General features: G+C 40.6%; 2 protein-coding genes across 2 annotated transcripts; one reads left to right on the top strand and one right to left on the bottom strand.

Moving 5' to 3' along the window:
* Nucleotides 1–83,143: 83,143 nt before the first annotated feature.
* On the bottom strand, nucleotides 83,144–90,713 carry LOC126235390 (alpha-tocopherol transfer protein-like). The gene is made up of 4 exons (XM_049944112.1): nucleotides 90,632–90,713; nucleotides 86,127–86,272; nucleotides 83,887–83,982; nucleotides 83,144–83,784 (listed from the first exon to the last, which is right to left on the bottom strand). The coding sequence occupies exons 3-4, from the start codon at nucleotides 83,976–83,978 to the stop codon at nucleotides 83,187–83,189; spliced, it is 690 nt and encodes a 229-aa protein (XP_049800069.1). The 5' UTR covers nucleotides 83,979–83,982; nucleotides 86,127–86,272; nucleotides 90,632–90,713; the 3' UTR covers nucleotides 83,144–83,186.
* A 2,146-nt stretch (nucleotides 90,714–92,859) lies between these two features.
* Nucleotides 92,860–205,512, top strand: LOC126234673 (NADP-dependent malic enzyme-like). Its single transcript, XM_049943413.1, has 12 exons — nucleotides 92,860–93,434; nucleotides 116,440–116,598; nucleotides 131,815–131,996; nucleotides 132,089–132,269; nucleotides 142,957–143,085; nucleotides 146,678–146,860; nucleotides 151,061–151,286; nucleotides 155,460–155,602; nucleotides 178,877–179,047; nucleotides 202,482–202,605; nucleotides 202,747–203,102; nucleotides 204,705–205,512. Exons 1-11 carry the CDS (start codon nucleotides 92,964–92,966, stop codon nucleotides 202,881–202,883), a joined length of 2,106 nt encoding a protein of 701 aa, XP_049799370.1. The 5' UTR covers nucleotides 92,860–92,963; the 3' UTR covers nucleotides 202,884–203,102; nucleotides 204,705–205,512.
* The last annotated feature ends 82,846 nt before the right edge of the window (nucleotides 205,513–288,358 follow it).

The raw sequence follows: 288,358 nt of genomic DNA, 5'->3' as shown, positions 1-288,358 counted from the left end.
ACTAATTCCCACTATATCTAACTTTAACCTATCCATTTCCCTTTTTAAATTTTCTAATCTACCTGCTCGATTAAAGGATCTGACATTCCACGCTCCGATCCGTAGAACGCCAGTTTTCTTTCTCCTGATAACAACGTCCTCCTGAGTAGTCCCCGCCCGGAGATCCGAATGGGGGACTATTTTACCTCCAGATTATTTTGCCCAAGAGGACGCCATCATCATTTAACCATACAGTAAAGCTGCATGCCCTCGGGAAAAATTACGGCTGTAGTTTCCCCTTGCTTTCAGCCGTTCGCAGTACCAGCACAGCAAGGCCGTTTTGGTTATTGTTACAAGGCCAGATCAGTCAATCATGCAGACTGTTGCCCCTGCAACTACTGAAAAGGCTGCTGCCCCTCTTCAGGAACCACACGTTTGTCGGGCCTCTCAACAGATACCCCTCCGTTGTGGTTGCACCTACGGTACGGCCATCTGTATCGGTGAGGCACGCAAGCCTCCCCACCAACGGCAAGGTCCATGGTTCATGGGGGTAGGGGTTAGACGTATCAAGTTGAAATTTACGTCGCATACTAAGACCTACCCCCCCAGCAGCAGCCTTTTCAGTAGTTACAGGGGCAACAGTCTGGATGATTGACTGATCTGGCCTTGCAAAACTAATCAAAACGGCCTTGCTGTGCTGGTACTGCGAACGGCTGAAAGCAAGGGGAAACTACAGCCGTAATTTTTCCCGAGGGCATGCAGCTTTACTGTATGGTTAAATGATGATGGCGTCCTCTTGGGTAAAATATTCCGGAGGTAAAATAGTCCCCCATTCGGATCTGCGGGCGGGGACTACTCAAGAAGACGTCGTTATCAGGAGGAAGAAAACTGGCGTTCTACGGATCGGAGCGTCGAATGTCAGTTTGATGTTAGATATAGTGGGAATTAGTGAAGTTCGGTGGCAGGAGGAACAAGACGTTTGGTCAGGTGAATGCAGGGTTATAAATATAAAACAAATAGAGGTAATGCAGGAGTAGGTTTAATAATGAATAAAAAAATAGGCATGCGGGTAAGCTACTACAAACAGCACAGTGAACGCATTATTGTGGCCAAGACGTTTGGTCAGGTGAATACAGGGTTATAAATATAAAACAAATAGAGGTAATGCAGGAGTAGGTTTAATAATGAATAAAAAAATAGGCATGCGGGTAAGCTACTACAAACAGCACAGTGAACGCATTATTGTGGCCAAGATAGACACAAAGCCCACGCCTACTACAGTAGTACAAGTTCATATGCCAACTAGCTCTGCAGATGATGAAGAAATTGATGAAATGTATGATGAGATAAAAGAAATTATTCAGATAGTGAAGGGAGACGAAAATTTAATAGTCATGGGTGACTGGAATTCGAGAGTAGGAAAAGGGAGAGAAGGAAACATAGTGGGTGAATATGGATTGGGGGAGAGAAATTAAAGAGGAAGCCGTCTGGTGAAGAGTTTGACAGAGCACTGAAAGACTTGAGACGAAACAAGGCCCCAGGAATAGACAACATTTCATTAGAACTACTGACAGCCTTGGGAGAGCCAGTCCTGACAAAACTCTACCATCTGGTGAGCAAGATGTATGAGACAGGCGAAATACCCTCAGACTTCAAGAAGAATATAATAATTCCAATCCCAAACAAAGCAGGTGTTGACGGATGTGAAAATTACCGAACTATCAGTTTAATAAGTCACAGCTGCAAAATACTAACGCGAATTCTTTACAGACGAATGGAAAAACTGGTAGAAGCCGACCTCGGGGAAGATCAGTTTGGATTCCGTGGAAATGATGGAACACGTGAGGCAATACTGACCCTACGACTTATCTTAGAAAATAGATTAAGGAAAGGCAAACCTACATTTCTAGCATTTGTAGACTTAGAGAAAGCTTTTGACAGTGTTGACTGGAATACTCTCTTTCAAATTCAAAAGGTGGCAGGGGTAAAATAAGGGAGTGAAAAGCTAGTCACAATTTGTGCAGAAACCAGATGGCAGTTATAAGAGTCTTGGGGCATGAAAGGGAAGCAGAGGTTGGGAAGGGAGTGAGACAGAGTTGTAGCCTATCCCCGATGTTATTCAATCTGTATATTGAGCAAGCAGTAAAGGAAACAAAAGAAAAATTCGGAGTAGATATTGAAGTCTATGGAGAAGAAATAAAAACGTTGAGGTTCGCCAATGACATTGTAATTCTGTCAGAGACAGCAAAGGACTTGGAAGAGCTGTTGAACGGAATGGACAGTGTCTTGAAAGGAGGATATAAGATGTACATCAACAAAAGCAAAACGAGGATAATGGAATGTAGTCGAATTAAGTCGGGTGATGCTGAGGGAATTAGATTAGGAAATGAGACACTAAAAGTAGTAAAGGAGTTTTGCTGTTTGGGGAGCAAAATAACTGATGATGGTCGAAGTAGAGAGGATATAAAATGTAGACTGGCAATGGCAAGGAAAGCGTTTCTGAAGAAGAGAAATTTGTTAACGTCGGGTATAGATTTAAGTGTCAGGAAGTCGTTTCTGAAAGTATTTGTATGGAGTGTAGCCATGTATGGAAGTGAAACATGGACGATAAATAGTTTGGACAAGAAGAGAATAGAAGCTTTCGAAATGTGGTGCTACAGAAGAATGCTGAAAATTAGATGGGTAGATCACATAACTAATGAGGAGGTATTGAATAGAATTGGGGAGAAGAGGAGTTTGTGGCTCAACTTGACAAGAAGAAGGAACCAGTTGGTAGGACATGTTATGAGGCATCAAGGGATCACAAATTTAGCATTGGAGGGCAGCGTGGAGGATAAAAACGTAGAGGGAGACCAAGAGATGAATACACTAAGCAGATTCAGAAGGATATTTTACCCAAGAGGACGCCATCATCATTTAACCATACAGTAAAGAGATGGGAGATGAAGAAGCTTGCACAGGATAGAGTAGCATGGAGAGCTGCATCAAACCAGTCTCAGGACTGAAGACAACAACAACAACAACGTCTAACCGTTCTCGAGAAAAAAGTTTTTGAACAATCAGACAGACACAGGAAGAAGAAAGTGATCCTATACGGGTTCCGTTTTTACGGATTGAGGTATGGATTTCTAAGAACAATACTTTCTGATAAAAGAATAAACATATCACTGCGGAACAAAGATTCATAATTTTGATGTGCTATTAACCGGAAAAGTAGAAAAAGAGCAAATATTTTTAAAAAAACATAAAAAACATTAAAAAAATAACTTTGGGGAAAAGATAGGAGGTATTTTTCACACATAAGTAGGGGAGAGTGCTGTACTTTGGATAACTTTTCAGACTTCCGCCTATAGTCAGCACAGTAATAGAAGTTTAATATGTTTTCTTGTTCCATTATGAAATGATAGTTTTCACGTTACTTGTGCTGCAGTCTTTTTCTGAATTTACAAATATTACTGTCGAAAGTATGAAATCTTTTTATACGGTATATCACGAGGGTCGTTCAGTAAGCAATAAGCAATGCCCCACATTTTTTTTCTCAGAACATATTTATTGTTGAGTCAGCATTTGGTGACAGTATACATCAACAAATCTTGTTCATGTCCTATTTTTCTATGTAGTCTCCATCACGTTCTGTGGCCGTACGCCAACATTGTGGAAAAGCATGTATTCCTTGCTGGTAAAAGCTCTTGTCCTGTAGGCGTAGCCATGTTTTCACTGCATTTCTGACACTCTCGTCATCTTCAAAGTGTGTTCCCTGTAGAGAATCTTTAAGCTGCCCAAAGAGTTGGAAGTCTTAGGGCGCCAGGTGTGGACTACAGGGTGGAAGAGGCAATGATATCCAACCCAATTTGGCGATGTTTTTCCGAGTTTTCAGACTTTCCTGTGGGCGTGCATTATTGTGTTAGAGCAAGATTTCAGCTGGATTCTTGTCCGATCGAACACGTCGCAAACGGTTCTTGAGTTTATTCAGAGCCTTCACGTATGCCTCTGAATTGATGGTTGATCCTCTTGGCATCCCACCCACTGGAATGACGCCATCACAATCCCAGAAGACTGTCACCATGACTTTTCCGGCACAGGGGTTTGTTTTGAATTTCTTCTTTTGTGGTGAATGAGGATGACGCCACTCCATGGACTGCTCTTTTGTTTCTAGCGCAAAGAGATGAACCCATATTTCGTTCCCCGTAACGATCCGTGACAGAAAGGCCTCTCCGTCGGTCTCAAAACGCTCCAACAATGGCCTTTCTTTGAATCTTGTGGTCCGCTGTGAGCATTCGTGGACCCCACCGTGAGCACCTCTTTGAATATCCCAGTGTCTCGGTCATTGCACACGCACTTCCAATGCTGACCGACAACTGTAGAGCCAGTTGTCGTGTTGTGATGCGCCGGTCGGCACGAATAACGGCATCCGCACGATTCAGCGCGTCTGGAGCAGTGGCTGTGACAGGACGACCCGAGCGTGGCAGATACTGGAGCTCTGTTTCTGCATTTTCTGGGGCTGTAACTTTCTTTACCCATCGCCCAACTGTACACTTATCGACCACAGCATCGCCATACACTACACACAAAGGTTTATGGGTGTTCACAACGGTTTCTTTTTCTGCACACAAGAATTCAACAACAGCACGCTGCTTGTAACGTGTGTCGTACGTAGAAGCCATCTGCCAGAACGACTCGAAACTTCACCGGCGCACAGAACAAACATCAAATGTGAACCACAAACAAGGAAGTTTGTCTACGTATATTAATGGCTTTAAAAAAAAAAAAATGTGGGGCATTACTTATTGAACGATCCTCGTATATTTTGTACATGGCTGGACCAGCAACCGTATATATAAGCCGAAAGGTGTCAGTCAAATGTAAAATTACATCTCTATAATAATTAAAACGCGCACGTCATGGTTGTTGTTACTTGGTATTTCCTCACCAATTGTACAGCTAGTCCTCTAGCGTCACGTACGCTACTCTTGGGCTAAGCAAAACTTCCCGCAAGAGTGTGCGCTAGTAGTATGCGCGAGAGGGTGCGAGGTAGCGAATGAAAACTGTTGCTTAAAACATTAAAATTAAAGTTATAACATTAAAAAACAGATCGTAGTTAGCTATGTATATATTTATAATTAACAAAATGGCAACGAAAGTAAGTTAACCTCTTAGCAAAGGTCACTGTGGTAAAAAAAAAAAAAAATACGAAAACTATGAGATAGTGCAATAGAAAGCAATAAGAACAAGATAAAAGCAGAAGGGGAAAGAGGGGGAAACGGGGGAATTGGGGTAGAGGGAGGGGGAGGATGGTAAAACCTGTATGACTCACAACTATGTCATATCTGAACAAACTGTGAACATCAAAACCTCTAGAAAAACATTTGCAGTATAACTGTTGTGTGCATAGTTCCGCGTAGTCAGCACGTACACAACTTTCCCAGTAGAGCGCGCCCCGCTAAGCACAACAGCGCAGGCGCAGCGCTCGTCCGTCTCCACACTACGAGATGGCGCTGCCATAGAGATGGACCAAATTCTGCTTCCGCCGATCCGCGTATTAATATGTAATGCAGCCAATGAGATTACTGCTAACGTAGAACCTTTCCTCCTTGTGGATCACACTCGCGCAGTGATACATGAACACGTGAGGTATTATAACGAGTGTACGGACCTCCGATTAGTCAGTCTGCATTTGTCTGCACCAGTCTGTACCAGTCTGCATTAGTGTACCAGTCTATAGTCAAGTTTCAGTCTGTGCCTATTAAGATTACCATATTCCTGTACATAGCCATGAAGATAAATGTATAGACACTTTTGTCAAGTATCAGAGATATGTGGGAATAAGATTAACGTACCAATACCAAGGGAACTTAAGATTGTCAATTGTAAATAGCATCCAGAACCAAGTTAAGTAATTTTTATGCTTGTTATTATTTTAATAAATGTGTGTGAAAATTAATCAAGTACTGTTTTAAGTGGGTCACCGTCAATCTGCTACTCTAAGCGTGCAAGTGGCATTTCTATCGTCTGATCTAATGGCAGAAGATAAACACGCCACGATAAGACCACGAGACACATTGCTGACACTCGCCTACTTCGTTAGAGCGACAAGTCAAATAATCTGATGGTGTGTGTACTGAAGGTCTTACAGTACGCACACCACAATAACAAAGAAGAAATATAAGTTCCACTCGCATGAAAAGACGAGGAAAATGATATATCCAATACTCATACGAAAGGTCAAACCACTTCTCTTTTAAGGTAACAAAAGTAGGATTCCTAAAATATCTAGAAAATTTCTATTTCTGAGCCGCATTTGTTCATGTAAAATGGAGTTTAGCATAATAATGTTCATTCACTAACATGCACCCTCCTCGCGCATACTACTGCTGTACTGAAAAACGCTCCCAGTGACAAACGCGCCCAGTGAGATTCGCGCCCAGAAAGGGTCGCGGACGGGTCCACTAATCCCCTTGCCCGGCAGACAAAAGAGTTGAAGGACGCTACCTGGAAGTTTCCGAGCTGGAGTTTTTAGCCGTCAGACAGAGAGAGAGAATTAAGTTTCTACCCCGCACCACTTCAAACTGCACTAAACACAAGAGATCAAATTGTTTTGCTTCACTTGCAGTACCATTCAGCAGTCATTATCGATATTATTTTCACTATAACAACTACACTTCTTGAATACTCAGAAATATAAAGTGACTATACTTGGCGATTAGTAATGTCACTTAATTTTAACTCTTAATTTATAAAAACTAGCGAGGAATTGGGGTGGTGACTCTTGAATGAGAAGTATAATTGTAAAGGGTTAACTCTGAAAAGGATCCGCTTTTGTTTTGCTGTATTGTAAAACACCTATACTGTATTTTAAAAATAATCTGATTCCCATCACACTTTATCCAGGCTTTGGACTGGCTAAAGAGAAAAAGTCATTTAGGCGTGTTTAAAATCAGCTTATAAGCATTGTCACTATTTTTTTTTAATTTATATTATTTTTATATAAGTTGCTATTTAAATTTGAACACTATTGTATCTATATACATCTTCTGATAAATTCAGTCAAGTTTCTGCAGGTAGGATATGGCTTTCAAGCAATCCTTGATCTCACCATTCTCTTCGTATTTTTTTTTACTATTTTTCCCAACCTTCCATCACGTTTCATGTAGACTGGTTTTTTTTTTTCGTTTACCTTCCATACTCAGTTCTGCCCTCATTAAGGTGCACGCTGAATTTTCTGCTTCTCTTTTCAAACACCTAATAATGTCATTAATTTTCGGATTTGGCTTAGTAAGCATGTTATTAATTTTGTGGTGCCAACCTTCTACAGCGTTGGTTGTTCAGTGGCGCCGTTTGTAGCAACTCCAAAGGTTGATAGGGGTTTCTTCATTTTCCAAGCATCTATCTACGAAGTAGTCAAAAAATTCAGAAAGTTTGGGGATATCCGGTGCATGTGAATGTACCTCCAGCCAACCATCACATACATCTTCAGGCCGTAGAAACGCCAGCGCAGCACACATGCGAACATGTTGTCTCACTACTTCATTTTCTTTGTATTCACGAGTAAGTCCCAGCTCTTGAACTTTTCTCCAGAGACACTTTTTCATATGGAAATAACATCCATGCACTTCAGCTGTCGGAAATACAACTTTAATTGCTGAAATCGCAGCTGATTAGAAGTCTACGGTCACGTTTGCAGGTTTCCATTCTGGAAATTTTTCCATCAAATTTCGGAAAAGACGGACGTACGTCTCTTTTCTTTTGTTTGGCAGTAGTGTTCAAAATGTCATATGTGTGTGAAATCTTATGGGACTTAACTGCTAAGGTCATCCATCAGCCCCTAAGCTTACACACTACTTAACCTAAACTATCCTAAGGACAAACACACACACCCATGCCCGAGGGAGGACTCGAACCTCCGCCGTGATGGCAGTAGTGCAAAGGCAACTGGATAGATGTTTATCTCATTATTTGTACTCCCAAAGTCGGCGTGAATGGTGTATATTTGCCAAAACCGTTTGCTGCAGCACTTGAACGTACCATCCATAAAAAGTCTTGTTTACTCCTTAGAGCCTCTCTTCCTGCCCTTCCGCTAAAAACTATTGTCCTCTCTCCTAGTTTGTCGTCGCTTAACAGAAAACTGCTGCCATCGTTCATAGCTAGTAAATCTGCCTTTAGGTCAATTTCTTCTCTTGTCGGTGGATCTCTCTCATTTCCCCGTGATTTTGCCCGCTGGTAGTACAAAGCTCTATTCGTTGTTTGCTGCTCTGGCATTTCAGTGACAAAATCATAGCCTCGATTATGCAGGCAACCCAGCTCCTCTGAATATATTTTTGAAATAGACGTCTCTTCGTCTCTTGCCCTCTTCTTTGCGTGGTTCAAAGTCTTCCTTACTTCCAACCGAGTGACATCCGGAGGTCCACATTGATGCTCGAATGAAAAAAGCACTGTCGAATCCTACGTTTTCAGCATTCCTCGGCAGTGGTTTGCCCTCTGTCTTGAACAGCGCTATGTTACTGTTCCATCTTCTTTAGTTCTCTTCACTATGTAAGAATAACCTTCTTAGTGGCAACATGGCTTACCGTGATTAGTGGTTGAAAATTCCATATCTGAACTACTGTGTCAAAAATACACGAATCGCGCGATGTGAACTCTTCGACAGCCAGAGCGGCACTAAAGGCCCGTCCACACGCCACGATCTGTCTGCGCAAATGTTTGCACCGACCTGAGGTGTGTGCAAACCTGGAAGTTGGAGTTGGAGGTTTGAGCGAAACCTCTCAAATCTGTGGGTTCAAACCACATCTGCACAGACAAGTTGTAGCGTGTGGATAGGAGATCGCCGCAAATCTGGCGCGAAACAGCTGTTTACTCAGTCTAGTGTATGTATTTGTGCGCACAGGGCATTAAAATGGCTGATACTCGTCACTGTTCTCGAGAATTTGTAAGTGAATTCATTGAAATATATAGAAACCACCCATGTTTGTGGAAGATTAAAAGTAAAGAATATTGTGACCGAGACAAAAAGACAGCAGCATACAATGCTCTAATTGAAAAATTGCAGGCAGTTGACGCCTCGGCAAACAGAGAAACGGTAATAAAAAAAAATTCGTTGCGAACTGGCGAAATTATTTGCGGATGGATGACGAAACTTATAATTATCTCTTAAAGCTTGTAACCCCTCATATTATGAGAAAAAAATACTTGTATGAGAAGGGCAATTTCTCCTCATGAACGGCTGGCGGTAATATTAATATTCCTAGCAACAGGAAGGAGCTACAAGGATTTGGAATTTTCAACTGCAATATCGAAACAAGCATTGAGTAAAATAATACCCAACACATTTGAAGCTATTTACGCTCTCCTGACGGATGATTCATGAAGGCAAGTCAAGTAAATTAAGTCTGTCAGCGAACTGTTTACCGAAAAGAGTTATCCAAAGTTCAGAAATCTAGAAGATCTGGTGTAAGAGTAGATCAAGTATACCAGCCAATGTTATGGTATTTTGATCTGCTTGGCTTTCTTAGTGATCAAGAAACGCCAAGACCAAGCAAGAGTACAATTGAAGATGAAATTGGAGTGTCAATGTGCCAGGGAATGGAACACGAAGTAATGTAAAACAAAACAGGTTCGCCCTGCAACTCTCGCACTAAATGTACGTGAGAAAACTGCTTTCGCTTTAGCAGCCACTGTCTACACCATTTTGACCGCTTTCTCTGTTTCCTGCGGTTGGTCTGAATGTTTTTTGCAATACAAGTTGCGAACACAGACCGCAACAGAACTTCCTCCACTTCTATATTTCAAAATAACTGGATTAAATTTTTGACGTTTACGGGGAGCGTAGTCGTTTGCCACTGATATTTCTTTTCTACACCGACAGATGGCGGGCGAGTAGTAGATTGGGGTTTGTGTCGTGTGAACACACCACATTTGCAGCGATCTTTTGCATGTACAGACATCTGCGCCGATGTCTGCGCAGACAGATCGTTGCGTGTGGACCGGGCTTAAGGCTAGTACCAGCGGGGCAGGTCCCTGTGTCCGAGGAGCAGGTAGTTTAGGGTGATTAGGACGGCCCGGCGCGGGTAAGCCCGACACAAAGGGAGCAGGTATTGGGCGCGAATCTCACACATTTCTGGTTGGGCGCGAGTTTCATAGATTCCATAGTACTAGTTCCTTCTTTTGCTGGAAGCTTTCCTTAGCCCAAACGTTGCGTACACGACACTAGTGCACAAGGTGTATATTGACGTGCACGTTTCAGTTATTATGGAGGTGAAATTTTATATCTGACTGAAGCCTTTCGGCTATATTTTAACGTACCTCCACCACAACATGTAACCCTGTAAGTCTGCATATTTGTCTCTGTTAAACCGTTTAGGTTGTCACACTTTACTTCTGAAGAACATGTTTTTATAAACGTTGAAACCATGCTAAAGTAAACATTCCATTTTGCATCTGATTGGCTGTTTATTAATTCTACAAGAAGATGGTCGTGTGTGTAAGAACAAATATTCTGGTCAGTTTTAAATAGTGTTGCGATCGAGAAAATCTTGCACATACTGTATTTAATGTCTAGGACCCATGGTTCATTATTAATATACTACACGACAATAACCGGTGAGAGAAATCATATTAAGAAGAAATACTCTAAAAAACCAGTTACAAGTACAAAACATTTTGGAATAGAAGCTATTGGCAGCTAACACGATTTTCCTTTTTTAACACACGGAAAATTAGTAAGTCATTAAAGAAACTCTGTTCGTTTGCAAATATCACACTTTCCGTGGTAGAAGATGGTTCAAATGGCTCTGAGCACTATGGGACTTAACTACTGAGGTCATCAGTCCCCTAGAACTTAGAACTACTTAAACCTAACTAACCTAAGGACATCACACACATCCATGCCCGAAGCAGGATTCGAAACTGCGACCGTAGCGGTCGCTCGGTTCCAGACTGAAGCGCCTAGAACCGCTCGGCCACCCCGACCGGCACATCATCTTCCAGACATCATCATACACATATGGACAAGAAGTATTTATTATTCACAAGTGTGCGGTAAGAGTATTATGTAAAGTTAGATAACCGAAACTCTTGCAGAAACCTGTTTAGAAATCTTGGGATTCTAATAGATACATAACAGTACTTTTATTCTGTATTGCATTTGTCGTATTGCATTTGTCACTAATAATAAAACCGAATTGAGGACAAACTTCGAACGTCACAAGCAAATTACTAGAAGTAGAAGTAATTTCAACATGTTCCTGTTTAGAGCTCAAAATTGTGTTTTGTATTCTGGTGCAAACTTTATAATAGATTGCTGGTAGACATCAAGCAGGAAACAGGAAACTCGCATCCACTCAAAAATAAAAAAAGTACAGTACCGTATCATTCTCGTATTTGTACACAGGAATGTAAAGTAAAGTGAACACTAATGTCCATACAAAGCAGGTTTTTAGCTTTCCAGTAAAGGTAGTGTGGTAAGCAGGTTTTTAGCTTCCCAGTATATGTAGTGTGGTCAGAAGCAGTCTAAAAAGCTTGTAAGGGTGTTGCAGGGGATGTTGTGCTAAAATAATTGTTATATGTAGTGTGGTCAGAAGCAGTCTAAAAAGCTTGTAAGGGTGTTGCAGGGGATGTTGTACTAAAATAATTGTTAATAAAAAATTCAGTAATTTGCCGCGTTTCCAAGTTGTTTAGTATTAAAGTTAGCCAATCAGGTCATTGCGCTCGCAAATTCAGGCACTTGCATACCGTAAAATACGATACTGCACAGACATTTGTGGGTCGGTGAGTTACCATTTGTTCAGAAGCACATTACCAGTTCAAATGTGCCTTTTCGGAAATGATAAAATTAAGCTAGGTGATCAAAAGCTACGCATGTTCGGTTTCAGGAAACCAAACGGAGAACAAGTTTGGCTACACCTCCTGTGACAGGCTGCTAGAATTAGCCTGCGCGACGACCTTATTGGCTAACTTCAATGCTGAGTAACTTGGAAACGGTGCAACGTATCTAATCTTTTCCTTAACAGTTATTTCACAGCATAGTCTCAACTGCGACACTCTTAAAAGTTTTCACGACTATTTCTGACCACCCTGTACACAATATTTTCCGGTAAAATCAGTGAAGCTATCTATATAAGCGATAAGCATGAAGTACGAGATAAAACCAGCACCCGATAACTGAATGCTGTGAGGGGAAGTGCAGTGGTTTTATATTTTTTCAAAGTAACTGCTTCTCTTCTAATATGTACACATACAGATAAAGTAATCTAAAAGCAATTTCCGTGATAATCAGTTTGAGTAGGTTAGCATTATTCATAATTTGTTGTTACTGTACTTCATAGGAGTTCACTGCAGTGGCTGTTTCTGTCTGTCATTGTAAATCTTAAATAATTTTTAATCCTTGAAGAATCTCCTTCATTTTGAGTTTTATAGAAAATACTGTGTGAATGAATAAGGGAAGTTTGTGGTGACTTAAGTCAGCCGTGGTACCGATTCTCCTTTGCCAAAATGTTTTCGTAGAATTCAATAGATGAAGAGAGGTAGTATCTTGGATGAAATGATAAAGCTTCCCACACGATGAGCCACGTGGCACTGAGAAGAAGGGGTGACTGTACTATAGAATTATGAAGGGACTTGCAAATATACCGTTACGTTAGTAAACAGAAGCATTTTGTGCCTTTTTTATGAGATAACCATCATATTTACGTTCTGACGGCTCAGATAAGACACGAGTCTGACCTCTCACTCAGACAGCGGCAGCTATGACAGTTCGCACAGTATTACAGCCTGCTAATAGTGTCCTCCTTCATTTTACACAGCCGGCCGTTGTGACCGAGTGGTTCTAGTAGCTTCAGTCCGGAACCGCGCTCATGCTACGGTCGCAGGTTTGAGTCCTGCCTCGGGCATGGATGTGTGTGATGTCCTTAGGTTAGTTAGGTTTACGTAGTTCTAAGTCTAGGGGACTGATGACCTAAGATGTTAAGTCCCATAGTGCTTGGAGCCATTTGAACCATTTTACACATCTGTCGAGGAATGTATGGAATAGCTTGTTTAGACAGTAAAATCTCTGTAAGAAATTTACCAGCACAATTCACTGTGGTGTCTACGTACCAATATTCTCCAACACGACGTCGCGATTCTCTACGTCAGCCATTGGTTCCTGCTGGAAATACCATTTATCACCCCGAGTTCAGATTTCCTTACGAAGGCGACAACCGTTGCCTAGGCGCTTACCTAATGTAACAATCAGCGACATTCAGATACTTCGTCTCTGTTTCTATGGTATTACCAAACTCTGTAGCCAAGTGAAGTGACTCTCGACTAGGGCGAAATGGGTGAAATTTGGACGTAAAAAAAATTTCGACATGTCCAACAGAACAGACACAACTCATATAATAATACAGGGTGTTTATAAATGAATATCGGGGTTTTAACGCTTTATAATATTTGTTACATTAAACTTACGGTTGTAAATTATATGTCAAATGGCAGAGCAACTCAAACAATTGTGTTTGGCACTAGTGCGCATGCGCAGCGCGCAATGTTTCCGCCGCAATCAGCTATATTGGTGGAACTTCACTGTACCCAAGCGCTGGATAGGCCGCAAGGGGCCCAATGACAGGGCTTGCTTTGCAAGGCCTCCACATTCACCCGAACTAACGCCATGCGATTTTTTCCTTTGGGGCTTCATCAAGGATCGTGTGTACATGCCTCCGCTACCAGCAGACCTCCCTGAATTAAGAAACCGGATTGAAGCAGCTGTTGCTACAACCACTGAAGACACACTTATCAACGTTTGGGAAGAACTCGGCTGTAGACTTGATGTGTGCCGTGTGACAAATGGTGCTCACATTGAACATTTATAAGGTTCTTGGTAAAACTGTTTGACATGTTTGACATATCATTTATAACTGTAAGTTTAATATAATAAATATTATAAAGCGTTAAAACCCCGATATTCATTTATAAACACCCTGTATATGGCCCATGAAGGCAACGATAACTTCAGTGTGGATGCACTCTGTGTCGGAACTCGTACAGGGAATCAGGTAAAGTTCCGAAAAATGAGGATAATGGATGGTGGACGCTACATGCGTAGTGTCCGATAAGTTGAGAATTTCGGTTGAAGGGGAAGCATGTCCGGATAGCCCCCCCACCCCACCCCCACCCCCAAAGAACAATGAACTATTCCATGGGTATGGTGGCTTGCGTGCCTCAGCGGTTCAAATAGCCGCACCGTAGGTGCGACCACAACGAAGGGGTATCTGTTGAGAGCCCAGACAACGTGTGAGGAGCAGCAGCCTTTTCAGTAGTTGCAGAAGCAACAGTCTGGATGACTGACTGATCTGGCCTTGTAACATCAACCAAAAAGGCTTTGCCGTGCTGTAGCTGAGAACGGCTGAAAGCAAGGGGAGATTACAGGCGTAATTTTTCCTGTGGCATGCAGCCTACTGTATTGTTGAATGATGAAGACGTCCTCTTGGCCAGAATATTCCGGAGATAAAATAGTTCCCCATTCGGATCTCCGGGTGGAGAATACTCAGGAGTATATCATCTTCAGGAGAAACAAAACTGGCGTTCTACAGATCGAAGCGTGGAATGTTAGATACCTTAATCGCGCAAACAGGGATAACGCAAGAGTAGGTTTAATAATAATGAATAAGAAGAGTAAGCTACTATGAACAGCATAGTGAATACATTATCGTAGCCAAGATAGACACGAAGCCCACACCTGCCACAGTAGCGCAAGTTTACATGCCAGCTAGCTTCGCAGATAATAAAGAGATTGAAGAAATATATGATGAGATAAAAGAAATTATTCAGGTAGTAAAGAGAGACGAAAATTTAACTGTAGTTGGAGACTGAAATTCGATAGCATGAAAAGGAAGAAAAGGAAAAATAGTGTGTGAATATGGACTGGGGGAAGGTTTCAGATTGATTATATAATGGTAAGACAGAAATTTCGGTACCAGATTTTAATTTGTAAGACATTTCCAGGGGCAGATGCGGACTCAGACCACAATTTATTGGTTATGAACTGTAGATTAAAACTGAAGAAACAGCAAAAAGGTAGATAATTAAGGAGATGGTATCTGGATAATACGGAAGAAGCCGAAGTTGTTGAGAGTTTCAGAGGGAGAATAAGGTAACGCTTGACTAGAACGAGGGAAAGGAATAAAACGGAAGACGAATGGTAGCTTTAAGAGATGAAATAATGACGGCAGTACATGATCAAATAGGTAGAAAGGCAAGACCTACTAGAATCCTTAGATAACACAGGAGCTACTGTATTTAATTGATGAAAAGGGCAATTATAAAAATGCAGCAAATGAAGCAGGTCAAAGGGAATACAAACGGCTAAAAAATGAGGCTTGCAGGAAGTGCAAAATGGCTAAGCAGGAATGGTAAGGATTTCGAAGCATATTTCATTAGGGAAAGATAGACCGATTACAGGAAATGTAAAAAGAGCTTTGGAGAAAAGAGAAGTGACTGTATGAATATGAAGAGGTCAGAGGCAAAACCAAAAGTTGGTAGGTGGGAGGAGTATATAGAGGGTCTATACAAGGGAAATGAACTTGAAGGCAGTAGTATATAAATGGAAAAGGCGTAGACGATGATGAGATGAGAGATATGATACTGCGAGAATAATTTGACAGATCACTGAAAGACCCAAGTCGAAACAAGGCTCGAGGAGTAAATAACATTTCGTCAGAACCACTGATAGCCTTGGGAGAGCCACCCATGACAAAACTCTTCCTTCTGGTGTGCATGATATACGAGACACGCGAAATTTCAAGAAGAATGAATTAATTCCAATTCCGAAGAAAGCAGTTGCTGATAGCTGTGAGAAGTACCGAACTATCAGTTCAATACGTCATGGTTGCAAAACACTAACACGAATTCCTTACAGAAGAACGGAGAAAGTGGTATAAGTTGACCTCAGGGAAGAGCAGTTTCAAAAAAATGGTTCAAATGGCTCTGAGCACTATGGGACTTAACTTCTAAGGTCATCAGTCCCCTAGAACTTAGAACTAATTAAACCTAACTAACCTAAGGACATCACACACATCCATCCCCGAGGCAGGATTCGAACCTGTGACCGTCGCGGCCGCGCGGTTCCAGACTGTAGCGCCTAGAACCGCTCGGCCACCACGGCAGTTTCGATTCCGAAGAAATGTAGGAACACGGGAGGCAATATTGACCCTGCATCCTATCTTACAAGATAGGTTAAATAAAGGCAAACCTACTTTAATAGCATTTGCAGACTTAGGGAAACTTTTTCACAGTATTGGCTAGAACACACTCTGTGACATTCTGACGGTAGCAGGGGTGAAATACAGATAAGGAATGGCTACTCATAACTTGTATAGTAACCAGACGGCAGTTATAAGAATCGAGGGGCATGAAAGGGAAGCAGTGGTTGAGAGGCAGTGAGACGGGGCTGTAGCTTATCCCCAATGTTATACAATCTGCACATTGAGCAAGCAGTAAAGGAAACAAAAGAAAAATTTGGAGTAGGAATTAAAGCTCAGGGGGAAGAAATAAAGCCCCTGAGATTTGCCGATGACATCGTAACTTTGTCAGAGACAACAAGGAACTTGGAAGAGCAGCTGAATGGGATGGACAGTGTCTTGAAAATAGAATATAGGATGAACATCAACAAATTCAAAAGGAGGATAATGGAATGTAGTCGAATTAAATCAGGTGATACTACGGCAATTAGATTAGAAAATAAAAGAGTTCAAGCAGTAGATGATTTTCGCTGTTTCGGCAGCAGAATGATGGCTGCAGTAGAGAGAATACAAAACGTAAACTGGCAACGACAAGAAGTGCGTTTCTGAAGGAGAGATATTTGTTAAGATGAAGCGTAGATTATGTGTCAGGAAGTTTTTCTGAAAGTAAGAGGCTTGCCCAGAAAGTAATGCACCGCATTTTTTTTTCCTCAGCCTAAAACAATGCTACGAATGCGGATCGTTACGTATGTATTGTTTTAAGTCTACTGAGCACGCCAAGTTTCTGTCACTTCCGACAGATAGCGTAGCTGCAGGACAGTTTCAAAATGGCGTCTGTAGGTGATGTATGTTACAAGCAATGTGCTGTCATTGAATTTTTCACTGCACAGAAATAAACTATAGGGAATATTCACAAACGCTTTTGCAAAGTCAAAGGAGCATCTGCTGTCGACGGAAGTACAGTTAGTCGCTGGGCAAGAGGGTGAGGTCATCAGAAGGCGATTCAGCGGAGTTCCATGATTTGCAGTTTTCGGGGAGACCATCCACGGCTGTCACACCTGACATGTTGCAGCTAGCTGATGTCATTCGCGAGGACTGACACATTACGACTCGGCAGTTAGCGCTGCACCTGTCCATCGGCAAAGGAAGTGTGGATGCAACTATCCACACTCACAGATATTCAAAAGTGTGTGCAAGATGGGTTCCGCAGTGTACTTGGTGGTTCACAGATGAACAGAAAAAATATTTATCTTGATTTGTTGCAACGTTTTCAAGCTGAGGGGGAGGCATTCTTATGCCAGATTGTGTCAGGAGATGAAACCCAGGTTCGCCATTCTGAGCCGGAAACAAAACGACAGTCGATGGAATGGCGTCATTCCCATTCCCCACAGAAGAAAAAATTCAAAGCAACTGCTTCCGCCGGTAAGGTCACGATCATTGTGTTCTGGGACTGTGAAGGTGTGATTCTCATTGATGTGATGCCAAGAGGCGGTCCCATTAATTCAGAAGCGTATGTCAACACATAACAAAATTCAATACGCGCTTCTGACGACTTCGGCGTCACGGCAACCCAGGAGATGTGTTGCTGCAGCACTAATGCTAGGCTCCACAAAAATCTGAGGACTGCTGGACACATCGCAAAACAGGGTTGAACAGTGTTACCCCATCTACCCTACAGCCCTGACCTAGCCCCCTTTGACTTACACTTGTTTGGACCATAAAGGATGCCATTTGTCGAAGATATTTTGAGGACAATGAGGAGTTGATTCACATAGTGAAGCATCAGCTTCACCATCAGAACAAGGATTGGTACTGACCATGCATACATGCACTTGTTTTTCGCGAAGGCCATAGAATATGATGGAGATTACATGGAAAAATAGGTTGTGCAGATAAAACATCATTCTTTCGTATGTGTAATTCTCATTATATTCAATAAAGAATTGTTGCAGAAAAAAATGTGGTGCATTAATTTCTGGGCAACCTTGGTATTTCTGTACAGTGTAGCCATGTATTAAAGTGAAACATGGATGTTAACAGTTGAGATAAAAATAGAATAGAAGCTTTTGAAATGTTGTGCTACAGAACAATGCTGAAGATTAGATGGGTAGATCATGTAAATAATTAGGAGATACTGAATAGAGTTGAGTAGAAAAGTAGTTTGTAGCACAACCTGACTAGGAGAATGGATCGGTTGTCAGGACACATTCTGAGACATCAAGGGATCACAAATTTAGCATTGGTGGGAAGTGTAGGGATAAAAATCATACAGGGAGACCAAGAAATAAATGCAGTAAGCAGGTTCAAATGATGTAGTTTGCAGTAGTTATTTGGAGATGAAGAAATTGGCACATGAAAGAGTAGCATTGGGAGCTGCATGAAATCAGTACTCAGACTGAAGACCACAACATCAACAACACATAATACTGCCAGTAGATGTAAATATTTAAAGAACGAAGATCTGCTGAATTAGGCAACTTGGAAATCAAAATATTTATAATAATAAGGTAGGACAAGTTACTTTCTCACCTATTTTTCGTGTATGGAAAATTATTAAAGATTTTGTTACAACCTGATGCACCTTAAGTGGGCCTCTAGAAAGTTAATGGTCTGAGCAGACTTTGATGGAGCCGGGTGGGGCACTAAAAGCATGAGGTATTTTTATGGTTCTTAGCTCGTGCAAACAGCATGTTGGGAGTTGGAAGCAACTGGCAGCAAGCCCATCCCTCAGTAAATCTTGCTGGACAGGCCCACTGCCATACAGGGCAGACAGAGCAGCCCCTCATCCAGACAGATCTCCAGCAGAACAATGCCGTGATACCTGCATTGGCACCAACTGAAACAACGCGTCTACTCAGTGGAGTCATAAACCCAGCATTGTGTGAATAGCCACGTGTAATAATAATTCACTTCCTCTCCCTAGCCGCTATGTTCCTGAAGGGATCCATGACCCGGCTAATATTGGAGCTCCCAATAACTAAAAATGTCCTATTCCCATGTTCCTGTCCAGACCTTGCTGAAGGAGCGGTCACTGTCATAGCAGAAGGTGCATTCTAATCTGGCTCAGTCTCCCCCCCCCCCCCCCAGCATCAGATAGCACACTGAATCTATTAGCAAAGTGCATGGGATTTGGCAGGAGCCTGCGTACCCCATGCAGCCTTCGCCTTGAGGCTCAAGACCTCGACACGGTCTGCCACCCGCACTGAGGTGAGTGTGTGCAGGCCAGCTCAGTTCCTCCTGAGGTCGGCTCAGTGAGAGAGAGCTGTGACATCCCCCCCCCCCCCCCCCCCAGGCACCCCATCCCCACCACACCTCAAGGTGGCACTCTGGAACCTGTTGACTGTGACCATCAAAGTTTCCAGCTGTGTTTGGACTGTGGCCAACTCTTGCATCTGCACACAGCAGACACAGTCCCTATCCATCTAGCTAATATGTGATTTAGTATAAGAAACTTAAGGAGACTACTGCCTCACAAGGTTAACAGCTACACTCTAGTTGGCAGAAAGGACATTCAACAATGAGAAACAATAAAAATGTGTGGTAGAAGCTAGATCTGGTGCTTATTTTCCTGTTAGGAGCCATCTAGTGAATACTAAGGAAAAAAAACAGTGACCTACAATAAACTGCTAGGGGATATCTAGTGAATATTATTAAAGAATTAAACAGTAACCTATGGTAGCTTTGTTTGAATACAGATTTTTGTGAATACAATTTTCCTGAACTGCTGAATTTTTTTATCTAAAACATTTAAATTAGTTTGCATACTGTTTTCAACATTTAAAATGTTTTGATCTAAAGTTCTGTTCCATTTTTTCCGCTACGGCCTTCTATTCAACTCTGATATCATTAACATTCTTCTTCTGATTTGCAGACTCAGCAATGAACTCATTTTCCAAAACAATAAATTTATTTTCTAAGACATCAGTTTTTTTATTCACATTTTTTAATCCCTCTGGCAACCCTCTTTTTTGCTCTGGAACCTGATTACTATGTTGGTCTATTTGGTATTGTACCTTGTCCATTTTACTATTGTGTTCAGTTTTTCGGTTATGTAATTGTCCTTGTAGTGCAGTAAATTTGCTATCATTGTCCATCCCTATTTCAGTTAACTGCTCATTAACTGCATTAAATTTGCTACTGTTATCTGTCTTCATTTCCTCTAGTTTTGTCAAAAGTGTCTACAAAATATCAGTTTTTAATGTTTCTTTGCTGACTAGGCTTTCAGTTGGTTCAAACATGTCCTGGTTGGGTCCTATGGCTTTCACTTCTATATCAATACTATCCTCATCTCTAGTCGTTTTCCTAGCAATCACACAAGTCCACAAAAAAAAATTAATTTCACAACTATTTTGTACATATCTTTACTTTTTGATGTCCCTTGTCGTAGTTGTAAAGCCCTCTTTCAATTGATCCTGTCCATCAGCATTGGTAGAACCTCGTCCTGTTGATACAACTTTGTCGGGCAGCTCTCAGTCTTCTTTCTTCGAGTGATTGGAATTTCAGATAAACTGCAATTGACGCAAATCTCTGCCCCTTCTTCTTCTGCAACAGACAAAAATTCATTGACAGTCAACTGATCCCGGATGACGCCCACAATTGTAATCTTACCTTCCCTCACATTAGCAGTTGATTTTCATTCTTTTCATAATAATAGATTCATTTCATAAGCTTCAAGAGAAGTAAGATATACAAATAAACTTTGTTACTCATCTTCTTTTCTTATAGTTGGCTGCAGTTCATCACATCTAGGGGTAGATTCTTGAGGATGAAATTTTTTAACTGTGTAGGTTCCAGATGATACAATAAATATTAAGTAAGCATGTTGTGTAATTTCTGTTTGCCCCTTTTTTTATTATGTCACATTCATCTATATCACACTTGTTGTACAATTTCCACTTCATAAAACCAAAAATTACATTTGTCATTGCCAAAATTAAAAACACGTCTGATTCCATCAGACGCATGCTCACTACTACTATATTTCGCAGTACTAACACTATTCCAAAGTGTTTACAAAACAAAAATAGTTTACAAACTTTCATGAAAAAAGAAGATCTTCATCAAGTTATATCATTATTTTGTAAGTAAGTCCAGAAATAAATTTAATAAATATCATCAGATTGTGCAATTAATTATAGGAATTTCAAGTATTTCAGATATTTCACAATTCCAAATGTTTCCAAAAGAAAAGTAATTTTAACTGTATACACAGAATGAACACAAAATGATTGTAATAAAGTAATTTCTTTTTATACATTTTAGCATGAAATATAGTATGTGTACAAATCATATGAAATTCTTTTACTGAAACAGCTGAGATAATTTTAACCTATACAAGATTCAAAAATATTTTGGTATTGATTATTTCTATTAAAAAGAGGTAATGTTAGAGGAGGGTGTCCCATTACAAAGTTAACAAAACCTGGACGTTACTGGATTCACCAGCACTTCATCAAATCATTGCTAACTGTTTGGTGTACAAAATCAAGTATTCTAACAATAATGATGCTCTACATTTCAAGGCTAGACTTGTGGCTAGAGGTTTCAGGTTAGTTGTAGGTGTAGATTATCCGGACAGTTATAGTCCAATGACCAGATCTGACTCAGTTCATATTTTTTTTAACCATTGCAGCATTCAGAAACAAGTGTCTTGAACAATTTGATATCCAAACTGATTTTTTTTATGGGAAGTTATCAGAAGACATTTATATGAATCAACCAAAAGGTTTCAAAGATGGTACTAAGCATGTGTGTAAATTGAATCAAAGCTTATATATTCTGAAACAAGCTTCTAGGTGTTGGAAGAAACGTTTCACAGCAGTTTCTATTCAGATTTGGATTCCAGCCAACATACACAGACCTATACCTATTCACCAATCAGGGCACAAAAAACCCATTAATCTTGACATTACATGTGGATGATGGTCTGATGGCTGCTAAAAAGAGTGAACTACAAAGAGAATTTGGCATCATATCCAGAAAATTGGGTACCTACTTGGGCCTCCAGACAGAACAGTTAGCACATGGTTCTATTTTTCTGTATCAAAGGTCTATGCCTTGAAGATTATACTATAATGGTACAGCCTCCCCCAGGACTCATATGAAATGTCCAATACCACCATTTTAAATGCATCTGGATAGTTATGAGAAAATTCAGTGTTTCCTAAGGCCTAGTTTATTGCACTGTCATAATTATCGGTGGATTGTTGTCATTGATAAAATTATGTACATATACTAAATTAAGTAACTAATCAAGGAACTGAAGTAATAAGTCATTAGAAACAAATAACTAGAGACTGTCCACCCCCGGTAGCTGAGTGGGCAGTGCAACAGAATGTCAATCCTAAGGGCCTGGGTTTGATTCCTGGCTGGGTCGGGGATTTTCTCCACTCAGGGTCTGGTTTTGTTGTCCTAATCATCATTTCATCCTCATTGACACGCAAGTTGCCGAATTGGCTTCAAAGCTAAAGACTTGCACCCAGTGAATGGTCTACCCAATGGGAGGCCCTAGTCACATGACATTTACATTTACTACAGACTGCAGAGATGTTAGCATGAAAAATCAATGCTTCTAATTAACAAAATTGCAATCTAAAATTTCAGTAACCTTAGACCTCACTATCTTGAGAAACAGCTTAAAAGTTATTACCAAGCAATGTATTTTCATTTGTTATTTATTTTTATGTCTTCCTCTGTAATTAATATTCTTTGTAATTACATTTCTAATTAACTTTCCAATTGTTTACATCTCCCAGTTTTTCAGTTTTCAGAATTTGTGGTCTTATTTGTACATTCTATGTATTTAATCAGATAAAGCATGAGCTCTGTACTACCATTAAATGTTAGTAACCAAATACAAACTGTAATTAATTACGTAATTAAAAATAATATGAGAGACATTATTGTAATTAAAGTTCAGAATGATTTTCTTATGGAAAACTAAAGATATTACTATAAAAGATTATCACAGAATATTGTATTTTACACCTTATTCAGCTGTAACATCAGTTTCTTTACGTTTTGTAAATTTTATTTGTAACATCAAAACCATACAAAATTCATATGGCTTAATTTTGGAAGCTATTGTTAAAATTCCATATAAGGCAATGCAGCGAGGTTGTGAGTTAGGTGTTGAGTTGTTGTTTTGTCAGTCAAACAATGGAAAATCCAGGATGGAATGTAACAATGCCAGAGAAGGAAAGATGCTACTCACCATATAGCGGAGATGCCGAGTCGCGATAGGCACAACAAAAAGATTCACACAATTATAGTTTTTGGCCATTAAGGCCTTTGTCAGCAGTAGGCACACATACACACACGCACACATACACGCTCATGCAAACGCAACTTGCACACACATCTGCAGTCTCAGAGAGCTGAGAGTTTCAGCTCTCTTGAGACTGCAGACTGGTACTCATATCAGCAAACTGCAAAGAAGAAGGCCTTTGGACGGCTCAGCATCCAGAATGGGAATACCCAAGATAATAGCGGCATACCCTCACTCGAGTACAGGAGTTACGAGAATGACTGAAGGACGCAGCACGCTCGTTTAACGCCAAGAACGAGACTGCCACAAATGAAAACATCCGCGATTTGGAACGTCGACTTCATTGGTGGCGCTGAATTCGATGGCCTGATCTACTGCACCTGGGAAACTCAAAAACTAATCAAGACCACTCCTGTGATATAGTGATATAGTAAAAGGATGTAACACTCAGCTCTGGTACATTACGCAACCACCTCACAATTCTGTATAAAGAAGACTCTCTGAGAATAATAAGGACAATCTCCGAAGTTACGTCAAGGTATCTCAACGAAAAGTCGATTGCAGGCGAAACACATTTTCATACTTTATTGAAACAGGGCAAAATGAAAGCGCTATATGCAAAGGAAGCGTTGAGTGGCGCAAGCAAGACGCATAGTTTCTTACGCACCATGAATTGACCTGTACAGGTCACCTTAGTACCCTACAGCTTTATCTGCACCTTGCAAACTAGTTTACAGTGTGTGACGGCAGGTATTTCATGTACTATTATTTTGTCCACCCTCGAACAGCGCGCGAGAAATACGAACACTTAAATCTTCCCAAGCGAACTCTGATTTCCCGTATTTTATTATGTTTATCATTTCTCAGTACGTAGGCGGGCGCCAACAAAATATTTTCGCATTCTGTGGAGAAAGGTGGTGATTGAAAGATCCTGCCGCAGCGAAAAACGCTTTTGTTTTAATGATTTCCTCCCCGATTCGCTTATCATATCCATGACACTCTCTCCTATTTCGCGATAATGCAAACTGTGCTTCCCTTCTTTGAACTTTCTCGATGTCCTCCGTCAATCCTATCTGATGCAGATCCCACTCCTCGCAGCAATACTCCAGAAGAGGACGGACAAGCGTAGTAGATCTGATGCTTTTTTTTTTTTTTTAGATCTGTTGCATTTTTTAAGTGTTCAGCCAAAAAAATCACTGCCTTTGGTTCACTTTCTCCACAACATTTTATATGGGATCGTACCAAGATAAGTTATTTGTAACAGCAATCCGTAAGTATTTCATTGAATTCACAGCCTTTAGATTTGTGTGATTTATCGTGTAATTAAAATTGAGCGGGTTCCTTTTAGTACCGTGTAGATGTCTTCACACTTTCTAGTATTTAGAGTTAATTGCTACCTTTCGCACCATGCAGATATCATTTTGCATTTGGTTTTGATCATCCGACGACTTTACAAGACGGTAAATGACAGGATCATCTGCAAACAGTCTAAGAGGACTTCTCAGATTGTCGCCTAAATCGTTTATATACACTCCTGGAAATTGAAATAAGAACACCGTGAATTCATTGTCCCAGGAAGGGGAAACTTTATTGACACATTCCTGGGGTCAGATACATCACATGATCACACTGACAGAACCACAGGCACATAGACACAGGCAACAGAGCATGCACAATGTCGGCACTAGTACAGTGTATATCCACCTTTCGCAGCAATGCAGGCTGCTATTCTCCCATGGAGACGATCGTAGAGATGCTGGATGTAGTCCTGTGGAACGGCTTGCCATGCCATTTCCACCTGGCGCCTCAGTTGGACCAGCGTTCGTGCTGGACGTGCAGACCGCGTGAGACGACGCTTCATCCAGTCCCAAACATGCCCAATGGGGGACAGATCCGGAGATCTTGCTGGCCAGGGTAGTTGACTTACACCTTCTAGAGCACGTTGGGTGGCACGGGATACATGCGGACGTGCATTGTCCTGTTGGAACAGCAAGTTCCCTTGCCGGTCTAGGAATGGTAGAACGATGGGTTCGATGACGGTTTGGATGTACCGTGCACTATTCAGTGTCCCCTCGACGATCACCAGTGGTGTACGGCCAGTGTAGGAGATCGCTCCCCACACCATGATGCCGGGTGTTGGCCCTGTGTGTCTCGGTCGTATGCAGTCCTGATTGTGGCGCTCACCTGCACGGCGCCAAACACGCATACGACCATCATTGGCACCAAGGCAGAAGCGACTCTCATCGCTGAAGACGACACGTCTCCATTCGTCCCTCCATTCACGCCTGTCGCGACACCACTGGAGGCGGGCTGCACGATGTTGGGGCGTGAGCGGAAGACGGCCTAACGGTGTGCGGGACCGTAGCCCAGCTTCATGGAGACGGTTGCGAATGGTCCTCGCCGATACCCCAGGAGCAACAGTGTCCCTAATTTGCTGGGAAGTGGCGGTGCTGTCCCCTACGGCACTGCGTAGGATCCTACGGTCTTGGCGTGCATCCGTGCGTCGCTGCGGTCCGGTCCCAGATCGACGGGCACGTGCACCTTCCGCCGACCACTGGCGACAACATCGATGTACTGTGGAGACCTCACGCCCCACGTGTTGAGCAATTCGGCGGTACGTCCACCCGGCCTTCCGCATGCCCACTATACGCCCTCGCTCAAAGTCCGCCAACTGCACATACGGTTCACGTCCACGCTGTCGCGGCATGCTACCAGTGTTAAAGACTGCGATGGAGCTCCGTATGCCACGGCAAACTGGCTGACACTGACGGCGGCGGTGCACAAATGCTGCGCAGCTAGCGCCATTCGACGGCCAACACCGCGGTTCCTGGTGTGTCCGCTGTGCCGTGCGTGTGATCATTGCTTGTACAGTCCTCTCGCAGTGTCCGGAGCAAGTATGGTGAGTCTGACACACCGGTGTCAATGTGTTCTTTTTTCCATTTCCAGGAGTGTATGTGGGGGACGTAATATGTTTCTTCTCGCTTTTTTGAAATGTGGCTTTCGAAATTTTAGGAGTAAATCTTTTCCTGAAACAAAACGTCTTTCTTTCAGCTTCCGCCTCTGACACTCTTGCCCATACCAAGCGAACCCGTAAAAGAACTTGCTGGTCATTGAATCATCTATTAATTCTTCTTGGTGGCGGACCCAGTTGAGAAATTGTCAAACAAAACTTCATAGCGTTCATAAGGAGCGTGGACGGCGTCAGGTGTTGAGTGATCACTGTCAGGGACACGGAGATGTAAGAAACGCTGTATTTTTGTATTAATTCCCTGTATTATCTTTAAATTGTCTTATAATGCAAAACTGTAATTAATTCTTAAATGTGAGAGAGCCTACAGACGTTAAAATTAGCGAAAGAGAGCAATTGTATTTTTAATTGGCAAATTTGCATCAGACGCAGCACAAGCGGCATCAACAATCAAATTTTGTGCAATCAGCCGCACCGGAAAGGAGCGCGCCGAAGTCTCTCGAATCAGCTAGGAGAACTGCAAGACTGCTGACATACCGTTTGCTGGCCACTGCTAAACATCATCGATGTTCCAATTTGTAGCAGCCACTCGTGCGTCCCAGAGATCTGTTAAGCGAATCTGTAAACGCAGTTTTCAGACAGCAGTACTGTGCCAACAAACGATGTGCGAGGTCAGTCCACTCCACCGTATCAAAGCAGGCTAGACAAAATCTTGAATTAATAATTATTTCTCTTAGTGGCAAATTTATCTGGACCATCTGATAATTTAAACTTTTTTTACTTGGCTGCTTCTTTTAATTAACGGCACTCCAGTTAATTTCCTCTTATCAAAATTTATTTTCAATAACCGCTAAAGAGCGCCACACAAAATAGGGAAAACTTTATTTTTCATAATAATTCAGCGGCTTCACTGTGCGTCTCCACTTGGCAGGCTAATCGAATCGTGCGGTATCCAGATTCGTGCGGCACTTGGATGTGACAGTGACCCGCCGTTGAACTGCATGGGAACGTGGAGGCAGACATACTCGTCGTCAAAGTTCCAGTCGACGACGTCTGTCACAAGGGTGGACTGCCATACTGTGCATCAAGAACATCGAAATCCTTTCAGATTTGGGCCTGTCACTTGACGACAGTTAATGGACTCCCTCCATCAATCCGTGCTATGCCGCGTCATTGGCCAGAGACCAGCAGCAGCAGGACAAGGGAAACACCGTCCAATGGGTAGGCTGCTGTCGACATCACAACACACGTGGCAACGCTTAGAGTGGTGTCGTGACCAGGAAGCATGACTGCTGATGAATAGCGTCGCATTGTGTTAAGCGGTTCTCCACTACCTCGAAAGACCATCGTCGGCGTCAAGGCGTGGGCGGCCATCGCTTATGACTTCAGGTCAAGGTTCAAATGGCTCTGAGCACTATGGGACTTAACATCTGAGGTCACCAGTCCCCTAGAGCTTAGAGAACTACTTAAAGCTAACAAACCTAAGGACATCACACACATCCATGCTCTAGGCAGGACTCGAACCTGCGACCGTAGCGGTCGCGCGGTTCCCCACTGAAGCGCCTAGAACTGCTCGGTCACAACGGCCGGCTTCAGGTCAAGGTGTTAGTAACGGAGGGAACTCTGATTGCACAACAGTATGTCATGGACGTCCTACGCCCTCATGTGTCACCTCTCATGCAACAGTACCTTGGCGCCATTTTTCGACTAGACGATGTTCATCAGTACATGGCACGTGTCTCTATGGACTGTCAGCGTGATTTTGAGGTATTCTCATGGCCACCAGATCTCCAGATTCGCCATCGATAGAACATGTGTGAGAACAGGTCAGATATCAACTCTGTCCCGGTATTACTACCCATGTTGCCAAGGACCAGTTAAAACAGTTGTGAGCCAGCTTGTCTAAAGAGAGGATAGAACGGCTTTATGACACTCTACCCAAAAAAATCTGTGCGTTTTCAGTATATCCATTGTGGATGACGAACTGCGGCTGTGATTGAAATTAGCGATTTATCTGCTGAAAGTACGAAACCAGTCGCTTTTTTACGATTTATTCAACCGTGAACACTTTTTCGAGCCACTACAGGCTCACCATCAGAGGGAGGTGTTACAAGAACATTATGTTGTAGGCCAAGCGTAGCTAGATGCAGTGCTGGTGAGTGCACTTCCTTGTGGTATCCGTATCAGATCTCTTCCTAAAACGTAAATTATTAAGCTATGTGCACAAATATACACCGTATTTAGCTACACACACCAATACACTGATTCACAGGAAGTAAACCGAGTATAGCTAAATACTATGTATATTTGTGTACGTAGCTCAATAATGTACGTTATAGGAAGAGAGCTGTTACGGATACCACAAGGCAGTGTACTCACCAGCACTGCATCTAGCTACGCTTGGCCCACAAATAATGTTCTTGTAACACCTCCATCTGAGTCTGAGCCTGCAGTGGCTCGAAAACATGTTCATGGTTGAATAAATCGTAAAAAAGCGACTGGTTTCATATTTATTAACAGATAGATCGCCAAAATCTGTGCCTGCATCCAGGAAAAAGGAAGTGCAACACGTCCTGTTGATAAGTGGGTTCATACTGCCAAGTTCTAACTAAACTTGACTCGATATTTTAGTCACTGAAATAACATCGCATACCCTCTCAATCCGTGAAGTTTCCTGCTCTCTACCTGGGTACTTCACATTTTTCTACTCAGGCACTGTATTTGACGATTGTGGTTGGTTCCAGTGATTAACAGCCAACCGTGTTAACACTGAACGTTTTTTCCGCCCATATATGCGCAATACGTCACATTTATTTATGCTGAGACTGAACTGCCAGTTCCTGCACCAGTCATCGATCTTCTACAGCCCTGCCTGCATTTCGCTACTTTTTCTGGTGTGCTACAAAAAGCTACTGATGTGACTACTTGACGAAACCAGTCTTGTAGGGTGCAGCTGTTTTTAGAGGACACGTATCACAGCAATAGTTTCTTGGAAGTGCCCCGTGCGCAAGTCCCGAAATATGACGGCCTGTCGATAGGTTTGTCAACGCGCTGCCACTCTGGAACGTTCTCGAGATGCTCTACGTGCTCAAACAGCAGTCGCAGCATATTGCTGCTCATATAAACGATACTGAAAATACTCGGTCTGTCTATAAATATCGGCAGTGTCGTGAATGAGGGAGCGGATACGATGGATGTAAGCAATACTGTAGTCGCTCCGCTCAAGATATAGGAATAGCGACATTTCTCACCAGGCAGCGTGAATGTGTTCTATCTTAAACAACGGCTAATACTTAAGTTTAGCAACGACACAGAGACAAACGCATACTTTGCTTTGCAGTATTTACAGCTGACACTGAAGTCAAGCAGCCTTCACAGAGACGTACGGATACATTGTTTCTCATCATTTTCAGTTTGACTGCGTGGGAAGAAAAGAAGCCATTCGTTCTGAGAGAGAGTAAAGTGGTGGAGGAAGAAATGCAGCTCAAAAATCGACATGGATAGGGCAAATTGAAAGAATAATGTACAGCCGAACGCCTGCAGGTATTTGTAATTCAAGCCTAACCTCACGAAACGACGGCAGTGAGCTTCGACCAAGTACATCATTCCCTACATCCAAGGATATAAGTAAAAGAAGAAAAAGCCCGTAATACTGATCTCAGTATCAAAAATCAGTCCTGGATATGTACTAAAATTATGAACAACCTGGAAATGAACACTGTTTAGAAGGGGAGGAAACTGTTCAAATCTTATTCTTTATCCGTCATAATTCGTTCCTAAAGTTAATGAAGCTGCGTTTGGAGTAATATGCCAGGAAGTGTGATAAAATATCAGCATGTCCCGACTCCAGTATATCATACAGAATTATCGGACACGAACTCGAAAAATTATTCCAGGTATGACGAAGTGGTAATGCCAATATTTTCATACGTCGGATAAGATCTGGCCATGGTTTGAGTCGTTAATATGAAGAACCGATTCGGTTTTCATGTCAGGTGTGGCACGGGTTGTCTGATGGAAAATGAACCGTGCAGTGAAGGCTATCGTCAGAACGAAGGTCCTTATTTCAGCGCATTCCATTCTTCTAGTCAATGTGTTGTCTTGTCTTCAGATTTACTTGTTGAAAGTTAACACTGTGGGGACTATATAAAATGATTGAGAATGTATGCAAAATTTAGTTTACTAACAACATCTATTTTCCCAAAACAAAGACAGACATAAATTATGCTAAACAAGTTATTGGTTGAATACTGTAAACAACTAACAGTTGGTTTAAGAGAACAATGGACAATGGTCCTGGGTGGCAGAAGTGAGTCAAGTACTCTGGCCCTAAAAATGTGGATAACGCAATCTGAATTGATCTGACGCTGAGCAGACTTTTACTGATTAAATCTACTGGGCTTTCACTACATAAGTGCAGCTGAGAGCAAGTGGAGATTGAGATCTGTACGCCCTGACAATGCCGGAGCAGCAGTACGTTACCCTGTTTGCTTTGTGCGGCGATATAACTTACAGCTGGAGAGATGGGTGCAGCGGAGGTAAGACATGAGGCGGCATATGTGAAGCCGATTGCGGCCACGAAAGAAATGCAAACATCTCACAGTCTAGCAATCAGAAAAATGCAACCCAGACCTGGCAACGCTTCATCAACGAAGTGCTATTCGACCTAAAATTCTGCTTTGGATATCTTGATGACATTCTTGTGTACAGCTCCTCCGTCGAGGACAACACTGTTATGAACACTCTCGCGGCAGCAGCCATCGAGACCAACCAGGACAAATTGCAGCTACATCAACCCGCTGTCACTTTTCTTGGTTTTTGGGTCTCTGCCGACGGCATTTCGCCGCCCCCTGAGAAAGTACAAACAATACTAAGCCTACCCAGACCTTCGTCATTCAAAGAGCTCCGGCGCTTTCTGGGGACGGTTAATTATTATTGTTGACATCTACCTCGGGCTGCGGAGATTCAGGCTCCACTGACGGATGCCTTGGCAGGCACCAACACTTCTTGATCTCAGCCCGATCCACGGACCCCGGCTATGACTGACTCACTGCCCTCAAAAATCTTCTTGCCGAGGCATGCACCATCGCACATCCTCATCCCAATGCGCAGCTTTTAATCACCACAGACATGAGCGATACTGCCATTGGCGTGGACCTTAGCCAGACAATCGACGGCCAAACTTCGCCTCTGCAGTTCTTCTCGTGCAAGCTCACCAACGCACAACGGAAATATTCCGTTGTGCATTGACAGGGAGTTGCTTGCGGTCTACGAAGTGATTAAGCATTTTAAGATAGATGTTGAGGGATGCCCTTTCTATGTTTTAACGGACCACAAACCCCTGGCTGTGGCCATTACAAACCCGCCAGCTGACCCGCCTCCTCGCCGCTTCAGATACATGGACTTCATATCTCAGTTCACCACCAATGTCAGACACATAAAGGGTGCTGACAATATACACTCCTGGAAATGGAAAAAAGAACACATTGACACCGGTGTGTCAGACCCACCATACTTGCTCCGGACACTGCGAGATGGCTGTACAAGCAATGATCACACGCACGGCACAGCGGACACACCAGGACCCGCGGTGTTGGCCGTCGAATGGCGCTAGCTGCGCAGCATTTGTGCACCGCCGCCGTCAGTGTCAGCCAGTTTGCCGTGGCATACGGAGCTCCATCGCAGTCTTTAACACTGGTAGCATGCCGCGACAGCGTGGACGTGAACCGTATGTGCAGTTGACAGACTTTGAGCGAGGGCGTATAGTGGGCATGTGGGAGGCCGGGTGGACGTACCGCCGAATTGCTCAACACGTGGGGCGTGAGGTCTCCACAGTACATCGATGTTGTCGCCAGTGGTCGGCGGAAGGTGCACGTGCCCGTCGACCTGGGACCGGACCGCAGCGACGCACGGATGCACGCCAAGACCGTAGGATCCTACGCAGTGCCGTAGGGGAGCGCACCGCCACTTCCCAGCAAATTAGGGACACTGTTGCTCCTGGGGTATCGGCGAGGACCATTCGCAACCGTCTCCATGAAGCTGGGCTACGGTCCCGCACACCGTTAGGCCGTCTTCCGCTCACGCCCCAACATCGTGCAGCCCGCCTCCAGTGGTGTCGCGACAGGCGTGAATGGAGGGACGAATGGAGACGTGTCGTCTTCAGCGATGAGAGTCGCTTCTGCCTTGGTGCCAATGATGGTCGTATGCGTGTTTGGCGCCGTGCAGGTGAGCGCCACAATCAGGACTGCATACGACCGAGGCACACAGGGCCAACACCCGGCATCATGGTGTGGGGAGCGATCTCCTACACTGGCCGTACACCACTGGTGATCGTCGAGGGGACACTGAATAGTGCACGGTACATCCAAACCGTCATCGAACCCATCGTTCTACCATTCCTAGACCGGCAAGGGAACTTGCTGTTCCAACAGGACAATGCACGTCCGCATGTATCCCGTGCCACCCAACGTGCTCTAGAAGGTGTAAGTCAACTACCCTGGCCAGCAAGATCTCCGGATCTGTCCCCCATTGAGCATGTTTGGGACTGGATGAAGCGTCGTCTCACGCGGTCTGCACGTCCAGCACGAACGCTGGTCCAACTGAGGCGCCAGGTGGAAATGGCATGGCAAGCCGTTCCACAGGACTACTTCCAGCATCTCTACGATCGTCTCCATGGGAGAATAGCAGCCTGCATTGCTGCGAAAGGTGGATATACACTGTACTAGTGTCGACATTGTGCATGCTCTGTTGCCTGTGTCTATGTGCCTGTGGTTCTGTCAGTGTGATCATGTGATGTATCTGACCCCAGGAATGTGTCAATAAAGTTTCCCCTTCCTGGGACAATGAATTCACGGTGTTCTTATTTCAATTTCCAGGAGTGTAGTTGCTGATTTCCCTTCACGAGTCGACGCCGTCCATTCACTGTTAGACCTCTCTGAACTGCCTAACCTCCAACCTGTCGACGAGGAAACACAAAACCTGATTTCAGACTCTACTTCTTCACTACACTTCGTCCGCACCACCTTCTCTGGTGAGATCTGGTGCGACGACAGTATGGGCACGTTACGCCCCCTCATCCCAACCATGCTCCGTCAAGCTGTCTTCAACGCATTGCACAATTTAGCCCACCCCGGTGTTCATGCGTCCGCCCGCCTCAAAGCAGAGCGCTTTGTGTGGAGAAATGTCAACAAGGACTACCAGCAATGGGCACGCTCCTGCGTCGCGTGCCAACGCTGCGAAGTACACAAGCACACTTCATCCCCCCTCGGCTCCTTTTCGATCCCTCCTGGGTGTTTCCAGCATATCCACATTGACATTGTCAGCCTTCTCTCCCCCTTTACTCTAACGGCTCTCGTTATGTTCTCTTGTCTATCGACCGAAAAACTCACTGGGTTGAGGCTGCCCCCCTCCCCAATATTACGGCAGAAACTGTTGCTCGAGCTTTCGTCGAGTCATGGGTATCGCGTTTCACATGTCCAGCTATCATCACGACTGACTAAGGCAGACAATTTGAGTCGGCCCTGTTCAACAGGATTTGTAACATTTGAAGCATCCGGCGCATCCATACCACAGCATATCATCCGCAAAGTAACGGGCTAGTCGAGCGCTGGCACCACACTCTCAAGGCGGCTCTTCGACGCCACGACTCTCTATGGACGGAGGCCCTTCCCCTTGTGCTACTTGGCATTCGTGTGATCTATAAGGAAGACCTCAAAGGCACAATAGCCGAGTTCGTATACGGCCAGAACATTGTTCTCCCTGGTGAACTCGTGAGCCCTTCTGCTTCTCTCCCTCAGTCTGACTTACCTTCCTTTGTGGACCACATCAGACGCCACTTCATCAGCCTCCACATCCCTCCGCCTGCCAGCCATTCCCGCCCTAGCGTTCACGTCCCGAAATCTCTGGACAATTGCGAGTACATCATGCTCCGAGATGACACTGTCCGTGCTCCCCTCCAACCTCCATATACCGGCCGGTACCGAGTTCTCCAGTGCTCAGCCAACACCTTTGACATCCAGATGACAGATTCAGCTGTCACAGTCTCTCTCAACAGACTTAAGCCTGCTCATGTTGAGCCTTCTTCTACCCCCCATCAGGCCAGGACCACACCACTCACTATTGTGGCTCACGAAAGCTCCGACCGCTCCCTCCACGTTGGACTTACACACCTGATCGAGTGACTTCCAGTTCCAATCGTCAAGCTCTCCTCTGACCTCGCCCCCTACTCCGGTCTCACGCACTCCGTGGAGTGACCACATGCTCCCCACGTCGAGCTTACCTATGATCACGCCCTCGCCGCCGGGCCCTTAACCGGTCCCTTCGACCTCTCCACCGTCGTCTGCCTCGCCCTGTCGAGGTTTCTCACGCCCCCCCTCCCCCACCCCATCTTGAACATGCCCACGCTCGGCCGGCCGCGGTGGTCTAGCGGTTCTGGCGCTGCAGTCCGGAACCGCGGGACTGCTACGGTCGCAGGTTCGAATCCTGCCTCGGGCATGGGTGTGTGTTTGATGTCCTTCGGTTAGTTAGGTTTAAGTAGTTCTAAGTTCTAGGGGACTTATGACCTAAGATGTTGAGTCCCATAGTGCTCAGAGCCATGCCCACGCTCGAGGTGTTTGTGCCTGTCCCCCTGAACATAATCCACGATATCTCAGTAATACTATGTGATTGTACACTGTTCATCATGTGTTTCCCTTCATCCAGTGCTCATGACACAACCTCCGCCATTTCCTGCCACCTGGTGAAATGTGTTCCCCTCTCACCTGACATCGACCTGGACATGCTTCGTGTGTTCGCCATGCCCACCAGAGACATCATCGTCGTCGCTCCGTTCCACCCACAAACTGCCAGCCTACCTGTCGCTGCATGACCAGCATGCCCAGTACGATGCCGGCGTGCTTCAATGTCTTCCAGGTTTGATGGCCGAACGTTCCTTCGCGACATCTACTCACGCAGCTCCCCAACAACGCTGTCAAGCTGACCGTGGTCCATCTCCCACAGACCACCCCTGATGCCAATGCCTTAGTCACCCTCCCCCCCCCCCCCGGCCTTTCAAGAGTACTCCGTACGGCGGGGGAGGTGGGGGAGCTATGTGGCGCCGATGAGGTCGACACCAGCTTCAATTTACGGTTGCCTCTAGACTCCAAGCATCATCTTTGGACGCTGAGCATTGTCTTTGGGCTGTTCCACCATGTCAGTTCTTTGTGAGCCTCTGATGTGTTAGGGCGAATAAACGAACTACTGTTAAATTGGTGTTGTTTGGTGTAACCAACCCGAACATCAACTCACATCAAATGATACATCAACATGGTTTTTGCAGGGTTTTACCAACTTTACTGGTATCATGGCATTACTTTGGTTACTCGTGTTGTCAGGTAAACATTGAACACACTGAATGGATTCCATAGCACAACTAATATCACTTATTACAGAAGGATCACAAAATACATTACTGTCAAAATTACCCTTCCTACTTAAACTTTCTTTCACTTCATTCCACCAGTCTGGATACAAATTTTGACTAACCACAGCTAACTTATTCCAGAATGTACATTTATCTATGTTATCATCAATCTGGTCCCAAACAAACTTCCAAAAGTTTTCACATTTATTCTCTAGGCTTACAGATAACTCCCTTTACTGTTTTCATAATTGCTCTGTATGACATAAATGAAAAACTGCTTTGATTGGACTGGTATTCCATTACTCTCACTTATATCATCACATACATCACTTACCTTACCTGCATTCACAAATAACCCTTAAGCTTCATTATTCTTAAACTCCACAAATTCCTGATACTCATCATCATCGTCATCATCATCATCATCATCATCATATTCTTCCAAAATTACTTCATCAACAACATCATTAACAACACAAGTCACATCTCCATCAAAGTCACAAACCTCATCTACATTCATTCGCAATAAGCTAGCAGTCTCAGACTTACCAACCTCAGTTATTTCACATCACTCATTCACATCTGCATAAAAAATACCAGCTAATTCAGATCCAATACAGTCATCATCTCTTTTACGTACATCGATAACTTAGTTTTTTGTCGAAGAGAAGAAATCATTATTACATACTACATCAAAATTCTCATTACTCTCACATTCTGGTTTGTGGTGAGTACCAACATCATTGTAATTAAACATAGTATTCCAAAACGTTTGATCAAAACATAAATGTGAAAACTGATATTCCTTCTGTTCAACTTCAGATACCTGTGCCACATTGTTAACACTGTTATTATTGTCTAATTATAGATGTAAATTGGGGGTCCTGCACTTGTATTTCCTCGCCCCAAAACTGTGGACCTTCATTGAGGTGGAATGCCATTTCCTGAATAGTTGCCTCTATGATTGTTTTTCCTGTTATATTGCCCATGGTTATCCCAGTTGTTCCTGTTCTGCTGATGTTCAAAATTTCTGTTTCTATTACCATTTTGATCCTGATTGAAGTTACCATTACTTTGTTTCTGTAGTTATTACCATTTTGATCTCTATCATTTCAATTATTCTTTCTACTGCTCTATCTAGCCTGCCAATATATCGTAAAAATTGTTCAAGGTAAGCATTAGGTCTGTGTACTAAATCCCACTGCAACTTTATGGTAATCTGCTTTTTTGCACATCAGTCAATGTCATTTCATCAAATGGTTTGTCAATGTGTGTTAATTTCTTATTAAGTTGATTCATAAAAAACTTTCACAGTACTGTCCCTATTTATACAATTAGGACCATTCAGAAATTCACTTTTAACTCTCCCCTGTTCAGCTTCTGACCAAAATTTATTTAAAAAACTTTTTTTGATACATTGATGTCTCTCTCACTGTCTCAAATTTAGATTTACCCAAGACAGAGCCTGTCCCTGAAGACGTCTTTTAACAAATTTAACCTTTTGGTCATCACTCATGCCCAACACAAAACTATCTCTACAGTGGTGTAGAAAATCCACAGGATGCAAATTGTCTAATGAAAAATTTTTGATTGGAATGTTGGACCACTCAATACCATCTTCATCTACATATACATATATACTCTGCTATCCACCAAGCAGTGTGTGGCAGAGGGCACTATTTGCACCAAAGTCATATTTCCCCCACTGTTCCACTTACGGATCGCACGATGGAAATACGACTGTCTGAATGCAGTATGAGCTCTTTTTCCCTTATCTTTTAATGGTGATCATTGCACGATTTGAAAGCTGGTGGTAATAATATATGCTCTACATCCTTGGTGAGGATCAGATTTTGGAATTTAGTGAACAGCCCCTTCCATTTAGCACGTCGTCTGTCTGCAAGTGTGTCCCACTACAAACTTTCTATGAGATTTTTAATGCCCTTGCGATGGTTAAATGCACTAGTCATGAATCTTACTGCTCTTCTTTGGACTTTGTCAATCTCTTGAATCAGACTCAACTGGTAAGAGTCCCATACAGATGAACAATACTCTAAGACTGGACAAACTAAAGTATTGTAAGCAATTTCTTTTGTTGAAGGACTGCATCGCTTCAGGATTCTACCAAGAAACCACAATCTAGAGTTTGCCTTACCCATTACTTGTGTAATCTGATTGTTCCATTTTAGATCATTTCGAATAGTTACACCCAGATGCTTGATGGATGTTAGACTTCCAAAGACTGGGCATTTATTTTGTACTCGAACACTAATGGGGATTTTTGTTTTGTTATACACAGTAGGTTACAGTTTCTAATATTGAGAGATAACTGCCAGTCATTAGACCACACATTTATTTTTGGCAAATACTCATTGATTTATTCTCAACTTTCATGTGATACTACTTTTCTGTAGACCACAGCATCATTGGCAAACAGTCCAATGCCACTGTCAATACCATCATCAGATTGTTTATGTAAATTGTAAAAAGCAGCAGACCTATTATGTTGCCCTGGGGCACACCTGAAGCTACTCTTGTTTCTGTTGAAGTTACCCCGTTCAGGACGACATACTGCTCCCTGTCTGTTAGAAAACTTTCTATCAAACTGCATATGTTATCAGACAGACCTTAAGCATGCACTTTTTGGAGCAAGCGACAGTGTGGAACTGAGTTGAGTGCCTTTTGAAAGTCGAGGAATATGGCATCAACCTGGGAGCCGGTTTCTAGAGCCTGTTGTATATCATGCACAAAGAGGGCCAGCTGTGTCTCGCGTAACCGCTGTTTCCTAAAACTCTGCTGGTTTCTGCAGATGAGCTTCTCAGAGCCTAGAAAGGTCATTATGTCTGAACACAAAATATGTTCCATGATTCTACAACAAATTGATGTCAGTGAAATTGGCCGGTAATTATATGCATCCAATTTTCTACTATTTTTATAGATTGCTATGACCTGGGCCTTCTTTTGTTCCTGTGAAACTTTCTGCTGTTCCAATGATCTCTGGCAGATGATGGATAAGAATGGTGCTATATTTGTAGCATAGTTAACATAAAATCTTACAGGGATACCGTCTGGTCCAGATGCCCTCCTGGTATTTAAGATCTTAACTGTTTTACAATACTTGTAAACACTATGTCAGCAATCCTTGCTTTTGTTCAACAATTGAAAGGGGAGATGGTACTGCAGTCCTCTACCATAAATGAGTTTTTGAAAGCTAGTTTTAGAATTTTAGCCTTCTGTTTATTATCATCCATTACATTACCCATATTGTCAGCAGGAGAAGGTATTGAATTATTTGTAGCGTTCATAGATTTTACGTATGACCAAAATTTTTTGGAGTTATTTTTAGAATCTGCAGATAAAATATTGCTTTCAAATACTCAATATCATTGTGTCCCATGGCGAATGCTTGGAGCTGACTGCGAAGATATTCATTAGTGACACTTTTATTTGTTTTCCCAAACAAGAAAACTCTATGCTATTTCATTGGTTTTTCTGCAGCTTCCATTGACATAGAAGCCACAACGACATTATGGTCACTAATACCTTCTTCTAGATTAACTTTCTCAAAAAGATCAGGTCTGTTTGTCACCAAGATATCTAATATGTTCCCATCTGAAGTTGGTTTTCTAACCAATTTCTCAAGGCTGTATGTTGAGAGCACTTCTAGAATAACTTAACACAAGTCTTAGCTTCTGCCCCCTGTGATAAATGTGTAATTTTGCCAGTCAGTGGGTGCCAGATTAGTCTCCACCAATAACAAATGGATAATTTGGGTATTTATTTCCTATGTACTCAAGACTTTCCCTGAAATGTTCCGAGACATTTGTTGTCGATGCTGGTGGTCTATAAAAACATCCTAATACGTTGGTCACTCCTTGTCTGATTGACAGCTTTATCCAGACTATTTCATAGTTCGACCCAGTATTGATCTCAACTGAGTTTAAACAGCTTTTAACAGCAATGAACACATTACCTCCCATAGCATCAGTCCTATCCTTCCTAAACATTATCCAGTCTGAGTTCAAAATTTCACTGCTATTTATGTCTGGTTTCAACTAGCTTTCGGTACCTAATACAATATTGGTATTACAACCATTTATTTTGGAGAGTAGCTCGGGGATCTTGCTACAGACACTTTGACAATTTACTAATGTGAGATTTAGCATATTTAAATCCTTTGGAATGACCTGTTTAGGTGAACTAACAACTTTTACAGTTAGCACACCCACATCACTGTCATGAACTGGTAATTTTTCAGGCCAATGGTTTGTTTTCCATGGGGTGGAACCTAATCTAAGAAAATTCCATGTGCACACCACAAGTACTGTGCTACCCATGTAGCTGCTCCTTGTGTGTAGTGCATCCCTGATTTATCAAAGGGTGTCCTACAACCATTTTCATCACAGAGTCGACGTAGCCTCTGGTTTAGATCCTCCACTCGACTCAAAACCAGAGGATCCCAGTCCACCCTGGGTATGATGCTGCAAATCATCAGCTTGGCTTCCACTCCTTAAGAGATGGAGGCTGTCTTTGCCAATTTAGCCAGCCATCAAAAGGACCCAAGGATTTCCTCGGAACCCCAATGACTGGTATTGCTGGTGCTGACATGTGCAACAATCTGCAGCTGGCTGCAACCCACACACTCGATAGCCACCAGAAGAGCCTCTTCCACATCCCAGACAAGGCCCCCCAGCAGGCATACTAATAACAAAGATGATTCAGATTTTAGATGTCCTTACATTAAGATTAAGATTGATCAGTGGGATGAGAACTGTTTGATTGATACAGGTAGCCCAATAAATGACATATCTGAACAATTTAGAGACAAAATCCATTACAGTAAGCCTTTTGCAGAAATGCCCATTGTAGGTGTAAAGATTAGAGGAGCTACAGGTAAGAAAAACAAATTGGTAAAATCTCAGGTACTTTTAACGTTTAGTACAGGAGACAAAACCTTTGAACATGGATGCCTATTGATCCCTAGTCTGGAAGAAAATATAATTGTCAGTATGGATTGGATAGTGAATGTTGAGGCCTGTTTTGGATGGAATGCTAAAGAATTGTTTATTTTGGAACCTGAAAGTAATACTTATGTGAAAGCTAATTTCTGTATTTTGAACTGTGGGAAAAATTGTAAATATTTGCAAAATATTGTGAACCAAGATGGGTACCAGTTGTTTGATGATTATCTAGATTTTGGTGAGACTGAGAGTAAAGATTTTGAAACTCTAGCAGATTCTAACGTAAGGGAAGCTACAGCTCTTAATGACCCGCAAAAGGAACAACTTGGGAATTTGTTATTAGAGTTCAGAAATGTGTTTAGTGAAAAACTAGGGAAAGTGAAAGTCTATCAGTGCAAGCTTTACCTTAGAGATCATCAACCTTTCTTTCTCAAGCTGTGTAATATATTATTTGCAAAAAGGAAAGATGTGGAGAAAGAAATTCAGAAAATGAAAAGACAGGGTGTAATAGAGAGAAGTAGTAGTGCTTACAGTAATCCCTTAGTTGTGGTAAGTAAGAGAAATGGTGGAGTGGGAATTGTTTTGGATTCTAGATATCTTAATAAATTTCGTATCAGAGAGAATGACCATCCTGAGAACATGGACGAACTGTTACACAAATTTGATTATGTAAAATACATGAGTAGTTTGGAATTATCCTCTGAATTTCATCAGATCCCACTTGAAACTAATTCTAGAAAGTTTACAGCATTTTTGTATGAAGATAAGTGTTTTCAATACTGTGTGGTGTCATTTGGGGTAAATGTATTCGTAGCTGAATTCATAAGAGCTCTGAATTCTGTCTTGGTAAGTGAAGTAATTTCAAAATTAATTGTATATGTTGGTGACATTCTAGTTACAGAAAAGACTTGGGAACAACATTTTGATCTGTTAAGAGATGTGTTTTGAAAATCAGAATCAGGAGGTATGACTATAAAAGTGTAAATTTAGTGTAGAAGAAGTTACATTTTAGGGACATGTTACATCTGAGAAAGGAATTGCACCTGATAAAGAGAAACTTCATGCCATTGCTAATTTTCTTACTCCTTACAACAAAAAACAGCTTCAATCATTTTTTGGGTTAGCTGGATTTTATAGAAATTTTGTAGCAGCCAAGCTTTGGATGCTCCATGCCTGTGTGAACCTTTGAAGAAGAATATCATTTGGGATTGGAATCAGGAGTGTCAGGGTGCTTTTGATGAGATCAAAGGACAGTTTCGTCAAAGCCACATATTGTTCAGACCAGATTTCTCTCTTCCTTTTTGTATTATGACTAACAGTAGTGATGTTGGTTTATTTCAGGAGGTTGAAGTTGATGGCGTTATTGAACATAGATCACTTGAATTTGCTAGTAGAATATTGCAGAAACATGAAAAGACATACACTGTAACTGAGAAAGAAACTTCAGCTGCAAATTGGGTTTTCAACAAATTCAAAAGTTATTTACTAGATCACAAGTCATCATCTACACTGATCACCAAGCATTATGTTACCTTCAGGTATGTAAGATGTACCATAACAGAATTACTCATTGGGCCTTGTTTTTACACCAGTTCAATTAAGAAATCACATACATTAAGGGCACAGACAATGTAGTTGATGATGCTTTGTCTACACTACCTTTAGGGAGTGAATCATCTAACAGCTTTGGAGAAGGAGAGGAAGAGTTTAAAACTATGTACTTGAGAAGTGTCAAAGAAGGAAAAGAGATCCTGAAAATTTGCAAAGACATCTGCAGGTATCAAAATCATGATCAAAATAGGAGATTGGTTAAGAGCATGTTGGTTAAGAAAGGAGAAAAGGCAGAACATTAATATAAGGTACACAAGGGTATTTTATTCAGGAGACATAAGACTGACTCAAAGGATTGGAAACTATGATGGCTGGAACAGTATATTGATACTTTGATTACTTATACACATGAGAGTTTTTGTCATTGTGGATTAACCATATGTACACAAAAGATCCCCCCCCATAAACCATGGACCTTGCCGATGGTGGGGAGGCTTGCGTGCCTCAGCAATACAGATGGCCGTACCGTAGGTGTAACCACAACGAAGGGGTATCTGTTGAGAGGCCAGACAAACATGTGGTTCCTGAAGAGGGGCAGCAGCCTTTTCAGTAGTTGCAGGGGCAACAGTCTGGATGATTGACTGATCTGGCCTTGTAACATTAACCAAAACGGCCTTCCTGTGCTGGTACTGCGAACGGCTGAAAGCAAGGGGAAACTGCAGCCGTAATTTTTCCCCAGGACATGCAGCTTTACTGTATGATTAAATGATGATGGCATCCTCATGGGTAAAATATTCCGGAGGCAAAATAGTCCCCCATTCGGATCTCCGGGCGGGGACTACTCAGGAGGACGTTGTTATCAGGAGAAAGAAAACTGGCGTTCTACGGATCGGAGCGTGGAATGTCAGATCCTTTAATCGAGCAGGTAGGTTAGAAAATTTAAAAAGGGAAATGGATAGGTTAAAGTTAGATATAGTGGGAATTAGTGAAGTTCGGTGGCGGGAGGAACAGGACTTTTGGTCAGGTGAATACAGGGTTATAAATACAAAATCAAATAGAGGTAGTGCAAGAGTTTGACAGAGCACTGAAAGACCTGAGTCGAAACAAGGCCCCGGGAGCAGACAACATTCCATTAGAACTACTGATAGCCTTGGGAGAGCCAGTCATGACAAAACTCTACCATCTGGTGAGCAAAATGTATGAGACAGGCGAAATACCCTCAGACTTCAAGAAGAATATAATAATTCCAATCCCAAAGAAAGCAGGTGTTGACAGATGTGAAAATTACCGAACTATCAGTTTAATAAGTCACAGCTGCAAAATACTAATGCGAATTCTTTACAGGCGAATGGAAAAACTGGTAGAAGCAAACCTCGGGGAAGATCAGTTTGGATTCCGTAGAAATGATGGAACACGTGAGGCAATACTAACCTTATGACTTATCTTAGAAGAAAGATTAAGAAAAGGCAAACCTACGTTTCTAGCATTTGTAGACTTAGAGAAAGCTTTTGACAATGTTAACTGGAATACTCTCTTTCAAATTCTGAAGGTGGCAGGGGTAAAATAAAGGGAGCGAAAGGCTATTTACAATTTGTACAGAAAGCAGATCGCAGTTATAAGAGTCGAGGGGCATGAAAGGGAAGCAGTGGTTGGGAAAGGAGTGAGACAGGGTTGTAGCTTCTCCTTGATGTTATTCAATCTGTATATTGAGCAAGCAGTAAAGGAAACAAAAGAAAAATTCGGAGTAGGTATTAAAATTCATGGAGAAGAAGTAAAAACTTTGAGGTTCGCCAACGACATTGTAATTCTGTCAGAAACAGCAAAGGACTTGGAAGAGCAGTTGAACAGAATGGACAGTGTCTTGAAAGGAGGATATAAGATGAACATCAACAAAAGCAAAACGAGGATAATGGAATGTAGTCAAATTAAATCGGATGATGCTGAGGGAATTAGATTAGGAAATGAGACACTTAAAGTAGTAAAGGAGTTTTGCTATTTAGGGAGTAAAATAACTGATGATGGTCGAAGTAGAGAGGATATAAAATGTAGACTGGCAATGGCAAGGAAATCGTTTCTGAAGAAGAGAAATTTGTTAACATCGAGTATAGATTTAAGTGTCAGGAAGTCGTTTCTGAAAGTATTTGTATGGAGTGTAGCCATGTATGGAAGTGAAACATGGACGATAACTAGTTTGGACAAGAAGAGAATAGAAGCTTTCAAAATGTGGTGCTACAGAAGAATGCTGAAGATAAGGTGGGTAGATCACGTAACTAATGAGGAGGTATTGAATAGGATTGGGGAGAAGAGAAGTTTGTGGCACAACTTGACTAGAAGAAGGGATCGGTTGGTAGGACATGTTCTGAGGCATCAAGGGATCACCAATTTAGTATTGGAGGGCAGCGTGGACGGTAAAAATCGTAGAGGGAGACCAAGAGATGAATACACTAAGCAGATTCAGAAGGATGTAGGTTGCAGTAGGTACTGGGAGATGAAGAAGCTTGCACAGGATAGAGTAGCATGGAGAGCTGCATCAAACCAGTCTCAGGACTGAAGACCACAACAACAACACAAAAGATTCAGGAAACCATCTGTTTTTATAACATAGGTATCAGAGTCAAGAAGAAGATTGCCAGCTGTGACAGGTGTCAAAGAATGAAGGTAAGTAACCAAACAAGTAGAGGCCAAATGGAAAACATAAGGCCTGATAGTAACCTAGATCTAATGTCTGTGCATGTTTTTGGACCCTTGCCTAAGGCTAAGGATGGAGTTGATGTGGTTGATGTATTTTCGAAATTTATAAAGCTGTTTGCTCTTAAGAAAGCTGTCAGTAAGGAAATCATCTCTAAGTTTGGAAACACATATTTTCATCACGTGGGGATTCCAAAACAATTTTATCTGGTAATGGACCTCAGTTTACATCACAAGTTTGGAAAGATTTTGTTGATCATAGAAAAATAAGGCATAGTCTAACCTTGTTGTACTATCCTTCACGTAACCCTGCAGCAAGATATATGAGAGAGATTGGAAGACTGCGTAAAACTTATTGTAGTAAGAATTACACCAATTGGATAGATCATGTCAGTGATTCTGAGGATATTATGAACAGCTTAAAACGTTCTTCAATAGGTTTTTCATCATTTGAAATCATGTTTAATTGCAGACCAGCTAACCCTGTTTCTGAAAATGTTCAGTTTCCGCCTTGTAAAATTCTGTCACCACAAGAGAGGGAAAAGTGTGTTAGGGAAATGATGAAAAAACAGGGGGATCGGAGAAAGCAGAGGCATGATGGTAAAGGCAGATTTTCTAAGTTTGAGGTAGGAAAAAATATTGGTGAAAGCCAAAGAGAAATCTAGAGTGTTGAAATCTGAGATAAATAAATTTTTCAGTATTTATATTGGACCATTCAAAATTCTTGAAAATCCACATTCTAATGCATACAACATTGTATACTCTAAATCTAAGAAGTTGTTTGGATTATGCAATATCACTGAACTGAAAGCATATAGACATGACCCATAAGTATCTAATTTTTTTCCCAGTATCATGAATTTAATGTAAGTTGATGTGATTTCTAGAGTTCTGTCTTATCTATTGACTGAGTTTAAATCTATTTGTAGATTTTTTAAGACTATATAATTGAGATTTGTTTGTCATGAATTTAGTATGTAGGTTGATGTGATTCCTAAAGTTTTATCTTCCCTATTGACTGAGTTAAAATCTATGATAATCTATGGTATATAATTGTTTTGTAATAGATTTATGCTTTAGAATTTGATACATATATGCCATGAGACTAAATGAGTAGATACTTCTACAATTTTGAAATGGGACAATGTTCATAATTTGTACTGTAAAAATTAGGGATAAAATCTTAGTATATTTAATATCTTAGTATATTTAACTCTGATTATTAATGTTTCATATGAGAACACTTTTTAATCACACCTGATGCAAACCCTAAATAATTGACTTTGGAAAATGAATAGGGAGAGCATGTCTTGTGTGATGTGAAAAGGGTATTGAATAGCATATTTAGTACACAAAACAATGTTTCAGGATTTGTTGTGAATGCTAGACAGGAAGTTACCTAGCTGTTGGAGCATGTGATGAGAACTCTAGGGAGGAAACTGAATGATGTGGGCGGATCCACTCCCCACACTGCTCTATGGCTGTATCCTGCTGGACTAGTCAACATATAAAGAGATCAGAGGTGCTGGGTAACATACTCAAGCATCTGTCAAATACATCAGTGTTGTGACAGAGATGTATAAATTGTTCATGTTTTTTTCCAGTAGGGGTATTGACTTCCGAACACGTTACATAACTTAAAATCAGTATGTATTTTTTTCTATCAATTGTAGATGAATCTTCTGGGCCTTTACATACATAGCTCAGTTTGTATGGACAGTTAGCATATAGTATGGAAGACAATTACTAGTATAGACAATATAACAAGATTATACATGTCTGCTTTCATACACTGATTTTGGTTCTCAAGCTACTTGATTATGTCATCATTAAAAACTATTTATGACTCTGTTTACCTGTTTTTATCCTGAGTATTGCAATATTGTGTATGACTGGACCTTGAGTTGTGGGCAGGTTCATGCTTAACTCTGTTTTGGGTACGCCTGGTCATTGCGACTCTCTCTCTCTCTCTCTCTGTGTGTGTGTGTGTGTGTGACAGAGAGAGAGAGAGAGAGAGAGAGAGAGAGAGAGAGAGAGAGAGAGAGAGAGAGAGTGTACAACCATTGGTTGCGGCTAGATGCTTCTTACAATTACTTTTTGCATATAATTGAAATTATTGATATGATTATGAGCTTTATTCATTTTGTTGTGTTGAAACATATTTTGCTGGTTTGTACCTGGTGTGGTTTGTATTCGTGGGTCGGTCCCCACATCGTAAGCTAGGCACTAATATTTTTTCATTATTTTGATCTTTCATGAGGCAGCATATCCTCAAATACTCTGGTTTATGGTACTGATTGCTTTTGTACTATATTCCTACTCATGATTAAATATATTCTTTTGGTCTGTACCCGTCGTCATGAGTTTTTTGAGTCAGCTTACTTGTCATACACTTAGATTCTGAATTTTTTTTCTCTTCTCTTTTGAAGACTTTATAATTCTTGTAATTTACATTGTCTTTATATTTCTTTCTATAGTTTAGTGTTGCAGTATTGTAGTTTTGACTTTGTATTATTTGTCTTGTGACAGCATGCTCCAGACATCTGAAAACCTGAATGCCATATCCTGATGTATGTATACATTATAAACTTGTATAGTAGATACTTTTCTTATGTTTTCTGTAATATGATATGTATCAGATACTTCTATACATCTGTGATCCATCTTTTGGCATCATTTTGTATGCTGTTTGGCAAATCTTGGTCTGTCACAAAATATTGTAAACACACTGTTTCCAAATTTTGTGAGGGGGGTACTGTAGTGGGACATCATCCTCTAACATTACCTTTCTTTAATAGAAATAATCGATACCAAAATATTTTTGAATCTTGTATAGTTTAAAATTATCTCAGCTGTTTCACTAACAGAATTTCATATGATTTCGTATATGATGTATTATACACTCCTGGAAATGGAAAAAAGAACACATTGACACAGGTGAGTCAGACCCACCATACTTGCTCCGGACACTGCGAGAGGGCTGTACAAGCAATGATCACACGCACGGCACAGCGGACACACCAGGACCCGCGGTGTTGGCCGTCGAATGGCGCTAGCTGCGCAGCATTTGTGCACCGCCGCCGTCAGTGTCAGCCAGTTTGCCGTGGCATACGGAGCTCCATCGCAGTCTTTAACACTGGTAGCATGCCGCGACAGCGTGGACGTGAACCGTATGTGCAGTTGACGGACTTTGAGCGAGGGCGTATAGTGGGCATGCGGGAGGCCGGGTGGACGTACCGCCGAATTGCTCAACACGTGGGGCGTGAGGTCTCCACAGTACATCGATGTTGTCGCCAGTGGTCGGCGGAAGGTGCACGTGCCCGTCGACCTGGGACCGGACCGCAGCGACGCACGGATGCACGCCAAGACCGTAGGATCCTACGCAGTGCCGTAGGGGACCGCACCGCCACTTCCCAGCAAATTAGGGACACTGTTGCTCCTGGGGTATCGGCGAGGACCATTCGCAACCGTCTCCATGAAACTGGGCTACGGTCCCGCACACCGTTAGGCCGTCTTCCGCTCACGCCCCAACATCGTGCAGCCCGCCTCCAGTGGTGTCGCGACAGGCGTGAATGGAGGGACGAATGGAGACGTGTCGTCTTCAGCGATGAGAGTCGCTTCTGCCTTGGTGCCAATGATGGTTGTATGCGTGTTTGGCGCCGTGCAGGTGAGCGCCACAATCAGGACTGCATACGACCCGAGGCACACAGGGCCAACACCCGGCATCATGGTGTGGGGAGCGATCTCCTACACTGGCCGTACACCACTGGTGATCGTCGAGGGGACACTGAATAGTGCACGGTACATCCAAACCGACAACGAACCCATCATTCTAGCATTCCTAGACCGGCAAGGGAACTTGCTGTTCCAACAGGACAATGCACGTCCGCATGTATCCCGTGCCACCCAACGTGCTCTAGAAGGTGTAAGTCAACTACCCTGGCCAGCAAGATCTCCGGATCTGTACCCCATTGAGCATGTTTGGGACTGGATGAAGCGTCGTCTCACGCGGTCTGCACGTCCAGCACGAACGCTGGTCCAACTGAGGCGCCAGGTGGAAATGGCATGGCAAGCCGTTCCACAGGACTACATCCAGCATCTCTACGATCGTCTCCATGGGAGAATAGCAGCCTGCATTGCTGCGAAAGGTGGATATACACTGTACTAGTGTCGACATTGTGCATGCTCTGTTGCCTGTGTCTATGTGCCTGTGGTTCTGTCAGTGTGATCATGTGATGTATCTGACCCCAGGAATGTGTCAATAAAGTTTCCCCTTCTTGGGACAATGAATTCACGGTGTTCTTATTTCAATTTCCAGGAGTGTATTTCAGACTAAAATGTATAAAAAGAAATTATGTTATTACAATCAATATGTATTAATTCTGTATATACAGCTAAAATTACTTTTCTTTTGGAAAAATTTGAAATTATGAAACATCTGGCATACTTAAAATTCCTGTTATTAATTGCACAATCTGATGATATTTATTAAATTTATTTCTGGACTTATTTATAAAATAATGATATAACTTGGTGAAGATTCTTCTATCGTCTAGAAAGTTTGTAAATTTTTTGTTTTGTTAACTCTTTGGAATGTAGTAGTAGTGGGCTTGTCTCTAATGGAATCAGATGTGTTTTTAATTTTGGCAATAACAATGTAATTTTTGGTTATATGAAAGTGGAAATTGTAAAGACAGTATGATATAGAGGATAGTGACATAATAAAAAAAAGGTGCAAACAGATATTACACAACAGCTTACTTAATATTTATCAGAATTCTGATTCTGATTCTTTATTTGCCATTGACCACATGCAGTGAAATAGGTATTACGATTATATCAAGATACATAAGAAGTTACTACATTAGTTAGTGTTTACATTACAAGTACAAATTATTTATGCTACATTAATCAGTTGTACAGTATTGCAATAACAGACTTAAAACTCAATTTCTATGTTACAAGTATCCAAGAATTCTGTAAGACTGTAGTATGGATTGTCTATTAACAATTTGTGCAGTTTATTTTTAAAATTATTGAAAGGTGTAGTAAGTGCAGTATGTGGTAATTTGTTAAATAATTCAACCAGTTCACTTTGTGAGAGTTGTCTGTTTTTGTTAGCCTATGTCTAGGAATGTCAATACTCTGTTTCTGGTGTCATGTAAGTGTATGTTCTCTCTGGTGTTAAATTTTGTTCTGTTCTTTTTCGCATACATCAGTGATGCATAAATATAAAGATTTATCACTGTCATTATTCCATTTTGATGAATAAGGCACAGCAAAGTTCCCTTGGATCAACCTTCCACATTATTCATAGCACCTTTTTCTGCATCAGAAGTACATCACTGACATGACATGAATGGCCCCATAGTAACAGCCAGTAAGATATATGAGACTGAAAAAGTTCAAAGTAAGCTGTTCTGAGATATTTGTTATTCACTAGATCAGACAGTTTCCAGGTGAGACAGGACACCCTCAAAAACTTTTTGCAGGCCTGGTTGATATGGGGTTGCCAGTTAAGTTTGGAAACAATGTGTATTCCAGACAGTTTTACGGATTTTGGTTCTACCTCCTTAGCCAGTCCCAACTGCAGATACTGAGTTTTCTCTAGATTTCATAGTAGTTTGTTAGCCGAGAACCAGTTTAGTGTTAAGGTGAGAGTGTCCTGTGATTTCATATCATCTGGAACCTACGAAGTTAAAAAATTTCAGCCCCAAGAATCTATCCCTAGATGTGATGAATTTCAGCCAACTACAAGAAAAGAAGATAAGTAACAAAGTTTGTTTGTACATCTTACTCCTCTCGAAGCTTATGAAACAAATCAATTATTATGATAAGAATGAAAATCAGATGGTGATACGAGGGAGGGTAAGATTACAACTTCCAAGGTCTTAATTTCATCATTCATTGCATCTTTCCATTCTTCTGCCTCATCACATGTACCTGATTCGGCATATATTTTTGGTTTAACAGTATCTAAAAAAAATAAATGATTCTTATATCTTGTTGGCAATCTTAATGATCTGCGATCTCTTATCTTATATTTCCAATCAGACTGAACAGATTCCTCAGCTGCTGCTTCCTATTGATAGGTATCATCACAATGTACATCATTGTCTCTCTCTTCATAGACTTCTGCAGTACCCTGCATTACAGGAATATACTGACAGTTATCTTCTACAGATGATAGCTTATTTTTGGGTATAAATAAGTCCACTGCTCTTAGTGGTGACGTTTCATGTGTACTGTAGTTGTCTTTGAACAGTTTTCCTGTAAAAGTAACATCTCTGTGGAGTCTTATTTGTCACTGGTCCTGAAACCACAAAGGAAAGCATTTTGTGTTTTGGTTATAACTAATAAAATATCCTTTTTCAGCTTTACATCCCATTTTTGAATCTTTTCTTTAGGTACATGGAGAGAAATTTCTTCACCAAAAGTTTTAAGGATTTTTAAGCTTGGTTTCTTCCGTAGCCACAGTTCACATAGCACAACTCAGCTTGCCTTACTTGTTCTGATTCAGTTGAGTGTGAATACTGCATAATTCACAACTTCTGCCCATGTTTCTGTTGACAATCCACTTGCATGCATGCAAGTCCTGGCTATCTTGACAACAGTTCTGTTTTCCCTTTCAATGATTCCATTTTGTTGTGGATGTATGGCATTGTTTTATGATGCAAAATGCCATACTGGTTAGTGTTGATTACAAAACTAGTTACTCTTGATTATAAAACTCTAACCCATTACCTTCTCTCAATGTCTTTATGCCTCTGCACAACTGTTTCTCACTCACTTTTAAAGAAATTTCTGAAACATTCGGCTGTGTCTGATTTAGTCTTGATGAAGTACACCGTTCTCCAGTGACTACAGAAATCTTTCAAAATCAAGATATATTTTGCATCAGCCATAGAGTCTTCTTGCATTTTATCACACAAACCTGTATGTATATGCTCACCTATTTGTTTTGGCTCAGTATCACTGGATGGAAATGGCCGTTTACACATTTTCCCAACAACACAGTCTTCACACTGAAACTTCTGATGGAAATTTATTTCGGCATTTGACAAAACTTGTTTAACATGTATGACATTCTGATGTGCCATCCTCTTGTGCCACACAGAAAGGAGGTCACAAGCAGCAACATTTGCACAACTCTCACTATGAGACACAACCTAAAACTTCATTGTAAACTGTTTGTCATATCTCTGCCCCACAGCAACAAAACTTCCATCGTTAAAAATTTACACATTTTATTGTCAGACTGTTGTGTTGTACCTTCATTGAGGGCTGCACCCAAAGAGAACAGATTTGTTGGTTAACCCTGGAACATGCTAGACCTTGTTGATGTGCTTCTCTTTCCATTCCTTTGCCGTGTAAGCCAGAACATTAATATCCCCAGATCCAATAGGATGAATGTATTTTCCATCACTGATATGATCAGTCTTTGCTTCTGGAATTTCTACATAGATGATGAACCAAGAACACTGACTGCACATGTGATCAGTTGTTGCTCCTGGAGTCATATACCATGCATCTCCAGTTGCATCTGACACACTTGCACTGAATATTGCTTCTCCAATGAGCACTTCTCTTGTGGATAAAGACTGGTTTGCAGTTCTGATTTTTGCTTTTTGCAGTCACATATCCAGTGACCTGGCTTATGACAACAATGAAAACTGCCTGATGTTGCAAAATGCTTCTACACACATCAAAAAACGTTTGGCATCACCCCAGTTCCCAGAACTCCTGAATGCAGACTTTGACTGTGGATATTGTATCACAGATGTAGTCCCTTTGATTGTTCAGAGGTGGCACTAAACCTGCCCACAGATGTAAACAACCATGCACGAGCAGCACCTATTAGATGAAGGGGGTCTGACAGCCGATCAGTTCCAGTCATTCCACCAGGAAGGAGGTAAATGGCTCATGTTGCCTGTAGTTCAACCATGCCTAGATGGTCAACACCATGGTTCAATCACATCCCCATTGTTACTTTGTGCCAGGAAGGGCTCTCAACAAAGTGAGTGTCCAGGCATCTTGGAGTGAACCAAAGTGATGTTGTTCGTACATGGAGGAGACACAGAGAGACAGGAACTGTCGATGACATGCCTTGCTCAGGCCACCCAAGGGCTACTACTGCAATGGACGACTGCTACCTATGAATAATGGCTCAGAGGAACCCTGACAGCAATGCCACCATATTGAATAATGATTTTGGGCAGCCACAGGACATTTTGTTATAACTTAAACTGTGCACAGTAGGCTGCATGATGCGCAACTTCACTCCCGATGACCATGGCGACACCATGCAGCATGGTACAGATGGGCCCAACAACGTGCCGAATGGACCGTTCAGGATTGGCAATATGTTCTCTTCACCGATGAGTGTCGCATATGCCTTCAACCAGACAATCATCGGAGATGTGTTTGGAGCACCCGGTCACGCTGAACACTTTTGACACACTGTCCAGCAAGTGCAGCAAGGTGGAGGTTCCCTGCTGCTTTGGGGTAGCACTATGTGGGGCCAACGTATGCTGCTGTTGGTCATGGAAGGTGCCATAATGGCCGTACAATACGTGAATGCCATCCTCTGACTGATAGTGCGACCATATCAGCAGCGTATTGGAAAGGCATTCGTCTTCATGGATGACAATTCATGCCTCCATCATACACATCTTGTGAATGTCTTCCTTCAGAATAACGACATCGCTCGACTAGAGTGGCCAGCATGTTCTCCAGACATGAACCCTTTTGGACATGCCTGGGATACATTGAAAAGGGCTGTTTATGGATGATGTGACCCACCAACCACTCTAAGGGATCTACGTCGAATTGCCATTGAGGAGTGGGACAATCTGGACCAACAGTGCCTTGATGAACTTTTGGATAGTATGCCATAATGAATATAGGCATGCATCAGTGCAAGAGGACGTGCTACTGGGTATTAGAGATACTGGTGCGTACAGCAATCTGGACCACCACCTCTGAAAGTCTCATTATATGGTGGTACAACATGCAATGTGTGGTTTTCATGAGCAATAGAAAGGGCAGAAATGATGTTTATGTTGTTCTCTATTCCAATTTTCTGTACAGGTTCCTGAACTCTCAGAGCTGAGGTGACGCAAAACTTTTTTTGATGTGTGTAATTTTTACCAAATTTTTTTTTGCGAGCTGTCACTTGCTGCATATGCTGAACTTTCACCTTTATCAGTTGCATTCATTCTACTTCCTTCACTGGCACATCAAATAATGGTTTACTTAGTGTTTGTTCACTTGCCTGAATAGATTCCTATGTGCTGATAAAATATTTGTATGTTACTGGCAGAGTCATCAAAACCTTTGTAACCACCATCTGCTCAGGTATTTGCACACCCAGAAACTGCAAGCTATATGCAAGGTCTCCAGGCGCGTGGGGCAGCCACATGGTCTGAGGCACTTGTCATAGTTCATGTGACCCCCCCCCCCCTGTCGAAGATTCTAGTCCTCCCTCAGTCATCGGTGTAAGCTACGGATTGATGACCTCAGCAGTTTGGTACATAGAAACTTACCACAAATTTCCAAGATCTTCAATCCTGGCAATATTGTCATCACATCATCAGTTGGTTTCTTTTGCAAATTATACCATTGTTGCAGTAACAGGTAAACAATCGTTCCAGACTTTTGCCCGTAAATAGACTCTAGCTTGTCGCACATTTCTTCTGACATGTTGCAGTTCCTAAAATGCTGCATAGTTCTTTCTTCAACTGATGTGGCATAAGTCATTGTGCTGTTGTGTCACACATCTTCAAGTTGCAACCAACTTGCAGTATGCATTGATTTTGGATGTTTCTTCAGGTAGAGTGTGCAAACCATTGACAACAATCCAAGAATAATGTGATTTCAAAACTGTGCATGCTTGAAACTTTAACGCAGACCAATTTTTGACATCTCTGACTTTATTTATGCAGATGATCTCACTTTTCATCATGAGGTTAAGTTATTTTTCTCTTCACACATGGCTGAAATACTAACCTCACATGGCACAATCATATTTGAATTACTATTTAACATCCAATACTGACTTTCACATAATATTGTTAGTCTTGCGTTCCTTGGTCCATAACCTGTCGAAACTGATTATTACTGAGTTAATAAATAATACATTGAACATGATGAACTTGGATTTTATTTGATACACCACTACACGCACCTCATTTGGGACGATCAGATACATACAACACAAACATAAAGATATTCGGGTGCAAAGCAAATGCACACAACAAAGATTTATGACAACCAAAGAAGATAAATCACTTAGCTTTAAAAATGTAATTATAACAAATAAATTTGTCCTCCATTAACACATTTTCTAACAATTTTTAAAGTACTGAACACATGAAGGCCATTTTCTGTCAGTTTTTCACATTATTCCACAGATGTAAACCAATTATCAAAACATTCCAATTTGAGTCTTGGGTGAGAGTAATACAAGTTTCAGTACATCATTGGTGATGTTCATTATCTGTGCATACAAATGTATTACACAAAACATAAATATGAGAGTCACACATGCACAATATTTTTATGCCATATTTTCCAGCCTTTTTATGCAAGTACATTTTGAAACTGCATTGCCCATGAAATGGAACCAACATTTCATCAATAGTGATGTTTTCACCTGGTGCATTGTAAGACTTGCACTTAGAAACAAAGAGATTTCATATTTCACCCACAGCTACCAGTTTATCATAAAATTTTCTCTCTCCTCGGGTGGAGTGATCATCTAATCAGAGACCAAATAGAATTAACAAAAACCTTGTCACACTCATGTCCCTGCCAGTAGTATCCAATCACATCCTGATTTCATACGTCATGATAAATAAAACAACCCAACAAAAGCTTTTAGTTCAAGTAAATCTAAATCTTTCATTTATAATGGGCATGATTCTTTGAACTTCTCTCTACTTGCTGTTATTTTGCCATGTGTATATAACAAAACAATATTCACAATGGGCTCAGAAACAAGTAAATCCCAGGTTCATGATATATTTCCAGCTCAATATTCCTTGCAATACCTTTCAGTACTGGCTGTTGGACAATTATATTTTCAGCTCGATTTTGCGTGCATTGTTTACACATTTTGGACCATTTCCAGTTATGATTTTCACCAGTGTAACAGCTTGTTGTAGTGTGATTTTCATCTTCATTGACTTGACTAAGTCTATCTGAGGATGCCTCAGACTCTTAATCATGCTCACTGGTGATAAGTTGATTTATTCAGCATTACTTCCACGATTTGAATCAAAGAACTGTACATCATTGACAGTCACCTCTATTTCAGCTTCTGTTGGGAAATTACTAGAGCACTAATAGAAAGCACTGATGCTCAAATCATTATAGGCACTGAAAGCTGGCTAAAGCCAGAGATAAGTTCAGCTGAAATTTTTGCTTAGGACCTAATGGTGTTCAGAAAGGATAGGCTAAACATAATTGTTGGTGGCATGTTTGTTGCTGTTAGAAGAAGTTTATCTTGTGGCAAAATATGAGTAGATAATTCCTGTAAGTTAGTATTGGTAGAGATCATTCTTGGCAACTGGAATAAAATAATATTTGGATGCTTTTACCGACCTCCCAACTCAGATGATGCAACTGATGAAAGGTTCAAGGAAAACTTGAGTTTAATTTCAAATATGTACCCCACTCATACAATTGTAGTTGGTGGTGACTCACCCTTGATATGTTGGTAAAAATACATGTTAAAATACAGAGGCATGCAAAAATCATCACCTGAAATGATGCTAAACACATTCTCTGAAAATTATTTTGAGCAGTCAGCTCATGAGCCCACTTGAATAGTAAACAGTTGTCAAAACAAACTTCATCTCTTAACTAAAAATAATCCTGAGCTAATAATGAGCATCAAAATGTATACAGGGATTAGTGAGCACAGGGTTGTCATAGTGAGACTGAATACTGTAAATCCCAAATGCACCAAAAATAAACAAAGACTATACCTATTCAAAAAAGCAGATAAAAATTTGCTTCACACCTTCCTGTGAGTTGCTCTCCACTCCTTCCAAATTAACAATGTAAGTATAGACCAGATGTGACTTGAATTCAAAGAAATAGTATCAACAACAATTGAGAGATTTATACAAAATAAACTAACAAATGATGGAGCTGATCCCCCTTGGTACACAAAATAGGTCACAACACTGTTGCAGAAATAATGAAAAAAGCATGCCAAATTTAAACAAAGACAAAATCTCAAGATTGGCAATCCTTTATGGAAGCTCAAAATTTAGTGAGTACTTAAATGTGAGAAGCTTATAATAGTTTCCACACTTAAAACTTTGTCTCAAAACCTGGCAGAAAATTCAAAAAGATTCTGGTCGTATGTAAAGTATGCTAACGGTAAAATACAATCAGTGCCTTCTCTGTGTGACAGCAATGGAAATACTATTGATGACAATACTGCTAAATCAGAGTTACTGAAGACAACCTTCCAAAATTCCTTCACCAAAGAAGACAAAGTAAGTAATACAGAATTCGAATCAAGAACAGCTACCAACATGCCTAACCTAGATGTTGATAACTACAGAGTAGTGAAGCAACATAAATTACTTAATAAAAGCAAGTCTTCTGGTCCATACTGCATACCAATTAGGTTCATTTCAGAGTACGCTAACGCAATAGCTCCATACGTAATCATATACAACTGCTTCCTTGATCAAAGATCCGTACCCAAAGACTGGAAAGTTGCACAGGTCACACCAATATTCAAGGAAGGAAATAGGAGTAATTCAATAAATTACAAGCCCATATCATTAGTCGATACGCAGCAGGATTTTGGACATATATTGTGTTTAAAAATTATGAATTACCTCAAAGAGAATGGTCTGTTGATACATAATCAACAAGGATTTAGAAAACATTTTTCTTGTGAAACACAACTAGCTCTTTACTCAAACAAAGTGTTGAGTGCTATCGACAAGGGATTTCAAATTGATTCCGTATTTCTGGATTTCCAGAAGGCTTTTGACACTGTACTTCACAAGCGGCTTATAATCAAATTGCATGCTTATGGGATATCACCTCAGTTATGTGCCTGGAGTCATGATTTCCTGCCAGAGAGGTCACAGTTCTAGTAATTGACAGAAAGTCATTGAGTAAAACAGAAGTGATTTATGATGTTCGTGAAGGTAGTGTTGTGGAACCTCTGCTGTTTATTATCTATATAAATGATTTAGGAGACAATATGAGCAGCTGTCTTAGGTTGTTTGCAGATGATGCTGTCATTTATCATCTAGTGAAGTCATCAGAAGATCAAAACAAATTTCAAAACAAATTAGAAAAGATATATGTATGGCGCGAAGATTGACAACTGACCCTTAATAATGAAAAGAGTGAGGTCATCCACATGAGTGCTAAAAGGAATCCTATAAACTTCAGTTACATGATAAATCAAGCAAATCTAAAGGCTGAAAATTCAACTAAATACCTCAGAATTAAAATTACAAACAACTTAAATTGGAAAGAACATGTAGAAAATGTTGTGGGGAATGCAAACCAAAACTGTTATTTATTGGCAGAACACTTAGAAAATACAACAGATCTACTAAAGAGCCTGCCTACACTATGCTTATTACCTCTTTTGCAGTACTGCTGCACAGTGTGGGATCCCACCAGGCAGAATTAATGGAGTACATCAAGAAAATTCAAAGAAGAGCAACACTTTTTGTGTTATCGAGAAATAGAAGAGGGAGTGTCACGGACATGATACAGGATTTGGTGTGGACATCATTAAAACAAAGGTGTCTCTCACTGTGGCAGGATCTTCTAACGAAATTTCAATCACCAGTTTTTTTCTTCTGAATGTGAAAATATTTTGTTGGTGCTGACCTGCATAGGGAGAAAAGATCATCATAATAAAATAAGAGAAATCAGAGCTCCCACGAAAAAATATAGAGTGCTCGCTTTTTCTGCAAGGTGTTTGAGAGTGGGATTATAGGGAATTTGTGAAGGTGGCTTGATGAACCCTCTTCCAGGCACTTAAGTGTGTTTTGCAGGGTATTCATGTTATTTTTAAATGTAGATGTTAGGAGCCTGCAAAGTCACTGAGTTGAGAAAGTTAACATGATCTTTAGTTAGGCTGTTCAGTATGATTAATAACGAGTCAATACCTTTATGTAAGTTGATTTGCACACCAAATTTAACTTTTTGAAAGATTAACCAGCATAGCAAAAAAAAAAAAAATCTTGCACATACATGCTGGTGGGGTCTAGCCAATTAAAAGTTACGACACTTCAACTTTGAGCATCTATAATGCGCATCACTTCCTGCAGTGGTTAAACAATGTTGTATAGCAAAATTAACAAAAGCCTCAATGACATCTGCATTTATCTCATGAAATATTACAAAAGTGTCAGCATAGTCAGGTGCCAAACTTATATTCCTTTCAGACCCTGCACACACAATTGTGCATTTGTAGTCTTCCCTCATTTATTTCCTTGTTATTAACTATAGGAAATTCAGACCAACACTGCACAATTGTGGATGGAGGGTTTTGAAATGTACAATGCCTTTTAGTTCCATAACCAATCACTGGATGGCGCCAGCAGTCGGCAAACTTGTAGTTAGATTTGCAGTCAGCCAGGAAGTGCACTTTCAACTGTTTGTCTCTACTGTCATAATATAAGTTCGGTTTAGATCTTTTTCATGGCATAAATCTACTTGAAGTAGACCATCCTATATAAATATCTCATGAATTACTTGATTATTTGAAAATTAACAGAAATATAAATTGAAACATTAGGGCATACACAACTATGCATATTGGGCCACATGTCATATTTTTAAAACAGCATGTTGACAAGTTGTTGATATCTATACTGGTTTCAACATCTTTGTCTATCATGTCTGACAGCCAGTTGCCTTCATACGATCCTGTGATGTTGTTTTGTCATTACTTTGATATCACTCTGTCTTAACAGTTGTTATTAATCAAACAATAAAATTAAATTATTGGTGCTATTTCAGCACCTGTGAATGAGTCTGTAATTGATGCTTTCTTATACCCATCATATATAGATGATTTAAGCGATGATGATGATGATGATGATGATGATACACTTGATTCTACTTGGCACCTAACTACAAAGAGAAATGCTGGAAACTGGTGGTAAAGTTCCTCTGGGTCAAGATTTTGAAGAAGCATCTAGTTTGAAGTACAATGAAGATGACATGCAACAACACTAAAATGAAAACCTGGAAAACATAAACCACCAGCAACAACAACATAAGCAACAGCAAAAGAAACAAAATATACATGGTATGGCTCCAGCTGCTCCAGCAAATGGTGAAAAATCTAGTCATTGCCACATATGGGGAAAGAAGAATTTTCTCAGGTGGCTTCACATCCTGAAGATCAGATACAGCAGCACACCTTCCCACTTAGGCCCCACTTATATTAAAGCAGAGAATTTGTGTGTCTAGAATATTGTTCAAGTATAGTTTCATTTTATTTGTTTCAGCATGTTGCTGATGTTACAAATCCAGCATCTTTTTTCCTAAATTATTTCAATGAATAATTGTTCCAAGAAGTTGTGACCCATACAGACATTTTGTGATCAGGCACAGTAAATGAAGCATGAAAATAAGCCTGTTTGTGTAAAGTTTACTGTAATGTGTAACAGCTTACAACTAGTGGTAGACAACGATACACACACAAAATGAACAGCAGAAGCTAAATTGTCTAAAAATGGAAGATAACACAAGTCAAAGAAAAACAGTGTTTCTTCTTTAAGATAACATTAACATTGTACCACTAACACCCTCCCTCAGTGTTAATTATCAGTGCTACAAAAACAAATTACAAGCTCTAAGTAAGTCCTAAAAAGGTTCTAAATTTTTCAAATTTTATTTTACCTAGTGGCTTTGTCAGAAAATTAGCTTGTTGGTCATTTGTGCTAATGTGCTTTAACACAACATTCTTAGTAAAAACTTCTCTCACAAATAAAATTTTCAATATAATAGAGAGCAACATTCCACGTGGGAAAAATATATCTAAAAACAAAGATGATGTAACTTACGGAAAGAAAGCATTGGTATGTTGATAGATACACAAATAAACACAAACACACACACAAAATTCAAGCTTTTGCAACCAACAGTTGCTTCATCAGGAAAGAGGAAAGAAGAGGGAAAGACGAAAGGATGTTGGTTTTAAGGGACAGGGTAAGGAGTCATTCCAATACCAGGAGTGGAAAGACTTACCTTAGGGGGAAAAAAGGACAGGTATACACTTGCGCGCGCGCACACACACACACACATCCATCTGCACATATACTGACACAAGGTTATAGTTTCTGATGGAACTGCAGGTTCTTCCAGAGGCTCATTACTGGATTATTGTCTCCATAACATACAACAGCTCATTGACTACCAGAAAGACTATGATACAAACTACTGAGCCAACAGGCTTCAAATTCAGATTCTGTTGATAACAGAGACACTGTGGGTTGCTTCTTAAATGCCCATGAAACACTACAACCTGAAACTTTGAAAAGATAGCCACTTGTGGACTTTCTGTCTACACTGTCACCAGCCCAGTCAGAGTCCACAGAACCAGTTACAGGATCAGTACACTTTTCATACCTAGCATACAACACACACAGTTTTATGGTTCCCTTAATATAGTCCAAGATACAGTTTAAAGCATTCCATAAATAATACAAATATGCAAATATCTGATCTGGAACCTAACATAGCACACATCAGACACCCTATTAATTTTCTACATTGTTTTTCAGTGTCTTCATTTTCAGGTTTTTCTCCTTTTAGCATACAGTGATCAAACACACACACACACACACACACACGACTGCATTGGCAGTGTAGCTACAGTTGCCTGAGACTGCAGTCGTGTGTTTGTGTGTGTGTGTGTGTGTGTGTGTGTGTGTGTGTGTGTGTGTGCGCGATCTATTTTTTATGAAGGGTTTATGGGCTGAAAGCCTTATTTGTCACAGTCTTTTTGTTGTGCCTATCTGTGACTCAGCATCTCCGCCATGTCGTGGGCAGCAACTTTCCTTTTCATAATATTGTTACATTCCATCCTGGATTTTCCATCATTTGAAAAACTTTTTAACACTTTTTCGAGATAGATGCTTTCGCAAACAGTAATACTCCCTCCCTTAAATTTTGAACAATATTCATTCCCAAATAGTTCCTAATAATATCCAAATCTTTCATTTTAAAGTTATCACTCATTAACAGCTTTAAATTGTCAATTTCACTCTGGGAAGTTGAAGCTATCAGCAGATCATCAATGTAAACAAGTATACAGGGTGTTACAAAAAGGTACGGCCAAACTTTCAGGAAACATTCCTCACACACAAATAAAGAAAAAATGTTATGTGGACATGTGTCCACAAACGCTTAATTTCCATGTTAGAGCTCATTTTAGTTTCGTCAGTATGTACTGTACATCCTCGATTCACCGCCAGTTGGCCCAATTGAAGGAAGGTAGAACATGTGCCTTTACAAGTACAACACAACATGTGATTCATGCACGATGGAGCTCCTCCACATTTCAGTCGAAGTGTTGGTACGCTTCTCAACAACAGATTCGGTGACCGATGTATTGGTAGAGGTGGACCAATTCCATGGCCTCCAAGCTCTCCTGACCTCAAACCTCTTGACTTTCATTTATGGGGGCATTTGATAGCTCTTGTCTACACAACCCCGATACCAAATGTAGAGACTCTTCATGCTCGTATTGTGGACGGCTGTGATACAATACGCCATTCTCCAGGGCTGCATCAGCGCATCAGGGATTCCATGCGACGGAGGGTGGATGCATGTATCCTCGCTAACGGAGGACATTTTGAACATTTCCTGTAACAAAGTGTTTGAAGTTACGCTGGTACGTTCGGTTGCTATGTGTTTCCATTTCATGATTAATGTGATTTGAAGAGAAGTAATAAAATGAGCTCTAACATGGAAAGTAAGCGTTTCCGGACACATGTCCACATAACATTTTCTTTCTTTGTGTGTGAGGAATGTTTCCTGAAAGTTTGGCCATACCTTTTTGTAACACCCTGTATATGATTTATGCCTATTTTCTGTCTTTACATACAAGCAATACTCAAAATCACTTCTTACACATCCTAAGCAGTTATTACTGTGTGAAATTTAACACTCCAGTTTTTAGGCGAGTCCTTTAAACCATATGGAGTCTTTCTAGGTTTACAAACTTTACCATTCATTTTACTGCAACATCCAGTAGCTATTTTAACATAAAAGTCTCCAACTATCTCTCCATAGAGAAATTCACAACAAACATCCAGTTCATAGATGGGAAAGTTATTATCATCGCAAAATAGCTGAAAATGTCTCACTGAAGTTAGCTTTACTACTGAACTGTATACATCTGAATTAGACAAGCTTTGCTGGAAACCTTTTGCAACAAGACAAGCTTTATAAGAAACAATGTTACCTTTTTCATCTCTTTTTCGCCAAAAAATCCATTTTGTGTCAATAACATCACAGTCATTTGGCTTACATACATAATCCCATATGGTGTTTTCTTCCACCTGGGCTTGCAGCTCTCTTTCTGTAGCATCTTTCCAATTTTTAGCTTCACTACAAGACACTGCTTCAACATAGGTGCTGGGGTGGTCATGATTTACTGCTTTCAACAGGCCCAACCCATCATCCCCCAAGTAATTCGGGTGTTGAATTTTCCTCCTGGGACTAAGATGGTATGTCTTCTTGTCATCAAAAACTACATCTTCCTCTGCATCCTAAAAAGAAATGTCTCTGTTTTCACAGTCTTCGCTGATTTCTTATTCTTCTCTATGATGACTTCTATTTTCTTCCATAACCTCAGTCCTCGATTCTTCTTTCTGTTTCTCTGAACCTGAAGTTTTACCTATATTCTCTTCATCACAACATATAGTATCTGATTCTTTTACATTAACATCAGTTTTCTTCTCCCTTTCATATACTGCTGGTGGCAAGAAAATTGCATCTTGATGCACCTCTGTTGTCTTTGTGGAAGGTATAAATATTCTGTAACCCTACACATCGTTATCATAACCAATAAAGAAACTTGTCTTGCTTTTGGGGTACAGTTGCAGTCTTTTTTCTTTGGGTACAAGGACAGACACATGAGCTCCAAATGTTTTCAAATCTGCTAAGGATAATTCTCTGCCATAAAAAGCTTCAAAGGGAGTTTTAGCTTCTGCAAGACTTGGACCAGTTTGATTTAGTACATAAGCTGTCGTGTCAACTGCTTCAGCACAGAAATGTTTGGACATTCCTGAAATCAATGAATGAGCAGCTTCAACCAAGGTGCGCAATTCCCTTTCAGCTCTTCCATTTTGCAGTGGTGTGTATAAAATGCTTCTTTGATGGGTTATGCCATTTTCTCTCAAAAATGTAGCTAAGTCAGTTTTCATGAACTCCAGTCCATTATCACTCCTTAGAACTTTAATTTTCAGACCACATACTGTCCCATACTATGGACTGTGAATCAGATTAAAAATGTGTATTATTGTTTCTGAAAACATTTCTTTCCCGTGAGGTAACTGACAGTTTTGCACAAATGCTTTGCTGTGATTGAAACAAGCACAGATGCTCTTCAATCATGTTCTTTGGGGTTCGGACGGACCTGTGACCTACCATGAAAAACTGAAGAGTCTCTACATTCCAGATCAGTATCCTAAAGTAGTGAGTACAGGGAACACACACACACACACACACACACACACACACACACACACACACACACACACACACACACACGGTTGGGGGCTCTGCACTGTTGCAACAGTGTTATGCAATGTTTCACATATACCTGAATTTGGGTCAGGGGAAAAATGCTGCTGCACCAAAGGATATGGCATAATTTCCCATGAACAGTGCAACAATGAAACAAATGTAAGATACACAACAATTGCTAAAGCCACACTGTGTGTCATTGTGGTCATTCATATTATTCTACAATTCCCTGGTTGTGCACTTTCGTCTTGCAGTTTAGCTGTCTGTAATAGACAATTACATCTAGAAGTTTATGACAGTTCCCAAAGAAGAAAAAGTCTCTATTGGAGATTCAACGGAAAGGGGCAAGTGACCCTCTGTCACAGACACCCATGCTCTAGGCTTAAGTTATGAGTTTCAGATAAATAATTAATTCTGGCAGATTTATATTCTGTATTTTATTCATACAACAACAATCAGACACTACATATTATGCCAATTCTGACAGTTTCTCAACTACAGTAATAACACATCATTTTGTCTCAACAACATCAAGCATATTCCTACAGGTACATGTTTTATTCAACAGCAGGACAGAAATACTCATCTCAAAAATATACAACAAATGACTAGCTCCAATTAAACAACAATCATTTTCATAACTTTAAATTGCTTTCACATGCTTGAATGAGTAATGCACACATATAATATATGTTCTCAAATTCACAACTTTAAAATTTAAAATGGTCATATTAATCAGAAGTATTGTCACATTCATTTATAAAATATGACAACTTTTGAAAATTACATAGATTTCATAGCTTATTACTTCATTTATATCCTACGACAACTTCTTGGATTGAACAAATACGTAATTTATACAAATGTATTATGTACATTCTGCTTTTCAAGCCCAACTGGACCAGGATGTATTTTCAGAAGTTTAAAAACAATATTACAGTCTTTATGAATGACTACAGAAAATATTTTAAAAAGTCACCTGTAGACCAGGAATGGAAGTCTCGATATCTCCACACACGTATACAAAAATTACGTTTGAAGACTGCATACAATTCAGCCTTTTTGTATTTTTTCTGCAGCATTTTTATATATCAAACATTACAGTGTGTGTGTGTGTGTGTGTGTGTGTGTGTGTGTGTGTGTGTTTTAAATTAAATGATTAAACTTTTAGGGAGTATTTTGACTTTCTTTCCTGTTCTATTACGATTCATACTTTTTTTAATCATGCATAATATAAAATAGCCATTCAAATACAGCTACTATCACATTAGAATCTAAAAGATTCACATATATCGAGGTTACATACTTTTAAAAGAGACAAGCAGTAAATAATATTACAGACAGAAGATAAGTATGGCCTAAAATATGTTTAGTATGTATTTCTTACTTTCAGTGTGATTTGATGTAATTACTAAAATATCATTTAGAATGTATGACAGCGTTCCACAGTTATCTCGCCATAACTAAGATTAACTTAAACAACCAACATAACACAAAATAGCACCAGCCCAATAATAACACATTGGCTTGGACAAAATCGAAGAACAGAATTGAAGAAACAAAATAAATTACAGTATTTACAAATATTAATCTCCAGAAAAGCTATGCTGGTGCATGACGTTTCTGATTTTGACACCACTGTGACAAACAAATCCTGTGGCTTGTCAAACCAGCCATCACATATATCTGTTTGTACAGTTTCTTAATCGCACAACTGAAAATTTGGTACATTTATGCTAATATTTTGACAGTTAAAGTATTTAGTAGTTGTTGAATCATCTATTTAAAACTCAAATATTAATTAATATTTTTATCAATATCACATCAATGTTTAGGCAGAACAGTGGATTACATAAACCAAGTCAAGAGGAAATCGAAGAAAGATGAAACTAATGAGCAGTACCAGAAATGAGAACAGTAACTTATCATAACTGGGGATCACAAAGTAGATGAAGTTAAGGAATTCTGTTTCCTAGACAGCAAAATTACTCATGATGGACAGAGCAAGGACGGCAAAAGAAAGTAGACTAGCACTGGCAAAAAAGGGCAGTCCTGGCCAATAGAAGTATTCTAGTATCAAACATAGGTCTTAATTTGAGGAAGAAATCTCTGAGAATATAAGTTTGGAGCATTACATTGTACGGCTGCCAAACATGGACTGTGACAAAACTGGAACAGAAGAGAACAGAAGCATATGAGATGATGTGCTACAGAAGAATACTGAAAATTAGGTGGAATGATAAGGTTCTCCAAAGAATCAGCGAGGAAATGAATAAATGGAAAACACTGACAGGACGATAGGACTTCAGGGAGGGACCTGTAGACGTAGGTTGCAAGTGCTACTTTGAGATGTAAAGGTTGGTGCAGGAGAGGAATTCATGGTGGGCTGCATCAAACCAGTGAGAAGTCTGATGACAAAAAAAAGTTACTAACCTGCACAAACCTTATCACTAGTCAATAAAGAAATTAAAACAACCTTATCTGCCCACTTTACGAACAAGTGCCACTTGCAAAAAGATGCCAAGACACAATGAAGTTAAGGCAAGAAATTTAATGTAATTTAGAAACAAATTGTGGCAGAATAATGAAAACATAAGTGATGTGAAATGAATAACTTTCATTGATGCCCATCAATAAGAGCAAATGCGGCAGGAGGGGAGGGGCGGGGAGTGGAGTAGGAAAATTAATAGGTCAGAGTGGCAACAAAAAGGCCTCTGGAAGGGAAAAGGAAGGACAGAAAATTAGTGTTTAGCTTACTGTCAGTTACAACATTATTAGACTTTGAGCCACGCTCATATTGGACAAGTATATAGGGAAGAAATCTGGCCACATTGCTTACAACTGATCTGTTCTGGCAGTCATTTCAATAAATTTAGCGGGGCAGTGACAACATGAATCTCGATGACAGGATGGAAACATGAATCAGTCACTCACCACTGGAAGTAATGTAGTTAAAATGCACAATGATCCTAATCTGTGATACAACATAGAAGTTTCAAGATAGTGCTGATTGGCCTGGTAAGTATAAATTGCTCCAATAGAAGTGAATTAAAATATGGTAATAATTGTAAGTTGCCAAAAAATCAGGAAAGGTATTCAATGCAAGTTTTGTAAATGGTGGTTTCATGAAAAGTGTAACTTGGTAACTGTATACTACTCACAGTCATGTGATGCTTGCATAACGGAAAAATGTTAAAGAAAGTACTTAAACACTATCAGTGACAAGAATTCAATAATTAAAGAGTTGCAAAGTATAATGAAACTTTACAAATGAAATGTGCTGCTCTAGAACACAAATGCAAAATTCTGAGAAACAACAATACTTTCAGAGTGGACAAAAATACATGTTTCATTACATTTAGCTCTCATGTAACCAAGAAGGGTGCAACATCTGGAGAAACAGGAAAGGACAATGCAGAAAAAAATAGTGTGCCAATAGTACACAAGGAACAATGCACTACACATATCCAAAATGTAATTATTAAATACTGCACTGCTGTATTAAAATTATGTATATAAAGTGGAATCTCAAAAACAAACATCAAATCTGAAAATAACAGTTTTGAAGCTGCACAAAAACAAATACACCACAGAATCAAAGTCAAAATATTCAAAGGTAGCCATGCATACTATGTTTCAAACTTTGTATCAAACTCTGCTAAAGAGATTGTGTCTCAGCTGTTGTTAAGCCCAGGTGAAGTTCTTCACTGTGATCAGCAATATAGAAACGGAATGTGACATTTCTACTAAAAGTGACCTTGTTGCTCTCATAGTAGGTGGAACGATATTTACTGCAGATGTGTCATTATCTTGCAACTGATGTTGACTACAAATGTTATATTGACAAATCTACCAAAGATATTTGATTTGACACACTCGGCTTGTGTTGATTCTGAAATTTGTCGAACAAATCAAAAATTAAAACATTTGTGTTCAAAGTTTAAAAACTTAATATTCTTGGCATCTACAGTTATGGAAAAGCTTGTTTCACAATGCATGATCTGATGAGGTAAGACTTGCATTGGATATAAACAAAGCTGTTGACAAAATAATGTGTGAAAGCAGTTATAAAAACAAACAAGCCATTGCCCTAAATGCTCACACGCAGTGAAATTATAGAAAGAGGCCAATTCCAACTGTAACTGATCCAACATTAACAATCCAGAACAATTATTCAACACATAAGTGGAAGTTCAAAAATCAAACTAGTTTTAAAGATGCTTTACCTGGTAATGTAATCAGTAATAATCTTATAATGGATCTGAACATTGGTAGTCTATCTGGATGAATGATCAACAAGCTTTATAATGTGCAAATTCCGTTACAAAATATAAAATAAGCAGTAAAGGTAATACATCTAAATGAGTATTGGCTTAAAACTGAAAATATTAATCTCATCAGTAAACTTACAGGGTACAAACTGGCTACCAACACCTGTACAGCTGATAAGTATGGAGCCTTTAGCTGATTCCTCAGAAAGAATTTTAGCTAACTTAATGAAGAACTTAGATTTGAAAGCTGCTGTATAGAACTTAGAGAGTAACATATTACTCATCGTTCTTCATCAGTACACATTGCATTCCTGGTTGTCATATAAGCTCTGTATTCCTAGGTCAATTTGAAACATTATTACAAAAAATAAATAAGGAAAACTGCAGAAGACAGTAGTTATTCATGCTGACTTCCACGTAGGTGTAGGAACTGAAGACAAATTTGCTTCACATTTAAAGAACTGGGTAACTACAAATGGGCAAAATCTATTTTTGATCGATGTACAGGAGTAATGGGAACTGCTTAAACCTGAATTGATAATATTATAAGTAGTTACAGTGTAAAAGAAAATTTTATTCTAGGTTTAGGTGTACCAGAGCATGTAGCACTGTTTGCATCACTATCAAAATCAAATTCAGCCTGCAATAAGGTGGAAGAACTTCAGTCACGAAAATGTGGAGGCATTTATTAAAAAACTATGTCTCATCAAGTGGTCAGTCAGTAAACACACTTCAACAAATGACTGCCGCAACAGATAACTTTTCTACTGAATTCACAAGTATACTCAATTAATGCTTCCCTTTTGCGAAGTCTGGACTGAGTCTCATAAAAATAGATAATCATCAGAGAAAGGAATTAGAGTGTCTACCATTAAGAGGAAACTGCATATTAAGGCAAAACTTAATCAAAATCCTGAATTTCTTAAATACATAAGCACATAAAAAAAGGATGAGGTTGTTAAACTACCTAAGCACACCACAAACAACAGATGCATTATGGGGAAAAAAAAGAAAAAATGCTGTTTGTTCCATTATAAGAAGTGAGGTTGCTAGTGAAATGGAGAGAAAATGCCCCTCTAAATCAATGATAAATGTACAGCTGTCAGAGATCCCAGTGCTGTACATTAATCCTTCAATAACTTCTTCATAAATTGTAATAACATTGGTGACTGCTCACCACCAAGTAAAAATTGTAGCATGATGGTGAAAGATTGCTCAGGTCTTAATTTTCTCCATATTTCAACCTCTGATGTTATGAAAATCACATAGTCCCTAAAAAATCAGAACTCAGTGGGTTGGGATAAAGATTGCACATGAATATTACACGTAGTTTGTCATATTGTTGCACACCAGCACCCCCTCATAATCAACCACTCTTTTGATGAGGGATGTTTTCCAGATCAACTAACATATGTTGAAGTTCAGTCAATTCATAAAAATAGAAAACGAGGAACTACAGACCTATCGCACTTTACTAATTTTCTCAAAAATATATGAAAGAGTGGCATGTGATCAGTCAGAAAATTACAGTTCATTCCACAGCATTATTTTATGCAATCATTATTGTCTCACGAAAGGCTACAGCACAACACATACAATAAATGAATTGGTCATAAAAGTTAGCAGAGGCCTTGATAATAGAATATGTGCACCAGGAATCTTCTGTAACCTCATTTAACTTTTTGATAGTATACATCATGACCTGCTTTTCTGCAAACTGACAATCTAAGACTTTAAAGGAACATCTCTTGGTTGGATGTCATCACACATGGGAAACAGAAAAGTGTATGTTCATAACAGTGGCAAGGAATTCCTCTCTGGTTGCAAACACCCACATTCAGGCATTTCTCAAGGTTGAATGTTAGGGCAACTATTATTTTTGTATTATATTAATGATATGAATGCCATGCCACATCCAGTCTAATACCATCTGTGTAGATGATTCAACAGCAATCCACCATATCGAGTAGGCACTAGGGAAAGTAGTGACATGGGTCAAAACAATTTGAAATTAAACAGAAATAGTTCAATTTGCCAAAAAACTGTGCAATGTATAGGAGGAATACACCATATGGACAAAATTCCTTGGTGTACCAGTTGTGGAGTAATCACATGCACAGTATACCAAGTCACTGGACAGTCTTGTTCATGTCATGAAGGTCTTATGTAATATCACTGGTTTAGCTGTAATAATTGTATTATGGATATTTTGTTTTAGTCATTAGATATAGTACAATTTTCTGGGTCTTTTGAGTAAACTAATACATTCAATGCTCTTAGACTGCAGATAAAGGTCATCTGAGCCACACTGGGAGCTAAGGAGAAATAAATGCGCAAACCTGTATTTGAAAATCTAAATCTAATGGTCATTCCAAGAATATATATGGCTCATTTTCATAAAGAGAAATCTACAACCTTTGGAGAGCAACTGCTTCTTGCATGAGTGCAAGATGGGATGTAAAGCAGCTCACATGTTGCTTAGCCACAGACTAAAACTATCTGAAAGAACTCCACATTACTTAGGCATGAAATTGATAAATAAATTTTGGTAGGAGAAGTGTGACCCAAATCTGAAAAAATACTGAAGGAGGCCTAGAAAACGACTAGAAAAGTAAATGCTACTACAGATTAGCTATATAACTATGCAAATTAGTTTGTGTCCAAAGACATAACACCTTATGATTTGGTAATATTGTGTCAAGAAAACAGTGCAACAACACAGCACTCTCATCAAAAAGTCAAAAGTTCGATATGTAAGAAATCAAAAACATGTATCAAAGACATCTTACATGTTATCTGTAATTTCTGGCTACATGAAAAATTTGCGGAGTGAGAAAGAAATCCATAAATAATGACTATCCTCATGTATGCCATGACAAGCAGAATTACAAAGCACAGTTAATTTAAAAGCCAAAGTCATTATATTAATGCAGTGTGATATAGAAACACTTAAAAATATAATATTAGCAATAAAGAAAATTGATTCTAATTTAGTAACTCAACCAATCACTTGTTTGAAAAAGAAAAATCAAATCATAGGCTGTGTATCTAATGAGGACACACAACAAATGAAGTACTGGGGAAATAGATAACAAAATATGAACAGAAGACAGCAAAGTATAGTAAAAAGAAAAACATTTGGTGCTCTGCAGCTTATAGAGATTGTAAATATGTCACCTTTTTAATTAATTGTTCGACAAGTATTTTATTTCCCTGGACTAGTTTTGGGTGTTGTCCATTACCAGTGGAATGTATTACACAAAAGACATGTATTTCTTAAAATAAGTTCCTTACAGTGTATATTGCAGAGTTTTATGTATCTGCGATTTTTCAGTTCATTGTAATTTGATTTGCCTAATATGTAATGCTCTCTAGTGTATCCCAATGACAATATTTCTTTATGTTCATGTGATAATACAATTACATGATTTATGTTCACATATTGGCAACTGCTGTACAACTGCCTTTTTTGGCAATATGTAGGACTGATAGGCATTGTGTCATGTCACTGGGATATGCTAGAGAACATTACATATAAGGTGATTCAAATAACACTGAACTGAAAAATCACAGACACAAACAAACCATAGGCTGTGTATCTAATGAGGACACAACAAATGAAGTACTTGGGAAATCAATAACAACACTCTACAACATACACTTTAAGTAACTTATTATAAAAAATGTGTGTCTTTTGTATAATACATATGCCACTGTTAACGGGCAGTGCCCAAAACTATTCCAGCAAAATAAAATACTATCACAAAACAGTTATTGTCACACACTTAATTAATAAAATAACTTATTTACAAAAACAGTGTTGATGCTGCGAGAGCCAAAATCATGTGGCGAAAACATACTACTCAAAAAATATCTGATAATAAGTGATTAAAAAATGTAGTAGAGTTTCAGATTGCAAAACTGATGTTTTATCTGGAATCAGAACTAATCAATTCAGCAAATGTATTAGAAACATTCCAACACTGAAACAGGATGTGTCAACCAATGCAAAAGAATCCACACAAGATCAGAAAAGATTATTCATTAATGTGGGAGCAAACTGTTTACAAAACAACAGAGAAGAATAACTTATCAACAAAACTAGAAACCTGATTCGTTCAGCAAAATGTGTTTATCTATCATGTAAACTAATAGTATGACATAGCAGATAGGAGGTTGGTAAGTGAAAAGCACATCTGCAAAATCAACAGCTGTACGAGAAAACAGTGCAACAGACTTCGAACAATATTCATCGAACCGAACAAATTTTTAAATTACAAATGTTTTGGGGAGGGGTGGTTTTTAATTGAATAGACTAGGCACTGCAATTTTAAGTAAAATGTATATGGATGTCAACAAAATCATATGAAAGGGAAAGTAATATATCCTGGTGGGGGTGGGAAGTGTAACAGTGAACAGGAAAATGTTAACCCTTCCACAGCATCTCAACCTAACAACCCACGGGAAATTTGTGAAAACGTAAATTTTCGAAAGGAACATCCTGAAGAAACAAAAAACAAAACTAGTATCCAACTGTTACATCAAAACATCCAGTATCTTAACTACAAGCACATATAATTAGAACAAGCACTAAGAGAGGAGAATGCAGACGTGATCATGTTTACAGAACATGGTTTGTTCAATAATTTAATTACTAATGTTTAAATTCAACAGCTATATTCTGTCCAGCTGTTTCAGTAGATCAGAACATAAAAGGGCTGTACATTTTAATGACCATCTACACTTTACAAAACTGGACTTTATCACATAACTTACTGTGGAAATGAAATCTGAAGTTTCCGCAGCAATCAAGTCAGTGATAAATAAAGCACCCATGATTGTTATACAACTGTACAGATCTCATAGTAGCATAGTTGACGATTTCTTGCAAAACATAGAAAAAAATAACTGATATTGTATATAAAAAGTAAAAGCACACAGGTTTGTTTTAGCTGGCAATTTTAATATGAATTCATTAATGTTCATTAAAGATTATGAAAAAGTAAATGATATTTTGTGCAGTTACATTTCGTTAGACACCCACAGATGGACCCATCAGACTAAAGATTCCTGTCTAGCGGTATAAATCTTTCTTTACTCATTTCAGTGTACCATGTCCAACAGTTTTCAAAAAGAAATGTGTTCAAAACTGTGTAAAACTGCCTTCGGAAGTGAAACAACTGAAGGAGAAAATGTTTATTCCTTGGAAAATATATAAAGAGTTCCCAGAGACATCAGCTAGAGACAACTGTCAAATATGCCTAAAAGTTATAAACAAGCACTGAATTTATACACAAAGAAAATCATACAGCAAAAAATAGTAAATTCAAGGAAACTGAGGAAATCAGAATAGAACTGTGTAAATGAGAGACTTGGCATAAAACCACCACCAAGTGTCAGCAGCATCCAACTGGTTATAGTGCGAATGTTTGAGACCCTTATATGATCATCAATGCTTTTAATGCTCACTTCATTAAGTCAGGCAGCATAAATGTGAAATCTGGCACTGATGATTACAGAACTCCTTACCAGGTACATAAATCAGTGTTATTTAGGCAACCAAGGAAATAGAGAGTATAATAAATAAAATGCAAAACAAAGTCTCTACTGGTTGGGATGAAATTTCCTTCATTATCTTAAAATAATGCAAAAATTCACCAATTCCTGTTCTGGTCCACCTCTTCAATGAAAGTTTGCATAAAGGGGTCTCTCCATCTAATTTAAAATGTGCAACAGCCAAGCCGTTGCACAAAAAAGGTAGTAACAACAAAGTCAAAAACTACTGACCCATCACCTTTAATTCTGGCTCTAAGCAAAGTACAAGAAAAAAAGTGTTGCACTATGATTAGAAAACTTTCCTGTCAAAGGAAGAGTGCTACGAGAAAACCAACATAGTTTTAGGAAAGGCTACTCAACAGCATCTGCAGGTATATGACCCAGTACTTATAGTATTTATGGAGTTAGATGAGAATGAAGGGGGGACATGTTGGTTCATTTATTTGTCACATCCACCCAACACAGTATTTCACAAGCTGCTACTTGATATCAGCGGAACAGGCAAGTCTCTCACAGCCTTATCTACAGGACATACCAAAGTATACAACACTATTAAGTACAGCTGCAGTCCACGTATGGTGAAGTGTGGTGCACCCCAAGGGTCTTTCTGGGGCCTTTATTGTTCATATTATACATTAAACCATACTGTTCCGTTTTTGGAATAAAAGTTTATTTTTTTATGTATAGGGAATTTGTTTTTTTTTTTTTTTTGTCATAATGCTTACCTTATCCATGCTGTGAATCTTTGCATAAAACTGTCAACTCTGGTGAGAACATCTGAAGAGCATCATTGCTGATGCTACAGTCATTGCTATTTATGGAGAAATGACAGCAAAGAGTGGGTAGACATGGGTACACTGGTGTGATGGCACACGGGGCACAACACTTTATTGGCACCCTCCACATAAAGTAATATAATATATAGAATTTACCCTAATAATAAAATATTTTCCAGAAAATCTAGTTTGTCTTGGGGGCCATTTGGTGCTGTGCAAGTGGCACAATGGGCATGACAGACCCCCTTGCCACCTCCACCCCTCCCTAAATCACTATGCCACTGAAAGGACAAGTTAGTTTTATCAATTTGACAGTACCTAGTGATATTATAGTTTCTAAGTATGTTGAATAAATACAAGAACATTAGTGTGTGTGTGTGTGTGTGTGTGTGTGTGTGTGTGTGTGTAATTCATTCGTAATTAGTTCTCAACAACAGGTTATAATGTATTATATCTCAGTGTTCCATTTTTGGAACAATGGTACTGAATGAGGGTGTTGAAATAATTGTAAGCACTTGGTTTTTAGGTTGACTGCTGAAGACGTTACAGCCTTGCTGGAAGAAGATACTGATTTTTGAGGGAGATTTACAAGTAGATGATGGCAGTCAGATGAAAACTCAGGTGATGAGTGTGAAAATGACATAAATGATTTAAGTGACAACCAGTTAAGATCGATCGCAGAAGCAAAAGTTACAAAATACTGTGATTGGGAAACTGTTACCCAGGAGGTGATTATTATACTGTATTACCAACTGAAGAGCCTAGTTATGAAATATGTTTTTTAGAATGTACTTGAATATTTATTTGTAACCATAAAAATATGATTTATGGTTTCTAGAATGTTGATGTTTTATATTACAGTTACAGCCTAAGGAATCTAATGAGCCATCATGTTCAACTTCTGGTACCACCAGCCCGAATGATGTTTTCACTCCAGAACGTTCTAACTCACGTACGATTCCTGTTAATGGAAGAGGAAAGAAGGCTGATAAGAATTGGATTCAGAATGATATAAATGAAGTAAAAATGAAAACATGGATGCTTCCAGGATTTTGGAAGAAGAAATGTCACCAGTACAGCTATTTGAACTGTTCTGTAATGACATTATCCTAGACATGTTAGCTAATTACAGAAATATTTATGCTCATCAGCATGCAGATATAATATTCAATGTGTGAAGTGCAGAAATAACAGTGTTATTGGCCATATTTCTTCTGACAGCTTACAACCCTGTACCAAGACGTACAATGTATTGGAAAATGAGCATGGATTTTCATAATCTAGCTGTGTCAACAGGAAGAATTGAAAAATTTGTAAAATATTCACAAAGATGACAGATTTTTAAGAGTAAGATCCCTTCAGGAACTCTTGAATAATAAACGGCTAAGATCTTTCTCTAATGAAAACCTGCTATGTACTGATGAAGACAAGATTTCATATTGTCATAGACACAGTAAAACACTAAAGTTGTGACAGAACTCACTAACATAGTGTAAACTTGTTTTCCATTATTTGGTTATATATTTACACACTGTATAATGAGTGAATAAGTTTTTTAAAATATGTAATAGGAAAAATAAATGTAAAAATCAAAAATACACACTCATTTCTCACATCATCATATGTTAGGTACCTGTAACTGCCCGTGTCCACTGTTCCATTCTGGAACATGCATTATTTGGTACTAAATGTCTTGCTAGAATCATCAAAATTGTATTTACAGTTTATCTACACTCCAAACACAAAACTTAAACCACAAATCCTAAAAGATTTGAATGGGAAACCTTCCTGGATCAACTGGGTTAATGATCTGTCCACAGAACACAACAGCATGGTACTTAACTATGCAGATGATACAACAATAGTTAATTGGGGACACAACGTGTATGAGGCGGCCCAAAATTGTTCCCTTTCTTACTTGGACAGAAGAATTACTTCCAAAACAATCACGTAAGCTTGAACATAAGTAAAACAAAACTAATGGACTTTCAAATACACCACCAACCGGATGAAGTGCAGTGGAGAGTTGTGTCTGATGATGGTACTGAAATAAAATGTAACAACAAAATGGTTTTTCTTGGCAATATGTTACATTGGCATCTCTCTTGGAAGCATCATATTGATTTCTTAAGCACTAATTTAAAAAATTCAATTTATGCTATGAGGACAGTGTCACAAGTTTAGTTACGACGAAATGAGTATTATCTACTATAGTGTAATGTATGCATACCTCACATATGTAACTGAAGTATGGGTGCTTACTGCTGCCAAGTGTATATAAGGGTGGGACTAAATTTTACAACAAACTTTCAAAACATTTAAAAAGCTCAAGTGGAAGCTGCTTTGAAATGGCCTTCAAGGAGTTTCTTACCAATAAATGTTTTTATATATTAAGGATCCCTTTCAGAGAAGTAGAACACTTTCACCTGAACAAATAATCTTTATATATATCAGTAATCAAGGTATATTTATTTTCTTTTTTACTGTTTGTAATTGATCTCACATAGTTATGAAAGGAAATTTAAAATATGTCAACAATCCACAGCAAATACTTGTATTTTCCTATTGAGAACAAAGAAAAAATGTGTTATAGCTGTAGATTATTTTTTTAAACTATAATCACGTAGAATAGTACCTGTTTGAAGAACATATGTATTTAACTTAGATTACTTTTATTAGTCAGTATATAGTGTTATAGCTGATAAGTCACCTATGTCACAATCTTTGATTGTACGGCGCATGTTACATGATAATAAAGATTTGATTTGATAATAGTTAACTTCAGTATAAGATGTAGATTCTTAATTCCCCCTTCCCCTCTACTCCAATAGGTGATGTAGTACTGAATAGTGCCAAGTTTGTAAACAAGGTAGTATCTCACAAAATTCAGAGGGAAATTTGCAAGTAGTGCTCTGAATAATACCACCAGATTCCAACCAACCTCAAATTTTGAGATAGAGATGTGACTGTATAGTACTGCCACCTACATTTCATGTGATGGAAGTATCAAATGAATTGCGGCATGGCAGAGCTCTCATTTGGCACATTTAGAATTTGTCTACAGTGAAAATGCACATATTCTCAGAGTAAAAATTACATAATCCGAGTATGAACACTTTACTTTATATCCACTGTGTGTGTGTGTGTGTGTGTGTGTGAAGAGGGTGATAGGCCACAACAAGGTTAATGGCAGGGTCCATATGTTTGGGTTGTTCTGGAATTTAAAAGAAAAGGGTGGGAGGGTGGGAGGGAGGGAGGGAGGGAGGGAGGGAGGGAGAGGGAGAGAGGGAGGGAGGGAAGAGTGGAAATGCCAACTGAATGTGTAATAAACAAAAGGATGTGCAGAAACAGTGGCAAATCATGCTTCACAAAAGATACACCATGTAAAGAATATGTGATCCACACAGTTTTTAGACATTCATGGAACTGGTGATCATTATAAACAAAATGCCTATTGGTTAATTTAATCCAGAAAAATTAACCTCTAATGATATACAAAAATGACAGACTTTTTGGTGATGAAAGTAGGCACAGTTTACAAGCAAATGACATGTTATGGTGAAGAGTGAAGAAATGTCACTGTGCCAGCAGGCATTCCTTAACTCATTTGGTATTACTGTATGTTGATAAGGACTGTTAGAGGTAAGAAGCTTGTGCTTTAAAAATTATGTAACATGGTGAGCTGATATTTTACATTACTTGTTTACACATTAACACAGAATGCAATATGTATCCAATTCAGCTGGAGAACCTAGTATACTGATGCCTGACTATAGAAAAGCATGGCATACAGACAGACCACTGAAGATTAGCATTGAAGCCAATGAAGCTGTGAAACGTATTTGCTGCTCCCAAAATATACTTCTCATTACAATCAGTTTAAAAATCCTATCAGATCATACATATTTACTGTCCACTCCATGCGAACATGTGCATACTTCATTTTAAACAATGCAACGAAAATTTGCTGATACTAGTATAGAATTTGATCAGTAGCAAAAGTAATACCCATAAAGCTTCATGCACAATGTGAAGTATTCAATACATGCTTCAACTTAAGTTGTAATTTTCCTTTAACAGATACTTGGAAGATTTGTGAAACAAGCACAGGCCTGAACCTACAACCATAAAAAGTGCACTTAGCTCATGTGGCAGCAGTGAAAAGACAAATGAACAAAGATAATAGTGGTGTTTTATTTGTTATTACTGATTTTCAACAAGCTTTTCCCACATCTCACATTTTGAATAAAACAGCATTTTAGTTGTGTAAGTACAATTACGGTATTCAGGTGTTTAACAATGACCATGCAGTTATGAAAGTATAGTCTGAAATGTAGCTGTCTATGTCTGCCATGATACTGGTTCTTGCTCTTTTGAGTTTTGCCTCAGCTGATGTCAAAGTTCAGTGCTAATAAGCACATCATTAGGACCGATTTAGTGCTGCACTAGACAAAAATTTTCATATTGTCAGTCTTGGGATGTATTTTGTGAAAAATAATGTTTTTAATCCTGTAAGACAAATTTTTCAGGTCAGATGTGGATAGGGATTTTGCATTCTTCCAGAAGAAGAAATGGGAGATACAGTGTGTTTACTGCCCAACCAATGGTGTGATGTTATTGCTGCAGCAAAAGTATAACATTCTTTCACATTTAATAAAATGAACAAGGTAGGTTTGTTGATAGAGAGAGTGGGATTTGTTCAAAGATGAAATGATAAAAAAAGATGTTGACTGAGCTTGTCTGCATTTACTTTATAATCTGATAATGTAAATTCGAAGCCAATGAAGCTGTGAAACGTATTTGCTGCTCCCAAAATATACTTATCATTACAGTCAGTTTAAAAATCCAGTCAGATCATACATATCTACTGGCCACTCCATGAGAATGTGTGCATACTTCATTTTAAACAATGCACTCCGCTGTAGAGTGAAAATTTCATTCTAGAATGTAAATTTGGTTTAGATTTCTCTGATGCAGAAGCACATCAAACAGTTCAGTTTATGAATAGAAGTACAACGTCACATATTATTCTTTAATTTATAACAGATGTATAGTGAACAAAGGATGGTAAAGAAGGTTAAACACAATGAACTGATGAAACAACTGAAATATACACCATGACTTTTATACCAAGCTTCTTCATAATGGCGGTAATGACTATGACAACTGTGGAATCTAGAATAGTTATTTTAAGATGTTGCAACAGGAGAACTCTATTTCATTTCATTTTTTCCTCTGCTTCATATTTTTCTTAGTACACAACACATTTTGTTTTTAAAAAAAAGTTATTAATGATTGTTCAAGAATTTGCAGGCAGACATGAAAACCCAAATGTTAAAGACCATTAAAATATCTTTCTCAGAACAAACTTTGGTTGGGATCTGCAGTTATATTCTGGGTACCTCAAATGTCTTTGCAAATCATATTTATGACTCATTCACATACAAGATAATGTCAGCAATGATGGAAGGCCAAAAATTCATTTTTAAAAGAGGAGGTTTTTTGTGACAGTTCAGGTCACCTTTACTCCCATAGCAACACACAGATGCCTGGAGATCACACAGACAGCTACACAATATTATTTTCACGTACTGAATATTTAGATTTCAGTTCCAAACAACCTTCAAATAGTTCCTTATCGTAACATTTCCACAGTTTCTCTAAAATGTGGAAGAAAAATTCTTACATAACACTCAAAAATGTAGTGCTGTTTCTAACACAATTTGATCACCAGATCATCATTACGATTTGGGAAAGAGCAACATAACAACATAAGTGAAGCAGTGCCAACTTGGTTACAGCAGGTCTAATACGTACAGTAAGGCAGGCTTGTGTAGTTTCATACAGAACAATAACATCCAAAAAGAGACTTTCTGAGGAAGTTCAGTGTACGTCATAGCTGAAAACAATGTATTAATTCCCAGTCAAAGGATCGTAGTTGCATTATGTGCATATAACTAATTGATAGTGAAATGTATGTATCATAAGAACTTTTAAGTATATGGAAGAAGCAACAAAAGTCTTAGAAATTCAGCGACCAGGTGTAGTGTTAATAAAAGAAAAGGGCAAATGAACACTGGAAAGCAAATAACTTTCACATGACATACTTGTAAGCATCAGACATCACTATACTCTGGACAAAAGCAAAACCAATCAATGGTAATTGGGATTACGAATCACAAAAAGTATGGACAACATGCAAGAAATTGAACAGAAAGCCAAATTGAAGCATATGACATGTTAAGAAAGAATATTATGAATAAAACACTTAAAGTGAAGGAAGATGATGGCAAACACTTGGAAGTTATAGGAAGATCAACGGTATCTTTAAAGATGTAGAAAGGCAACAGGAAGAAAACACTGACAAAATAAAAAAAGATGAAATAGTGGGACAAAACTGAAAACCCCCTGGTTTAAAGATATTCAGCAAGTTTTTGAATCCTTAAAGTGACAATCAAGTCATTAAGAGTAAAAAAGGAGACCATGTACAAAAATATTTTCAGCGTATTTTTCACCAGTAAGCACATAGTTCATATATGGAAGAAAGCCATTTCCCTAGAAAGAAAAATACAGACTTTTTTCTGAAGAAGACAGTCCTTTTCAGTAATTCTTGAGCTGTTTACAAAAATACTAAAACAATTGTATGGCATTAGCTTTACAAAAATATGGATCAGATTAAAAATCTACACCACAAGTCATGTATTGAATCAATCACATAAAACCACCTTATCAGGCTGACAATGTAATTCTTAAATAAAGATTTTTCACAAATGAAATTTAAAATATATTCAACAGAACACTGCATAGGTGGAAAACATACCAAATGTTCAGTCGAGAGAGAACCAAACTTCTAAACATCTACACTTGATAACAGTACAAAAATTTTCTACGCTTTTAGAAACATGATAATTAAAGCTGTTATCATAGATGACATGGAATTAATTTCCCATTCATCTTGTTTACTACACACAGCCACATATTATATAGTATTCAATCACTTAGGTTATACTTATCACATTTTTAACAATAATATAGCTGTACACCTTTAAAACCTGAGAAACAATTGTGAACATTACCCATGATGTGAAAATTTATTAGACCTTCAATCACTTATCAGTGATTAAACAACAAACATCCACAGTAGTAGAGTGTTAAAAAAATTACCTACTAAATGATTTAGCCCACGTTTGGTAGTTTTATTAAAAAACACTAGCCTTTATCTTTAAAGGACACGAGAATCATGGAGCATGTAAAAGTAACCTGCCCAGCGAAGTAAATGTTGTGTAACTGAATACCACATAACAGACAAAAAGCAGGTAAACTTTCTACATTAATCAATGTCGCCAAGTCTATCACAGGATCGAACAATTAGTAACTGAATCGTGAGATTCCTAAAATCTCAAAATATGTTAAAAAATATATATATCACATGAATAAATAACTTCATATAAATTACTAAATCAGCACAAAAAAGCATAATACTTGTTTCACAAAATCTATGCTTCTTACACAAAAATAAGTACCTTAAATATGCACTTCATACTACTTTTGGCAAGAAGGCCAATAATACTGAAAAATATTCATTCAATACAACAATACTCAAGCAACAGCTTCATCAATTTGTACCTTAAAATCAGTCTGTTTCACAATAGCAACCATAATACTTCTCTGAGTCACATTATCATGTTAGTAACTTAAATCACAGAAAGACATTGCATTCAAAAGAAATTGCTTAAGAACTTTATCTGCAACAACTCGTTATAGACATTGTCTCATTTGAAAATCAAAATTATAAAATGAAATTTAGTCTTTGGAAAATATGCTTTGCAGTGATGCAAGTCTTTTAACATGATCAGCATGAAGATCTTCAACACAGTCCAAAACACCACCATAGTCTCTAGGGAGACAGTTTCGTGGAATAAATTCATACAAGGAGTCATATCCATCAGCTACTGGATGAAGATGTAAGAGTGAAAGCAATTCCTTTTTCATGAATGGCTTCGTGAGACTCATTATTCTTCCCATGATTGGAACAACATTCACAATATGTATAGCATGTAAGCGAATAGGCATACCCTCCTGTATGTACTGGAAAAACTTCCTAAGTAAAGAAATATTAAGTTTAGTAAGATGGCCACTCTGGACCCCCTTCATATCAAAAAGCATTACATAACCTGGTGACGTTCCATCTGAATGGACACAGGCATCTATCATCATCAACAATAGTTTAATTCCATCACTGAACACGTACCTGGAGGGCTCATAATTGCATAGACTATGAAGCAAAATAGTGTGACCAGCAGGGTCACAAACTGGCAAAACAGCATAATTTAAAGCTGAAAGTGCCATCTGCAGTTCTGGACGTCTAATATCTCTGTTTGCAAACAACTCTGGAGTGCCGCTACGTATAGAGAAATACACATTAATGCACTTTTTTGTTCTCTCAACATTAAAATAACAGCTATGGTAGAAAATTCTCAGCTGGTGTTCTGTCAGTAAGTACCGTTCAGCAGCAGCCCACTGCCTCAGGCTCTGTATGTCACTTGCGTTACCTTCGCTCTGATGGGACCCAGAACTGCTTGTTGCGGCAGCCATCACACTGAAATCAGTGAATAATTTTGTACCTGAATGACATATACTGCTTGCAATAAAGCACCAATTTTCAAAATTTTTGTCAGCAAAACGCAAACTATAAATTTCACAAACTCAAATTGGCATGTTGTCAGTTTTTAATATCTTTGAACTGCAGCTCATATTGAGAATATATACTCAGTGAGTGAGTGAGTGAGTGAGTGGTGCTTTACATTATGTGCATGTTTATACAAAAAAAGGGCATTATACAGTTTTTGCTGCTGCAAGATGATAAGCAGCATGCACTGGAACATAATGGTGTGGATTCTTCATTGGCACCACCACCCCAAGGAAATTGTCAGATGGGGAAACAAAAGGCGAGGTAAAATGTGAACCAGCCATCTGAAGATGAACCTGTCGATCTGAAAACGGTAACAGCACTACTTAAACAAATAAATACCAAAGTAAAAAGTAGCTGGTTGCTGTAATCTTTTATGTAAGAGTCAAACTATAAATTATGATTACTATTAATATTTTCAAGAAATGACTTCTGCTCATCAGAAACATATGGCTCCCTACACTAAAAATATCACTGTCTCATTGGCTGCATTTACTCTCAGCCTCCCCCCCCCCCCCCCCACTCTCACTCTCTCTCTCTCTCTCTCTCTCTCTCTCTCTCTCACACACACACACACACACACACACACACACACACACACACAATTGCCCCTGATATGCACACTCCCATCCAATAAGTGGAGTAAAAAGAACATTCAACAGATTTTCAGTTCTGTATGCCCAACTCTCATAATTACATGCAGATAAATCCAAATGCATTTTTGGTGACAATGATACAGTAAGCTCTATGTGCAAGTGTGCAGAAAACATTATCATCAAGGGTATGTTCTTCATATGACCGTGGTTGTAATGGGTCACCTGTACTGCACAGGATGAAGGTGCAGCTGTGTAACAAACTAAAATTTTGCTGTTCTCCACTTCTGTGCCAATAACTCATTTTTCATATTAACATAAATCTTAACGCAGTTTGTCTATAGCAACTGTCAGACATGCCAAAACTTCAGTCATCGCACCCGTCTATCACACTCCATGACACTATCACTTACTACATACCGACAAACTATAATGTTTTGCACCACTCACATGCTCAATATTTACATGGTGGCTGGTATCATCATACTGCACTAGATGGTCGCAAGAATCACTGTGAATGGCATACCAACCCACAAGAGAAAATTTACAAATTATTTAATTGGTTGTACATCTGCAACCACCCAGTGAAAGATCATAATTTTATGAACTATCATCCTAGGACTTATCAATATAACCCAGAAATATGTTCTTATTTGAAAACATACTCAGTAAAATAATTTATTTATCTGACATCAACACAGTAACAGAATTACTCACAAAATGCCAGAAAGGCAGTGTGTGATACAGTTAATATCTTATACTTAAAGTGTAACCATCTTAGTTATCATACTGAATGCCCAATACTTCGATTTAGAAAGCACAGCAAAGACAGCAGCAGAGGCTCACTCAAGAGACTAGGATGATTCAGCTGGGATGAAACACAGAAAACTTGCACCAATCTGGCACTAAAGACATTCAAGTTGTTGTCTTCATGAAGCAGTCAGCATTTTTGGAGGCAGGATGGAACACAAAACAGGCATCAGCTTTTAACAGTGGCACTGTCACCACTTCATAAGCAGTACGTATTTAAAAAAATACAGCAGTGCTGGTATCTTCACCTTCTTTGCCAACCCATGACTGAAGTTCTGTGGCCTCCAAATCTAACCTACTCCTTGAGCTATGCTACTGATCACAACCTTCATTTAAAAAGCTAGTTTATTATTGGATATTAAAGGGCTTCATCAATGCACAGCTAATATACCAACTTATAGCCAAACCTATAGATTGGCTACTCTGAAGATAAGTCTGACAACATTACAATCCCCATTTCAACAACACAATATCAGTAGTAACACCAAGGCCTACTTCCTCAATATGTCAATAGTCAAATCACAGTGGCACCCAGAACTTATTCCTATCTAACTTAATTAAAAAAAAAAAAAATTAACTCGTGCAAAAATGTTCATAAATAGAAAGCTTATATACAGCATGAAAAATTGAGAAACTGCCTCAAATACTTACAATTATAAGACTGAATTTGAAGAACCATGACACAATTGCCTTTATTTTATGGCTATTTTAACACCTTCATAGTCATATGTAATCCAGTTATACACCTAGGAGGTGTATAAGCAACCAGCAGTAATGCCCCCGACTTGAGGCCATGCCTAGCAAAAGAAATATTTGTTTAATATTTTTTATCACCATCATAATATTAAGTATGTTTTATAGCAATATAACAGAAACCACATATCTACTGCCTGGAACTTCACAGCAGGTGCGTATGCTTACATATTGTGTTTATGTTAAATGTTAAGTTACATATTAAAAGATACGTGAATCCCACACGTGCACGTGTATCTGCTTATTACTTCGGTGTATTCTTGCAGATAAAATAACACAAATTAACCTCTCCCAGGAAACTACAAATCATGAAACAATTTTAAGGAGGACTTTTTTTGTGCTGTTTGTACACCAAGCCACTTGTCTAGTCAGAATTGTTTGAGTAATAGCTGCTTCAACCAGCCATTTCTTAGTGTTCATCTCAATCACATTCAAGGCAGTCTACATCTACATTGACATCTATACTATGCAAAACCACCATAATGTGCATGGCAGTGTGTACGACCTATTGTACCTGTTATTAGGGTTTCTTGCTTTTCCACTTATGTACGGCGCGCGCACGTGCATTCAATCAATCATTCTACCCGTGCTCCATCATACATGAGTGGAACAGAAAAAAACCCTAATAACAGGTACAATAGGTTGTACACACTGCCATGCACATCATGGTGGTTTGCATAGTATAGATATCTATGTAGACATAGACTGCCTTGAATATATCTCTCTGTGTGTGTGTGTGTGTGTGTGTGGGGGGGGGGGGGGGGTGTAATTATTCTTATCACATCTTCACGATCCCTATGTGAGAAATACTTAGGGGGTTTTATCATATTCCTAGAGTAATCACTTAAAGCTGGTTCTTCAAACTTCATTAACAGACTCTCTCGCGATAGTTTATACCTATCTTCAAGAGTCTTCTCGTTCAGTTCCTTCACTCTTCCATGGATTAAACGAACCTGTGATCATTCTTGCTGCCCTTCTCTGTATACATTCAATATCCCCTGTTAGTCCTATCTGGTAAAGGTCCCACACACTTGAGCAATATTCTAAAGTAATTTGTAAGTGATCTCATTTGTAGATTGACTGAACCTTCCCAGTACTTTACCAATAAACCAAAGTCTACCACCTGCTTTACCCACGACTGAACCTATGTGGTCATTCCATTTCATATCCCTACAAAGTGTTACACCCAGGTATTTGTATCAGTTGGCCAACTCCAACAGTGACTCACTGATTTCATAGGCATAGGATATTATGTTTATTTTGTTTTGTGAAGTGCACAATTTTATATTCATGAACATATAAAGCAAGTTGCCAATCTCTGCACTACTTTGAAATCTTATCAAGATCTGACTGAATATTCATGGAGCTTCTTTCAGATAGTATTTCATTATAGATAACTACATAATCTGCAAATAGCTTGATCTTACAATTAATATGTCTGCAAGGTCATTAATGTACAACATGAACAGCAAGTGTCTTCAACACACACTTCCCTGGAGCACATCTGAAGTTAATTCTACATCTGGTGATGACACTCTGCCCAAGATAACATGCTGCATCCTCCCAACCAAAAAGTCCTCAAACCAGTCATAAATTTCACTTTATAGTCCATATGATCATACTTTTGACTATAAGTGTAGGCATAGTACTGAGTCAAATGCTTTTTAGGAATCAAGAAATACAGCATCTACCTGGTTGCCTTGATCCAAAGCAAGATTCTACAATAAACTGATGCCAAGGCTATTGGATGGTAGTTTTGTGGATCACTTCTACTACCCTTCTTGTAGACAGGTGTGACCGTGCCTTTTGCAGAGAACTGGGCACGGTTTTTGTTCGAAGAATCTATGATACATTATAGTTCGAAGAGTGGGCTAACTCAGCCACAAATTCAGTATAGAATCTGAAAATGATCCCATCAGGCCCTAGAGCTTTCTTCAGTTTTTTATGATTTTACCTGTTTCTCAACATCACTGACACTAACACTTATTTCAGTCATCATTGCAGTGGTACGAGGATTAAATTGGGGCAATAACTGAAATAAGTGTTAATGTCAGTGATTTTGAGAAACAGGTGAAATCATACATTTGAAAATGGAGATAAGCACTTCAGCTTTTGCTTTGCTACCCTCAGTTTCAGTTCATCGCATATGCTAGGGTTTGGACACTAACTTTGGTGCCACTAACAGTCTTTACATATGACCAGGATTTCTTTGGGTTCTGCGAAAGATCACGTGACAATATTCTGCTACGATAAGTCACTGAAGACATTACGCATTGCTCTCTTTAGAGCCATATGCGTTTCATTCTGCATTTCTCTATCTATAATCCTAAGTTGTGTTTTACACATATTATGCTGCAATCTCTGTTTTTTTAGAAGCTTCTTCACAGTGACTGCATACCACAGTGTGTCCTTCCCATTATGAACCGTTCTACTTGGTGCAAATCTATCCAGTACATGGCCAATTATTCTTATAAACTTGAGCCAGAGTTACTCTATGTGCTCCTGCCCTGTGCTCAAAGTTTCAAGTTTCTCATCGAGATATGATACTACTGATTTTTATCTGGTTTACTAAACATATATATCTTTCTTCTTGTTTCTTGGTAATCACTACTGCCACAACCATGTCATGGTCACTGATACCAGTTTTGATGTGGACGTCCTCAAGGAGGTCAGGTCTATTTGTTGTCATTAGATCCAATATATTTCCATCACGATTAGGGTTCATAACTACCTGTTCTAAGTAGATCAGAGAAAGCATTCAGTAAAGTTCCACAGGCTGCCTTATCACACCCACCCCTAACAAAACTGTAATTCCCAATTAATTGTTGGATTATTAAAGTCACCACCGATGATTGCAGCATGATTGGGTAACTTACACAGAAGTGAACTGAGGTTTTCTCTAAAATTTTCAGTTACATCTGGAGCTGAATGTGGTGGGTGATAGAAGGATCCGATATCAGTTAGCTAAGATGACTTCTTCATAACAACATATTATGGAGCAATGTACACCTAGAAAATTGTGATAACATTAATAAAAACTTTAAATTAGTATAAGCTAAAAGTTAGAAGCGAAACTACTTTCTTGAACTATAGAGTGGTAATTTTATTGAATAATGAGTAATATTAACTAGGTGTACTTCGAATTTTCTGAAGGATGTACAAATAGTCGGCATTCTGAGTTATATTGGGAGTGATATTGGGGCTTACCCACCTGAATGTGTAAGAAATTATATTACAGAATAGTTCTCTGCAAGTTAACTCTCAATTCTGGAGTCCAAAAATAAAACAAAAATAAAAATAACATTTGATGATAAAACTGTTAATTTAAAGGCAATAGGCTTGAAAGTGTTCTACGAACAGCCTCACATTACAATAAGTCTGTCCTGGAAACATTACTATTTGTAAACATTCAGAACAGTAATAACTAATGGAAAATGGCAACAATTTCTACATTTAACTACCAAACATTCCTCTGAAAAAGGAATGATGCAAACAGAAGTAAGAATCTCTGAATACCAGTGCAGTAAATGAAAAGCATAGCACAAACAATTTTCTTTGTTGGATTGAAAATATTTCTTCTTACTGATCATTTTACCTCACACATATATTTGGAACAAATACAGTGACTGTCTAACAATAAACTTGGGTCAGATCTTATGTAAACTTCTGTACAAAACAACCGTATGAAACAGTAACCTCCCCACTGTTTTTTTTTTCTCTCGTAACGACACTGCAAATATGTGTAACTTATTAATAACTAACACATGGCTCTTACCAAGAACACATTGTAGGGGGCCTTGGCTCTTACAACGCACAGAATGTCATTCTATTAAAGAAGTTCACATACTGTAACAACTAGCTCGGCAATAACTACGATTTCTAACAATGTACTTACTCCAGGTACTTGCCGGCTGTGGGGAATGTAGACTGAAATGAGCGAAAGATACAAAACATTTCAACTGAATGGAACATTTTAAAATGTAAAGCTAAATGGAGAAATTTATAGTTTTTCACGGAAATACACATAAAAGAGGCAATTATGCGGAGCAAACTATTGCTTATATTCAACGTCCTCTTCCCTGGACACCATCAAAACTGTTTGACAGAACGCAACACACAATGTTTAACGTTTAAATTATCGTTACCAGATCTCTCTAATTGTTATATGCAAACAGCTCATAATCAGTATGTACTTTATTTTTTTGATACGTTGTTTCGTCGCGTAATTGGTTACAGCTTTCACGACTGCGAACAAATATCGATTAAATTTACAACACTTAAACTTAATAACACAATTATGACATAACTCCATTTACAAATTTCTCTCTCAATTTTAGCATGTGATGACAACAAATAAGATATATTTGGTAACCAATTCCATCAAATATTTGCAAACTACTAACTTTAACACCGTAGAGCTGTAGATTTTACAAACATCCCAGTTCTTCGGATCAATGCATCTTAAACGTCAAATGAAAGACAAACCATAAGAGTGTCAATTAGTCGTTCGATAGTGCAACTATATCGATTTATAAAATCGAAACTCCGAATACAGGTAGTTTCGCTCTTTTCGCGTTTCCACTGCGTCGAATTAAATAACAAAAATTGCTAATAGTTCTAGAAATATAATACGCTGCTTAAAACATAACATCCGATATTGAATTTAACACCGAAATAAGGAATGTTTTGTATATAATTCTCTTAAGAAGGAGACAATGGTTAAGTACAGCACGTCTCTCCTTTGAAAGGTCGACTGCCGTCTGCAGCCGACTGCCGAACGCAGCAGATTATGAGCAACTGAGACGTTTCCTGGAATCGTACATTTTTATCGACGTCACCTCCCGGCAATGACAGACGTACGGACACAGCTGACAGATGTACTCGCAGGCTGCGACACCACAGGACACCGATCTGTTAAGTGTGCAAGGCATTCCACGGTTCCTAGGTGAGCTGATGCCAGCCAGTTTCGCATACTCACCAGATTCCCCACGTGCACATGACTATAGTCGTTGACACGAGTCAACCAGTAATCATTGTAGCACTCTGCCAACAAGTAGATCAACACTATCGATCACTGAAGTATCTCCCTAAAAATCGGCGGTGCAGATGATAAGGAATTATTGGCAATATACGATACAGTCAGATACTTCTTATCTCAAACAGATGTTTAGCCAGTAACCATTTTTACAGATCCAGAACCCTTTAGCTCTGCATTCAAGAATGTTAGCGCCTGTTGTTCACCTACACAGCTTTGATTTCTTGAGTCCATAAATTAGTTATCAACACGTATTTGCCACGTAAAAGTTGCTACAAATTTAGTGGCTGACTCAGTGGCGATTGACCTCATTTTCGTTGGTGGGGCACAGAAAAAAGTCAGTTAACTTTATAATGGAACTGATCCATTGTTCGTTACAAACAACAGCAATCTGTGGTTGTTTGCTGATGATGCCGTGGTGTACGGTAAGGAGTCCAAGTTGAGTGTCTGTATGAAGATACAAGTCAACTTAGACAACATTTACAGTTGGTGTGATGAATGGCAGCTAGCCATAAATGTGGAAAATTGTAAGTCAATGAGGATAGGTAGGAAGATCAAACCTGTAGTATTCGGATTCAGTACTACTGGTGTCCTGCTAGACACAGTCAAGTCTGGGTGTAACGTTTCAAAGTGATATGAGATGGAACGAGGATGTGAAATCTGTGGTAGGGAAGGCGAATGGCCGTCTTCGTTTTAATTGGAGAATTTTAGGAAAGAGTGGTTCACCTGCAAAGGCGGCCTCATATAAGACGCTGGTGCGACCAATTCATGAATGCTGCTTCAGTGTTTGGGATCCGTACCGAAGAACACTATTGGGAAAATTTAGAGAACAGGGATTTGAAGTTGAGTACCGATCGATTCTACTGCCGGCAGCATAGATTGCGTATAAGGACTACAGAGATAAGATACGAGACATTAGGGCTCATACGGGGGCATACAGACAGTCGATTTTCCCTCGTTCTATTTGCGAGTGGAACAGAAAAGGAAATGACAAGTAATGGTACAGAGTACCCTCCGCCACGCACCTTACGGTGGTTTGCGGTATATCTATGTAGGTGTAGATGTAGATGTTATAGCGTTGTGTTTGTGTCGTTGACGGTTAGGGAGAAGAAAGAGGGGAAAACCCCGCTCCGGCGCATAGAGTACTACTCTTGAATAGGACCGAATACTGGTGATAAAAATTTCTTCTGCTACCAGGGTTTTAGCCGGATACCTTCGACTCGAGTGCGTCTATAAAGCGCGTTTTAGTGACTTTTTTCACTCAATCTGTCCGCTACTTCGTCATTTTCTTGTCATTATCTCTGTGCCAGAGTAGTATGACACCTCTGAAGTTCTATCGTAAAAAAAAGCACACAGGTTTTTTTTTATATTTTTTATTACGGATGGTGGCAAACCCCCTGCCCGCAGACACTGAGCTGCCGGGTCTCGGCTGCGCAGGCGAGTGGCACTTTATTATCTGTAACGGCCTTCAATCTAAGCAGGAGTCCATCCTTTCGATTGACGCGGAGGCATTTCCTCTCTGCCTTTTCCGGACCGGGCTTATTTATAACGGAGGCGCAGCTGTGAGAACCGGAGAACGCTGGGGTCGCACAGAAATCTGCGCTACTATATCACCCAGAGTCACCAAGCATTAACGAAATATCGCCGTCAGTAATCTGTTAACCGTGGACACCGTATCGGCGAGCGAAGGCACTTGGAAGATGGCGCTTGAGGCAAAGGATGAGAAAAGTGAAACGGCAGAACATAGCACGCACTCGGTGTCGACAACCGGTGCTGCTGACAATGCAGACGAGAAGGCGACGGGTACGACAACAAAACAGGAGCTCGATCCGGGTCAAGCGAACGCAGGCGGAGAAGCGACCCTTGCAACTGGCGGTACAGCAGAGGGACCGACCTCAGAGTCAAAACCAGGTGTAGCGCCCAGGACTCAGAGAGTACCGCCTGACGAGACAGTAACAGGTACTGCTCTCGTCCCACAGAAGCAGCCAGTCGCTGGCAAGTCCGTGGAAACACCGGTAGCTCCGACTGCGAAGACGCCACCAGCAGCGGCCGCCGTGTCCGACCTCCGGAGGGACAAGCTGGGACAGTGGGCGACATGCGATGAGGGAACAGCCGCCTACCCTTCACTCACCAGGGGCGTGGATCACCTGCGCAGCCCTCAGCTCAACAAGGTGCGTAGCGTAATAACTGAAAAAGATACATTTAGGGGACGGGGATGAGGGGAATTGGATGAGGGGGACAGGGTGTCACCAGTCTTATGACTGGTTTTATGCGACCCACTACTCCTTCTTCTCCTGTGCCAATTTCTTCAGATCAGACTAGCACTTACAGCGAACGTCTTCGAATGTTTTGTTGGACACATTCCATTCTTTGTCTTGGCCTCTGCGGATTGGTCTAGTACATGGAACATATTCCACGATGCCTTAAGGCATGTACTATCATCCTGCCCCTCATTCTAATCAGTGTTGTCCACATATTCCTTTCCACGCTGATTCTGAGGAAAACCTCCACAATTTTCGTTTTATCACTCCAATTAATTTTCAGCATTTTTCTATAAGATCTCAAATTCTTCGATTCTCTTTTTTCCGTTTTCTCACACAGTCCACGATTCAATCCTCCTGTGCTCCAGATGTACATTCCCGAATTTTTTCCTCTCGTATTAATGCCTATGTGTGATACTAAAAACACTTTTTAGCGAGGAATGCACTATTTGCCTATGCCAGCCTGCTCCTCTGCTTCTTATACCCTCCTTGCGTCGTCCGTCTGCGTTGTTTTGCTTCCAAGTCAGCAGAATTTCTTCACTTCAGCTACTACAGGGACTCTAAACTTTTTTTGTTTATTCTCCATTACATTCGTTTTTCTTCGGTATGCTCTCAGTTTGTATTCTGTTATGCTAAACTCAAATGAAACAATATGGTTCTAGAGACCTATCCAGGTCTCAAGACGTCTATGATGTGTATAAGCAGACTGAAGCGACAAATGAAGATTTTTAACAAGGCCGGAGTTCGAACCCCGGCCTCCTCCTTACTTGGCAGATGTGGTAACCACAACGCCACCCTGGCAAAATGGCTTTGCACAACTGCACAGACTACCCTAGCACGCCTCACTTCCCCCCCAATCCATACAGTTGTGCAAAACCACTATATACATTATAGAAGTTTGAGACTTGAAAAGGTCTCTGAAACCATATGGTCTCATTGAATTATTGCACCTAAACCTGGGTTTCAGACAGGAGCCCCCATTTCGTTCGATGCTGAGCCGCTATTCCAATACTGTTGGAGAACCTCTGCAATACTTTTTAGTTTAGGGTGAGGTAAGATGTGAATGGGACTTTGGATTGAGGAGATTCCGTGCCACTGTGCCTGGGTAGCATAGCGGTTAGCGCATCTGCCTAGCGAACAGGAGGCCCAGACACGAATTGTGGCCTTGGTAGAAATGAAGCCCCTTTTATACCTTGTAAAAATTGATACATTAGTAAGATTAAAAAAAAAAAAGGTCGAAACAAATACTAATGAGACAAATTATTTTTCTTGATCTTAGGTCCACGGTGCAACGAATTTTTAATGCGTCCGTGATGCGAGAAATGAAATAAAAAATAACAGTTAGGCATCATGGAGTCATTAAAAAACTTATAAGATTAAATTTCAGCGAAAAAAGAACACGTAAAGAACTAAAAATGTCCTTCAAAGGTGTAGAACGTTGCTAAAGCCCTGAAACAAGACGAACCAGACTGCTCGAATACTAAAGAAGTATTTGCCGTTTAAGAAGCCATTTCCTTTTAGGGATCTAGAACTGTTTTCCTTACGCTAAGACGAATTTCTTCGAAACAGGTCAACTTGGTAGAAGTAAACAAGCAATTTTCTACAGACGCATGCTTGCGTTTCGACGAATGACAAATACGGCAGAGCTCCTGCAGAGCTTCTTGGAAATGAAACGCACAAATGGTTTGAGAAGTACAATGAGCGAATAGGGCCGTTTGAGCTCTCAAGTGGGTCCTGTTCTGAAGGCAAACACTAACTGAACATCCATCTAAAGTAGAAAAATTTGTAATGTCCCTCCAGACTACGTTTACATTTCTGGACGAATCTCAAAAACGCGTCCTTCGTATATGGTTCATCAAGTTTCAATAGTTTGCAGAAACTTGTCACAACTAGCAGAACACTATTACACCACAGCAAGTAGATCTACAGTAATGTGAGCAATTTCGTTTGTTTCGAATTGCGGTAGTACGTCAGAACTTATGCCACTCTCCGACTTTACTGTGCAATCCACGCAATAGTTTCATTGTACTTTGACAGTTCGCTTTTATCTAAAATTCGTTCTTTTTTTTAGTGAATTTTGTGATGATTTATTCATAGATTGTTTAGGCACTCTATGCAGGAACTTCATGATGACTAAAGGTCGACTTCTAGGGAAACTGCCGCACCTCAGTTTTATAAGGCTTACTCAGGCAAGCGGGGCTCTGTCTGAGTGGATCCTTATTACCCTAGTTGCTCGTGGGTCTGAGAGGGATCCCTCGAAATTTTCTCCTCCACCTCCCAGCAGAATGAGTGAGCCGCTACTAGATATCGACACCAATCTCTCGAGAGGCCTCGTGTGAACAGTCCTCCAGATTCTAGATTTATTCAGGGTAGTTCTGTCTTTAGTAACAGAACGCATGGTTAGGCTCAGAAGAGGTTTTTCATAGTTAAACGAAGAGAGGGAACCTTTGAGAAAGTTTCCCCTTCCTACATTCACATGTGTTTAGAGGGTATAGCAAGTATATTAAAATCTGTCAAGCAGCTGTGGAGTGAAACACTGTTGGTCGAACCCTCCAGTTCCCGACAAGCGACAAACCTACAAAATGCGAAAAGCATTGGGGAATGTGCCATTGAAACTGAGATACACACAACATTGAACTACAGCAAGGGTATTGCATATCCGGTGGACATTCCAAAAGAAGAACTGAAAGGTTAGTGGTCCCAAGAATTCATTTTTGGCATACAGAATACCCTGGAAGTGGTGAGAGAAACGTATTGTACCTGCTGACAACAGGAACCGGGGGAGGAAGAAAATGTAAAGAAACTATCAAAATCAGCCAAGAATAAACATTTAGCAAAGGGGAGGAGAACATGGAAGATTTTTGGCTCAATACACAGGTATTAAAGGCTCTGTGATAGATTTCCTGTCTGATATCAGTCAACAGATCAAAGTGGCCTTTTTAGGTGCTCATTGGTCATGATGGAGCTGAAACGGAAGGTGATGAAATGAAAGATGATATATTAAATTCTGTCTTTGGACATTAATTTTCACAAGAACGTAACACAATTCTTTTGACTGTCACAAGGATATGAAAACATTAAAAACAGAAAAACTTTAGCGCCCACCTGAAAAACAAACGAAGACAAGCGATAGAGGTTTCATGATCCTCGATGCTGGGAACTCTTGATTCCTATTCTGTATGAAGCCAATCAGACTTCGATGGGAGTTAATTAAAAATTTGCCTCTCGTCTTCTTGATGTAGAATTTTTCGCAGCAAGGCATATACGGGCAGGATTTTCTCTCCGACTGTGTTAAGACTAAAAAAAAACTGTAAGAATTTTTTAACAAAGCTGATGCGTAGTCCTCGTTATAATGATAAAGCTTTTGATATATTACGGTTTATTAAGAGATAGCCCACAGCCTGCGTACACCTGTAATACTCGTATACAGGTTCTGCCCTCCACCATGAGATGGAGGCAAGAAGAAAAACGATTATTGTAAATGTATCTGGAAAAATATTATTATTACATAAATAAGTGCAAGTTATTAATAACAGCAAATAGTCTCCAGGGAACGTTGCAAATGGAAGGCTCCTGGACCATGTGTGGTGTTTGTCACACTGTCCATTCATGAGATCCAGAAGGCTGTAGACAGTGAACTTTAGTTTGATGCTGTGTTTCGTGATTTCCGAGAAACCTTCGATACAGATCCACATCGACGCCCTATTTACAAACCACGTATTTATGAAAACCCGTATGAAACTCGAGACTGAAGACTTTACTAGCATCGCGTAGTACCTCTTTCTTATCATTTTCAGAAGCGAAAGCATCGTCTGGTATATTTGAGGAAGTTCTGCTGACGAGACATTAAGCAATCTGAAAGAACTTTTACCTCTCTGAGGCTTTTCGGAAACGACACATCTGTAATTAGGGAGAGGGAGATCATATCGTTAGAAGATTGCTGCAGGAAGATCTAGACATAGCTATCTCTCGTTGTAACTACTAGCAACTCACCCTCAACACGGTTTATCTGATTTAATTTCCACGAATATCCGAAAGTCCCGATAGGAGTTGATCATGTAATCATTCATTAGAATCAGTCAGGACAACCAGGCTTCAAGGAGTAGCTTTCCAGGGCGATTTATCGCGGAACGACTGCATAAATCTATCGTCCTGGAAACAGGATGACGGAGCGTTATCGGAAAAATCATTCGGAAGTGTTGTTCACCAAGAAAAACGCTAGGCCACTTATGAAATTCTAGTTCCAACAACTCATGAGAATTATTTAGTCAGTGCGAGCACGACAAAAAAATCCTCAAAAAAACTCTAGTGAGAAACGCATCAAGAACGGAGCTGCGTATTGTGACTCGAAGAACTTTTAAGTAATAGAATCCAGTACGTTGCCCCGGAGGGCAGATGTTCATTGAAGCCGGCCGGGGTGGCCGAGCGGTTCTAGGCACTACAATCTGGAACCGCGCGACCGCTACGGTCGTAGGTTCGAATCCTGCCTCGGGCATGGATGTGTGTGATGTCCTTAGGTTAGTTAGGTTTAAGTAGTTCTAAGTTCTAGGGGACTGATGACCTCAGAAGTTAAGTCCCACAGTGCTCAGAGCTATTTGAACCTATTTTTGTTCATTGAAGACAGGAGTGCTCCAAGGAAGTGTGACAGGACCGCTCTTATTTTCAAAGCGCATAAACGACCTATCTGGGCAGAAATATGAGACTGTTTGTTGATGACGCTGCAGTGTAAGAGAAAGTGTCGTCGTTGAGTGACTGTAGCAGAATACGGGATAACATAGATAGAATTTATACTTGTAATGCATGGCACCTTGCCCTCAACGTGGAAAAGTGTTGGTTAATGCAGTTGAGTAGGAAAAACAGTCCTGCAATTTCGTATACTGTGTTAGTGGTGTGCTGATTGACATTGCCAAGTCGATTAAATACCTTAGCGTAACGTTGTAAAGCTGCATGAAATGGAACGAACAGGTTAGGGTAATTGTAGGGAAGACAAATGGTCGACTTCGGTTCATTGGGAGAATTCAAGGAAAGGGTAGCTCATCTATAAAGAAGATCACGTACAGAACACTAGTGCGACCCATGCTTGAATAATGCTCGAGTGTTTAGGATTCCGAGAATGTCGTATAAATGAAAGCTGTCGAAGCAATTCAGAAGCGTATTGCTAGATTTGTTGCCGGCAATTCGCAAGTACTACGGAAATGTTCCGTAAATTCAAATGAGAATCCCTGGATAGAAGTAGTTCTTTTTGCGAAGCACCATTGAGAAAGTTTAGAGAACCAGCATTTACGGCAGACTGCAATATAATTTTACTACCACTAATGTACATCCCTCGTAAAGACAGCGACGACAAAAGAAGCCAGAGACTGTAAGGAGGCACACACGGAGTCGCTTTTCCCTCGCTCCATTTGCGTGAAACAGAAAGAACGACTGACAGCGATACAAGGTTCCCTCCGCCATGTACCGTATATTGACTTGCACAGTATACGCGTGTATGTACGAGTAGTTGTAGGCTTCCTTTCGAAATTCTGAGAACCCATTTTCCAACACGAGTTTATGTTTAAGTGTTCCCTCCAGCTTATACCTCGAGCAACGATCCAAAAAAATTTAAGGCGTACCTTTGGGGAAAGAAGCAAGTAGGAACGGATATGTTTATTGTACACTAAGTACCCTCCGCTTTTCATCATACAGTGAAGTATACTCGTAGATACGTATATGCCAGATGAAAGATTGGCTCTGAAACTGACCTCTAAGCCCCTCCAGGAAGGATTAGTTCTCACGAAGTTTTCTGCGGTATATAGAGTTATGATTTTGACTCTAGCTTGAAATTCAGGTTTAGACTCGTTCTGCAGTTGTTTCTTCATTAAGAGGAAAAAACGTTTCTGCAATCTCCTCTGCCAGTTTATCACTGGCCATCTTACCTCACTGAGTCCGTAAATTTGAATCTGTACCCTTTCCTAATTTCTCAGCATTCTAACATCGATTGCATGCAATCTGACATTAACTTTTCGTGTGATAGGTCCTCCAAAGTAGTCACCGACCATACACACAAATGTGGGACTATTTTGCCTCCGAAATATTTTATCCAAGAAGAAATAAATATGATATTTATACCAGAGATATGCGGTGGTTTCTCGTTGCTTTCCATATCGCTGTACTGCAGCCGTTGAAGTCACCCCGACCACTTCTGCAGGTCGCATCGATTTCACCGTTCCAATTTCTGTGTGTTCGGCTTACTGCGATTTTTGTAGGAGCTACTGCTTTCCCCTAGAATTAAGCTTTTCTATGTACCAACCACTGCTGCTGCGTGAGCCTTATTGGTGGTGTCGTGTTCCCATTCGCCTAACACATCATTACAGTCAACGTTGTTCCTCTGTCAGAAAGTCCTTAGATGGTTCTACTAGCCATGCCAGCTGGACAACAATTTTTTCAGGACGTGTTACTCCATCATACGCCTTCATCCTCCCATTATCCCGACATATGACAGGCAAAGTCTGTTCCCTCAATAGAGAAGTTACATGTCACTAGGAACGTTTAATTTCACTAAGGGACGTAATTCAATTAAATGAAGTACCGTTATGGGATCGATATAACACACCCATCCACAGTACAACGAAAAACCAGCCAAAGTTGCAAATTTCACTTATTTTATTTACTTTATTTCGGGCTAGGACCCATTTTCAAATCATCGTGCCAGTTAGTCAAAATGGTATTTCCAATAATACAATGTTGTTGTTGTCGTCTTCAGTCCTGTGACTGGTTTGATGCAGCTCTCCATGCTACCCTATCCTGTGCAGCCGGCCGCGGTGGTCTAGCGGTTCTAGGCGCTCAGTACGGAACCGCGCGACTGCTACGGTCGCAGGTTCGAATCCTGCCTTGGGCATGGATGTGTGTGATTTCCTTAGGTTAGTTAGGTTTAAGTAGTTTTCTAAGTTCTAGGGGACTGATGACCACAGATGTTAAGTCCCATAGTGCTCAGAGCCATTTGAACCATTTTTTATCCTGTGCAAGTTTCTTCATCTCCCAGTACCTACTGCAACCTACATCCTTCTGAATATGCTTAGTGTATTCATCTCTTGGTCTCAATCCACGCTGTCCTCCAATGCTAAATTTGTGATCCCTTGTTACCTCAGAACATGTCCTACCAACCGGTCCCTTCTTCTCGTCAAGTTGTGCCACAAACTCCTCTTATCCCCAATTCTATTCAATACCTCCTCATTAGTTATGTGATCTACCCATCTAATCTTCAGCATTCTTCTGTAGCACCACATTTCTAAAGCTCTTATTCTCTTCCTGTCCAAGCTATTTATCGTCCACGTTTCACTTCCATACATGGCTACACTCCATACAAATACTTTCAGAAACGACTTCCTGACACTTAAATCTATACTCGATGTTAACAAATTTATCTGCTTCAGAAACGCTTTCCTTGCCATTGCCAGTCTACATTTCATATCTTCTCTACTTCGAGCATCATCAGTTATTTTGCTCCTCAAATAGCAAAACTCCTTTACGACTTTAAGTGTCTCATTTCCTAATCTAATTCCCTCAGCATCACCAGACTAAATTCGACTACATTCTATTATCCTCGTTTTGCTTTTGTTGATGTTCATCTTGTATCCTCCTTTCAAGACACTGTCCATTCCGTTCAACTGCTCTTCTAAGTCCTTTGCTGTCTCTGACAGAATTACAATGTCATCGGCGAACTCAAAGTTTTTATTTCTTATCCATGGATTTTAATACCTACTCCGAATTTTACGTATGCTTCCTTTACTGCTTGCTCAAGATACAGATTGAATAACATTGGGAAGAAGCTACAACACTGCCTCACTCCCTTCCCAACCACTGCTTCCCTTTCATGCCCCTCGACTCTTATAACTGCCACCTGGTTTCTGTACAAATTGTAAATAGCCTTTCGCTCCCTGTATTTTACCCCTGCCACCTTCAGAATTTGTACGAGAGTATTCCAGTCAACATTGTCAAAAGCTTTCTCTAAGTCTACAATCCTTAATCTTTCTTCAAAGATAAGTCCTAAGGCCAGTATTGCCTCGCGTGTTCCAATATTTCTACGGAATCCAAACTGATCTTCCCCGAGGTCGGCTTCTACCAGTTTTTCCATTCGTCTGTAAAGAATTCGCGTTAGTATTTTGCAGCTGTGATTTATTAAATTGATAGTTCGGTAATTTTCACATCTGTCAACACCTGCTTTCTTTGGGATTGGAATTATTATACTCTTCTTGAAGTCTGAGGGTATTTCGTCTGTCTCATACATCTTGCTCACCAGATGGTAGAGTTTTGTCAGGACTGACTCTCCCAAGACCGTCAGTAGTTCTAATGGAATGTTGTCTTCTCCCGGGGCCTTGTTTCGGCTCAGGTCTTTCAGTGCTCTGTCAAACTCTTCTCGCAGTATCGTATCTCCCGTTTCATCTTCATCTACATTCTCTTCCATTTCTATAATATTGTCCTCAAGTACATCGCCCTTGTATAGACCCTCTATATACTCCTTCCACCTATCTGCTTTCCCTTCTTTGGTTAGGACTGGGTTTCCATCTCAGCTCTTGATATTCATACAAGTGGTTCTCTTTTCTCCAAAGATCTCTTTAATTTTCCGGTAGGCAGTATCTATCTTACGCCTAGTGAGATAAGCCTCTACATCCTTACATTTGTCCTCTAGCCATCCCCGCTTAGCCATTTTGCACTTACTGTCGATCTCATTTTTGAGACGTTCGTATTCCTTTTTTCCTGCTTCATTTACTGCATTTTTATGTTTCCTCCTTTCCTCAATTAAATTCAATATTTCCTCTGTTACCCAAGGATTTCGACTAGCCCTCATCTTTTTACCTACTTGATCCTCTGCTGCCTTCACTACTTGCCGGCCGCGGTGGTCTCGCGGTTCTAGGCGCGCAGTCCGGAGCCGTGCGACTGCTACGGTCGCAGGTTCGAATCCTGCCTCGGGCATGGATGTGTGTGATGTCCTAAGGTTAGTTAGGTTTAAGTAGTTCTAAGTTCTAGCGGACTGATAACCACAGCAGTTGAGTCCCATAGTGCTCAGAGCCATTTGAACCTTCACTACTTCATCCCCAGAGCTACCCATTCTTCTTCTACTGTACTTCTTTCCCTTTTAGTATCTCCGGGATTCTTCCATGTATACAACCTTCTTTCATGATTCTTGAACCAAGTGTTAGCTATGATTAAGTTATTCTCTGTGCAAAATTCTAACAGACGGCTTCCTCTTTCATTTCTTACCCCCAATCAATATTCACCCACTATGTTTCTTTCTCTCCCTTTTCCTACACTCGAATTCCAGTCACCCATGACCATTAAATTTTAGTCTCCCTTCACTATCTGAATAATTTCTTTTATCTCATCATAGATTTCATCAATTTCTTCATCATCTACAGAGCTAGTTGGCATATAAACTTGTACTACTGTAGTAGGCGTGGGCTTCGTGTCTATCTTGGCCACAATAATGCGTTCACTATGCTGTTTGTAGTAGCTTACCCGCACTCCTACTTTTTTTATTCATTATTAAACCTACTCCTGCATTACCCCTATTTGATTTTGTATTTATAACCCTGTATTCACCTGACCAAAAGTCTTGTTCCTCCTGCCACCGAACTTCACTAATTCCCACTATGTCTAACTTTAACCTATCCATTTCCCTTTTTAAATTTTCTAACCTACCTGCTCGATTAAGGGATCTGACATTCCACGCTCCGATCCGTAGAACGCCTGTTATCTTTCTCCTGGTAACAACGTCCTCTTGAGTAGTCCCCGCCCGGAGATCCGAATGGGGGACTATTTTACCTCCGGAATATTTTACCCAAGAGGACGCCATCATCATTTAACCATACAGTAAAGCTGCATGCCCTCGGGAAAAATTACGGCTGTAGTTTCCCCTTGCTATCAGCCGTTCGCAGTACCAGCACAGCAAGGCCGTTTTGGTTATTGTTACAAGGCCAGATCAGTCAATCATCCAGACTGTTGCCCCTGCAACTACTGAAAAGGCTGCTGCCCCTCTTCAGGAACCACACGTTTGTCTGGCCTCTCAACAGATACCCCTCCGTTGTGGTTGCACCTACGGTACGGCCATCTGTATCGCTGAGGCACGCAAGCCTCCCCACCAGCGCAAGGTCCATGGTTCATGGGGGGTAATAATACAAAACCATATCAAAAATATATACTTATAGTGAACAGTTACAGCTCATAGTCACCGAGTAAATAAAAAAAAGTGAAATTTGCAACTTCAGCTGGTTTTTCGTTGCACTGATTAAGAGAAGTTGAGGACAAAGAGAAGTTGAGGACCAGCAATTATTTCAGTATGCTGGAAGTTCATACCCATCCACATTTGTCTTTTATACTTGTCTCGTCTGCCTCCTTTCATTCATCCTCTCTATATGCCAAACAAACTCACCACACCTTTCTCAATATACGACACTACAACTTTTTTCATACTGCAAAGCTCCCTAAAATTAACAAACTTCGCTTAAACTTTTGAATCTGAGTTGTGCTTTAGGCACGTTGAATAACGATGTTATTTATGAATAAAGTTAGATTTTGAGGTATGTATGAAATTAAATTCTTTATAGTGATGGCACAAACTAATGTGAATAATGATCTTGCATCTGTTTCGGACATTTGAGTAAATCAGCTTTTTATGTTGTTTCTAATTTTAGCTAAGATTCGAAGTTCTCCGCAACAAGACAACTCCTTAATATACTCTTCATAAGGTCCGTGGTTGAGAATGATCGTTCGCATGAATTCTTAGATCTGAATAAGAAAATAACAAGAGACACTAGTTTTTTCGGCTGATTACGAGTCAGGAATATTATTCCAGGTGTAAAAAATCAACATATCTTCTCTTCAGATCACTCGCCTGAAGATAGACACAAACACTAACAAAGTATGAAGAAATTGATTTAAGTAACCAGACATATTTACAAGTATATTTATGTGTTGTTGGAGAGGCTTATATTTCTTTGTCCTTACCATCATCTGCTCCACTTATTTACGACTCAAGGATATTATTAAACCGCTTTGCAAATGTTTCCTTGTTATTTCATTATCTACTTTCTTTCTTTCTTTTTCAATCGATTGCACACTTCATGATGCACTAACTTTAGCACGTTAAAAATCATCTCGCGCACCTGACTTAGAACCATTTCGAAGGCTTTGTCTCGAGCAGAAAAAGCGGTGCGAATGGCAATGAGTGAACGTGGTCTGAGTCACCTACACACACGCCTAACACCACTTCTTCAAAATACTCTAGCCCAGGCCAAGAATCTACTTCTGTGCATAGGCCAGGAAGTTTCATTCACATTGTGCGTGCGCGACCACACGTGATTTTTGTTGAGTAACACTCAACGAGCAAAAAGTTGTCTGAGGCTCGCGAGCCACGGTTTGCCGACCACTGTTCTAGGTGAACTTCTGCTCGAAGCAAGTACAGCATTACCGACTCCGTCCTGTGGGGACAGCATTAGTATACGGGTATATTCACTTGGGCTTCCACAGGACCTGTAGTAGTAACCGAATGCACTGTGGCAGCTGCGGACTACATGAACATAACTGCGAACTACCTGCTCTCTAAACGCTTAATATCTTCCTTGATGACGGCATGTTGCAGCAGGATAACTGTCCGTCACAAGTCCAGAATTGTGTTAGCGTGGTTTGGAGAGCATGATCGTGAACTCATTTCTTGTCTTGGCCATCAAATTAGTCTGATCTGAACCTGATGGAAAACATCTGAGATGCTGTCGGACACCACCTCTGTGCCCTATACTAAAAGCCCATAATTTACTGGGATTTCGTGGTCTGTGTAGAGACTTGCGAAGCCACATATTTCCACATTCCTGCCGTGGACTTTTCCAATTCGTAACACTCAGAACTGCTGCTGCATTGCATTCCGGCCAGCATGCTATTAGCAGGTGATCATAACGTTTTGGCTGTTTGTGTGAGGTTTTTATGAAGAATACGAAGGAAGACTATAGAGTTTTGGTTGGAGACGGACCATAGCTAAGCTAGGACAAAGATGGGAAATGAAATCAACCGTATCCTCCTGAAAGGAACATCTCACACAATTGGATTAACCGATTTAGGAAAATCACATAAAACTTAAATCTGGACTGGTAGGTGGGGATTTGAAACCCACGCCTCCAGAATCCAGGCCTGTTACCTTAATCTATTATCTTAACCACTGCATCAGATGGCTCGGTTTGGGTTTCTGAGACTGGCATTTACCTGTGGTTGAATCTGCCCACAGTTAATTACAGCACTCAGATTTGCGAATGTCTTATTCAGCTACATCGCAAGACAGCACTCCGCGCGATAAGCTATTGGAGCAAGGTCATACTACTAGCTATTAACATTTCAAGATATTCATTTATTATTCTAGGTAACTGGTACGCGGCTCGTCATCAGATCTATTTTATAAAGGGACTTTGTTTCTACAGCTAGATTCATAACATTATCACCCTGAAATTTTGCCGCATTGACATCAAACCTTGTAAAACTGGCATATACTGTAAAAAAAAAAAAAAAAAAAAAAAAAAAAGAAAACTGCACTGTCTGTCAGCAGGTAATACAACATGCAGCTTGAAAAAATACGCTATGGGTGAATGCTGTAAATATTCTCTTATAATTAAATGCTAGTGAGTACGTAGGATACCAGTGTGTTATAGAGCCAACACGAATGTAGAAGCTGTTCTGGATATGTTGTCGACTGTGCATCACGTCTTGTCCAAATAAGTTACGGCACGGATGTTGTATTATCAGTATGAATTATTTCATTTTCTGGTAAATAATATTTGTTTGTAAGTTGCTTGTCACGAGGACTGATTAGTATGATATCCTATAAGCTGACAGTTTTGTGTGACTGTCTGCAATCGCCTCTGCTCATAATTAAGAAGTTCCACAAGTGTTAAATTATTTTTCTGAAACGTAAAGCATAAATGTAGGTATTAACGACAGCAGCTCATGAATGGTAGTTTCAATTGATCACCTGCTGGAGACAGACAGTTCCTAATTGCGTGTAGGTCGACATTCTTATTGCGATAGCAGGCTACGATGAATACGTGTTCAACTATGCGTTGCATTTACGTCCATATTGACAGAAATCTAAGCCCTGCCAAAAAAGTTAGTAACTAAATTTGGCGTCGATATGAGAAGTAAGATTATGGTCAACTGTATCATATGTTATCTCGTTGTTTGATAGTACAGAAAAATTCATTAACCCTGTGTCGACGTGATGGTATACAGTAGGTAATCTCAGATCAAACAGCACGAAGATGTATTGTCGTTCTCCACGAAGGAGAGTTACTAAAGGACTGCTATAACGACCCATCGTGCATGAAGACGATAATGCTGGTTTCGTCATCAAGATTGAAACCATAATAACATCAAAACGAAAAACTAAAGAGGCTGCAATTTGTTTTAATTTTGCTGTTACCTGCTTCCCTGTATTCCATCATTGCCTTTGTAATCGGAGAAACTGTATGAAATAACCATTCGACCTTTTTTTTATCATTACGAAAGCTTCTGTCTCCTCTCATGTCAAGAAGCCATTAGTTTCCGTATTACACTCATTTCTGCCGTGCTTTTCTCTCTCTTTGATTTAAATTCTTTTATCATCTGTGTAAGACACCGCATAAATACATCCTGGAAATTTAGGCGAGATACTGCAACGCTATTCTTCATTATACGCTGACAGAAAAATATCTCAACACCAAAACATAATTAATGTAACGTAATGAAATTTCGGGAATACATTTGTCTAGGTAACATTTAAGTGATTAACATAGCAAGATCATAGGTTAATGTTCGCGTGAGACAAGTCATTGCAAATGTGAAATGCTGGTACACTAATAATCGGCTTAACCGCCAGAATGTTGAATGCAAGCATGCACACGTGCATGCATTGTACTGTACAGGTGCTAGACGTCAGTTTGTGGGATGGATTTCCATGCCTGTTGCACTTGGTCGGTCAACAACAGAGATGGTTAATGCTGGTTTGTGGATGAAGCTGGAGTTGTCGTCCAATATGTATTGGATTGGAGGCAGATCTTGTGATAGAGCAGGTCAAACCAACATGTCGACACTCAGTAGAACATGTTGGGTAACTAGAGAGGAATGTGGGCGAGTGTTATCTTGCCGGAAAACATTTCCTGGAATGCTCTTCATGAATGGCAGCACAAGAGATCGAATCACGAGACTGACCAACAGATTTCCGGTCAGGATGCGTGGGATAACCTCGAGAGTGCTCCTGCTGTAGTACGAAATCGCACCCCTTATCATAGGTCCAGCGTATCTACCACACAGACAGGTTAGTTTCAGGCCCGCAACTGGCCCCTTCTGACCAACACACCGCCGTCACTGGCATCGAGGCAGAACCAGCTTTCATCAGAAAACACAACAGACCTCCACCTTGTCCTCCAATGAGCTCTCACTTGATGCCACTCAAGTTGCAAATGGCGGTGGTTTAGGGTCACAGGACGTATGGCTAGGAACTTTCCTTGAACTAATCGATTTGTAAGATTCGTTGGGTCACTGTCGTTCTAACTGCTGCTCACATTGTTGCTACAGATAAGTACGATGCGCCAGAGCCATGCGCCGAATACGATGGTAGTGCCACGTGGCCGTCCGGAGCCCAGTCTTCCTGCTACCACACCTGCAGCATCGCAGAAGGAACGTCCAGCTTCTCGTAGCCGTATTACAAGACCTCGTTTAAACTCAGTGAGATGTCGATAATGGTGTCTTTGTCATGTTAACGGCATTCTAACATCAAATCACCACGTCCTGTCTTGAAGGCAACTAATGCTTACGGCTGTTATAGCCTGTATTTATAGCAAACCCTATTTGCATCCTGATAGTGGCGCTACTAGCGCCACTATTATGTGACTGGCGCGAAATTTGACGTCATCTTTCAGATGTAGAAAGACACCTACCAACTTTCGTTTATGTCGCAAAACACTTTCTTGGTATTGCGATGTTGTTTCCGGCAGTGTATTTGGCAGCTTCGTTTCGATTTTTCGCGTATTGGTATACTATATTTTTATTTTTATTGAGCTTCGAGCATTTACAAGGACTTTTTCAGTAGTTTCAAATTCACTTGATGCAATATCTTCCCGTAATCTTCAATATGAGAAACTACATTAATATCTGTGCTTTTCCGTTGGTTCATTAACAGCAAACACATTGTCTTTCTATTAATGCCCTTTTCTAAAACCAGGTTGTTTATCATCAAGTCTTGTTACCCCTACACCTTATGATATTGTTTAAAACAAAAATGAAACCTTCTAAAGTGCTGCACTACCTCAAAATAATATTGGGGAGCATGGGATTGGTCTTGGACAATAACTCGCAGTAAGCCACTCGAAACGTAGGAATTTCAACTGTCGTTGTGTACAAGATGAGTCTGAGTTGTTTGAAACAATGAAACAGTTTACGTCATATCTCAAGAAAGAATACTCAGAAAAGTATAGCATCGCCCATTCAGCGCGACATCTTCAAATGTGTAATCTCTTACAAACAAACTTATAATGGAAGACCGAAAGCAAGCAAGCTCTTGACGGAAGGAAATCATGTTTTAAAACTCTAAGGAATCGTTCTGGGCAGTATACCAAAACACTGTTTGTGCAGTTACCAGAGAAACTGTCAATGTGTACTGAACGCACTGGATACCACAAAAAGTTATTTTCTAGCAGGTAACACTTCCTTCGACAGTTATATTTTTCAGTTCTTGTAAGCAAGAGGTTTCAAGAAACTACTTCTGTTGAAATCCCGCTTCAAAGAGCATTCATTTTATGCGGAAGGGAGCTTTCTACCTATAAGACGCAAAAATACTGCTCATCCTCCAGTGGAATGTTTCGTTAGGTATCCTGCAAAGACTGGTTCTCAAAAGCGACGTATACAGTAGGGCCTACATGTTTTCGTGCAACAGAGATCTGCATGTTAAGTATTGTCGTTACCACCATACTAATCTGATTTCGCAATCGATGTGTCCCAAACAGGATATCGGGAGCGCTGTTTACGGAAATCACAACAATACGACTATCACGCCGTTATTTTTGGGCAATAAATATCTCATACGGGCACATAAACATCCTGCCTGATTAGTCCGTGAGAACCTGTTTTCGGCGGCTTACAGCATCCGGATGGCAACGAAACGCATGTTATTTTGGAAAGGAAACGAGCTGAGATAGCAGAGAGGTTGCTAACCCAAGAGTCGTATGCCAATGGAGTTGAACAGCTAAAACTATATGCACCTTGTTGTACAGTGCTAAAGTAGATGTTTCCAGAGTCCTGTTATATTATGGTCACAAGCGAAAACTTTCAGGTTCTTCGCTTCTGAAATACACCTGCACCTACATTTAGCCTTAGGGTCAAATATACACGGCAGAGGATCCAAAAATGAACATGTACCAGATGATTCAAAACGACAGAACAGATTTCAGTTGTTTATTACAGAGAAACTACGGAAGACAGAAGCACATTGCGCATGTCACTGGAGAGACGAAGGTTCAAAGTTTTGACACAGCTGCGATGCTGTGGGTTTGTAGCAACATGGCGACTACCCACAAGAGGAATTACTTTGTGTGTTGGAATTTACGCGAAGTCAGTCCAATGTTCAAGCGCAACGTGCATTCCGCCATCAATCCTGCAGGAAGTCGCTTCTGCACAAGCAGATTTATGACTGACGCACAAAATTCTTTGAAGCTGGTTGCATATGCAAAGGGAAGAGCCGCGCACATCTGATGAAAATGTTGAGCGTGTGTGACATGGGAACCGCCCCATCGCAGCCGCCTCAGATTTAGTAGTAAGATGGCCCAACGGATAGCCCAACAAAGACTGAACACAGATCAAGCACGAAAAAAGGAAGGAAGTTTACTGAACTATGAGACAAAAGCAAAACAGAAACAGAGAACGGTTCAGTCTTGACAAGTGCACCATTGAGGGGAGCATAAGTGTAAAGCGGGCGAGCCGGGTTCTAAACCTCCTCGTGCCATTTATCTTTTTTCACACCTTCAAGAACTGTCCGTCCAGTCAGTGAAATGTTTGTTCTCTTTCTTTGGTTGGCAGTTGTCACAGTATACATTGGTTATAGAATATAAGTCATGTGATAAGAATACATTACCGTCGCAAGTAAATGTGATGAATAGTGAGAGCACGAGAGATACCACATAGACGTCTCACAGAAATGAAAACAACAAATAAACCAATGTGAATTGTGTTATAACAAAGTAACTCAAGAGTCAAAACTTCCAAAACGGAACGCTACTTCATAAACGTTAAAAACATATGTTTTGACAGAGCGCAGGGAAACTGTGACTGTTGCGTTCATTTGTTGCAGCTTATGTGATAAACTATCATGTTTTCATCATTTCCATGGGAGTGATCATATTCACTTTCATAGGAACACCTAAATCGGGCAAAGAGACTTATCTCACTCACTCACCAGGCGTGCAAATTAGGTGCTATCATTTGACTCACGTACTGTCGCTAATGCTGCGCATGACACACCAGACGTGTTTTCCGGTGGTGGACCCGGTTGACTTGTCGCCTTGTCATCAAACGTTTGCGGTTCCAATTCGAAAGCCACTTCCTTTCGGCTGCTAATAGCTTAGTTGTGCAGAACCAACCTTCATTATAGGTCCATTCCTTACACCTCGCTGTTGTAGACGGACCTTAGACCATGACACAGACACAAATTTGAATACAGCAAAAAAAAAAAAAAAAAAAAAAAAAAAAAAAAAAAAAAAAAAAAAGAAAGGTAAGAAGGAGCTTTGAAAACGGCTCGCCCACTCTAGATCTGACGGGCTGACTACTAAATCTGGTGGGGGAGGGGGGGGGGGGGTCCGATGGGGAGTTTCCCTTGTAAGGCGTGTTCGCGCGAAACCCACGGAAGTCCACAACTATCTACTAATTTCAACATCTTCAAACAACGGTGTCGACTGTTCTGAAATGACGCATGCGTATGAAGCCTTACAAGTTGCGTTTCTGCAGCAATTGCGCCCCGGCGACCATAACAGCACGTACGAATTATGCATTTCAGTTCCCAAGAATATGACACAGGACACTTTTTCCAAACGACTCACTCATCTTTTCGGCCGAATCGACATTTCATCTACCAGGTAAAGTAAACCACCATAATGTAAGAATTTGGGGGTCACAAAATCCTGGCGTCGTCGTCGAACATGAAAGAAACTCACCGAAACTGAATGTGTTTCTGTTCACAAAGCTTATTGACCTTTTTGTGCGGAGGAAACTGTGACTGGAATGTCACACCCTGCCATGCTGCAAAATTGGTTGTTTTTCAACTTCACGAAGATTCTAATGATTTCATTTTTATGCGTGATGGCATCTCGCCTGACTTTCATCTTGAGATGTGGCGTTATATTAACATCACCACACCAAACGTTGGATCCTAAGAGGTTTATAACAAGATCTTGTTCATTGCTTTTGGCCTCCCAGGTCACCAGACCTCACACCTTGGGATTCTTTTTTCTTTCTGGGCACATAAGACAGTCTTTGTCCCACATATGGCATCTACTCTTCAATACTGATAAATCGAATTGTTGAAGATGTCGATTCAATAAATGGGTTGCGTAACGAAATGAACTACCGTTTCGACGTTTCTCGAGCAACCCATGGTGCTCCTGCTGATTCTACAGTGCAAACATAAAACTTTTAATCTTCTTCTACCCAGTGACATCTGCATTCTGGTTCAGTCTTTAATAGTTTGTCTGTAATAAACAACTGAAATCTGTTCTTTCTTTTTGAATCACCCTATACTCTGAGATAAGTAACTAATGGTAGGAAATGAATTCACACCTTATAGCAATAACTTAAGCTTTCCCAAGTGTCGACTGACACTTTCAGTGCAAGCATGAATGACAATATAATCCATTGACAGAACTAAACACCATGTTCAAACTCATATGGCCTCCTGCTGCTTATACACGTTCTTTATGATAGAGGTGTAACTGCTACTGCGCGACTGTCGAGTACGCTCCACACTGTGTATTTCGAAGTGTCAATTTCACGGTCATGTAGAAGAGTGCGTATTGTTTAATCTTCTCCCACACGATCCGGAGCTATCACCTCAAAATCTTTGTCGATTACCCTGGCCCAAGCGTAGATCCAGATTCAGTTCTGAGGGAGGCGAGTCACAGCAGTCGGACACATAGAAGTTGGTGTCGCGAACGAGGGCTGACGAGTTTAAGCTTTTGCTGCGCAGCTACCTCACGCATTCTCTGACGGATAATGGACGGTCAGTAGTGTTATGATTCCTCTGTTCTGGCTGGCGTAGCTAATGTCACCATTAAATGTGATCTTAGCGAATTGCTTAGTGAATTTTTATTCCATTTGTTGCGAGCTGTCATCGCTGGTTGTAGTGGTAAGTGATTCATTCCGGCCGGCTGCCGTGGCCGAGCGGTTCTAGACGCTTCAGTCTGGAACCGCGCTGGTGCTGTATAGTCGCAGGTTCGAATCCTGCTCTGGGCATGGATGTGTGTTTTGGCCTTAGGTTAGTTAGGTTTAAGTACGTAGTTCTAAGTCTAGGGGACTGATAACCTCAGATGTTAAGTCCCATAGTGCTCAGAGCCATTTGATCCATTCCGCATAAGTAACAGAGAGACATAAGTTACCGGATATACCCTTTCTTCAAGTGCGTACCGCAACTGTCGCCTGGAATCGTCCGCGCCTGGACATGCGTGAACCGCCATTGTTCGTGGGCCGCACTATAGTGGACAATAATATGGGGTGTGTCCGGCCTTTTCCTTTGTGACGGCTTGGGCTCTGCTGTGGACACTTTCAATGAGGTGACTCTACAATTATAATTTTGGATATAAATGTGTTCTCATGTGTTCTCCAGTTTCTAGACATTTCATTTCATAAGAACTAAATTACATAAGTGGCAGAATAAAACGTTTTATAGCCGAGAGAATTGAAGTATGAGAAGTGCGTGAGAATTCTTATGGCCTGTACTCCAAATCCGGGGATGGGGGAGGGGGGGGGGGGGGCGGTACCAAAAATGGTTCAAATGGTTCTGAGCACTATGGGACTTAATTGCTGAGGTCATGAATCCCCTAGAACTTAGAACTACTTAAACCTAACTAACCTAAGGACATCACACACATCCATGCCCGAGGCAGGATTCGAACCTGCGACGGTAGCGGTCGCGCGGCTCCAGACTGTAGCGCCTAGAACCGCTCGGCCACTCCGGCCGGCGGGCAGGTACCTTTTCTTGCCTTCTCCCCCGCCCCCTCCTTTCCTGCCCTTTTCTCCGTCTGCGGACGCCTACATGCACTGAATGCGTGACGACCGGTCCGTACGCTGTGATCTGTCGGCGCAGAAGTCTATTCGTGTAACAAAATGCCGCGAAGTCTCGCGCCCAAACACGAAAGTTTCGATATACTGCCGATCTGTCATCTGTCTTTCTAAAGAAAATACTACTTTTTTACTGTGTCTGTAATACAGCAGGAAAATCACTCCATATGGTAAGAAAGTATGAATACATAATTTTACGTGCTCTTCAAAAATCTGTAATTACGATTTAGAAACTAATATTTACATGTATTTAAACAGTAAATAACATTCCTTATGATGAATTCTTCTCAGGTTATCAGCCGAGTGGTGGCGTCGTCTTGCCGCAACGTTTCGATGAGTTTCTTCTGGTGAAGACGATGGGTACGAGACTCATCGAAACGTTGCGACAATACACCACCACTCGGCTAATAACCCGAGAAGAATTCATCAGTGGAATACGCCGTGAAAGACTGCAATATCATAATATTCCTTATGTTTAACAGCCATAATTTACTCATGCTCATAAATTAAGGATAACTGCGGAATATGGTGTCACACAACGTGGCACTACACAAAACTGGCGCTAATAGCATAGGCACATAGGGAACACACATGACACGAATCTGTAAGTCCACGGTATTGGTGATGAGTCGATAAAACCTCCCCGAAACATGTGCTACAAACGCCACTGTTTCCTGCGCATTTCCCCAACATCAATATTGGATATGATCACCAAGCACACGTACACAGGCCGCACAACGGGTTGGCATACTCTGGATCAGGTGGTCGAGCAGCTGCTGGGATATAGCCCCCATTCTTGCACCAGTGCCTGTTGGAGCTCCTGAAGTGTCCTAGAGGTTTGAAGATGTGCATTGATACGTCGACTGAGAGCATCTCAGACGTGCTCGATGGGGTTTAGGTCTGGAGAACAGGCAGGCCACTCCATTCGGCTGATATCTTCTGTTTCAAGGTACTCCTCCATGATGGCATCTCGGTGGGGCTGTGCATTATCATCCATCAGGATGATTATCATCCCCCTGCACCCATGAAAAGGAGGACATACTGGTGGAAAATGATGTCTCGATACACCTGACCTGTTACAGTTCCTGTGTCAAAGACATGCAGGGGTGTAGGTGCACCAATCATAATCCCACCCCACACCATCAAACCACGACCTCCATTCAGGTCCCTTTCAAGGACATTAAGGGGATGGTATCTGGTTCCTAGTTCACGCCAGATGAAAACCCGGCGAGAAGCACTGTTCAGACTGTACCTGGACTCGTCTGTGAACATAACCTGGGACCACTGTTCTAATGACCATGTACTTTGTCCTTGACACCAGGCTTTATGGGCTCTCCTGTGTTTCACTGTAACTCAGCAACTGGAAAGCAAACACAAGACTTCACATGCATGGCCATCTCCAGGTGCACCCAGCTCTCTACCAATTGCTGCCTCATGGGACTCCACACATACAAACAGTGTGACAACCCTACTTAAATGATCAAACCTAGACTCTGACTGAACCTTCTTACTTGTGGGTGCAGTATAACCTTATTTCTTGTTGTCTAGAAGTTACTCTTTATTTTGTTCTTTTCACAAAGCATTGACTCTTTATCTTCCTATTACTGATGTTCCTTGATTTCTGAATTAATAAAGTGTTGTCCATCACTACAGGTGGCGCATCAATAATTGTTTTGTCCCTCCTGTGGTCATGGAGATAAAAGTGTCATAAAGGCTTTCACAGACAGGCACTACCCTTCAAACCTAGCCTGAAAACAGATTTCCTGTGCCATATCCTGATACACTCCCAGTCCTCTCCCCACCCCAAGAATCATCTACAAAAGAGTGAACCCCTCATCACTCAATACCACCGTGGACTGGAATGAGTGAATCATACTGTTCCTAGCTGGAAAACTGGCTACCACTCTCTGAGCCCAACCCCTCTCCTGCCTCCAACCTTTCACATATTAATGCTTGTGTAATACAACTGTGTTATCATGCTAACCCACAACCTATTTAATGGAACAACCTGAATAAAATAAATTACTGTCAACCATAATCACACATAAACTCCATGCTGAGTGTGAAAATTGCTTTTATTGTACTATGCACGTACGTAAATTAACATTTAGGTGTATGCAGGTGTAATGTTCATTCCAGATGTAATGTTATTGTTAAGTAAACACAGTAAAATGCTCTGGTTTTCACTATAGGATAAAGACAGTGCCAAATATAGAAACATTATAGATAGAACTGAATAGACAAGAAAAGCTTGATAGTTCACAACATGCCTGGTGAAAAGGTCTCCTATGGTAGCACAGTACAGAAAATGGAAAGCGAATTTAGCATTTGTTATGATCACCTAAGAAACGAAACAAAACAAATCATATAATTGATTATGAGAACAATGACCTACAGTACTCAGTTACAGTGGCGACTTGTTTGAAGGTAGATATAAACCAAAAGCTTCCAGATTTTTAACTTGTAACTGAGGTTATACTTTAAATTGCATCACAGTTAGCACTCTAGGAGCATTTTCTGATGCAGTCACCATATCATAGTAACTAAACATGATTAACTCAACAACATCATTAGGCTAAACCATTTTAAATATTTACAGGGTATGGCATTTTCATTGATGGAAAGACAACTGCTAGGAATCCATGGTCTGCTGCCTCCACGCATCAAAACCCATGATGAGCAAATGGCTCTGTGCGTGCTTAATGTTGAGCAGTGCACTGATGACCTGAGCAAGTACAGGTACTTAATGGGACTTCAGGTAAGCAGTCTAGATAATACCTTTTGAATTCACTGAGGATATAAAATGTAGACTGGCAATGGCAAGGAAAGCGTTTCTGGAGAAGAGAAATTGGTTAACATTGAGTATAGATTTAAATGGCAGAAAGTCTTTTCTGAAAGTATTTGTATGGAGTGTAGCCATGTAGGGAAGTGAAACATGGACGATAAATAGTTTAGACAAGAAGAGAATAGAAGATTTTGAAATGTGGTGCTACAGAAGAATGCTGAAGATTAGATGGGTAGATCACATAACTAATGAGGAAGTATTGAATAGAATTGGGGAGAAGAGGAGTTGGTGGCACAACTTGACTAGAAGAAGGGATCGGTTGCTAGGACATGTTCTGAGGCATCAGGGGATCACAAATTTAGCATTGGAGGGCAGCGTGGAGGGTAAAAATCGTAGAGGGAGACCAAGAGATGTATACACTAAGCAGATTCAGAAGGATGTAGGTTGCAGTAGGTACTGGGAGATGAAGAAGCTTGCACAGGATAGAGTAGCATGGAGAGCTGCATCAAACCAGTCTCAGGACTGAAGACCACAACAACAACATTCACTGTTGATGATATTATAATTATGTATTGTAATTTATTGTATCTATTGAGTAGTATTATATATTTACTATATTTATAAACCTAAATATGTCAGAAGTCATATCATTTTTTGAAAAATCTAAGAAATGCAAAACTGGCAGCATAAAGGAAACAATTTTCACTTCTTGGATGGAAGGTAGTGGTCTAACCTTCCAAACTTGATAGAATATCAGAAAAATGATTTTCGCTTTGCTGTTTCTCCATAAACCGTCTTGTGAATGAAAATAAATTGAAACAGGAATCACATTTCAAACCTAGCAGATTTTATCAACTGTAATACTCAGTGTTAAGTATACTAATGTTAGTAGATACTTGGGCATTTTTATTTATCATTATTTCCAAGTGCACATTTGTGACATAAATTCAGGACTTGTCTTCCATCATGTAGTCTGGCACTGTGTGTCCATAACAGATCATAATATAAACTTTTTATTTTCTCAGTTAGATGTTGTTTGTATTCAGTGACTTCAAGCAGGCCAATGTTCATCAGAAATTGTGGCTACAGATATGAAAATTTTGGAGAGAAAATATCTCTCCACATTTATTTTTCAAGAACATAATATAAATACTATAGAAAAAAGTATATTTTTGTTTTAGAGTGATTATGAGTTATTTAACTTAATTTCCTGCTTAAGGCAAATATTAACAAAATCAAAAATAATAGATTTATAAGAACAAGAAACTGTAGTTTACACTAAATATCAAAACGGATGTATGTTCATACCAACACTTGTGTGCCTGTCACCAACTGAAGGAATTCATTCCCACCTACTGGCTGACCCTACAGATTCTTCTTTTTGACAGCATGAAAGGCTGCTTCCCATCAATTTCCAGGAGAACAAAAGGTGTTGCAGAATATACTAACTGCAAAATTTTGTGTTTCTGTTGAAAAAGGTTCATATCTTAAAATTTGCTGGACTCCATCTCAGTTTGCTACCTAACACAAAGCAGAGGTTTACCTGAATCAACATGAAAGTTAACTAGCCTGTTAGTGGATGCTCCAAAATCTTGACTGCATATAAAAGCATTCCATACAACACCCAGAAGAATTTTAATCATCATGACACCAGCCATGGAAGCCTACATAGTTATAATCATTTTTGTCAGCTGCAACATGTTACCATAATATTTCTCAAAGTCTGGCATCATATTCTTTTGAAGAAACTGTGACAGACAGTAATAGGTCACAGTTGAAGTAATTAACAATGGTCTTTCATTGTTTTCTCTTTTCACCATCCATGATTGGAAAGTTTGCAATTGTCAAAAATTCACTTTGAAAATTACCAATTACAATTCACCAAAAACTACTGTTTAAAGAAAGATTCATGAAAATTGTCATGAAAGCACAGTACTTAATTCTCAAAATTTTGATTATAAATTCCACTTTTATTTAAATGAGGAAAATTGTAATTTGGTTGCATTTACATTTCAGAATCTATGTATCTTTCTTATAAGTCTATTCTGTTTAGAAAAATTATTTGTATTTTGACAAACTTTCTGGAAACACAGGTGTCCGTGACATATGCGACATGGTTGAACAAAATTTCTTGGAACTTTGTGTTGATCTGGTGTTTCACAAATATTAACATTGCCAATGCTGGGTGTGACAAATCTGGCATTTTCCATTTGTTGATCATGCTTGTTGACAAGCTTACATTATATTTTCAAAAAGTGATTATTTTCATTGATTACAAATATTACACAGCTGAAGACACAGTTTGGATATATGGGTTTGTATATTGAGAACGCTACTTATACATAAAGCAAGAATGTACTTGTAATCGGCAATACATAAACCAACAGCTATAGTTTCATCTCTCGTTTGTTCCAGAGGCAATCAGTTTTGGCATTCCATTATGCCATCATGATGGCATGGTGTGTAAATCACAATATCCTTTTAAGTAAATTAGAATATTATGGTTTAACTAGAAAAGCTATAAATGGTTCAGGAAAAAAGGGATTCAAAAGGAAAAAGCACTGTTTTAAGCTACCAACCATCATCCAATTGGGAACTAATTGTATTTGGTGTTCCACACTATTCCATCTTAGAGCCCTAACATTTTCTAGTGTTTAACAATAACTTTTCATCACTAACACTACCATATGCCAAGTTTGTTTTGTTTGCAGATGATACAAACAATGCAATAAAGACCAAATCATACATAGTTTTGAAATGTGTCTGCTTGTGTCTGTATATGTGTGGATGGATATGTGTGTGTGTGCGAGTGTATACCCATCCTTGTTTCCCCCTAAGGTAAGTCTTTCTGCTCCCGGGATTGGAATGACTCCTTGCCCTCCCCCTTAAAACCCACATCCTTTCGTCTTTCCCTCTCCTTCCCTCTTTCCTGATGAGGCAACAGTTTGTTGCGAAAGCTTGAATTTTGTGTGTATGTTTGTGTTTGTTTGTGTGTCTGTCGACCTGCCAGGACTTTCATGTGGTAAGTCACATCATCTTTGTTTTTAGATATAGTTTTGAAATGATTGTTTAATGAAATTTTCAAGGATATTAATAAATGGTTCCTAGCCAATTGCCTGCCACTAAAATAAACAAATAAATAAATAAATAATAAAACTATATGCAGTTCAGTACTTGTAAGGACCATACTGCAGAACTGCATTCTGTAATGACATATAGGATCCCTTTTTGGCGATTATACATCAAATCATGCTAAAGTTTTCTGAGTCCATGTAACACAAATTATTTGTGCTGTGAACTCAAGAATCCCCTGCAAAGGTCCATTCAAGGAACTGGAGAGACTGCCTACTGCCTCTGAAGATTCCTTAAAGAAATTTGCCATGAAGAATATCTCTCTTTTTTGAACCAACAGCCCACTGCATGGAGTTAATGCTAGAAATTGGAATAATCGACACAATATCTGAAGCCAATTACTTTGAACCAAAAAGGTGTCCGTTTTTCAGCAAAACACAATTTCAATAACTTGCCAGCAGCCATAAAAATTTAAACTACTAATAAAGTTTGGTTTAAGAGGGGCCTAAAGGATTTATTGGTCACCAATTCCTTCTACTGAATTGATGAATTTCTTAGCAGACCCGACTGATGTGCATCCTGTATGTCATTGATAATATCAAAGAATGTGACTGTTACATAAAACCTGGCTTTTGTACATCTTTAGTGTAGTAATGTGATCAATGCAAATAAGTTTTGTAAATAGATTTTGATGGTGCAGGGCTATAATAGTTAAAGACTTGTCAAATGCACCTCAGTGCATTGTGCATTTACATGTTTTATGATAAGTTTTGTCATCACATTTTGTATGAAAATATGTTTAAGAGCGTTTTTTTAAAATACTTATTCTGCATCCATGATTACCATTTGACTAGAGATCTGTGCTAGATTCAGTAGCGTATCTGTTTTCCTTTGCAAATATGTATTAAGTATTCTTGTTTTCTGACATGTTGTACATCCCCAAGCAACTCCTCAGTATGGTTCTATGGAACAAAAGGGTCACCTAATCCATTCCAATCTCATATCATTTTTCTGTAAAACTTAATGGGCACATTTTCCAGGTGCAAATTCCAAGAAGTACTACCCTTATATTGATATCTAGTACGATAGCTCTAGTATGATAGCTCCAAGTTAAATGAGCTTTGTATGCCCTATGTGTGTGTGTTTGTGTGTCTATCAACCTGCCAGCACTTTCGTTTGGTAAGTCACATCACCTTTGCTTTTAGATATATTTTTCCCACTTGGAATGTTTCCCGAAACACACAAACCCACACACAAAATTTCAAGCTTTTGCAACCAACGGTTGCTTCATCAGGAAAGAGGGAAGGAGAGGTAAAGACAAAAGGATGTGGGTTTTAAGGGAGAGGGTAAGGAGTCATTCCAATTCCGGGAGCGGAAAGACTTACCTTAGGGGGAAAAAAGGACAGGTATACACTCGCACAAACACATATCCATCCACACATATACAGGCACTAGCAGACATATTTAAAGGCAAAGAGTTTGGGCAGAGATGTCAGTCAAAGCGGAAGTGCTGAGGCAAAGATGTTGTTGAATGACAGGTGAGGTATGAGTGGCAGCAACTTGAAATTAGCGGAGGGTGAGGCCTGGTGGATAACGGAAAGAGAGGATATATTGAAGGGCAAGTTCCCATCTCTGGAGTTCTGATAGGTTGGTGTTAGTGGGAAGTATCCAGATAACCCGGACGGTGTAACACTGTGCCAAGATGTGCTGGCCATGCACCAAGGCATGTTTAGCTACAGGGTGATCCTCATTACCAACAAACACTGTCTGCCTGTGTCCTGTAATGCCGGAAATGGATATCCTTCAATTTCCATCTATTGCACTGCAAATTTTTTTCCTTATTTTGTTACCTGAAGATATAACATTTCTGTGTCTTTGTATATTGTAATTGTTTTACTATTTTTATATATATGCATTTATGTTGATGTATAATTGGTTTGTTTTGTGAATATTATTTGTATTTGTATGCTGGGTCTGGCCAAGAGAAAACTATGCTATCGAACGAATACATCGATAGGTCATGTGGAGAACAAAAGTGTTTAGGATCTTTGGTAGTGTTAACTCGGCCGCGTGGAGTGCTGGCAGAGCAGAGGGGAGTCTGGCTGGGGTAGTGCAGTGGAGCAGGTGTGTTGTGTGATGCTCCCGCGAGTTGCCGCGCGTTCGGGGTTTGGCAGTATATAATTGCGCTCGACTTGCTATGATAGTTTCTGACACGGTGTCGCGGACGGGAAGCATTAGCTGGCGCAAATCAAGAGCCCGTTTCGCCTGGTGACCGTGTCGAGAAGAAGGCGTGCCAACATCCAGCTTCTGCAACAGCGACGGCCGACAAAGAGTGACTGTCGCCACCTCCTCGATCGACGGCTTCAAACCTTCAATCAACCAACAGGGAAGACTGGAAGCACGTAAAGTTTTAGAAGTATATGGCAGACCTCAGTTTTTAAAACTGTTCAAATCACAAAATTACAGCAATGTAGCATGAACCTTTGTTGCTCATTGTCCCAATTGCATTACCAAGCAGGGTCCCTTCCTTTTCCGGAATGAACCCGAGTGTCGTTGAAATTCAAACGCCAGCATTAAAGCCATATTATTCTATTTCACTGGTTTAATTTCAAAGTTCAGTTAAAGTATTCATAGCTGGCTACAATATTTAGATTACACAAGCACAAATTATGAGTGCGAGTTTTGTTACCATATTTTAGCTTACCTATGACTACAGCTCAGCTTGGTACGTACTAATTTTACTATTGTTAATTGTTCAGAATCATTTAATTCAAGTTCAAAGTTAAATCTCTTATTTTCTAAATTGCGTAGATTCAAGTAGCTTTTGAAATAATTGTTGAGGTAGTCCAAGACTAACCGTATTTTACTGAATTTCGATGTGCTTCAGAAAGAAAGCTCACTATTAACTTCAGTCACTAAATTAACTTTCGATTTTCCAGTTTTATTAATTCTTTTGCTAAATTAAGTCAGAGTGTAGTGACATTTATTACTTCTGACAAACTTTCAGTTTTCACACTACACGTGTCAACCTTCAGTTGCCACGCTTCTAGTGCTAGTTATATGTGTAATAATCTTTCTTTTTCAGTTACTATAGTAATTGTCCTTAGGACTGGCGACCGTAATTTCCCCCAAATCTCAAATATCTAATTACCGCTAGTTAATTGTTAACGTAACGGCCGCACATTTACTTTCTTTATTAACTTTACCCCTTTTCAAAATTAATTTCCACCAGTTTCATTTGCATTTTTCCTTTCATTTAGATGTAACCCTTTCCTCCCTCTTTACCGACGAATTAACTTCGGTGATGATTGCTTTTCCCAAATTTCCATTAGGTACACGCGGTTTAATTTTTCACTGTCATTAAGGTCGATAAGTGAGGGGGAGGTTACAGTCCATTCATGCAAATGGACAGTTTGTTGCTGGTCATTCCCACATAGAAAGCATCACAGTGTAGGCAGGTCAGTTGGTAAATCATGTGGGTGCTTTCACACATGGCTCTGCCTTTGATCGTGTACACCTTCCGGGTTACAGGACTGGAGTAGGTGGTGGTGGGAGGGTGCATGGGACAGGTTTTACACCAGGGGAAGTTACAAGGGTAGGAGCCCGAGCGTAGGGAAGGTGGTTTGGGGATTTCATAGGGATGAACCAAGAGGTTACAAAGGTTAGGTGGATGGCGGAAAGACACTCTTGGTGGAGTGGGGAGGATTTCATGAAGGATGGATCTCATTTTGGGGCAGGATTTGAGGAAGTCGTATCCCTGCTGGAGAGGCACATTCAGAGTCTGATCCGGTCTCAGGGCATATCCGGTCACAAGTGGGGCACTTTTGGGGTTCTTCTGTGAGAGGTTCTGGGTTTGAGGGGATGAGGAAGTGGCTCTGGTTATTTGCTTCTGTACCAGGTTGGGAGGGTAATTGCTGGATGCAAAAGCTGTTTTCAGGTTGTTGGTGTAATGGTTCAGGGATTCAGGACTGGACCAGATTCGTTTGTCGCGAAGGCCTAGGCTGTAGGGAAGGGACCGTTTGATATGGAATGGGTGGCAGCTGTCATAATGGAGGTACTGTTTGTCGGTGGGTTTGATGTGGACGGATGTGTGAAGCTGGCCATTGGACAGATGGAGGTCAATGTCAAGGAAAGAGGCATGGGATTTGGAGTAGGACCAGGTGAATCTGATGGAACCAAAGGAGTTGAGGTTGGAGAGGAAATTCTGGAGTTCTTCTTCACTGTGAGTCCAGATCATGAAGATGTCATCAATAAATCTGTACCTAACTTTGGGTTGGCAGGCCTGGGTAACCAAGAAGGCTTCCTCTAAGCGACCCATAAATAGGTTGGCATACGTGGGGGCCATCCTGGTACCCATGGCTGTTCCCTTTAATTGTTGGTATGTCTGGCCTTCAAAAGTGAAGTTGTGAGTCAGGATGAAGCTGGCTAAGGCAATGAGGAAAGAGGTTTTAGGTAGGGTGGCAGGTGATCGGCGTGAAAGGAAGTGCTCCACTGCAGCGTGGCCCTGGATGTGTGGGATATTTGTGTATAGGGAAGTGGCATCAATGGTTACAAGGATGGTTTCCAAGGGTAACAGACTGGGTAATGATTCCAGGCATTCGATAAAGTGGTTGGTGTCTTTGATGAAGGAGGGGAGACTGCATGTAATGGGTTGAAGGTGTTGATCTACGTAGGCAGAGATATGTTTTGTGGGGGCTTGGTAACCAGCTACAATGGGGCGGCCAGGATGTTTGGGTTTGTGAATTTTAGGAAGTAGGTTGATGGTAGGCATGTGAGGTGTTGGTGGGGTCAGGAGGTTGATGGAGTCAGGTGAAAGGTTTTGTAGGGGGCCTAAGGTTCTGAGGATTCCTTGAAGCTCCACCTGGACATCAGGAATGGAAGTACCTTGGCAAACTTTGTATGTAGTGTTGTCTGAAAGCTGACACAGTCCCTCAGCCACATACTCCCGATGATCAAGTACCACGGTCGTGGTACCTTCCAGGAATTTCTCACTTCCAGCCTTGCCTCTCAATCTTTCTTGAAAAACCTTAATCCTACTTCCAACATCACCACAGCCGAAGCCCAGGCTATCCGTGATCTGAAAGCTGACAGATCCATCATCATTCTTCTGGCTGACAAGGGTTCCACGACCGTGGTACTTGATCATTGGGAGCATGTGACTGAGGGACTGTGTCAGCTTTCAGACAACACTACATACAAAGTTTGCCAAGGTACTCCCATTCCTGATGTCCAGGCGGAGCTTCAAGGAATCCTCAGAACCTTAGGCCCCCTACAACACCTTTCACCTGACTCCATCAACCTCCTGACCCCACCAACACCTCGCACTCCTATCTTCTACCTACTTCCTAAAATTCACGAACACAGACATCCGGGCCGCCCCATTGTAGCTGGTTACCAAGCCCCCACAAAACATATCTCTGCCTACATAGATCAACACCTTCAACCCATTACATGCAGTCTCCCATCCTTCATCAAAGACACCAACCATTTTCTCAAACGCCTGGAATCATTACCCAGTCTGTTACCCTTGGAAAGCATCCTTGTAACCATTGATGCCACTTCCCTATACACAAATATCCCACACATCCAGGGCCACACTGCAGTGGAGTACTTCCTTTCACGCCGATCACCTGCCACCCTACCTAAAACCTCTTTCCTCATTGCCTTAGCCAGCTTCATCCTGACTCACAACTTCACTTTTGAAGGCCAGACATACCAACAATTAAAGGGAACAGCCATGGGTACCAGGATGGCCCCCACGTATGCCAACCTATTTATGGGTGGCTTAGAGGAAGCCTTCTTGGTTACCCAAACCCGAACCCAAAGTTTGGTACAGATTTATTGATGACATCTTCATGATCTGGACTCACAGTGAAGAAGAACTTCAGAATTTCCTCTCCAACCTCAACTCCTTTGGTTCCATCAGATTCACCTGGTCCTACTCCAAATCCCATGCCACTTTCCTTGACATTGACCTCCATCTGTCCAATGGCCGGCTTCACACATCCGTCCACATCAAACCCACCAACAAACAGTACCTCCATTATGACAGCTGCCACCCATTCCATATCAAACGGTCCCTTCCCTACAGCCTAGGCCTTCATGGCGAACGAATCTGGTCCAGTCCTGAATCCCTGAACCATTATACCAACAACCTGAAAACAGCTTTTGCATCCTGCAACTACCCTCCCAACCTGGTACAGAAGCAAATAACCAGAGCCACTTCCTCATCCCCTCAAACCCAGAACCTCTCACAGAAGAACCCTAAAAGTGCCCCACTTGTGACCGGATATGCCCTGGGACCGGATCAGACTCTGAATGTGCCTCTCCAGCAGGGATACGACTTCCTCAAATCCTGCCCCAAAATGAGATCCATCCTTCATGAAATCCTCCCCACTCCACCAAGAGTGTCTTTCCGCCGTCCACCTAACCTTTGTAACCTCTTGGTTCATCCCTATGAAATCCCCAAACCACCTTCCCTACCCTCTGGCTCCTACCCTTGTAACTTCCCCCGGTGTAAAACCTGTCCCATGCACCCTCCCACCACCACCTACTCCAGTCCTGTAATCCGGAAGGTGTACACACTCAAAGGCAGAGCCACGTGTGAAAGCACCCACGTGATTTACCAACTGACCTGCCCACACTGTGATGCTTTCTATGTGGGAATGACCAGCAACAAACTGTCCATTTGCATGAATGGACACAGGCAGACAGTGTTTGTTGGTAATGAGGATCACCCTGTAGCTAAACATGCCTTGGTGCGTGGCCAGCACATCTTGGCACAGTGTTACACCGTCCGAGTTATCTGGATACTTCCCACTAACACCAACCTATCAGAACTCCAGAGATGGGAACTTGACCTTCAATATATCCTCTCTTCCCGTTATCCACCAGGCCTCAACCTCCGCTAATTTCAAGTTGCCGCCACTCATACCTCACCTGTCATTCAACAACATCTTTGCCTCAGCACTTCTGCCTCGACTGACATCTCTGCCCAAACTCTTTGCCTTTAAATATGTCTGCTAGTGTCTGTATATGTGTGGATGGATATGTGTGTGTGTGCGAGTTTATACCTGTCCTTTTTTCCCCCTAAGGTAAGTCTTTCCGCTCCCGGAATTGGAATGACTCCTTACCCTCTCCCTTAAAACCCACATCCTTTTGTCTTTCCCTCTTCCTCCCTCTTTCCTGATGAAGCAACCGTTGGTTGCGAAAGCTTGAAATTTTGTGTGTGTGTTTTTTAATTGTGTCTATCTACCAGCACTTTCCCATTTGTTAAGTCATGGAATCTTTGTTTTTAATATATTTTTCCCATGTGGAATGTTTCTGGTGGGTAACAGAAGGAGAGAGGCCTCAACCTCTGTTAATTTCAAGTTGCTGCTCCTCGTACCTCACCTGTCATTCAATAACATCTTTGCCTTTGTACATCCACCTTGACTGACATCTCTGCCCACCCTCTTTGCATTTACATATGTCTGCCTGTGTCTATATATGTGCGGATGCATATGTGTCTGTGTGTGAGTGTATACCTGTCTTTTTTTCCCCCTAAGGTAAGTCTTTCCACTCCCGGGATTGGGATGACTCGTTACCTCTCCCTTAAAACCCACATCCTTTTGTCTTTCCCTCTCTTTCCCTCTTTCCTGATGAAGCAACCCTAGGCTGCGAAAGCTCAAAATTTGTGTGTGTGTTTGTGTGTTTTTTATTGTCTCCTATCAACATACCAACACTTTCGTTTGCTAAGTTACAGCATCTTTGTTTTTAGATATATTTTTCCCACGTGGAATGTTTCCCTCTATTATATTTATATATATTTTTCTGTTGAAATGATTCAGTCTGTTGTGTCCATCTTTCAATGAAGTCTCTTGGCTTTGATATAAAAAATTCTGACAACCTGTTTACACATCTACTGATACATTATTGTACATCTAAAAGTCCTATTATAAAATGTGCAAAACCAACATCTTGCCACAAGCAATTTAACAAAGGCCATTAATGGCTGTGTTATGACACAGAATGATCATTGCACTGAAGGTTAATAATGCTGTGAGCTTTAACCCCCATTACTACCGAGTATGCATAAAAATGTGCTGCTGTGCTTTTTCCAGAGGCTGTGGACAACTTAATATGTACCAGACTGCATAACACATAGTATCATAGAAGTGTTTTGTTGCTTATACTACCTTGCCAGCACCTGAGTGCTTCAGACATATTTAGATGGTGCCACTCAGACACATCTACATCTACATCTATGTATACATCTATATTCTGCAAACCACCATGTAGTGCATGGCAGAGGGTATGTCCAATTTACCAGTTATTATTGTTTCTTCCTGTTCCATTCATGTATGGAGTCTGGGAAAAATGGTTGTTTGAATACCTCTGTGCATGCAGTAATTATTCTTATCTTATCTTCACGATCCCTATATGAGTGATATGTAGGGGGTTGTAGTATATTCCTAGAGTAATCATTTAAACCTGGTTCTTGAAACTTTGTTAATGGACTTTCTTGGGATAGTTTACACCTGTATTCAAGAGTCTTCTAGTTCAGTTCCTTCAGCATCTCCATGACACACTCTCACAGATTAAACAAACCTGTGACCATTCATGCTGCCCTTCTCTATATATGTTCAATATCCCCTGTTAGGCCTATCTGGTATGGGTCTCACACAATTCAGCAATATTTTAGAATTGGTCGCATGAGTGATTTGTAAGCAATCTCCCTTGTAGATTAATTACACTTCCCCGGTATTCTATCAGTAAACTGATGTCTACCACCTGTTTTACCCATGACTGAATGTATATGATCATTCCATTTATATCCCCTCAAAGTGTTACAGGCAGGTATTTGTATGAGTTGGTCAATTCCAACAGTGGCTCATTGATATTATAGTCATAGGATATGACATTTTTTTTTGTTTTTGTTTTGTGAAATGCAAAATTTTATGTTTCTGAACAATTAAAGCAAGTTGCCAATCTTTGCACCACTTTGATATCTTATCAAGGTTGGACTGAATATTTATGCTGCTTCTTTCAGATAGTACTTCTTTATAGACAACTGCATCATCTGCAAAAGCATGATTTTATTATTAATACTGTCTGCAAGGTCATTAATATTCTATAGGAACAGCAAGGGTCCCAACACACTTCCCTGGGACACACCCAAAGTTACTTCTACATCAGACAATGGCTGTCTATCCATGATAACATGTTGCATCCTCCCTACCAAAAAGTCCTCAATCCAGTCACAAATTTCACTTGATACCAGTGTGCTATGATCATCTTAACATGCATATCCATATTTCTGTCCCATTCACCCAGCAACCCATCAGACTTAGGCCTATATCATTATGTCAGAGTCCACAATGTGTAGTTGTCTCAGCCGTTGTAAGAAGTCCTCTGAGTTCTGAACATGGTGCACACATTTGCCCACACGTGGTGCCAGAATCTTCTTTAGGTATTTTTCAGTAGGATAGGTGGCAGCACTGATATTGCTAACAATAGGTCGAATGGTCAGTTTTGATGTGATCTCTCTCTTCACATGAGTACAACTGAATGACTCACTTGATCTTATTGGAGAGAGGTTCAATGGAACTCTCCTCAACTTATTCAGGTATGTTATAACCTCGATGTACTTCCTACAAGGGGGCCAATTTTATGAGCAAACGGAGGGGGTAGCAATGGGCAGCCCTCTATCACCAGCGGTTGCCAACCTATTCATCCAAAGATTTGAAGAGGAGGCCCTTACCTCGGCAACATATCAACCCAAGTGCTTTTCTTTTTTAGATATGTGGATGATACCTTTGTCATTTCGCCCCATGGCACGGAGAAGCTAGATGATTTTTTGGAACATCTGAATTCATGCCATCCGAATATAACATTCATAGTGGAACTGGAGAAGGATGGACAACTCCCATTCCTTGATGTATCAGTCAAGAGAAAGGCTGATGGCACATTTGGGCACAGTGTGTACTGCAAACCAACACACACCAACTTATACCTGCAAGCCAACAGCTGTCACCATCCAGCACAGAAGAAAGGAGTGCCAAAAACTCTAGTCCACAGAGCATGTACTCTGTGAGACCCCAACAGTTTGGTGATGGAAATAGAACACTTACAGTTGGTTTTCAGCAAGAATGGATTCTCATCCAGAGACATAGAGAAGGCACTTCGACCTGCCAGCCAACCACAGGATCCAGAAGAAGAACCAGAAGAGGCAAAGAGGGTGGCATACTTGCCATATGCTGGACCAATCTCTGTTAAGATCAGCAGAATCTCATGAAACATGACATCAAGAACATATTTTGCCCACCCACTAAGATTGAGATAATGTTGGGGAATGTAAAGAATGACCCAAGGTTACAGAATCCAGGTATTTACCAAATACCATGTGAGTGTGGGATGTCATACATCGGCCAGACCACCAGGACTGTAGAAATCAGGTGTAAAGAACATCAGAGGCACACCAGACTCAGACAGGCAAGTAAATCAGCCATAGCAGAACACTGTCTTGAGCTTGGTCACTTGATGAACTACAATAACACCAAGATTGTCACAGAGACCTCTAGATATTGAGACAGTGTCATAAAAGAGTCAATTGAGATCAAGATCATGGAAAATCTCATCAACCATGACAATGGATACTAGCTCAGCATGGCCTGGGATCCGGCTCTTGAACTTCTGAAAACTCAAAGCAAGACACATCGAGATTTCACAAGAAAACAGCCACAAGACAGAGCACCAGATACTATGATTTGTCCTGACACTCCTGAGATGATGACCACTGTCCTAGAAGACGTCCAAGTCAGGCACAGACGTTGGTCAGAACACCAATGATCAGAAGGGACCATTGGAGCCATGCCTGGAGAGTGCGGACCAGAAACAGAACTCTCGATGCAGCGTGGACTGATTACGGAGTGCCCAGCAAGAGACAGAAGTGGAAACCGAGGGAACAGCAATGAGACAGAACACCAGACATTACAGACCAGTTTTGACAGACCTCAGATGACAACCACGACCCCAGAGGATGTCTGCACCAGGCACAGACAGCGTTTGGAACACAAGTGACCAGAGGAGAGTATGGGAGCCAGGCCTGGCGGGCATGGACTGCAAATGAAACACTCGATGTGGCATGGACCAGTTACAAAGTGCCAGCAAGAAACAGAAGTGGAGACAAAGGAAACAGGCAGGATACAGAGAACCAGACATGATGGTGACTGCAACCCCAGAGAGCGTCTGAGCCAGGCGCGGACAACTGTGGGAACACCAGAGACCAGAGAGGACCCTGGAAGCAGCGTCTGGCAGGCACAGACCTTGGACGGAACACCCGATGTGGTGCGGACCAACTAGGGAGCGCCCAGCACCTTAAAGACAAAAATACTGGACTTGATCCATCCAAGGACCATTCTCAGGTAGCACCAGAAGAAGACAGCAAGTTACGCCGTCGAAATATCATGAGAGAACGATGCAAACATCCAGCAGAAGTCCTGTTTTTTCAAAATGTCAACAGATTACCAAGAAAGCCTATTTATTACTTCATTGTTATTTGTCTTTGCACAACTCAGATGAAAATTAGCAAATACTGGTTCAGAGATGAACTTACTAACAATATCTCTTTCAGTGCAACTGTGCACCTGCAGCATGTTACTGACTTCTTTCGGTGGAGAATTGGGATTAAAACACTGTCTAGCCAATAGGCTTTTTGTAACACACAGCTTTTTTTGGTGAATGCTAATGGTTTCTCTTCACTATAATATTACTTGCAGAAAGTAGGTATCTCCTTCTGTCATCTCATACTATTACAGTTAATGTTAAAATAACTGGTATCACCTTTTTGTATGTGGTACCAAATGACTCAGCTATTTTTTGTGAAAATAAGGTGTATTCTCAAAGAAGTATGGATAAAAATATTTTTAAAACTGAAAGGTGATCTCAAGCTCAATGTACAGAATTATTTGGGTGTAGTGAGAGACCATTGGTAGAAAGGTGTCAAAAATTAAGCACTCACATCACATCAAATCATCCTGTGCATGTTTGCATAAATTTCATGCATATTAATGAAGAACTAATCAGTGCTTATATTTTTGTACTGCTTGTAAATAATGTGGCTGTGTTTGTCAACAGGACAGCAATGAGAAGCTTTTCTATCATTTATTATCTGAGAATGTGCAGTCCCTATTGCCTATAGTCTATACACCAACTGTTGGACTAGCTTGTCAGAATTATGGTCTAATTTATATGAGACCACGGGGACTGTTTATAACAATTCATGATAAAGAACATGTGTATGAAATACTCAAAAACTGGTAAGTATAATTATTCCATAATGAATTTCAGTTAATGGAAAATTTGTATATGCTCTCTTTGAGTTATTGTTAAGTTCATATTTTTTTCTTAGGCCTGAGTCTTCTGTTAGAGCCATAGTAGTTACAGATGGAGAAAGGATCTTAGGTCTTGGTGATCTTGGTGCTTATGGTATGGGAATCCCTGTTGGCAAATTGGCTCTTTACACAGCCTTAGCGGGCATTAAACCTTACCAGTGCTTGCCTGTAACATTGGATGTTGGCACCAATACACAGGTAACTTATTTACCAAGACTGTCTGAGGAACTTTAACACTACAACAGTTAAATATAACTGTTACTTGAATGTAAACTGAATGTAACTTGTTCTTGAATTCTGACAGATTTCAGTTTTTGGGTGTCTTAATTGTTTCATACAGTTTGGCATTTCTCATTTATATCAGTATCAATTTCTGTAGATTAACAGTTTATAGCTTCCAGCCCTGTTGCTGGACAGCTATTACCTCTTAACTGAAATTTAACCACATACTGTCACAATGAAGTTTAATGAAATGCCTCTAGCTGAATAAGTAAGGAATGGCTGTGGACATTTCTGCTCATTGGTTAACATTCTTACACAAATAAGGGTGCACATTATGTAATTCTGATCAAAAGGCAGTGATTATTTGAGAAAAGATTCTTATACACTTTTATTAGATCATGTGCTCAACTCAAGGCAATTTACTAAAATTTATTCAGCCATGAAGTAGGCAATGACTTCATTTATATGTTTCAAACTTCAAGCAAAATTACAAGCCACAGTTAGTGACTGATATCTATTTCATGTGCACTCTAAACTCAAACTAAAACCATTTACTTATTAACAATAGCACATTCAATTTACAAATACATTATCTGTTATTTTGGGTGTTGAGAAGCACCATGGTGTGAACGAACAAATTTGGGAAGACAGTGACTGATATTTTTCTGTGAAGTGCACACAGAATTATTGGTTTTTAGTTTCAACTGAAACTGCAGTAAACATTACAGCAGGCCTTGCTGTAGTGGAGCCATGCACATATGCTCTTATATAAATACAGTGTTGCAACTGGTTGTGAATATCTTCTAATGAAACTGAAACAATTTAATCCACCCTTGGCAATTTTTATTATAACCAAAATCATCAAGGACACAAACAACAGCTGTGATATCCTACTGTGAATGGTATTTTGTTATATCCATTTGAGGCCTCTGGCATAAACTGATGGGCCAGAATATAATGACGACCTGGTTAACAGCTTGTGGTCCACCTTTGGAATGCAGTACAGCAGAGATTCTGCATTGCTCGAATTCTATAAGTCCTTGGTATGTTTCTGCAGGTATGTCTAATGTCAGATGCCTAATCATATGAGGGCAGTTCAATAAGTAATGCAACACATTTTTTTTCTGAAACAGGGGTTGTTTTATTCAGCATTGAAATACACCAGGTTATTCCCCAATCATTTAGCTACACAACACTATTTTTCAATGTAATCTCCATTCAATGCTACGGTCTTACGCCACCTTGAAATGAGGGCCTGTATGCCTGCACGGTACCATTCCACTGGTCGATGTCAGAGCCAACATCGTACTGCATCAATAACTTCTTCATCATCCGCGTAGTGCCTCCCACGGATTGCGTCCTTCATTGGGCCAAACATATGGAAATCCGACGGTGCGAGATCAGGGCTGTAGGGTGCATGAGGAAGAACAGTCCACCGAAGTTTTGTGAGCTCCTCTCGGGTGCGAAGACTTGTGTGAGGTCTTGCGTTGTCATGAAGAAGGAGAAGTTCGTTCAGATTTTTGTGCCTACGAACACGCTGAAGTCGTTTCTTCAATTTCTGAGGAGTAGCACAATACACTTCAGAGTTGATCGTTTGACCATGGGGAAGGACATCGAACAGAATAACCCCTTCAGCATCCCAGAAGACTGTAACCATGACTTTACCGGCTGAGGGTATGGCTTTAAACTTTTTCTTGGTAGGGGAGTGGGTGTGGCGCCACTCCATTGATTGCCGTTTTGTTTCAGGTTCGAAGTGATGAACCCATGTTTCATCGCCTGTAACAATCTTTGACAAGAAATTGTCACCCTCAGCCACATGACGAGCAAGCAATTCCGCACAGATGGTTCTCCTTTGCTCTTTATGGTGTTCGGTTAGACAACGAGGGACCCAGCGGGAACAAAGCTTTGAATATCCCAACTGGTGAACAATTGTGACAGCACTACCAACAGAGATGTCAAGTTGAGCACTGAGTTGTTTGATGGTGATCTGTCGATTATCTCGAACGAGTGTGTTCGCATGCTCCGCCATTGCAGGAGTCACAGCTGTGCACGGCCGGCCCGCACGCGGGAGATCAGACAGTCTTGCTTGACCTTGCGGCGATGATGACACACGCTTTGCCCAACGACTCACCATGCTTTTGTCCACTGCCAGATCACCGTAGACATTCTGCAAGCGCCTATGAATATCTGAGATGCCCTGGTTTTCCGCCAAAAGAAACTCGATCACTGCCCATTGTTTGCAACGCACACCCGTTACAGACGCCATTTTAACAGCTCCGTACAGCGCTGCCACCTGTCGGAAGTCAATGAAACTATACGAGACGAAGAGGGAATGTTTGAAAATATTCCACAAGAAATTTCCGGTTTTTTTCAACCAAAATTGGCCGAGAAAAAAAATGTGTTGCATTACTTATTGAACTGCCCTCGTACATTATGCAATTCCCATAAATTACAGGCCGATAGTTTGTGGTAAGAAGGTGGATACTTAATAGCATCCAGGATGTGCTCCATTGGGTTCAGACCACATGAAATTGATTACCATGACATCTTGCTCCTCAAACCACATGATTCTGGTCCTGTGAGAACAGCTGAAAGGTACCACAATGATAGAGGAAGATATTAAGCATGAAGTGGTGCAGATAGTCCACAACCATGTTCGCATAGTCCACAGCTATCAAGGCGCCTTCAGTTACTGCCACATTGTCTCTTGTTCGCTACAGCATAATACTGTCCCCATGAGCCTGCATCCATGCCAAGGTGCATATTTTGAGTAGCCATTCATCTGGATGATGGCATAGCTGGATAAAACATTCAACCTGCTGTAACAAGAAACATGATTCATCTGAGACTTTTCCACTGATCCATAATCAAATATCAGTGATCCTGGGCCCACTGCAATCATAATTTATGATGACATTAGGTCAACATGGGAAATTATGGTGGTTGTCTGCAAGTGAACCTCACGCATGCTGAATTGTGTGCTCAAAAACACTTGTGCCTTCACTAGCATTGTACTACATCAGATCTGCCACTGATAACCAACAATCCTGCTTTAATGCATGATTCCAATACAACATTGTTGCAAAACAAGCTGCATGATTAGCCATGCACTTGTCTGATAGCACATCTTTAATGTAACTGAATGCAACTCTTTCTAGTTCCATATTTGTAGTTACATGGCAACAGAGACCAAAAGTGGCATACAACTTGTCTGCTCACCAAGGCTGTATTCAGTTACATTAAAGGAGTGTCATCAGAAAGGTGCTTTATTAGCCCTGCAGCTTAAGTCACTATAGCCACTGCATTGGAATTGCACCTGAGGGAATATGGTATAGTTGTAGGTAAACAACTAGAATTCTCTCATATACAGATTTATTCACACTTAGCGTCTACACAGATACAAGTCTGGAGGCTAACTGCCGTTTGCGTCCAACATCTTGCCCCCAAAGCCCTCTCCTCAAAGATAGCACACTTGCTCATAGAACAAATATCGATATTTATGGCGCTCTACGCCAAAGAGCCCCCCCCCCCCCCCCCCCGCCCAGTATGGGGTACGCCCCTGTGAATGGGAGGGGTGAGAAGTTAGGAAGGTAACGCACAGTTCTTCTGCGTCAGGCGGAAGCGGTCAACTGGTAGGAGACCAGAGGGTGAAACCCGGTACGTCAACGGTGAAGTCAGCAAGCGACGCCGGCAGCTGAAGACGACGTCCCGTCCTGGAGTGGAGGTGTAGCACTTCGTCAGCCGGCAGACGGACAATCACCTTGCCAGAAGGCCTAACAAAGGCATGCAAATTACCACACGCAGCACTTCTGCTCAATTTAAAGCGGCACACCACACGAGATTCTGCACTTCCTCCCTCAGTATTGTCACACGCGAGTACCACACACACCGTATCGCCATCTACGACAACAGATAATTTATGTATGTCATCAGGGTGCACATGTGTTGAGAATTCTTGGATGGCACCTGTACGAGCAATGGTAGGGAGGCAGGGAGGTGTGGGAAAGCCATGGCAGGGGGAAGCATCTGCTAAGAGGGGGGTGGCAGGTGCACTGGACTGCGCAGGAGACAACCTCGGGCGATCAGTTGACAGACGAGGGAGCGTGACCGAAGGTAATGAGGAGCCAGCATGGATTGAACAGCGTGAAAAAGAGCTGTCACATGAAGATGGTAACACAATGGTAGAATCCGAGTGGTTGGCAGTTCGACTGCGAGGGCTGTGAGGAGTGAAGCCCCGGAAAGATTGGCCACTCGAATTAGATGAAGGCGGAGAAGGAGCAGTGCTCGGCAGAGAAGCACGCTGTGGAGAATCAATACCCAAATGCATGGTGTGGGAAGATGGATGGCCGCTCGAAGCAGGAGTGGGAGAAATAGGGGCAGAATCAGGGAGGTTCACCTGAGGCTCAATGAAAGCTGGTTTCACTCGGTTGAGTGAGACCGTGGTTACAGAGTCTTTTATGAGGAGATCCATGTTATTCTCAGAGCGTTTGACGACCTTGTAAGGACCTGTGTAGGGCGACTGAAGTGGGGCTTTGACTGAGTTGTCTCTGAGAAACATGTACTCACAGGAGTCTAGCGTGCACGGTACATACACGCACGGAGGTGTATGAGCAGCCGGAGGTGGCGGGTGAATTTTGCTGCAGTGCAAGCGCACCCGCTCAAGAAGTGAAGGGAGTTCGGAGGGCCGTGGAAGTGGGGTCAGAGTGACTAATTCTCCAGGCAAAACCAGAGGTTGGCCATACACAAACTTGGCTACGGAACCCTTGAGGTCTTCCTTGAAAGTCGCACGAAGGCCAAGGAGCACGAAGGGCAGTGCCTCTGTCCATAGTGAGTCATGGCAACGCAGGGCAGACTTTAAGGTGCAATGCCATCACTCGACAAGCCCATTGCTTTGGGGGTGGTATGCAGAAGTATGAATTTTGACAATACCACACATTTTACATAAGTCAGAGAAAACTGAAGACTCGAATTGTCGCCCCTGGTCAGTGGTGAGGTAAACAGGTGAGCCAAATCTAGAGATCCACGAATCTAAGAATATTCAACTTACTGTCTCGGAGGTAATGTTCGGAATAGGCACAGCCTCAGCCCACCGCGTCATCCTGTCAATAGCTGTAAACAAGTAACGGAAACCCTCAAAGGGGGGCAAAGGGCCTATGAGGTCAACATGAACATGGTGAAACCGGCCTGGCGGTTGGGCAAAACAGCCAAGGGGTGGAGAAGTGTGCCTGGAAACTTTGTTCTGTTGACACACCATGCATGCCCTTGCCCAAGACTGACAGTCATGGCACATGTCTCTCCAGACAAACTGTTCAGTTACCAGACAGGTGGAAGCTTTGACACCGGGGTGTGCTAATGTGTGTAGTTTGTCAAAGACCTGGCGTTGAAGGGGCTTAGGAATGAATGGCCGCAACGTACCAGTCGATTCATCACACCACACTAAGTCAGATATGCCAGGGAAAGTAGAGTGTACCGGTTGGAGAGAGGAGCTGTGGTCTGAAATTAACTGCATGGTATCGGGGTCTGCCGATTGCAACCGAGGTAGGTCCGTTAAGTCAATTAAGGTTGTGACAGCACCAACACGTGAGAGAAAATCAGCGACCACATTGTCCGCTCCTCAGATGTAGCGAATGTTATTCGTGAATTGCAAGATGTAATCGATGTGACGAAAGCGTCGTGGGGGCGGATCGGCCGCAGGATTTTTTATGGCAGGAACCAACGGCTTGTGATCAGTGAGCACATAGAAATCTCGTCCCTCAACATCAGTTCTGAAGTGTCTTATCGCCTCGTAAACTGCAAGTAATTCTCTGCCGAATGCTGAGTATTTCTTCTGCGCGTTGTTTAGCTTTTTTGAGAAAAACTGCAGGGGGGTCGTAACATCGTTGTATGTCTGACTCAGTACTGCGCCGATAGCATTGTCACTAGCGTCAGTAGTGATAAACATTGTGGCGTCCAACCGTGGGTGAGCAATAGTGACAGCGGAGGCCAACAGCTGTTTGAGTTCATTAAATGCCTTGTCCATGTCTGGTGTCCATGGTACCTGGCGGGTGCCAGAAGTTTGTGGGCCAGCGAGAGCATCTGTGAGAGGAGCCTGCACCACAGAAGCGGCTGGCAAATGTTTCCGGTAATAATTAACTGTTCCGATGAACCTGCGTAATTCTCTATAGGTCTGAGGGCGTAGCATCTCGAGAACAGGCTTGATCTTGTCCTGTGGTGGTGTCAGACTGTCCGATGACACAACATAACTTAGGAATGTGACGGATGACTGGTGCAATTGAGTCTTTTTATTGTTCAGTTCAATACCAGCGGCTGCTAAAATATCCGTCACGACTTGAGCATGCTCCTCACTCTAGTTCTAAAGTAGAAGCAAAAACCATTATGTCGTCCATGTATATGAAACAAAAGTCTAGATGGGATAAAGTTTGACTGATGAAACGTTGCCACGTTTGGGAGGCGTTTTTCAACCCAAACGGCATAAATTTGTATTGGAACAGCCCGAAGGGAGTGGTTATGGCAGTCTTTTCAATGTCCTCCGGAGCCATAGGAATTTGATGTAATGCGTGCTTACAGTCCAAAACAGAGAAGTACTTTGCACCTGCGAGCGCATGATTGAAGTCTGCGATGTGTGGGACCGGATATTTATCAATGATGGTGCGGGCATTTAAACGCCTATAGTCTCCGACCATACGCCAAGTACCATCTTTGTTTTGGTCAAACAGGATAGAACTAGCCCAGCAACCGGAAGAAGGTTCAATTATTCCCTTTTGTAACAGATCGTCCAATTGTTCTTTTGCAATTTTCATAAATTCCGGCTTGAGGCGGCGTGGACGTTGCGATATGGGCGGCCCATTGGTTAGACGTAACCGATGAACTGTGCCGTTAGTGACTACTGCAATACGTGGCGTGGCACGACAGTCAGATGTCCGTGAAGCGGAGCAGGCAGTGGCGGACAGGCCAAGCTGTGGCGCTGAGGGCACGGAAGTACAGGTGTGCCACCCGTTCGTAGGCTGCGTAAAGGCCGCACACGTGTTAACATGGGCGAGGTTGGTACACTGGTTCTTGGTAGCGGGCCGTGCCGCTACGAGTGCTGTAGGCACAAGTGGGGATGGCCGGACAGCAGATGGCCGTAGTTCATTGCCGCGAGCTTGGCAAGTTAATTGTCCATTCGGAACGCAAGGAGCATGAGCACTCGGGCATACCCTATCATTGCAAAAGGGGATGCTGACACAGTTTACAGATTTCACAACATTGTCGTTAACGTGCGCGGGCACGGGAACACCAGATTGGCACGGACTGACCTTGTCTGTAGCCAACGAGTCGTCTGCTTGTAGTGCCGCGAGGCGTTGTTGTGTGGAGGCCAACTCGTGGTGTACATCGCGGAGATGGCAGCAGCATTTCCATACGTTCCATCCGCAACTTTGAAGACTTGGCGCACTCCACTAGCCACTTGTTTGTCCAAGATTGCAGCTCCAAGGATAGGTTTACACACTTCTTAGCACAGCACACATGTTTGGTGTTAGCCGAACTGTCACTCGGCGAAGCAAAAGGAATATGTTTGTTAAGGGCAGGGTAAAACACAGTATTTTGCACAAAATCTAGTGACAACTGATAGTGCTTGAGGAAATCAATTCCGAGAATAGGTTCTTCAATTGTTGACACTAGAAACGTCCACTCCAGCTTGCACTCGGGCGAAAGTTTCACTGTATACAAAGTGGAACCCGAACACTGTAGGGTAGACAAGTTCACTGCACGAAGTACTGTTTTGTGTGGTTGCACTTTATTGGTTGCTAGGTGAACCGGCAGCAAAGAGACGTCTGCGCCAGTGTCTACCAGAAAACATACACCTGACCGTAAATCACGAACATAGACTCGACCACACTTACTGTTATTGTCCGAAACGGAGTGCAACGTGGGATGGTGCCCGTTGTTTACATTGCAGGAGGTGGCACCGTAGCCTACCTGCGGTTGGAGTTTGGGTAAGAACACAATGACTGGCATTTGCGAGCTTGCTCCCCGAATCTCGCGTGGAAGAAACAGTAAGGTTGGGCAGGCCTGTGCTCCTGTGGGTAGTTGCTAGGTGACAGTGTATGTGCCCCAGAGTCTTCCACAGAGGCCGATGCACTGTCGTTGCGAGGAGTTGGAGGTGCAGGCCGGGCGGCTAGTTTAACAAACTTGTTATTAGCAGCACCAGACAAGGGCGTGGCGTCAGAAAGCGTCTTAGTGCGGTCACGTCCAGAATGCAGTGCACGGAGCTCACGTTGCCTGGTGGAGTATGCTCTGTCGGCGGTACGTAAACGTTCATTTACTGGCCTATCTTCATACGCAGAGATTGCAGTCTGGACAGGCAAAGGCAGCTTTTCAGTCCAGATTTCTGTGAGCGTGTCATCAGGCATAACTTGCTCATCAACGAGAAGACGGATGCACCGCCACAGCTGGGACGGAGACCTGTCGCCGAGACGCTCTTCGTAGATGAACTGTCGCACATTTTCTCTCCTGGTTTTAGAGATGTGCCCCAGTATCGTCTGTTTTGCCACAGCATACTTCCCTGCTAGGGGGGGTGCTTTGACCAGATCGTAAATTAAATCGACGTGGTCGTGATGATGGTTCATGAGGCAGGCAAAGCGTGTGTCGTCGTCCAAAGCACAGACATTGAATGTTTGCTCAACCAGGTTAAACCAGAACTCCGGGTGAGCGGGTTTGAAGTCTGGTAATTTCGGCAGATTCGGCACTGCAGTCACTGCGGAGGTGCGCCTATTACTCTGGATGGAAGTAGAGCATGCAGAAGATTGTGAGTCCAAATTATTGGCGTCCCGTAATGCGGGAATCGCGAAATTCACTTGACGCCGGGGGGGGCGGCTGAGAAGCAGCAGATGCTCAAACGGTGTGAGGATCGTAGTCAAAATGTGCATTCTCATTGACGTGGTAGCTCGGAGAGAAGTCACAAGTGCTTAAGTATGCCGGTGAATGTCCGTTATGTACACAGTATTCACTCAACCGTGGGTGGTGGGGCTGGTTGTAGATGTCGGAGTAATTACTGTCCAGCACAGAATTGTTGACTTGATTAGAAGCAACACAAGGATCCCACACACGTCCACTAGGATGCACACTCGGTGTGATATTTGCTGTTTGGCGAGCATTGAACACCTGTTGACTAGCCGGCGCGGAAGGATACACACGTGGCGGGAACTGATTCGAGTTTGAATTTACTACTGGATTTTCCAAAGTAGCAAAACCTCGCTCGACGCCACGAACTGTATTGAATTGTGTGTTCGACACAGGAGTAGGAATGTTCCGACCAACACGCTGTGGAGAACATGTGGGCAGGTCCATGCTAACAAAGCCAGAGTCCACGACCGTTGGCAGTTGGAAGATACTGGCGGCACTCGATGAATTCCACTGCATGTTCTGGCTGAAGGATTCCGAAGATTCTTGCGGCGTGTCCACTATGATGGTAGGAGTGCTGGAGAGATGTTGCTGGAATCAGGGTGGCGGTGAATGCTGAAAGGCCATTGTCTGGAGCTGAACAAAGGCCCTCGCGATCGCGGAGAAACCCAACGCAGTAGGCGCGTAAATAACCTTCGGGCGGTAACTCGGACGTGTATTACACAAAATGGGGTCACCAGTGAGGGAATATGGTATAGTTGTAGGTAAACAACTAGAATTCTCTCATATACAGATTTATTCACACTTAGCGTCTACACAGATACAAGTCCAGAGGCTAACTGCCGTTAGCGTCCAACATCCTGCCCCCAAAGCCCTCTCCTCAAAGATAGCACACTTGCGCACAGAACAAATATTGATATTTATGGTGCTCTACACCACACACCTTTAAAGACTGGGCACTTTCTGTGATGAGGTGTGGGTGTTCAACATCCTGTCACCTGTTCATGGTTTGACTGTTCTTCTACCACTTTCCATAGTTGCTCAGGATGGCTGCATGCTAATGGTCAACCAGCTTCATCATTTACAGGATGCTCTTCTCTGGTGCCAGTTCATAACAACCTGCCCCTTGTCAGAGTCACTTATGTCATTAGATATCGCTATTTGCAATCAGTATCATCACTAGAATGATCTCTGTGTGTCTCTTCTCTGCTTATATACTTTTCTTATTGCTTCACATACTCACAGTGCCACCGGGAAGCATGCAATTTTGTGGTGGGCAGTAGTCATTATGTTCTGGGTTATCCATGATGTTAGAACAAATTTGTGGCCTTATCAAATGAACTAATTGCAAGAGACTGTCAGAATAAAAACCACCAATTACACAGAAAATAACTAACATTTTAGGGTCACTGGATTTTATGGAAACAGCAGTGATTTTTATGGAAGGATACAATTTTGTAATGTGGCCCCCTGTCTGGTCACCAGTGCACGCCATAATAACGTTCTGCGTAATTGCTACTAAGCAATGTACCAGATGTTTCTCAGACTGTCATCATTTACTGCATTTCCTATCACAGACAAAACAAATCAAACTAATAATGACTATACAGCAATTATTATTGCCATTTTAGTTTGCTCATAGCCATAAAGAATAGCTATCTTCATTTACAACTCAAATAAAACAATATTTAGTGTAAGACAAAAAATATTTTTCCCATTTTTGTTGAAGGCAAATGACAAACTTGAATCTATATTTTCATTCTTGTTTTGCCTTTTATTACAGAAACTGCTTGATGACCCTCTCTACATTGGACTAAGGCAAAAGCGAGTAAGAGGAGACCAATATTCTGACTTTGTTGAAGAATTTATGCAAGCAGTGGTAAAGAGATATGGTCAAAATACTCTTATACAGGTAACATAATATTTATACAGGTAACATAATATCTCTGCTCTAATTATCCAAAATTAAACTAATTACCAAAACAAATTCAGACTAAGTTCATTTATGAAATTTCTTAGAGATAAACCTACTAATGCAACAACACATTTGCAAATAAGAGTTAAGTCCATCATTTGTCACAAATACTTCAGAATTTTTGTAATAATAAAATAAATAAACATCATATATGATTAGGAACTTAGGGAAAATTTTTCTCATCACTATGTCTTCGTCAGTGAAGAAGCGCAGCCAGAAAATTCTGTTTACTTTGTCATTTTAAAATGTTTTTCATTATGAATGAATTGCAAAATTTTAATTATTTGCATTCCAAAAAGAGTGTTAAAATGACAGTTTTCTGTAGGTTTGTTTACTGGTATTTTAAAACATAACAATACTGAGTAAAATAAAATTTGCTTATCTGCTGATGCTGGAGCACTTTGAAAGCCTCTTCTTTCTTTGTTTTTATGTCCAAAAATCATTAGCTTTTTGCAGACTTTCATCCTAATACTGAATAACGTCACTGGGACATTTATGTAATTTCCTTATGTCTTGAAGAGTATACTGTAATCGGGGAAATGCCACATTCCAAAACATGTTTCATGTCTTAAACCTGACCCCATTGAGGAAGGACGTAGTCCCAAGTCTTCTGGCTCCATCTTATTAGATTTGTCTTCTCTACTGGCTGCTTGTAACTAATTGAGCTACTTATTGCATTGTTGAAGCAGAAGTGCATGTTGTTTTGTATAGCTTTGTATAGCATGAACTTCATGCAGTGAACTATTATGTGATAAATTGAATTAAGTTTAACAGCTATTTTCTTCATGTAGGCAGATTTATTACAGAGAGCAGGCTGCATAGATGAGAGACCTGTCTAAGACAACTCCAAGATACCTGGTTGTATAAATAACAGCTGGAATTCCACAGACACATTGTGTTTTTTATCCCAGTCTTGAGTGTAAGGAAGGAAGGAAAATAAGAGTTTATAGCCTTCTAAATCATGAGATAATTAGAGACAAACTTGAATTTGAGAAGGATATGGAAGGAAATCAGTGATGTTCTTTCACAGTTACTATCCTGACATTCACCTTAAGCAATTTAGAGAAAACACAGAAATCTGAACCACTCTTCTGGTTTTTCCATTTTCCTTTTTTGCCATAAAACCAAACATAGAAGATCTGTTAGGAACCAAGGATTGAATTATTCAAACTGAATGGTAATCCAAGGAGGATTAATATTCAAACATCAAAAACAGTTTTGCATCATCCCAGATCCCAGAACCCCTGAAGATACATGCTGATTGTGGATACTGTATCAGAGACACAGTCCATTTGACCGTTCAGAGATGTCACTAAACCTGCCAAAAGATGTAAACAACCATGAATGAGTAGCACCTATTAGACAGAGGGGGTCTGACAGCTGATCAGTTCCATTCATTCCCCCAGGAAGGAGGTACATGGCTTGTGTTCTCTGTAGTTCAGCCATGCCTAGACAGTCAATACCATGGTTCGATCACATCCCCATTGTTACTTAGCACCAGGAAGGGCTCTCAACAAGGGGAGTGTCCAGGCATCCTGGAGTGAACCAAAGTGATGTTGTTCGTACATGGAGGAGACACAGAGAGACAGGAACTGTCGATGACATGCCTTGCTCAGGCCACCTAAGGGCTACTACTGCAGTGGATGACTGCTATCTATGAATAATGGCTCAGAGGAACCCTGACAGCAGTGCCACCATGTTGAATAATGCTTTTCGTGCAGCTGCAGGACATGTGTATGAGTCAAACTGTGGGCAATAGGCTGTGTGATGCACAGCTTCACTCCCGACATCCATGGCAAGGTCCATCTTTGCAACCACGACACCATGCAGCATGGTACAGATGGGCCCAACAACATGCTGAATGGACCGCTCAGGACTGGCATCACATTCTCTTCACCGATGATTGTCGCATATGTCTTCAACCAGACAATCATTGCAGACATGTTTGGAGAGAACCCGGTCAGGCTGAACACCTTAGACACACTTTCCAGGGAGTGCAGCAAGATGGAGGTTCCATGCTTTTTGTGATGGCTTTATGGGGGGGCCAACGTACACTGCTGGTGGTACAATATGTGAATGCCATCCTCCGACTGATATTTCAACCATTTCATCAGCATATTGACCAGGCATTCATCTTCATGGATGACAATTCGCACCCCCATTGTGCACATCTTGTGAATGACTTCCTTCAGGATAATGACATCACTTGACTAGAGTGGCCAGCATGTTCTCCAGACATGAACCCTATTGAACATGCCTGAGGTAGATTGAAAAGTGCTTTTTATGGATGATGTGACCCACCAACCACTCTGAGGGATCTACACCAAATCGCTGTTGAGGAGTGGGACAATCTGGACCAACAGTGCCTTGATGAACTTGTGGATACTATGCCATGATGAATACAGGCTTGCATCAATGCAAGAGGATGTGCTACTGGGTATTAGAGGTACTGGTGTGTGCAGCAATCTGGGCCACCACATATGAAGGTCTTGCTATATGATGGTACAACATGCAATGTGTGGTTTTCACGAGTAATAAAAAGGGCGGAAATGATGTTTATGTTGATCTCTATTCAAATTTTCGGTACAGGTTCCGTAACTCTCGGAACTGAGGTGATACAAAACTTTTTTTGATGTGTGTACGTCGACAAATATAATTTTGTAGTTTATAGTATCACATGTTACTGAAAGGTCTATTGCTGCAATGTCATTAACCATGTTCTCCTGGAAACCTTCCTCTATGTATACCATGACAAAAATAACCTGACTTGTGTAGCATTTTTGTGGCTCATTTTTAAGCTGGACTTTTACAAATACCATAATAGTATTTTAAATAATTTTAAGAAATGTCAGAGAAGGGAACTTAGTTACCAAATATATTTGGGTATTTGTCTAACTTTAATTTGGAAGCTGCTTTTTATCTTCTCCATAATTATGAAATATTACATATGCTGATGCAGTTGTTACATAGTTATAATGCTCATTGTTTGGTGTCAATTAAAAAATGTTTAATTTGCTCTTTACTTGTGTCCTCTATGTTAATGGCATTATCATTTCATTTTTTTATAGAGACCACTGTTTTGTGCTGGTAAAGAGAGAGGAGTAGTCTTTGTTTCTTTGGATCATATGATTTTTTTGTGTTGGAAAATATTTCATTTATCTTCCCATTAAGAATGAGTTAGTGTGTAATCTGATTTGCTCTCTCTGTGCCACTCTGTTTAGTATGGTACCGTATATCTTGGCTGCCCATTTAACTTCCTTACCACAAGCGAGCAGTACTGTTACTGTATGTTACACTTATTTAGAAATATTAAAAAATCTGAACTTTATTAACCATTCTGTCAGAAGGGTGCAGTTTTTAATTAATTTGTTCATTGAATTATTTTATTAATGAACCTTATCATAATTAATTCAAGAACTTCAATTATATAATGTTAAGTAATAGAAAAAGATAATTTTAGCAAATTTTTTTACCTTGTATGCAATGATGCATCTAATGAACATAGTATGTATTTCTATTAATGTTTCAGTTTGAAGATTTTGGAAACTACAATGCATTTCATTTGCTTGAAAAATACAGACAAAGTTATTGCACATTCAATGATGACATACAAGGAACAGCCTCAGTCGTTGTGGCTGGATTACTTGCCTCTTTCCGTATCACAAAGACGCGCTTGTCTGACAACATAATACTGTTTCAGGGTGCTGGACAGGTATCTATGAACTGTTTACTAAAATATCGTAATTGAAGGAAATACTGTATGACTAACTTTATGTTGACTTGTGACATAAATGCACAAGTTTATGTCGCCATGATGCTCTGTTATTGCTTTTTATGTATCTCTTCACATTCGAAAGCAATTCTTGAGTCAAGACTTCAGGTGTCAGAAGTTGCAGCACTTCAAAGGATTATTTTTTTCTTCAAGAAATGAATTGTTGCTCACTTCAAAGGACCATGTGAGAGTGCAGATTTGTTTTTGATAGTGACTGACAGCTGACAGCCATTGCATCTACCATCAGTCCTCTGTAGATACTCCTGCATTTTGCTGCAGTCTTCTCACATTGTAATTCATCCATCCACAACAATACCATTGGTAAACAGCGTCACGGTGGTTTGGATGATTCAGTTGTAGAGGATTTCATTCTTTTGTAGTTACTTGGAATGTACACTTTTTTACCTTGTTTCATGTGCTATTCTTTCACCTTCATTTGCATTATGAAGCACTGATAGTTCTTCATTCCTGCAGCAGTAGCAGTTGCACTTTCCAAGTATATTAACTGACCAAAATCCATAAAATGGGAACAGTCAGTTTTGCTGTAGGATACTGTTTTTTCCATTGACAATATGATTTTCGATTGTTTAATGATGTTCTGGCTGATCAGTATAAAGTTAAGCTCCAGTAGCTTGGAGGTTTATCACACAAGAACACCCTGCTACTCACATACAAGAGGTATCACTTGAACCCGCCAACTCAAGAGGTTCATTGTATCTTCAGTGAAAGAAATTGAAAACAGGATTAACTTGATCAGCACTTTTTAAGTGAACTAATTGGTAAGCAGCTACCAGTGAAAAATTCTATTCAGTGGAAAACTATCATGTTCGCTGATATCATAAAAGCAAAAATTTCTCCAACTCTAAAGCTTTGGGTAATTACTGTCCATCCATTTTCATTATCAAAAAGGCCATTCATTTGATCTATGAAACTTAAACATTCATTTTAACAAATGTCTACAGTTTGGAATTTCCCTGAATCATTAAAAACTTCAAAGTTATAGCAGTTTCCAGAAAAGGAGTCGAAAATCTCCCACAGAATTACTGACTAGTTTCAGTAGTTGTGATTGTTTCAAAAATTTTTGGAACTCCCATACAATCAGCTAAGCAATCATTTTGAAGAAAATAATTTCCTTCCAAAGAATCAGACTGGTTACACAGGAGGAAGAAATAGGCTACAACTTCAGCAGTTTAAAACATAGTAAACCAGATAGTCAAAGCTTTTGAAAATAAGAATAAGACCTTGCTTTTTATATGAGCTAAGTAAAGCTTTTGATTGTAGTCCTTACTAAATATTATTTGAGAAGCTTGAACTTTATGGGATACATAATACATCAATACAAGTAATTGCTTCATACTTATGCAACAGAAAACAATATGTCTCTCTGAGGAAGAGACATTCTCTGATGAAAACTTTTGAAACAGGTGTACCTCAGGTGTCATTTCTTCGATTATTCTTTTTCAGTATTGAAATCAGTTAACTGCTGAATTATGCTCAGCATTCTGCAATCTGCTATGTAGGTGACTCAGTGATAATTAATGACTCTGTGATAATTAAAACCCATCAAGACACAGCATTGTTAAAACAGTTCTCACTGGAATCACTATATGCTGCAGTGATATGGTTCTTCTCCTGTATAACTCAGATAAGACCCAGCATCTTCTGATAGGACTAAATAATGGAGAGACAGCTCGTAGTTAAAGGCTCTGAAGTGGAGCCACCTGAAAATATATATTAAAATAAATCTCTCGATAATGGATTACATAATTTATCAGGTTACATTTTATATATTTGCCACATGAATTTACATAATAACAGTCAATATATTTAGAACTGTTGATATCATCAAGTGATGTTTTTCAAATAATTATTAGCTAGTCTTAAGACTGCGCCTCAAAATGCTTCTTAGCTCTATGTAGCAGAGGTTGAGTGCATGGTTTCTACAGTATACAGCTCTTACAGGCCCCCTGAATATTCAGTTCATTCAGCCTACTGGCCCTACATCACCTCTTCCTCATGTCTACATCACAAGCAGAATTTGGGCAGATATATTGGATTCCATCATATTCAGCTGAAACCTATGTTTTCTGGGTTTTATGTAATAACATATGTCCTATGAATGTATGCTGTTTCAAAGCATCAGTATGTAGAGGGTCTCTTGACACTGTGTCTTTATTGGTATGATTTGTTGTAAGAAAATGATAGAAAACATCATATTTGCGATTAAAGAATTTTTGTATTTCTTCATTTTAATTTTACGACTTATGTGACATGAAGGTATGCCATTTCAGGGCAATGGCGCATTGAATATGCATAGAAACTGGATCATTCTTGGTACAATTTGTTCTGACTGAATGTAATTTAATGGCATACCAGTCATTAATGGCTTCGGGAAATTGGATAAAAAAAAAAAAAAAACAAATCTGCATAGAAGTTTATGGCAGTTAGTGGATAGAGGTATGGATTTACAATGCAAAAGTTAGTTGGTTCGCATCCTGCTTTCTTTGTTTTTTTTTTTTTTAATATTAGATTTTGGGACTTTCTTATTAATTTAATGGAAGTATGCTCTGTAATGTTAGATTTCATGTACGTATAACAGCTCTCTCTCTCTCTCTCTCTCTCTCTCTCTCTCTCTGTCTCTCTCTCTCTCTCTCCATCTCCTTCCCTCCATCCCTCCCTCTCTCCCTCTCAGGAGTGAGTTTGTTCCTTTGTGCGAACATGCCAGGGAATATACGAACAAACTGCAACATTGTTTTCTATGTCACTGTCTAATTAGATCCTAATTCAGTATTTATTTATTTATCCGAAAATCACAATCATAGCACAAGTCAAAACATTAAGCATGCAGTAATGCTAGTGCACATAGCACTAAAAATTTCTCCAATACACTTCTTTTAGTATGAGTCATTGCAATAAAGTATTGGCATGTGATGTCAGCAGATAAATATGCTACTGGAGTTATCTTTTAGTGTTATTTAGAAGTTGATTATGAAATGGAAAGAAGATAACTATGTAAACTATCGACTAGAGTGTGATACTGCCATATTGAACCCCTCTCTCATTTCCCCCCACACCCACTCCCTCCACCGCCAAATCTTGGTTGCATCACAGACTGACCTTTAGTGTAGCCCAAAGTTTGGTTTGCTCCAATTGATAAATGTCACAGCCTTCCCTAGAATGGAAACTGCAAGCTACATCTGAACTAACTACTTAGGAAACAACAACAACACAAGGAAAAGAATAGACTGCCACTCACTGTAACGATGACATGTTGAACTAAAGACAGGCACAATGAAAAGACACTTACACATTAGCTTTCAGCCAAAGCCCTCTTCAGATAAGGAAACACACATACATTCATTCACATAAGTGAGCACACCTCACACTCACTTGACCATCAACTCCGGTGGCTTGAACCAGAATTCTCGACATTCCGGTCTGAGCTGCTGGAGGTAGCAGTCCTCTGTTTTCGAGGTACGCTTGCTTATGTGAATAAATTTGTGCATGTATTTCTTTTTCTGAAGAGGGCTTTGGCTGAAAACCAATGTGTAACAGTCTTTTCATTGAGCCTGCCTGCAACTCAATGTGTCATCTTTACGGTGAGTAGCAATTTATCATTTTCTTTATGTTGTTGATATTCCAACGTGAAGTTCCCATTGAATGTATAAAATAAGTCATTTTAACTGTTTCGCTTCGTATTGATTTCACATTGATGTGGGGAGTACACGTCAGTCAAATCTGGAAAAGAATATCATAGACAACATGTCTACATAGAAATTAAGAGATGCAGTTCCTCTGTTTTGGACTGTTCTAATCACACATCTCTTGTGGACTGCCGAAGTGGGGGCACTCTTCATATGTAAGTGATATACTGAAAATAACAAAAAAAGTCATTAGAAATATATGAGGCTGGCCCAAGAGACCACTGTCAGTCTCTGTTTAGAAAAATTAAGATGGTCAAAACTGTAATCTGCACATATATATCTCTTCATTATGCCTTAAGTTATATGTAAGAGGAGATATTCACCAGAATAACAAAAGAGGTAAATTGAAAATTGATATTCCGAAACACTATTCACTGCCTCAAGTTTGTGTAATGAGAAGATTGCTGAAGCATAAAGTATTTTGATATTTTTATAGGCTTCACTTGGTATTGCTGGACTTTGTGTAAGGGCAATGCAGGAAGAGGGAACCTCCCTGCAAGATGCAAGAGACAAGATCTGGATGGTAGACTCAAAAGGACTGATTGTCAAAGACAGGCCTTCAGGTGGCATTACAGCACAAAAGTCAGTATATGCAAAAACCCATGAGCCTATCAAAGATCTTGAGGAAATAGTTGAAACAGTGAAACCAACAGTCATCATAGGTAATTATCAGATTTTTATTCCTACATAGTTTAACTTATTTACTAAATCTATACCAGTCTTTACTGCATTTTGCTTTGAAGTTCAATTTCGTCTTGATCACAGCTTTAGTGTTTCTTCCTATACTGTGCTCTGGGGCTTGAACTAGTGCAGACACTGGTTGAGTTGTTCTATGAAGCATAATTAAACAGCAAAATAGTGGTCCACAAAGATTCATCTATATCATTGTGCTTATGAATGACTGTCACAGGTTTATCCTAGCCTTAAAACACATTCTCCACTCTCATAATTATCCTGGCCTCAGTCTGCGGTAACATACTGTCCTTACACGATTCACCCAAAAATTTCCACCCCCTCTGTTCTACTATCTACACCCCATTGCTGTCTCCCACCCTCTTTGTTTTTCTGCCTTCTGCTAACAGACATGTCCATCTTTACCTGCTGCTCTCCATTTTTTGCTTCTTTTTCCCCCCACCTCCCTGCCCAACAACCTCCTGACACTGTGGCTGTTGGGACTCCAATCCATGCACGCTCCACTGGACAGAGTTCTTCTCTCTCCTAACCCATACACTACCATCCCTTCCCCTTTCCTGCCCCCTCCAGATTGCTGCTTACATCCAACGTGAAGTTGCACTCTGGCCTGATATTCTGGAGTTGGCAGTCACGTATGCATAAGGTGAGCTTGCTTGCATTTATGAATGGTGTGCATTTATCTTTTGCTGATGAAGGCTATGGCTGAAAGCTTTATGTAAGTGTCTTTTAATTGTGCCTGTCTCCAACTTAACACATCTTCTTTACAGTAAGAAGCAATCTATCTTTTCCTACATTGTTGATATTCCTACCTGGAGTTTCCACTGTTTAAACTGAAATCTCTTTATATTTTTCTAGGTAAAAACTTAACAATTCTAAAAATTATGATATAATATTGAATTCTGTAGTCTTTTTTAAGTACAGTGATATTTGTACCTCACATGTATTATCACTTATGTTTGTATTAAATGTTTCTGCTCTCTGTTTATGCAAAATCTGTAAATTCTGTTCTCTCACTTAGCAGATATATATACACTTATCATGTAGGCTTATAAGTAGTCACTTATGCATGTATAAAATACACTACTCTGTTTGTATGAAGCTAGTAAAAATTCTTGTGATGTTTACAAAAGTCATCAACTGGGGGCTCCATGCAAAAACATACAATAAATGTATTCCTCTTAACAAGTACCCAGCTAAACACTTAGGACTTATTTCATGAGCTACTGGGATATTAAAACATCATTATCATAATTGATGATTTTGATCAATGGGAATAAACTATGAAACTTAATCCCTGAAAGGCTGAGAAACAAATAATGTCTAATAATTAACATTTTTCCAGAACATATGGTTTCTACACTAAGCAAAGTTTTTATTCATTCTGTGCAGCTACTTGTAGGTGACATTCTAGTAGCATACATCAACCTTTGCATGAGCTTTATGTGAGCTAATTAGAAACTCAATGGCATAAGTACAAAATTCAGCTTCAGTTTGTGGATGGAGATTACCAGTGACTGTATAAATGGTCAGACAATCCTATTATATCTACATTACCTATTTTATTTATTTATTTATCCATCCATAGATAATGAATATTGTATGGATGTTATCCAAAAGTACATGTAAATTTATGAGAAACAATTCGTGCAAAAGGAACATACAAAATTTTACATTAAGTAGTACAAAGAATAATACATACAAAATTGTACAAAAATGTACAAAGAATAATACTTGGTCATACAAGAGACAGTAATACAACTTTTTATACATGTATACTAACAGTATTGCAACTGCATAGTCTGTTTGCCCTAAGGCTTTACTTTTGTCTTCCCTAAACAGGAAGCCCTTACATTCACTACAATAATGCAGTAAAGATTTTACCACACTCAGCAGCTGTCCATCACATATACAAAATTAAAAGAAACTTTAGGGGATGAAAGACAGTGTTTTCAGTTTTGCCTTAATATAAACATTATCAGAATAATTTATTGGCCTAAATAGTCATTTACCACATAAAAACATTGTTCAATTAGAAATTCTTTAAATTCTACTTTAAATCTGTTTTCATCTTCTAACTTTTTGGAGTTGGCTGGCAGTATGTTGTAGAGTTTTGTACCAATATAGCTCACGTGCCTTTGTGTGTGTGTTCATTTTGTTTTCTGAGTATGGAGTGCTGTGCTATTTCGAGTATTGTAGTTTTGCAAGTTGGCATTTGTCTGAAAATCTGCAAGGTGGGCCCTAACATATAAAACACATTTGTTTATATATAAGGAAGGTATTTAGAACTTAAAGCTTGCTGAGTAAGAGTTTGCATTGTGTCTGTGGATGACTGTCTGTTATTATTCAGATATCCTTCTTCTGTAACAGAAAGATTTGTTTTAGATGGCAAGTGGTGGAACCCCAAAATGTATGTTGCAAGAGACCGAAAACAGGAAAAATATACCATCCTCACACCCTCTGCATTACAAATATTTGCAATAGTTCTAAGAGCAAATCAGGCTCAGTTAAGTTTTGGCACACATTTTATTACATGGTTAATAAAATTAAGATTTTCGTCTCCATGATTATGCCACTCTGTCTATGGCCTTGTCACCCAACAACAGATCAAGATGTACATTTTGACATATAATTTTTTTATTTGCATTTAATGTGAACTGGTTTGCATTAAACCAACTGTGGACATTCTTTATTACTTGATCAATAGTTGTTCGCAGCATTTGCTTAGGTGCACCTATTGTCACACTAGTGTCATCTGTGAATAGTATGGCCTTTGCTGCTGCATCTGAGATGTGAAAGTCACTTATGTAGACAAGAAACAGTAAGTGACCTAGAATACTGCCTTGCGGCACTCCTATTTCCACATTTTTCGCATCTCATACTAAATTTATTTTGTGGTTGAGTAAACTGACATCAGTCCTACAATCTGTGTTCTGTATTTTAGGTGTAATTCAAACCACATTTTCCCTGTTCCATGAATACCCAATTTTTCCAGTTTTTCTTAAAGAATGCTATGACTGACAGTGTCAAATGCTTTGAAGATATCTAAATTTATTCTTACTATGCTCTTGTCTTTTTCTAGATTTTTGATTATTTGTTCAGTGTAGCACATTAGTGTTGTTTCTGTAGTTTTAACTGCCTGGAAGCCATGCTGATTTCTATTTAGTAACTTATGGTCATTTAGATGTTTGTTGATTCTGTGCTTATTAATTTTTCTATTATTTTGGAAAATGCTGGAAGTAGAGACACTGGCCGATAGTTTTCTACCTTATGCTTGTCGCCATTCTTGAATAATGGCTTCACTTTTGACATTTTCATCCTTTCGAGAAACACTCCATCACTAAATGATAAGTTGGCTATGTATGCCAAGGGCCTTGCGATTTGTGCAGCTGTCATTGTTATGATATAAACAGGCACCTCATTTACATTATTTTAGATTTCAAGTTCTTTATTACTATGAACACTTCATGTTCATATTTTGGATCTATCCTCACACTACAAGCAGCTTTTGAAAATTCAGGTTTTTCTTGGTTTGTGCAGATACTAAAGTAACATGTTCACACCACCTCGTTTATATTGGAATATTTGAAGAGTGCAGCAGCCTGTGGGAGTTGCATATTCATGCATGCCTCTCGATTTGTGGTGAACATTTCAAATCCTTCCACTAAAACACAAGAAAGTGTCTCATTCACTGTAATTCATTGTGAAGGATGCTGCATGCTATGCATAAAATGGCCTGTTTATTGAAAAAGTGTGTTATCGACTTTTGTTCATAAAACATTATTTATTCTTTAGATCATCATGTATCATCTTCTGCACTTTACCTAATTGTTCAAAATCATATGTGTATGAAAAGTATGTTCGTCTTTTTCTTATCAGTGCATGTCATTTTATTTACCTTGAGCTACTTATATAATTGTTGAGATATTTTTAACTGTTTTAGGACTACTGAAATAAAACAAATCTTTGATTTTTTTTTAATCTGGCTGTAGCACAAACATACTTTTGACAATTGTTTTGTTGAAGATTTGTGGGAGCACTTGTAGAAATAATGTTTTTATTACAGTGTCTGCTACAGTAATATTAAATGTTCATTTTTTAAAAATCTTGATAACATTAACAAAATGTTCATCTTCCCCTCCCAGGTGCTGCAGCTGTTAGAGGAGCTTTTACACCAAAGCTGTTAAAAACTGTAGCAAAATTCACAGAGCATCCTATTGTGTTTGCATTGAGTAATCCTACAGAAAAGGCAGAATGTACAGCTGAGGATGCATATGTTAACACAGATGTAAGTGACTCAATGAATGTGAAAATAATAACAATAGGCTATAGCATTTTGAGAGAGAGAAATGTTCTGTTACATTTGCAAGAGATCCTGCCTTTTTGCAAGATACTGCAGTAATTTCTCCCATGTCATGAAATTGAACATACAGAGATGGTAATGTGTAACATTTGATGGGAATGATGCTCCAAAATATATGCAGAAACAGATATGTTACTTAATGGGACTTGCCCATTATTACTGTGTAACTTTCAGTGTGTGATCATTTCTTCAAGTGTGCTCTGTTTCATGTAAAAATAATATGAAAAGGATAGTTGCGACTCAACATATAGTGGAGATGCTGAGTCACAGGCATATCAGTACTAAACAAACAAGGGAAAGTTGAAAGGTGGAAGAAATATATAGAGAGGCTCTACAAGGGAAGTGAACTTGAAGACAATATTGAGAGAGAGAAGAAAAAGTAGATGAATGGGAGATGGGAGATATGGTACAGTGATGAAAGTTTGACAGAACACTGAAATATATTGTTGTCAGAAACTCTATTGCTAAGAGATTCATTTTTTTGCCCAAATTTTCTTCTTCTGTTTAGTTTTTACCCTGAGTAAATAACACTCTGTTTGTATTGTAGTCCTATTAGAAACTGTATTTTATGAAATAAATGTAATCGTGAAACTTTTATTAATGAAAAATGACTTTGTTACAGTTTCTTTTTTTAATGAATTTCATGAATATTGGCAATGTTTGAGCTTCCAACTGCAAGCAGAAGACAACTTTACTAATTTACATTACTTTCTCCACCATCTCCTGTGTGATTCAAGTATAATTTGGCAAGTGTTGTTAATCTGGTAGTCTTTACTGGAAAATTGGTTTCAAGTTAATGTTTGAGGGTGAAGAGGATCTTTCAAGGACTCCTCCATGAAAAAATTTTAAATCTCAAGGCAAAGATAATCACATATATATCTCAATAAGTGAGAAGATACATTTGTGTGGTTTAAGCCAGGACTAGATGAGAGCCAAGCATTTTGTTCTCTGTGTAAGATGCATTTTAGTATTTCAAATGGTGTGGATTAACTGACCTGAGGCAATGTGCACAATTCAGGGGATAAAAATTAAGGAAAAGTTCAAACAAACTAATGAGCTATTTTTTTTATCTTAAACAGTAAAGAAGAGTTGGATAAAAGCATCACATGTGAACTTGATTTTCTGTGTGGTGCAGCAAAACAAAATCTAAGTTATTCATGTCTGGACTGCAGAAAAAAAGTTTGTGTCCAATATATTTAGTGATTCTGCAGTTGTTTCCAAACTTTCATGTGGATGCAGTAAAGTGGAAATGATTGTGAAGGATGTTCTAGCTCCTAAAATTGAAGAAAAGACTTTAACATTTTTTTCATTGGCAACCAATGAGGAGCTTAGTAGTCATCGAGATTACCTAAGCAGCAGTGTGAACAAAGAGGGAAGAGGATCATTATGTTGTAAACTGGCCTAAATTGTTTGCTTCAATACATGAGGAAGGTGTGCCAAATATTTCCAAAGTGCCAGGAGTTTTGTTCAGTATTATTGGCTTCAATTGCCTTTGTGGAGTGAAACATGAAGAATAAGTGATGTGACACAAGCAACAGATGTTCAACAGATTTAATTAAGACAGAATTCCAGGTGACTAGTGAACTATAAAAGCACACCCTGTTCAGAATTTTTTTAAAATTTGTGAAGAGTGATAGTCAGTTACTGAAAAGTGCCAGAAGTTCAGTGAAATACAATTAGAATCAATTTGAATGTGACTGATTAGCACTTGAAAATGATAAGCATGTCTTTTTCATCTGTTATATATAAAAAACAAAGATGCTGTAACTTACCAAATGAGAAAGTGCTGGTAGACAGACACAATAAAAAACACACAAACACACACACAAATTTCAAGCTTTCACAACCCAAGGTTGCTTCATCAGGAAAGAGAGAAGGAGAGGGAAAGACGAAAGGATGTGGGTTTTACGGGAGAGGGTAAGGAGTCATTCCAATCCAGGAAGGAGGATTGGAATGACTCCTTACCCTCTCCCCTAAAACCCATAGCTTGAAATCTGTGTGTGTGATTGTGTGTTTTTTATTGTGTCTATCTACCAGCGCTTTCTCGTTTGGTAAGTCACAGCATCTTTGTTTTTATATATATTTTTCCCACGTGGAATGTTTCCCTCTTTTTGTTTCATTTGTTAGATGTTTACTCCTGCATTATTAATATTTTGTGCACTCTGTTGATATATGGGAGGTCTATGTAATTTTTTGTGTGATGTATTGTTATAATTCTCTTACATTTTTAATAGAACAAGCCACTTAGCGTTAACATTTGCAATTGCTTTGCCTATATGATTAAGATTTATACTATTTGGATGAATCAATCACACTAACCATATATTCACACACACAAGTAATGAGTCATCCCTCTTTTTCTAATAGCAAGGAAATCATTTCTGAAAAAGAGGAATTTGTTAACATTGAATATAAATAAGAATTACGAAATCTTTTCTGATACTTGTCTGAAGTGTAGCTTTGTGTAGAAGTGAAATGTGGACAATAAGCATTCAACAAAAATAGAATAGGAGCTTTTGAGATATGGTACTATAGAAGATTGCTGAAGATTAGATGGGTTGATCAAGTAACCAGTAAGGAGATATGAATCAAATTCAGGAGAAAAAAATTATGATTCAACTTGTCTAAAAGATTAGATCAGTTGAGAGAATATATTCTGATTCATCAAGAAATTGTCTGTCCAGTATTGTAGGGAGGTGTGATGGGATGATCAGAATTGTAGAGGAAGACCATGGGATAAACATAGTGTCACATTCAAATTAGTGCAGTTTGTCTTAGTTATTCAGAGATGAAGAGGCTTGCATAGGTTAGACTAGTTTGATGATGACCAATGTTTGAATTGTTATTCAAAGATGATGAGGCTTGCATAGGATAGACTAGTTTGATGAGTTGCATCAGCTCAATATTTGAACTGAAGACAACAGCAGCAACAACATGGGTCATGAGTTCCCACAAGGACACCCCCCTACATCACTGTACAACACAGTTGAGACCATTGGTGGCTTTCTGGGACTACTTTCAATTTTACATAACAGAGTGATTGTAGCAAACCCTGAAAAACGTGGACATGTTGTAGGTGTACTCTTCTGCGCTTCATGTGAGGGCCAAAATGCACCAGTAAGAAATGGAACAAGCTGTGTTCTACCGTAGATTTGGAAAAAAAATCTGTTAACATTTAATTAACCATGAAAAAGTGTTCAGTCCAGAAACTGACATATTGTCAAACTTGAAAAGGCAGTGTCAGCATTCATAACACAAAAAAATATGACTGCAAAATCCATTGGCATGCCTGCACAACAATTTCTGAAACTGGGGATATGAAGACAGTCTTGATTTGATCCTAGGATCTCCACAATGACTTCTACATCTACATCTGCATGGATACTCTGCAAATCACATTTAAGTGCATGGCAGAGGAATCATTGAACGACCTTCACAGTTCTCTATTATTCCAATCTCGTATAGCGCGTTCGGTAGTAGGAAAAGAGAGAGAAGGAAACGTAGTAGGTGAATATGGATTGGGGCTAAGAAATGAAATAGGAAGCCGCCTGATAGAATTTTGCACAGAGCACAACTTAATCATAGCTAACACTTGGTTCAAGAATCATAAAAGAAGGTTGTATACATAGAAGAAGCCTGGAGATACTGACAGGTTTCAGATAGATTACATAATGGTAAGACAGAGATTTAGGAACCAGGTTTTAAATTGTAAGACATTTCCAGGGGCAAATGTGGACTCTGATCACAATCTATTGGTTATGAACTGTAGATTAAAACTGAAGAAACTGCAAAAAGGTGGGAATTTAAGGAGATGGGACCTGGATAAACTGAAAGAACCAGAGGTTGTACAGAGTTTCAGGTAGAGCATAAGGGAACAATTGACAGGAATGGGGGAAAGAAATACAGTAGAAGAAGAATGGGTAGCTTTGAGGGATGAAGTAGTGAAGACAGCAGAGGATCAAGTAGGTAAAAAGATGAAGGCTAGTAGAAATCCTTGGGTAACAGAAGAAATATTGAATTTAATTGATGAAAGGAGAAAATATAAAAATGCAGTAAATGAAGCAGGCAAAAAGGAATACAAATGTCTCAAAAACAAGATCGACAGGAAGTGCAAAATGGCTAAGCAGAGATGGCTAGAGGACAAATGTAAGGATGTAGAGGGTTATCTCACTAGGGGTAAGATAGATACTGCCTACAGGAAAATTAAAGAGACCTTTGGAGAACAGAGAACCACTTGTATGAATATCAAGAGCTCAGATGGAAACGCAGTTCTAAGCAAAGAAGGGAAAGCAGAAAGGTGGAGGGAGTATATAGAGGGCCTATACAAGGGCAATGCACTTGAGGACAATATTATGGAAATGGAAGAGAATTTAGATGATGATGAAATGGGAGATACGATACTGCGTGAAGAGTTTGACAGAGCACTGAAAGACCTGAGTCAAAACAAGGCCCCGGGAGTAGACAACATTCCATTAGAACTACTGACGGCCTTGGGAGAGCCAGTCCTGACAAAACTCTACCATCTGGTGAGCAAGCTGTATGAGACAGGCAAAATACCCTCAGACTTCAAGAAGAATATAATAATTCCGATCCCAAAGAAAGCAGGTGCTGACAGATGTGAAAATTACCGAAAAATCAGTTTAGTAAGTCACGTATGCAAAATACTAATGCGTATTCTCTACAGACCAATGGAAAAACTGGTAGAAGCTGACCTCGGGGAAGTTCAGTTTGGATTCCGTAGAAATGTTGGAACACGTGAGGCAATACTGACCCTACGACTTATCTTAGAAGGTAGATTAAGGAAAGGCAAACCTGCGTTTCTAGCATTTGTAGACTTAGAGAAAGCCTTTGACAATGTTGACTGGAATACTCTCTTTCAAATTCTGAAGGTGGCAGGGGTAAAATACAGGGAGCAAAAGGCTATTTACAATTTGTACAGAAACCGGATGGCAGTTATAAGAGTCGAGGGGTACGAAAGGGAAGCAGTGGTTGGGAAGGGAGTGAGACAGGGTTGTAGTCTATCCCCGATGTTATTCAATCTGTATATTGAGAAAGCAGTGAAGGAAACAAAAGAAAAATTTGGAGTAGGTATTAAAATCCATGGAGAAGCAATAAAAACTTTGAGGCTCGCTGATGACATTGTAATTCTGTCAGAAACAGCAACGGACTTGGAAGAGCAGTTGAACGGAATGGACAGTGTCATGAAAGGAGGGTATAAGATGAACATCAACAAAAGCAAAACGAGGATAATGGAATGTAGTCGAATTAAGTCAGGTGATGCTGAGGGAATTAGATTAGGAAATGAGACACTTAAAGTAGTAAAGGAGTTTTGCTATTTGGGGAGCAAAATAACTGATGATGGTCGAAGTAGAGAGGATATCAAATGTAGACTGGCAATGGCAAGGAAAGCATTTCTGAAGAAGAGAAATTTGTCAACATAGAGTATTAAGTGCCAGGAATTCGTTTCTGAAAGTATTTGTATGGAGCGTAGCCATGGATGGAAGTGAAACATGGACGATAACTAGTTTGGACAAGAAGAGAATATAAGCTTTCGAAATGTGGTGCTACCAAAGAATGCTGAAGATTAGATGGGTAGATCATATAACTAATGAGGAGGTATTGAATAGGATTGGGGAGAAGAGAAGTTTGTGTCACAACGTAACTAGAAGAAGGGATCAGTTGGTAGGACATGTTCTGAGGCATCAAGGGATCACCAATTTAGTATTGGAGGGCAGTGTGGAGGGTAAAAATCGTAGAGGGAGACCAAGAGATGAATACACTAAACAGACTCAGAAGGATGTAGGTTGCAGTAGGTACTGGGAGATGAAGAAGCTTGCACAGGGTAGAGTGGCATGGAGAGCTGCATCAAACCAGTCTCGGGACTGAAGACCACAACAACAACATAGTGAGCAGAAAAAACGAACACCTATATCTTTCCGTATGAGCTCTGATTTCCCTTATTTGATCGTGATGATCGTTTCTCCCTATATGGGTCAGTGTCAACAAAATATTTTCACATTCGGAGGAGGAAGTTGGTGATTGGAATTTTGTGAGAAGATTCTGATGCAACAAAAAATGGCTTTGTTTTAATGATGCCCAGCCCAAATCCTGAATCGTTTCAGTGACACTCTCTCCCATATTTCACAATAATACAAAACTTGCTGCCCTTCTTTGAACTTTTTCAATGTACTCCATCAGTCCTATTTGGCAAAGGTCCCACACTGCACAGCATTATTCTAAAAGAGGAAGGACAAGTGTAGTGTAGGCAGTCTCCTTAGTAGATCTGTTAAATTTTCTGAGTGTGCTGTCAATAAAATGCAGTTTTCGGTTAGCCTTTCCCACAACATTTTCTATGTGTTCCTTCCAATTTAAGTTGTTCATAATTGTAATTCCTAGGTATTTAGTTCAATTTACGGCCTTTAGATTTGACTGTGATTGTGTAACTGAAGTTTAACAGATTCCTTTTAGCACTCATGTGAATGACCTCACACTTTTCGTTATTTAGTGTCAACCGCCAATTTTTGTTCCATTCAGATATCTTTTCTAATTCCATTTGCAATTTGTTTTGATCTTCTGATGACTTTATTAAGCCAATAAACGACAGCATAATCTGCGAACAACCTAAGACAGCTACTCAGATTGTCTCCCAAATCATTTATATAGATAAGGAACAGCAAAGGGCCTATAACACTACCTTGGGGAATGCCAGGAAACACTTCTGTTTTACTCAGTGACTTTCCATCAATTACTAAGAACTGTGACTTCTCCGACAGATAATCACAATTCCAGTCACATAACTAAGATGATATTCCACAAGCACGCAATTTCACTACAAGCTGCTTCTGTGGTACAGTGTCAAAAGCCTTCCAGAAATATGGAATCAATCTGAAATCCCTTGTCAATAGCACTCAACACCTCATGCAAGCTAGCTGGAGTGGCCAAGTGCCTCTAGGCGCTACAGTCTGGAACTGTGCCACCGCTATGGTCGCAGGTTCGAATCCTGCCTCGGACATGGATGTGTGAGGTGTCCTTAGGTTAGTTAGGTTTAAGTAGTTCTAAGTTCTAGGGGACTGATGACCTCAGAAGTTAAGTCCCATAGTGCTCAGAGCCATTTGAACCATTTTTGAACTTCATGCGAATAAAGAGTTAGTTATGTTTCACTAGAATGATGTTTTCTAAATCCATGATGATTGCGTGTCAAAAGACCATTTTCTTCAAGGTAATTTGTAATGCTTGAACACAATATATGTTCCAAAATCCTGCTGCATATCGATGTTAATGATATGGATGTGTAATTTAGTGGCTTACTCCTACTACCTTTCTTGAATATTGGTGTGACCTATGCAACATTCAGTCTTTGGGTAAGGATCTTTCATCGAGTGATTGGTTGTATATGATTGTTAAGTATGGAGCTAATGCATCAGCTTACTCTGAAAAGAATCTAATTGGTATAAATTCTGGACCTGAAGACTTGCTTTTGTTAAGTGATTTAAGTTGCTTCACAACTCTGAGGATATTTACTTCTACATTACTCATGTTGGCACCAGTTCTTGATTCGAATTCTGGAATATTTACTTCATCTTCTTTTGTGAAGGCATTTCAGAAGGCTGTGTTTAGCAACTCTGCTTTGGCAGCACTGTCTTCAATAGTATCTCCATTGCTATCATGTATTTAAGGATTGAGTGTTCCTTGCCGCTAACATACTTCACATACGAGAAGAATCTCTTTGGATTTTCTGCCAGGTTTTGAGACAAAGTTTTGCTGTGGAAACTATTATAAACATCTTGCATTGAAGTCTGCACTAAATTTAGAGCTTCTGTTTAAATTTGGCATATTTGTTTCATTGTTTCTGCAGCAGTGTTCTGACCCATTTTGTGTACCAAGAAGTATCACCTCCATTGTTAGTTAATTTATTGTACCAGACGTTTTGAGTACCAGTACAAAGTGTACCATATCAATGTGTTCTGGTCCTGAATTACATTTTTTATATCGAATACTCAAGTATGTAGCATACAACAAACATTTGTTCAACTTTAATTTGCAGCAGTCAGTGTTAAAAAAAAAATAGAAAATATGTGTTAATATTATCAGATGTGACATTTTGTGAACAAATAAAGGGTTGCGCAGTGTGTGGCAGAAATACTTCTGAGAATTTTGATAGGTAATATGAAACAACAATAGAAGAACAAGTCCATATAAGCATGTAACCCACAATTCTTCATTTTTGAATTATTAATAACACAGCATTACTCACAATTCTCAAGTCAAAAAAATGATAGCAAATGTCTAAAACTTCTCCTGCATTTACATCTACATTACATACATACTCTCCACAAGCCACTGTACAATGCATAACAGATGGTGGTGGTGGTTAGTGTTTAACGTCCCGTCGACAATGAGGTCATTAGAGACGGAGCGCAAGCTCGGGTTAGGGAAGGACTGGGAAGGAAATTGGCTGTGCCCTTTCAAAGGAACCATCCTGGCATTTGCCTGAAATGATTTAGGGAAATCACAGAAAACCTAAATCAGGATGGCTGGAGACGGGATTGAACCGTCGTCCTCCCAAATGCATAACAGAGTTATCCTGTACTGCTATTAGTCACTTCCTATCCTATCCTGCTGAGAAATAGAGTAAGGAAAAACAACTGTCTATATGCTTCCAAGTGAGCCTTATTTTCCTCTTATCCCATCTTCATGGTCCTTATTTATTTATTTAATTTATTTGTGCATTTATTTTACCTGGCAAGATTAGGGCCTTCAGGCCCTCTCTTACACCTAACCAGGCATACTCAGATTCAACAAATTTCAGTTTCTACAGAACATTAAGGACATATAACATTAAGGACATATAACATGTTATACAGTATTATGTTAATGAAAAAATAAAGAGATTATAAAAGTAGTACAATGATAATTATAACAATCAAAAAATAATTATAACAATCAATAATAATAATAATAATAATAATAATAATAATAATAATAGTAATGACTATGTATATGAAAGTAAACATATTTTTCTTTTATGAATGTCAGTCCCATTGCTGGTTTGGAATTTTCTCATTATATTCTTGCAGCTTGTGAGTTATTCTCATCGAGCAGAGACATAAGATGATAGAATGGGGTGAAAGAGATATAGAAGAGGTAGATAGGTTAGAGGAAGAGAAATAGAGTGGTAAAATTCGAAGCTATGATAGAGAGGAGAAAGAAAGAGATGAGAGGGGCACAACAATGGTGGCTATACCGTCCCTAATATGTAAGTCTTGAGTTCCCTCTTGAATGTTGAGTGGTTCTGGATAAGACTCAGATCACAGGGGAGCACGTTCCATAGTCGTATGGCTGAGATGGAGAATGACACGGAGAAAGATTTTGTGTTATGTAAAGGTACAGCCAAGATGCTAGACGTATCCGATTTGGTATTGCGGTTGTGGAATGATGATAGGTGTTTAATGTGAGAAGATAAGTATTGGGGGCACCAGTGGCTAAGAAATCGATGAAGTAAGCACATCGTGTGGAGATCGCGTGCCTTATGTGGGCGTATCCAACCTAGCTGGGAGTGAGAAGGACTGATATGATCATACAACCATATATTGCATACGTATGTAATGCAAGCATTTATCACTAGCTCGAGGCATCTCGAATTTTCACTATTTGTGCCATGTTGAACTACATCACAGTAGTAAAGATTAGGCAAGACTAGTGTTTGGACTAATTTTTGTTTAACATGGGTTGGAAATATTTTTCTAAATTTTTGAATTGCATGTAGGGAGGAGAGCGATTTCCGGCAAGCTGTGACTGTTTGTTCTTCCCAGTTTAGGTGTTCATCCAAGATTATGCCAAGATCTTTTACTGTTTTTTGGTATGGTAGTTGGGTACCATTGAGGAGTATTTGAGGGACTGTTTCGCGAAAGTACCGGCTGATTAACTTTGGATGAGATATAAGTATGACCTGGGATTTCTTGGGGTTTAGTTTCAGACCTAGGTTCTGTGCCCATCGAGAAACAGAGCAAAGATCTGCATTCATACTCACTACTGCATCAGCAATGTTCTTGGGGCTTGCACTTATGTACAGTTGGATGTTGTCAGCATATAGATGGTAGTTGCAGGAGTGAATCACTGAAGAAATATCATTAATGTACAGTGAGAAGAGTAATGGACCAAGGACAGAGCCTTGGGGAACTCCAGAGCGCACGTTTTTCCATGATGACTTTTCCGACCCACAAATGACTTGTTGGCTTCTGTTTTTGAGGTAGCTGTCGAACCAGTGTATTGCACTGTTTGAGAAATTCAGCTGCTTCATTTTAATTAGTAATATATCAGAGTCATCTGTATCAAAAGCCTTGCTAAAGTCAAGCAGTGTTAGGATGGTAGCTTCACGTCTGTCCATAGCATGTTTAATGTCATCAGTTACTTTGATTAATGCAGTTGCTGTACTATGGTGCTTTCGAAAGCCTGACTGATATTTGTCGTGGATGTTATGAGTTTTGAGGTAATCCGTCAGCTGTTCATGGACGATGTATTCTAGGGCTTTAGATATTGCAGGTAGTATGCTGATCGGCCTGTAGTCACCTGGCGACTTAGGGTTGTCAGTCTTGGGTATAGATTGAATTAAACTTTGCTTCCACTCAGTAGGATATGTACTACTGACAAGAGACAGGTTGAAGATGTCTGTGATAACTGGAGTAATAGTGTCTACGACATTCTTAATCATGCCAATGCTCACTCCATCATATCCTACTGCCTCGGAAGAGATTCTCATAATTGCCTTGTGTACTGTGCTGGTAGTGACATGTTTTAGGAAAAACTTGTCTCTCAAAAGATTGATATCTTGGGACTGGTAATTTGTCGCTGCATGGCAGTTTACAGCTGTTGAGAAGAAATCGTTTAATTCTTCTGCAAATGCTTGATAAACAGCGTCAGATCTTTGCTTCCCTATACTGAAACTGCGCAGCTTTTTCCACAGTGCAGCAAGTTTTGATATGCCACATACGACAGAGCGGGCATGTCTGATTTTGGCATTCCTCACGCTTTGCTTGGTTCTATTTCGGAGTTTCCTATAAGCTTCGTACGCCTTGGGAGTTGGGTTACGATTGAAGGCCCTATGTGCAGCATCACATTTATTCATTAACTGGCGTAATGCAGTGGCGAGCCATGGAGCGGGAGCTCTCTTTACCTTGACAGTGCATTGAGGAGCATGTTTATCATACAGTGCAATAATTTTGCGACATAATTCCTGAATTTTTCAGTCTAAAGTCGATTCATTGCTTATATCATGCCAAGGGATGTCTGAGCAATCCTTTTGAAGAGCGTCATGGTTAACATTTTTTAGGTTTCTGTAGGTTACCAGGTGAGATTTTTCTTTGGTAGTATGCACTGAGTAATTTAAGAATATTACGTCATGAGCAGAGTGTCCTGGAGCAGATGTCTGATTGGCGCGAATTATTTTATCTGGTCGCTTTGTTGCTATTATATCTATGAGTGTATGGCTGTGTGGCGTGTGATGAGTTGGGTCCAGCAGTGTTAAACTCATATCATTGGAGTGGAACAGTCTCCTTAGTTTTTCTGCAGAGGGAGATTTTAACTGTAAGTCGATGTTTGTGTCGCCCATAACGATTATGTGTTCATACAGTGTCACGAGCGAGGACAGGGCAGACTGAAAGGAGGACATAGCACCGATGTTTGGAGGTTTATAGATCACTCCAATTAGCAGTTTCTGATTTGATGTATTTATTTCGAAAAACAAGAACTCTGCTTCTCCTTCGCTCTTTGCATCCGATGTGCATAGTATAGTAGGTCTCAGATCAGAGCGAACATAGGCACCCACACCACTCCCGCGTCGTGTTTCACGATCTGCCCTTAGGAGAGAGTAACCAGTGATTCGGATAGCGTCGGAAGAAATGTTTGGTTTCAACCAAGTTTCAGAGTCGAGGATAATATGGAACAGCGATTGACAGAGAAGGTCACAGAACTCATTGAAGTGAGCCGTTAGTGACTGAGCGTTCACGTGGGCCACAAAGAGCCTGCCGCCGGAACCGGTCCGTCCCATTGTGGCCGCCTGTAGGACCGAGCACGCTCTGTTTACCTGCTGGTCGGAAGAGGGACAAAAGCTGGATTTCGCGGGGGAAGACATATTTACAGGTGTGTCCAAGGTTGTGACTGACTCAAGTGTCTGTGGGCTAAAGGTGAAAGACAAGCTGGAGGTATTGGAGAAGGGAGCGAAAAGAAAGACGGAAAGTGGCAGTAGTGGTTATGAAAAAGATAATAGTAGTAGTAGTGGTAGTGACGAGGATGAAAATAACAGATATAGAAAGGCGGTTTTAAGGAGATTCCTGTTAATGGAGAGTGTTAATTCCTGTTTGACTTACAATATGAATATACATGAGCACTTATGATAGACAAATAAAGAAGCAATATTTATGTGAAACAATTGACTGATTTTAAATAGAGTACTTATGGTACTTATAGAAATAACGAAGCAATATTTACGTAAAAAAATGAAAGGAAAGAATAAAAATTAACTTATATTAGACAGAGTACAATATGAGACTTTGTGTCTCGCGAGATTTCGCTCAGTCTTTCAGTTCGGACATGTTCGTCACCGTTTTCCTCCCTCCTTCCGTCTTGACTACGATCCTGCCATCCTGGGTCCATACATTTTGAAGGCCGAACTGTGTGATCGCAGTGTTCAAAACTTTTAGTCTTTCGCGCGTCAGATCTTCCCTCAGGGTAACCCCACTCTTGGCGAGTTTTCTTTTCTGAGCAAACACTTCAGCTCTTTTCCGGTATGACACAAGTTTAGTTATTATGGGCCTGGGTTTCATGGCACCTGGTATCCTGCGCCCAACATGGTGGCTTCTGTCAATATCGGCCACGTCGATCTGCACACCAAGTTTTTCACGCACGAGGCTAATGGCCAGGTCGTCGGTGTTTTCACGATCGTTTTCAGCTACCCCGAACAAGCGCAAGCTGTTCCTTCGCTGATACTGCTCAATTTCATCGGTGGTCGCAGACAGTTTCTCAATATTGTTCCATGAAAAGAACATCACCTTCGCCTCCAGGGATTCCCATTTTAGTTTGTTTTAGATCCGGAAGTATTTCCATAATACTTGTGTGTTATTTTAATCTACCAGTAATAAATCTAGCAGCTCACCTCTGAATTGCTTTGATGTCTTACTTTAATCCAATCTGGTGCAGATCCCAAACATTCAAGCAGTACTCCTATGTGTGACCTCCTTTACAAAATTCTCCCAATAAACCGAAGTTGACCATTTGCCTTACCTACTACAGTCCTTACATGTTTGTTCCATTTCATATGGCTTTGCAATGTTACATTTAGATATTTAATCAAATTGACTGTGTCAGGAAGCTGTATTTGAACATTATGGGCTTGTTTTTCCTACTCATCTGCATTAACTAACATTTTTCTACAATTAGGGCCAGCTGCTATTCATCACACTAAGTCATCTTGTATCCCATTACAGTCACTCAACAAAGACACCTTCCTGTACATCACAGCATCATCAACAAAAAGTTACAAACTGCTGCCCACCCAGTCTTCCATGTCATTTATGTATGTAGAAAATAGCAACAGTCCTATCACACTTCTGCGGGGGTCTCCTGATGATATCCTTGTCTCTAAGGAACACTTGCTGTCAAGGACAACGTACTGGGTTCTGTAACTTCAGAAGTCTTCAAACCACTTACATGTCTGGGAACATATTCCATATGCTCATACTTCATTAACAGTATACAGTGGAACAATGTGTCAAATGTATTTCGGAAATCTAGGAATACGGAATCTGTCTGTTGCCCTTCATCCATAGTTCATGAGAAAAGAGCAAGAAGAGTTTTGTGTTAATGATGCTTTCCATAAATATGCTGATTCATGAACAGAAGCTTTTTTTGTCTCAAGGAAATTTATTATATCCAAACTGAGAATATATTCAAGAATTTCTGCAGCGAACCGATGTTAAGGATATTGGTCTGTAATTTTGCAGGCTCCTTCTTTTACCATTTTTATATGCAGGAGTTGCCTATGCTTTTGCCTCTCACTTGAGACTTTGCACTGGGTGAGAGATGCATGATAAATTCAGGCTAAGTAAGGGTTCAGTGCTGTAGAGTATTCATTGGAAAACCAAATTGTGATTCCACCCAGACCTAGTGATTTGTCTGTACAGGAATCTGTGTGGTGCTCAAATGCTGGTGTGTTTGTACAATTCTCCTATATGAATGATTTCTTAATGTAAAATCTAAAACTTTGGCTCTCCTTTTGCCACTTCTATTGCTACATCAGACTGGTCAATGAGCATTCTCTTTCCAATCACGTGTGCAACAGTCTTTGCTTCCTCTATATTTTCCAAATTTTGTTATTAAACCATGGTGGGTATTTCTGTCCTTAATCCACTTGCTCAGCTTGTATATCTCCAGAGCATGATTTACAGTCCATTTAAGCTCTGACCATAAATCCTATACATCTATCATACTGGAACTAAACAATGTCAGGTCATAGTTTAAGTGTAAGTGTAAGTACTATACAAGACAGTCTCTCTAAGCACCTTGCAATGAATCCATAGATGTTCCAGTCTGTACTTGGTAGTCTAAAGTTGTCTCCAACTAATATTGCACGATCTGGGTATTTCCCCGTTATGAGGTTTGATCAAAATATATGGTGAATAAACTCTTTCAGCAGCAACTGGTGATTCTATGGCTGTTTGATGATATTTGTCCCATAGCCTGATCTGTTGAGATGGCAGCATAAATTTGGAACATTTCCTGACTTGTCACTCTGCATCCAGAGACGTTAGAGTGAGGCTGTGTTTAACATGTTTGTCACACAGCATGGATTTTGAACGATGTGTGAACATTAAGTTCTGTTTCACATGGCAAAAAATTGCCAAAGACACTCATGAAATGTTGTAATTGGAGTATGGCAATAATGCTGTAACTCTGTAGACTATTTACAATTGGTATGAGCACTTTAAAAGTGGAAATGAGTTGGTAGAAGATGAGTAATGTTCAGGACATTCATTAACCTTTAAAACAGAAGAAAATATGGAAAAAGTGCCAAAATTATTCCTTCAAACAAGTTAATAACTATTCAAGAACTTACCAAAGAACTTACCATCTCATGTGGGTTCAATGCAAAGCATTTGACTGATAATTTGCAAATGAGATGAGTGTTTAAAATTTGTTCCCAGACTTTTGAGAGATGAACAGAAGGAAAATCATGTGTCAGTTCATGTGGAGCTGAAGGATTGTCTTTAATCAGATGATCCAGATATCATATCCAAAATTACAACTGTAAATAAAACAAATGCAATCAGAATGTGTTCCAAGGGGAACGACTGTGAACAACAAATTTTATAAGGGCATACTGCAACATTTGTGAAATCATGTATGAAGGAAGGGACCAGAAAACTGGGCCAATGGCTTCCTTTTTCATCATGAGAACACACTGTACCACACTATACTTTTGATCCACATGTTCTTGGCCTGAGAAAGTGTCCCTGTCTGTCCACATCTGCTATACTCACCAGATTTAGCACCGTGTGACTCATGTTTCTTCCCAAAATTCAAAACCCTGTGTAATGGGTTTTTGACACCATTCCTGACATTGAAAGGGCCATGACACAGAAGCTGAATGCCTTCCACAAGAAACCTTTCAGAAATGCTACCAGTTCTGGATTCAACGGTGGGATAAATGCAATGCTAACCAAGGACAGAACTTAGAAGGAGATTAAATCAAATTCTATGTAAGCTAGTTACTTCGTTTCTAGTGAAATTATTTACTGTAATTTTGATTGCACCTTGTACTGACCATAGACTTTCTCTGAATGACTTTAAAATTGTCATGGTGGAATGTGGCAGCCAATAAAAACATCCAATGATTAACTTTATTTCACCTAGCCCTGTTATATGCTACAATATAACTCCACTGTCACACACAAACGTGAACTCAATAGAGACAATATTTTTGTCACCTGCAATGAAGACTCCCTCTCCTATGGCATCGAACTGCTAAATATTTCAGAGCTTTCTAGTTCAGGTTTCAGCCAGCTCTCAGTCCTGAGAATAATTTGAGCATGGGAAATTTCCTGGTGGGCACTAAATTTGGGAGCTTTGTTTTGATGAATACTTCAACAATTTACTGATAAAATTTTGCCAAGAAAAGTGTCTTTATTCAGAACATGGTCAGATTTTGGTATAGTCATGTCATCTGTGACCGTTCAACAGAGTACCTCGAAATACCACCTAGCCTAAAAAACTCCTCTATCTTCTATGTCAGGAATTGAAAGCCATTGGTGACCAGCAGGCCCGATTAATATCCTTATGTAGGCCTCTGGACCCCCTTGTCATGTGATGCAGCAGCAGCACCTCTTTTAGTGCACAGTCAAAACTGTGGCAGCCATTACATTAACGTTTATGAGATAGCGGACCAATGTGAATCGTACCCTTTTCTTGATATGCCACACCAAGAAATGGTGCCTAAAAACATGCATTTTAGAGAGTGTTGTTGTTGTTGTGGTCTTCAGTCCTGAGACTTGTTTGATGCAGCTCTCCATGCTACTCTATCCTGTGCAAGCTTCTTCATCTCCCAGCACGTACTGCAGCCTACATCCTTCTGAATCTGCTTAGTGTATTCAACTCTCGGTCTCCCTCTACGACTTTTACCCTCCACGCTGCCCTCCAATACTAAATTGGTGATCCCTTGATGCCTCAGAACATGTCCTACCAATCGATCCCTTCTTCTAGTCAAGTTGTGCCACAAACTTCTATTCTCCCCAATCCTATTCAATACCACCTCATTAGTTATGTGACCTACCCATCAAATCTTAGCATTCTTCTGTAGCACCACATTTCGAAAGCTTCTATTCTCTTCTTGTCCAAACTAGTTATCGTCCACGTTTCACTTCCATCCATGGCTACGCTCCATACAAATACTTTCAGAAACGAATTCCTGGCACTTAAATCAATACTCGATGTTAACAAATTTCTCTTCTTCAGAAAAGCTTTCCTTGCCATTGCCAGTCTACATTTTATATCCTCTCTACTTCAATCATCATCAGTCATTTTGCTCTCCAAATAGCAAAACTCCTTTACTACTTTAAGTATCTCATTTCCTAATCTAATTCCCACAGCATCACCCGAATTAATTTGACTACTTTCCGTTATCCTCTGTTTTGCTTTTGTTGATGTTCATCTTATATCCTCCTTTCAAGACACTGTCAATTCCGTTCAACTGCTCTTCCAAGTCCTTTGCTGTCTTTGACAGAATTACAATGTCATCAGCGAACCTTAAAGTTTTTATTTCTTCTCCATGGATTTTAATACCTACTCTGAATTTTTCTTTTGTTTCCTTTACTGCTTGCTCAATATACAGATTGAACAACATTGGGGAGAGGCTACAACCCTGTCTCACTTCCTTCTCAACCACTGCTTCCTTTTCATGCCCCTTGACTCTTATAACTGCCATCTGGTTTCTGTACAAATTGTAAACAGCCTTTCGCTCCCTGTATTTTACCCCTGCCATTTTTAGAATTTTAGAGAGTATGTTCTTTTTATGTTCACCCCACCTTCAGGTGTTCATTTTTATTTACACATCCTGAACATTGTTTCTTTAATTATGACATTTTACTGCAGCTGTCTTCTAAACTTCTGTTGCAAATTTCTGCAGTGCCATTAGTAAAGAAACAATGTTCATGATACATAAATAAATGTAAACATCTGAAGATGTGAGTATGGGATGCTAGGCATCTTGAAATGTCACCAAGGAAATTTAAATGCCAATAAAAGCACTGGTTGCAGCTAATCCATGATAAATTACATTTAATCCCAACTGCTGTGGTTTTATAATATGTACACAACAGACAAGAATTATTTATTAATGTTAATATAGGAAAGAGTATAAAAACAAAATGTGGTAATGATATAATCGAATTGAACAGATAAAAAAATCTATTCACCAACCAGTGGCAGGAGAACACACACATAAAAAAGGTTTTACTAATGCAATTTTTTGGAGCCAGTGGCTCCTTCTTCTGGCAGAAGGGTTGAAGGGGAAGGAAGAGAGGGTGAAGGGAAAGGACTGGAGATGTTTAGGAAAAAGGGTAGTGTTTGGAAAAGAGACCCACAATCCTGGGATGTGGGAAACTTACCAGGTGGGATGAGAAGGAAAGACTGATTGTCAGGGGCTGCATTGGACAAGAAAGTGCCACTGCTGGAAAAAGGAGGCACTGACTCTGAAAGCTTGCGTAAGTAAAACCTTTTGTTATATGTGTGTTCTCATGCCACCACTTGATGGGTAGATTTTTTTGTCTACACAATTCATTATAGTGTCAAAAATTGACTATTTTCATTAAAATAAGGTAATGAGGTAGGGAGTCCCAATTGACAAACAATTAGGAGAAACTTTGCCATTTCTGGCCACAGGCAGCTGACCCGAGTGTTTGTGGGTATTAACACAGTAAATTTGAAACACTGTTAGTAAGCACTTTTTAAATATCAATCTACAAATAATTTTGATGACTGGTTGCATGGGCAAAGGTTTTTTCTGCAATGTAGATAAATTAAGCCACCATTTCTTTTTCATTTTAAGAAGTTTAAAAGTCTAAATCACTTGAACTTAGTTCATATTAGCTGTTTTATACAGAAGTCAAACTAGATAAATCTGAACAACAGAATGACAAATTGTCAGACTGATAATAGCCACCCTCACATACTTAGCATGTATTGTTTGTACTGAGACTACTGTTGGTCAATATTTCTTTTATTGCCAACCTCACTCTCAGATCATTTTAGTAATGTATTTATAATAATATTGAACATGTGAGGGACCCTTAACTTGCGTGTGACATTTCCACCACATTTCTCACAACACCCCTTCAAAGAAGTGAGCTGTTTCACTCACACTCTACATACACATGAGAACAAGGGCCATAACTTTGCCCTCAGACTTGAAACATACGTATTTCTCTTTGTTGTTCAAATCCCCCGGGAGTGAAATGACGTTGCTCATGCTAGGAGTAAACAAAGCTTTTGCAGTTCTTTGCCATGAGCTGCAAACCAAGTGGGCTGAGCATCTGTAGAAATATCTGAAAATGCCCTCTCTCCCATGAATTTCTTCTGTGGGCCAGACTGAAACCAACTGGGGTTGGATTTGGCCTGTGGGTCACCAGTTACCCTGCTCTATTTGGCCTTTTCAGACCACAGATGGTCGCATACTTTCAGATGCCCCTGGATAGTGTCAAATTGTTTCTTAGACTTCCATTATATTTTGGTGAAGTATTTGTGTATTATGAATATCTGCTGCATAAGTAACTGACTCCAAAGGGCCACCATATAATATTCCAAAGGACTGAGATAGGAAGAACATTCATGCCACAGAACTGAGCCTTCCTTAAATCCATCTATCACCAAAGATATCATCCATTACATCTCAGGCAGTGTATGTGATATGTATTGGAGCCCCATCATTCTTGCTTCCTCATATTTTTAGGAACTTATCATGTAGGAAGTATGGAAGAGCTTTCTGAATACGTTTCTTGTAAACAACTCCTTTAAGAGATGCTGGAAGAAGATCTAAACCTAAAATTACAGTCCACACATTATACTTAAATCAGTTCTGGTGTCTAGGCTGAATTATGTCATGCTCATTTTCATTCATCCACAGAGTTTTGTTGATAAACATTTGCGATTCCTTCTCTTCCAGAAGTTCTCTTGTTTGTACAGGAGACTGAAAAGATACAAACAACAAATTGGCAGTGTGAGCAACATCCCATCAGCAGAAATTTTTCCATGTATGATGATTGGCAAGAGACAGGCCATGCACACATTGAAGGTCATACAGATACGTGAACTATTCATGATGTACCCTATATGTGGCATTATGGGCTGTATCACAAAGACAATGTGTCATGTGCTTATACCTGGACCTTTGACAGACAGCAGAGTGCATCCTTCTTGTCAAGTGTACTGTAAATCTGTCTATTTTGACCCACTATTTGTGGTGCTATGAATGTAGTAACAAACAGCAACAAAGATTGTCTTCCATCTGGAAATGCAGTTTGAACAGCCATGTAGCCTCGAGTCCATTAACACTTCTATGGCTGTGCATTAAAATCATATGTACCTGCTCACAAAATGAACGTTCTTCCATGGCTAATAATAAAAATTAGCAAACAACTCACTGTTAATACATATGTGAAGCATTCAAGACACATTAATCTGAAATGTATGAAAATATCAAATACAGACACATCTTCTTAACAACACATTGCTAATGAGAGTACTATGAATGCTTCAGCACATTGACTTGCATCAATATTATCACTCAGTTACTAAACAGAATGAATTCAAAGTATTGCTTACAAACTTAAGCTGTTCCATTTTATCTAGAGTACATTATCTTCAATCTTCATTATAATTCACAAATTAATAATTTTTGGACTACTATTTAATTTGACTTTTTTCTGTTTTGGCCAAAGGAATATGCCTCTCACGGTTTGTAAAAATATTTATAAAACCCACTGTAAATGGAATAAAAGTTCAATAAGGATTTTTTGCTGCTTCTTCACTTTTGAGAAGTACTACCGAGTGGTGCATTATTACTGACTGTTTTTATTGATGACCATCAGGGTATCTCATTTGTTCCAATGTTTTCCTATTTCACTTTTTTTATTATGACTGTTAATCTAATAATACCGATACTTGAATGAAATTATCCTTTGGGAATCATTCTAGCTTTATTACCAACTTGTTCATCACCTTATTGGACACTTGATGAATTTAGTGGTAAGAGGATATAGTTTCAAATTATGAAGTTAAAAAAATGGCATCAATAACTAATATTAATCTGACATAAAGATATACTTGTTATAACTTGATGTTATTGTAATGGATACCTTTTATGTACTAAAGTAACCACCCCACACAAATATTGAGAGACTAACTATCATTCTTTTGGGAGATAAAAAGTTATTGCAACATATTCAAACCCACTCACTTAGTTTTATAAAAAATGAAATCTTAGAATTGTGTTCCTCCTTTGTGTTTTATGTACTCAGAAATTCTTCGCATTATTTTAATCATATTTCTTCCACCATTTTATAGTTTGTGATCCTGCCTACTAGCAAGAACATTTCTGGAAATTTTACTATTATCATGATGGCAAATTGTTTATTGCACTTCCAGTCTCTCCTGTTAATCTTATTTAGTCTGAGAAGGATGAGTCACCCATCTCAGTTTTAGCTCTTACTGCACTTAACATCATCTCAATTTCACTTTGCAGTCTCTCATTCATTCATAGGATTCTGCACATCCTATCAAGAAGGAGTGATGTGGAACAAATCAAGGTATACATTAACATGTGGCAAAGAGATTGTAGAAGCTTAATCTGTAGACTGTATTAACAATGAACTAGCAGTATACTGCTTGGTTATATTAAATATTATTCCACCTAAATTTACTGAGTACATCAGTAAGAAAGCTGCTACTTTGGAAAAACCTTCCGAATTATCAGCTTTACTTTACAGCTTCTGTTCATCTGGTGTTAGTAGCTCAAGATTTGCTTGATAATGCTGGTATTTTTCAAAGAAAATATCTTTTACATTGACAGGTACTGAGTCCTTCTTGTAATACATTACATTACTTGCTATACACCTTGATAACAAATGCTGTTACTTGTATGTAGCAAACAGAACTTTTCAGTCCTTACGTCAAGATATTCATTTAGTCCAGATATGATGAGAAACTGCTAATTCACTCATAACATGTATGCAAATGTAGTATTGATTCAATTTTGTTTTGTTGCTTATTTATATATAAACGAATTCAGACAAACAAAACTTCTTCACTGTAGGTGCAGCCAAACACAAATACATACAAGAAATTCTGCTTGAAAAGATCACTTCAGTTGCACTCTTTTTCTACATTACTATTCTTTGTTATATACAACAAACTAGTTTTGAGCTATATGGTCACCACTGAATAATGTTTTTATATTAAAAAACTCTGAGTAAGTTTACTCTTTAGAGTTTTATAATTTGTACACATATGCTTGGTAATGGATGGGTAGCCTGATACTAACTAGTGATACATGTGTATTTGTGAATAAATGGTATAAATGAGAACATTACAGCTGACACCTTTGTATGAATCTAGATTTACTGTACCCAATTTTGAAGACATCTGTTCTGTTTTTATCAGGTGGTATGGGTCCACTACATGAAATAGCTAGTTTACTTGAAAAGGCCTCGTATGAATGCTTACACATTAACTGAGGTATTTTTTAATCATTTAGTTTGGTTTAAGTTACCAGTCAAATGGCATAACACTTAATATCTTTGACACTCAGAAAATGTAACAGGTGTGCTACCGACAGGACTGAACATAGATTTCTTTTACTTGACAAATACAAGAATGAAATTAACTGTGACATGATAACTTATTCCCAGCCGCAGTGGCTAAGCGGTTCTAGGCGCTTCAGTCCAGAACCGCAGGTTCAAATCCTGCCTCGGCCTTGGATGTGTGTGATGTCCTTAGGTTAGTTAGGTTTAAGTAGTTCTAAGTTCTAGGGGACTGATGACCTCAGATGTTAAGTCCCATAGTGCTCAGAGCCATTTGAACCATTTGATAACTTATTAACAGTATATTAAAAGTGATAGAACTAAACAACATAGGCACAAATGAAAGATCAGGGAGATAAGGGTAGCAAAATTAGCCAATTTCACTGATGAACAATTGATAAGGGTAGCAAAATTAGCCAATTTCACTGATGAACAATTGAGTTAGAAACATTTGAGATTTTTGGGAAAACCTTGCTATGAAAGCCAATGTACAACAGAGCACTCTGTGAAAATCCAAAAACATAAGTACCTGAACCTTCAGAGCATAGGACTATGTGAATTAATGATGATAATAAGAAAATAAGTCTGAATAAAGTTTAAAACAATAACAATCTGTAAGGATCACAGCAAGAGGAAATAGAACACTTTAGGCGAGGAAGCTGTTAATTAATTCTCCAAATCTGGAATGAAATTTTGACCTGTAGGAGAAGAGAAAACTATGTGTATAAATAATTTTGTAAATTTAAACTATTTTAACTTTATTTTGCAGTGACTGAGAAAATTACTAATAACATACAAGCTAATTTAAAAGGCAATAACTTTGGGTGTTGATTCACTTGTATTTTTTGTGAAACAGGGAAAAGCCATTTTTGCTAGTGGATCTCCTTTTCCTCCAGTAACATACAAAGGGAAGACATTTTACCCTGGTCAGGGTAACAACTCTTATATCTTCCCAGGAATTGCACTTGGTGTAATTACTGCTGGGATACGCATCATCAGTGAGGATGTGTTCACTGTTGCAGCAAAGGTACAGTATTCCACTTCATGTGTGGAATGGGCTATAATCTACCACAATAAACTGTGATATAAACATAATAGAGGGCATTCTTAAAAGTTTCTTTATGTAAAATTCATTTTTCAAAATAGTGAGAAAGTTTTCAGATTGTTGCATTATTTGTCAAATTTTATGTTTCAACTTTTTTTGTTATACAGCATTAGTGAAAATGAAATGAATGTCACTTGAATTTTATGTGTAAATTGTCTATAAGAATATTGAAGCTCCTCTGTTACAATTTAAATAAGATGACTCATTCACATGTAGAGATTAACTCCATATTCCTTAACTGAAGAGGCTCATAGAAAATTATGAATTTATCTTATTAAATTCTCAGGCAATTCCCTAACACTCTCATAGAAATTGTTAATATATTTATGAGTTTATACTATCATGTTAAATAGGCCAAATTCTTGTCCACAAATGTGAGTGCATATGTGGGTTTTCACATGTTATCTAGCCTCTTACTGTGTTAGTTAAAGGCGTTTTTTTACTTGTTAACATAATTTTGTCTTAATTTGTTCATAGAACCCAGAATGAAATTTTCACTCTGCACCAATATGAAACTTTCTGACAGAGTAAAACTGTATGCTGCACTGAGACTCGAACCCAGGACCTTTAATCTGCCAGGAAGTTTCATGTCAGTGCATACTCTGTTGCAGAGCTAAAATTTCATTCTGGAAACATCTCCCAGGCTGTGGCTAAGCCATGTTTCCACAATATCCTTTCTTCCAGTTTTGCAAGGTCTGCAGGAGGGCTTCTGTGAAGTTTGGAAGGTAGGAGATGAGGTACTGGCAGAATTAAAGCTGTGAGGATGTGTCATGAGTCGTGTTTGGGTAACTGAGATGGTAGTCCACTTGCCCGTGAAAGGTAAAGGTCCTGAATTCAAGTCTTGGTCCAGCACACAGTTTTAATCTATCAGGAAGTTTCTGTTCATACAATATCTGTCTCTGCTGCTTGAATTTTATCATTTATGTTGAAGGCTCAATCTCCACATGTGGTTAATCACGTCATCAGTTTGGGAGCTATTTTACCTGCACTTTAAATCTGCTCATCTATACTTTCATGGGGCTCCAGTCATACGTTTACAATCTTGTGTGTAATAAGATCTGCTATGACTACTTAATTTTATCAAGCAGTGTATTAAGGTAGACCAGTTATAAATAAGCCTTCAGTAATATTTTTTTATTATTCAAGACTATTTCATATTTACTGTTTTGCTATTTTTATTACTGATACACTTTTGCCATCAGCTAACAAATTTTAATATATTTTTGATGGATAGTATGATGACATAACTGAAGCCAGCAGCACATAAACTGTTGCACCTCATGTTGGTCATGAAATACTCTCCTGCAAAGGGTTTCTTGAGGTGCACAATCACATGGATGTCACATGGTGACAAGTCTTGAAGGTGGATGTTCCATGGCAGTCCAATGCATACCTACTGATGTTTGTTGTGTTCTTTTTTGGGAATGAGACATGCCATTGTCTTGGACAAGCAGTAAAATTCTGATGTGGCTGTTGCTCCTTTTTTAGTGGTAGCCAGATAGAACTTGATAAAGAATGATGCAGTATTAGACAGCATTAATGGCCCAACATCTACACAGGAAATTAATTAGCAGAATTCCTTAGTGTTCTCAGAACACCATGAATAAGACCCTAACAGGAAAAAAAAACTGTATCTTGGTTTCCATCAACACCCCTTCATCACCCCTCTGTCACTCCATACTGACTTTCTTCAATTAAAGGATGTAATGTTGGGTGTAAGTGTCTTCAAATTTGATGAGTTTCATTAAAAAGCACCACATTGTTCCTCATATTTTCTGGAAAGCTTGCAAGAAATTGTAGCTCTTGCAGCATTCTGCTCTCTGTTAAGCAACTTTGGAACCCAACAAGTTGACATTTTTCAGAGTCGCAGCTAAGTCCAAATTACTGGCTGAACACTTAATGTACCTTCTACATCTACATCTACATCTACATCTACATCCATACTCCGCAAGCCACCTGACGGTGTGTGGTGGATGGTACCCTGAATACCTCTATCGGTTCTCCCTTCTGTTCCAGTCTCGTATTGTTCGTGGAAAGAAGGACTGTTGGTATGCTTCTGTGTGGGCTCTAATCTCTCTGATTTTATCCTCATTGTCTCTTCGCGAGATATACATAGGAGGGAGCAATATACTGCTTGACTCCTCGGTGAGGGTATGTTCTCGAAACTTTAACAAAAGCCCGTACCGAGCTACTGAGCGTCTCTCCTGCAGAGTCTTCCACTGGAGTTTATCTATCATCTCCGTAGCGCTTTCGCAATTACTAAATGATCCTGTGACAAAGTGCGCTGCTCTCCGTTGGATCTTCTCTATCCCTTCTATCAACCCTATCTGGTACGGATCCCATACTGCTGAGCAGTATTCAAGCAGTGGGTGAACAAGCGTACTGTAACCTATTTCCTTTGTTTTCGGATTGCATTTCCTTAGGATTCTTCCAATGAATCTCAGTCTGGCATCTGCTTTACCGACGATCAACTTTATATGATCATTCCATTTTAAATCACTCCTAATGCGTACTCGCAGATAATTTATGGAATTAACTGCTTCCAGTTGCTGACCTGCTATTTTGTAGCTAAATGATAAGGGATCTATCTTTCTATGAATTTGCAGCACATTACACTTGTCTACATTGAGATTCAATTGCCATTCCTGGGCACCATGCGTCAATTCGCTGCAGATCCTCCTGCATTTCAGTACAATTTTCCATTGTTACAACCTCTTGATACACCACAGAATCATCTGCAAAAAGCCTCAGTGAACTTCCGATGTCATCCACAAGGTCATTTATGTATATTGTGAATAGCAACGGTCCTATGACACTCCCCTGCGGCACACCTGAAATCACTCTTACTTCGGAAGACTTCTCTCCATTGAGAATGACATGCTGCGTTCTGTTATCTAGGAACTCTTCAATCCAATCACACAATTGGTCTGATAGTCCATATGCTCATACTTTGTTCATTAAACGACTATGGGGAACTGTATCGAACACCTTGCGGAAGTCAAGAAACACGGCATCTACCTGTGAACTCGTGTCTATTTAAAGTTTCTACGAGATTCCAGTAACAGTTGTGCCAATCACATTTGAATAATTCATGGATACCTTTGATGTTTTACACTGTGGTTGTGATACTAAGATGATGAAAGTGGGCCATGTTATCAACACATTCTCATCCTTTCTTGACCTTTTTACACCAGTGCTTCATGCAGGATGATGAATGGATTCTTTCCTCAAACTATGGAAGTAAATGACAGCAAATTTCAGAAGAACAAGTTTCATAAGTAAAGTAAACAAATTTTTAGTCCACAAATTTGAATGTTACTTAAGTCTTAATTTACTAAAGAAGCACACACTGTGTGAAATTCTCCCATGCACATATGCAATGTATACTGCCAAGAGAACTTAGTTACTATCATGAAACCAGAATCATCCTTGCCAAGTGAACTTGCAGATAATCAAGAAACCACAATAATTCAGGCATCCAGTGTCACTTACACCACACAATATCTGTCATGTTTTATCTTGATTTGTTTTCATTTTGTTTTCTGTGAAACAGTCTTTGTTCATGATGAATAACACATCTGCTTCATGAATTTCATGAGCAGTTACTTTCCCAATAGGTAACAAGATAGCATCATTTAAACAATAAGATCTATCTGCTGTAGCTTAAATTTTTTACAAATATTAGAAATAGGAGAGGTCCAGTCATAAATACCTGAGCATATCATATTCTAACTTCTCTTCATGTAACATTGCTCCCTTGATGGTTATAACCTCTCACCTGTTTTCAAAGTAGGAGAGTAAGGTTGCAAGGGCAACACCAGTGATACCTAGCATTTCATATTGATCATCAAAATGTGATTTGCAGTCAAATGGTTTGTTAAGGTCATAAAGTGGTACTGCTGTTAGGCCCTTCTCATGTGCTCTTTTTATCTTTCTGACCAAACAGACACTGCCACAGCAGCTGGCCTTCCTTAAGAAAATCCATGATGGGCACCATGGAATATATCACTATTTTCAATGTATTTGAAAAGCAGATTTTTCACTACAGACTCCATCACTGGCACTCATGCAGGAATTATCAATAATGTCTGGTGCCTGACATTTGAGGAGGATTGCCTTGTTTGTAGACTGGTGCTGCTCAAGCTAATTTTAAAGTGTTTGGCACAGCACCAGAGGAAAAGCATTTGTTTATTACTCTGGCTAGTAGTTTTGCAATTTCAAAAATAATTTTATCCAGGACAGCATATGATATGCTATAGATGTATGGACTGTCACAAGACTTGTAAGCTATCATAATGCTTATGATCTCATTATGATACACTTTCTTTCTACATATTCATAAAAATATTTAGAGTCTGTAAATGAATGTCGAATCTTCTGTACAGCTTTCTCATTATTCTCAAGAAGGATTCATTAAATTTATGAAGATCACTGTAATTTGGAGATGCTATTGGTTTTGTCTGTGCTCATTAAATGGCTTATAGTCCTTTTCATTGTAACTGGTGTTCTAATCCATTTTAGCTTCTTCAGTTTCTTTCCTGTAGGTTTTTTCTTGCTTGTGTATGATTCACACTCCTTTACTCGGCTGAGCAGTCAGCACAAAATTGAGATCAACTCAGTATGTTACATCAACTGCCTTGACATTGAAACTATTGTCATCATGCACAGCCAAATCTTATGAGCTCTTTGTTTATTAACATGCATGGAGCATGTCAAGGAACCCAATATTCATGCCATAAAAATGCTGAATCATAACACGTTTGCTGTAGTTGTGGTCAACATTATTTTGTTCCTTGGAGCAAAATCAACATAAATCACATCATCTAATGTTACATCAGTTTTCACAGAATAAATAAATAAATATAAACACACAACTTACTCCTCTCTCTCGCACTGTGTACCTATTCTTGCACAGCCTCAGAAGTGATTTTTCCATTACCCTTTATTTGATGATCAGCTGCAAGAGAACTCTTGTTGTTGTTGTTGTTGTTGTGTCCTTCAGTCCTGAGACTGGTTTGATGCAGCTCTCCATGCTACTCTATCCTGTGCAATCTTCTTCATCTCCCAGTACCTACTGCAGCCTACATCCTTCTGAATCTGCTTAGTGTATTCATCTCTTGGTCTACCTCTACGATTTTTACCCTCCACACTGCCCTCCAATGCTAAATTTGTGATCCCTTGATGCCTCAAAACATGTCCTACCAACCGATCCCTTCTCCTAGTCAAGTTGTGCCACAAACTTCTCTTCTCCCCAATCCTATTCAATACCTCCTCATTAGTTACATGATCTACCCACCTTATCTTCAGCATTCTTCTGTAGCACCACATTTCGAAAGCTTATATTCTCTTCTTGTCCAAACTAGTTATCGTCCATGTTTCACTTCCATACATGGCTACACTCCATACAAATACTTTCAGAAACGACTTCCTGACACTTAAATCTATACCCGATGTTAACAAATTTCTCTTCTTCAGAAACGATTTCCTTGCCATTGCCAGTCTACATTTTATATCCTCTCTACTTCGACCATCATCAGTTATTTTACTCCCTAAATAGCAAAACTCCTTTACTACTTTAAGTGTCTCATTTCCTAATCGAATTCCCTCAGCATCACCCGATTTAATTTGACTACATTCCATTATCCTCGTTTTGCTTTTGTTGATGTTCATCTTATATCCTTCTTTCAAGACACTGTCCATTCCGTTCAACTGCTCTTCCAAGTCCTTTGCTGTCTCTGACAGAATTACAATGTCATCGGCAAACCTCAAAGTTTTTACTTCTTCTCCATGAATTTTAATACCTACTCCGAATTTTTCTTTTGTTTCCTTTACTGCTTGTTCAATATACAGATTGAATAACATCGGGGAGAGGCTACAACCCTGTCTCACTCCTTTCCCAACCACTGCTTCCCTTTCATGCCCCTCGACTCTTATAACTGCCATCTGGTTTCTGTACAAATTGTAAATAGCCTTTTGCTCCCTGTATTTTACCCATGCCACCTTCAGAATTTGAAAGAGAGTATTCCAGTTAACATTGTCAAAAGCTTTCTCTAAGTCTACAAATGCTAGAAACGTAGGTTTGCCTTTTCTTAATCTTTCTTCTAAGATAAGTCGTAAGGTTAGTATTGCCTCACGTGTTCCAACATTTCTACGGAATCCAAACTGATCTTCCCCGAGGTCCGCTTCTACCAATTTTTCCATTCGTCTGTAAAGAATTCACGTTAGTATTTTGCAGCTGTGACTTATTAAACTGATAGTTCGGTAATTTTCACATCTGTCAACACCTGCTTTCTTTGGGATTGGAATTATTATATTCTTCTTGAAGTCTGAGGGTATTTCGCCTGTCTCATACATCTTGCTCACCAGATGGTAGAGTTTTGTCATGACTGGCTCTCCCAAGGCCATCAGTAGTTCTAATGGAATGTTGTCTACTCCCAGGGCCTTGTTTCGACTCAGGTCTTTCAGTGCTCTGTCAAACTCTTCACGCAGTATCTTATCTCCCATTTCGTCTTCGTCTACATCCTCTTCCATTTCCATAATATTGTCCTCAGTTACATCGCCCTTGTATAAACCCCCTATATACTCCTTCCACCTTTCTGCCTTCCCTTCTTTGCTTAGAACTGGGTTTCCATCTGAGCTCTTGATATTCATACAAGTGGTTCTCTTCTCTCCAAAGGTCTCCTTAATTTTCCTGTAGGCAGTATCTATCTTACCCCTAGTGAGACAAGCCTCTATATCCTTACATTTGTCCTCTAGCCATCCCTGCTTAGCCATTTTGCACTTCCTGTTGATCTCATTTTTGAGACGTTTGTATTCCTTTTTGCCTGCTTCATTTACTGCATTTTTATATTTTCTTCTTTCATCAATTAAATTCAATATTTCTTCTGTTACCCAAGGATTTCTATTAGCCCTCATACAGTAAAGCTGCATGTCCTCGGGAAAAATTACGGCTGTAGTTTCCCCTTGCTTTCAGCCGTTCGCAGTACCAGCACAGCAAGGCCGTTTTGGTTAATGTTACAAGGCCAGATCAGTCAATCATCCAGACTGTTGCCCCTGCAACTACTGAAAAGGCTGCTGCCCCTCTTCAGGAACCACATGTTTGTCTGGCCTCTCAACAGATACCCCTCCGTTGTGGTTGCACCTACGGTACGGCCATCTGTATCGCTGAGGCACGCAAGCCTCCCCACCGACGGCAAGGTCCATGGTTCATGGGGGGGAGAGAACTCTTAGCATAACAAAATTTTTGCTTTTTCTGTTTTGCACTACTTACCAATTTGTGTCCATATAGTTATGGACTTAATATCTATATTTTAGCAGGTTTTCATGATTGTTTTTGACACTCACACAAGCTGGTCATCTCAAACACTCTAACCTTATATTTGGTCTGTGCAAAACATTTAGGATATTTGCATGCTTACTTGCAGAGATTTCTTTGAAAAGACTTTTCAATATAAATGGCAATCATTTTCCAGTTTCTACACATGTTGTGTTTCCCTATTTATCAACATAGGTGATGCTTCTTATCTTTGCTTTGTTGACTGTGGTTTCACAATTCTAACCTAGATTGTTAACATAGTACTTTGCTTTTATTTTATTTATTTATAATGAGTAGTAAATTTTTTCACTTCTTTCATAATATTATTCAATAATTCAACTGAGTCCCTAGACCACAGGTTGCCCAGTCAGTCAAATTATTATCTCAAATTTATTATTAAAATATTTCCTCATATTGTTTAAGTATGGCCTATGTGGCCTATGTGTCAAGTACGATTGTTGATTCAGCGGAGGTTTGTTGGTCTGTGTGTAGTCAATAGGGATCGAGGGAAAGAAATCATGTGTTGACTGTTGGCCACTGCCAAAGGGACATTGGCTCCACGCACAAGCTATCTCTCTGGGACTAGCACCCAGCTTGGACTTTTTAGCTCCAAAATGAATAACTTACATTTCTAATGCATCACTTCTTGGCCCCACCAAGACTGGCTGGCACCTCACAAATTGACCTTGTCACACCTAACTGTACTCCACATAAGAAATAAATTACTTTTGGTTCATAAAACTATACATCTTATGGTTTAATGTCTCCTAAAGATGGACATACCTTGACTGTCTTGACCAAACTCTCTCTGCACCTGAACACTAATTTGTGGAGTTTTAGCATGTTTTGCAGTATTAGCATCTCTGTGATTTTTTTTCTGTTAACCAATTACATAATTCTCACAAAGTTATTTTAGACACCACTGTATGACAGGGTCTCCACTGTTGCTGAGACCTGTCAGACCAATGTGAAAACACACAATCAATTTGAAAAGATATTCCTCACCAAATTTTATGTGTTACATATTTTAACAGATTTAGCACAACACTTTTTCTTTCTGTGCAACAGTTTAGATATTTCCTAACACACAATTCAGTACATCAGATCTTTGCTGGTTGCAAACAGGTGAGCAACACTTCATTCCTCTGACATGGCTGGTATCAGGCTTGCTATGCCTGGTTGGTCTACTAGATTGACCATAGATGTTGCTTTCCACCTCCATATTTTTGTCTGTTTGAATAACTTTTTCTGTTGGATACATTTGTTGTAGGGACTGAAAGGGCCTGACCAGATGAGAATACTGAGCTACAATTGCTTGTGCCTGTTTCAGGGCATTCACTATAAAAACATTCATATTAGGTAATATAAAGTTTTACACAACATTTATCTAACCACCACAAAATCTGGAAAGCTCATTAACATAAAATAACAAGCAGTTTAATGTATCATAACCACAGGCTAATAATTGCAGTATACACCACAATAGGCGAACATTGAATCATAGAAGTCTGCAGAAAACCATGAACATGGAAAACTGTGCCATATTTTACATTGTTGACCAATAAATAATATAAAATAAAAAAAAAAATTAACACATCATCAATAGAGAACCAGTAACAGCAGAATGGGTAAGTCATGAAAGCTCAGTAACTTCAAATGTGGGCTAGTCTTTGTATGTCACCTGAGTAACAAATCTATCAACCATTTTAAAGCTGCCCAAGTTGACTGTTGGTGATTTGATTGTGAAGTGGGAATGTGAAGGAACAGGCACATCTAAACCAAGACCAGCAGACCTCAGGTATTGGCAGATAGGGACCATAGAGCATGGCAGTGGGTGGGTGTAAAAAGATTACATGAAATCAGCAGAAGGAAGTGCTTGTGCATTCTGAAGTGTTACCAGCAGTCCAGCCAGCACAATGAACTGTGCATATGGAGTTAAAAAGAATGGGATACAAGGGTCAAGCCATCCTTTTCTGTAATCCGTGCTAAACAATGCTTACAGTGGATGACTAGAAAAGAGTGATTTGAAGTGATGTATTATGCTATACCCTTTGGCTATCTGATAGAAGGGTTTGGGTTTGATGAATGCTTAATGTTACCTGCCATCATGTGTAGAGCCAGTGGTGAAGTATGAAGGAGGTGGTGTTAGGATATGGGGGTGATTTTTGAGGTTAGGGTGTGGTATCCTTATTGCACATAAGAAAATGCAGATGGATGGGAACACATTTTTCAACACTGAGTACATGCAGCAGAGAAACAGTCTGGAGATTATGTCTGTTTGTATCAGAAAGACATTGCACCTTGCCATAAAGCAGCATCTGTGTGACAATGATTTGTGAACCTAACATTTCTGAAATGGACTGACCTGGCCAGAGTGGCAAACTGAACCCATTGAATTACCTTTGGGATGAGTTACAATGTCAATTTCACTCCAGACTGCAGCATCCAGAATCACTACCTTTTGACTTTTGAGGAATAATGGGCTGCCATTCCTCCACAGACAGTCAGGCATCTCACTGAAAACATCCTTAGCAGAGTTCAAGCTGTAATAAACGCAAAGGATGGACTTGTGGTAATTTGGGACCTTTTCATTATAAATAACAACCCGTTGATCCACTTGTTAAAACAATGAGCACATTTTTATTGTCACACTTCAGACATACGCCATTACACATCGAAAGTATAAGTATCACATAGACAGAACATAATGGCCACCTTGGCCCAAAGAGTTTTTGCATGCCAGAGATGTTATGGCACACCAGTGTTGCCACAGAACCCCCCCCCCCCCCCCCCTGCAGTGCGGAGCATGAGGTTCTGGCTGTTGTGGAGGAAGGGTCCAGGTGTTGCGCTGTCTTCGTCCGGAGGGGGAACTGGGTCGGGCGAGGCCAGGGTTTGAGCCTTTTTGGATGGAAAAATGTAATTATGGTGCCACACTGGTGGGAGAATGCAGTGACCGGTTCCTGAGGTGACAGAGGGGGTGGGGGGAATAGACGGGGACGTGGAAAGTTGGAAGATGTCATCGTCGGTGGAGCGGGAGCGATGGGGAGCGTGGATGACTAAGAGAGAATCATTTGTGGTAGTTATACAGATGTCAGATGGTGAAAAGTGTGAGACATCGATGGAGACGGTAGTGGGTTGTTGAATGTTGGGTGAGAAGTGTGTGACGGGCATAGCAGGAGAGGGTGGGGTGAATGGCATGGACCCCGGACTATGCCCAGCAAGGGTTCCCAGCACTGGGGATGGGAGCGTGGACGATGTGTCATCCCTTGAGGAGGCAGGAGTGTGGAGGTCATTGTCCGTCATGGTTGGTGGCGTCGGGTCGCTGGAGTTGTTGTCATCAGCAGTGACCCACGCCAGCTTGAGTTGAGACACTGACACTGTAGAGGGTTTGCCTTTGATACAGATGTCGAATGTATTCAACGAGCGCCTAAGTACCCTGTAAGGGCCTGTGTATGGGGGTTGCAGGGCGGCGTGCACTGTTTTGTCCCTAAGCATCACAGCTTCACACGTGTCTAACCACTGGTGCACAAATGTTTTAGGTGGAATGTGTGCTTTTGGAGCGGGTGCTCTCTGTGCTCATATCATCTGTCATATGTTCTCAATTAGCACGGGGTATTCGATGGTATGTTGGAGCAATGAAGGCTCGACAAACTCAGCTGGTAGGGTCAACGGCTCGCCATAGAGCAATTCGGCCAATTAGCACTGCAGGTCATCTTTATATACAGAACGGAGGCTTAGCAGTACCCACAGGATGGCGTGTAACCACCGTTCCTCGTGGCACATTAGCACTATCTTTAAAGTGCGGTGCCATCGTTCCACTAAGCCGTTTGATTGGGGGTGGTAGGCTGTCATGCGAATGCAGCCAGTGCCGAAGAGCTCACACTTTTTTGTGAAGAGGACAGCCTCGAACTGACAGCCTTGGTCTGTAGTAATGGTATCGGGGCAGCCGAAATGTGCAACCCATGTGGAGAGGACAGCGTTGGCGACTGTTTCGGCCGAATTATCGGCTAGAGGGGTTGCCTTGACCAATCTAGTTGTTCTGTTGATAAAAGTAAGCAAGTATTGGTAAGCATCCACCTGGGGAAGGGGGCTGACAATGTCGATTTGGATGTGGTGGAGTCTGCCAGATGGAGAGTGGAAGACACCTGAGGGGGGCATGCAGTGGTGTCTGACTTTGGACTGCTGGCATGAAATACAAGTGCGACACCAGTCTTTGCAAAACAAAGGCCATACAAAACGCTCGGCAATGATGCGTGTAGTTGCGCGAATGCTCAGACGGGCGAGACTGTGCAGTGCGTCAAACACTGAGTGACGCAAAGAGGAGGGGACGAGGGGGCGTGGCACGCCAGTGGAAGTGTCACACCATAGCTCCGAACGTGTGCCGGTGATCGTCTTGTGTGCCAGGCCCAGCGAGTGATTATTGTCAGATAAGAAGCTCAGCAAGGAGTCATCATTTGTTTGTGCTCGAGCAAGAGCGTTGAAGTTGATTGAGGAAGATATGCCCGAGATCCAGGAGAAATAATCAGCGGCTATGTTGTCGGATCCTCAAACGTGTTGTACATTAGTTGTGTATTGTGAAATGAGGTCGAAATAATGGAACCTCCTAGGAAGTGGGTCAATCACAATGTCGCTAATCAAATCCAGATGGTCATGCAAATGTCCTACCATCACATGAAATGTGATTCTTCTGAGTCAATGCCTGTGGCAGCAAAAATAGAGTAAACTAATGCGAATGATGTGTTGGGCTGCATTTTTGCAAAAGTCGGCATTTTAGGTAACTTAGTTGGTTTGGAATCCACAATCACTGGGTTTGTAAGAGCCACAGGTGTGGGAGCAGTCAATATGGCATCTGCCGGGGGGGGGGGCTAGTATGTCCTGTATGTTTGAAAGAACGATCTTGAGGCAAGATGGCGGGTGGTATGTATGCGTTGTCTGTGAGTGTTGTGGTACTGCAATCAAACTTGTTGGTTGGAGGGCCTCAAAATGTTCGATGTATAGAGTCCATGCATAGTGCAAGTGGGTGGAATGGTCGGATTCTGACCGTAGAAATCGTACGGTGGTACACCTTGTTGCGTAAGCCACATGACGATACAGGCGGTTCACTCGTACACACACGATTTTTATTGTTTTTGAAATCACATAGAACATGGGAAGAGCATCAAAAACTGTCATCAGGGTCACCAATGTGGTATTTTGGTCCTTATCATTATAAATAACAACCCGTTGATCCACTTGTTAAAACAATGAGCACATTTTTACTGTCACACTTCAGACATACGCCATTACACATCGAAAGTATAAGTATTACATAGACAGAACATAATGGCCTCCTTGGCCCAAAGAGTTTTTGCATGCCAGAGATGTTATGGCACGTCAGTGTTGCCACAGACTCACTCCATATTAATATCTGCTAATGGGTTGCCAAATACTTCTGACCAGATAGTGTACACCTTGAGTCCATGCACATTGATTGAGAAGTCCATTGTGTACTGCCAATGCATAGTGTCCAACAGGTGTGTTGGACACTATGAACAGCCTATTCAATCAACAATTACCCCAGGAGAAACTGAAGAATCACACCATAAACGTAGGTTTGATATCACATGGTCTCTGGATGACATCAAAAATACTTTTCTCTTGCCATAACTTCCCTCTGCTAATTGCAGTCTTACACACACAGGCCCCTTTGTAAAACAGTCCTAGGATAATGAAAGTATGGTAAAAAACAAGACAGTATAGTAACATGATGTAACAATATGATCAGTGGTGGTAAAAGATACCCTCTGCTGTGCATGATGCAGTCACTTCCAGAGTAGGTATATAGATGCAGATGAATTCATTCACTCATCACTTTCTGTAGGTCCTATCAAGGAGCAGAGCATTCAAGGATGTGGAATGAGTCGAGATATACAGGGTGGTCTATTGATTGTGATTGGGCCAAATATCTTATGAAATAAGTGTCAAACGAAAAAACTACAAAGAACTAAACTTGTCTAGCTTGAAGGGGGAAACCAGATGTCGCTATGGTTGGCCCACTAGATGGCGCTGCCATAGGTCAGACGGATATCAACTGTGTTATTTTAAAAATAGGTGCCCCTATTTTTTATTACATATTCATGTAGTATGTAAAGAAATACGAATGTTTTAGTTGGACCACTTTTTTCGCTTTGTGATAGATGGCGCTGTAATAGTCACAAACATATGGCTCACAATTTTAGATGAACAGTTGGTAACAGGTAGGTTTTTGAAATTAAAATACAGAACGAAGGTAAGTTTGAACATTTTATTTTGGTTGTTCCAATATGATACATGTACCCTTGTGAACTTATCACTTCTGAGAACGCATGCTGTTACAGTGTGATTACCTGCAAATACCACATTAATGCAATAAATGCTCAAAATGATGTCCGTCAACCTCAATGCATTTGGCAATACGTGTAACGACATTCCTCTCAACAGCGAGTTGATCGCCTTCCATAATGTTCGCACATGCCTTGACAATTCGCTAATGCATATTTTCAGTCGTTGTCGGTGGATCACAATAGCAAATATCCTTCAAATTTCCCCACAGAAAGAAATCTGGGGGCGTCAGATCCGGTGAACGTGCGGGCCATGGTATGGTGCTTTGACGACCAATCCACCTGTCATGAAATATGCTATTCAATATGGCTTTAACCGCACGCGAGCTATGTGCTTGACATCCATCATTTTGGAAGTACATCGCCACTCTGTCATGCAGTGAAACATCTTGTAGTAACATCGGTAGAACATTATGTAGGAAATCAGCATACATTGCACCATTTAGATTGCCATCGATAAAATGGGGGCCAATTATCCTTCCTCCCATAATGCGGCACCATACATTAACCTGCCAAGGTCGCTGATGTTCCACTTGTCGCAGCCATCGTGGATTTTCCATTGCCCAATGGTGCATATTATGCCAGTTTACATTACTGCTGTTGGTGAATGACGCTTCGTCGCTAAATAGAAAGCGTGCAAAAAATCTGTCATCGTCCCGTAATTTCTCTTGTGCCCAGTGGCAGAACTGTACACGACATTCAAAGTCATCACCATACAATTCCTGGTGCATAGAAATATGGTATGTGTGCAATCGATGTTGATGTAGCATTCTTAACACCGATGTTTTTGAGATTCCTGATTCTCGCACTATTTGTGTGCTAGTGATGTGTGGACTAGTCGCGACAGCACCTAAAACACCTACTTGGGCATCATCATTTGTTGCAGGTCGTGGTTGATGTTTCACATGTGGCTGAGCACTTCCTGTTTCCTTAAATAACTTAACTATCCAGCAAGCGGTCTGGACACTTGGATGATGTCGTCCAGGATACCGAGCAGCATACATAGCACATGCCCGTTGGGCATTTTGATCACAATAGCCATACATGAACACAATATTGACCTTTTCTGCAATTGGTAAATGGTCCATTTTAACACATGTAATGTATCATGAAGCAAATACCATCTGCACTGGCGAAATGTTACATGATACCACACACTTATATGTTTGTGACTATTACAGCGACATCTATCACAAAGCGTAAAAAGTGGTCCAACTAAAACATTCATATTTCTTTATGTACTCCATGGATATGTAATAAAAAATGGTGTTTCCTATTTTAAAAAACACAGTTGATATTCGTTTGACCTATGGGAGCGCCATCTGGCGGGTCAACCATAGCGCCATGTGGTTTCCCCCTTCAAGCTAGACAAGTTTTGTTCTTTTTTAGTTTTTTCGCTTGATGCTTATTTCGTAAGATATTTGGCCCGGTCACTATCAATGGATCACCCTGTATATTAACCTTTGAACATCTGTGGTTTCTGCGTGAACCATCATTTTATTAATTTTTCTTTTTAAGTACCAGTGCATTTCACATTTCACATGAAACCATTGATGCTGTTGCAAGACAAAGACATCTAGTGGTACAGTGAGATACTTCTTTGAATGTAGCGCATTATAGCATTCAGCATAACAGTTAGTGTGGAGATTGGGCTTTGTGATAGTAGGAGATTATAACACTGAGTTTTCTTATGTAGTGAACATACTGAGGAGATCATTGACAGTGAAACTGAGTAAATCTAAAGTTATTGTAACATAAATTTGAATTTGTGCAGCTGCTTTTATGAGTGGTTTCTAAGTAAAACCACTGGAGCAATATGCTCTTTTGATTTATTAAATTTTAGACCCATTTTTGTTTGTTATTTAGGTCTACAATGATTTTTAGGCATTATGAGTTCATGGAAGTTTTGAGATGTGGGATTAGGTCTAGGAAAAATATGGAAGTTGTTTGAAATGTATCTCATGAAATGATTGGTGGTTGAAAACAGTAGGACTCAGTGGTTCCAAATTATATCACCTCCTTAAAACAACTGATCGTGTACTTTTTCCCAATTTCTTCTTATAATCATTGCTTACTATGATAGTAAAACTTAATGCTTAAAATGGAAACTACTTTCTTAAAATAACTTTTTGCCACATTCTTTTTGTATTCATTGCTTACTCTGATGATAAATGTCAAGTTTGTTAAAAAATTGAAACTGATTTTTTTATTTTATTGGAACACTAAACTTTAACATGTGATAAAAGACATCATAGAGATTTAATTGAGATACTGTGCCAACAGGTCTCAATCAATATTCTGCTTAATGCTGTTCATGCTTGTGCATTTTAATTTTAAAAGTAATTTTCTGACAAATATGGTGTGTGTGTGTGTGTGTGTGTGTGTGTGTGTGTGTGTATGTATGTGCCTGTGCATGTGCGTGTGCGTGTAAATTCTGCTTTCTCATTGAATTACAGACATTGACGTTATCATTAGCAAATGGAATTTGGCTACTTCCTTCTAAGTTTCCATATCAAGTCTTTGGTTTATACTATAAAGTTTTGTTGCAGTTCATTTTCCTCACAAGATAAAAGATCAGTAATTCTAAAAATCTAAAATCCTGAGCTGTCACTGTAAGAAATACACTGTTGAGCTACCCACCATGAGATTGAATGGCACCTGGTGGTATTGTGGGCATGTGACACGTTACGGAAAGTATGTGTAACTGGAGCAGAGATGACTGGGTAATGATTACAGCTATGATACAGGTCACAAATGGAGTAAATCCAGTGACATAAGTGACTTTAGTAAGGGACAGATTGTTAGAGCCCAGTGCCTGGGAATAAACATCTTGGAAATGGCAAAGCTGGTCAGCTGTTCATGTAAGACTGTGATGTTGTCATGAGTTCCTAGGGAAAGTGATTGAAGGATGCTGCAACCACAAGTAGGCAAGAAAGCAGTGGAATTCTATGCCTCATCACAATGTGGAGGTCAGGTCTAAACCACGATAGGTAATGGTCTGTGGCAGATCTGATGACAGAGTATAATGCTGGGGCAGGCACAAGTGTTTCGGAGCACACTGTGTAGCACACATTGTGGCTATACGCTCTGCAGCAGATGACCCCTATGTATCTCCTTGGTGACCAAATGACATCATAAATTACAACTGAAGTGGGTACAGGGTCACTGAGACTAGACCAAAGAAATGTGACACCTGGTCACATTACTCACGTTTCTTGTTACACCAGGTCAATGGTCATGTCTGAGTACACTGTCATATAGATGAATGGCTGCTTGAAAGCTGCATCACACCAAGGATGCAGGTTGGTGTGGGCAGTATTATGCTATGACGAACATTCACATGGTCTTCTGCACAACCCATAGTTGCTACTCACCATATAGCGAAGATGCTGAGTCGCAGATAGGTTCATTAAAAAGGCTCTTAGAAAGTGAGCTTACAGCTAACAAAGTCTTCTTCAGAAATAGACAATGTACACACACACACACACTCACTCACACACACACACACACACACACACACACACACACACACACACACACACAAACACTTGTCTACAGTCTGGTCCCAGCAGCCAGAGACTGTGTTCATGTGTATGTAAGCTGCATTTGTGTGAGTGTGTGTGTGTGTATACACATATTGTCTATTTCTGATGAAGGCCTTGTTGACTGAAAGCTCACTTTCTAACAGTCTTTTTGTTGTACCTATCTGTGATTCAGCATCTCTGCTATTTGGTGAGTAGCAACTATTGTTCTCATAATATTGTTAATGTGGACCACGCGTGATATCTTCCATGACTGTGATGGCATCTTCCAGCAGCATAACAGTCCTTGTCACAATACCTGAACTGTGCTACAGTGGTTTGAAAAGCATGAAAGTGAACTTACAATGATATGCTGTCCACCAAATTCACTTGACCTAACCAGCTGGAACACATCTGGGATGCAATCAGACACTGACCCCGCACTCATAAACCACTGTGGACTGTGTGCAGGCATCTGTTTCCATATGCCTCTGAAAACCTACCAAGGCATGCAGTATCACTGTTTTATTGGATTCTAAAGGTGGACCAACACACTATTGAGCAGGAGGTTGTAATATTTTGGCTCATCAGTGTATTTAGGATAGAAGTGGTTCTGTAACACTTCTGTAGAATACTCTCAAAGATACATTTATGACTTAAGATTTCTCCTAGTTAAGAAGGATGTGCTGTGTTCTATTTGCTTGGAGCTCTTCAATCCAATCACAAAGCTGATATGATGTTCTGTATGCTCATATTTTCTTCATTGTGTGGGAGTATTGAACTGTATCAAATACCTTCCTGAAGTCAAGAACACAGTGTCAACTTCAGCACCTGAATCTGCTAATTTTGAGCTTTTTATTGACTTAATATAAGACCAAAATGTCTTAGAATCTTTTTGTTGGTACTTTAGATAGAAATTACTTTTGAATTCGTAGAACTTTTCATACATGGTTTTCCTTTAGCTCCTTTCGGTCTTATTTGTCAACAAAATTTTGATTAAATTTAAGTATGTGATTTTGAAGTAACTTTCTAATACAGCTTGAAATGTTCATTTTTTCCATTCCTTGTATGTGTGCAAAATCAGACTCACGGTATGGTCAGGTGATGTGCACCACACAGGAGAAATTATGTGATGTACTGCATTTAATCAGAAACACTTATCGGTGGATCTGATTTAATTCTCTGTATTGCCAAGCTATCAAGTCAATGTAAATAAGGATCATCAGACTTGCATTGACCTATGAGACAGGGCTAAACTTCTCACTAGTCCAACATCAGCTATTAAGAGTCTTGTAGCTATCTGCAGAAGGGGACTGCCAGTGGGGAGGTGACCATGAGAAAAAGATTGAATAACCAATGAAGGGACAATGTTCTATGACTCAATGTGTGGAATGTCAGAAGCTTGAATGTGGTAGGGAAGCTAGAAAATCTGGAAAGGGAAATGCAGGGGCTCAGTCTAGATATAGTAGGAGTCAATGAAGTGAAATGGAAAGAAAACAACCTTTTCTGGTCAGATGAGTGCAGGGTAATATTAACAGCAGCAGAAAATGGTATAACAGGAGTAGGATTCATTATGAATAGGAAAGTAGGGCAAAGAGTGTGTTAATGTGAACAGTTCAGACTGCTACATAGACTGGGAACAATGACTCTGACGGTGTATTGCTGGCGAAGGGAAGTACTTTGAATAGGACAAAAATGAGAACTTTGATAAATAAAAAATCAGTCTCATTACTTTTCTCACACACCCCAAATATTCTACCAGGCCTGGGAACAACACTAATGCACTCTGGTGGCCTTTTTACTGTCACAGAGAGTTACAACTCAAATCATTTATCTTACTGTGTATGGTGTGTACGCGTACAAAGTTACATTGATATTCTCCATGTCTTCTGGGTGTTTCAGTTTTTTTTTTTTTGTCAGATAGTATATTTCAGCAGGAAGAATCTTTACAATAAACAATTCTCTATTTTAAGATATATTAATATATATTACTAATATTACTGTTGGTGCCCAATATATTTAATTTATTTTTAATTGTGCATAATAATTTAGTGGTCAGGAATTAAAATAGTTAATTTGCATTGCACAGCACCAAAAACTTACACACAAAACAATACTGATAAAAAAAAAAAAAGTTTTCGATCTTTCCCTGGGGCAGGTGTTATGAAACTGTATTTCACTACATGTTCCCACTTTGTTGTGTTATTGGCTGGTTGTAACATCTGAGGAATGAGAAACTTGGAATGCATGTTCTATAAATATTCACTTAGGTTCATGTTGGGTGAATGTGAAAACAAAGAGGCATAGTGTAATACATTGAAGGAAAACACATACATAACCTATATATTGTAAGTCAAGGTTTTACCTCATTGGATCACAACACTAAGACACGATACTTGAAGAGGATAACCTTCATCACCACTGCACATTAATATATTATAGGTTCATAAATGTGTGGGTGGAGATACACAAACAACTATACCCATTGGTAGATCAACCTTGAGATTAAAACATAAGCTTATAGGTACTGTTCACAATGATTCATATCCAGTATGTGTTTCAAGAGGAAGATACAAGTTGAAGGTTGATTTGTAATAAAATATAATCAGTTGGCAATCAAAAGGATGTCATTGTACTGTTCATGGTCTCATTGCAGCCAGAGGTGTTGGCATACTGGAAGTGTAAAAGTCACATAGCCACAATAATGAATGTCTCTTCATCAGTACTTTTCAGAATACATAATGTGTATCATGCAAGTATATTCAACTGCTGATTTAGAATTAAGTGAATGTCAGTGAGAAATTCATGACAGTCATTTCATGGAAAACCTAACACATCTCAGTCATGTGATTGTGGGTGCCTCTCATGTTGTCAATGTAATGAATTTTCAGTAGACCACTGACTTCATTTTCCAGTGATTTACTAGTGGTTTATTCTGTATGTGTGGAAGTTGTGTAAGTAAATCAATTGGTTGTGTTTTGGCAGTCGCCTTGCGACAAGTGTTTGTTGGTTGCAGTACAGAGATTTTGTATGATATGAAGCATAATGTGACACAAGAACTGCATAGCTGTTTTCTTGTCTGTAACTAGGAGCTGCTTTTTGTAATAGAGTTCCCATAATTTAGAGGCCAGTGCTGTGGAACAGTAATGGCAATGATGTGTTACTTTGGCACATGGAAATTCCATTGTACTTCATACATTGCATGACCAAAGTATTGATTGTTGTATTTGTTGTATGAGATGTAACTGAGAAAGCAGCTTTGGTTATGAAGAATATATGTTCATCAGCGAAATTATTTATTTTTGGTTTTGGTTTCCCATAAACCTACTTCAATTTTCTACATAATCACTTTTTGTAAACTTACACTAGCTTCTACAAGCCCTCTGTGCAGAAGGCCTCTGCCTAGGAACTCAACCAGTCGACAGTGGCAGTCTTCAGTTCTTTGTCATTTTCAAACCATTGTCCACCAAGCCTCTGTTTTATTTCAATTGCAAGAACACTGTTATTAATCACTGGGTGCGAGGTGGGGACTGTAGGCAGGATAGTGAAAAATTCCCAACAGAAGTATTGACTCTCACCCATACATTATCATGGAGAATAGTTTTCCTGGACAAAAATTCCCTGCACATCAATTTTTATGGCATGCCACAATTTTTTGAGAGTTTTCTGTTTACCCAGATTCCATTTCAATATAAGTAAAGAAATGCCCTCAACATTTTTTTTCGTGCAATGTTGAACTGTGGAAAGTTCATCACCGGTCATGAATCACCAGTCACATCATTTGTTTTGGTCCATCTATTGCATAATTTTGTCACTGTGGATACTTGACCCGCAACTGCATTCTTTATTACTCTCACTTGTATGGCTACTTTTGAAGTCCTCTCATCATTGTCCAACATTTCCTTGATTCATTACTGTAGATCCATAAATTAGTCACAACTTTTGATGAATCTGAATAGCTGTAGACCTTTTGGCACAAAAAAAGGAAAAGCATTAATGATAGCATATAGCATATATAGGGTGATTATAACTAAACTTTCAAAATGCTGTATGAATAACACCACTGGTCAGAATGACATCAAATTGCAATGGAATGTTATTGGAGAGGGGGGAAACTGTGTGACAGAAGAAAAAAAAAAAATAGTGTGAAAATTGATCAATAGGTGGTTCTGTATGTGTCAGAATACATAGATGAAGACACCTGTCATGCGCACGAACAACTGAAGTTGGTATTCACACCCCGAGTATATGGCTTTTCCTCCATTCATGTCTGCTACATTTGCCATGACTGTCTCAATGCTCTGCTTGTAAAACTGTATTACAAGAATGATGACTGTGTACACATTGCTCTGCAGAAGTTCCGAACACTGAGGGGTTTGAAAAAAAGGCATTGATCTGAAGACTGCCTTGGGTCTGGAGAAAATGATTCAGTAATTCGAAAAGACAGGTTCTTTTGGTGTGCAACCTGGTGGTAGAGGGAGGAAACAAACTGATTTGATGTCAGTGGAAGCATTGGCCACAGCAATGCAGGAGGAGCCGAGCGGTGGTGTGTGAACATGTAGTGCATAGAGAATTGCCCGAACATTGGACATACCCATGAGTGCAGTGCATAAAATCCAATGAAACATCCTTCTTTGCTATCCATTCATAATTACCCATGTACACGAGTTGCTTCCTGTTGACCTGCCAGCAAGAGAGACCTTTGCTTTAGAAATTCTTGCTCACATGGAAGTGGACAATGATTGGCCGTGGAAGACTTTGTGGACAGACGAAGCCCACTTCCATCTAACAAGATATGTCAATACACGGAATTGCTGAATATGGGCAACGAAAAATCCACACACAAATCAACTAGTACCTTTTCATCCTGAAAAGGTCACTGTGAGGTGCGGGTTTATGGCATAATTTATCATAGGGCCACATTTTTTTGAAGAGACAGGTGCTTCTGGTCCTGTTACCTGTATCATCACTGGTAAGCACTATGAGTGTCTTTTGCACAACCATATCATTCCAGCTCTCCAACAGCATGGATCTGTGGATAGGATCATTTTTATGCAAGATGGCATACATCTGCACATTGCAAATTCAGTTAAGCATTCATAAATGCTAGAATTATCAGCCATCCCGCTCACATGATCTTAATGCATGTGATTTCAGACTGTGGGGCTATCTGAAAGATGTTGCATTCAGTGTTCCAATTACAAACTTAGCTGCATTGAAGGCCCACATTCTGAACATGCTGTTTCTTGATTTCATCTCGTTGCAGAAACCGGTGGATAGCATATTGAACATGGTTTGTGCCAGTCACATAGAAATTAATAATCTGATTTGATTTTCATTGATGTTTTTTACACAGTTTTTGGCCTCGGGACAGTTGAAAACTGATGTGATTGATACTTTTTAAGCGGATTTTGGCCTCAGGGCAATTAAAAATTGATGTGACTGATGCTTTTTATGCAGTTTTTGGCCTCAGGACAATCAAAAACCGATGCACCTGGTGCATTTTATGCAGATTTTGGCCTCAGGACAATTAAACACCAATTTTTCCCATACAGTGTGATATGACCTTGCCTTGGTGGATGGGCTTATGTAACTAACAGTATCACATCTGTACACCCATGCACATTGAGTAGTACAGTTTGTTTAGCATCAAACATATACCATAGGCTTTGTTGTGTGATTCATTTGTCATTTGCAGTCGACCACCATTAAATTATGATGCCTACAGTGCCATCTATTGGTACATTTTGTGAGTATTTATTTTTCTCCTGCCATACATTTTCCCCCTTCTCTGGTAATATCCTGTTGCAATTTGACGTCATTCTGAGCAGTGGTGTTATTTCTACAGCAGTTTGAAAGTTTAACTTTAATTATAATTACCCTGTACTTTGCAGATAGTAATAGAAACAATTTTTTTGTTTGCTTACTCCTCTAGTAATATGATTTCTGAAATAAAACACTGATTCCTGTGGCTCTGTAAACAATCAATAGTGTTGCATTCATGCAATTCTGTTTTGAATTGCCAACATGTAAATATAAGCAAAGGCCTTTACTTTTGACTATGCTTCATGCAAAGAGCAATACACATTATTTTCAATCATTCCTGACTGTGTATCTATATTTTCTGATTTATCTGCCAATAAAAAAATTGTCATTTACAGGCACTGGCCAACTTTGTCAATGATTCTGATTTAGAGAGAGGTAGCCTTTATCCACCCTTGCATAGCATCCGTGAGTGTTCATTTAGAATTGCTGTGGAAGTTGCAAAGTTTGGATACAAAACAGGTGAGAACATATTATGTCATTTTTTAAAAAGATTTTGCTCAAAGCTTGTAATATTGTTGAGGCAATGACCAAAATATTGCTTTCATTTATGTTTATGAAAAGAGGAATGTATATTTTTATGTTCCTTTATTTTTATTTCAGGAGTTGCATCAACTTTTCCACAGCCTGAAAACTTGGAGAACTTCATCAAAGCACAGATCTATGATTTCAGTTACACATCTTCAATACCAACTACATACGCATGGCCAAAAACTGAAATAACTAATGATCAACAATAATTAGAGTGTTTCAAATATATTCATTTCTTTAAAACACACCTGTAATGAAACTGTATTGAATCTATTATTATGAAGATATAGCATGTGATGGATAGAAAAGAGCTGAAATGAAGAGAGCAGATAATTCCTACATTTCTGGTTTTAGCACTTTTTCTCCGTTTTCAGTATTTTATAGAAAATAGAAACACATTACTGGTATACATTTTTAGTATTAACAAGGTAATTAAATGGAGTGTTCTTGGTGAAATTGTCTCTGTTAAAGACAACAGTTTGTAATGATGATGATGTTGATAAGATGTTAATCTCTAAGCTACCTTCATTCCTTTTCATACAGAAACCCTTTCATTTAAATATGTTATATACTTGATCAGAGTCAGAGCAAGGAATAATAATAATAATAATAATAATAATAATAATAATAATAATAATAATAATAGAAAGTTTTCAGCCTAAAATTGCGCCACCCAATTTCAAACATGCTGCATAGGAATTTTATCCACTTGATTTCTGTCTTTAAATATCAGCATTTAGTAGTTTTGAGGACGGAATTCCCATGCTTTGAATTTCCATCAGCTTCACTTACTCCCAATTGCTGTGGCCAACTGAAATATTGATCATCACTACTGAACACTCTGAATTCAAATAAACAAATATACCCACTGTCAAACAACTAAGAAAAAGTAATGAAAAATGGTAAAAGTAGTTCTGTCATGGAATGAAGAGTAAGTTTTATGTCTTACAGTTATATTTATTTCTTATTACAATGTCATTATACTCATTAATAATTCTCTATAAACTGCGAATGAATAAATAAATAAATAAATAAATAGTATCATATTTCATGCAAATTAGAAATAATGCAATGAACAGAAGAAAAAGAAACAGAACCAATGTTCTTTATTTTCTCGGCGCTGCAACTACACTAATCCACAATACAAAGACAGGAAATAACACAAAACGATTGCACAAAAAATTACACAACTCTATGATTTTATTTTTAATTGCACTGCAAATTTTATTTATTCTGTTTTTACACATAACTGAACAGCTACCTAAATAAAATATATGTGTAACTATCATAAAAACTTAACTTTGTTGTTAAACATACACCATATTAACCATATCACAATGAAATTTGCTTCAGAAAACGATAAAGTAATAATAGAAAATTAAAATTGCTAGTGGCTACTAGCTTCAAGAAGTGAAATATCAGTACTGCTAACTAATACACAATACTAACATAACTTTTGGAACTTCACTACGTTTGGGTCATGTGTTTTTATATGTGTCTAACAGCACGGCTGATATTTCAGGTACCAGCTTTTATAATGTAAACTATATAGTGTACTCACAAAATGAAAATAGACCCATAAAGTGCAGAAAACAAGTTTTCAAGTGCTGCACTTGTCACATTCAAATTTTAAATACCTTTTAGGTAGTCAAATTTGAGCACTATGTTTATTGTATGTGTTATGTTCAACTTCATCAGTATTTTCAATAGATATCCCAGTTCTGAAATGATAAGGAATTATTGGTATCAAACAAATTATTCTCATTTCAGCAATTGGTACAAAAGGTTTTGTAACAAGACCAGTATTAGCATGTCAACAACAGTTTTTTTATTTAGTAATGAAAAGCTGCAAAGTCTATTAAAAATTGTTGAAATTTGTGAGACCAGGTTGAAGTAAAAACCTGCTACTCAGTTTTTTTGCCTTATACTTTGAAATCAAGGGAAAAATAAAATTCAGCATGGATCAACTTCTCTCTGTCTAACTGAGGTACTCGTCCAAGCTACACCATGATTTCTCACTTTTTTTTTAGGTGAAGTGTCATGGAGGAAGACAGAAGATGGACATGTGCTTTTATTGAAATGGGGGCTAATCAACTTTTGAGATGCTGTATTTCATTTACACAGTGTAAAAAAATGTTGAATATTTTGAGAAGTGGTAGTGCTTAACACAACAAGAGAAAACAGGACAATAATCATGGGTTTAGAAACATAACTTTTAGAGATCTGAACAATTGTTCATACAAGGAGCTCAATCTGATGTCCATCTGTGGCAATGCACTCTCCTGCCATTCAATGTAAATAATCACATGCTCTTTGAAACTGACCCATTTGTTGTAGTATGTGCTGACATGCATGAAACACATCTGTAGTGTTTTAAGTCTTCCTCCAATACATTAATTGAGAAAGTGTGCTCATGCCATCTTTTCACAATTGCATGGTGATTTTCATCAGTCTATACAAGCAGCTGATGAAAATTCAGATGACAGTCTCTTGTAAACCTATAAGTAAATGAAATCTTAGATGTAGACAATGGATTTATACCCCACTTTTGCCTGAGCTATTGAAAGAATTGCAATGAGCAACAGAAATCTTGATGCCTTTGGGCCAAGACACACTGTAGATTAATTGGTCATGGAGTAACAACCAGATATGTGTATGACTCATACCTTCCACTGATGTTAATCATCACACACTGTAAAAGATTGCCATTGGAATAAACTGAGATTTGTGTCAATTCATAATTACAATGATCAATTTTTGTTAACTTTTTTCTTTCTTGCTGGAGAAAATAGAATTTTGTTTCATTTTTATTGACTAAGATTACTGTTTGATCTATGTCTCTGCTTTGTAAATGCCTCTAATTGAAAGAAATGAAGATGTGTTATCTACTGTTTGAGAATTGTTTCCCTTCTTGTTCCTGTGGCTCTGTAAGCTACATTAAACTGTGTATGCTAAATTACTTGAATAATTATTCTAATGTCTCATACATACCTGTGTCTGTCATTTCAATTTCATCACCTAGCTGAATTTTCCTCATGCAAATAATATTCATTAAGCTTTTAGATTTTTGTTTCACACCTCAAATAAGAGAGATAGGTGATGAGTTGTTGGACAGTGAATAACCAAATGCTGATCACATTCTCTCATTTCTTATTTCTTTACATGGAAGTAAAGCATCCTTAAGATATTTCATACTGAACAGTTTTCGATACGTTATGTGATATTCTTGTAAAAACTGTAATTAGTTGATCTGTCTCCCACTGTCTAACAATGCATTATCCAATTTTCTCACTGGTCTGAACAAAAGCTGAGGAAGAGGGTGCTTTGAGGAAAAAGTATTAAATAATTGTTAACTACCTCTTTCACACTAAACTGTAAGGTGTATTAAATTATATTTCTGGTCTCCACCTTGCTTCTCTGTAAAATACGTTGTAATTAGGTGTACATACAACCAGTAGGCTGAACAAAACTTTATTCCATAGAAGCATTAACAACCTGAACACAGTATTTAAGTAACATTCAGCAGGAACCAATAATGTGCGCAAAGAGCTGTAGCAACACACATAGAGAACAGAGGCTAAGAGTAACTGGGCTAGCCTTAAATAGACTGAGTCCCATGACAGTCTCTGATAGTGGTCACACACACACACACACACACACACACACACACACACACACACACACACAGACACAAGTCTGAGGTTCCCTCTGTAGATGACATAGCAATGCTGCATGCACATTCTTTTGAAAGTACATGCATGTGTCACGCCTTCTCACCAACAGCGAAAGTTGTTGTGGCCAGAGACTATCTCACCTAGGCCACTCAGCCCTTGGGCTGCACATCAGTCATCCACTCTGCGCTGTTCTCGACGTCCAGATCACACTTCTGCGAACTGATCGGGTACCAGACCATGCGGTGCCCTTCTGAAGCTCCACTGTGGATCATGGTCCAACAGTGATGCAATCTGTTTTTGATGCTTTGTTGACAACCCTTACAATGTTGTTGACATAGTTACAAATATCGAATTTAAAAGTGTGTGAAAGCAAAGAACCACACATACTATGGACCTCAGTATTTCTCACTCTTGTGTGATGCAAAAAGAAATAAACTGATTGACATGAGACATGAATAGCCTAAATTCTGTACCACAGGTAACTAACAATCACTATGATATACAGGTTAATCTTATGGTGTGTCATTCTTAGTGTTCTAATTTCCAACTTGTGCTAGAAAAGACTTAAAACTAAATGGTTGGGGGGACCCCTTTTAGGGCTATCTTAAAGTAATGCTTATCACTAACGAAATCAGAAATCCAATGTTACCCATCACCACCTACTTCTAAAACTACCCAGACGAATTACCACACTTAGGAAAATTGACACACATTTAATTAAATAGAATAAGCTTTTGTAATTATCCTAGTACTACTGATAAGTAAGTAATGTAACTTAAATTATCTATATGATTATTTGTTCTTTTGTTTATGTATATATTTCTGTTTGAGTAGAATATGAACAATTCCCATCCTCCTTTTTTTCTTTATTTTTGTTTGTCAGGCCCATGCCTCTTTCTGTTTCATTGTTCGCTTCCCTTTCGTGAGGACAGTACCTGTGGACATAGTTGCAACAAATCTCCCAAATACACTGGGGGGGAAACAGTACGGAATGGATATTGGTTGCCATTTCCATCGACAAGGCAGAAACTGTAAACGAGTTTGATGTGTGTAAAGAGAAAACAAATTAGTCTAGTTTTCTCTTTTTTTGTTGATTTGTGTGTTTTTCTTGACCTCATTTCGTCAGGAACCACCTGAAGATGGCAACGTGTAGGTACGTCTGCCGGAATATTGTGGAGAAATTACGACGCTACCCGGTCGGACACCCGAGAACTGTTCAAATTGGAAATACACCGGGAAAACAGATCGCCACAAAAAACAAATATTCTAGAGAGTAATATGGACCCTATGCTACAAACAGCAATACATAAAAAAATTCATAAAAATTAGATCAAACCCGACACTAACAAAAAAATAAAAATAACAAATGACGATGTTCCTGTTCTATAAATGGTTTGATATCTGGCTTCAGTTGTGATTCTCACTTCTCTGGTGTAGGCCTTTACATGGGTTCAGACCATTAAGTTCTATTCTGTCGCCGTTGTTGTTACTACGGTTCTGTCTGCCCCATCGCTTGTCTCCCTGCTGGCTATACTCTAGTTGGTGCCAGTTTCTATTAAGCCTATGGGCATTCTCAGCTACATAGACCTGGTCCTCTTGATTCCTATGGTGCACCTCTGCTACTCTTTCCTATCACAAAGTTTGCGGTTCGTTTTACTCATTGCTCCTTTTGTTATTCTTGCGGGGTTGCTGAGTATCCCCTTCATTTGCCCTTCTTCTTTCTCTTCCATTTTGTTTGTGAAACACAAGTTCCTATTCGGATTGCAAACAAGTAAATGATTCAATGTTGTCACCATATCTTCCAACTAAAGCTTGCTAGTAGTGGGTGGGGAGTTTGCTATAACAAAACCAAATTATCTCAGACCGGCTACGTGGGAAGTCTTAGAATTGATTTTTTCGAAGCAGCGTGTCGAACATTTTAAGAGGGTTTTTGTATCCGGATGCTTCTACATCTGGCCACGTCATTATTTCTTGCTTAATGCAGTCTTACATTTCTCGCGACCAGTATGTGGCGGGAAAAGCGTCTATAAATTTGTCGAAGGAAACGCAATGTTCTGCAGTGAATCTTATTTTTTCCACAGCGACATCCTCCTTGAGAGTACAAAGAAATTCCAGCTTCGTATTCAGTGACCATGAAGAGGGGAGTGACTTGCTAAATTGTCCCAGTCAAATCTTTGAAGTTCTGAAATTTCAGGACGGATAAGAAGTGTTTGGTGACCAAACATGGGTGTTCCTTCCGCGCTTGAATATCTCATTGACTCTGATATCTGAACAAGTTCTACGTGTGTCTACAGTGGTCATTGTACAAACCCGAATTACCGCTATGGGTTTTCAGTGTTGCTTCTCGCGTCTGTCCAGAATGGATCTCCGAGTGTACATTGATCGTGTTTCAGTTCGAATTGTGTGGGCTGTCGCTTAAACCTGGACACATCATAAGAACTAAACCGTGGATGACCAACATAAAGGTACAGCTTCCTCTACATCTTTCCGTACAGTGCCTGTTTTGAACGCTTGCTCAAAGTGAGCTAATCGATCATCTATTTTTGTGTCTTTACTAGAGATGTGCTTGACCAAGACCCCACCATCTCCTAGTCGACTGGTGAAGGCCTTCGTGTTCTGATTCGCTGTTTGATTCGGATGCACAGCTCTTCCAGCTGCTCTGACAGCTACCTTCTTGGCTCCTGCCTCTTCTGATTTAGCTAAACGCGCGTTTATTTCAGCGCCAATCGCAGTTAGTTTGCTTCTGCACACGTGTTTGCTATTTTCAGCATCTGCACCCCGAGTTCACTAATTTCAGTGGAAATTCGCTTCGAAAAATTTGTCATACCGTGCCTTTTCAGCCTCCTCCCTTCTCTTCTCTGCCTCAGTTCTATTGACTTCCGCCTTGACAATTTCCTTACGAAATTCTACGGGCTTCTCTTTCCTCTTCTTTCTGTTTCCTCCATCTGTTATCTGTTTCCTATCTTTCTCTTTCCATCTCTCTAGGAAGAGCTAAAACAGCAACCCACGGTAGCTCATATGCCATACTGGTAACAGGCAATACATCTCTGGATTCTTGCGCGCTATTACGGCATGCTGGCCCGGACTGACTGACCTGTATGCTGTCTGTTTGCAACGGGTTCCAGATTGTTACAATGATTTTAACAGGTTTCCTAGGGTGTGGCTCAACGGAATTCGCATTATCCTTCATGGAGCGTTTTTCCCGTTCGTGATCAGTCTCAGAGCGATGAAAAACTGGCAACTGTACCTGTCTGCTCCGTATTCTCGAACACCATCTCGTCCCCCGGTAGGTCACCATCCCTGCCGTCAAATTGCTCCATCATGTTATTAGAATTTGTACGATTTGCGTTCCTTGAAAACCACACTTTACTCCTTTCAGCAGTCAGAACAAAATATCATTACAGCAACGACACTAATTCAAGCAAGAACGGATCTAATAATCTACCCTTCTTTCTTCGAGACAATAATATACACTCCTGGAAATGGAAAAAAGAACACATTGACACCGGTGTGTCAGACCCACCATACTTGCTCCGGACACTGCGAGAGGGCTGTACAAGCAATGATCACACGCACGGCACAGCGGACACACCAGGAACCGCGGTGTTGGCCGTCGAATGGCGCTAGCTGCGCAGCATTTGTGCACCGCCGCCGTCAGTGTCAGCCAGTTTGCCGTGGCATACGAAGCTCCATCGCAGTCTTTAACACTGGTAGCATGCCGCGACAGCGTGGACGTGAACCGTATGTGCAGTTGACGGACTTTGAGCGAGGGCGTATAGTGGGCATGCGGGAGGCCGGGTGGACGTACCGCCGAATTGCTCAACACGTGGGGCGTGAGGTCTCCACAGTACATCGATGTTGTCGCCAGTGGTCGGCGGAAGGTGCACGTGCCCGTCGACCTGGGACCGGACCGCAGCGACGCACGGATGCACGCCAAGACCGTAGGATCCTACGCAGTGCCGTAGGGGACCGCACCGCCACTTCCCAGCAAATTAGGGACACTGTTGCTCCTGGGGTATCGGCGAGGACCATTCGCAACCGTCTCCATGAAGCTGGGCTACGGTCCCGCACACCGTTAGGCGGTCTTCCGCTCACGCCCCAACATCGTGCGGCCCGCCTCCAGTGGTGTCGCGACAGGCGTGAATGGAGGGACGAATGGAGACGTGTCGTCTTCAGCGATGAGAGTCGCTCCTGCCTTGGTGCCAATGATGGTCGTATGCGTGTTTGGCTCCGTGCAGGTGAGCGCCACAATCAGGACTGCATACGACCGAGGCACACAGGGCCAACACCCGGCATCATGGTGTGGGGAGCGATCTCCTACACTGGCCGTACACCACTGGTGATCGTCGAGGGGACACTGAATAGTGCATGGTACATCCAAACCGTCATCGAACCCATCGTTCTACCATTCCTAGACCGGCAAGGGAACTTGCTGTTCCAACAGGACAATGCACGTCCGCATGTATCCCGTGCCACCCAACGTGCTCTAGAAGGTGTAAGTCAACTACCCTGGCCAGCAAGATCTCCGGATCTGTCCCCCATTGAGCATGTTTGGGACTGGATGAAGCGTCGTCTCACGCGGTCTGCACGTCCAGCACGAACGCTGGTCCAACTGAGGCGCCAGGTGGAAATGGCATGGCAAGCCGTTCCACAGGACTACATCCAGCATCTCTACGATCGTCTCCATGGGAGAATAGCAGCCTGCATTGCTGCGAAAGGTGGATATTCACTGTACTAGTGCCGACATTGTGCATGCTCTGTTGCCTGTGTCTATGTGTCTGTGGTTCTGTCAGTGTGATCATGTGATGTATCTGACCGCAGGAATGTGTCAATAAAGTTTCCCCTTCCTGGGACAATGAATTCACGGTGTTCTTATTTCAATTTCCAGGAGTGTATATAAAAAAAAATCGCTCCAAAACAACACAGAGTCAAAAAGAAATCTTATAGAAGTTAATGTCGCTGTTAGCATTGCTGACTTCATATCATCATGAATGTGATGCAGAAACCACAAAACTGTGAGTCACCATGGAATGTAACTCGCCAAATAAAAGACAAGGATTAGCACATGGGTGCCGCCAACTTAAATCTCCCGCACATCTAAAGAGAGTTTCAGGTAACAGATGAGTTGAGAAAAAGAAACTAAATTGTATCAATGTGATCTGTAGGGTACGAATCCTAATGGAAGGATCTCCAATATGGAAACTAGAAGCTTATTTCCAATCGTGGTGCCCTTAACTGATATGCAAGTTCGGAGGCAGAATCACAATACCATGTGAATCACACACAAGTGGGTGTATATTGATTCTGGGTGCATAAAGCGATATAATAAGGACCCTGATATAAACTATATGGGGTGTCTAGCCTCTAATATAATTTATGCATTAAATTAAATTCAATATTTCCCTCCAAAAATGATGATGGGGAGGATTCTGGTGATTGTGACTATTCAACAGACAAATTCCGTCCTACAAATTTACACTTACATTTATGTTCTTTAAATGGAACACAAAACTGATTATGAATTTGTAGGAGGAACAATCTTGTATATTAAAGTAACCCAAACGTGTAAGAATTCCCCACTTCATAGAAGTGTTGGCAAGAACCTAGCACAAACTCCACTGTATGGAATTTAGTGCGCTTCTCTACTATGAGAAGGGGGAGCAAAGAGAACAGCTGAAATGTATAATATCGATAAGTAAATGGGTAATCTGATGCAGTACCATGATATCACCTAAGGGGTTAAAGTGATTCTACTGCTGTCACGACCGAAAAACCTCAGTTCGAATTCTTGGTGGCTGAAAAATCTACTGAAATCCTACAAGCCGGAACTGCATATATTACCGACAGTGTGGCTATTGCTCTGGTCGCTGCATGGAACGGGCTCCACCTAGGAAACCGATCGAAGCGCGAAAAAAAAAAAAAGTGTTTGTCCGGATGGCTGGACAAGTGATTCTGCAAATGAAATTACTCTGCAGCAAAGGGTGGCAAAGTACTTTACTGACTCCTGCAGTGCCCGGGTGGCAAAGTACCCTACTGACTCCTGCAGTGCCCGGGAACCAACAACCCCAAATTAGCATCCACCCTGTCGCCAGAGAGCAATTACTCTGTTGTGCCTGAACTCAGCCAATCGTCGCCAATAAACAAGGATTTCGCAATTATGGTCGTACAACAAATTCGTTTCGACTCCCACTACCATATTGCGTCAACCTAGGCGCCAATCCTTCCCATCAATTGCCGATGGCGACTGCAAATGTGTGCTGACTTAACAATTGAGCAGCCCATCAGAACCTCGCACATGAGATTGCACGGGAAGCTTTCTGGTGACAGGTGCCAACGGAATGTGATAGTTAGGTTGCTACTTGTGATATAGTCCTGCTGGCTATCCCGTTGCCTTCGGCGACCGTTTCCCCGAAACGTCACAAACAATAACACAGCTGTAGTACAGATTTGGGGCGTTCCTGTCCAAAACATGAGGCTTTAGGGAGAAAACTGCCCCCAGCCAATGTAAAAATACCGAGCGTCTGTCGCTCTGGCCCCTGAGACCCAACATCAAAAGAGAAAGCCGCCAGCCAGGGTCGGGACTCTGTCCGCCATTCCCAGTGATCGTTTTCCCCTATCTTCTGACCGTTCGTCGCTGTTGGAACGGTTGGCCTCTTCAGCACCCAAAAGTTTGTGCTCGTCTCCTACGTGAAATGAATAGAACTACAATCTGTATGCTTCCTGTTCCCAACCATATACACGCCGGTACATAGCATCTGATTACCTGCAATGCATGACTGCGTTATACGGTAGCGAAATGACATTAATTTGCGTATATCCAAATTCAGATTTCAGAAATTCAAGATAGGCCCTTAATAAGTATTTGAAGAGGCCAGAGGGTCTGCCGCCTTGCCTGATGGTTGCCACAGTCTCAATGCAGAATGCTACTCATTGCGAAACAATTATTTAAATTACCTTTGGAAAACCTCAGACTATTTGCATTTCGTATTCGTTTATATATTTAAAACTAGAACAACAGTTGAATACCCAACAATAAATAATCTTATGGTTTCACGTGGCGTTGATTCCATCTCCATTTCCATATGGTCACCATTACATATTCACAAATAAATCAAATAATATTTTATAACACACCGTGAGCCATATTAAGTAACATTGTTCCTTCAGAACACCTTTAAAAAACTGTGTGAATGTCCGCAACTACGCTGGCTAACAAACTGTTTAAGAGCAACACCAAACCGATGGTCTCCTATCAACATCAAGACGTAGAAGCACAGTGTGTCACAAAGTGGAAAGAAAGCTGCAGCAGCTGGACAAACGATGCATCCCCATAAACGGAATCGGCCTTCCAGTAACGTGCAGCCACAATGAATCTTCAGCTGCGAAGTACGCGAATGTCTCAAGGACGATGAACGCGGAGAACTGAAAGAGTCCTCATAAGTTGTTCAAATAACTTACGGGAATGCAGCCGGGTGACATCGTCGACAACCGCCGATACTTCGACAGGAGCAGACCCCGCCATTTTCAAGGGAAAACTGCAGCAAGTAAGTGCTGTGCAAGGGAATTTAAAAACTCAGTTTCCAGAGAAACTCCTGAAAGATAAGACACACACACACACACACACACACACACTGTAAACGCTAGCGCCATCACAAACCATAGATGATCGTCATCAGAAGTTATCGATAGTGAAGCTAATAATCAGAGGATGAGGTAACATAAACTTTGTCCCTCTGTTTTTTGACAAGTAAAAGAGTAGGATTCCATGTAGAATTTAAACAAAAACCACCATCTCTGTTTAAAAGGTTACTTCATAATTTAATTTCAACTGATTGCTTAATAACACTATCGCAACAGCTGGAAGTACGTGCCAGGATCTCCGTGTTGTTATATTCCGTAGGATGACTGATGCCAAGACAATGTTCTGCAATGGCGGATTTGCTCAGCTGTTGTAAGCTTGTGTGCCATTTATGTTCAGTACACCGGTCCTCCACAGACCTGATAGCCTGACCAATACATAACATGCCAAAACTGCAAAGAAATACGGTAGAACCCACCTTACACAAGCCAAGATCATCGTTTGCAGAACGGAAAAGGACCCTAATCTGCCAATTAAAGTATGGTTGGAAAATACATTTCACATCGTATTTCTGTAAAATACGACCAGTCCTGTTCGAAATGCTCCCTGCGTGTGGCAAAAACACCGTAAAGACCGTAGACTTGGATGAATCTTTCTGACGTAAGGTGACCTCAAGATGGGCTAACTCAGCTGTCAAATTCTCAGGGTCTGAGACGACATGGGCTCTGTGAACCAAGGTACGAAGTATCCCTTCTCGCTGAGCCAGATGGTGACAACTATCGGTCTGCAGAAACAAGTCAGTAAGAGTAGACTTCCCATAAACGGCATGTCCCAACGTACCATCAGTCTTCCTTCTGACCAACATACCAAGGAAGGGAAACAGCAATCCTTTCACACCTCTACTGTTAAACAAGTATTCAGGCGGACTGAATTCCGATTCTCTTAAAGGTGTAATTCGATGAATGACGAACACTAACTTCACTTACCGAAGGTTTATTCAGCACTTGCACATACAAGAGAGTGGAGCGAACTGCCTCCGGCCAGAACACATACAGTATATACACAGCTACAGAACATTCCAGTACAATGATGCTTGACATTTGTGGATACTTCTAGAATGTACTCGAACCGAATATAGAAATTAAAACTGTACAGTCCAGACAAGTTTTGAACTCACGACCCTCCATGCTTAGTATCATAACCACTACACCACTGTGTTACTTAGCTTCTTCAACCTCATTGCTCCCTCCTTAACAGAAAAGCGTCTCGGTGTTACGTCGTCCTAGTCCGGGAATGAGTCATCGGTCCTGCATACTCCGACTCCCGACGACTGATGCTCGTCCTGGCGGTGACCTTCTTAGAACTTCTTTTGCCGCTACGCTCTTCGTCACATTTCCGCTTGTTGCCTGTCGCTGGAGCTTCGAATTTACCCTGGGTTGCAGGATCCCTAAAGGGCTTCATTCGAAGGACGTGGACCATATTTATGATCTTTCGTCGTCTTGTGTCGGGGTGGAAATCTTCAACTACACAAGTGACATCAGACAACTGTTTTACAACCTTATAAGGTCCAAAGTAGTGCCTGAGTAGCTTCTCAGGGAGACCAAGCTTCCGAACAGGACTGAAAATCCAGACGTGGTCACTAGGCTGGTAAAACAACAGGGCGGTGGCTCGCGTCATACCTTTGGCGATCGTTTTCTTGAGGCTGCAGCGTGCGGAGTCGAGCGAACTACCGAGCTTCCTCAGCTGTGGTTAACACCTGAACGATGTAGTCGTCGTCCACGTCATCAGGATGTAACGGAAACATCGTCGTAGTCGCCTCACGCCCATGCACCAGGGAAAAGGGCGTAAATCCCGTGGTGTCTTGTTTGGTGGTGTTGTAGGCAAACGTCACGAAAGGTAGCTCCTCATTCCAGTTGCTCTGCTCAACATTGACGAACATTGATAGCATGTCGGCCAAAGTTTTATTAAGGCTTTCGGTAAACCCTTTAGTTTGCGGGTTGTAGGCAGTCGTCATGTGATGAGTAATGTTGCACCGACGGTTTATCTGTGTCACAAGATGCGATTGAAAATATTTGTCCTCGATCCGTAATTAACGACCTTGGGGCACCGTGTTTTAATACAATGTCTTTCACGATGAATTTGGTTACCTCTGATGCTTCAGCTGTTTCCACGGCTTTTGTGATGGCATAATGTGTCAGATAATCACTGAAAACAATAATCCATCTATTGCCACTAGCAGACGTTGTAAATCGTCCGAGGAGGTCAGTCCCAACACGCTGGAAAGGCGTTTCGGCTGGTGGAATTGGCATGAGTCGGCCAGGTGATGAACTACTCATTTGTATTGATGAAATGAATTCATCTAACGAAATTGACATAATCTGCCTCTCTGAACATCAAGTGACCACTGGTATAGATATGTTAGACATTTCAGGATTTAAGCTAGCTTCCTACTTCTGCAGAGTAGATATGGATGGAGGAGGAGTTGCCACATTTATTAAAAACTGCCATAAATTCAAGAACATTGACATTAATAAATTCTGTTTAGAGCAGCATCTAGAAGCATGTGCAACAGAAGTAGAGTTCCATAACAGATCCTATATAATAGTAACTATTTACCGAGCACTTGCAGGAAATTATAATCTATTTGTAAATCATCTAGAAGCTCTTTTGGGTTATTTAACAGGAAGAAACAAAGAAATTTTGATTGCTGGTGACTTTAATACAGATTTTCTAATGCAATCTTCCAGTAAACATTTAATGCAGTTAGTAATGTTGTCTTTCAATCTAACTCACACTGTAAACTTTCCAACTAGGATCACTAAATCCTCAAGGACAGCCATTGATAACATTTTTATAGACAAATCAAAGGAACAAAATCATATCATAAAACCTGTAATAAATGGACTATCAGATCATGACATGCAGCTCCTTGTTTTAGATGTAAATTCTAAGCAGATTATCAAGACTGCTAAATATGAGTACAGGAGAGTATTCAATCAAACAAAAATTGAGTGTTTTAGAAAACTGCTCAAAGATATGAACTGGAAAGATGTTTATAGTGCTCATGACATGAATGAAAAATATAACCCATTCATGAACAATGTCAGTACCACGTTTGAAAACTGTTTTCCTCTAAAAGTTACTCAAATTAAACAGAAGTCTGTAATAAAACCATGGATCACAAAAGGAATAAAGATTTCCTGTAAGACAAAAAGGAAAATGTATCTGTCGACCAAGAATAGCTCCAATGCTGATGATTTAGCTAAATACAAGGAATACTGTAAAATATTAAAAAAAGTAATTCAGATATCTAAACAAATGCACTACGAAAAGAAGATAGCAATGTCAGGGAGCAAAATAAAAACAATATGGGATATAGTGAAAAAGGAGACTGGTAGAACCAGAAAGGAACAGGAGCAAATAGCACTAAGGGTAGATGACACATCAGTAACCGATGGGCATAGTGTGGCAAATCTATTTAACAAGTACTTTATACCCATTACTGATAGAATGGGATTGTCAGGATCAGTAAATAATGCCCTTGAATATCTGAAACTAGCGGTTAGAAATAGCTTCAGGTACATGAATATGTCACTCACTTCACCAAAAGGAAAAACTTCCATAATAAAATCTTTAAAAACAAAGCAATGTAGTGGTTACGATGAAATATTTACAAAGTTAATTAAGGCATGTTCTTGTGAGTTTAGTACAATTATAAGTTTCTTGTGTAACCAGTAAATTATAACTGGGACATTTCCTGACTGTCTAAAATATGCAGATGTTAAGCCCCTATTCAAGAAAGGGGATAAAGAGATACCATCAAACTACAGACCGATTTCACTTTTGCCAGCATTCTCAAAAATTTTAGAAAAAGTAATGTACAGGCAGCTTCTCAACCATATGACCACAAATAACATATTATCAAGAACACAGTTTGGATTTCTGAAGGGTTCTGATATCGAAAAGGCTATTTACACCTACAGTGAAAATGTACTTAATTCATTAAATAACAAGTTACAAGCAGCAGGTATTTTCTGTGATTTGTCAAAGACGTTCGATTGTGTGAACCACAACATCCTTTTAAATAAATTAGAATTCTATGGTGTCACGGGCAGTGCTGCAAAATGGTTCAAGTCATACCTCACTAACAGGAAACAAAGGGTGTCAGTGCAAGGGACTAGTGAATTAATTCATCAGTCATCATCAAAATGGGAAGAAATTACATGTGGTGTCCCACAAGGATCCATCTTAGGGCCATTGCCAGAAGCAGAGTTCGTTTTGTTGGCAGATGACACAAGTATTGCCATAAATAGTATGTCGAGTGTAGTTCTAGAAAGATCTGATAATGATATTTTCATGGATATTAATAAATGGTTTAAAGCCAACTCATTGACATTAAACTTCGAAAAGACTCACTAAATGCAATTCAGAACCTGTAAGAGGTTTCCACCCAGCATATAAATAAAGTATGAAGAAGAGCAGGTAGAAGAGGTTGACAGTCTTGAGTTCCTGGGATTACAACTTGATAATAAATTCAGTTGGGAGGAGCACACCAGAGAACTGCAGAAACGCCTTAACAAATCTGTATTTGCAATTCGAGTGTTAGCAGACATAGGCGACATAAAAATGAAAAAGCTTGCATACTTTGCCTACTTTCATTCCCTAATGTCATATGGTATAATATTTTGGGGTAACTCTTCAAGTCAAGCAAAAGTTTTCAGAATCCAAAAGCGTGTAATACGTATTATTTGTGGAGTAAATTCACAGACGTCCTGTAGAAACCTCTTCAAAGAACTGGGTATACTAACTACTGCCTCTCAGTATATTTACTCCTTAATGAAATTTGTCCTAAATAATATATCTCTTTTTCCAACAAACAGCTCAGTTCATACATACAATACCAGGAACAAAAATGATCTGCACAAGGACTTAAAAGCACTTACTTTAGTTCAAAAAGGGGTCCACTACTCAGGAACACTCATCTTCAATAATTTGCCAGCAAACATAAAAAATTTATTTACAAATAAAGATCAGTTTAAAAGGAGCCTGAAAGACTTACTAGTGGCCTACTCCTTCTACTCCATTGACGAATTTTTTAATAGAAACAAATGATGTATTGTATATATTCATTCTATTAGTATTGTTATTTGAGCTTAAAAAAAGACATGTTCCACATCCACGAGGATCTCCTCAACACGGATCTATGGAACGAAAAACTAATCTAATCTAATCTAATCTAAATCTAATCTGAGGTGGTTTCTGAGAAACTGCCTTTGTCCTCTGGCACTCTCGACAGTGTGACACATAGTGACGGACACTCCTAAATAAACCTGACCAGAAAAACCTCTTGCGGATTCTGTCGTATGTCTTAATAAATCCTAAATGTCTGGCCTCAGGTGTGTCATGGAATTTCTGTAGAACATCTAAGCGCATGTGTTTAGGAATCACTGGTAGCCACCTCTTTCCAAACAGATCAAAGTTTTTCTTGATATGTAATCCATTAACTACCTTAAATTGTCCTTTCACATCCTCTGACCGATTTAAGACAAGCATAATTTGATATATCTTGGCGTCCTTCTTCTGCTCAGCGGAGAGATCCTGGAGTGCAGCGAGACAGTCACTATCTTCATCAGAGTCTTCATGGTCCTGCACAGAGTTTCTTGAGAGACAGTCGGCATCTTGGAGTTTTCTTCCACTTTTGTACACTATGGTAATGTCATACTCTTGAAGACGTAGTGCCCACCTGGCTAGTCGTCCTGTTGGATCCTTACGACCTGTCAGCCAACAAAGTGAATGATGGTCTGTAACAACTGTGAATGGCCTTCCATGGAGATACTGTCGAAATTTGCACATGACCCAGATCTCATCAAGACATTCTCTTTCTGTAGTTGAGTAGTTTCTCTCGGCTTTCGTAAATGTTCTAGAAGCATTATAACCTTCTCTTTCCCATCCGAACTTTGCACCAGAACAGCACCGATCCCATACCCACTGGAATCTGTGTGTAGTTCTATAGGTGGTCTCTCATCATACAGAGCTTTTCGTAGCACATCGAAAGAATCTTGTTGAGCACCACCCCAGATAAATTAAGCATCAGTTTTTAACTACTATTGGAGTGGCCTGGCTTTGATACAAAAGTCTTTGATAAAACGACGGTAATAAGAGCATAATCGAAAGAAGCTTCTCACATCTCTAATACTTTTAGGAATAGGAAATTCCGTTATAGATCTCACCTTTTCTGGGTCTGGCCGCACACCTTCGTTTGACACAAGGTGTCCAAGTATTTAGATTGAGTTTCAGTACGCCTTGTTGGCCGTCAGTCTTTTTATATGTTCATAAAATTTCAAAGAACACTGTAATGTCATCTAAATAACAAAGACACTTCGTCCACTTCAGGTGATGTAGAAGATTATCCATCATCCGTTCAAACGTTGCTGGTGCATTACACAAACGAAACGCCATTACCTTAAACTCATACAGGCCCTCAGGAGTGATGAATGCAGGTTTTCACGATCAGCCTCATCTTCTTCGATTTGCCAGTATCTCGAGTACATGTCCATGATTGAGAAAAACTTAGCCCCCTTCAGACAAACTAGTGTATCGTCAATTCGCGGAAGAGGGTAAACGTCCGTTTTAGTTATCTAATAAGCTTCCTGTAATCAACACAAAAGCGCAAACTGCCATTCTTCTTCCTGACGAGGACCACCGGTGACGACCATGAGCTCTGCGAAGGCTGAATGATGTCATTCTTCATCATTTTCTCTACCCCGTCGCGAATTATATGACGTTCCGTTGCTGGCACACGGTATGCTCTCTGGCTTATTAGTTGATGGTCTCCAGTGCTAATACGGTGCTAATCCGGTGCTAATTTGCTCTTCACCTGTGGACTGAAGCATTCAGAGAACTCTTGAAGAATGGCAAGTAGCTTCTTCTGTTGTTCCTTAGTGAGATCTGGTGATAGTCGAGCTAGAAGATCTTGTCTCGCAGTGGTAGCGCTAATTTCGCCCACAGGCATGGGAGGTTTATAAGACGCTCAGCTGTTCTTCAATTAACGGCTCAGCGTTTGTTACGCACATGCGTCTTGGAAGGAACTGCGGTTCTCGGCGACAGTTAACTATCCACAATACACCGAATCCGTTCTTAAACGAGACGACAGACGCTGGGATGACCAAGTTACTCTTCAGTGGTATGCTTCTCTCACATTCCACTACAAGATCCATGCATGGCATGACACGTGACAGTTGTATTTTTAGCGCCGACTGCAGGAATGATCACTTCATCCAGCACGAATAGTCTCCACACACTAGGATGCTCATCTTCCTGTCCACAGTATCTCATCTCGTCTAGCATAATCTTCGAGCGACCACAATCTATAATTGCCAAGTCCCATCGGAGAATGATTCATGACTACACTCTTGTAAGACGATGAATTCTAAGGGCTGTGTACAGCCACTTATACCCACATGAATGGTACATCTTCCTGTAGGTTTTACATATTTCCCTTTAGCCACCTTCAGCAGAGATGTTTTGCTGTCGACGAATACGGTTTTCTGCAACTGGCGACGGTACTTCTCCCAAATGACTGAAAATGATGCTCCAGAGTCAAAAAGAGCTTTGGCTGGTCGGCCATCCATGAGGATATCGACGTAGTTTCCTATCACTTTTGTAGTGATCGACTGCGGAGGATTTGTCTCTTCGGCGGCCTCACCTCCAAGGAAGGTCGCACACTTTAGTTTTCCAGGTTGCGGCGGCTAGGTGATCGGCTGGAGCTTCTAAACGGCGATGGAGACCTTGATCGGCGTGTTGGCGAGAGTTTTCTCCAGCGGCTAGCTTGAGGCAATGTTGACCTACGTCGTCCTGCACCCACATCTTCTTATTCATCTTCGTCGTCCCGGAGTTGGCGTCGGGTAAGATCAGTCTGCTGTCTTCTGGCACGGGCGTCATCAAATATCCGCCGCCTTTCTGGACAATAGCGCACCACATGTCCCGGTCGTCCGCAGTTGAAACACACTGGTTGGTTATCCTGGGTCCTCCAGACGTCAGTCTTCCTTGCTGCCCAAACAGCTTCCTCATGCGGCATTGCAGGAACGTAACTTCGCCTGGGTCTCGACATTTCACCGTTCTAAAGGGGAATGAAGGACGAGAGATTGGGTTCAATGTCTGTTCCACTTCCTCCCTTATGACCCCATGAAGCGTCTCGGTTTTCTGCTCGCTATGCAATCTAAGTGCCTTCTGAACGAAGAACACTTGTGAAATCAGTTGCATCCTCCGTCACAGACATCGATACGACGTTTGGAAGCCGTTCAAACTCCTTGGTGTGTACTATTTTTTTGATGCATTGTCTCGATATACTGTCACCATTTTATGAAGTCGTTGGCTGTCGAAACCTCCTTCAGGAGTAGGCTTTGATACATGTCCTCAGCAACACCCTTCATGAGATGTGCAAACTTTCATTCGAGGATCCACTATTTTACACAGCTCCAAGACGTCTTGAATGTAGGATGCTGTAGTTTCTCCCGGACGCTGTGCTCTGCACTGTAATTTATCTTCAGCCTTGCACTTCTGTCGTTGTGTGTCGCCGAAATACTTGCGCAGTTGCGCGTGGAATACTTCCCAGCTTGTGAACCTCTCCTCGTTGTTCTCATACCATTGCTTGTCAGTGCCCTCCAAGTAGAAAAATACGTTACCCAAACACACGGTGTCATCCCGTTAGTTAAATTTGGCTGTTGTTGTTGTGGTCTTCAGTCCTGAGACTGGTTTGATGCAGCTCTCCATGCTACTCTATCCTGTGCAAGCTTCTTCATCGCCCAGTACCTACTGCAACCTACATCCTTCTGAATCTCTTTAGTGTATTCATCTCTTGGTCTCCCTCTACGATTTTTACCCTCCACGCTGCCCTCCAATACTAAATTGGTGATCCCTTGATGCCTCAGAACATGTCCTACCAACCGATCCCTTCTTCTAGTTACATTGTGCCACAAACTTCTCTTCTCCCCAATCCTATTCAATACCTCCTCATTAGTTATATGATCTACCCATCTAATCTTCAGCATTCTTCTGTAGCACCACATTTCGAAAGCTTCTATTCTCTTCTTGTCCAAACTAGTTATCGTCCATGTTTCACTTCCATACATGGCTACGCTCCGTACAAATACTTTCAGAAACGACTTCCTGACACTTAAATCAATACTCGATGTTAACAAATTTCTCTTCTTCAGAAAAGCTTTCCTTGCCATTGCCAGTCTACATTTTATATCCTCTCTACTTCGGCCATCATCAGTTATTTTGCTCTCCAAATAGCAAAACTCCTTTACTACTTTAAGTGTCTCATTTCCTAATCTAATTCCCTCAGTATCACCCGACTTAATTCGACTACATTCCATTATCCTCGTTTTGCTTTTGTTGATGTTCATCTTATAGCCTCCTTTCATGACACTGTCCATTCCGTTCAACTGCTCTTCCAAGTCCTTTGCTGTCTCTGACAGAATTACAATGTCGTCGGCGAACCTCAAAGTTTTTATTTCTTCTCCATGGATTTTAATTCCTACTCCGAATTTTTCTTTTGTTTCCTTCACTGCTTGCTCAATATACAGATTGAATAACATCGGGGATAGGCTACAACCCTGTCTCACTCCCTTCCCAACCACTGCTTCCCTTTCGTGCCCCTCGACTCTTATAACTGACATCTGGTTTCTGTACAATTCTATACAAATTTGACTATCCGCTCATATACCTTCAGCCACTTGTTTGGATCTTGGCCATCGTCACCAGAGAACCCGGAAGGATGTCTCATGTGGTGGCACACAGTTGCTGTCACCGTAACGTCCTCTTCTTCTTCTGTCTCCGGTAGATTGCGATCTGTTGAATATGGCTCGAGCTCGGGATTTCTCGCCACGTAAACGGCGGCTCTGTCGTGGCCTGATGGGAGCCACCGTGTCGGCGATAATGTGCGCTATCACAAGTTCCAATACCCAGCGCCTCCACCAGAATAATGTCACTTAGAAGATAGCGAAATTCGATGAATGACGAACACTAAATTCACTTAACGAAGGTTTATTCAGCACTTGCACATACAAGAGCGCGGAGCGAACTGCCTCCGGCCAGAACACATACAGTATATATACAGCTAAAGAACATTACAGCACAATGATGTTTGCCATTTGTGGATACTTCTAGAATGTAAAACTGAATATAGAAATTAAAATTGTACAACCCAGGTGAGTTTTGAACTCCATGCAACAGTTTATTATCATAACCACTACACCACGGTGTTACTCAGCTTCTTCAGCGACAATATTTTCTGTTTATTCAGGGACAAATTTAAGAACTTTCAAATTTTAAAAGATTTCAGTGTATTTTATTCACACAGATAGCTTATTTATTAAAGTTTTATTTTATATTGTTTTTAGAGCTGAAGATGATCACTAAATGTGATCGAAACTAGTTATCATATACGACCAAATGCAACTGCAACTCTTATAATAAGTTTTTTTTATAAAAAGAATGTTTATCTACAGAAGTGTTTCTGAACTTTTCCTCTGACTGAACACTTTGTAACTCCTGGTACTCTGGTGGAACACTTAGTTCATTTTAAAGGTCAATAAAACTTTTAAAAATTGTTTTTTCAGTAATTGTCCGAAAAATGTTTTTAAAAAATAAGGAAAAATTAATTATTTATTTAAAATGTATTTGGCAATAATGTTTTCCTTAACGCATAGCAACGCATATTGCGCCCGTAAATTAAAAATCTTTTTTATATCAGGTATGACAGAAAAAAGTTGAATTATAATATCAGATGTGGTGTCAGATCCGTTCATGAACGTTGTCCTCATTGCAGTAAACTAAGAATATCCTGCTTCACATGAATATCTAGCGGCAAACAGAAGTAAAATAATTTGGATAAACTCAAATAATATCTGGTAAATTTTGCAATGGCTGATATTTGTGCTTTTGCTTTAAATAAGAGTCAGTTATTAACTCAATTACTTTTTCACAGTCTCATGCACTTAAGCTTGTAGGCTTAGCTGTTACAGAAAATGATTTTCGAACCCAGGAATTATCCTCATTAATCTTTGGAAAATATTGCAGAATAGTTTTTATCAAGTCATGCAAGTGTTCTATAAATAGCTTAGAAACTTCTTCAGCTATTTTAAAATCTTTTTAGTAAAAAATTCATGTAAAGTGGGAAATCAATTAAAATCGTTTCCTTGAATTGAAGCAGTCAGAAATTTCAGTTTTCTCTCGAAATATGAAATTTTGTCTCTCAAATTAAAAGCTGTAGCACTTTTTCCTTGCAACAACAAGTTAATTTCGTTTAACTTTGTAAAAATATCTGCCAGATATGCGGATTTCATCAACCATAAAGGGTTTCTTAAAAATTCAATAAAATTTTGCTCTGAATTATTTTTCGCATTATATAATGTCAATAATTTATTACGAAGTTTATAAAACCTCAATAATGATTTTCCTCTGAATCTCACTTCTGTATGTAGTGCAAGAGCGTTGTCTTCACTACCCATTTCATCAGACAAAATTTTGAAGAGTCTGGACTGCAGTGGTCGAGATTTTATATAGTTTATCATTTTGACCGTGCAGCCATAACATATTTAAAATGAGCAGGCATTTTTTCTTGCTAGAGCTTGCCTCCGCAAATACAGGGTGTACATAAAGTCTGGGACACTTTCAATTATTTATTGCATAAGAACTAAACATGGTACAGATGTTATACATATTGCATTTTGAAGAGCACCTCTGAAAGTTTTTTTGTTTTTTTATTTATTTTTTTTACAGGCATTCGATATGCGAACCATGAGTGACCCGGCAGACAATACAGTAATGGAGTTCTTGCCATACCCATCCCAGCTTGGCATCGTCGACTGTGGCAGTCGCTTTCCGTATTCTCTCTCGGAGCTCCGCTACATTGCGTGGTAGAGGCGGTACATAAACCAGATCTTTAATGTGCCCCCACAGAAAAAAGGCACACGGAGTGAGATCTGGTGCTCGGGGAGGCCATTTCATGAACTCCAACTAGCGACTAGCGCTATCGGCAAATTACCAAACTACCATGTGGCGGTATACAAGAAAAAAAAAGTTCATGATTTCTCTTCAAAATGACATATGTGTGGTTCTAGTGCAATAAATAATTGAATGTGTTTCCGGACTTTATGTACACCCTGTACAATGACTGCAGGTGGGTCTTGTAGCTACCTACAAGATAAGTGACACAGCTCCCCTGACTTTCATACCTTGGCTACAGCATCATTTGTGCAAATATCAGTACACTTCCCAGGCCGACCCTTGGAACCTTCTGAGCGCCACTCCTTGTGTTTTACATAGTGATTTCCTTTTAGTCTTAAGTACTCTATGTGGCCTTCAGCCGAGTTTTAGCTTATTAAAATTGTAAGCTTTCTTCTCCTTAGGCGTTAAACTGTGAAATTGTTTTCTCCATGGTGTGTGGCCCTCATCCGAGTTTTAAACTCTCTGAACCTGCAAATTCAAAATCTGCTCTTGCCATTAAATCATAACTTTGTTATTTTTTTGGGTAGGCTAAGAGGCCTTCAGCCGAGTTTGCATGAAATGTTCTGAGCTAAAGCCCTCAGCCTCTTCAAATTGAAAGCTCTTCTTCCTAGGCCTTAAGCTGTAAAATTGTTTTGACATGGTGTGTGGCTGTCAGCCGAGTTTTATTCTCTCTTAAATTAAAATTTCAAAATTTTTGTCTTGCCCTTAGGTCATAAGATTGTTATTCTTTAATATGTGGCCTTCAGCCGAGTTTTAATCTCTCTTAAACTAAAAATTTAAAATCTTGGTCTTCCCTTAAGTCATAACGTTGTTATTCTTTAGTTGGGCCTTCAGCCGAGTTTGCACGATATGTTTTACGCTAAGGCCCTCAGGCTCTTAAATTGAAAGCCCTTCTTCCTAGGCTTTAAGCCGGTATACTGTTTGGTTGATATGCGGCCTTCAGCCGGGTTTCAGCCTGTTTAGAATTAACACTGAAAATCTTTGTTTTGGCCTTAAGCCGTAACACTGTTCTTACATAATGTGTGGCCTTCAGCCCAGTTTTATTGAAGTAAAAAAAATTTTTTTTTATAGAAGTGAAACTTCCAGAACTCCTGTACCTCAATTCCTTGCTTAGGCCTTGGGCCCTGGATTTTCGTATGTGGCTTTCAGCTGATTTAAATCAAATCAAAGGAGCTCTTTCGTTAAAACTTTGAGTGTTTTTAATTGTTGCTTATGTTATTGTGTGTTTAACTAATAAAATCTATATGTTGAGCGTAACTGACAGCAACTTATTTTGGTCCCTTTCCACAAATGTAGCCTCACCTGCTCTGTCCTGCTAGTCCAGGGATTCTCCTGTTGTTTTTTTCATATAAATATGCACACATGTGCAAATCTTCTTCAATACTTTTCTCAAATGTATAGTGAACAAATACTAGTAGTACAGCTAGTCCAATGAAATCTGTAGATTCATCCATTTGCAGTACGTATTCAAGGCAAAACCGAAGTGAATAAGTCTATGGGAACAGAGAGGTCTTTGATCTGTCATGGAACACTATTATTAGTTTTTCTCCAGCTGAATCAGCTTCAGCATGAAGTACAATACGGTAACGACGGTAAGATGCTTCGGTATATTTTCATTTTCAGCTTTTGCAAAAGTAATTATTTAATGTTTTGACTGTTCTAATGAGTCATGCTCTGTTTCAAAAAAGTAAATATCTTTTGCTTTATGATCAACATGCATTGTTTCTAAGCGCATATGAAATTTGGCTGGGGAAAAGAACTGTTTGCGAGTTTTGTTGGACATAAAACACACTCCGAAACAGGAGCATCTGACTTGCCACTACACATGAATCCATATTTTAAATGGGCTTTAATCCTACTTCCCTGTAGGTCTACTAGTGCGGGACACGTGTTCTTTAATATAAGCTTTTGAAGAAGTTCCTCCTTGTGTATCCTTTTCTTCTTCAGTAGAGCATGTACCAGTTGAATTACCAGAACTTCCTTCCCTAAAAATTCCTCTCTTTAGCAATGAATCCATGGATACTTTTTAGCTATATAAACGAATTCTACAAAAAGAAAAACAATTCTGATGAAATGCCTTCTTTACTCTTTAAATAATATATTTCCAAAATTATATCAACTTATCACTAGTCAATGTTATGTTTAGGTTCGGTCCCTAGGGAAGCCGAGGTAGAACACGGCCTCTGTGTGGTGTACGGACGCGAGAGGAGAATGTTGCTACATTTGTCTTTCAGCGGTGGCCATTCAGGCGTGCATCCGCCTCACCAAGTGCGGTATAAATTACAAATGGAACTAACAAATTTCGTGAAAGCCCATCACTTTAACGTTAACGTTCAAACACACACACGTTACGTTATCTGTTACTCGGTTGACACAGAAAACACTGCTTTATCACGATAGTGCCACATCTGTTAGATCGTTGAAGTTGGCAGCAGTCCAGCAATCGGAAACATTCGACAGTGCAATGTGTATCGATTCGTAACGACATATAGGCCTACATAGCGAACATACACGTCTTTTGTCCATTCTACTCCATGTATGAAAGAGAAATAGAATATGAAAGAAAAATTATTACGGTCACCTCAACGTTAGTTTATTTTATTTCGGATGAATTTACCTGCCCACTCTTTTCCTATGTACAGAGGGCATCGAAGCTCAGCTTAGCTATGCAAATACAGTGATTTATCGATTTTAATCGATAAAACAACACGTATTATGTATTATTCCTACAGATTAGTTTCCTCCAGAATTTAGACGTCCATAGGCTGAACAGTTAACAAGTGTGTTACTGATGTATTTTAATCAGGTATCAGAAGACTGCATCAGCAACACTGTGAACAATATTGCGGTTCCGTGATAACTTTACTACGTAGATTGCTAGGAACAGAGGAAAGAGGACCAAACCGATCGCAGTTGTTGAATGGCTTGGAGGCTTAGTGAAACCGTGAAACGACTTTCCATCTTCATTCCGTGCCGACAACACAGTCGCGCCGTACAGGTCAATTGGATTTTGTGAAAGTGCATTACAAAGGCGTTCTTGTTGTAATGTGGTACGTATTATTTTTAGTAACTGCTGTAACTCAATTACTCAACGAGCAACGAACAGAAGGGGGATGACATTTTGAACATGTATTTAAGAGGCAGGCAGCGTGTAACCACACTGTTAGAACGCAAAGGTCGGCAGATGTTGCAACTATGACGACTTCTAACGCCTATTGACCATTATTAATAAGAAGAAGGTACCAAGTTAATGGCGGCAGCGCAGAATGAGCTACACTTCTCAAAAGAATTAGGGGACCATGTGTATCAACATCTGGTATGCTAATAAATGTCGTGTGGCTAGGGCCTCCCGTCGGGTAGACCGTTCGCCGGGTGCAAGTCTTTCGATTTGACGCGACTTGCGCGTCGAATCTGGTATGTTGCATCTATTTAGATACAGGCGGTGCCTTTGGTCTTATTGCACAGCTCGAAATCTTTCCTTTCAGTGCATGCAACAACTAAAGTCATTCGCCATTTATCGTCTGTGTTACGCATTACAGTATCAGATGACCCCTCAGATGGAAATTGGGCTGGTGTTCCAGCGTTCTCTAGTGAGGTACACAGTAGGCAGTTATCATTTTTGAACGTTGTGTTCAACCAAATACACGCAATGGGACACCTTAATGTATTTTAGACTGCAAGGGCAGTGTGTTTGATCCAAGAAGGATGGACTTGACGTTGTGTTGCTGCAGATGCCAATGTCTCTCCACCTGTCATCCATAGGTTGTGAGCACGCTACAGGGTGACACTCAGTACACAAGAGGAGTTGGACAACGACGCCAATTTATTACAGCCTCACATGAAGACCGATACCGGCCATCTCTGCGTTGCCGTGTCATACGGATACTGCCAGAGCGCTGCAATACGATCTTCGAAGGGCCACTGGTGTCGCTGAGTCCGAGCAGACTTTAGGGAACCGATTGCGAGGAAAGAATTTATGACCAAGACGTCCTGCTGGAGTACTCCACTTGACTCGACATCTTGCAGCCCCCCCTTCAGTTCTGCCTTTCCCTCGTCAGCTCGCAACTTTGTGACTGGCGAAATGTGTTATTCACAGACGAATCCAGATTTCCTCTGACGCAAGGTGATGGCTCTGTTCACGTGTGGAGACACCGTGGTGAGCGGTACATGCCAAGTGTTGCCCAGGCAGTCGATAGACTCGGTCAACGTTTTGTAATGGCGAGGGGAGGATACCATGCTGACAGCCGTACGGGACTTTACGTTTTACATGGTCGCCGTCCCGCCAGGCAGTACACTTAATAGGTTTCGTTGGACCATGTGGTGACTGCTACGTACGGCGGCGGCGGCACTGAATTCCTTCTCATGCACGATAATGCCAAGACTTATGTGGCGGGCGTCACCTGGGATGTCTTGCGAAGCCGGGACATCGAAGTAATGGATTGGCCAGCCATCACTCCCGACCCAACCACAACGAGCACGTATGGGACATGTTTGACATATGTGTCGTGGTCACACTATTCCTCCAAGACTCTCCAAGAACTCTCCAGAGCTTGTCACTGAAGAATGGGAACGGTTGCCACAGGGCAACCCCCATACACTTACATAGAGCATGCCGCGTGGGTGTCATGAGGTGATAAACGCTCACGGATCGCATATACGTAATCGAAGCTCTAAACGCCCAATGAAAAGCACCCAGGATTTAGGGATGAGTCACTGTTTCCATTTTGCTTTCAACACATGTTGGACATTTCATTTCCTGTTATGTAAATGAACAAGGATGTAATGATTTTTAGTTGTGTACTTAACTTTTAAAAGCTCAAGGTTTTACTTGGTAACATGGCCAGTCCTCAATTATTACTCGCTGGCGTATGGCAGTCATTTTCTCCTAACTCTTCTGAGCATTGTGCTTTCATCAAAAATATGAGCTGGAAGAAGTGCCTAATGTTACTGGTAATCACTCACACATGACTTGTGGCGCCAATAGCTGTGGTTAATACATTTACATCCATTAAATTAGTATAATCAAAATGTCGAGAATAGAAAAGAAACGCCATGTCATTAATAAGTTTTTGGGGAGCACTTCCTCACTTGTCGCGGAACACCAGTGGACAACAGTACATAGTTTCCAAACCCTGGTCTGTGGTAACAAGTATGGTATTCCATGTTCGGGACATCGGATGTAAATATTTTGTTTCTAAAATCGATGTTGTCACCTATAGCTATCGACATTGAAATAAACATGTATGAATTCCCAACTTGGAAATTTTGTAAATATCGATTAGCATCACACATCCCTAACTGTAACCTTTTTCGGACATGTTTCATGGAACGTACATGCTGGTTGTAATTCCTTTAGTGAACTACATAGAAACATAGGTATCAGCGCGAATAATGCGTTCAACGAGGACTAGGCGTTTAATACGTAATGTAACACATTCTTTTTCTGAAAGCAGGTTGTTTTATTCAAGATTCAAATACATCATATTACTCCCCAATCCTTTATTTTATTATATTATTATTATTATTTTTTGTAAACCCTTGTCACCAGTTATTCAAGGCCTTGTCGCTAATGTTGTGGAGGCGAGTTTGTGCAGATCACTGCTAGGACAATTTCTCCCTGCCACTATTACACAGCTGTGCCCCATAGTCAGCTGACAGGACAGGAGAACGAAATTCTGCAACACTCCAACAAATTAGTAACAAAGCCACACAAATGAGTTGAAAGGGTTTACTTACATTTGTGACTTGTTGACTGATTGAGTCTGCAACACTGCATGTACTATGACAAAAAAAAGACTCTCAATGGCTAAGTACAAATAACCGCACGTAAACTTCAAAGTACATAGCAGACGCAATTTACAACAATTGTCTTTTCCCTTCTAACAGTTCGCTAAACGACGTTCCCTGTCTAGGTCAGCCCTGGACGATGATCTATAACCAAGTGGGCAAGAGCTGCTCTTCTATCTTCCGAGAAGGTTCTGTCCGTTGTCGTCTGGTCATTGGTGAATTGTACTTGGCCGTCTGTTGGCCGGGGCGAAGTCGATATCTTCATCCTCAGCGTCGCCCGTGACGCTCGTGGAAGTCGCTCAAGTGGTGAGTCTCTATGGCATTGGCACCAGCTCACAGCTGTGTGCCTGTGGTGCTTTTGCCCTGGCTGTGTCGTGTTTGGACGACACATCACTTTTGACTATAAAAACCTATATTTCAACACAACCTCGGTTCAATGCGACGACCTTACGCTAACTTACTGGGAGGGCATGTATGCCCGCTGATACTACTCTACTGGTCGACTTCAGAGCCGATGTCTAGTTGCACCAATAACCTCCCCATCAGCCACAAACTACTTCCCGTGGGGTGCATCCTTCATTGGGCCAAGGAGATGGAGGTGGGAAGATGCGAGATCCAGGCTGTATGGTGGACGAGGATGAACAATGAAGTTTTGTAGCTTCTCTCGGGTGCGCAGGCTTATGTGAAGCGCTGCATTGTCATCGAGAAGTAGAAGTTCGTTTGCATGTTTGTGGCGACGAACATGCTGAAGTCATTTTTTCAATTTTCTCAGGGTAGCGCAAAACACTTCAGAGTTCATGGTTGCACCGCGAGGGAGGTCATCAAACAGAATAACCTCTTCAGAGTCCCAGAAGACCGTTGCTATGAATTTATCAGATGAGGGTGTGGCTTTGAACTTTTTCTTCGAGCAGAAGTGGTGTGACGCCGATCCAAGGATTGGCATATTGCTTCCGGTTCGAAGTGGCGAACCGATGTTTCATCGACTGTAACGAAGTTCGACAAAATATTGTCACCGATCAGCCTCGTAACGCGCAACCAATTCCTCACAGATGGTCCTTCGTTGTCTTTATGGTCTTTTGTTACGCTGCGAGGAATCCGGCAAGCACATACCTTTGAGTACCCCAACTGGTGGACGAGTGTGTCAGCACTACCAACAGAGACGTCCCGTTGTGCAACGAGGTCATTGATTGTGATCCGTCGATCACCTCGAATGAGAGTGCCATACGTTTCAGCACTGCAGGAGTCACAAATATGTGCGGCACGTCGGCACGCGCGAGATCGGACAAGTTTGCGCGACGTTGTTCCTTGTTGCGACGATGACAGACATCTTGCCCAACAACTCACCGTAATTTTGTTCGCTGTTTGGTCTTCGTAGACATTCTGAAAGCGCCTATGAATATCTGCGATGCCACCTATCAGAACGTTATGAAACTGTAGGGGCTGAAGCAGGAATACTCCACGATGTCCCACTACAAACTCCACATTCTACTAACGGAAATTGCCCGAGAAAAATACGTGTTGCATAACTTACTCAGTGCCCCTCGTACATCTCATGTTTACAGTTGTTTGTTCAAGCTGCTTTCGTAGTTACTGTGCTGACGTCGCTTACATGCCAGAAACAAAATCAATCTTAGTGCTTTTTGGACGGACAGCGTAAATGTGTGAAGAAAAAGTGTTCTGATACCGCATCCTTTACTCCTACCTTCATGCAGTTCCTCCATACATTTCATAAGATGAAATAAGAGCCCTGATAGCTGCTGTCGCCAGTATTCAAGTAAAAAGAGCAGAATGCTGCTGGAGGTGCTGAAGTAGTCTGTAGAGCTGCGGCAACACAGTAGCGTTGCAACGAGACGAATACGAAACTGTATACTTCTTGTGGTGAGAATCACGAAATGTTTGTAGTCTATCCACTGGTTTTTCTGCCACTTTCTTTACACTTACAATCTGTACACGATATTTCCAGTTTATAAGTGATATAATTTGTTCGTGCTACGAAAGCAAAAGTTGTTATGGTGAAAATAGTGCAGTTATGTTACTTATAATTTTTAATCCTACATCTTATAACTTAAATCTGACAGTTTTTTGAAATCTTTCAAGATGCAGCAGGGTGTGTACATTCCCTCATTTCTCTGATATACACTCCTGGAAATGGAAAAAAGAACACATTGACACCGGTGTGTCAGACCCACCATACTTGCTCCGGACACTGCGAGAGGGCTGTACAAGCAATGATCACACGCACGGCACAGCGGACACACCAGGACCCGCGGTGTTGGCCGTCGAATGGCGCTAGCTGCGCAGCATTTGTGCACCGCCGCCGTCAGTGTCAGCCAGTTTGCCGTGGCATACGGAGCTCCATCGCAGTCTTTAACACTGGTAGCATGCCGCGACAGCGTGGACGTGAACCGTATGTGCAGTTGACGGACTTTGAGCGAGGGCGTACAGTGGGCATGCGGGAGGCCGGGTGGACGAACCGCCGAAATGCTCAACACGTGGGGCGTGAGGTCTCCACAGTACATCGATGTTGTCGCCAGTGGTCGGCGGAAGGTGCACGTGCCCGTCGACCTGGGACCGGACCGCAGCGACGCACGGATGCACGCCAAGACCGTAGGATCCTACGCAGTGCCGTAGGGGACCGCACCTCCACTTCCCAGCAAATTAGTGACACTGTTGCTCCTGGGGTATCGGCGAGGACCATTCGCAACCGTCTCCATGAAGCTGGGCTACGGTCCCGCACACCGTTAGGCCGTCTTCCGCTCACGCCCCAACATCGTGCAGCCCGCCTCCAGTGGTGTCGCGACAGGCGTGAATGGAGGGATGAATGGAGACGTGTCGTCTTCAGCGATGAGAGTCGCTTCTGCCTTGGTGCCAATGATGGTCGTATGCGTGTTTGGCGCCGTGCAGGTGAGCGCCACAATCAGGACTGCATACGACCGAGGCACACAGGGCCAACACCCGGCATCATGGTGTGGGGAGCGATCTCCTACACTGGCCGTACACCACTGGTGATCGTCGAGGGGACACTGAATAGTGCACGGTACATCCAAACCGTCATCGAACCCATCGTTCTACCATTCCTAGACCGGCAAGGGACCTTGCTGTTCCAACAGGACAATGCACGTCCGCATGTATACCGTGCCACCCAACGTGCTCTAGAAGGTGTAAGTCAACTACCCTGGCCAGCAAGATCTCCGGATCTGTCCCCCATTGAGCATGTTTGGGACTGGATGAAGCGTCGTCTCACGCGGTCTGCACGTCCAGCACGAACGCTGGTCCAACTGAGGCGCCAGGTGGAAATGGCATGGCAAGCCGTTCCACAGGACTACATCCAGCATGTCTACGATCGTCTCCATGGGAGAATAGCAGCCTGCATTGCTGCGAAAGGTGGATATACACTGTACTAGTGCCGACATTGTGCATGCTCTGTTGCCTGTGTCTATGTGCCTGTGGTTCTGTCAGTGTGATCATGTGATGTATCTGACCCCAGGAATGTGTCAATAAAGTTTCCCCTTCCTGGGACAATGAATTCACGGTGTTCTTATTTCAATTTCCAGGAGTGTATTTGTTTGGGCGGATTCGGGCACCCCTTAAGAATTTGCAATAAATCGTCATTTATATGAGGACAAGCAAAAACGTTATAGAGTTCAAGTGGGCGCTAGAATACAGCAGAAAAGCACCAAAACAATTCTTGTAAGATCCGATTTTACTGCTTCTACTATTGAAGACAACTGAAGATTGATCTCATCTTACCAAGATATTAGAAATTCATTTTAAAGTTCAACTGCCTTTTAATCTTTTTAATGTAAATAAACTGTTGGTAGATATTTTGGTATTTCTAAATAATTTGAAATAAATGAATTATTACGAAGAAAATTTTAAGTAAGAAGACTTATTACAATGTATTTTATCAGATATGTGTAAAACAATTGTAATAAGTAAGTACTACATTGCGGAGAAAAGCCGTGAAGAGTTTGAAAACAGTTTTTTTTGTGATAATAATCGCAAAAGGGTGTACGCACCTTTATCAACTATTACGTTTCATTTATTTGATGTTCTTCTGCTTATTCTGTTTTTTTTTATATAATTAAATCTCGCAGATTATTACTAATCTAGCATCTGACATTCTACAGCTATTGCACTATCCATCTAAAATATGACATTATTATGTGGAGGTGGTTTTGGAAGGTGGTTTGTGACTGACCAGCGTGTTTGGAATGACAACGACGACAAATACTTGTAAAATAGTTAGCCACAAGGCTCTTTGCTCACTTGAGTGTGGCTCTTTCAAAAAATACCGTGGCCCACACGTAGAGTGCTACTGACATTTCGTGACCCCTGGGTGAAAGAGCAGAACTGTAGTTAAAATCCGCACCTAGATCTGCTACATAACACGGTACTTTCGTTACCCGTAGGGTGCCAATAATATTTACAGCCGGCCCTATGTACAACCACCAAAATTGTGTCACAGAAACTGTGGAACACTTTGTAGATACAACCACTACATACTGCAATACGACTCGCGGACAAGTGAGACAGCAATTCTGTTTGCTACATGTGTTAGAGGAGTCTGCAGTGTAGGGTTGCTGGATGCATGATGGTTATTCCGCCGTACTGCAGATTACGCAGGTCGTGTGAACATTAGCGCCCCCTTCTGGCCGTAATGGGCGGAGGAAGGCACACAAACACGACATGTTGGGGCTGCACGTTGCTACGAATCAGCAGGAGAGCACACTGATGGACTGTCCGAATAGCACCAATATCCCCAGCCGCCTTGATCGCTTCCATCCCGCGAATGGTGGTACCGTTTGTACAGCAATGGATTGCATAGTACTGACAAGGGACGCCTTTGACCTCAAGTGCTCGAAACGAGCGAGGTGACGCAGTGAATAGCACACTAACTTGTATTCGTCAGGACGACGCTTCAAACTCGCGTCCTGCCATCCTGAGGTAGATTTTCCGTTTCCCTAAAATGCTCCGGATAACTGACGGGATGGTCCTTTGATAGACCACGGCCAATTTCCTTACCCATCCTTGACACAATCTTAGCTTGTGATCCGTCTCTGATGACCTTGTAAGATACACATGTCATTTTGATTTTTGTAAGTTATCGATGTGCACGGCAGAAAGGGAGCAACTTATGTTGCTGTTAAACACTCTCTGGTCTTGTTGTGGCACAATATTTGCCTCTGAGCACTGTGATACATTCTTAGTTGAAATGTGGTACGTTATTAGTTGAAGTGAGGTAGATGATCGATTTCTTCAGTAGTGCTGTGTTAGTTTGTGATTGTTTATGTTAGATGGAGAAGGATAGTAAAGGACGGCAAGGATAAATATGACGTACATACTGGAAAGCGAAAAGAATATAAACTTTGAATAATGCTTTCATTTCTGACGAGAAGTCTGAGATAAGACTGCAGCACTACGCAGCTAATTTTTTAGAATAATTATTGACAGCTAGTTCACTTGCTCAGAGCTGAGGGGAAGACCACACCACTTGCCTGAGTTATGCATTAAGATATCAACTGATTAAGCTGTCCGGTTATTACAGAAATTCTCTGTTAATATTGTCCCCTTTTCTAATCATTTTTCTCTTTGTTAAGCATAAAATATTGTTCAGACCAATGTTATGTGTGAAGATCATGCAAAGTATTACTCTGTCTTTTTGAATATATACATCAGCCTAAAATCATTGTATGGGATATCATTTCATGAGAGTCGTTACTCTCCCCATTCCGCTGTTTAAAGGAGGTTCATCATTACGCATTACCACACTGCACCATGTGGTATGCAACAGTTTACTTATTTAAAAATAGAAATCTAGTTTAGCCTCTCCCTGCTCGCTGTTGTGCTTTCGAGAAATGTGCTACAATGTTGTCAAGACGGGGGGTAAGTGGAAATTTTTATTATGACCAGGTAATTGTTTTACTTGAGTTGCGTATTTAATATAATGACAAGTTGTATTCCGACCAGTTACAGTTCAATTCAAATTAGGTTCTGCTTAGTCTAAGGTTAGCATACGAGTTTAAATTTGACAATAGTTTTTGGGGACATAGTTTTGGTAATACGGAGAGTTTCTGGAGAGTGGGAGGTAAATTTGAGCTGAATTTCATACAGAAACATATAGTGGGGAGGTTACAACTTCGATGTCGACGGGACGTTAAACCCGTTGTTTCTTCCTTCCTTCCTTTCGAACGCGAAACAATGCTTAGACTAACACTCGAACATTAAAACAACAATGGTCTGTCTCTTTTCCATGCAAAACTCCATACTTGGCTGCTAGAGCCATCAGACGTGGCATATTGGAGCTGCACTAACAAGTGCTCGAGTTCCGTGAATGGTGTAGCTGCAGTACGACTTGTCTCTTGGAGTCTTCGCATTCGGGATGCTGTGTAAACTGTGAACAGTGATATCACGAAGAGAAGTAATCCTCCAGAGCAACAGGAACAATCCAGACAAAGTGAGTACGAACTATCTCCACCGAAACAGTCGAGGCTCAGTGTATTGGGAGGTACTGATGATAGCGTACTAGAGAAAGTTTATGAAGAGCATTACAATCATGATTTCAATTCCTATAGCAAACTAATGAGGCGCTACAAGCGCATGGAAAGTAAATCAAACTGCACATTATTTTTAAATTATGTATCTAGCTAAAGGCGAGCATGTGCTCTTTTCATAGGAAACAGACTGTCTCAATTACAAAACATAAAAAAAGCATGTAGTATCACAATTTGGTAGAGCAAGGTGGTATGGATCTATAGTCCACAATTGGCATTTGCAAATGTGGGCTCTAGGAGTGTGTAAAATGGCAAGGTTGGACAATTTCAAAGCTTCGCTTTCTTTTATCGACGATCTTAAGGCTGAACACGACATTTCATTCGGGCATATTATTATATTTGTCACGCGTAAGGACATAGAAGACGATAATATTACACGTCAAAAGGTACAACAGCTTGTGAAGGAATTGAACATGTTTATGACAGTTTACGGCGTGGAGAAAGGAAATGTTTGGAACAGTGACCAGAGTCAATTCCAGTGTGAAATGTCTTCATCCTCAACTATGTCTCAGAGAGGAAAGAAGTTAGTGTGTTACAGTCTTTACGTAGTTCTGCCCACAGCTACACAACTGACGTGGCTTTATCAATGACAGGCAGACTAGCAAACAATTTGTACATCTGTTTTCAAGAGATACAAGTCACTTTCGGCATAAATATTTCAAAGAAACTTGAAACCACCTGCTCACGAAACATTCATGTGGAGGCAATCAAAAGTGGAAAAATTACTAAAGAACTCATAAAACGTTCTCTGACTTCAGTCCCTGGCGAACATGTAACAAGTGAAAGGAGCCAAATGGTGGGCGATTCCTGATCTAGTCATACAGATCGTACCCTTCTAGATGCGTGGTTTCCAAACAACGATGTTATACTGAATATATTGCCACCGAAAACAACAAAATATTGCCAACCTGTTGATGTTTACTTCTTTCGACAACGTAAGCTCTCCATCAGAAGGATTTCTGATTTTGTCAGACTACAGTGTGACAAACCACAAGATACGTGATCACTATTTCATCATCAAGCGTCATAAGATTATACTGCAATATGCTTGGTGGTGGTTGTTGTTGGGATGTTTAAGGGGGACTAAACAGCTAAGGTCATCAGTCCCCCAAATATGCTTGGTGAAAGGCCGGTTATGACAGTAGCAAAAACCATATCCTCATTTGAAAATGTAATTACTGTTGCTTTTGATATTGGACTGCTTGACAGCGAAAGCGATTTTTAATGTAAAAACATGGCTTTAGCGAGGTGTGCATATTGTTCTGTTCCAATTTGTTTTAAGCACTTCATCTAAATCCCTCATCTGCACTATGAGAACTAATATAAGCACTATCAGGTGAGTAGAATATATGTGTTTTGCGCTACTATAATTACTTTTGGCGCTGTCGACTGAAAATGTAATGATACACTGACGTTATTGAACTAATTCAGTCCGCCTTCGGCGTTGTAGCGGCTTAGACGTGCCTAGCGCACGTGCCTAGCACTCCGTATAGCGTGAGTTTTGTTTACATCCGTGAGGGTTCGCATGGCGGTGCATTGATTACTACAGATCATGATGGCTCTTTCTTATCGGAAGGCGACTATCAAGTTCACATTCGGCGCATAATACACAAGACCAAAAGCACACGAAATCGAACGTTTCATGCGCGAAGTGATGAAACTAGATCCTCGGGAGCTGAAAGAAATTCGTCTGTCAATAGTGGCCAGCGTCGTATACGTAAAGCTCATAGACGAGGCAGCGTCCGACAAACTTACTTGTCGATCCATCGACGGTTACCGCTTTTGCCACTCCGATGGGAACGCTTCCGTTCTATGTTCCTGAGGACATGTATATCGCAGCACTTCGCCCTTACGGTAAGGTCCTTATGTTGCGGAGAAATGGAGCAGATTCGAGACATATCACGTACTCAACGGAGTGCGCCAAATATGAATTGAACTCCAGAAGCACATACCATCTTATGTGACTAATAGGTGGCTACCGAGCCATCGTTATATACGATGGTCAACCGAAAACCTGCTCTGACTGCGGGCAGGAAGGCCATGTCCGAACTCACTGTCTTCAGCGACGTCTAGTACAGCTACCTCGGGAGCTCAAAAAAACCCGTCACAGCAGATGACATCGCTGCCTATTACCTACGTCGAAGCGCTACGAAACGACGTGGGCGACGCGTCTGACAGGCCGTTGTCCGTAGAGTCTGGAGTATCGCCCCCGATCCCACGTCACTGACTGCGCAAATGACCTTGTCACACTACCAACCAGACGCTCCACAACAGCTGCGGAGTTACGGTCCTACCACGCTCCAGTCGAACCCATCGTCAGATATGGAAGCGGATCCGCAAGAGGATCGCGCAGAACAGCATCTCTCTGCAGACGTGGAAGCTTCACCACGAAAACAGCGGTCGCAGAAGCGAAAGAAGAGCACTAGAACCGAGGCGACGAACAAGACAGTGGGAACGACCATAATTTGTTTCCACCGCCAGGCCAGAACGACATTACACCCACAGCGTCGGTGCTACAAACCGCGGAGAAGATGGTTCAAATGGCTCTGAGCACTATGAGACTCAACTGCTGTGGTCATTAGTCCCCTAGAACTTAGAACTACTTAAACCTAACTAACCTAAGGACATCACACACATCCATGCCCGAGGCAGGATTCGAACCTGCAACCGTAGCAGTCGCACGGCTCCGGACTGCGCGCCTAGAACCGCGAGACCACCGCGGCCGGCTCCGCGGAGAAGCCACCACGTCAAAGAGACGCGATGGATACAGACATAGAACAGGATGACGTCCCACCTGCAGATGAACGTCCGTCAATAGTGGCGGAAGATGTGGAATACTTACCACCGACCCGTGGTGTTGCCCTGACTGTAGGGGATGTCCACTTGGTGAATGTTTACGCACTTTCTGGATCGACCAAGAGACACGAACGCACAACCTTTTACACAGAGGAAGTGTGACCGCTATTTCGAGGACGTCAGGAGAATTATATTGTCGGCGGCGACTTCAGCTGCGTTCTGCGGCCCGAGTACGAACGATCACACTTCGTTCCTTGCCCGGCGTTACAGATGCTGGTCTGGGATCTTGCACTGCATGACACCTGGGAAATGACGCACGCCGACAGCCGCGAATATACGTACTTTACAAGGCACTCAGCTAGTCGACTAGAAAGGGTGTATGTGTCACGTGGTCTACGCAAGGCGACGATTGACGCCGCGGTGTCGCCTACGGCCTTTATAGACCACCAGGCTTAAATCTGTACCATCGCTCTGTCACGACAGAAGACATGGCGCAGTAGGGTCCCTTGGAAGTTCACCGTTACTCACCTGCGGGATGAGAACTGTTTACGGGAGGTTGAAAGCACATGGCGACAATGTCAACAGCGTCAACGTCCGTACGATTCAACGTTTAAATGGTGGCTCTGTCGGGCCAAACCGCCTTTACGCAGAACGTCCACACGATATGGCCAAGATAACTCCCATTGGTAACCGGTGACTTCCGGATTTTATTTCACAGCCATACGTGTTGGCGAAACACCCACCGTCTCCCGATCGTCAGCTGGCTGTCCAATGTATCAAAGCACAACTGCTGCGTCTTACGGCAGTGACGATGAAAGGAGTTAAAGAACGTGCGAGGATGCTCGACGGACTACGCAGCGAACGGCCGCTATTACACTATTTACTGAGAGAAAGAAGGCAGCGGCGACGTACACTTATATGGGATGTCGAAATGGCCGGTGGATTGCGGGCCATGTTACAGAAGGATATTGCAGGATATTGCACGTGCTTTTGCTCACCACTATCGCAGTTTCTATGCGGAGGACCAGCTGGACAGAGCAGGACTGGCAGACGTGCTTCGCGAAATGCCAGCAGACGAGCATCCCACTGAAGTGGACGGTCTTATGGCTGAAATCACCATAGATGATCTGAACGCTGCTCTAAAGTGTGGTGCGTTAAACAAATCCCCTGGACCGGATGGGCTCCCTCTTGAGTTCTACCAAACCTTTGCTCGTCTAATGGGACCGACGTGGGTACAGATGTACAATGAACTCTTAACACCTACCTTAAGTGTCCCTACCGAGTTCACAGAGGGTATGATGATACCTGTTCCAAAACCAAGTGGTGGACGTAGACCACAAGACTACCAGTCTTTGACATTATTGAATGGAGACTACAAAATCTTTGCACGTATCCTCCGAGCTCCCCTTCAAGCGGTGATAAAGGACAAAATACATTTAGATCAAATGTGTCTAGGTGGGAAGAGCGATATACACACAGCGCTAGGGGCATACAGGGATGTCATAGCATTGATGCCGGCATGTCGATTACGAGGAGCCTTCGTGGCAGTGGATTTCGATCACGCTTTCGACCGATTGGACCATGTGTCCCTACGAGGAGTCATCGGACGGATGGGAATCCCCCTCCTGCTTGTGGACACGATCTTGAGGTTGATTAATGGCGCGAACTTGAGAGTCTTATTGAATGGTGTTAGCTCAGAAACTTTCACGATCCAGCGCTCAGTGCGGCAAGGTTGCCCCTTTTCGGCCATCTTATTTGCAGTCGCTGTTGAACCTACACTACATGGCCTCCGACGACGACTTGAAAGCTTCCAACTACGGACCGCATCTTTCCAATGCGGCGCATACGCCGATGACGTCGTTCTTTTGGTCAAGTCAGGAGACGAAATCCAGGCGGCGCTGGAATGGCTTCAGAAGTACGGGGCGGTGGTGAGTAGTGTCATCAACCTACGATAGACCGGTGTATGGAAGTGGGCAGAGGGTTGCCATCAGGGATAGCAGTGCCCATCACCAAGATCCCCACACTCAAGTGTTTGAGAGTGGTATACCGTAGGAACATACGGCATACAGCGGCGGATAATTATCGACGGCTACTGCGACCGATTCGCGCATTAGTACAACATGCACTGCGCACCATAGATATGTTCCAGCGCGCACATTATGTCAGCGTCTGTTAGGCACCAAAAATAAGTCACTTGGCAAACATACTGCCATTGCCCACCACGATCTCATCAAGACTACAGTCGGCCTTCGGACATTTCGTGAGTGCTGACCTCCTCTTCAAAATCCGCTACGATACCTTGACGCTGCCACAGAGAGGAGGAATTGTAAACGTGACGAACAGGGCGCGTGCGCTATTTCTTAGTACGATGCAACGCCATTGGAGAACCGAGCGCGTCACCTTCATGGGCGCAGTGATCAACGAAGGGGTTCACCATTCATTCTGTCCACCAGTCAATGTAGGCCATATCACGGCACCGCTCGCACACCTTCGGACTTCTTCGTCGATTACAGTTAGGTTCAGGACAGTTTGCCGGAGACCAGGGTGTGACCAACGAGACATATATTGAAGCTTTCTTCAGCAACAATCTCGCAATGTGACCGAACAGAAGTACCCGGCGATATAGTGGCAGAGAATGTGGAGAGCGGTCCATCTTCCCTCTCTCCATACAGAGGTACGTGCATTGTGGTGCGTAGTGGTGAACGGAAAATTCCCGAACCGTCAACGACTTCATTCTATTCATCTGGTCGACACGCCGACATGCCTCCACTGCGCGGTCGTCGACTCCGACGAGCACCTTTGGTTTGTTGCACGGCAATCGACTGTTGGCTTCTAACGAGGAAAATGCTGACCCTTTTACTGCGTTCGGCGCAGACGGTGATCAAAGCTGACGACCTACTGTTCCTGGACAAAGTATACTTTCCCACCGCCAGGACAAAGGTTGTAAACTGAGAAAGAGGATGGCGACGTATTATTTGTATTGCACCGATTACAAGAGCGTCATAGACTTCTGGTACATATTGCAAGAGCAACATGATACCTTGCGGAGACACGTAAAATATAGAACATTTTATTTGTTACGTAGGTTCGTTATTCACGGACCCTCCGGCTAGTTGGTGTGTTCCGGGTATGAGAAGTGAAATGAGGAGATAGCTCAAACATTCAGGAACTAACGTTCAAGCCTGATGTATCCAGGGAACTATATATCGTTTTTAAGTTAGCGAGAAGCCGACCTGGATACAAGCCAACAGGGTCGTTGCAGGGTTCCGTTTCCTTTTCTTTCTTTTTCCAGTGAACTCTTTAAATCTAGATGTTATCTATCTCTGTAAATCTAGACGGCGTTAGGGGCCGTTTTTACGTTTGGATGTGTTGAATGGCGCCTTTAGTTTCTGCATGTTGTGTTTAGCACCAATGAAAGACAATAAAAATCAATAGACAAAAAAAGAGAAAATGTGGTCACGGTAATGGACTCCAAAGCAAGCGACCTATGTTCGAAGCTCCGTCGTCCCAATTTTTTTTTTTTTTTGCTCTATTCGGATTTGTGTATGTGTCGTGGTGTAATGTCCGTTTGCAACAACGAGGCTGTAAGGAAGGAACCTATAGTGAAAACTGATTCTGCACAACTGCTCTATTAGCAGCAGAAAGGAAGTGGATTTCGAATGGGAACCGCAAAAGCTTGATGAAAAGGGGACAAGTCAACCGAATCCTCCACCGGAAAACACGCCTGGTGTGTCATTCACGGCATTAGTGATAGTACGATTGTCATATGATAGGAATCTCTTATTGTCGCACCTAACTCGTACGCCTGGTGAGTGAGTGAGATACGCGTCCTTGCCTGATTTAGGTGTTCGTATGAATGTGATCACTCCCAAGGAAATGATGAAAACATAATAATTTGTCACATAAGCTACAACAAATGAAAGTAAAAGTTCCACAAGCACATGGTTCTCCCTGTGCTCTGTCAAAACATTTTTTGAACTTGCGTTCCGATTTGACATTTTGACTCTTTAATTCCTTTGTTGTATCGTAGTTCACACCCGTTTATTTGTTGTTTTCATCTCTGTGAAACGTCTATGTGGTATCTCGCCTGTGGTCACTATTCATCACATTGACTTGCGATGGTAATGCATTCTTACCACATTTTTATAATCTATAACTAGTGTGTAGTGCAACAACTGCCAAGACTACAGAAAGGGAACAAACATTTCAATGACTACACGGACAGTTGACAATTTAGTGAAAAAAAAAACTGCACGATGTGTTTTAAACCCAGGAGTCCGTCGCCATAACCACTTTTTTTATTTTGTTCGTTATTGTTCATTGTATTTGGTCGAAACGGACGTCACATGACATCTGTTGAAGTTCGTTGTTGATCCCTTCACTCAGTTTTTTTATTACAGCTCTTTGCCCGAACATGCTGAGCTACCGCGCCAGCTGCTCAACCACGACGTCGTAGCTCTTGCAGTGCGCTCGATGTTGCACTTCTTAACGTGGCACTTTTTCTGTTTTCCTTTTTTTTCAAACTTCAGTACACCTCCTTCCTGTTTTCATGCTTGGTCTGTGTTCAGTGTTTGACAGGCTATCCGCTGGGCCATTTTAACACTAAATCTGAGAGGGGTGCGATGTGGAGTTTCCCTTGTATGATTTCATGTGGTTTCGAGCATCCGAGGTCTAAGATGGAAACATCCCCTTAGAAAAATTAATGAATTACTGTGCTGATGAACCCCTTACGTTATTTGATTTTCAAACAGCTGAGCAAAACTGAACGTACTCAGACAGTTCTCTCTTTACTTATTCTGATCATCACTAAACTGACACAATATTTTTAGCGCAACGCAATCTGACTTTCAATAATCCCTACAAAAGAATGGCCCTGACTAACAATAACCTATACCTTTCATGAGTCACTTACCTCACAAAAATCTTAATTACTCGAACTACTGCAACACAGCGAGCGCCAATACTGCCAGCTAAATAAAGATTGTAACTACTGAAGTCACTAACTACTGATAGGCATAGTTAGCAAATGAAAGATTTTGATACAGACCAAACAATGTATTTACCTTAATAGTGTTCAAAAGTCATATTATATTTATCAGTTCATGACACGCAGTCTTACAAATTTACTGTATCTGATGGACACACGTCCAGATCATCTGCTCTCAAAACTCCGCCATCTCACTCCCCACATCCACCACTGCTGGCAGCTCACCTCCAACAGCGCAACGCTATGAGCTGTTCATATCCAACTACCCAACACTACAATAGCGACTATTCCAACAATGCCAACCAGCCACAGATTGCACACAGCACAGCCAGTGATTTTCATACAGAGGGATAGGTGACGTTAACAACGAAAAAACGTAAACAGCCTACTTACATAGCCCCCATGCTCCCCACAAAAAATTTTACAAATTGTTTTGGGCACTGGCCAATACATATTTGTAAAATTTTTTTTATGTCAACGCTAACAAATATATCAAATGCACACACTTATCGATACAATGTTGGTTAAAAGCTAAAATTTTCTCACTGTCCATAAAAACAGTCCTGATCATTATTCACAATATTAATTACAATTTTATGCACAAAGTCTGAGCAGTAAAAGAAAATGCACACAGAAGTAGTGGATTTCCATGCAGTCTTGTAGAAGTAGTGTTGTGCTTCCAACGGAAAGACAACGCTGACTCCTGACATGCAGACAGGTAATAGGCCACAACAGAGCAAACCCACAGCAGAGTCAGTCGAAGTTGAAGAATATTGGTATGTAGGTCATCACAGAGCAGACCACTGTAGTCCTGTTAGAGATTACGATATTGGTGGGCCACCAGAGGTGCAGACCCACTGCAGTCCTTGTAGAAATAATGGTATTGGTGGGCCATAAAAGATGCAGACCCACTGTAGTCCTTGTAGAAATAATGGTATTGGTGGGTCATCAAAGATGCAGACCCACTGCAGTCCTTGTAGAGACGGCCAGCAGCCATCTGTTGCGACTGTGCAGGTGCACAATCACCATCGAAGAGTCTTGCAGACAATATAGCAAGTCCATAAACGACCACATGTGCGCTCACAAACTTTTTGGTATGTCCTTAGAACCAGCAATGCTGTTAACCAGTCCCTTGCTGAATTATCAACACACATGCAAACACTAACAGTCCCAACTTCTCATCTATTGTGCATATACTATGACCAACAGAAACATGTGCAGTGAAATGTAACTTAATTTGAAGAACTGGTATCTATACAATTATAAATTTTCAACATAAGAATAAAATAACAAAGGTACAAAAACATAAAGAACATAATAGTACAGATAACATTTGTAGTAACACAGGCTTTACAAAAGAATAGAAATAAACGTATACATCAGTGTTACAGGAATTATGACATAAGCAAATACATAAAAGATCAGAATAGCTCTCGAAAATAATGTCTAAACATCTTTACAAAGTAAATAACATATTATTAATGCAAATTATATTTGAGGATAACAGTATTCCTCATCATAATGAAGGTAGCTCAGTACTAGAAAAATTCTACAACATAAATCTTATTAGCTAAACACATAAAGACAAGAAAAACACAAATACACAAGGGTACACAAACACAAAGCGGAATAACACAAAATGAAAGGACAGGGTTCGTTTTCAGTGGTAACATTTGGTACTGCAGTCCAATCCGAAACTTCATTCCATAGATCTTTCCTGCAAAAAAAAAAAAAAAAAAAAAAAAACCTATCTAATCCTGTTGTCTCTAAACCCAACTGTTTTGTTCAGATCCTCTTTCAAAATAAATATTTCTCATTGTACAATACTCATTTTTGCCCAAATCTTTTTCATATAACTTCTCAATGCATTCTTTCCCTATTCTTCATAGTTAGCTTCTTATATAGTCTATCTCCTCTTACGCTAACTTAAATCTACTGAGCTCAGATGCATAAACTAAGGGATGACTCAATACACCAGCACAAAACAATTAACACAAGCAGCAGTGACAAAAAAATGCAAATTGGCAAAGCAAGCAGCAGTAAATCTAAATTAGCAGAGCAATTGCAACATTACAACTAATATGAGCCAATGTGTAGCAACAAGAAAAATAAAGCAGTAGTAAAACTGGCTTAATAGAGTAATACAAAGTGAAATTTAGTAGCACCATGCCTGGCAAACAGCAGCAGCAAATGCTATAACTTATATCTAAACATGACAAAGCTCAAGCAGAAAAAATATTACAGTAAAGATAGAAAATGTCTAATAACTATGTCACATCTTAACACTAGTGTGATGCATCACCTTGACTTACTATACGAAACAAATTACCCAGTCATTGACAAAAATTATGTATGCAATTCCTGTGAATGGAAATGTCTTTTTGTGCTCCCTCGCTTTTTTTAAAGTAGATCATAAAATTATTATTTACTAGATTTGTAGGCATAAAATATCTATATTAGTACATCTATTAAATTTTATTTTAAGCAATTCTGCAGTGCAGCTAGAAACAAGATATTAAACGAAGTGAGCAAATATATATATAAAGCAAGGCATGAAACACCATTCACTAGGCATATGGCATTTCATAAGGCAGTAAAAAAATCTCTCAACTAGAAAGACAGTAGTCATAATCAGGTGTATAGACATAAAATATTTCTCAAGTATGAGCGTGTCTTATTAGAGAATTGCTTTCTACAAAGAAATGTCAATAGCGAGGTTAATGGCCACTTTTTTTCACCTAATGGCTTTTTCTGCAGGCGACTGGCACAGCTGGGCGCCAAAAACGCATTACGTCAAGGTTACTTTGCTTTCTTACTGAAATATTTGCGACAGCAGTTTGCGCTACAGTGACAGTCTGATATCAAAAAAATTCACAGGTCGAGAATTTGTGTTACAAATGTGTAGAAACGAAATCCTATAAATATAACAGAGTCCAAAAAATTTTCGGCGGCATTGTGATACATTCACACATTTAAACACATTTCACAACTCTTAAAGAAAGATTGTTGGTTTCTAACATCCTTTTCCACAAATCAGAGTCCCTAACCACTACTCATTATTCCTTACCTTATTACACATATACATTTTCGTCGACACTTCTTCAATATTTCATCATAATAAATACGTAGCATAATAACATTCCTCATATAGCATCGGCTTATTGATCATAAACATACCTCAACAGCATAATACACATCGTCGTCATAATAATAACACCAAAACACCTCAGTCAAATCTCAAAATCGTTTTAGCTACCTCCAATAACTTCAAAACCTAAAAAGTTCTCTGCTCATTTCTTACTTTAAAAATCATGATCCCATACCAAATGCATCATTCAAAGCTCTCATAGTATCACAATGGTTCCGAAAAAAAATATGAACAGTTCACAAAGTACAGACAAAATACAATTTCATAAGTGTGAAGTTATCCAACTGTGTAATTGCGTAAACATCTGTCACTGATGTAGTAAAATGAATTTTCGTCTCTCTCAGTTAAGCTGGACGGTGTGGCCATGCGGTTCTAGGCGCTTCAGTCTGGAACCGCGTGACCGCTACGGTCGCAGGTTCGAATCCTGCCTCGGGCATGGATGTGTGTGATGTCCTTAGGTTAGTTAGGTTTAAGTAGTTCTAAGTTCTAGGGGACTGATGACCACAGATGTTAAGTCCCATAGTGCTCAGAGCCATCTCTCAGTTAAATGATCAGATAGATGTGTAATTATGCGTTAGAGAAATATGGTACCAATGTGTAAAGTTGTATAACCAAATACCATATTAGCTAGGGCTCGTTGTGCTTGCCAAACACATGGTACACAAAGTAAGCGTGTACCCCCCTGAGGATTAATGTAATTATACCCTCAGGTGTTACAGATTACAGCAATGGAATGAAATATGTCACGGAAAACATTTGTTTCTTTGTAATTCAAAAATCTTTAAAAATAAATGTTATAGGTACACAATTAATCACTCGAATACGTGTATTGTAGCGCTTAACTGTGCCTCTTGTAAGATAACTCTGTCGAAGTGTCGTAGTTATCGTCCTCTGTAAGCAAAGTTCTGCAGAAGTCAATGTACTTACCTCGTAATAAACAAAAGTGAAATGCTACACGTATAGATGTCGTAGTTATTACGTACTTTACCATGATCAGGAAAGTGCTATACTGTAAAGTATTGTTGTGCCACAGAAAAGGCTGTCTCATTGTAGCTATACCACAAAGTTACTACTAAAACATATTTTACTTTCCAGAAGAATTCAGAAAAACTGCGCAGATATGAAACAGATACAGTGCAAAAGCAATAATACAAATTGTGTCTCTCTTTATTAACGTTTTGATATAATCGTGTAGCTGTCAAATAAACTAAGCACTGTGTCATCTGGTATCTCTCAGAAAGTACTTTAAATCCAAAATGTATTTTTAAGTAAACCAAAATGTTTGCATTAAAATCTCATTAGCAGTACCAGTATATGTTCTAAGTATGTGAGCCTTATAGTCATTGTGTAATCGTGCAACTACCAAGCAAGAATGTACACACACAATAATACTGTGTCGTCTGTTCACTATAACAATGCATTCGTAATTACTGTCTAAATATGTTCCCTAGGTTCTAGACTGGATAGTTAACTTCAAAACATTGTTGCAAGTTAACAGTTTCTAAGTGTGTCAAAGCGTACTAGTAATGTGAAGTGAAAAATTTTATAGCAAAGACTAACTTAAAAAGCAGATTATTTCTCAATAAACGGTTTTACATGTGAAATGTGGTGTAAAACTTTACTCTTTCTAGTACGCAGAGTTTTAACTTGAATGCAGTTATCATGGGGTGTACGTCGGTAAAGAATACTGGAATTTTTCTCAAGGTTAGCGTCTATGTTATTTTTCTCTGAGCCAGCCGGCGCACGTGGCTGCCTGAGGTGCGAGTCATTGTCTGTCTCTTTGTTGGCGCACGTCGTTTTAGGATTAGGAGACCTAACTTCTACAAATTCACCTTGTCGAGAGTGCCCTGCTCTGTTTGAATCCCGCCAGTTCTGATTGAATTCTGGTCTATTCTTAAGGTTATATCGTCTGTCGTCATGTCGGTAGTTACTGTAAATTTTTTCTTGTCGGTCACATGACGGAGAATTTCTCCGAGTCGTAACTGCGCGGTTGACGGTTGCGTCTGAAGTTATTCTGTCTCCCTTGATAATAATTATTTTGGTTCCCATATTGTCTGTTTCCCTGATTGTCTCTGTCATATTCATTACTATGGAAATGCGATCTTTCTCTATAATTATTTTTACTCTACCAACGGTTTTCATACGTGTGGTGTCTGTTTTGGTCACGATTTGCGTTGTGAGAATAGCCTTGTCGTGTCCAGTTATTGTTTCTGTCATCACAGAATTGTGACGGATGTGGTCTGTAGGTGTTGTGTTGCTGTTTTCGCGTCCCGCGATTGTCAATGTCAATTTCCAATTCTTGTAACAGTCCCTGAAAGCTTCAATGTCGTCTTTGCAACGTCCTGCCAAAATAATATGTCGTAAATGTTCAGGCAATTTGATTAAGCAAATGTGGATGAGTTCTGAGGGGCTGTATGGGTTTGACAGGTCCTGATTCTTGTGTAACATGTCTTCCAAATATTTCACAAGACTGGAAAATTCAGATTGTTCGAAATGTTTCATCGTTATGATGCTATGTTTCACTCGGTCTTGAGTAGCTTGAGACCAATATGCTGAGAGAAAGGCATGATAAAATTCTCCTTCACTGAATGACCGATCGTATTCTTACAGCTGGTTCATTCTCTAAGTAGCCACACAGAAATTCTAATCTGTGCTCAAATGACCAATTGGGAGGAAAACAATGAGGAAATTGATGAAGCCATGTTTGTGGATGAATTTCGTTACCAGAATTGCTAATTGTTTTGAATTTACGTGTAGTAATGAACAGCTTATAGTCAAAATCATCATGTCAGCAAGTCGCATATCGGCCATTGTTACTTCGTTTCGGCGGTTCCATCTCAAAATTCGGTGTACCTTGCCAATTTCTTTAATAATTTCCGAAGTGCCCTGTGTTATTATGTAGTGGCTGTTCCGTATTTCTATGTCCGTCTTCCCGTATTAGAGCGCGAGTGTCTTGTATTACCTGTGTCAACTGATCTTGTACTTCCCGGATTTATCATTTTTATTGTGTACTGATTTGATTTTGATTTTGTTTAAATTTTCTAATTTGTTCATACTGTTCTGTGTCAGTGAAAGCTACCGGTCTTGTGTCATGCAGATCATCATCTACATTTGTAGATAAGTTAGTGAACTGATCCGAAAGTTCGGCTACTTTCTCCTATAATTAATTGATTTCCTCAGTGTATTTTTCTGAACCAAGTTTCAGAGTGTCCATTTGTGTTGAAAGGGTAACTACTGTGTCCTTTAAGATTTCCTGAGTTTTTGCAAGTTGCGTAACCGAATCGGTACATGCAACTGAGTCAATTTTAGCTTGCAAGGTGTCGTGATTTTCATAAACAACAGTTTGCAGTTCTATTATGGATGCTTCGTGATACTGTAAAGCATTTTCATGACGGGAAAAAATAGGTTGAAAATGCTCACAAATTTGTGTTTTTACGTCATTACAGACTTTTTGACATTTCGATTCAATTTTAAGTAACTCAGCAGTTAAACCTTCGCGTGTTTGTTCAAGCATTTGTTCCATTGAGTCTAACTTTTGAAGCTGTTGCTGTGTTTGTCTCTGATTTTGTTCCATCGTGTCTAACTGTTGCTGTGTTTGTCTCTGATTTTGTTCCATTGTGTCTAACTTTTGAAGCTTTTGTCCCATTTGTTTCTGATTTTGTTCAAGCGTTGTGTCTAACTTTTGTAGCCTTTGTCCCATTTGTTTAATTAACTGTAATAACAATGCACTGGTGTCTGAAACATGTTCCTCAGTGCTGCTCGGTAGTGCATTTGAACCGGCAATATTCGCATTTTGAAAAGCAGAAAATGCGTCTTGACTTATTTGAGAAAACGGCGAGGACGCAAAACGAGAATCTACAGTATTTACAAGACTGTGTCCTGTCATTTCGGATTCCTGAGGCGAGCTGTTGCCGACCGATCGATCGATAATGCTTCCCTCTTCACTAATTGTTTCACTATCTACACCATTATTTGCAGCCAGCTCCATTTCCATATGCACAATTACCAAATTACTACTTTGAACATTAGTTAATTCATTACACGGTGGCGCTAACACACTGCTTTCATCTTCACTGTCATTTCTCAGTTTACTTTGGAGCCTAGTATTACATTTTTCACACGCCATTATTGTCACAATATTTCACACGATAACACAGAAAAGCACAATTTGAAGAGCAAAATAAGAAAACACATTAACATAGCATTGAAATAATGTCTCGTTAATTGCAAGCGCAGCTACGAAATACTTGGTGCAAATCTACATGCATGCCACAACTGTTTTACTGTACAACAATGAAAAACTACAACTACAAAGGAAAATAATAATTACGCGCTAGCAATAAACAATAACTACACTAATTACACAAACTACAAGAAAAGAATCAGAAGATTTCAGTGAGGTATCCCCCGTTAAGGGTCGACATATGAAACGTCCCCTTAGAGAAATCAGTGAAGTACTGTGCTGATGAACCCCTTACGTTATTTGATTTTCAAACAGCTGAGCAAAACTGAACGTACTCAGACAGTTCTCTCTTTACTTATTCTGATCATCACTAAACTGACACACAATATTTTTAGCACACGCAATCTGACTTTAAATAATCCCTACAAAAGAATGGCCCTGACTAACAATAACCTATACCTTTCATGAATCACTTACCTCACAAAAACCTTCATTACTCGAACTACTGCAATACAGCGAGCGCCAATACTGCCAGCTAAATAAAAGATTCTAACTACTGAAGTCACTAACTACTGATAGGCATAGTTAGCAAATGAAAGATTTTGATAAAGACCAAACAATGTATTTACCTTAATAGTGTTCAAAAGTCATATTATATTTATCAGTTCATGACACGCAGTCTTACAAATTTACTGTATCTGATGGACACACGTCCAGATCATCTGCTCTCAAAACTCCGCCATCTCACTCCCCACATCCACCACTGCTGGCAGCTCACCTCCAACAGCGCAACGCTATGAGCTGTTCATATCCAACTACCCAACACTACAATAGCGACTATTCCAACAATGCCAACCAGCCACAGATTGCACACAGCACAGCCAGTGATTTTCATACAAAGGGATAGGTGACGTTAACAACGAAAAAACGTAAACAGCCTTCTTAAAAGATGTCTCTCGTGAACCACTTCTTATCCGAATTTCATTGGTGGCCTGTCGCTTACACCAAAAAAGATTTTCATTTTCATTCGTATTTTGTTTTAATAAATTTGCTTTTTAAAAAAAGTTTCATTTGTCCGGATTTAAGCACCGCACCGTGTGCAGTACCGCGCGCATTACATTAGCCCACTGATCGGCAAACACATCAGTCAACAGAGCCAAATCTCAACAGTACGATTGTAATTTCTTAGGAGAGCCATATTTTTCAATTTATACCTTATAGGTACAAACATTCTAGTAATTAAATCAGTGTACTTCTAAGCTGGTCTTTGCTAAAAATGTCCTCCATCTGATTGAGGGAAGTTCGCTAAGATCGACACCTTACAACTTTCCCACTCACACTCGACTTGTAACCTTGTTGCGCCTATCTCCTCTCACTCATCCTCTCTCTATGTCCAAACCTTTCTCAGTACTTCACAACACGCCCTAAAATTAACATAAGTAATTTTTGTCTTTATGTATAAGAATGTTGAATAAAACGTGACATCGTACATAATGACGACAGTCAATTTTTATCAATAAAGGTTAAATTGTACCGCACCCAGAAAATTAAATTATGACAATGACTAACAAATACTATGTGAACAATGGCCTTGCATCTCCTTGGAAAGTGAGGCTAAGTCAAGTTTGTACGTCGTTTTTAATTTCACGCGATTGCAGTTTCTCGTCAATAAGACCGCCTCTGAATTTACTGTTAAGATTCATGCTTGTAAATTAAAGTTCGCATGAATATGTAGACCTGAATGAGTAAAGAAAAGCAAACACTGATTTTTTCAGCTGATTATATGACTCAGGAATACTTTTCAACACGTTACAAATGAACATATCTTCCTTCTCCCTGTCTTTCACAGCAGACTACGTGTACTGTGAATCAAGTTAACATTTGTTTTTCTCCAATATTTCTGTATCAGCACAAAGAGGTTAAAATTTCTAGTTCCACAATCCTTTGTTTTTTTATGTCATTCAGCAACTGTACTTCAAGGTTGTCAATAATATTAAAAGGAGAAAAAATTAATTCTGTTACGAGAGAATTGAGGATATTTTTTTCAAAAAAATCTACCCTCGTTTTGCTGTTTCTGAATTTCTGAAACCTCCATAAAAGTTTATCTCGTGTTTGAAAATGTTGTTTTGAAATATTGGACATCAATATCAGAATTATTCCCTTCGCGATATTTGAGCAGGGCTGGAAAGCGAACTGAACGGTGTGGTACAGTGTTTAGCACACTAGACGGACATTCTAGACAGTTCAAATCCGCGTTAGGCTATCCAAATTTATGTTTGCCGTGATATCGCTAAATCGCTCCAGGCAACTGCTGGCCTGTTTCCTTTGAAAAGGCACGCCCAGTTTCCTTCCCTCTGCTTTCGTAATCTGAACTTCTGCTCTGACGCTAATGACCGCGACTCTAATCTTCCTTCCTTCCTCACTTCCTCGGAAAGCAAATGAAAATTTCTTTTTCAAAATCTTGAGCAGAAAAGATATAACTTGTATCTGAATGGAAAAACTTCTAATCTCGAAAAGATTGTGTTTCTCTTCCCCTGTAGTTTACGATTAAGCTGATTTAGATGAGACATGATATCTGCCGTATTTGGATCCACTTAGCGTTCAGTAGTTCCGGTTAGTAAACACACTTCTCATGGAGAAATGTAATTTATGTTAATAAGGAAGCGGAAAGAAAAAAATCGGTCTGAGCACTATGGGACTTAACATCTGAGGTCATCAGTCCCCTAGAAGCGGTCGCGCGGTTCCAGACTGTAGCGCCTAGAACCGCTCGGCCAGGAGGCGGAACGTTTTAAGACTTTTCTGTTTATAATGAACCTACCTTGTTATGCAGCAGAAGATCTGCGTGCGCATTTTAACTACTGTTCTGATCTTTCACGCATGGGCCATGAAATTTCAGTCGCACTGTACAAGCACGCCCGCAAGCGATATTTTGTGGAAGAGCCACACTCAAGGAGCCAAAGAGACTCATTTGGTTCGCGTGCCGTGGTTTGCCGACTTCTGCGCTAACCGAAGCAGATACAATGCAAAGGGAAACATGACCTCCTGTGATCTCAGACAACCAGGCGTGTTGTGAAGTACTGAGAAAGGTTTGGACATAGAGAGAGGATGAGTGAGAGGAGATAGGCGCAACAAGGTTACAAGTCGAGTGTGAGTGGGAAAGTTGTAAGGTGTCGATCTTAGCGAACTTCCCTCAATCAGATGGAGGACATTTTTAGCAAAGACCAGCTTAGAAGTACACTGATTTAATTACTAGAATGTTTGTACCTATAAGGTATAAATTGAAAAATATGGCTCTCCTAAGAAATTACAATCGTACTGTTGAGATTTGGCTCTGTTGACTGATGTGTTTGCCGATCAGTGGGCTAATGTAATGCGCGCGGTACTGCACACGGTGCGGTGCTTAAATCCGGACAAATGAAACTTTTTTTAAAAAGCAAATTTATTAAAACAAAATACGAATGAAAATGAAAATCTTTTTTGGTGTAAGTAGTGATACCTTTCAAGAGTAACATTGCTCGATGTAACGCCCTTCAACCGAAATGACCGCCTCCAATCGTCTGCTGCAGCGATTGCACACGCTCTTTAAAACAGAGCTGTCCATATTCGCGAATGCTGCTCCGATAGTGGCGCTTCGAGATGCGAAGTTAGGGTGTCTCGTCTTGTTGGTAATTCTTTCGAGTACGCTCCACACATAGTAGTCGAGGGGCCAGAACTTCTCTGACCAGAACATGTCAGCGTTATCCGAGAGCCAGTTTTGGACTAAATGGCTCGCATGAGGTCCTCCTCTGCCATCGGACGAATTGTTCTCTCGCTGATTTTCAATATTGATGCCACTTTCCTCAGCGATTGCCCCGAGCCCTCCGAAATCAGCGCCTGAGCCTTTTCGATGAATGCCGCAGTTCCTCGAATGACGTTTCCTCGCCGGTTGTACTCTTTACTTGGCCCTAACGTCTCAGCCATTTTGAAGTTTTGACTGTTTACTAATTGCCTATGGCTTTCAAGAACGCCAATCGCAACCTTCGGTGGAATACGATATGGCTGGCATTTCAAACTGGAATTTGTCCGGATTTGCCGGCCGAAGTGGCCGTGCGGTTAAAGGCGCTGCAGTCTGGAACCGCAAGACCGCTACGGTCGCAGGTTCGAATCCTGCCTCGGGCATGGATGTTTGTGATGTCCTTAAGTTAGTTAGGTTTAACTAGTTCTAAGTTCTAGGGGACTAATGACCTCAGCAGTTGAGTCCCATAGTGCTCAGAGCCATTTTGTCCGGATTTAAGCGCCGCACCCTGAAGATAGTTACAAGCTCTGAAAACCGATTTCGTGGTTTATCATTTACATAAGGAAATATGGCGCATCTCACCACTCTGTTACACACCTTCTGTCACTTCATTTTACTTTAGGTATTGAATATAATGAGTCAAGATACCTCCAATACAACAAATACTTACTATAGACAGAATGTCTCATCGACAATGAAGTGTACAAAAATGGAAGGATACTGTCAAAGCTTTGAGGTTACTAATTACTTCAACGATGAGTACTGCAGCAGGGAAAACTGAAATCACGGTAGCTTTTGTGAAGTAAAACAAAGGAGACCTAATTTATCTCGTCTGTCCTGGTCAGTTTGTTCTATTTTCTGAACATCTGCCGTTGAATAATTCTACCATTAGTAGGAAATAAGAGGGTCACTCCAAAAGAAATACAGTGAGGTTTTTTAAACATCAAATTTATTTCCCATACCTTTGATGTTTTTACAATATTTTGGTACATTGTTGAGAGACAAAATTTCATTTTTCCGCATAATCTCTGTCCCCTACACCGTCGGACTGAGGCCTGTATACCTGCTTGGTAGAAGTCAGGATTGTCACGTTTGAGCCACTGTTTAGCAGAATTCACAAGGAAGTCATCGCCTTCAAACATCGTCCCACAAAGTGACTCTTCCGTTTACATCACATGATGCCTTATCAGGGCTGCAGGGTATTTCGATGTTGCCCACCCAAGCTTTGTGATATCGGTGTCGATTTTTTCACTGACGTGTGGATGGGCGTTATCAGGCGAGTGTCCGCCCCTGGTAGCTGAGTGGTCAGCTCAACGGAATGTCATACCTAACGGCCGGGTTCGTTCCCGGCTGGGTCGGAGATTTTCTCTGCCCAAGGGCTGGGTGTTGTGTTACCCTTATCATAATCATTTCATCCCCATAGACACGCAAGTCGCCGAAGTGGCGTCAACTCGAAAGACTTGCACCAGGCGAATGGTCTACCCGACGGGAGGCCCTAGCCACACGGCATTACCATCAGGCGAGTTTTTGCCGATGTGGTCGTTCGCTATTATGAGTTTTTCAGCTAAAATCAGATTATGAATACGCCGCGCTTTGTCAGTAGTATGTGTAGCGCTCGGTCTACCTTTGCTTCGGAAATCCAGAATACTGACTTGCCTACTTTCACCAGGTAAAGTGCTTGCCCACCGTGAACTGTACTGCGAACAACAGCGTTTTCCCCATAATCCTTCCTCAGTCTCTTGTGAATGTTGGTCACGTTGTCGTTCTCGCAACACAGGAACTCTGTAACGAACGTTAAGTGTAGCAGAATGCAGCAGTCATCTTGACGGAGTGCTATGATTGCGCTACTCGCGGAAACTACCGACGTGAAGAATGTTTTTACCATCTCTGTGTACAGCAAAAGTTGAATTTAATGAAAAAAAGTGCGTTTCTTTTGATGTGACTCCTGTATATACTTCTTCGCCGCATATTCATCTACTCCTGCATTTAAATACGAGGTGTGGCTATAAAATACGGGACTGATGCTGTCACAGAGTAAGTTCGGTTGCACCAAAGATGATCGATCAGTAGCTGTGAAGCGTGAAGTCTTCTGTCTTAGCGGCATCTCTAATATCTGTACACAAATCATTGTGGACGCGGTCTTCGTTTCTCTAACAGCTGTTGGTTTCTATTGGTGGAGATGTGATAACATAATAGACCAATGAACCGTTGTGAAATTTCAAATGAAATTTGTGAAAACTGCTACTGAAACCGATCTTTTACTAAAAGAAGTGTATGATGAAGACTGCTTATCGTGTATGCGAGTTTCTTAGCGGTTCAAGCGTTTGCAAGGCGGCTGAGAAGTCGTTGAAGATACTCGCACCGGGGACACTCTTCAACATCAAAAGAATGAAAATAACGGAAAAGCAAGTAATATGATTCGATCTGAGCGTCGGTTGAGTATTCGATCGATTGCCGGAAATGTAGAAATTGACAAAGAATGCTAAGACAAATTTTACATTACCAGTTTAACATTAAAAAGTGTGCGCAAAACTGGTGCCGAAAAATCTCACGATTGAACAAAAAGAAGCGTGTGAAAATGTTTGTATTCACACTTTTAGTAACACTCAAAATAATCCATTCAATGGAAGGGCCCAACTTCACGAGAAAGAAAAAAGCTCGAATGAGGAAATCAAGATGCAAAGCGATGCTGATTGTTTTTATTTTTTTGATATTCGTTAAACAGTGTTATCTTCACTGGGTTCCTGAAGGTAAAACTATTAACTAATGTTACGAGGGTTATCCGGAAACGAAGGTTACAAGGCAAGTAGCTTTAGCATGGAATGTCCGTGGAGAAAATTGGCGCCACTGCTGTGTAGCGGGAAGTCAGCGGAAGGAACGAGCATTCGCAACAATCAGTGGCTCTTCGATTAGTGTTGTGATGACTGATAGAAATAAGCGTTCTCACTCTTGCTCCCGCGAAGAGCGCGCTGTAATTCGCTACCTAAATACTAAGGGCATGAAAGCCGCTGCGATTCATCGCGAAATTGTTTTAGTTTACGGAGAGGACGTATGTCAAAGCAGCAGGTGACAAAAGCGGTACGGAATTTAAATTTTGGAAGGACGGAAATTGATGATGAAGACAGAAACGGAAAGCTGTCTGTTGTGGCCGATGAGCCCAGTTTGCTCAAACATTTCACAAACTGCTGTTCATCAAAACGTAATTGACCGACTAAATTATCGCAAGCTGTGTGCACGATGGGTGTCCAAGATGCTTACCGAAGGACACAAAACGAACAGAGTCAGTGCCGCTCGAGAATTTCTTGAACCGTTTTGAGACTGAAGGCGAGGCTTTTCTCAACTCTCTATTTTTTTTCAAACAGGAAATGAAACTTGAGCTTATCAGCAAACTCCAGAGAGAAAACGACAGTCAATGTAGTGGCGCCATACTCATTTTCCTTCAGTCAAAAAATTCAAAACTTAGCAAATAGGGAGGAAAATCATGCTGTCAGTGTTTTGAGTCAGAAAAGGGGTTCTGCTCGTTGATTTTTTGGAAGGAGGTGAAACGATGAATGCTGCAAGATATTGTGAGACCACGAAGAAACTTTGCAGAGCCATAGAAAACAAACGTCGCGGGATGCTAAAAACGAGAGTTTGCCTCCTTCTTGACAACGCGTGTCTGCACACCACTCATGCAACACAAAAGTTGTTGACTTCGTTTGGTTGGCATGTTTTAAAAGCCACCTTCTCACAGCCCCTATCTCGCTCCTAGTGACCATCATCTGTTCACTAATTGAAGGAACACCTTCGCGGAAAACACTTTTCCGACGACGACTTGATGAAAATCGAAGGGAATAACTGGCTGAGAAAAGCGGGGGGAGACGTCTGTGACACAGGAATGTATTGAGGTAAATGGTGAATGTGGAAAAATAATGCAAGACAGCACTACAATGATGTAAATTTTAGTCAAATAATTACATTTTTGTACTTCAAACAATTCTTGTAAAATTACTTTCCGGATTAGACTCGTATTACTTTGAAGTACTTGCTCAATTTCGTGAGAAAAAATGAAAAATGACCCAAATTGTAGAAGAACAAGTCATGGGTTCTGTACCTAAACAACGCACCGGCTCACACCGCATTGTCTGTTAAGAGGTTTCTAGCGAAGTACAACATTCCAGCGGTAGACCACTCCCTTATTCACCTGACCTAGAACAATGTGATTTTTATCTATTTCCCAAGGTGAAATCTACATTAAAGGGAACAAGATTTCAGTCCGTTGACGCAGCGAATGGGAAAGCAGCAGGCGTCATCAAGGAGCTCATAAAAGAAGACGTCCAGCACTGTTTCCATCAACGGAAAATTCGCATGGAGCGTTGTAGGAATAGAGGAGGGACTTATATTGAGGGTGACAGTAACTAAATATGCACATTTCTGAAATAAACTGTTTTATAGCTAAATTCCCGTTATTTTATAGCCACATCTCGTATTTAACTTTACAAGAATGGCATTGATTCAGTCTGTTATCAAATAATATGTACTAAGTGCTGCTAAGCTACCGTTTACCAAATCCACGTCTTGTTGCATTCGTTTAATGACTGCACTCCACCTTGAGTCGATAGCTAATCGTTACTACCTAGAGCAGTCAGATATAGCCTCCCGGGACTGTCTACATACTCTCTCTACCTTGCAGTGTCCGCTCGGTACGACCATCAACTATAACGATGTAGCATCCCTACATACATTTAACATGTATAGTAGCGCGATGTAACTTGGTTACTACTGTTTCTCCTCTATGCTAATCTGAAAGGACGGAACACAACAGGCAGTAACAGCGTGGCGCCTCAAACTTAGTACGGTCAGCAGCCTCCAAGATGCCGCAGATACGAGGAACTAATTTGCGTTTCCAGTACAGGACTGTCAAGTAAGCCTTCATCCGCCGAAAGGTAGACCTGTCGTCACACAGAGCACTAACGTGATACTGTCTCATGCATACGCCAAATAGTTCACAGGATGACATTCAAACGCCGAGAACATATATTAAGCGACTAAACGCCGATGATTACCTTTCTACCCCTTTAATTTTTTTTTGGGGGGGGGGGCGGGGGAAGGGGGGATTGCCGTTTTACCGGCGAAGGTTGGGTCTCCCTTTTTCCTTACGTCGACTTTGTTAAAGACTTACGGAGTTATGTATACCTGAGGACGTGTCCATAAGCCACGAACCAGGTCGTGTCCTATTAAAAATCATCATTCAGCTTTGTGTTGTGTTTTTTTTGCATCATGTAATACAAACGCAATCTGTTAAGAACGCGCCCACCGGAGTGTCCGAGCGGTTCTAGGCGCTACAGTCTGGAACCGCGCGACCGCTACGGTCGCAGGTTCGAATCCTGCTTCGGGCATGGATGTGTGTGATGTCCTTAGGTTAGTTAGGTTTAAGTAATTCTAAGTTCTAGGGGACTGATGACCTCAGAAATTAAGACCCATAGCGCTCAGAGCCGTTTTGTTAAGAACGCTTTTATGAAAGTATTTTCCTGGAGTGTAGCACTGTAAGAAAGTATAACGTGGGTGATAAACAGTATAGACAAGAAGACGATAGAAGCCTTTGAAATGTTGTCTTGCAGAAAGTTGCTGCAGATTAGATGGGTAGATCGAATACCTAAGGAAGAGGTATTCAGTCGAATTGGGAAGAGAGAACACAACTTAGCTAAAGGAAGAGATCGCTTGATAGAACACATCTTGTGGCACCAAGGTACAGTCAATTTGGTTAACAAGGAATATATGAGGGTAAAATATGAACACCAAGGCTTGACTACTGCATCCAGTTACAAATGGATGTAGTTCGAAACAGGTATGAAGAGGTGAAGAGACTTACACGTGAGAGACTACCATGGAGAGCTGCACCAAGTCGTGTAGTGGTATATCATGATGGAGGGAACAAGAAACTCGCCTACCACACTACAGATGGCGTGACGTGCACACTGATATGGTCAGCGTGTGGGACAGTAGTCCACATTTACAAAATTAAATGTGCATTCGATCAGGCCTGATGAATTGAAGTTGTACCAAATTATGGAAAATTGAATAAAAAGCTTTCTGCAAGAGACTGTGGAGTGTCTGAACTTCTATTAGTTCTCACCTACCCGTGAAAAATCAACAGCTGAGTGTAATTATTCCAGCAAATGCATGTCTTGCACTTATTAAGAAATGACTGAAACCACGTGGAAGTTAAATATTTACTTATATTGTAACTCTCTGTGTTGTTGATAATTCATTGTAGCTAATTGTTACACTGCTTCGCAAATTAGGTGGGACTTTTAGCGAATCTGCGCACTTCACACTAAGTTAATGTTTTAGATTTACGTAATTAACTGATCCATCCGCTCATTTTTCAACAAATCCATCATTTATTTCTGACATTAATGGGAAGAGAAAATAAATTTGAAAACGGAAGTGTACACTGGCCACTTCTCGAATTGTGGCAGGCGGTGGACACACTCATCTGAAGTCACGATCCAATATGGCGATTAGCCATGTTCCTTAATCTATCATGTAACAGAGGACACCCACCTTATGTATCACAGTGATAAGCCACTCCCCCTTATCAATGATGTCACTCACATTCGAAGACGCCATACCTCGTTGCTTCGAACTGAGGTGGCGATTAAAATGAAACAAATAATCACAGGGTAATATTTTAGTGGCGATTAAAATGTAACAGCCGTCACAGTGTAGCCTCATGGCAGCCATCTTGGTCATGTTCCGTATCTAAACGATCTGATTTCTTTTCTGTAATGTCCAAAAGTAATCATCCAGAACATTACGTAAATGGGGTATGTCAGCAACACGCACACGCTCACTGACACAATGTTTGTCGCATGAACTTACAGTAAAGAGGCTCTTGCTATCCTCCGATGTTCTATTACTGTACCACGCTCGGTGTAAGGCGCAACAGGCCCAAAAATGAAATGTTTTCCCATCCAAATTGGTCTTTGAAGCCTCTCATGTATTACAAGAGTATCTCCACGTAAAATACATTAATGGGGTCAGCATTTTAATCTGAAGCTATTTATTTGTAGTTCGCAGAATGAACTGTCATCATTCGAGATTTTTATGTGTTTTTCGCTAATGTATCACGGTAGCAAGCAGCATTTTAGGGATGGAAGGAGATAAAGCATTTTGTTTTACACTATAAAAATACACCAGATGTTGAGACTTTTAAAGAGAAACGTATCAATCTTTTCTGTGCTCCGACAGGAGAAATTTTCCGTTGGTTCTCTTCTTTTCCTTGCTACAGCAGTGTGTGCTGTTTATATAACACGAATTCTATAGCACAGTAAAATTTTGACAGTTCATTTATATACTTTAACACGTATGAACAACAAAGAAGTACGCGTAGCATAAAGTTAACACAACACCGTTTGTTCCATAAAATTTCGGGGGTGCAGCCGCATAAATTTCACTTATTCTTCTGATATTTCGGCTGTATACTGTCCAGCCATTAGCAGAGTGAGCTGCAGTTCTTGCTTCGTCCTTTTAAATCCTCAGACCGCTCCACTGCGCATGCGGCCACAGATACACAAGGCGCCAGAGACGTTGATCGGCGACAAAGAGATACAACATATGCGTGAAATTACATTTATGGCTACACGGTCGATCCACACGGTGATATGGTTGTATTACCGTGAGCTGCACCGTTGCGACATGTTTGTGAGTTTACCACAGAAACTGCTGGACGCCTTGATTTGTCCAAGCTGAAGCCGCTATCTATACAAAAAGGTACGCCCAAACTTTCAGGAAATATTCCTCACACACAAATAAAGAAAAGATGTTATGTGGACATGTGTCCGGAAACGCTTAATTTCCATGTTAGAGCTCATTTTAGTTTCGTCCACCTACGCTCAATGGAGCACGTTATCATGATTTCATACGGGATACTCGACCTGTGCTGCTAGAACATGTGCCTTTACACGTAAGACACAACATGTGGTTCATGCACGATGGAGCTCCTGCACATTTGAGTCGAAGTGTTCGTACGCTTCTCAACAACATAGTCGGTGACCGATGGATTGGTAGAGGCGGACCAATTCCATGGCCTCCACGCTCTCCTGACCTCAACCCTCTTGACTTTCATTTATGGGGGCATTTGAAAGCTCTTGTCTACGCAACCCCGGTACCAAATGTAGAGACTCTTCGTGCTCGTATTGTGGGCGGCTGTGATACAATACGCCATTCTCTAGGGGTGCATCAGCGCATCAGGGATTCCATGCGACGGAGGGTGGATGCATGTATCCTCGCTAACGGATGGCATTTTGAACATTTCCTGTAACAAAGTGTTTGAAGTCACGCTGGTACGTTCTGTTGCTGTGTGTTTCCATTCCATGATTAATGTGATTTGAAGAGAAGTAATACAATGAGCTCTAACATGGAAAGTAAACGTTTCCGGACACATGTCCACATAACATATTTTCTTTCTTTGTGTGTGAGGAATGTTTCCTGAAAGTTTGGCCGTACCTTTTTGTAACACCCTGTATAAATTAAATTCGTCGCCAACCGAATTGCTTCCTTCAGTACTTAGTCCTAGAAAGATGAAGCCGAGGCTAAAATTTCGACGTTATTGTACACCATGGAGTGCCCAGTGTCAATACAGTGCCCTGCCACCGCCGATGTATTTGGTTGTAAGAGCCAGGTGTGCTCTGTGTATCTATTATGGACTATACGTGTCGTCTGCCCGAAGTATGAACGGCTGCACTCACAGGGGGTCGCTAGGAGGCGACAATAACACTCAAACAGGTCTCAAAGAATACCGTGACTTGGTCACTCTGGTGAGGGCACGTCGCCTGAAGGTTGCGTCGGTCATGACTATTTGGAAGCGGTCCTTCGACATGTGCGATACTTACTGCGATTTACCACTATCGTGATCCGATTCCTCCGCGGCGTGATTTCCAAAGTGATCGTCAACGCACGACGTACGACGCCACTCACGTTTTCTTGTTCGGTATGCCAAGGCTGCCCTCTCTCTACATTGCTCTATGTCGTGGCTTCAGGTAGTCGTATCAACATCATCAAATCGGTGACGATGAATATCGGAGTCGGACTTTTGGAACCACATGCAGGAACGATATTGCATGATCCTGCGTAACCGAAGATTAGACAATATTTCTGCAATTATTTATGGAGTGCGCTTCGCGATCCTCCGTGCATCTGTATCACCACACTTAGAAGCAACTTTAATTGGAAGACGATGATAGAACAATGCATGAATCAATGTGGGACATACATATACCACAATGGAAGGTGGTGGCGATGAAAGGAGCAGTTGTTATGACTCCACAAACTGCCTACCATCATGGTATAAATGGTCTGAAGATGGTCACATTCTGACCGAAACCAGTAACCATTGTAAATATATATATTTTAAACCAGTTTAAAGTATTTGAGCCAGAGCCCTGTTTCTTCACGAGGAATGTCCTCAAAAATTGTCTCATGATATGTTACATATGTTTTTTTAACTTCGCCCACTAACCGTACGTTACTCATGTTTCATCCAGCCAACTGCACAATTCGGCGATAGCCTATACATCTCTAACGAACATAGCTACATCCTCCAACTGACAAATCAAAATCAAGAGGAAGACCCCTAGCTGACAATTACAACTCAGTAACATAACTTGTAATGAGCCCAGTGTACAGAGATCAAAAAGCAAAATATAGAACAACATCAAATTTGCTAATTTTAGCCGGCATAATACCCAGCTGTCAATACCACAATTAAAATAAACACCCTAGAGATCTCAGGTCTATGAAGTTATTTACATTTCTTTTAAAACAACATTCCCATAAAACAATCGCATTTGATTTCAAATGAAGAATGGTCCTCCCAAAAATCTACAGCAAATAGTAATCACCAGAGATTTGAGGGAACCCTGTTTTGTCTAAAAGACGCCACCCAAAACACAGAACAGCTAAAACATTTGCAATAAAGACGGTGCTTCAATCCGGGACCGCGTTGCTGCTACGGTCGCAGGTTCGAATCCTGCCTCGGGCCTAGATGTCCTTAGGTTAGTTAGGTTTAAGTAGTTCTAAATCTAGGGGACTGACGTCCTCAGTAGTTAAGTCCCATAGCGCTTAGAGCCATTTGAATAAAGATGGCTTCAAATTGTCACATACGCTTTTGGCGAAAACCATAACAGCTGCCATTCAGTCGGTAACCTGGACTAAAAATCTTTGACAATTAGTCAAAAATGTACGGAAAAACATTCATACAAATTTTTAAAGAACACGTTACATTTGACCTGAACAATAACGCCAATGTGGGCATGCTCCATTGTTCAGATCACAGGACACTTGTAACCCAGTTCTGCTGCCACACAACAGGCTTCTAAGGTAATATGACGGCGTCGAATCCAACTGATAAGTCCAACTTCTCGCAAGGTCGAGGCAGGTGGCAACAAACCCAGTACCGCCGGTGTACAAACCTACTCAGATTATATGAATACGTCCTATCTGTTCTTTCCAACATTTTCGAAAAGACAGACACCACACAGTAATACAGTTGATTCACCTCGATGGACAATGAATCCATCACCTTCAGTGCGGATTCACAATCGAATTAGACCTCCTGTTGGACTCTCAAAGTACCGATTATGGAGGACATGAAGGGAAACAGCGGATGTGTGTCGCTAGATGTGTTAGAAGGGAGGCGTGCCGAAATAGTTCGCACAGGTGTGATAAACCCTGCGTCTAGATGGTGCAGTGGGTAATGCAACTGCCTAGTAAGCAGTGGAAGCCGGGTTCCAAGCCCAGCCCTGCACACATTTCCACTCGTCACCGCTAATTCCGCATAAAGACCCGATGCAGCAGTTGACATCAACAGTCTCTTTGCTTTCTCCTACCTCAACCTTCTATTTGCATAAACTGCTAAGAAATTCAGGGTTTTACCAAAACGAGCCGCGGAGTGTCCCCAGCAGTTGCGGGCAGTGTGAACACTTCTCCAGGGTGCTCACAGGACCCACCGGAGTCGTTTGGGGGCAATACAAAAGCCTTGGTGACATGATGGAATTGAACCGCCACAATAGTCTAATTGCGTCCATCACAAACAAATTGCACCACTTGTCATACAGTATTACGAAAGGCAGCCAGTGAGGACGTCACACTGTCTCCATCGTTACTCGAATTTCAGAATCCGTACAAATCACTTACGAAATTGTTTGAGGTGCAATACAACCGATGTACAGCGCGGAAAGATGTGGGGACAGAGCTGCGTAACACGCAATTCTCCTTCTCCTTCTCGGGCGGCCCACAGGGGCAGATTTCATGCAGTACTGCGGACGGCGTTCAGACCAGTCTGCTCTAAACAGCATGTAACGGCAGCTGTCTCTACAAACCATGCCGCTTCTGATCAATAAAGCTTATCGTTGCTTTCCCATCTGAAACTTTTCAGTGATAAAATATTTTTTTGCCAAAAAGCGGCTTTTTCCTGAGTAGAGCCAAGTAAAAGGTATTGCCCAATATATCAAGAAAACTAACGTAATATTTTTAGTGTCATAGCGCGAACGCCATCGTACTGTCATATATCCCTTCATTTGTGGATTGTGGCCAAAGTACGAGCACTTAAGTTACAACGGTCAAAAGCCACACCACATAATTAACGTCTGAGTTCTACAACATACTAAAATTTCAAAATGATCAGTTCAGAACAAAACGTAGTTGATCTATACAATTTTACCAAACTCTTCACATCAGCAGTGTTTACTAAATGTACTCGTTGTAAATTATGTGTAGAGGAGAGTAACCTGCTGAAAATGATTTTTATATCACATTACATGTTTTTACCAACTTTTAACTTTTTATTTACGTTCTTTGTGGCCGTAGCAAAATCGAAAAACAAACTTCTAAAGTCCGTACTTTACCTTCTTAAAATTTAGTCAAACGATGTTACTCTACATCTATCGCAGCTTAATGACTTAAAAAGTTCTAACAACAATTGTAATTATTAATGTCAAATGGTGGCACAAGAATCCTGACGTCATGCAGTTGTGTCCAGCGCGAACAGCATTATGATGCACCGTTGCTCTCTTCGGTGGCGCGAACCGGATATAGAGTGCCTTACAGCTACAGGGGTTCGACAAAAATGTGGAAACACCGCTAATATTTCATGCTTAAACATATACACATATTCAAGCCAAAGTTGCCGGTTGCGCTGTTGTATTTGACCAAGAATGGCTCCTGTGTGATATCTTTAATACGTTGCAAGCGCCAGTCGAGTTCAAAACAAAGTTATTTCTACCTCTGAGTGCACCGTTAAGTAACGAAGTGAATTCGAAAGTGGGGACATTGTTGGTGGTCGTATGGTGAGTGCTTCCACAACGAAGGTAGCTGAAATATTTAGTATTTGAAGAGACACTATATGGATGATTTATGCCGTATAGAGGGGAAGCGGGAAAACATCATCCACTAAGTCACAACGCAAATGAAAGTGTGTATTGAGTGTTCATGACAGACTGACGTTGAAGAGGATTTTGACGAAAAGAGAGGACGATAAACGCAAAAGTCATTGCAGAATTTAATTTTGCACTCGTGAGCCATGCCAGCACCAAAACAGCACGAAGGGAGCTCCGTAAGCACGGAATTCCAAAACCACTCACCAATAATCCAAATTCCGGTAACAGGAATATTCGGTTCCGAAGTCACAGAACCTGTACTGCGGAGCAATGGAAGAAAGTCATTTGTTCAGATGAGTCGTTTAGCACATTGTTTCGAAATTCTGGCTGCGTTTATGTCCCGAGAGTGAAACATGGAGTGGTACTGTCATATCCGATGGCCCTCATGGATACTTTGCGAAACTACATTACTGCTAAGAATTATGTGAATATTTTGGCTGATCAGTCCCATCCATGGTACTGTAACGATCACCTCTCGGGTCAGGAGGTCAGTGGACGTTGAGGTTGGGTAGGTGAGGAAGTGACTTTACAATGTGTCGGAGGGCTGCTAAGTGTTTCAGTCTTACGCCTGAAGGTGCCAGGGAAACAGAGATTTCTGAAATAATATTTTATTAACGTTTTGCTACAACGAATATTGTCTTCTCAGGTGCTCAGGAAATATGTCGGGGCCCGCATCTCGTGGTCGTGCGGTAGCGTTCTCGCTTCCCACGCCCTGGTTCCCGGGTTCGATTCCCGGCGGGGTCAGGGATTTTCTCTGCCTCGTGATGGCTGGGTGTTGTGTGATGTCCTTAGGTTAGTTAGGTTTAAGTAGTTCTAAGTTCTAGGGGACTGATGACCATAGCTGTTAAGTCCCATAGTGCTCATAGCCATTTTTGAAATATGTCGGGCTGTACGCCCAGGCGTCGGCATGGAATAATGGACACAGCAGTAGTTTGCGTAGTCTGCGGCAGGTCAGGCACCCTACGTGACAGCGAAGCACCACGGGGCGGCAGCGGCCTGCGCACGCATCGCAGCCAACTCGAAGGCCTCAGTGCACTCGAAGAGGGACGCGCGCTTAAACCTGAACCCACAGCACCTTCCGGATGGAAACGTACTAACAGGAAGGCGGTACACTTAAAGCCCGGAAAGCAACAATCCGGCGCCCACCCAGCAAGTAGGAGGTGGCAGCTTGCAGTCGGCCGACTAGACCCTTCACCAGAGGAAGGCCCCGTACGTCTGATCTTCTGTACTGCTGCTACCTATCAAGAGCGACGGCGTGGAGCGACGAAGTCCACTCACAGCCGGCAGGCTGCGGTCTCGTAGTTGGAGGTCTTCAGACAGGCGGCAGGCAGTGCATCACGGTTCGCCAGCAGCGCTAACCTGTAACTAGCGAAACTGTCGTTCTCTGGAGATCTGTAATGCGGACGGAATAAGCAGGCATACTAAGGGCGAGCAGATATCACATACCTGTGGTCCAGGGATACTGTCTTTGACTTGTTCCAGGGTTTGAATCCCTCTACAGTTTAAATTTTGAATAGAAAACATCAGCATTGGTGGCCGAAAGCTTCCGGCATAAGAAGTCCGCCAATGGCCTTGTCAAAGAGGGTGGAGGAGAGGATGAAGGTTGAAGGCGGTCTCTTGCCCTTGGAGTGGGAAACTGCCCCTAAAGGCGGAAGAGTCAGCAATGATCAACGCATGAAGATTCAGAAGGCAATGCAAACCACTGCGTTAAAGACACATAATGTGTATCCCCACGACATACATTGAAAAAGTGTTACAATAATCACTCTATTGGCAAAAAGTTCCGGAACAGTTCCCATTCTGACCACCGGGAGGGGACTGTCAGAAGGAAGGTGACAATTGGATAACGCTCTACGAGTCAGAAGATTGAATGTTTTAGGGAAGATAGAAAATCTGAGAAGGGAAACGCAAAGTCTCGTTCTAGATTTAGAGGGGGTGGGGGAGGGAGGGAGGGGGGTCAGTGAAGAGAAAGGGAAAGAAGACAAGGATTAATGGTCAGATGAGTAATATCAATAATAACGACAGTAGCAGAAAATGATATAACGGGAGTAGGATTCTTTATGAATAGTAAGGTAGGGCAGAGATTGAATTACTGTGAACAGTTCAGTGATAAGGCCGTTCTCATCAGAATCGACAACGATAGTTCAAGTATACATGCCGCCGTCGCAAGCTGAAGATGAATAGACAGAGAAAGTATATGAGGATATTGAACGGGTAATTCAGTATGTGAAGGTAAACGAAAATCTAATAGTTCTAGGGTATTAGAAGGGAGTTGTAGGGGAAGGGGTAGAAGAAAGGGTTACGGAAGAATATGGACTTGGTAGCAGGAATGAGAGATGAGAAAGACTGATTGAGTTCTGCAGTAAATTTCACATGATACTAGCGAATACTCTCTTCAAGAATCACAAGAGGAGGATGCATGCCTGGAAAAAGCAGAAAAATACGGGAATATTTCGATTATATTACATCATGGTGAGGTAGACATTCCAAAATTAGATACTGGATTGTGAGGCGTACCCAGGAGCAGATATAGAGAGTCAGATCACAAATCTGGTAATGATGACGAGTGGGCTGAAGTTTAAGAGACTATTCGGGAAGAATAAATACAAAAAAGTGGGATACGGAAGTACTGAGGAATGGTGAGATACGCTTGAAGTTCTCTAAGGTTATAGATACTGCGATAAGGAGTAGTTCATTAAGCAGTTTCGTTGATGAGGTATCAAAGAAATTGAAAAGAAAACCATATGTACAAAGAACGTAACTGCGAAGAAACCATGGGTAACAGAAGAAATACTTGATCGATAAATGAAGGATGTGCAAATATGTTCGGGAGATTCAGGAATACAGACATATGAGTCGCTTAGCAATGAAATAAATAGAGAATACAGCGGTGCTAAAGCGAAATGACTGCGTGAAAAATGTGAAGAAATCCGATTGTTGGAAGTACTGACTAGCCATATATAAAAGCGGAAACAACCGTCGGTGACATTAAAAGCAAGTGTGGTAACATTAAGAGTGCAACGGAAATTCCAATATAAAATGCAGAGGAGAGAGCTGATAGATGGAAAGAGTACATCGAAGGCCTCTATGAGGAGGATACTTGATATGATAGGGGAACAAACAAGAGTCGATATAGAACAGACAGGGGATCCAGTATTAGAATCAGAATTTAAAATAGTTTTGGAAAACTTAAGATCATATAACGCAGAAGGGGTGGACAACATTCCATCAGAATTTCTAAAATCATTGGGGAAAGTGGCAACAAAACGACTAGTCACATTGATGTGTAGAATGTATGAGTCTATATACCACCTGACTTTCCAAAAAATATCGTCTACGCTATTTCGAAGACTGAAAGAGCTGACAAGTTCAAATGGTTCAAATGGCTCTGAGCACTATGGGACTCAACTGCTGAGGTCATCAGTCCCCTAGAACTTAGAACTAGTTAAACCTAAGGACATCACAAACATCCATGCCCGAGGCAGGATTCGAACCTGCGACCGTAGCGGTCTTGCGGTTCCAGACTGCAGCGCCTTTAACCGCACGGCCACTTCGGCCGGCTAGCTGACAAGTGCTAGAATTATCGTACAATCATGCATCCAAGAAAAATATACAAAAGAATTGAAAAAATTGAGGATATGTTAGATGACCATTCGTTTGGCATTAGGAAAGGTAAAGGTACCAGACAGGCAATTATGATGTTGCAATTGATAATGGAAGCAAGACTAAAGAAAAATCAAGACACGTTCATGGATTTGTCGACCTGGAAAAAGCGTTCGACAATATAAAATGGTGCAAGATGTTCGAAATTCTGAGAAAAATAGGTGTAAGTTATAGGGAGCGTTGGGTAATACACAATGTGACCAAGAGCCCTGTGGGAATAATAACAGTGGAAGACCAATAAAGAAGTGCTGGGATTAAGAAGGGCGTAAGACAGAGATGTGGTCTTTCACCCCTACTGTGCAATTTATACATCGTAGAAGGAATGACGGAAATAAAAGAAATGTTCAAGAGTGGAATTAAAATTCAAGGTGAAATGATGTCAACGATTAGATTCGCTGCTGACATGGATACCCTTACGAAAGTGAATAAAAATTACAGGACCTGCTAAATGGAATTAACCGACTAATGAGTACAGAATAAGACCGAAAATAAAAAAAGGACGACGAAAATAATGAGAAGTAGCAGAAATGAGAACAGCGAGAAATTTAATATCAGGACTGTGGTTACGAAGTAGATGAAATTAAGGAATTCTGCTACCTGGGTGACGGACGGTGCAAGAATGACAAAAAGCAGACTAGCACTGGCAAAAAGGGCATTCCTGGCCAAGAGAAGTCTACTAGTATCAAACATAGGCCTAAATTTGGGGTAGGAATTTCTGAGATTGTACGTTTGGAGCACAGTTCTGTATGGTAGTGAAACATGTACTGCGGAAAAACCGGACAGGTAGGAAATCGAAGCATTTGAGTTGCGGTGTTACAGATGAATTTTGAGTGTTAGATGAACTGGTAAGGTAAGGAATGAGGAGATTATGCGCAGAATCGGAAAGGAAAGGAGTGTATGAAAAACACTGACAAGAAGAATGGCTATGATGGTAGAGCGTCTGTTAAGACATCACGGTACTAGTAGGAGCTGTACAGTGTAAGAACTGCAGAGGAAAACAGCGATAGGAATGCATTAAGCAAATAACTGAGGAAGTAGGTTTCAAGTGCTTTGTGACACGAAGAGATTGGCACAGGAGAGGAATTCGTAGTGGGCCGCATCTAACTAGTCAAAAGACAGATGGTTAAAAAAAAAATCACTTCGTTGTCTCCGGTTAGGTGGTCACCTGCTCTCGTTTAAACAGAGGTGGCAGCGATCCTGTCCACACCATTATGTCTAAGGACGGTTTTTTCGACTCTTTGGTTCTCATCAGTACTAGCAAGTCTTGGAGTGGCGGAGCTCGGATGTTGCATGTTAGTGTCGAGTTTGCCGAACGACGTTCTGAGTCCCGCCATACTGCACCATTTGCGGTCCTTGCTATAGCTCTGCTTGCAGAGTAGTAATGAGGCATGAGTGTTATCCTACTTTTGCCATACTGCCACTTTTTGCGTACTCTAAATTGCGGTCTGAGTTGGAGTTGATTCTTTCACCGTCTGTGGTGAGCAGTATTTTCGATAATTTATTCGTGCACCCGCAAACAGGGCTGCTGTATAAAAGTACATTTTTTCCTCAAATTGCGATGCTGTTTTTCAAGACGACAGGGCCCCTTTTGACACAGCTCCGATTTTGTGAGCACGAGGATGAATTGTAACACATCTCCTGTCCATCACAATCACCAGATCTCATCATTATTTAACCTTTGTGACCTACTTTGTAAAGATGGGTGCTTCATCACCATCCACCTCCTTCATTGTTATCTGATTTCCTACTATTGTACGAGGAACATGGTATAAGATTTCCTTGATGCACGACCCATATCCCTCCATCCAAAGACGCCTGGAAGCTGTTTTGAATACCAACGGTTTTTATACAATGAGTTAGACCTAGTAATGTGTTGTGCTTTTGGTCCACACCTGAATCAGAGAGTAAGGTAGAGACGACTGCAGTTGTTTCTGTATATAGGACGGTCATTGCACAAGTCATTGCAACTACTTTTGTCGCGAAATGGTAACGAATTACACAATTCTGAAATAGGAAAATAGAAGGTTAGTTCTTATTTAAATATTACTTGTTGGGAGATGGATGAAACACACGGTGAAGATATAGCACGAGAAAAAAGACGAAAAAAGTTTGTCGTTGGATACGTGTTTTACTGTCAACTACAATATTACAAATGTTCAAATGTGTGTGAAATCTTATGAGGCTTAACTGCTAAGGTCATCAGTCCCTAAGCTTACAGACTACTTAACTTATCCTAATGACAAACACACGCACCCACACCCGAGGGAGGACTCGAACCTCCGCCGGGACCAGCTGCACAGTCCATGACTGCAACGCCTCAGACCGCCCGGATAATCCCGCGCGGCTACAATATTACACAATAGTACGTTACAAACTACACACATTTCATAATATCAGGAGTCTCCACAAGAATCCACAGTAATGTGACGTGACGCTAGATGACAGTCCTTTCCAGGAGAACAAAACGTGAGGAGGGATCAGAGGGATCACAGTGTGAGTTGAGCAGCCATTCAGGATGGGTGTTACTCGACCTGAACTGCGCTCTTACGTAAAGATCGCAGTTCACTGTGGAAGGAAGTCGCATCAGTGCCACGAGGAGTTTGTGAAAGCGGAAGAAAATGCTGCCCTACCTGTCGTGTCCTGACATAGGTGGGAGAGGGAAAAAAGCGGTTACTGGTCAGTCTGCGCTCCCGAGCGGTACAGAGCAGAAGGCAGAAGGACAATTCACAGTGAAGGCATTTGATTGTTTTCTTCTATCTGAGCCAACACTGGTACAGGCATTTACTAGAAATGCAGGCTGTGAGACTCGGTAGGGAACTCGTTGTGGAGTCTGTTGGACAAACAGAGGTTTGAAACAGTTGTTTATTCCAGACAGGACTACCTAACACACTGGAGGCTGGTTCTAGGGTTAGAGAAAGCATGAATAACACTGTTACAACAGAAACCAGTGCAGAAGTCCCAGGAGTGGATGCTAACCACAGTAGCAAACACTAGCAGCATATTAAGGCAACAACGTAGTTGCAAAACAAAACATACTGAATGTGACACTGTTCACTGAGGCACTCCAAGAGAGAGAGCAAACTTACGCGGAACTGGACCGAGGCTGGAGTCGACGGACGCGGATTCGGCGCCCAGATCGTCTGACTGAAAACTCTGCCAAAATGCGGGTTTAAAAGAGTCGCGTGGGGGCACTGTTTTTCCACTTAAAGCCACCCAGCCAATCCCGTAGGTCTCTTGTAGGTGCCTGCCAATCAGAGTTTAGTTAGGTCCCCTCTACTGCTCCTAAGGCGGGGATGTTAATGCGGTTGCACTAAGTCCGTATTTGGTCTCAACATTGTTCAGCTGAAAGCTAAAGGTAACTGCTCTGCCAAATAAGACTTGCAACATTATTGTTATACGTCATTTAGCACCGCCCCTCGGGCTCCCCGGAGTAGGGACTGCTAGGTCAACAGTTTTTGGCGTTTTCGCTCTCTTTCTAGCCCTTGTGAGTCTACTGACGTTGCTGTTCTCAGGGCTGGTATCAGGCAGGCTTTATACGCTACTACGAGCCTGGTGGTTATAAAGAGCTCTACGGTGGAAACCTACCAAAGCGCCTCGACGACATATGAAGTTACATGTTAATTCCTTGAAGAGTAACTAACGCCCCAGGAACCGCGTCTGGGGGCGTCTGCACTTTCGCAAGACTCTCCCCTTACGCTTTACTTCATGTAACAATATCTCCCCTAGTTTGCTCTGCCCTCAGCATCGTCTCTGCTTCCGCGCCTTGGAACGCCTGTCCTCCTTTCTCACAGCTTCAAGATAACACTACAGTAGCAAAGAATAATCAATGTATTACATACCGCACCGAACGGTTGTTCGATGGGTAGATGTATTTAGGCGTGGCAGAGCTGCAACGGCCGATATGCACCGATCTGAGTGGCCTGTCAGTGTGCGTACGGACTGTGCCCTACCCAGATCGCCCAATGCTTGGACAACGGCAGAAGATAGACGCTTCAGGAATTACAGCGCCTTACTGGTATTCAGAAATAAAAATCTACAGGATATTATGCGACGAGTTACACATGCGTAACGCTGCTGCAAACTGGGTGCATCATACAGTAGCTGAAGTGGAAAACTGGACACGTTACGAAATTTGTCGTGCGCATCTAGCGAGTTATGAGGAGGAGGGAGACATGTACTTGCGAGAATAGTCGTCATACACGAGTTTTGGGCCAGGCCCTATGAACCAGAAGTGAAAAGCCAGTCCGCGGAACGATGTCATCCAGGTTCACCGTGCAGGCAGAAATTTCGTCGTAGTCCCCCTCCTGTCTAGTAGATGGTCATTATAGCCTATGACATTAGAGGAGATAGTTTGTGTCATTTCGTCCCACATGGACAAACTGTTAATGTACTGTACTACTGTCGCAGTTTCCTGCGACCGGCCGGGGTGGCCAAGCGGTTAAAGGCGCTACAGTCTGGAACCGCGAGACCGCTACGGTCGCAGGTTCGAATCCTGCCTCGGGCATGGATGTGTGTGATGTCCTTAGGTTAGTTAGGTTTAAGTAGTTCTAAGTATAGGGGACTGATGACGTTAGAAGTTAAGTCCCATAGTGCTCAGGGTCAGGGATTTTCTCTGCCTCGTGATGACTGGGTGTTGTGTGATGTCCTTAGGTTAGTTAGGTTTAAGTAGTTCTTAGTTCTAGGCGACTGATGACCATAGCTGTTAAGTCCCATAGTGCTCAGAGCCATTTGAACCATAGTACTCAGAGCCCATTTGCAGTTTACTGCAACGTCACCTACGGCGGGCTACGCGGGAGAAACATCCTAAACGTCTACATGGTGCATCAATTCTTCAGGACAACACGAGAGCCTATGCCACGGTTTGCGTGCGGAATCTGTTCGCACGATGGGGGAGTGCTGGCGCATCCATCATATTGCCAGACTTACCACCTCGCGATTACGACATACCAAAACTGAAAGAGCCATTGGGTGGAACACGCTTTCGAATACGCAAAGACATGGCCGCAACAGTGCCGCGTGAGACCCGACGATTCACTCATGGTGAGACCAAAGATAGTGAGCGTGTTCCACAGTATTGGCAATGTGTGACGGTCATAGTATGAAGGCTTTCACGACCGGATGACATATCTTCTGGTAAACCTTCCGAAGAGTTTCATGGACCACGACCTTACATCCCGGAAGGTTTACCAGAAGAAATGTGTGACGGATTCGTTGGGAGATTATTTCGAGGTATCCTACGATTTCACAGGTCTGTGTTCCTGCGCTATACTATTGTGTACTGTTGCAGCAGGCAGTAAAACATGTTTGAAGCGACAAAATTTGTTTCGACTTTTTTTTCTCGTGGTATGTCTTTATGGCGGTGTGTGTGTTCATACATCTCTGTACATGTAATGTTCACATACGAACTAACCTTCCCTATACATATTTCAGAATTTTTTAGTTCGAGACTTAAAATAGATGCTATGACTTTTGCAATGACCCTCGCATCCCCATGAAACACTTTTTGTTGTTGTAAATTTAAACTCTATTATATATTGAAAATATATAGATTGTTCCATAGCCGATGGTGATGTAACAGAATCGTACGTATGTGTAAATGCAAATGAACAAATTAATATCCCGTATCACGAAAATTGCAAAATAACTAACCAACAGCGCATTACGACGATAAATGACAACAACGATACCCATCGGAACTACGCCTATAAACTGAAAACAGTACAGATGGACACCACTCACTTTCCTTATTTCCCGCTTATATGCAACAAGCTATTTCTTTCCGAATGAAGACCTGCCCCGAAATATTCAAACTCGTTACGGATAGTTCCCTAACGTTTTCTTTGCTGTTTAGATCATGTTGTGACGAAATGTGGAGAAATACTTACCAACCCATTATATATTTTGGCCTCCACGTATCTGAAGGAAATGAATAGACGGGAAAGCTGCCAGATTGCATTTTTATCAGGCACAGGTAGATTTCTGTTAGTTGACACTCGTTTAGGCTTCTACCACTCCCCATCTCAACAAATCTTAAGAAATTTAAATCGTGACCCATAATAATGGAGATGATTTATTTTACTGTAATCTGCATGAAGCGTACTTTTGACACTGAGATGCATTAATTTTGTTCTGTCGATGCTTATCTCATTGTAAATCATTTCCAATAAATTTTTCTCTGAATAATTGTATTTTGTTGTATTTATCCGTGCAGTGTTTGTCACCAGTATGCCGTATTGTAGCTTTTATATGTAACATTTTGTTCTATATTTGGTTCTTAATTCGTATGGGCTTAATTATTCTTCAGAAGAAGACGAACATGCTCCAGAAAACTAAAGATAAAATGTTAACTGATATTAAATATGCTGCATATGTTTGTTGAATATGTTTATGCAAAGTCACAGTTCTCCAGTGTATGACTAGCTTTAAGTGAAATAAGGAACAGGTGAAAGGTAAAGACTACTGCAGGTAGCTTGGAAATGTTTTTCAAAAATTATATACAAATTCTTATCTTAAGAAAATATGATCAGTCACTGAATGGAGAGTAAAACGTTTTTACGCGGGAGAACTGGAAACTGAGAGATTCATAATTCAACACCACAGATTGGGCTTAATTTCAGCGGAATAAATTTTCAAATTTACTCACCACCGTTGTAATTTTCGTACCACATTAATGACACGAATTTTAAGTCTCATGTGGATTCGTCTGGCAAATTATAAGCGAAGCAAAAAATAAATTATCTAACAAAATAATACGCAGAAATAGCGAAAGGATGATCCGTGTTATAAGAGATAACCCTGATGTGAAAGCTACCTAAGAAAGCAGCTGCTAAAATATTGGAAAACTCGAGATAGATTCAAGAAAATAGCACGATGCAAAAACAAGAAAAGGTTAAGAATGTTCGGCTCGTTTCCTTCTAATTTTAATTACTTATGGAGTGTAAACTTTCCATGAAATATCGTTTATATAAGAGAACACTGAGTGTATATAACTTTCTCCTTGTGTATGGTGTACTTTAAGTATTGTACTCAATTGCCGAGCAGAACTAATTGTTGGTCGGCCCTTTATTGCACATGTGAACAGAGTCGAAATAAAACTTTAAACTTCATGAAATACAAAATTTTAAATAAAGAAAATGAATCTAAGTAACTGCCAAAAGGAACTAATTGTATGCTCAATGAAAACTATATAAATAAATCTCAGTACCAAAGCACATTATGAACGATGTGTGGTATGGAGTGCAATGTTAGATTAAGAATATCTATCTGATGTACTCGGGAGAAAATAGCTGTTTGAAATTACCAACATAGTTCACTGAAAATTAATGTACTTCCTAGAACGACACCTGACAATTCTGACTTCGCACTGTTTCCTCAAGAATGCAGGGTGAGATCTGCCCTAAAATAAAAGTGACTTACCTCTTGCTCAGCATGAGGCTTTTGTGTCTGGAGTACTGACTTTCTCGGAAGCAAATGCAACTCAGCAGATGCACGACCTAAAGATAAATAATCTACTCTAAATTCTTTCTGTCAGAAACAGTTTGTTACTTCGTGTAAAGTACAATGCACACGCGATAAAAATTCAAAACTTTGCTATGAATCATGAAAGTAAGTTTACTTTAAAGAAATTCGTTTTTGAGAAATCAAAGTTTGATTATTGACAAACAGGCTTCACAACAAAAGAAGACTCTAACAATTATAATATTTCTCATTACAAAGAAACTACAAATATACCTTTAAAATGATTCCAAAATTTTCTCTAATAATAACATGAACAAGAAAGCGTTAATTGTCAGTCTTGATGCCATAATAAAGTATTCTAGATAGTTTCTTCCAGATGCAGAGAAGACAGATCTCATTCTTTGAAAAACTCAACCGGACAAAAAAAGAATGTCTCAGCGCTGCAACACTGACTGGCTGAGAAGTCAATCACAGATAAAACTAATCACACAGTCGTGGATCTTATTACTACTCTTACAGTGCGCTAACATATGTGAACTTTACATGAGAGTCAGCAAAGAAAGCAAAGATAGTAGAGAATTAAAACACTATGAATACAACTAAATGGTATACGATGGAACGAAAACATATGAAATTGTATCGAGCCTAGCAGTACCAAGGGGGTGGCGGTACTTTATGCCTACCTTTTGAAAATATTGTAATCTAGTCATTTACTTTATATTTTAAAACTTTGAAAAAAATTGTTTTTAGCCATTTCTTCTACTATATTCCTCAAATGTTTTAAAATCTGCAGTTTAACTTAATGGAAAAATTTAGGTCTTAGGAGTAGAAGTCACTTTCCAAGTGGATGATATAATCAGCACTTTCAAATTATGTGCCTTGCTAAGATATAGGCATCTCTTTAAATAGTATGTTGTGAGAAAAAGTCAACAAAATTCAACGAAATTTGCATTTCTTAATTATTTTTCACGGTGGGCATAAAGTAGCCCCCTTCCCCCTCCGTTGGTAGTACACGTTACTGAAACATCAATGATATTGCTAGGAGTGTGATAAAAGGTATTTTCAGCTTCTGGACCCAGTGTGTCTTTAAAAAGTATATTGTTGATGTAAGTCAAGAAAAAACAACGTATTTTTCGGTTTTATATTTTTTTGGGGTGGGCACAAAGAATTCCCTCCCCCTTCCCCCCTCCCCCCTCCCCCTTGGTTATGCGCCTTAAAGAAAATGCGATGGTATCGTTAGGGTTAAGAATGGGATTTGTTAATGGAGCAATGTGGCGCTGAAGGACGTCTGTACAAGTTCCCTTCTGGCCTTCCGTCCGTTGTTTACCTACATCGCTTAAGGCGAAAGACCAGAAGGTTCCTTTGAAATGGTCATGGGCAATTTTCTTTTCCATCCTCGGGAATAAAAGGAGAACATGTGAAAAGCATCTTGAAAGAAATAAGTTCCCTTCATTCGCTGTTTATCATTTCCATTTTATTTTTATTCTGTGTACTATGAAGTTCTGGCTGTGTAACCATTTTCAGGCAACTGCTTACATATTAGAAAAAGTGTAAGTAGGATGCAAGGTGCAAAGCAACAGCTGGTTATATTCATGAGAATAACATCGGACTAAATGCAGAATAAAAAGAGCAGAGCCATTATTTAATCAGGTAGATACATTTGTTCTGGGCTAGAGTTATATAATTTCATGGGCAGTTTGTAGATGACCTAATATACAATAAAGTAAAACAAAAATTAAAGTACAAGCTAAAAGTATAAGCACACAGTAGTTGAGAACGTCATATAATACCACGGTTTACCACATTACGGCGCTTTAAAACTTCTTCATTTCTTCCGTGACGTTTTTCCCATGTCTCTGCGGCACGGTTTTCAAACAGTGCGTCACGGTTTCCAGGGACGTCACAGTAGCGGCGTAGCGATGGTTTCATAAAAATAATAATTTTGCCTTTCCGCTTTCTGACAAGTGAGTAAAGAAACAAGGAACGCATTGGTTATGATATCGAGCGTGCGGACGAGTAAGTCTTATTACTGTGGCAGTGTGACAGAAGGTAATATAGTACTGTGGAAGAAAAAAAATTGGATGACGAAGATTTCCTTTTCGTTTTGCATAATGTTTTAAGAAGACTATGATTTCCTGTCGAGTGAAGAATTGAAGACCGTGCTTGTGAATCATTTAACTGAACTCAGTAATTACTTTCTGAAGTATTTTTGAGAAGAAGTTGATCAACATAATTGGATCAATGATTTTTTCAGTACAGATGTTCCGTCAACGCTTACCAATGAAGAACAAGAGTAGTTTTTTGATATTTATTCAGACTCCTCATTGAAATTTAAGTTCGTTTCTTCACAACTGCTTCAGTTTTGGAGTGTGGTGAAGCGGAAATATCCGCAAGTAGGTAACAAAACCCCTTTTGCAAACTTGCGTGAGGTAGATTTCGAAGCACTGGCAGTCATCAACACGAAATATACGTCACGGATGACTGCTCGACTCCGGAGCCAGCGTCTTGCTGCGCCGATAGCCTCCCAATGATCCACGTACTGCTTCCCGCTGAATGCATCCTTCATTCGGCCAAATAGATGGAAGTCGGAAGATGCCAGATCCGGACTGTGGGGTGGATGAGAAAGAACAGACCAATGACGTTTTGTGAGTTCCTCTCTGGTGTAAATGGTTCAAATGGCTCTAAGCACTATATGTCTTAACATTTGAGGTCATCAGTCCCCTAGATTTAGAACTAGTTAAACTTAACTAATCGAGGGACATCACACATATCCATGCCCGAGGAAGGATTCGAACCTGCGACTGTAGCAGCAGCGCGGTTCCGGACTGAAGCTCCTAGAACCGCTCGACCACAGCGGCCGGCCTCTTGGGTGCGCAGACTTGGGTGAGGCCTTGCTTTGTCATGAAGAATGAGAAGTTCGCTTGCTTTATTTGTGGCGACGAACACGCTGAAGTCTCTTCTTCTATTTTATTAGAGTACCACAATACAATTCACATACTGGACAGGTCTCCGTCACAGACGTCTCGCCCAACGACTCGCTGTGCTTTTGTTCACTGCCATGTCTCCTTAAACATTCTGCAAGCGCCTATGAATATCTGCGATCCTCTGGTATTCCACCAAAAGGAACTCTCAATGACAGTTTTCTACTTGGGAGACACCTCCGTTACAGACACCATTTTGAACTATCGGAACTACACGAAACTATAGGGGCTGAAGCGGGAATATTCCACGATGTCTCACAACAGATTCCGCATTTTTCCGACAAAAATTTCCCGAGAGTAAAATGTGGTGCATTACTTATTGAACGCCTCTCGTTACGTTTAGTGTCTCATTTCCTACTGTTATTCCCTCGGCATCATCCGATTTTATTCGACTACACCCCATTACCCATTTCTTACTTCTGTTGATGTGCATATATTTTTGTAAAACGTTTTATGATATTTCAACATTTTTCCTTCGTTTTTAACTTTTAAATTTTCTGTTCAGATTTCTACGAATTACATAGTGACTCGTCAGATGGCCAAGTAGCTTTGCCTCACGTTGTTTCACAGAATCTGGCGAAGGTAACTTATAACAAATTCTGAATAAAATGTCGTTATAAGAAAATTGTTTTGATTATTTTAGGGCCGTTCTGTTTTAGTGAGAAATGAGCTAGATCATTTGTCATTAGTAGTCCGGTAACTCGAAGTGGACGTCCCTCCGATGTTTCCGGTTCGCAGTAGCGTTGGCTGCAGGGAGTGCTGACTCGTGGCAGCGCAACTGCATTTCATCGAGAAATGAGTGGCACTAATATCGCGCCATCACAGGGGCTGGGCTCGCTGGATCGGATCGGTATTCCGGGCTGTGCTTTATCTGAAAGGACAATCGCCGAGCCGTTTGCTAATCCGGCTAACTGATGGCGTGCAAATTACGTTCCGCTCATTGGCACAGGTGGTTACAAGGGCCCGCGTTACGGTTGGCTGCTCTGCGTCGCTTGTAGGCGCGCTGGGGGAAGACCTCCATCTATCCTGGTGGTACTCGAAAATTGGTACACGTCGGAGGTATTACTACTGCAAGTTTTAATGTAATTGCTAGCTGAAAAGGACCTGCTTCGCTTGATTTTTCTCCATATGCTTTCTGAATTAAAAACAACTTTCTAGGTGCGAAAAGGACTCGCGCATCGAGGGTACCATACGAACGTTTACTGACAGTTCCTCCATTCCAGGAAACGCGAATCTGGCCGTTGTCAACACTAACACTGGCAAACTATCAACCCCAGGGATTCCCATATTTTCGAGAACGTTTAAAATTCAATTACATAAATGTGACATAAAGTCACGCATGAGGCAGGCGACCATTATTATAATAATCAGTAGTTCTCCATTCAGGCTGACAGGGTCGCATTGGTAGAAGTCAGACATATGTCAAGGAATGACTTTATTGCTCATATGACGCGTTTTGGAATTTATCCATCGTCAGGCATCCAAGGAGCGATTACTGCACGTAAATATGGCCTTCCAAGTTGCATAGGAGACAAAAAATTTTTGTCGTGTGATGTAATCAGAAATTCACAGTTTTCCAATTTTTCCCTTCGGTTGTACTGAGAAAGCTTTCTTTCTGTCAAATTTCATGATTCTAGGCCACCGGAAAGTACTCTATGGGTTTTGATGAGTGAGTTTGCGAGTATCAAAAATATGTGACAAATATGACCGTATCTTTTCACAGCATTGACTTAGAAGCTTCTCAACGTTTTACACCACCAAGAGACTAGGCCTTAGTATGTGACATAAATTTCAATTTTATACGCTATCTTTTCCGGCGAGAAAGGGATCTTAACAGACGGACGAGCAGACAGAGAGTCAGATAAGAAATGACAAAAAATTTTATCGTGTGATGTAATTACAGATTTACAGTTTTAGAATTTTTTCCTTTTGTCATACTGTGAAACCTTTCTTTTTGCCAAATTTCAAGATTCTAGGCCAAAGGGAAGTACCGTATAGGCTTTGATGAGTGAGTTTGCGAGTATCACAACATGTGTCATTTGAATGTATTGACTCAGAAGCTTCAGTTTTTTACACCGACAAGGAACCGTCGTAGAGAACAGTATGTAACATAAATTTCAGTTTGATACGTCTATCCATTTCTGAGAGTTTTTAATGGTCCGACAGAATGATGAATAGCGAAGCGATCCTATAAGGGTTCCGTTTGTGCCGACTGAGACACAGGACCCTAGAAAGCGCAACTAATCATCCAATTTGTACGACATCTAATTTATTCAAAGTATATTCTGATAAATTACGTTTGATGTTTTGCTTTCCGGTGCAAACAGTAATAAGTTGTGGTTGTGCAACACGCGAACAAGCTATGTGTAGTAGTCTGCGCGAGAAACACGCTTCTTTTAAATTCCCTGTGCTTTATTGATAATCTTACTGTAGGCCAATCCTCTCGGAAATCGGAGCTTTCTACTGCTGAATGGTAACAGTAGAACTCAGCGGAGTTCGCAGAATGAATACTGACTTGTCGCATTCTTTTATCGTTAATATTTGCGCCCCTGCAATGTTATTTACATGCTTTTTTGACGGGAATTACCAGAAGAATTGAGCGAATTCAACAATTCTGTCGGGAACTTTACCCTGTCGTCTAGCTTCATTAGTTTACCAAAGGGTTTGATTATTTTTTATTCCCAGGTATTAAACAAAGAATGGTTTGTGTCTGTGAACAATTTTAGCAACAAAAACGACTTAGTTTAACAAATGGATCTGCAAATGTATGCCGCCATATAAGGCTGACCAATTCACACAATATTTCATCAAAACAATATATGGAAGCTGCTGTTGTCACTGCTGCAAGACGTGACTGATGATAACTGTGCAGCGCTGTCGAAATTTCTTGGGACCACAAGCAGGAATTACTCATGCGCCAGGAAGCACAGACAGTGGGACGAAGCCGGCCGTGCGGCCGAGCGGTTCTAGGCGCTTCAGTCCGGAACCGCGCTGGTGCTGCGGTCGCAGGTTCGAATCCTGCCTCGGGCGTGGATGTGTGTGACGCCCTTAGGTTAGTTAGGTTAAAGCAGTTCTAAGTCTAGACGACTGATGACCTCGCGCGTGCACAGAGGCAATAACGATACTACCGGATGCTGATGTGGATAAAAGCTGAATTAACTCCCTGCATTGTGCTCCCTCGGGTCAGAAAACGGAGGTCCTTGTTTCTCCTGTTTTAATTTAATGACAGCCAGTGCTGCATTTCAAACACTGCTTACGAGTACAACAGGGCAAGTGTCACGAACAGATTTCCCAGAAACTTCTCTCGCTGGAAGAGGATTCAAAATAAACAAACAAGTGCGTCGGCTTATCCACAGATACTTGACCGTTTCTGAGAAAACGACAGTCAAAGTGCCTCTTAGAAAGTAAAACGTTCAGCGAAGCGGTGGCCAAGTGGCTAACGTCACGGCCTCTCGGTTTCGCACCTCGTGTTCCAAACCCGATTATTGTTTTTATTTTTTTTCATTTGTCTTCTCATGTCCATACGAGGTTACTACATGAATATTTATTATCAGTTGAGAGGATGTATGTATGTATTAAACCAGGGACCTAGAAACGACGGAGAGGCTTCGTCCCGCCGTAGCCCTCAGAGGTTCCCAACCTCACAACAGGCTATAGTAATCCACCAAACCCACCGCCGCCCCACACCGAACTCAGGGTTATTGTGCGGTTCGAGCCAAGTGCCCTCCCCCTCCCCCCTCCCGGGAAGGTCTCATACCAGGCAAGTGTGACCCTAAGTGTTTGCATGGTAGAACAATGGTGGTGTACGCGTACGTGGAAACGGTGTTTGCGCAGCGCTCCCTGACACAGTGTAACTGAGGCGGAATAACGGGAACCAGCCTGCATTAGCCGAGGCAGATGGAAAACCTCCTTCAAAACCATCCACAGGCTGGCCGCCACACCGGACCTCGACACTAACCCGCCGGGCGGATTCGTGCCGGGGACCGGCACGCCTTCCCGCTCGGGAAGCAGCGCGTTAGACCGCGCGGCTTGCCCAACGGGCTTAGTTTAGGAGACATGATGACGTTCTATTAATCTTTGAAAACCATGCCGCAGAGAAACGGGAAAAACGGCAAGGAAGAAATGAAGACGTTTTGAAGCCCCGTAATGTGGTAAACTATGGTATTATAAGACGTTCTCAATTACAGCTGGATTCCACAATAAGTTTCACACAGTTCCTATACCATACGTTGAAGCGCCAAAGAAACTATTATAGGCATGCGTATTCGAATATAGAGAAATGTAAACAGGCACAATACTGCGCTGCGGTCGGCAACCCCTACATAAGACAAGTGTCTGGCGCACATGTTAGATCGGTTACAGCTGCTACAGTGGCAGGCTATAGAAATTTAAGTGAGTTTGAACGTGGTGTTATAGTCGGCGCACGAGGAAGTTAGCGATGAAGCAGGGATTTTCCCGTGCGACCGTTTCACGAATGTACTGTGAATATCAGGAATCCGGTAAAACATCAAACCTCTGACATCGGTGCAGCCGGGAAAAGATCCTACAAGAACGGGACCAACGACGACTGAAGAGAATCGTTCAGCGTGACAGAAGTGCAACCATTCTGCAAATTGCTGCAGGTTTTAATGCTGGGCCATCAACAAGTATCAGAGTACGAACCGT

This window comes from Schistocerca nitens, chromosome 2, assembly GCF_023898315.1.
Source record: "Schistocerca nitens isolate TAMUIC-IGC-003100 chromosome 2, iqSchNite1.1, whole genome shotgun sequence".
In the NCBI taxonomy this organism is placed as follows: Eukaryota; Metazoa; Arthropoda; class Insecta; order Orthoptera; family Acrididae; genus Schistocerca; species Schistocerca nitens.
This window is presented reverse-complemented; position numbering and strand designations above follow the sequence as displayed.

What these genes read in the sequence shown, in the direction of transcription:
- LOC126235390 (XM_049944112.1), bottom strand. Translation starts at nt 83,978, where the DNA reads ATGGCTGCCGCAACAAGCAGTTCTGGGTCCCATCAGAGCGAAGGTAAC. An exon ending in CAGTGGGCTGCTGCTGAACG is followed by an intron (nt 83,785 to 83,886) that starts GTACTTACTGAC and finishes CTCTATACGTAG; the next exon opens with CGGCACTCCAGAGTTGTTTG.
- LOC126234673 (XM_049943413.1), top strand. Translation starts at nt 92,964, where the DNA reads ATGGCGCTTGAGGCAAAGGATGAGAAAAGTGAAACGGCAGAACATAGC. An exon ending in GGTACTTAATGGGACTTCAG is followed by an intron (nt 116,599 to 131,814) that starts GTAAGCAGTCTA and finishes GTTTGTCAACAG; the next exon opens with GACAGCAATGAGAAGCTTTT. An exon ending in TATGAAATACTCAAAAACTG is followed by an intron (nt 131,997 to 132,088) that starts GTAAGTATAATT and finishes TTTTTTTCTTAG; the next exon opens with GCCTGAGTCTTCTGTTAGAG.